Raw genomic sequence first — 288,358 nt, 5'->3', positions numbered from 1 at the left:
CCGACCCGTTAGGTAACTTTTTAACCAGTTACCAGCTTTCCCTTGAATACCATATCTTTCCAATTTATCCAATAATATTGAGTGATTGATTGTGTCGAAGGCCTTTTTGAGATCAACAAAAATACCAACTGCATATTTATTTTTATCCAGTGTATCAGTAATTTCTTCTACTGCCTCAATTATCGCCATTGAAGTGGTTCTTTGCGTTCTGAAACCATACTGACCAACATTTAATATTGGATGTTTTTCAAGGAATTTTTCTAATCTTGAATTAAAAAGTTTTTCTAGAATTTTTGAGAATTGAGGCAGTAGAGAAATAGGCCTATAATTGGTAAAACTGTGTTTGTCATTACTTTTATATAGTGGTATTACTTTCGCAATTTTCATTTTTTTTGGAAAACAACCGGACTGAAATGATAAATTACAGACATATGTTAAGGGACTAGCAATATTCAGAATAACCTGTTTAACTACAGACATATTTATGTCATGATAATCCATTGAAGACTTACTTTTACATTTTAATGTGATATTTATTACTTCTTGCTCATTTGTAGCTTAGAGAAACAGTGAAAAGGGATTTGATTTTATATTACTGATATTTTCATTTTTATGACACGGGATGTCCGCTGCTAGTTCAGGGCCAACATTTATGAAGAATTTATTGAACCCATCGACAATATTACTCATGTTGTGATTTTCACCATTTGCATCAGTAAAATATTCAGGATATGATGTTCCAGAAGATCCTTGTTTAATTAAGTTGTTTAACACATCCAAAGTTCCTTTTATATTGTTTTTATTTTCATATAATCTTCTTCTATAATAAAGTTGTTTGCTCGTTCTTATAATATCAGTCAATTTATTTCTATATGCTTTAAATCTTTGTTCCACTTCTTTTGTTTTTACTTTGATGAACTGTTTATACAGATTGTTTTTCTTTTTGCAAGCATTAATAATTCCTTTTGTGAGCCAAGGACTTTTTATCTTTTTTTTCTTTGTCATGTGTTCGTTTACAGGACAATGTTTATTGTACCACTTAGTAAAAATATCTAGGAAATTATCATAAGCCTTGTCCACATCTGACTCTTCATACACCGAATTCCAATCTTGTTGTGCTAAATCGAAATTGAAGGCATGAATTGCTTCTTCATTTATTGTTCGCTTTGCTATCATGATCTTGGTATCTATTTTTTTTTAAATCACAGTCACACAAAGTAAAAACTGGTAAGTGGTCAGTTATATCACAGACAAACATTGATGCATTTTTCCTATGAGAAAATGTCCAAAATGCATGCAAAAAATTGTAAGATGTATAAAAGTGTAAAATTAAAAATATGAATGTGATTCTTCATCAATGCATGTCTTACATTTTTTGTACATTATTCAACTGGGACACTATACCATATTTCACTGTTTGAAAAAAAAAAGACAGATGATAAAGAAAATAATTTTCATCTAGTTCTCCTATGTCTTTTTTCAGTCAGTACAAAATACATTTTTGCTTGTATTTTTAGCCACACTCATGACTTTTTGAATGCCAAGACTGCTATTATAAGCTTAATATGGTATTTTCTTAGACTTTAGCTTAAGACTGAATAAAACTATTGTGATAAACAAGCTATCAAAATGCGTTCTTCCACTTTATACTTTGGTCCGTTTTAATAATAGTCATAATGGTCAATAAGATAAGCATGTACTGATGTATATTTTCCAATGTTTGATATCCTGGCTATGTAGCTGAACTGCTGGGAAAATATGTAATCAGAAATAAAGTCAAACACTGGGCACAGTTATGAGGTTCATGTTCAGTTTGGTGTCCTATTGCAAATTTATTAAGAGTTTAAACTTAATATTTTTATGTGATAACTGTTTGTTAAGTCAAATGTACTTTCACAGAAAGATTAATAATCCTACATAAGTAGCTTCACAGTGCAAAGGTTTTACAATCAAACTATATTTCAAGTGCATAAAGTAAAGATTTTCAGTACTTATATGTTGCTGATTAGCTCGACCTATAATAATACAATTAATGTGCAATAAGTAACTAAAGCTTTAAAATAAACGGCATGGACCTGAAACAGAAAGTAGCATAGCAAAGATATACTTAACTAAAGAACAAGTGCATCAAACCTGTACTTCAGTATTCAAGTATATGGTGCTGGGTAGTGTAAGATCAATAGTGACTTAGTCCAGTGGCATTCGTGGGAGGCTCCTCTGGAGCTCCAGAGAGGGCCAGTGATGTTTAAGGCCAGTGCCACCCCATGCCCTCCTATTGGACATGCCCCTGGACCACTAACAAAATACCAATGGTAATGAAAATATTAGCTACACTGGCTAACACCAGCAATTATCAGGCATTATGGCTGCCAGTATTGTGCTGTTGTCTAGAGTTTGTGCATATTAAACCCACCATCCATGAGTTAGATGTGTCGTCAGGATTGAAAATGTAACTGTAAAGTCCAGCAGCGAGCATAAGAATCGCAGTCAAATGATTCAATCATCATTACCAATCAGTGCACAACTTGCCTTGTCTGATTTTGAACTACTTGCATCTCCTCAGTACAAGAACTAACAGAAGCATCAAAACTGAAACAGGGTTAGTATAACACTACACCAGCAAAATGTTACCACAATCTTAACAGGCTTATTTGACTGTTTCTCTTAAATCAGAGGCCTAATAGCTGATTTTTTTTTAATTAAATTTTTTTAAATTTTTTTTTGTGTTTGTTTTTTACTTTTATAAATATTTCTTCTCAAGTTAGCCCAACGATGTCTTTAAGCTCTGTTTTTGTTTCCATTAACTCCCGACTGGCTCTTCGGTGCTTAATACTCCAAATATTCACCAGCTAGTTGTTAACTGTGTCTGTCTGTTAGTTGCTGAGCATGCAGCAAACTGCGAGTTAGCATAACTTGTATTTAGGGTGATTATGTATGTGGGACAGGCTCAGTGTTTTTTCTTTGTTTTTGCGTAACTGCTAACTCAAATATTTTGTATGGGACAATGGAAAGAGAGCAGATCGACTTTCCCTTAGTCTCACTCTCAGTAGTTGTTGTCACATCTACACCAGGGGAGTGAATCTGCTGAGATCCACAGATGGATGCTGTTTCTGTTCAAGGGCCATGCTGAGAAAACCACAGCAGACTGATCGCAGGTATCGGCCCGCTGATAACAGACACTGTAACCTTTAAAGCTGTGTCTCTCTCTGTCTCTGTGGAGAGGAGTGGATCCTGCACCACATCCTGTCAACCCCACATGATCATGGCCTCGACAAGGCTGCTGCAAACATCAGCACGCAACAAAGAGAGCAAAAATGTGGGCTAGCTGAAGGATCGAAACCTGGAAAAGATACTTTCTCAAGTTTTTTTTTTCTTTTTTCAATTCACCGAAAGCAAAGCAGCAGATAGAGGAATCACGTTCACATTTCCTGCTGTCGTCTTTTTAGTGAAACAGTCACACTGCGTGTCCCTCTGTGATGGCGTTACTGCCCAACCAAAGCTCTCCCACCTCCTCTCTCAGTGGGTCAGCTGGGCCCAGGGTGTGTGGGATGTTGCTGTATGTAGAGGGAGAGGGAATCTGTGTGAACACTGTGTAGGAGAGGCTAAGAAAAACATTACGGCCTGGCAGCTATGTTGTAGGGAGTGGAGGATGAGGAGGAGATTTGGGGGGGAGGAGTGAGGGAAGGGAACACTGCGGGTGTGGAGGGTGTGTGGGGGTGGGCATGGGCATGACAGAGGGGAATGGAAGAGTTGATGTTTGCGTGTGCATGTGCGTGTAAGGGGTGGGGGTGGCCGCTGAGCTAATATCTCTGAGTGTGTGGTTAGATCATATTCTCTCCATGTCATCCCAGGCTGTGGGTGGGGTTTTGTGGTGGGGCTCGTTGGGAGACGGGGAGGGATGGGGAGAAAGAGAAGGGAGAGAAAGAGGGAGAGGTAGAAATGGATCTGGTGTAGACGGGTGGAGGGGGTTGAGAGATGGGCAGTGCCGACAGTTCTCACTGAAGCGTACACCAGCGTTACACCCCTGAAGTGGCAAGACTGGTTCACATGAGCTCGTCTCCTGTTTTTTTCCTTCTTCTTCTTTTGTTGTTCTTTTGCTTCCTTGAAGCTTTAAACTAAGGAGACGCTTTTTGAAGTATGTCACAAGTTTAAGAATTTTGACAGGCGGAAAAAACACACCATTTACCAAGTATTTCTTAGACTGTGGCAGATTGCATTATGTTGAAGGTATTTTGGGTAATGTGGCAAAATTTGATAAAGTTGACAACGAAAGAAAAAACATGGGAAACTTCAAATGCAGTATAAGGCCAAAGGTACTGGGCCACAACTCTTAATGTTTGAATTCAGATCAGCTATAAGTGGTATTACTGGAAAGTGGAAGTTTTTAGGAGCCACAGCAGCTCTGCTAAACCATGTCAAGTTGGGCTGAGGTACATAGTGCGTTAAAGTCGATAACGATGCGCTGACTCATTAACTGCAGAGTTTCAAATGTTCTCTGGCATTAACATCAGCACACAATCTGTGCACCAAGAGCTTCATAGTATGGGTTTCAACGTTTCCATGTAGGTGTAAGTTGTTATGTACTTTTGTCCATGTTGTAGCCTACCACTTTGGTACACGATAGATCGCAACAGCTATTATTTTTGATACAAAATTTGGTAAAGACATTTAGCTGCCATTCAGGATGAACTGCAAATAATTTTCTGATACTTAAGGTTTTATTTGGCATCACTATCTGATCAAAATTTAGACTCATTTCTAATTTTGTTTTTATATGCACCCATTTTCAGTGATATCTACTCTGATAACAGGAACTTAACCTATATTTGACAACAACATAATAAAACTGGAAATTCTGTTTTCGGTGCGCCACCCCAGTATTTTTAGTGGCTCCCAACACAGTCTGGAGGTGCCCCTGGCTCTTAGTCTTCCTTACTGTCTGCAAAAATTAGAAGAATATAATTATACAGATACACATTTTCCTGAAGATTGCTGTATTACCTTATTTACTGTATAGTTATTGCATTTACCTAACTTACTGGTTGAAAAACCCTCCACAGCCTCTTGTTTGTACAGAACACACCAATTTGTTTGCATTTGCTCTCTGAGCAGTAGAGAACCTATAAAAATATGACATAAATCAGAAACAGACAGTGTTTGACTTTAAAGTAAAAGCTTTATTTTTTGCATCACGCCCAAAATGGCAGACAGCTATGTGCGCACAATACCATGCAAGAAAACTCTCAGGAGAGCAGAGAAGAAGGAAATGACAGCTGCTGTGACTTCTCACCGAAACCATGGGGCGTGCAGGTTAGCAAATCAAACTCCAGATTGCTACAAAATCCAAGCACGGTTGGTGTAATGATAACACGGATTGAAAGACTTGAAGTGTGTGAGTGAAAATACCCAATACTGACATAGAAAACACAGCTTGCATGCAACATACTAATGCAGTTTTCATTCATACTTGTTTTTATCTTTTCCTCCCAAAAAAAGAAATAAGATGAAGAATCTGTAAAAATGGCCTGCATTGTTGCACATGTCAGAGTAAATGGATCTGCTGCAATCTCTGTTAAGACAGTTGACACAGTTAAGCCCTTAATTCTCAAACCACCTCTCTCCCATCCTCGCCTTTCCCTTCTTCTTTCCTCACCTCTTTCTGCAAGTAATTTTGGCTCCCTCCCCATTTCTGCTTTAGTTAGGCACGTCAGACTGGTTTTATGGGGGTTATAATGCAACTTCCACATGAGGGTGTCTTGTTTTGAATGATGACTAGTCTTAGCCCCTGAACCAAGTTTTGCCTTATCCCACTTTGTCACGAACACTCACACCTTTGGGTGTGTCTGCTTATTGTGTGTCTACAATGAGCAGACACACTCATACCAAAAATGGATATTTGATTGGCTAAGCATGGTTACTGGGGCTGCCAACCATGACAGCTGACGCAAGTAATCAAAAAGACCACAATTTACCATGCAACAATGATTACAAATTGAGATAAATATCAAATGACAAACATGAGAGTCTCCAGTCAAAGTCCTTTGATTGGTTATGCTTCATGTAGTTACAATTTAGTCATGCTGGTCCTATTCTATAGGTGCTTAACAGTGAGTAGGGCTGTATTTCTCACAGGAGTCCAGTTACATGTATTTATTTTATAAATAACAATGTGTACGGGCTGTTCCTAGAGCCACCCTGATTCTCTAATTTAACATCAACAACACTCCTCGTAACTCTGCTGCTACAGTAATAAATTTAAGAGGCAAAAACTTCTTTTGCCTTGTTTTTAAAACTTTTGCCTCTGTCGGGGTGTTGCTTTCAAACAGCACTAGCAGCTCAAGTTAAAATAGCTCAGATCAGACTTGCAAGCCCGAAGTTCTGAATGCTGGTCAGTACATTGGAGCACCGCCCTGACACTGAGCTGACATACAGCAGGAAGCCATCTGTTTACACTGGTTTAACACTACATACAAATATCACACCAGAAAAGATGTTCAGACACTCTTCTTTTATCTTCAGCGTGTAAAAGAGATCCAGACGGATTAGTCTTGAATGCAGTCTGTTGTCATTTCAGGGACAGCACACAGTGAGCAATAAAAGCTACCTTGTTTTTATCAGAGCCTTAAAAGATACATTTACTGATACTGACAAAACATGTCAGCGCCACAATGGACAATTTCAAGAGGGAGAAAATCAATGCAACGGAACAAGAGACATTTTTTTATTCACGCGTTCTTCTTCCTCGTCAGAACCCAGTGAGCACATTACCCACAATGCAACACAACTGCAACTCAGCAGAGATTCGGTTGTGTTCTGTTAGTACCCTCAAGCCTCTTGCCTTAAGCAGAATTAAGTAGCAGATTACAGAGGTCTACAAAATCACCCCCACACTTTTTCATTTGAAAGCTTCATACCCAATGATGCTGACTCAGCTGGCATAATTTGAGAGAATTTCTGAGAGTAAAAATTTGTCTTTCAATCAGCACCGATAAACCTCAACATGTCTGGTGATTAGAGATGTACTGGGGAAATATTTGCTCTGGATTTATTAAACTTACATGTACATAAAAGGTTGTGTTTTCCTCTAAAAAAAAAAAAAAGACCACTTTTACTTCATTTTTCACAGTGAAACAGTTCTCTCTTATAAAGGACCCAAAGGACATCACATGTAAATGCACTGGGTGTGCATCGTGTTTCTGTGACAACTGGTAATGTTGTGAAAGAGTATATTTATATGCAAGCCATTTCTCAAAACATGACCATCCGTCTCTCCATCCAATTTCTGATGCTTTTTTGGGTTGGGGTTGCTGGGATGCCAGTCTAAACACAGATGTCCAGACCTCCATCACCTCAGGTAGGTCCTCTAGCTCTTCTGCTGGGTGGGTTTCCTACATGTCTCCTCCCAGGAAGACATGCCTGAAATGTTTCACCTAGAAGATCTCCAGGAGGCATCTTGGTCATATGGCCAAACCGCCTCGCCTGGCTGCTTTACATGTGGAGGAGTAGCATCTTTGCTTTAAGTCTCGCTGGAATGTTTCTCATCCTAGCTCTAAGTGACATCCCAGACACCCTTTAGAGGAAACTCAGACCCGCTGCTTGTATTGGTGGTCCTTTTTGTCTGGTCACTACCAAGAGTTTATGACAACAGGTGAGGGAGGGAACGTAGATCCACTATCCTTTCACTCATGAACTCATGAAGACCCAGAGATACTTAGACTTCCACACACAAGGCAGGAACTCCTTCTCTACCCATAATGGGCCTTAGACTTAGAGGAACTAATCAAAGTCGCTTGCAAACTGCCCCAGAGTGAGATGGAGGGTGCCACACGATGAGCTCAGAAGAATCACATCATCTGCTAAAAGCTTAGCGCTGGTACTGAGGTCAACAAAGCAGAAAGTCTGCACCTAAATATTCTGACCATAAACGTTATGAACAGAATCATCATGGTGAAGCAAAAAGAAAATCAACAACAAACAACAAGCTTCACATTCCCCATCTGTCCGTCCATCCAACCTTCAAATGTCCATTTTCTTCAGTCTTAAAAAAGAAGATTGTTGTCCAATCTGAAAGCTATAACATTAAAGATGTCAAGTATTGTCGTAGCCAATGCGTTAACTCGCCAAGGACTCTGTGTGGGATGAGAACACGTTTAACATGCAGCTGGCGATGGCTTCCTAAGTCTAGTGTCTTTACTGACACATCTCATGAAGTTTCTGCTTTGAAAACATTGCCAAGTTTTAACATGAAGAGGGACTTAACATGACTTTTTTTGGTGTTTTTTTTTCACCCCACCCCCTCGCTCATGCAGAAAAGTGGAGGAGGACAAAGAAGTGGTTGATGTTTGTACCTCAGGCATCGGGTCATATATGTTTGAACCTTTGGAAGCAAACAGACCTGACAAAAATGTTGATGTTGCTGCAAGCCGACGCCTCCCACACACACCTACACACCTCTAACCCATTGTTAGCTTGATGGACCAAGTTCACTTTTTACAGGAGGAAAAAAGGGAGGCTAAATATTTGGCAGATCAGAGAACAACAGACAGAATATGTATACTAAGGAAACCTTTCAAATTTTTGTTGGTCATGGGTTGTATATATTATGATCTTTAATTGTAATTTAACTTAATTATTTATAAAATAACTCATTTCTCAGTGTTTTCACTGTATCCATAATGACTGGTTTGGCTTCTGAGTGATCTCCGCATATTGCTGATGAATTATCCAGAAAAAACTGCGAAATTGTGAGCATCATAGTATATTTTACTTCTAAGCAATACATACATTACATTGCATATATCATTTCCTCTATGGATCTCTAACAGAGCACTCCACCTAACCATCTCTGGTGATTGTCCACATAACTGAATTTACTGCTCTTATACTTTAAAACCCTCACAATACACACACACATACGCACACAAATGCTATTCATGAAACAGATTTCATCACCCAAAAGATGGCCTGTAAGCAGAAAAAGGTCTATGTGACAGATTTGGTGGATAAGATGGTGACACCCACTCCACAGGTGGCAGGATGAAAGCAACAGCAGCATGTGGGTGTAACTTCGAGTTGATGTTCTGTGTACCGAACGCCTTTTTCTCTTTGTCGTATTCAAAGGGGGAAGTTTTGTACCCTGGACCCCGGCTTCTCGCACGTGAAAACAGCAGGTAGCAGACGCATGCAGAGACATAATTAAAAATCCTGATTTTAATCAGTGTTGGAGGTGATATTTATGCATGCTGTAGAGGAGACTTGTTTATACAAAAAAAGAGAAAAAAAAAACCCCAAAAATAACATTTGCACAAGATTATTCACTTTTTATCTGGCGAGGAATCAAAATTCTCAGAACTCCTCTTTTGCTCGGCTGCACTGCCCTTGATGTGTCTCGTCCTGCTTAAGTTTCTCAGAAACCCCGGTAATTAACAGGGTGGTAAACCTTGCCAACGGATTTATGCTAATGAATGTGAACCAACCATCATGTTTGTTTTAAGTGGCTATGAAAAAAGTTGAGAATTTTTGTTTGTTTGTTTCTTTGAATGTATTTGTGTGTGTGTGTGTGTGTGTGTGTGTGTGTGTGTGTGTGTGTGTGTGTGTGTGTGTGTGTGTGTGTGTGAGGGCCTTTATAATGCCGGCTATATTTATGTGCATCAATCATAGCATTTAACAGTACGAGATAACAGTGTACTGAACAAATCATTTTGAAACCGTACAGCTGTCATTTACAGAAAAAAAAATGACTCAAAATCTTAATAGTTCAACTTTTCTGGAATGAAACGTGTTCACTGATATCAGCCTTAATATCTATGCGCTTAACATGGGGATAAAAAGATAAGAAAGTTTGCGAACAGCTAGCATGGCACTGTGCAAACGTAGCAAAATCTTCTACATACACCTCTAAGGACTTTAGAGTGGTTATGTGCCTTTACACCTGATTTTAAAGTATCAGCTGTCATATGGACCACCTCAATGCTGACAGCAACCCATGTAAACTCCTCATGTGCCTTGTTGAGGTTAGAGGACAATGGACATGCTGCTTCCAGCTGGAAGGCAATAATAACAACTTGTTACAACCAAGTCATGCAGAAGAGCATCTCTGAATGCATCATATATTGAATCTTGAAGCAGATGGGCAGCAGCAGAAGACCCTGGAGGCTAAAATTCGCACTGGCTCACCAAAACTGGACATTAGAAGGTTGGAAAAATGCTGACTGGTTTAATGAGTCCTGATTTCTGTTGCAACATTTGAATTGTATGGTCAAAATCAGGCACTAAGAAACATGAAAGCATGGATCCATGCTGCCTTATATCAATGGTTCAGGCCACTGGTGGAGGTATAATGGTGGGGGATACTTTTTAGCACACTTTTAGCACCTTAGTACTGATTAAGCATCGTGTAAATACCATAGCCTACCTGTTGATGGCCATGTCCATCCCTCTACGACCACAGTGTACCCATCTTCTGAGGGCTGCTCACAGCAGGATAACACACCATGCCAAAAAGCTCAGATCAGCTCAAACTGGTTTGTTGAACATGGCAGTTCACTGTACACCAATGGACTCCACAGTCACCAGATCTCAATCCAACAGAGCACCTTTGGGATGTGGTGGAACGGGACGTTTACATTATGGACATGCAGCTAGCAAATCTGCAGCAACTGTGTGATGCTATATGCTGCAATATCTGCAAAATCTCTGAATGTTTCCAGCACTTTGCTGAATAAGTAGCACAAAGAATTGAGGCAGATCTGGTGGCAAAAGTGGACCATGGTACACTTTTAGGCAGGTCTGGTGATGGTAGAGGTAATACGGCAAAATAGGCCCATTAACCCCAAATTTGTATTATTTTGATTTAATAATTGAAGTTTATTAAAAAATCTAAACCTTTCCTACCATGTCCCACGTGTTCAGACGACAGCTGTTGCTAGGTATCACGATCTGTGTGTTTCTGTTTAACTCAACATCTCGCGGGTGATCTCAGAACGCACACACACACACAGTAACTCCAACTTTCTGTCATCTCCTTCTAGTTTTGTTCTGTCTCTGAGACAGTTTGGAGAAAAGCAAGATTTTTTTTTTGCTCAAGCTCAAATGTTTTTAGTTTTTTTTAACTCGTGTAAATGTGTCAGTTTTGTTTGCACCACTGCAGGCAATTTCAGCACTAATTATCTCTCGCCGCTGAATTTGCATTGCAATTACGCCACATCTGAAATACGGAGTATACCTGTACTTTTCACGAATTGATACTGGAGAGTTTTATTTTTGCTTTTGTGTATAGGGTTTGAAATTTCAGTATAGCCTTTTGAAGAATGATTATTTCCTCACAGGCTTTTTAGGTTTTATCAACAACAACAGTGCCAAAAAAAAAAAGAAAAACAGAAAACGCTGCACAGACAGATCAGCTCAGTGTTATTTGTGTTACACCTGCTTTTCTGTCCTATTGTACGATGTCTCTATGCCAAATAAAAAAAGAGAAAGCAAATACTGGAATCCTTGTTCCAAAGCACACTGCAAGGGACAGGACATAAAATAATCAAACACATGTTGGGTGTGTACCAAGAACCTGCAAAAGACAATAACCAGAGGATGCCAGAGCTATCACGTTGGTATGTTCTTATGTCTAATTGTCACTGGTTCAAACCCTAACCTAGCCTGGGAATCTTCGGTTTTAATTGCCTGTCAGTTTGTTTGTTTGCACACTGATTAATTATAAAATAGTACGTTACTGTAAAACAAATCCTGCTACAGATTTATTCAAGACAGAGCTAAATAGGTAAGAGCAGCCCACGCAGCTTCTTCTCTGGGCTTAAACAAAATGAAGCAAACACAGAAGAGCTGAAAACTGCACTTCCTTGAATGGCCACTTGGGGCTGACTCCAAAGTGAGCCCGTTCCGACAGTCCCCCAATTTAAAATGCGCAACTTCCCAGCTGTAATAAACATGTTTAGCTGCTTTCACCTTTTGTGACACCTCACAGGAGGTGGTGTTTTCTGATAACTCATGCATTTATATTAAATTAAGAATTGATCTCATGAATTTTGGATAATGCAGCTACTTTAAGTGGCAAGTGGCTACCGGCTGTCTCTAAAGCATCTGTTCGGTCTATTGCAGCACCACCTTCTCATCCAAATATGGAGAGCCCTTCCTAAAAACAAAGCAAAAAAAAAAAAAAAATCTAATAAAAGAAGACAATGGTGAGCATAAAGAATCTGCACACCCAGAGTTAGTGTCCATCTTTAATATGGAGTCTAGCAAATATGATGGACTGACCACCTACCCTTTACCACTTTCCTTCCTTGCATACTGTGTATTTTAAGGGCTCACAGAAGATGTATTGATACTGAGATCATTGTTTTTGCCACAACACTAGCAAGCTGTGAACATATCACTGACAGATCACCACGTTTCACACTCTCCCCCCTTAGAAGGCCGTTGGAGTTAGATGTCAAAGGTTGTCTTTATGGGGTTTCTTTAGGAAACGTGTTAGCAAATATTTGCTCATTCTGATGTTACAAGGCAATATTCTCATCTTTTATGATGGTTTTTTTTTTTCTTTTAGTCTGTACCAGTCACTCAGGGAAGCACCTGGCACATTAGCAACTAAATTCCCCACAGTGTTCAACAGCTAGTCCCAGGTATGTCTGACTGGCAGTCAATGCTATAGAGTGATCCAAAACAGTAATGTAGCTAAACGTGATTAAACGCACTACAGGGCTCCATAAAGCAGGCAGGAGCTGCAGGTTTGGCTGAACAACCTTTTTCTATCTCACGCTGTAAGAATGATGAAATCCTTTCACATTTCCGCGCTGTTTTCACTTTGTCATTTGATGCCTTACTACGGTATAAAAATATGAATCATTGACACTTTAATCAAGTGATGTGGTTGCTTTTCACAAGTGTGGCATTTCCACGTGTTAAAGCGAAAAGGCAAACAACAGCTTTTCTCTGGGGCTTGTTTGACAGACACAGAGCCTTTTGCCCCTCTATCGCCCAGCAACATTTACATCACCGATTACACCCTCTTATTATATTGCCATTATGCTGCATTACGGGCTTCAGAGCAACACAATGGTTCCAACATCTTGCCAGGTACGAGCTGTTACAGTGGAGCACACGCCCAAGTACATTCAGACGCTGTCAGCGACTCTTTACCACCCGTACCTTTCTCAAACTCCTTTCATTTCTCCCCCTGATACGTCTTTTGTTCGACACCTGATATGAACCCCTGGAGCTCCTGGTTGGCACAGGTAAAGGCCCACCCACTTTTTTCCCTTCACCCTGCAGATCAGCCTTACTGTGACTATTTTATTCCCAGTTCCTGCCTCACTGCTCGGATTTTCTAACCCATGCTCCTGGTTTGGAGCTCTCGTCCAGCGTCGTCTCGGGCTCGAGACCTTCAGGCACTGGTCAGGCCCAAGAGCACTCTCTCAGCTCTAGTCAGCACCACAGCTAAGCTCTGTCATTTCTCAGCTGTAATCATACCACCCCAGTCAAACGTGCAAGCAGGTTTTTAGGCTTGGCTTGTTTTAGTGTTAGAGTGTGTGTCACTCCCCTCCCCTAAGCACAGGTGGACTTGTAGGGAACATTGCCAAATAGTTTTGGTTTAGACGGAGGGAGGGGTGTTGGCTGAGGCTGGTGGGTGTAGCAGGTTTTTTTTTTTTTTGTTGTGTTTCTTAGATAACCGCTTCGTGGAGCGGTACCTTTTCACTCCCCCAAATCACGGACACACCTTCAGAGCAAATTTGAGTGTGTTTCGTGCCTGCTCTCACTTTCACAAGTCTGCCAGTGCTGAGACAGTGCTGTGTTTCCTGACAGGGAGTGAGAGAGGAACTGAAATCAAAACTTCTCTTCTTAAAAGGTCAGTAACATCTCGCTGTCTCTGTTCACTTTTCTGCTCTTTTCTCTGTCATGCTATCATTTGTCATCATCGAAAAAGTCGTAAAGTGAGGTTCACATTTTCTCTCTGTTCTGACAAAAAAAACAAAACAAAAAAGTTCAAAGCATACACAAGCTGCCGGCTACCTCCTGCGCACCAGAATCAAACTAACGGATGGCTGACCTTTTGCAGAATCGGGCTCTTCTGTGCGACCCATTTTAAATTGCAAATTGCTCCATGTTTCAAACTTTTCACGATGGAATATATATGTTTAAAAAAATGTAAAAAAAATAGACTGCTCAGCTATGCAGAAACTTTTCTCTGTGCATATCTCGCAACAGATGTGCACACAGTGAGTGAAAAGACTCCCCCTTTCAAACAGCAACCGCACACCAAGGGAGGAAGCAAGTGAAAGCATGACAGAGCTGGAACAGATTGAAAGACTGATATCATTTTTTTTTTTTTTACTGTTACTTGTTTTTGTTGTAGTAGCAGCTTGTAGAACTACACGAAGATTGATTGCACGTGACTTTAATCTCGCATCTGCGACTGTACGATCGGCCCGAGCACAGCCTGATCATACAATGCCTCTAACTGACGAAGTAATAACAAGACGATCGGACACATGGGTTAACATCTGTCCGGCAGGAGTCCGTTTAATCACCGCTCGCGTTTTAGAGCAATCTTAGCTTCTGTGCAACAGATGTGGGGGCAGAGGTGTGACATTCACATTTCTTTCACTCTTCCTGTGACTCCTCATCAAATGCCACGAATAACTTCAAGAGTATCATTACAGGGCAGTTATACGCGATACTGTAACAAGGTACTGAAGTATTCTTGAGACGACACGACTGAATCATTGTGCGAGATGTCAACTGTCCTGCTTTCCGTGTTAGTAAGGCTGGCATGGTCCTAACTGAAGTGGCGAATGCAAAACCTTCGGCTGATTTGAAAAAAACCTTGCAATTATGCACTATATGCTTCAAATACTGTACAAACAAGCGGTGGTTTTAATCAACAGGTTATGACAAAGGATCTCAGTTTCCAGTACCGACCTAAAAACAGGCAGCTGTGGTCTAAAGCAGCTTCACAGCTCACGAACCACATTATTATCACCAGGTTCTCAATTTAGATACGCAGTGTGTTTCCGTTTATCAGAGAACTAGATGGATCGTATGAAAATGAATGGAAAATTAGAAAATGAGCCGCTTCCTCAAAATGCGGTGCGAGATGATAAAGGGAATGTGAGCAAAACAAAACTTCAAATACAATAAAGCAGCATGTACAGAAGATATCAGCTTGAAAGCTTATCAGCCATCATTGTTAATTTAAAAAAAAAAAAACAACCTTACAGAGCTTTCTTTCCTGTTGCTGTGAGGTTAGATGGGGATAAAATCAAGTAGACGCTACCACACCTATTCTCGTCTGACTACAGCTCCACGTCTGCTTCTTTCTCTCTCTAGGATTAGTGATTTGAACCTGATCCTCACTGGTCTTTTGTTGCAGGGCCTCGCTTACGTCGGCTGTGTTTAACAAACATTACCCGGGACAGATTTCAGCCGGTGTTTGTATAATCTCACCTACAGTATGCCGTGCAGATCACGACAAGCCGGTTAGCTTAGCGAGCCGGCGTGTAAGGGCACAAAAAGTGCTTGACTAAGAGATTTTAACAGCCCTGAATCAATTTGTCAAAATGAATGAAGACGCGGCTTCACATCTGAAGAATTATGCAATGTGTTCATTGTGAGACTGACGGTGAATGAGTCCGCACGCCTTCTTCCCACCTGACAGCATGTGGGCATGCCCATGTAACAGCATCCACACAGGGATACACAATCTGATGCTAACCTTCTGTGACACAGATGTCATCACGGCAGCTGTCCTGAATCTGATTCTTTTTCTTTAAGAAAACTGCTCAGAAAGCAGAGAGGACAAAAAAACGCCCTCCAAAAAAACCTGATCTGTTAGACGCATACCCGCAAAAACTTGTGTTCAGGTTAATGTGCTGCGTGTGTTTGCATGTCTACAATGGCAGAGGAGCCATTTTTGTGTGCACGCGTGCGTGTCCGCCCTCCTCCGTAGGATCGAGGTCCAGGTTTTGTTGTGTGTGTGTGTTTTTCTGTGTGTGTGTGTGTGTGTGTGTGGAGTTGGGCTGGGTGAGTAAGCCGCCCCTCACAGATGAATAGAGGATGGGAGGAGGCTTGAAGAGGCTGCCGTGGGTGGGAGGCCCAAGCCCTGCCAAAAAAGCTCCTTCTGTGGGATTTGTGTACTTTTGCGTTCCTCACGAAACACAGCGCCTGGCTCCAACGACAGAAGCAGCCGGGGGGAGGGAGGTGGGCCCTTTCTCTCCCAGGGGTCGGCTCGATCACACCCTCTGCTTTTCAAGCTATATCCCATCTTTCCGTTTACAGTGCTCCTCCTTTTCATCTCCACATCCAGTATTTTTCTTAAAAATAATAAACCGACCGATTATACTCGCACACTTTGACTTCCTGGGAACACCTCTTGCCTCACACTTCCTGCTCACCACCTACCCTGACACTAAACTCTTCAAAAACAACATAATCAAGGCATTTGGGTTCCTTTAAGTTATTACTGCTTTACATAAATATATCGCTTTACTTTTGAGCTGTGTGTGTCTGTGCTTTATCTGAAAGGTCTCGCAAAACTGCAAAAACAAACTCGATCACACAGAAACTTGTTTCATGTTATGAACTTCTATTAATAATGCAACAGTTGCTTTGTATTTACTAAATCACAGAGTGTCTTGTAGTGGTTTTTTTTATGCATTCCTTAGCAGGGTCATAGTCATCAGAGAAATATTTTTGTCATACATTTCAACATCTGAAATGTCAGTGGCAGCCGCAATTTGTAATGTGGTTGCGCAGTGAAGCATTTCACATACAATTTGTGGGTGTTTCCTGAATGTTACCTAGATAATACAAAATAGGGCCCCTGTAACCACTAGCAACCCACCTAGCTTTAACCTGGCGACAAGCACAAAGAAAGGCATTGGCTCTCGGCAGTTTGGCAATCGGGTAAAATGACTGGCTGGTAAATTAGAAAACGAAGAACAGCCGCACGTATAGTGTGGGGAAACATATAGAGCATAGAGCCGCGTGTCATTCAGCATCAGGGAGTTAGATGAAGAAAAGAAGAAAGGGAGGAGAAGGAAAAAAGAGAGCGTGATTTCATAATGTCTAAAAGAAAGATCTGGGTTGAATAAGTGGGTCCACCCACCTGTGTGTGAGAGGCAGTGAGAGAGAAAGCAGGGCTGGATGGCAGTTTTAGAGACATGAGTGTGTGGGTTAGGCTAGCTGGCCTGCTTATGCTATCTAATCACTGGGAGAGAAAGGAGAGCAACATGCCTTGATCCACCCACCTACCCCAGACAAACAGCAGTTAGCCTGCTAAGTACTATATGTAGTCGCCTGCAGCTCGAGGTGCTTCACTGGGAGATAAAATGTGACAGAGTTTGCAGGTAACACACACACACACAGAACAATTATGCCTCACTCTGTGCTTGGGAGAAACAGAGATGTGTCAGTCTAGAGGCCACTGTGGTTCACAACTTCGTAAGAGAGAGCGTTTGAGTTTAAGCTGCCAAACACACAAACACGCAGGTTTCAGGTCGAAATAACTCTAATGAGACATCGCTCACTGTCTTTTGTTTTCTAACCAGATTAGTCAAATTAATTTTAACCCCGTCCACGCAGATTTCAACGTTCTTTATCTCAGAATATTTGCTTTCCGTGTGTGGATCATTTTATAAGTTCTGCTTGTGTTTTGTCACAGATTAGTTACCTGCTGTGATACCTGAGTGGGTGGGATGAAATTGGGTTCGCCTCCAAAAATAGCTGACCTGCGCATCGAGCTTGTGTATTTTGCCAGTGTGCATGCGGTTCACAGCGGTCCGCCACCTCGTGCATGTGTGTGTGTGCATGTGTGTGTGTTCCATGACAGGCATCTGTCTCCCCTGCCCTGCAGCCTGACTGGTTTTAATTAGGAGGTGCCAGAGTGCCTGAGGGCTCTCTTGCTGACACACACACGTACACATGCTCTCTCTCTCACACTCGCACACACACACACAAACATGCGTACAGCATACACACAATACCTGAGGGCAGACAGAGGCTGTCCCACCAAGGCTGGCCTCCTTCTCGTTATCACCGTAAGGAGTTGTCTTCATTCACCTGACGACCCTCGCGAAACACGCACGTACACAACGCTCACACAAAAATACAGACACCAAACCAATCCAGCAAACACAACAAAACCCATTCTGAAGTCAAATTGCGCTAGCGGGGCCATGACTCTTTGTACATTTTGTTGGGATTATTACGCCTTGAATACATTCTTCTCAAAAAAGCGGCCTCAAACATGACGAATGATCAAATTTACCTTTAAGAAAACACTCAGTGGATTCATACAAAGGAGTGCAGCCAACTGTGTGAGACTTTCACTGAGTACTTGCAGTTCTTTACCTCCCTTCTGGCAAAGCTTCCCATATTTATTAGGCTGTTTGAAAAGAAGGCCCAATGGGAGAAAGTTAAAGCCCAAAACAGACAGGTCAGCAGACAGGAAACGCCCTCGTCTCACTCACCCAAATGGCATGCTCCAAGGTGAGTTCTAATGACCTCAGTGCAATGACAGATGGGTGTGTATCTCTGTGAATGTTTGTCTGCGAGTGAGCGAGGCAGAGCTTGCAGTGGGTTTGAACACATTCAACCCTCCCTTTGTGTTTAATCAACATTGCATCTCCAAGTGCCTGGCTGTCCTTGGCACTTGAGGCAAGGGATGTTAGACCTGGGAGGCTGCTGCGATGCCCTATCTCTGGATGGAAGAGGAGTGGGGGTAGTGAATGCCTCCCTTTCCTGCTTCTCTCCCACACCAGGCCACACCTGGCTTCAGAGTCAAAGTATGAGTTTGGCCGGTCGTGTTTGTCTGCCTCTACAGTTTTTATTAATCCTGGGAAGGTCAGCTGAGCTTGTCCCTGAACTGTTTTAGCACGCTCGTGGGCTATGTGTATACTGCTGCATTTTAACACTGATTCTTAGCAGTTATAAGTACTTCTTGAAAAGTCAGAATCCAGAACTGCTTTACAGACCCCCTTCAGGTCAGAGTTCACATTTATCCCATCAGAAAGTGGTCGGTCACTTTTGTGGAGGTGAAATCTATATTTATGCAGCTACTTTAGTCAGTTTGGCATATTCGCAACTTGATGAAACAATATGAATGTCTTTTGGGAACACTTAAGAAAAAGTGATTCCAGCAGATATTCAGAACCAAAGTGCGTCCATAAGACAGCCTCAACTCTCCAGGCATCCTTGTAATACCTCTTTGCAGCTAGTTTGAGAAGCGTCTACCTAAACGCTAGGTGGCGGAGGCAGGGCCCTGTTTGCCAAACAAGGCGAACTAAAAAGCTGCAGTCTAGGATCACACTATTTCATACCAGTGGCACATGTAAAAATTCACTCTGTGATACGTGGCTGCTGTGCTGCTACGAGACCATCTGAGATGCTGATGAGATCTTCTCAGACGTGCCAAAAAGAGCCAATTTTAGTATTAAGAATCGGACTGCCGTGTTTATGGTCTGCACAGAAGGCCAAGCTGAGTATAGCACCAAAGTTTTCATGATATCAACTTTATGTAATGATGCTTCACACCCCATCCCCCATCCAAAGTGCCAATCTGGTGCCCTTGTATGTGTATCTTGCTGGGAGCAGCAGGTGGCAGTAAACAGGTACACTGACACACCAGTCAGAGAGACGGACAGACAAAACAGATGACTCTTACTCAGCCCTCATGACTGTGAGCGCGCACAGAGCAGGCGGCAAGATCCACCGCTTTTTCCTGGAGAAAGGGGAGGAGGAATGAGTTGTTAGCTTAGAGAAACACAAAAGACTGAGAGACACAGAAAAAACGTTTGATTGTTATTTGCACAGCAGTTAAAAATAGCTTATGTTATTTTGTGATTAAGCCAATTAAACTCGTCGCTGCATATGGGATGAAGATGCACTTTTTTTGGCCTTAATGCACATTTCTCACCAGATTTTCTGATTTAAGTCATATAACATGTTCAGGTTGTCCTGAAAAGAAAGAAAGGCAGAGCTGAGATTGTACGAGCAGTTTTAAAGGCCTTTAAATTAAGCTGCGTATTAATTTGCCATAGACGTTTGTGAAGTTTTGTCACCAAACACAGAGCTGCATGGCAAATCTGTGTTTAACAAATTGCATGTCAGCGCCACGAGATGACTGTTTTCAATCTGCAGTTCAAAAGCCTGCACTTCTTTTTTTATGCTTTTTTTTCTTCCGAGTTTAGAACAAAGCAATACGCACAGGTACCACTTACAGAGCGCTGCTGTGACGGCAGCAGGCGTGTTTAGAACAGATAGTCGAACTTTTTAGGAAGACAAACGCTGTTTTTCTGGCCGTCTGGCTGGGCTGCTAGCAGTTAGTGGCTTACCCTGTTTATATATACTAGATGCCAATGCGAACTGGCCTGGGCTCTCACCCTGTACAAAACAGTGTAAACCACCGTGGGCATGGGCTGCGGTTTGCTTTGGTCCATTTTTTCCCCAAGTGGAAGTGGGCATAGCATAGTCTGATGTACGCTCTGATGTGTACTTGTTTGTGGAGGTTAACTCAACACAATTTGACTCCTTTCACTGTCTGATTGTCGGTTATGATATACGGTCGGTCAGAAATATTTTAGTAGATTTGAAGGTCCAGCAGCCACCAGGAAAACAATGGCTCGCTGCGTGCTCTACCATCGTGGACGAACATCTGCTCGGATCTCGCTTGCTGCCTTTAAACAGCAAGACTGCCGCTCTCTCTCATATTGCTTAGGCGGTAAAACTTATACGAATAAAAACAGTGAAGTATGACAAAGGGTGTGGTTTAATGATGTCACACAGGAAAACCCAATGGCTTTTTCGACACTGTGAATGTGCTTTGTCATAACATTTGGCTTGTGCGCGCGTGTGTGAAAGCAAAGGCAAAGGAAACACTTGTTCTCCCTTTTTCTTTCCCTCCGTCTTGCCATCACAAACATCTGACTCAACACAGAAAGGAGCTTAACAGGCAATCTCGTCTTGAAGTTTAACATCTCCTCAAAACTTCTGCCGAACCGAGTTTCCTCCTCTGTGCTCGAGCCTTTACAGAATGGCTTATTTCTACACCTTTTTCTGCATGAACTTCCTCCTCCTCTCCACAGACTGAGGTGGTGGTGCTCGCCAACTGTTACCCTGCCTCGGCGCTTTCTGACTCAAAACAGGACTCTAACGTTGGCCGTCTGCTCTTCACGGCCGGGTTTCTGAAACTTAGTTGAAACAACGGTTCGACAAAGCGAGAAAGAGAGAGAGAGAGAAAAAATAAAAGGTCTGTAAACAGACGCTTGTGGTATTTTTTTTCTTTTGTCGCGTTTGTGGTCTAATTCTGTCTCAGATACAGACAGCTTTTAAATAATACAGCCTTTCAAATTAACGCCACTGACTGAATCAGCTAGTTTAACGGGGTTATGCAGAAGTCTCTCAGGTCAAAATAGGTTGATTTATTAGGTTCTTTTTCCAGAAACTAGTCAGTTCTTGCTATCAGTATTTCTCTAAGGTGGGGTCAGTGTGTGGCTTCCTGTGGAAATAGCTTTAGATTTATTTCAAGTTTCATTTTTAATAGAATAGAAAAGAGCAGGTGTGGGAATAAAACTAACCTGATTTAAGTTCCACTTGCATTTCTGCTTCTCCTCATCTCAGTCTGAGACTCACCAACAGAGGTGCACAAAACACTTTCCCAACTTTTCTCTCTGTCTCTCGCTCCCTCTCTTTCTCCTTTCCATTTTTACCCTCCCTCAGTCTCCCCAAACAACCCCTTCGGGTTTCTTTTGCCCCGGTCCCTTTCTACCAAAATCCACTCTAACACAACTAAAAATTCATTTTGTCTGACCTAAATCAGAGGGTGTCTGCGCCATGGGCTTATTACACACTGCGCTTAAACTTGTGTTGTGGAGGAGGATGGGGTATTATTATCTTCCAGCTACCCACCCTGCTATAAAAACTAGTGGTGCGACATCTCCACAGCGCAGAGCTGCTGCCCTCCCTCCCTTCTTCCTCTCACTCTCTCGCTCGTCCTACATGAGCCACACACAACAGTGAGCCTGCCTGACTCTAAACTCCACACCAGCCACTCGGCTACACAGACAAACCCAAGAATCGCTCTCTGCTCTCCTCTGCTGCGCTGCTTTGCTTCCCTTCATTGGATATTTTTCCTTCCTGGGGTGTTTTTTTTTTTTTTTGTGAATGGGTATCTGAATCTAGTGTGAGGAGCTTGTGAATGGACTGACTGACAGACGGGCAAAGAGCGAGGCAGCTGTGTTTCAATTAAAGAGAGCTATGCTGAGAGGTCAAGTGAGGAGCAGCGGAGCTTCTTAGTAGTCTGGAAATACAAAGACACGTGAGAGTAATTGAGAAAGAGAAGGTACGGTAGGTGATGCCTGCTGAAATCTGTGGAATGCTGGGGGAACGTATCAAGACATGTGCAAATTTATTTGGATGTCAGACTTGTGGAACATCCACATGGGTGTGTGTGTGTGTAATCATTTCTGAGTATTACAGAGGATGTGTGTGTGTGTGTGTGCGCCCGTGTGAATCAGCTTGCACTTTTGGGTTGTGTGCATCACTTCAAATGAGCGCTTTAGACCATAAAGGCCCGAAAAGGTGCAAACAGGTCAATAAAACCACTTAACGACTCGTGTCATTATTCGGGCTGTGCAGTGTAAACACTGTGCCGTAAAGATGCTGGAAATAGCGCAGGCATTTATAGCATCACAACACATCTTGGAAATGCCAAACATAGTAGTTTCGGTGGACTTAAGTGCGTGTTTTGTCTCCAAAAGTAATTACACATTACAGTTTCTGTATCTATATGACACTCTCCGTTAAATCCACAAATACTCAGGTAATTTTTTTAAAAAGCAGGGAGGGGGCATGTTTTAGAGCACAGACAAAATAGACAAAAAAAAACATGTTATGGATTTGAGGCTGAGCTGTAAATGATTGTTTACAGCAAGTCAGCTTATAAGACCTCTTAGCTCATAAAGTTACAAAAAGCAGTGACCCGTAGTGCTCTTGTAACTGTTTACTCGCCGCTGTTTTTAAAGTTTCTGGTCTTCTTTTTTTATTCTACATCAAATTCTTTGTTGGAGCCAACTGAACAGAACAAAATGTAAATACAGTTGCCTACAACCAGCACATTTTAGAAAGCATTATTCAGCGGCATACAGAGATGCAAAACAAGGCTGTGCTGTAATGCTGACGTGCTGGTGGTAAACTACATGCAGTTACACACTATGTTAAAAGTCTGCTTAATGATTTATTAATCATATCTCAATTAATCCAATCAGTTTTTAAGCTTTACCTGCCAGTGTGTAGCTTAGTAAAGACACTCAATATTATCCTGTTTAAGTGTAAAGTTTAAAAAGCCTGACTTTTAAAAATACAAATAAATGTGAATAACTGCAAACTGGAAAACTGAAACAACTTTTTAAAAAAAAATGCTGTAATGATCATTTTATACTGTACCATCCTTACTTGTGGTTTGGGTTTTAACTTCCTCTGCTCATTTTTGGGGGTCTTTCCTCAGGCCAAACTGAAGAAAGTATCAGATGAGATTTAGAAACTGTCCATTATTTCAAACTGAATATGTGTGATTGAAAATCTTTCTTGTTTTATTGGCAATAAAGTAAACTTTTGGGGTGACTGAGACGGAGGCGGGTAACTGTGGGCCCCCCTGAAAGGCTCGAGAGATGACATTTAGCGCAAAGAGGCGCTTTAAGGAGCCGTGCGATTTGAACTGACCTTGGATCAGGTCCAGTGTTAACTTTAAATGAATCATTCATTTTTAATCAGTCAAGGCTGAGCGCTAGCCAAAGGTACAAATAACTGCAGACTTTCTGAATTAATTAAGTGAGCAATGCAGTATAACATTGTATTTAATGGCACTTTATGCATTTGACTGTGAATCTGTAGTTTGAAGTTACTTTGAAGTGCACAGCTTCAAAAGTTTATTTGTTTAGTTGGGTTTTTTTTTAACCTAAATGCTAACAATACTTAAAAAAAACCTCTGTGCTTTTGTTAAAACACACACACTAATTCCTAAAGCACTGACTGTTCCAAATAAGCAGCGTTTTCTGTTTAAATACTCGGATTTTGACCCTGACATTTCACCATTACTGCAAAGAGAAAATAAACCCCCAGTCATGAAGTTTAACTGGCATTGTGTCCTCCTTCCTCACCTTCTCTAATTGACAGCAATTAAGATAAAATATAAAAATCTCCCCCCCTTCATGCGGCCTAGAGGCTCAAAACTAACACTAACCATGGAAGTGTCTCCTCGAGGTGCACTGCTGTTTCACTGGCGATAATGGACTAGTTTACACAGCAGGTCAAATGAATGTCTTCCCTTAATAAGGGGGGTGAATTTTGGCTGTCAATACTGTAAATTATTGGCTGTGCAATTGTCCACCTGTGACAGTTGTTTCGCAGGTGTTTGCTATGGGCAGTCGGTGACAGGGGTAAACTCTGGCGGCTGGTGATTTAGCATGGGGGTCAGGTGGATGAACGGGCCTGACAGGAATAAACTAGGCACTGGGTGTTGGAGCGCACAGGCCAAATGAGCGTCTGCCCGTCACAAGGCTTGAGATGGACATTAGCTGGTGATTTGTGGCCTGAGCGGTCAGGTTTGGGGACAAGTTAGCCACTCTACTCTAGGCATAATGATGATACAGCTGCAACACGGACAGAGCGAGGTGGAGGAAGAGAAGGAGGAGGTGGTGAGGAGGAAGAGGAAGAAGAGGAGAATCATTAGGAGGAGGTGGCGCTGGTGGTCAGTGCCCGGAGAGCAGATGAAGTTCTCGGGAGAAAGACGACACTGGATGGAGGTGACACATAATTTGGGGCGGGAGTGCTGAGTTGAAAGTGTTGGTGACTAAGTGAGGCATGAGAGGAGATGCTGGCCAGTACAGGAAGGCAGAAAGAGAGGGAGACGGAAAAGCCTTTATTAGAGGTCAGTTTAGTAAATGAGTTGAACTCGTGTGAACTTTTTTTTCCCCACACTTGGAACTTCTTCCTTTAAAGCGGTGATGCAATTGTGACAGGTGCTAAAAGTTTTAATCAAAAACAAATTTTGTTTGTTTTTTGTTTTTTAATTCACTAAAAAAATCCAGCCATCTCATTATGGCAGGTTGTTAAACCTGACGACTACTTACCGAGTTGAGCTTTATTGCTAATAACTTGAAGTTGGTTTGAAAAGGGGACAGAAGGCGAGTCACTTTGTGCCCTTTCTCAAGGCGTCGCCGCCCTCGCTCCCCTTGATGGGTGGGTGGGGTGTTGCGTGTGCGTCTAAAGGGCTAAGACTTGTTTGGCTGATGAAATGTCGCTCCAGGACCTTGTGGTGGGAAAGCGGTGCCCTCCTCCCCTCCCTGTCTATGTGGCACATCCTCCTTAGATCCTCTCCACATTGTAATTAGGGGCCGGCCGCTAAGAGCTAGTGCTAGCTAGTGGCAGGCAAACAGTGGGAACGGGGAGGGGAGTGGCACTCGTCGGTTCAGTGGGTGAACAAACAGCAACAGCAGCACGTGTCCCATAGTTCCAGGAGTGGGTGGGATGGGTCGAGAGCAAAAAAAGAAAAGGAGAAGAAAAAAAAAACGAATGCGAGACAGTGAGTTCGCCAGGCCCTCCCAGTCGTTTTCTCCTGCTCTTATCCACTCAGTGTTGTTCCAAGCTCTGCACTATTGTTTGCCTTGGCAGGCTGTCGCAGGGAGGGGCCCCTCCGCTGGTGTTTGTGCAACCTGTTAGGGAACTTTTAGGGCCATCTGATCTCTCCCTGCTGGAGATTCTCTCACCTTTTTGCCCAGGCCAGGTTATTACTTTTAGGGAGGTTGTGCACATAGCGTGGGAATACAATAAAAAAAAAACTTCTATTCCTTGTAAAAGTGTAAAGTTGTGATGTGAGCTGCATACATCCTCATCATCATTTCCATTTTGCAAATCGCCAATCAAACAGCTCTGCCCCCCCAGCTCACTGTAACTTTCACTGTCGCATCGAGGCCGGCGTGCGTGCCTGCGGACATATATCCTACACTGCCACCTCCTCTATAGACATTTTAATTATGTCCACACTGTATCAATGGCACGAACATGGCAACAGTTCCCTAGCAACAAGATCGACAAGAATAAACTACATGTAAGATTGGTAAGGTACCTGAATTGTACACCTGCAGGTGAACTTGGGGATTTTTTCTGAAATAGGTTTTTTTTCTCCTTGTTTTTCCTTTTTTTTTTTTTTTTACTTCTGGCGTGATTCACTGCAGGAAGCTCAAGAAAGTGAGACACTTGGGTCTGTATGTGTGTGTGTGTGGCTTCAGAGCTGGCCCATTTCGGTTTAGTCAACAATGCAGCTGTGGTGTGTGGGGCTGCTTCAAAGTATTTATCTACACATGCCTCCAGTGACCACCAAGTGCGGATGGCTAAGTTTGAGCTCTATTCATAGATGTGAATGAATGAGCACCCTGCCAGCGGAGGTTTGATCACTAGAACTGTAAACAACAGTACAGTGAATCAACAGGTGGGAGCTCAGGCAGCTGTGGAGTGGAAAATGTGAAGAAAGAGAGCAGACCGAGAAGAGATTCATCTGTGCGTTTAGACAATAACGTGCTATATATCAGGCTTTTCAGGCACCGCGTTATAAGTGAAATGAGTGAGGATAGACTGCAAGTAAGCATTTTGACAGGATACAGTATCTAGAGTACAATCTGACCTCTTTTGTCGTTTTCTCCACTTCTCACCACATCCCAGTCTCTCTCTCTCACACACACACACACACACACACACACACACACACACACACACACAGTATTGTTCCGATGAACGTATCGGCTTGCCTCTTTTTCATATCTGATAGACGCAGACAAGAGGGATGGACGTTATAAGCGCTATCACAGAACGTCTCTCACACACTTTTTTATCACACCACCCAGTTTCGAATTGAAAAGTAAGAAGTAAGAAAGAAAAAAAAATCAAGAACCGCTTTAGGACTTATTAAAATGATGGGCTTCCCTAACTCACACACTTGCAACAAGAAATGATGATAACACATTCAAGAATAAATTACCCAACGTGATGTTTGCTCGAAATGAGACATGCTGTATTTACCACTTGTTGCTTTTGCTGCACAGATGGCACGCAAACAAGCATGCCTACAGTATATTTTAATAAAGTTAGACTGTCACTCATTGTGTTAACACTATCGGCCTCGGCGGAGAGACTCCCCTTATTCGCATATGAAAGCTTTTTTTGAAAGCCTTCACCCCATGAATGGACGCCGCTTGTCACCGGTGACAGCAGCAGCACCCGTCGTTACCGCTGCACTCTCTGCGTCGGCGTTTCAGAACCCCGCTTTGTTGTTTTCTTTAACATGCCTTCATTAAATCCTGCACCATCCACGTGGATGAGTCAAGTCAAGTTTACAGGGCAGGCTCTTTGCACGGCCAGGAAGCAAGAAGCCAGCTCTGTGGATTTTAAAGAACTATTATTCACCGCTTTCAAGTCAAAGTGAAAGTACATGTGACCAGTCATCAAATGCCAACAGGAAATTAAACAGGACCTGTTTAAAGCGATCAGCATAATATTTCACACTTGTGTGTACTGTTTTCAAGTCAGCATGTGGGCTTTTTCCTGAAAGATCCCCCCATATTAAAAAAACCAAAGGGCTCTTGAACAACATGTAATAATATTGAAAGTATTTTCAGATTTCTTATAACGTCAGTTGTGAGAAAAGCGTCAAAGGAGCTTTTGTGATGAGTATATCAAAGTATTTGCAAAGACATTTATTACACACAGTAAATCTGAAGTGTAAAAATGAACAGTATTTAAAAATACTTTTCAATACCTTTTTTGATGTTGTTAAATTATGCATTTATACTTTTTTCTGCATTAAAAATCAAAACCATTCACTGGTATTTATTTTTTAAATTAGAAAATAAAAGTAGCTTACCTTTGGGATTAAAAAAAAATAGTGCATTAGATTCAATTTTTTTTCCCTAAAACATTATTCAACAAATATTAACAAATAATAAAGACACAGAATAAATGATGGGAACCTTGTCAAAATGTAACCCCGCTTAAGTAAAAAGCAAAGTTTCAGGTCGAGAATAAGAGAATTAATTTCGGTGACGATTCAGAATTTGTATCTTTTTTCAGTTGCCACCAGATGTTTCACTTGTACCGCTTTTTGTCTCTACAACCAGCAGAGATAAAGAGAGAGAAGATGGTCCACCACAGAGAGGAGGATCTGATCGGAATCCCCTTCCCAAATCACAGCAGCGACGTCCTCTGCAGCCTCAACGAGCAGCGTCGCGACGGGCTGCTCTGCGATGTCATCCTCATCGTCCAAGACCAGGAGTACCGCACCCACCGCTCCGTCCTGGCCGCCTGCAGTCAGTACTTCAAGAAGCTCTTCACAGTGGCCACTACTGATGGCGGAGATCCCAATCACGCCGCGGCTGTGTATGAAATTGACTTTGTGGCTCCAGAGTCGCTCACAGCCATCCTGGAGTTCGCCTACACGTCCACGCTGACTGTGACGGCGTCAAACGTCAAAGAGATCCTGAATGCAGCTCAGATGCTGGAGATACCCTGCATCATTAACGTTTGCCTGGAGATCATGGACAGCGGTGGCGGAGGGGGTGGCGGTGGGGGTGGGAGAGAGGTGGAAGGGGAGGAAGATGAAGAGGAGGAAGAAGAAGAGGAGGAAGAGGAAGAGGAGGACGAAGAGGAGGACGCGGGGTCGAGAAAGGATGAGCACGAGGAAGAAGAGGACAATGTCAGCGAGAGGTCGCTCCAGTCTTCCACGAGCAGGGGGGAGCGGACGCCCCCGGGGATGGAGGATTCGCCACCTCCGAGCACCTCTAAGTACCACCAGCAGTTCGGGCTGCACAGGGAGACGCCCCAGTCGCAGTCTCCAGAAACCATGAGAAAGCAGGTGAAATTCAGGGGATATCATCTTGTTTTTGTTGATAATCTTATCTTATTTAAGCTCTAAAACTAATGTATCTAAAACTTGTGTTTCAGGAGAGCATTGAGACTCGAGCTCTGAAAGATTTCTCCATCGAGTCTCTCCTGCAGGAAGGGCTCTACCCTCGCATGCCAGCACTGGACAGGAGGTCCAACTTTTCTCCTCTCCTCCCAGGATTCTACCCCCCGATGTGGGCCGCTGAGTTCCCAGCTTTCCCTCAGCAGCTCCTGGAGCCAGCCCACCACCCTCACATGGGGGCTTCACCACAAACCAGGCTCCCCCACAGCTTCCCTGCCTCCACACCACTCGAAGCCTCCAGACCCCTTGATCTGGCCGTAAAAAGAGAGATCATAAAGGAGGAGATGAAAGATGAAGTCCCTCCCAGTATGCTCCAAGGCGAACTGCTGAAGGAGTTTGTCAGCTCGAACCTGGACGGCACTATGAACGCAGGGTCAGTGCCAGCGGAGAGTCATCCGCTGGGTCCCATTAAGGATGAGGCAGACTTTCGGTCGTACCTGAGTTTTCTGAGCTCCGCATCCCACCTGGGTGCGCTGTTTCCCCCCTGGCAGCTGGAGGAGGAGAGGAAGATGAAGCCCAAAGCGTCACAGCAATGTCCCATCTGCAACAAGGTCATTCAAGGAGCTGGGAAACTGCCACGGCACATGAGGACACACACAGGGGAGAAACCATACATGTGCACAATCTGTGAAGTACGATTCACCAGGTATGTGGAAAGCAAACCCAACTGCTGCACATTAACAATTTGCATTATCTTGACATCTTCATCTAGCATACAAAGAGTGTAAACTGCAGGGTTAACGGAAAAGTACCCCATGCTCTTTTCACTGAGGTTAATCTGTTTTCACCTCATCTGAATATCAAAGACGGTAAAGTGGAAAGCCCCCTCTGCTTTTGCATTAGTGGTATCTCACTTACCTACATCCTCCCACTTTGGCATAGTTTCCACTTTTATTTTTAGAGCAGAACTTTAATGTTGACACTAAAAGGAAATCATCTGTGTTGGCTTTTTTTTTGTAAATCAGTCACTTGTAAAACTCGATGACTGAAAGGGCAATGGTGTAGGATTTATGTGTTACTCTCATTTTGTGAAAGTGTGCGGTTTTCTTCTTTTCTCAGACAAGACAAGTTGAAGATCCACATGCGGAAGCACACAGGTGAACGCCCCTACATCTGCCTTCACTGCAACTCCAAGTTTGTCCACAACTACGACCTGAAAAATCACCTGCGCATCCACACGGGCGTCCGTCCGTATCAGTGCGAACACTGCTACAAAAGTTTCACGCGGTCTGACCACCTGCATCGACACATCAAGCGGCAGAGCTGCCGAATCTCACGCCCCCGGCGGGGACGGAAGCCAGCTGCTTGGCGTTCAGCGCCCCCCGGCAACTTCCTGTGTCCCCCTACTGCTGCGACCAACCGGTTCGAGGAGAGCAGGTTGAGCCCCGCATACCAGGGGGTCAAGAGTCACGCACTTGGGGAGCTGCTGGGCCTCGGGAACAGAGGTCAGGGGTTTAAGAGCGCGGACGCTGCCGGCAGGGAGAGTAGGGAGGAGCTGCGGGCAGAAGGGAAGCACATCTCGGAGGAGGAGAAGCCGGGAGCTGGGAGGCAGAGGGGAGTGTTTGCTTTTGCTCTAGCTGGAGAAGAAGTGCTTGCCCAATCTCCATATTATGCTGCGACCTCTAACCCCTGGGCCATGAGGCTGGAGCGGGCTCCACCCATCCCTGAGCCGGCCAAATGAACACTGGTCTGCAGAAGACAAAATGAAAAAAAAAGACAAAGAAAATGTCTTTAATCTCTGCATCTCATCTGCTCCAGAAAGCTAAAGCACCTTTTACACAGAGAGAGAGAGACAGCAAGAGAGAGTGACGTGTCAATGAATAGCTTGAAGCCTGCTGATACGGCAAACAGATATTCAATCAAAAAGCAGACTTCTGTCACATCTGCACGAAACAGTAGGTCAACACAGGTCTTACTATTCACATTAATGAAGGTTCTCTTCTAAATGAATGTGATTAGCAGCACCCGTGAGTACCTGCAGCACGATGTCGTGGCCGACGGCGACAAAAAGGTCTATACTTCTTCATCCCCGTGAATGTTTACATATTCCTTCAAAAGAAGCAAAACAGTCTGTTTATGAGGGATGCCGTTTTCGTACATGTATATTTTTTGCATTATTTATTCAAAACGCTGTAAAAAAAATTTTTAAATTCTGATAAGATTCCTCTGAAACTGAAAAATTTGTTTCTTTAAAATGCAGAATGTAAACACGTGATCGCAAATGTATAAAAAGGGGGAATTTATTGTCAAAAATGGCATTAAGTAGATTTAATTAACATAAAAGAAAACTGAAATATAGCTTAATAAATCAATAAATAACCCTTCACTGAGACAATTTCACGTTTTTATTTTAAGTCGTTGGGTTTATGTGTTGAAAAAGGGCAGCGCTCTCCAAATAAAAGCATCTATGGTGCTAGGATGCTTTAGTTGTCATCTTATAGTTTTCTAAAAATAAAGGGAGACCACTTGAAAACTTAATTAGGAGACACGATGATGCATTACGATCCCTCCACTGCCTTTATTCACATTTAAGCTCTTTTGTCTGCACTATTGTACATATGGATCCAAACTTTTTGGCCATGCTGGTGTTAATTACAGTTCTGTTGCTGATGTTGTAAAAATAAAGGAGTAAATAAATAAAGAAAAAGAAAAGAAAAGCTCTTAAAAGACTATGAGAAATCCATCCAAAGATGTGTGCTTTGATATTTCAGACTTGAATAAGATTTTGTTTTAATGTTTATGACCACGTGTCTTCAGAGGATGTATATTTCTGACTAATCGATTGCCGCTCTAGCTACACGGTATGCTTGTGTTTTGTTTTTTGGGGGGTTTTTGGGTTTTTTTGGTTTGTTTTGGGGGGTTTCTGCTGCAAGAAATCAATAATTTTTTTTCCGTCTAATGTTCAGCTCTGATTCGTGTATAAAGAAGTAACAAAAAAATATTTGAATTGAAATGGGAAAGTATTTTCTTGCTATTTATGGCGTATTTAAATGAATGAGCCTTGGCTATATTTTGCAAATCTGTTTTATAAAGACACTAAATGCAAAAAAAACTAAAAAACAACCCAACTTTGCTCTTGTCTTTATTATGTCAAATGTGTTTGTACTCCTATTTTTTATTTTATTTCTCCAGATCCAGGCAAAGGTTTCTGGAAAGCTCGGTCACATGCTAAATTGTTGCTTAAAGTTAAGATTAGCATAGGGTTTGGGTTTAGGCTTACATCAAGCAAAAGTTAGTGATTAGGTGTGTATTTGGCATAAGTGCTAGAATAACACAAGATTTAGAAAAGGCAGGCAGAGATTATAGTTGAGACAACACGGGATCACGTGTCAACGTGTGTCCGCACAATTATGGATGAATAAATAACTTTACCATCAAATGATCATAAAACGTAATTATAGAAGGCCTCGTTCAGGTCTCCACAGACTCTAAACCCAGAGAAGTTCCCTCATGTCGCACAGTTATTTAGGCATTCATTCATCACTTTTATATCAAGCAATTTAATTACCCTAACATTTAGCTACTTAAGAATGTGTTGGTGGTGGTGGGATGCTTACAAGCTCCCTGCCCAAAATTTTTAATCGTGCTATTTATGCATCATTTTCAGGAGGCACGACAGCCATAGAAGCTGCTTGTGGCCAAGAAGTTACACAATAATTTAAATGTCTTTATTAGCATAAAAAAGGCGAGCGAAATTAGTTTTATCCAGTAAATCAAGTGTAGGCTTTGTTATCTGCTATCTGCTCTTTATAATCTCCACTGCCACTACACTGTTTATTATTCACACCCACACAAACAACACCACAGAGCTCCTCAGCTGGAGCTTTTATGGGTAGGCAGCATTACTGTGATGCCGGGTTCATATCCCTGCAGAGGTCAAGCATATGAGTCCTATAGTAGTATATATAAAACACGTATTTGTCATTAATGAGACTGAAATCGAGACACAAAGAGAACGTAGCAGGATGAATAGTGAACTGCACAGAGTGAGGTTATAAAAGTGTTGCTTGAGAAGTGATTGATGGATTTGTTCAACGTGTTACCGGGATGAGACATCACTAATTAACCCCTGACACAAAAACTCAGAGGCCTACGTCCTGCTCCCTCTGTACCAGATTAACAGTTAGATATGTTCATCTGAACTTTAATCTTTCAGAGAAAAACCCCAGGTAAAGTCAGCATATTAGAATATGTGAGCAAATGTACCCGCTGATAACAGATCACCAAAATCACAGTGCAGCTCACTCATGAATGACATTTTGAGCAAACCCATACATCCCTCGGCTGTAAAGAGATAAAAGGATCCATTATTGATTTATTAAAGTTTAATGACGCGTTTGGCATTAAGTAATAACTCATTGTGTTGGCCTTATGGTCTAAGCCTTCCCAGAGGTGTCGTTTTAGTATTTATCTCTAAATGTATGAGTAACACAGAGAAAGTACTGTCACTTTTCACAAGATAAAAGAAGATAAAAAAAGAGAACACTCAGCTCACAAAAAGCCTCTTCATGACTTCCAAGTACAAATTCCCTTCACCATGCCGCCCTCCATCGTTCTATATTTTTGCTCTGACCTCTAGTGGAGGGTTGAAGGTACTGTAAGGGGAAGTGTCACAAGAGAATATCCAAAAGTGTTTCCTTTTTAAAATACAACCTGTGTAATATTTAATAAGACTGATGTTTAAGTAAGATATCAAAACTACCGATCTTGTCTCATTTCCGCTGCTTTAAATAACTTCTACCCATGTACAGGCTCATTAAGGAAATTAAATCTCATTGGCTGCCTGATGCGTGCCTTTAAATCTAGATACAGCTTAATACCTCCAGAGGGCGCTAAAGGTTTAAGTTGAAGTCTCACAGTTGGCCTGAAGGTTATTTCAGGGGTAAGAAAAAATACAACAAAACCAGCTTTGTGATTGAATCAACCAATTTTGCAGAAATAGCGGTATTCTTTGCTTCCTTCTTCTTCTTTTTATTTTACTTTTAGTAAAATATATCTTGGCAAAAATATGCTTGAAATGAGTCACGCCTCAACAACATAAACCACATCCTTTTATACGGAGCAAAGACTCTCTATGGTGCCAGCTTTTTCTGATGTATATTTTTTTGTAAATGACTATTCACTGCTGCGATGACCTGTCCACCTGAAGAGGCTGAAGGCTATTCCAGGAAATACGACAAAGGTTAAGGCATTTCCAGTTAAAATGAAAGGTCGCTCTAAAGATAAATGAGGGTGCTGATTGAATGTGTTGCCATGGCCTTTATACTATATGGCCTTGTTTAGTCAGATTCTCAGTCCTTAAACATGCATAGAGATATTATAAACCTTTCAATAAACAAAGAGAGAGAAAAAAAGACAAACACTTGCGTTTGGATTCCCACGGCTCACAACATCCATCTGTCCATAAATACAACTTTACAATAAAATGAGGCAAAAAGAAACCTGACTCCATTCATTAAACAGCCCCAGCTGCTTTTTAAAGAAATGAAGAGCCACTCCAGAAAACACATTCAGACCCATATTTAAGGTAAACAATGGGTCAGATATGAATAAAGACAGACTCATGTGGCATTATTTATAGGCAATTACGCGACTGTTATTTCTCATCATTTCTACTGTGAATCACCTGCTGAGCACCAAGAAGGACGACAATGTTAGCGACTAACTGGTGAACACAGAGTGCAGCACTTGGACATAAATTTCCCTGAGGATTTGGTGGAAACTAAAACAGAGGAAACATGAGAATGAAGGTGAATGTGATCCTTGCTTTCAATCAGTTTATCAGAAATATAACCCCAAATGAATGCAACTGTGGCTTCGTGTCTTCTGGATGTGTAAACATGAAATTCTTTGATAATAAATAAGTGCAATATTTTTCCACTCTTCTGTTGTTCAATTTTGGAGAGCTCGTGTGAACTTTAGCCCACTATCGTTCTCTCAGCTGGCAGGAGAGGCGCCTGGTGTGGTCTTCTGCTGCTTTAACGTTCCACACTTTGTACACTTTGTGCTCATCTGCACAATTTGATTGCAACAAGAGCTTATTTGATTTACTGTCGCCTTCCTATAAACTCGAAGCAGTCTGACCATATTCCTCTGACCTGAATTGGTGCTCGCTGGATATTTTTGTATTTTTTTTCCGGACCATTCTCTGCAAAGAGACGGTTATGTGGGAAAAACTCAGAGATGAGTCGTTTCTGAAATACTCAGACCAGCCAGTCTGGCACCGACAACCATGACACATTTAAAGTCACTTCAAATCACCTTTCTCCTCCATTCTGACGCTCACTTTCGATTTCAGCAGGTTATCTTGAGTATGTCCACATGCTTAAAGGCACTGAGTTGCTGCCATGTGACTAATATTTGGGTTTTTGAGTGTATACAAATGTTGATCAGAACAAGATGGGCTTTTTATGGATATGTCTTTGCAGCAAGATCTTATTCTGTGTGAATAGATAAAAAAAAGAACACCTTTTTAATCAAACAGATGTTGTAAAAATCACACTGATGCTTATAATACTGTCTAGTGATCTGAAACAATGTGGTTAAAAAATGTAAGTCACAATGTAAAACGTGGCTTTATTGAAGTGTGTGCGTGACTTTGTGAGCCCCAGCCCTGCTGTGGTGTGACTTCCTGGGTTCCTCACCCTCTCTTTGCTTGGTTATTAACTTGATCGTGGCTCAAGAGTTAGGAGTTCGCCTTGTAATCGGAAGGTTGCCGGTTCGAGCCCCGGCTCGGACAGTCTCGGTCGTTGTGTCCTTGGGCAAGACACTTCCCCCGTTGCCTACTGGTGGTGGTCAGAGGGCCCGGTGGCGCCAGTGTCCGGCAGCCTCGCCTCTGTCAGTGCGCCCCAGGGTGGCTGTGGCTACAATGTAGCTTGCCATCACCAGTGTGTGAATGTGTGTGTGAATGGGTGGATGACTGGATATGTAAAGCGCTTTGGGGTCCTTAGGGACTAGTAAAAGCGCTATATAAATACAGGCCATTTACCATTTACCATTTAATAATCCTCGGAGGCCTGCAGTAGTACGCACAGTGACTCCTGCTGCGTCTGCGTGTACAGTGTATGTGTGTGCCTGCAAACACACAAAGCATTTCTAATTGAACATCCTCTGAGGAAGCAGTCTGACAATGCAGCTACAAGTTGGCCACAGGGGCTGTTGAAGGTAACACAGTCTGATGTTCTCTGCGGGATTCTGAGAGACTAAAGAGGAAACGCCTTCAATACAAAGAACCTTGAAAAAATAACTTTTTTTTTCTCAAGAACAAGGAACAATACGCATGACGTAATCAGAAAGCAGCTTACCATTCATGTCAGTCCAAAGTGACTACATGCTGTAAATATCTGGGTGCTGATAGAATTCAGCACAGAATCATTCTAAAAGAAACTGTGTTTAAATTCTAGTCATCTAAAATCATTGACTATAATGACTATAATGACCATATCTAGATCAATGGTGTAATATCCAACAGTGTGACCCCAGGGCAGCCCCTCTACATCACACTGGATATTCACCTTCACAATGTTTCAGTAAATTGGACACATTATAGGAGTTCCTCTACATGTTGTATGTATGTTTAACTTTTACTGGGTAATTTCACACATCACTGATTAAAATGGGCACCTTTGCTGAAAATGCTGGCAAATATTTTACCTATATTTCCTAACCATGCTCTCTGCCATTTGCGCAAAATGCTTGCAAACCTGTTGATGTCAACGATGCAAGGATTTGTCTTTCTGCAAGTGTCTTACAGAGAAGTTAGACAGCAGCAGCATTTTAAGTTATGTTTAGCAAACATAGCAAAAACCCCCCAACAAAAAAACAAAAAGTGGTGCTCAAAAGAGGAAGCAGAGAGAGAGAGCGCAGGATTAGAGTGTACCACTAAAACTTCGGATTATCTGAGCTGAGCACAAGGTCTGAACGATAAAGTTCTCATGGATGAGTGCTTTGTGTTTTTGTAAAGTTTAGGTGTTGATAAAGGGTATTCTTACTGTGATACCTGCTTTCACGCTTCTGTCCTAGGTGTTGCCAAAACACCTCAAACACTTCCTTCAAAAAAATGATGTCATGATAACCACAGAGAATGAGAGATGTCTCATTTAAACGACAACTATTGCTATGTATTGTGCATCCAGAAGGTATTCAGCCAGTCTAGAAAAAAGACTCTGCAATGCTTGATACTGGGACTATACGATGATATTCAATACCATACAAAAGTAGGTCTCTCTCAGGGGTAATCTTACTTGTATTTGAATTCTAGTAATCTAAAGTGGTTTGCGTGTTAAAAAGTCATGAGTCATGCTCTTTAGAGGGAAGAGTGCAACACCTGGGTGTTGCTAACTCAAACACTTCCTTTAAAAAAATGATGTAATGGTAGGCATAGATAGTGACAAATGAGCTACAGTTGTACAACAACAAAAGTAAGTAGTGGCCGAAATTTTTTGCAATATTATAAGCGATCACCCTGAAAAGAGCAGATAAAAATGTGCAATACATGCTGACAAAGAGTTACTTACACATCTAGCAGATTGAGCATTGATAGGCACACCAACTGTATCTGCCTTTGGGTGGTGCTCTCATTTTGGTGTTGGTTCTGTTTGCGGTGAGTATTACTTCTTGTTCCTGTCACAGTGTTGTTTTTGTGTAGCTTATCTGCATACCTTATTTAATTTAAAACTTAAAGATAACATTTTATTTCATAGTGTAATCTTTACGTGCTTCATCCAAAGCACACGTTTAGGGATTCGCTAGCTGAGGTTAGCTCCTAGCCTGGCCAATTTGCAAGCAGCACAGCCTCTTCAACTGTCCCTCCTGCACTTTCCTGCTCATTGTGTCAGATGTTTAGTTACTCCTTGGCGCCTTCAGTAACAATGATACTTGTAATAAATTTAGCCTGTTTGTCTTTCTGGAGGCCAGGATAACTGAACTGAAGAACCAGGCTTTGCAACCTTGTAACCAGTGCAGCCGAAGGTAGCGTAAGCCCTGTTAGCTCTCCCCTGGAAGATTGTCCCGAGCACCAGGAAAACAGGATGGCTAGGTGATGGTGAGGAGGAAGCATAGTCCTAATCAGAAACTCCCTACCAAACCGTTCATGTGTCTAATAATTTTTTCCCCACGCAGCAACATACCCGAGCAACTTTGCCAAAACAATGTGTCGTCTGGTCCCAGCCCAATCGAACCAGGAGTGACATGATTAGCATTTAGCTGCACGTCTCCTTAAATTGCTGGCTGTCTGAGTGGTGTCCAAAAGACAATGTGGGGTTTATAGATAATTGGATAACCTTCTGGGGAAAAGCTGGTGTTGTTGGGAGAAACTGCATCCATCACACTTTGGATGGAGCAGCTGTCGTTTCTAGAAATCTGGCCAAATTTATTAACCCCCCCCCCCCCCCAACCACACACACACACACACACACAAAATGCCACTGTCCAGAGTTGGGACCAGGAAGTTCCAGTCATAAACATTATGTCTCTTTCTTTCAAGTCCCTGTTAGTACCGTATTTTCCAGACTACAAAGCGCACCTGAATATTAGCCGCACAAGCTAAAATCAGGGGAAAATCCTGTTTTGTACATACATTAGCCGCACCTGACTAAAAGCCGCAGGTGTTTCAATGTTGACTTATCATATGTAAGAGAATATGCACAAAGGGAATTGTCAGGAAAGAGATGGCTGTTTGGAGACACACCCCTTTTATTAATTATTTTGAAAAACAAGTTATGGGTACATATTTGCACAACTTTTTAGGTATATGTAAAAGTAGCGGTAATTACAAGTACGAAACATGCACTGTGTAAACGAGTAACAAATGTAGTACATAACAATAACCTACAGCACACCAGAAAAATAGATTCGGACTACCTTTTAGGCTCAGGTGCAGTGACACGGCTTTAACAAGAAGAAAAGTCAGTCATTCACCACCATCTTTCTCTTCTTCCTGCGCACTAAAACCACCAAAGTCCTCTCCTCCAGTGTCGGAAACGAACAGGCTCAGGATGGCTTCGTCATCCACTCTCCGCTTCTCTCCTTCGTTGTCACTTTCAAAACCAGAGAAATCCTCGTTGTCAGTGTCAGAGTCGAACACCCTCAGAAGGGCCGTGGCGGTGTCCTCCTCTCCATCATGCAGCAGTCCAGTCCTTCGAAATCCGTTGGTGATCATGGATGTTTTCACACTTTTCCACGCTGTCAGAATCCACTGGTGGTGTTGAGCATAACTTGCTTTTCGCAAGTTTATCACCGCCCGTCATCCATGCCTCCTGCTGAACGCGTAGCGCTACTTTGAAGTTTGTTTTTCGTGCTACTTCGTACGGCACTACGTTGCCTGGCGGATGGACATGTGACCAACATACCACTCTTGAACCCCAATACTGTGTGTCTGATCACATGCCCTTCTACCAGGCAACGTAGTGCCGTACAACAGCGGAACAAACAAAACAAATCGTCTTACGATATCACAAAAATCATGGACAATCCATAGAAAAGCTGCACCTGACTAAAAGCCACAGGGTTCAAAGCTTGTGCAAAAAGTAGCGGCTTATAGCCCGACAATTACGGTACATGAATTAATAATTGATCAACAAATTGATTTACTCTGCCTGACAGAAACCTGTTTACAGCATAATAATTATGTTAGTTTAAACACCCCTGAGTTATACTAATTGCTGGAGGGCGAGGGCAGCAATCTCCCACTTCAGCATGTTAATCAACCAAAGACCTAGTGTAGCTGCTGTCATAGGCAACTTGCGCATTTAAGTTTGTATTTCTTTTTAGTTCTGACGGCAATGTATCGGCTGTGGTTGGACATCATTACATGTTAAGACATGTCGAAGAATCCTCCCGTCCAAAATAAATGTCAGTTAAAATGAAAAGAACAAGTTGAGCTTTGGTAAAACTCGTGAACACCTAGACAGTTTTTATTCATTTGAATCAATTGACTTGATTCAAAATGTAAAAAAAATAAAAAAAATAATCATACATCACTTTAATCACATTCAAGATCATGTTCTGACATACGGCATATCACATATCTTTCTGAAAGCGCTGTAACTAAGTTTAAGGATATAATTCATCCACTGTTATCTTCTTAAGTGCTTTGATAATGCCAAAAAATGGAAAGAGTAGCTACCTGAACGCTACTCCCATAGAGGTTGATTATTAATAGTTTTACTTCAAGTGTGCCTACAACTCTAGATGCTGCTCCAAATCAGAAGTACTTGACTCCCTGGTATAACTATGAAGCCTGCACCTTAAAGCAGATAACTCATAAACTGGAGAGAAAATGGCATCTCACTAATTTAGATGATCATTTAGCCAGGAAAGTTAGTTTGCTGCTCTATTTTTAAAAAAGCCCTCTGGCAAAGCTAGAAAATCTTGGTATTCATCACTGATTGAAGGAAATAAGAATAACCCTGGGTTTCTCTTCAGCACTGTAGCCAGGCTGACAAAAAGTCAGGCCTCTGTTGGGCCAAACATTCCTTCAACATTAACTAGTAATGACTTCATGCTAAGAGCAGTTCTGTTTCCATCATACATGCTTCCCTTAGGCAGTATCATTAGAAGGCATAGCATATACTTTCACTGCTATGCAGATGGCACCCAACTTTATCTATCCATGAAGCCATATACAAGACACCAATTAGCACTGTAGGAATCTCTTAAAGACATAAAGACCTGGATGACCTCTAATTTTCTGCTTCTAAATTAGATCAAACTGAGGTTATTGTACTCGACCGTAAAAATCTTAGAAATGTGGTTTTTAGCCAGATGGTTACCCTGGATGGCAGTACCCTGGCCTCCATTAACTTTGTGAGGAATCTTGGAGTGATTTTTGACCAGGATATGTCCCTTCAATGCACACATTAAACAAATATGTAGGACTGCATTCTTCCATTTGCACAATATCTTTAAAATTAGAAACATTGCAGATTAATGCTGAAAAAGTAGTTGATGCATTTATTACTTCTATGCTAGACTACTGTAATGTGTTATTATCAGGATGTCCTAAAATTCCCTGAAAAGCCTTCAATTGATCCAAAATGTTGTATTAGCGTAGTAGCAGTAGAGTACTGACACAGACTAGAAAGAGTGAGCATATTTCTCATATACTGGCTTCTCTTCATTGGCTTCCTGTTAAATCCAGAATCAAATTTAAATCCTGCTCCTCACATGCAAGGTCTTGAACAATCAGGCCCAATCATATCTTAATGACCCAATAGTAAAGTATCACTCCATTAGAGCTCTTTGCCCTCAGACTGTGGGCTTATTAAATCAAATCAAATCAAATCAAATCAAATCACTTTTATTGTCACATCACATGTGCAGGCACACTGGCACAGCACATGCGAGTGAAATTCTTGTGTGCGAGCCCCACAAGCAACAGAGATGTTAGTTAGATATCAGTGATTCCAAGAGTATTTAAAGTAGAATGGGAGGGAGAGCTTTCATCTTTCAGACCCCTCTTCTATGGAACCAGCTTCCAGTTTGGATTTGGGAGACAGACACTAACTCTACTTTTAAGATTAGGCTTAAAACATGCATATTTGCCTTTCTTACACTGCGATAGGTCTAGTCTGCTAGGGGATTAACCTAATGCATTGAGTGTTTCTTCTTCAGTCACCTTTCTCACTCACTATGTGTTTAAACTCCTCTCTGCATGTAATTATTTGGTATTACTAATCTCTGGCTCTCTTCTGCAGCATGTCTTTGTCCAGTCTTTATCCACTCACTCACCAGTTGCAGCAGATGGCTGCCCCTCCTCTGCTTGAGGTTTCTTCCTGTTAAAAGGGAGTTTTTCCTTCCTACGTTTGCCAAAGTGCTTGCTCATAGGGCATCATATGATTGTTGGGGGTTTCTCTGTTTTCTTTGTATTATGTATTGCAGGGTCTTTATCTTACAAAATAAGGGGCCTTGAGTCAACTGATGTTGTGATTTTTCACCATATAAATAAAACTGAATTGAATTGAATAGCAGTCATTTCTTGTAAACAGTATATCCATTTTTTTAAAATTCTCCTTCAGGTGTGGCATTCGTCATAGTTGTCATGGAATCCATTAGTTTTTAGTTACTAGACATTTTCTTCCTGTGCCTTCTGTGCATTCCTGTCTCTCTCTTCTTACTTATTGTTACTCTTCATGTTTCTCTATTGGTTGTTTTATATTCCTGTCTTACTTTAAAGTTAAATATCTTCCCCTTATCTGCCTTCACTTAGCCCAACAATCGATCCCTATCAATCAGGCCGAGCAGTCACATGAAGGTGATTATCAATAAATCAACCAGGATTTACGAGTCCACCTATGAGCGTCCTCACATAAAAGAAGCAGTGTTGGCAGTATATGACCAGTCAGAAACATATACGGGTCTCCCAGCAGCAGAGTGGTATAAAAAATGAAAAGGGTACGCAAACTATATTATCTATCTAGTTATAGAGCTGTGTGTAAAAGGGTTAAGTGCAGAAACAAAGTATTAAAAGGCACCCTGTGAATATGTTTTCACTAAGCACTGAGATCAGTGAGACCAGAAAAGTGCTATATTAATGCTGACACTCAGCTATGTATAGGAATATAAGGTCTGGAAGTAGTGTAAAGGTGCCCTGTTTTATGATCATGTCACTATATTAAGGCTTACAGAAAAATGCAATTGATTTAAACTTGTTTGCAGGAAATATAAAAAAGAAAAAGAAATAAATTAGCTCTGAAAAAAATCTATTTCTTAGTTGATGCCAATCTAAAAAAAGACATCAAAGACATACACTGACTGGCCAGTAGGTGGTGATTTGGTATGTGACTGTTCTGAAGGCAGGACTGTGATGCAGTTTCTGCCTCGCCACTAGAGGGCGCGGCCGTTTTGTGAGCAATGTTTGACTGGGATGGAAAATGGTGTTCATGAAGGCAGTGTGAATCACAAGTTATGCTCGGGAGCAGTTTATGTGGGTTCAATGAGAGTGTGCGTCCATAAGACTGGTGAGTTACAGGATATTTCTTGTGTAAGAAGGATAGCCTGTATGTTTTCTTGCTCTGGACGTCCTCTGTTTGTACATTTTCTATAAGCTAAGTTATCGCTAAGCTAAGCGGGCTAAGCTAAGCTAAGTTCGCCTAGGCCAAACTGAGTTCAGTTTGAGTTGGGGATTTGTTATGTGTATTTGCCTTCTTTAGTTGGCATCATAAGTGAGTGGGGCACAAGAGTTAAGTGATGGGAAGATGTTTATTTTCTTTATTGTCAAATATGGTTCAGACTATAAGTAAAAGCCGCCAGCTTAGTATTAGGGCCTATAAGACAAGTATGTGGCTGTAATATGTTATATGGTGATTATTGTTGTCTATAATTTGATTGTAATTTGTGTTCTATTTTCCATTCTGTTTGTAGAACCACACACACACACATACCCACACCCACGCTAAATCTGCCATTAAAGAGCTGAACGATCATCCCCTGTCCTCGTTAATTTCTGGAGGGTCATAGTGGCACTTGACCTGTGCACACCCTGCGATCACCACCGTAGAACTGAACCTCATATCAGAAATCATCATAACAGTGACAATCATGTGTCTTGAACATAACGTGCTCCCGAGAAGGTTAGGTTTGCAGTGCAGGTTACCATGGTAATGTAACATGCGAGCCAACTTTTAATACTGAAACAAGGGTTAACCCTGAAGTTATGTAGCTACTCACAACGGCCCTAATCCAGCTCTGTAGTACAGGGCTTTGTATTTTGCTTTTGTCAAACTGTTTGTTTGTGCTCTTTGTGTTTTCCTACATTTCTTTGTGCTTTTAACTCTTATGTTCTTATGATGCTCATTTTTTATTATTAGTTTAGCCTGCTACTGTAGGTTCAGGGGGATGATGTGGGTCTCAGCTTTGACCCAGAGTCTCCACCTGGTTGGATATGCCCCTTTACCTAAGGAGACATTCAAGAGGTATTCTTGAAAAAAAAAAAATACCCCTTCATCATTTTAAACGCATGTCTTCAACCTGGTTGTGGTGGCAGCAACACCTGCACAAGGTTACAAAAATAGAGAGATACATGGCTTGCTGAAACAACACCAAAGTGACATCACTTCTGTCTTCCAGCATTGTTCATGAGGGATCGAATGCAAGCATGTGCCCAGAGTCCTCACCTTTCAGTATCTCTAATGGTGAAACAGGACAACCTATGGAAGAAACTAATTTCTGCTGCTTGTGGCCATAGTTCAGGGGTTTGTGATTCAGTAGATGGAGCAGCTGTTTGTGCATAAGAACAGACTTCTAGCCCTGGGCCCTGTTTCAGGAAGCCGGTTTAGTGGAAAAACTGAGTAAGTATACCCTGAGTTAACGAAAACTCTGGGTTTTCGGTTTCACAAAGCGAGTTCAGCTGCAGCCTGAGTGAGTCACTATGACGACACACGTCGTGAAGCTAACCTGCCCCCTAGCAGGTTTACTACAACTAACCCTGACTGTCTCCGCCCCTTTGTCGGAAACCTGACAGTAGGAAGTGTCGGACATGGCGTGTCCCTTCCTTGAAGAGCCAGTAGATCGTGAAGCCCAAATTCTCCGCAGAGCTCTCCGCCGGGAGATAGTGATCAGAGCGCGTTTGGACATTTTATCATTTCCTGATGATTTTCTGTGCGAACGTTACCGTTTCTCAGCACAATCTATAAGTTATTTGAATAACATCCTCAGGCCATATATTACGCATGTGACACATCGCGGACATCCTCTCAGTTCTGTACATATTATTTGTATTGCACTTCGTTTTTTTGCAAACGGGAGCTTTCTGTATAATATTGGTGACGCTGAGCACGTTTCCAAGGCTACCGTCTGTCGGGCAGTCAGGAATGTTACAGTTGCACTGAAACGTCTCCTGCACTCGTTTGTGGTGTTCCCCGGTCATAGACCCACAAGATTTATCAAAGAGGGATGCCACAAAATTGCAGGTATCAGGATGAACAAAACTCAATTTATGATGTGGTGATACTTGGACTACTACTTAAATTGCACATTTATTTTCAGGGTTCCCAGGCGTGATTGGCTGTACAGATGGCACTCACATTCCAATCATTGCTCCTTCAGTAAATGAAGGAGACTATGTGAACAGGAAGTCTTTCCACAGCATTAATGTACAGGTACATAGTTCCCTGTAGCATTTCAAACTAACAAATTATTTCATTATAGTAATGGATGCTAATTTGTGTTCTCTGCACTGTGAAGATCATATATGATGCTGCCAACATTATCACAAATGTGGAAGCCAAGTGGCCAGGCTCTGTCCATGACTCACAAATATTCCGTGAATGTACACTGAGCACAAAATTTGGACATGGTGAGTTGAGAATACTTTAAAATATATAAAGACCAATTGCTTCAGGGACATTTGAACTGAAGTGTATCCTTCTGTCTTAGGAGAGTTCACTGGCTACTTGCTTGGTGATAGGGGGTATCCATGTTTACCCTATTTGCTTACCCCTTACCCTGACCCTGAACCGGGCCCACAGCAGCGATATAATCTGGCTAATTGCAGGACAAGAGCCAGAATTGAAATGACTATCGGAATGCTTAAGGCCCGGTTCCAGTGCCTGCAAAGACTCAGGGTCACCCCAGAAAGGGCATGTGACATTATTGTGGCATGTGTGATTCTTCACAACATTGCCACAATTAGAGGAGAACACTGTCCTTCTGAACCAAACATCAGCAGTGATCCAAACCATGAACATCCTGACCCTCCCACGGACATACAAGATGGAAGTGCAGTCAGAGACACCATATGTCACAATCATTTCTTTTGACCCATCACCTCAACATGTTGAAAGACGAAAAAACAGATTTTTTGTTCAACTGGCTTTATTGGTCGCCTGTATTTCCTGTACACAAAGTATTACAAGATGTAAACCTCATAAAGTGTCTCTGTTGCTTCCTCCTCTGTAACAGCTGTCAATGTTTTTTCATTATTTTCCTGTAGTAAAGAAATAAACAACATTGCTGTTCTACTGTAAACTCATATAATCTGTGGAGTATTACTCACAACTGCATGTTGGTCTGGCTCAACAGGAGGCTGCACCAGATGCAGTACACCACCACCATCAACTGATAGAATATGAGGTTTATACAGGTCACTTATAACTTACAAGGGACCAAATGGCAATTAACAAACATACCAATCACCTTACACTTCATTGTCATTATGCTCTCAAAGACAACCAAGCCTGAGGGAAGGCAAAATCAGTAGGAAAATAACTTCACTACAAAATAATCCATTATGGTAAAGAGTTTATTAAATGAATGAGTAGCACTGCAAAGGTGACTGTGAAGAAAGGATGTATGCACATCATGTATTATTTTGGATTTACCCCCTATGTAGGCACTTGTGTCTTGCGGGGTTATTGACTCAGAGGATGTCCCCGCAGAGATGCCTTCGGCCACAGGGCGCCCACTGTTTTGGCTGAGGGCCAACTGCTCAGCCTCTGTGAGTGGTGGTGGTGGAGGACCCCCACCTGTTTTTCGGGCCTCCGCTTTTTTTCTGTTGGCTATAACGGGCCACATTTGAGCATACAGAGTAAGCAAATATGTACTTGTAATGTGCTCAGATAATTTCAATAAGTGCTTACAGAAAGAAAATTAATGTAGCCTCTAACTGCAATTGATTTACATCGGACAAACAGACCAAGCACTATGGCTCATAATACAATTACACCTTACCTGTTTGGACTATATTTTTATATTTCATTTTTACTTGCTGCCAGGAACGTTTGGGGCCTGTTGGGTTGCACCTGCGCTCACATCACATCACAAAATAAAATGTATAAAATAACAAATAAAATAACATATGATAAAATAACGTGTTAAATGGGTGGAAATCCCTAGATCAATGTTTAAATTAACACTCATGCATTGACTCTGTCAGCTATGTTTTGCCATGCATGCTCCCTGTCTTTCGCAGCTGTGGCTGTGTTACTTTTTTCCGCGGAATTTGCGTGTTATCGGCATATGCTGCCATCAGAATTTCGGCCTCAAGCGCTGTAAAATACATTGACTGCGCCTTCTTTCCCTCCGTCTCCATGGTGACTCGCTTAATCTGTGCTCCGCTTATCAGGGCTTTATGTATCCTCGTCCGCGCGCTTCACTTGGGGTTAAAGCAACTCCGCGTTGACTGAACTAATTGTTATCAGCCTTTCTGAAACCGAATATTCCGAGTTGGACAGTTCGGGGTTACTCAACCGTGAGTGTCGTTTTTCACTCTGAGTTTTCCAAACCGGCTTCCTGAAACAGGGCCCTGAACAACAACCCAAAGGTAGTTTAACTTATCCATTTGCAGAAACACCCCAATTTCCTACTCATAATGCAGCATCCAACATTTTTCAGGTAGGAAGCAAGGCTTCAGGCTTGGAGGGACTAACTCTACTCTATGCTGCAGGAGTTCATCACCCAATTAGGCCAAGAGGAACACATCATTTACAAAAAGAAAAGATGTGATCCCGAGTCCACTAATACCCGTACTTGTCAATATTAAGTGCTAAGAAGACAACACATTGACACTACAGAGATATTTGATTACATGTTAATGCCTAAACATTGGTTAAACTTTTGCAATGAAGTTGCAGTGAAGTTAAAATTAAGATTTTTGCAACTTCATTTCAGTTTTTGGTTTTAATATCAGTCTTGTGTTTTTGTTTCCGTATGGCACCAAATATCTGGAGGTTTGTTTAATAATGTGGATGTCTTTATGATCTTTGTGACACAAATTAAATTTTACTTCTATATTTACTTCTATTTTACTTCTATATATTAATTCACAACAACAGTTGCCTCAAAACCCAACCCAAACATAATGATGAGTTTACTATACTGAAATGGCATCCATAATCACCAGAACTTAATCCAACAGTGAACCTTTGGGATATTCAAATGACAAATCTGCAGCAACTGTATGATGCTGTCGTGTCAATATGGACCAAAATGTCTAAGGAATGTTTCCAGCCCCTTGTTGAATCTGTTGAAAACAATTGAGGCAGTCCTGAAGGCAAAAGATGTATCTAATAAAGTGTCTTGTGAGTGCACACATTAGAGAATATGTTGTTGTATATTAGAGTAATTTATTGCATGTGCTGCATTTTGTCATCTGCCTTCTCAGACTTTGGTTCATCAATGCTGTAACTCGCAGACAATCCCTCCACAGTTATCAATGGCAGACTGAACTATCAGTGTGTGTGTGTGTGTGTGTGTGGGTGTGTGTCTGTGTGTGCTTGGCCTGAGATAACTGGGGTCAGGAAGGCACCAGTCATAGGACAACCAATGAAATATTTATAGGAATACAACACTAGAAGGTTTTACTGTACAGAGCAAATTCACTGTATATAACTGTGACGGCAAGTCTGCACACACGAGTTCAAGACATCACCAAGAAGATATAACAATAAAGAAAGTGTCTACACAAGGACCAGTTCTTCTTTTAGTTTATCCATGTTTATTTTTAACCATGAGGTGATTTTAACCACCCTCACTGACAATCCTGTGTGGAGTATTGTTCTCTTCCTGGGATCTAGTCCTAATTGTTTTTTTGTTTTTTTAATACAGTTTGACATTTAGGTTCTCTTAATGTTCCACACACACTCACAACTGAAACGTAGTCTAAATAAAGGTTTACATTATTAGCGACTGTTTTTAAATCTAAAAAATCTTGACCTCCAACTGCTGCAGACGAACAAGTGAACTGAAATATCCCAATCTACGATATTTCCTGTGTCTTTTGTGATCAATTCTCTGGATAAACAAATGTGTTCTGAAGACAGGTAAGCTGCATATACTGGCATGCAAGTTTTTCATCCATCACCGGGATGCACAACAGGATTCTGTGGTATGATGTCCGTCTGGAGTTAATTAGAAAAGCTATAGTGGTTTCCTGTACACTTACTATGCATCTTACAAAGCTTATTGCTAGCTAAAGAGACATTTTATTGATTAACAGGAAGCAACACATAACGCACTATTTCTTCTCTATCTTGGAAGGCGTCAGCTGAAACCATACTGGTAATAGCCCGCAGGAGAAGTGTATTTAATTTTGAGTCTGTTGCTCTGGTGGCACACAGACACAGAAAAATCTAAAAAAAAAAACTGTTTAATACTGTAAGGCTTCACCTAGCTGTCTGCTGGAACTCCTAGATGTCTGGTGGATGCAAAATATTGATCCAACAGAGCATTTATTTGAGATAATATTATTATGCAACACTGATGTTGTCTGCCTTGCGCTAGAAAGAAACGATGATGGTACCTGAGGCTTCCAGTGGAACATTTCAGACATAATGTGGTTTTAAATATGCTCTTAAGGTAATAGCACGTAGGTTTTGGGAAATTAATAAAAATAAACAGTCGTGATGACAGAGACATTGATTTGAAATGCATTTTGAGCCGACTAAACAATGGCATGTCGCTCCTTGGTATTTTCTCACCAGCTAAGCTCTTTCAGGATTTCAGAAATTTAACATTTAATTTTCTTTTTACATAAATATAAAAACCTATTTAAAGTGTATACCAAACTGATTTTGAATCTAGTTTTTGAAGCTACTTTAAACTGTGGCTCATTATTGCACTGAGCTAATAATGATGGCATAAGCTTTTTACTAGTTTAAAATGTCAGTAACCTTTGTGAAATTTGTTTGAGTTGTCCACAGAGGGAATACCTAATTGTGTTGAATATAAGTACCTTGCATAAAATTATATAGCTTCCATGTCATGTTACTTACTGGTTTAAAATCTTAAATGTGCAATTGCACGGCCCACAAGCTGCACACTGTGTGGTAAGGTTTTGTCAGTAATGTGAAAAATACAATTTACAGGTGTAAAGTTGACATCAAAGACATGCTAGGTTATTGTGGCCTTGGCCAGTTTGTTGCATCCATGGATCCTGCATGGTAGCTGCCCCGTTATTGTAGTTTCCCAATAGGGATGAATAAATATATCTAATTTGTTCCTCTTAGCAACAAGGCCAAGTTTAAAGATGGATGTGGTCCAATTCATGAGTATAACATGGTGATGGGTTCACTCAAGGGACCTACAGTCTATATGCCATCCATTCTCTTCCGCATGTCCAGTTCAGGGTTGCAGGGGGGCTGGAGCCCATCCCAGCTGTAATAGGTTCAAGGTTCAAGGTTCTTTATTTGTCACATGCATAGTTATACAAGTATAACACACAGTGAAATGTAGCCTGACATGCTCCTCGACATGTGCAAAAAAATTGGGGGGGGGGGGGGGGGGGGGGGGGGGGGTGTAGAGGAAAAACGTATATATATATACACATATAGTATACACATTGGGTGAATGTGCAGTAGTAGCATTAATTAATGACATTAACACCATAACCAGATTAACGCGGCAAATCTCCGTTAGCGAGTCACCCCGTGCGTGGGGCTGCATGATGCTAATGTGTCAATGAGCTAACCGCGTTGACGCCGTGCAGCCCCACGCACAGGGCGATCCGCGCTAACTCGCTAACGTATATTTGCCGCGTTAATCTGGTTATGGTGTTAATGTCATTTTAACAAGATTAACGCTGACAGCACTACAAATAAGTTAAGTATACAGAGGTTTGTATTGCTACACAGAGAGCAAATATACAGATGTACTATGGACAAATGTACAGATGTACTGATATACAGCTGAACTGTACAGCATACAGATGTTCTATATTGCAATACAGACAGGCAGATATACAGATGTACTATGAACAAATATACAGATGTGCTACATATTCAGATGTACCGATGTGTGGTTAACAGATCTAGTGCCATTGTTAGGTGTGGCTGTGTGCAGACAGGAATAGGACTAGGGCTGAACGATTATGGAAAATAATCTAATTGCGATTTTTTGCCCCAATATTGCGATTGCGATGCGATATGCGATTATTTTTTAAGGTATTTGTCTTCTGTATTATTAAACAAAGACAAGCAATACATCATATAGTATGGCCAATACTATATTACATTAAACTGTTCTTTCCTGGAAGACAGACCTCTGTTATGATGACATGAGGTGATGCATGAATTGATGACTGACATTTTTATTTAACTTCTTCAATCACAACAGTATATTTGAACATACACAATAGTTTATTTTTAGCTTACAAACATCTGAGCATAAAGTGCTGACAAGGAACCCTGGTGTAAACATTAAAATGAAAGTCAGTACAATGTGCAGATTGCAGAAATATACATAAACAAAATCAGTGGCTTTACCACACTCAGTTTTTCGACATCTGTGAACTACTAGACAGTCATTCAATTAAAAAATAATATTAAATAAATAAAACTAATAAATAAAAAATACACACATCTTACTGATCTCTGCAGTCAGTAACATTACACATAAAGTGCAAACATAATAGCAATTGTATAAACACACACACAAACACGCCTTTAAAGTTTAAAGGCGTGAAATTGGACGGTCTAGTTCTGATTAGCGTCACCGCTGTCTCGGTGGAGTTTAATAAACTCGGCCGTCTGCTTCTTGCTATCTAAAATATAACCAGACACTGGTGTAAATTCTCGACTGTCTCATACTTCTGTTTAATAAGTTTTCTGTTTGACGTTTAGTCAGCTGTGTGAAAACCAAGGAGGAACCCACCCGGGGGATTAATAAAGTTTTATTTTATCTAATCTAATAACTTTAATCTCAGCCAAACCGATTTACTCACGAACAAACAAAACACTGAAAAAAGCCCAACAATAACATTTTTAGGTTGTCTAAGTGACTTATATATTACGTTTAACCCGAGCAGCGAAACTCCGCGGTGATCTGAAAATGATGTGCCAGGAGTTGTGCCGTTCTCGGCCGCATCAGTAACCCTCGAGCTCCCGGCTAGCTGTCGAGCTGGTGGGTAGCAGACGCCTCTGAAAACGTCGAAGCACTTTTGCAAATATGGGATATCTTGATAAACCGAGCAGATATTTGATGTTTACACAACTACTTTCTCGCCTGAAAATATGTTAAAAGTTTATTTTGTGACCCAGAAAGATTAGTATGAGTAATTTTAAAACTTAGTAGCGGCCGCCATTGCTGGAAACTGGAGTTTGGCTGGGCCGCGCTATGAATTCTGGGATATGGTAGTAATTTGGACAGCCTTCGGCGCGTCGCTGTGACGTAATCGGTCTACAAATGCGGCCTCAGGAGGATGCAGCCCATGAATTGTATAATATAATCGCAGTATAATCGCAGCCTTTGCGGTTAGAAAATTGCACTTGATCATGTCGCGATATTATCGCAAATGCGATATATCGTTCAGCCCTAAATAGGACCCAAGGTGCAGACTCCGGAGACAGTCGTGAACTCAAAAAGGCTTTAATTTGGTACTCAAAATATAACATAACTGAAAAAACTCAAAACAAACTTAAACTGGAGGAATGACAGAACACACAGCTAGGAAAACGGTAGATCGCGACACGGACACAGAGAAACACAGGGCTTAAATACACAGAAGGAGCAATCAGGGAATGGGTAACAGGAGGGAAACACAGCTGGGGCAAATCAGGCCTAACGAGACAAGGGGAAGCAAAACCAGACACATTAACATCAGACATGGACTTTCAAAGTAAAATAGGAAACATAACACAGACTCACAGGCAGGCACCACAGAGGGAACAGAGACGTGGGACCAGGGCAGACACAAACACTGACTGAACACGGGGATATAGGAACTAAGGATACACGGAGACGTGAACTAGACAAGGGGATACAGGTGATAGGGGAGACAGAGCAACTAAAGAAGACAGAGACATAAACCATAAGACAGAACTCAAAGAAACCAAAGACTAGAAAGTATAAATAATATAATAAACTCAAAAACCCTAGGTCAACGACCCAGGCATCCTAACAGTACCCCCCCCCCCCCCTTAAGGGCTGGCTTCCAGACAGCCCAAACCAAAACACCAAAACAAAAAAAACCAAAAACAACCCAACCAGGGCGGGCGGCGGGGGAAACAGGATGGAGGGCTCGAAACAAAACCAAACAAGGAGCCAGAAACAACAACAAAAAAAACAAAAACAAACAAACAATGGAGCCCGGAAAGCAACAGAACAAAACACAGGAACAAAGTCCAAAACAACAACACTAAGGCCCAGGCATAGTCCAAAAGCTAACAAACAAAAGGGCTCACGAAAGGCGCAGAGGCCCCAGCAACAGACTCAAAAAAGTTCAGGGGGCCGGCCCGGAGGCTGACGGCACAACAGTCCAAACCCGGGCAGGTCAGGAGGCCGGCCGGGCGGAAGGCACCGGCGGCGACCGAGCAGATCAGGAGGCCGGCCGGGCGGGAGGCACCGACGGCGACCGAGCAGATCAGGAGGCCGGCCGGGCGGTAGGCACCGACGTAGTTCAGGGGGCTGTCCATGACGGCAACGACGTCCAGTCATCGGCCGGACAGGACGTGCAGGACGAGCAGGCCGGACAGGATGTGCAGGCCGGACAGGACGAGCAGGACGTGCAGGCCGGACAGGACGAGCAGGACGTGCAGGCCAGACAGGACGAGCAGGACGTGCAGGCCAGACAGGACGAGCAGGACGTGCAGGCCAGACAGGACGAGCAGGACGAGCAGGCCAGACAGGACGAGCAGGACGTGCAGGAACAGACAGCATGGAGACCTCAGGAGCAGACGAAGCTAAACACTCGGAGGCTGGACCAGGCGGAGCCGCAGAGGCTGGGGCCGGACCAGGCGGAGCTGCAGAGGCTGAGGCCGGACCATGCGGAGCTGCAGAGGCTGAGGCTGAGGCCGGACCAGGCGGAGCTGCAGAGGCTGAGGCTGAGGCCGGACCAGGCGGAGCTGCAGAGGCTGAGGCTGAGGCCGGACCAGGCGGAGCTGCAGAGGCTGAGGCTGGGGCCGGACCAGGCGGTGGAGCCGGTGGTGGCTGAACAGCCTCGCCAGAACCATCAGCAGACACTGGGACGTGCTGGCTGGGTCCTCCCAGACCCCCAGCTGACGAGGCAAGAGGCTGAACGGGCCCCTCGGACCCTCCAGCGGAGACAGGTGGCTGAACGGGCCCCTCGGACCCTCCAGCGGAAACAGGTGGCTGAACGGGCCCCTCGGACCCTCCAGCGGAAACAGGTGGCTGAACGGGCCCCTCGGACCCTCCAGCGGAAACAGGTGGCTGAACGGGCCCCTCGGATCCTCCAGCAGGAAGAGACGGCAGAAGCGGTTCCTCGGACCCTCCAGCGGAGTCGGGAGGCTGAGTAAACAACTGAGGCGGTAACTGAGCAGGTGACTGAGCCGATAGGTGAGCTAATGTTCGAGCTATGGACAGAAGTTTAAGTTGTATTGACTGTTGTAACGATGGCAGTAATGGTGGGTGAGGTGGTGGATGAGCACTAAGCTGAGCTATGTCTTCCGAGCCTACGGAAGACTGCTGGACGGGCTCACCCGAGCCTCCAGCGAGGACAGAAACCGGTGCAGGGGCCTGCTGGGCAGTAGCCGCTCCCACCCGCGGAATAGGCACGGGCGCAGAGACTAGCGGAGCCTCAGCTGGCCTGGAAACTGGAGCAGGGACAAACTGGGCCCTAGCCCCCCTCACCCGAGGAACTGATACAGGTGCAGGAGATGGCTGGACCGCAGTTGCCCTGGGCGAAGGAGCACCGGAAGGCAAAGGAGCAGGCACACTGAAAACTGGCTCATCAAAAACAGGTGACGACCCTTTCCCACCACGTTTAACAGTCTGTACAGTCTTAGGTTTAGCAGTGTTCACAATCTCAGAAAAAACAGACTCGGCAAACTCAGGTTTTAATTTGTTCCCACCCCAACGAGCAGACCTCGAACTAAAAATCTCAGACGAATGCTTATTGTGATGAACTAGCGCGGGAAGATTCAAACCAAAACTGGCCTCCCAATCCAAATCCTCGTCGAGAAAAGAAATCCCAAAAGTGTCTGAGGTGAGTTCATAATCTTTACCGATCAACGGCTCAGGTGGAGTTTGGAAAGTGTAGTCCTTTTGACTCACCACTGGAGGTTGCTCAGACGTGTCCATATGACGGCGACGTGAGCGCCGTTTCCTTTGGGCAGAGGTAGCTGGCGGCGTGAGCAACTGAGCCTCCGGTGCACAGAATGGTGACGCTGAGGCCGGAGCGTGAGCGCCTGAAGCCACGCGGAGGACTCCCACCTGAAGCGGCTGCATCTTGAGTGCCAGCGGAGCAACAGGTGGAGACTTCTGACAGCTCCGGGGACCGCCGAGAGCCAGCTGAGTGCCATGAAAAATGCGCCCGACGTCAGGGGTGAGCCATGGCTTCCAACGGAGTTCCTCCTCCAGCTGGGCAAAGGCTGCTCGGCGTCGCTCCTGAAGTTCAATGTCTGCTGGGTCCATAGTATGGTCGCGATCTTCTGTTAGGTGTGGCTGTGTGCAGACAGGAATAGGACCCAAGGTGCAGACTCCGGAGACAGTCGTGAACTCAAAAAGGCTTTAATTTGGTACTCAAAATATAACATAACTGAAAAAACTCAAACCAAACTTAAACTGGAGGAATGACAGAACACACAGCTAGGAAAACGGTAGATCGCGACACGGACACAGAGAAACACAGGGCTTAAATACACAGAAGGAGCAATCAGGGAATGGGTAACAGGAGGGAAACACAGCTGGGGCAAATCAGGCCTAACGAGACAAGGGGAAGCAAAACCAGACACATTAACATCAGACATGGACTTTCAAAGTAAAATAGGAAACATAACACAGACTCACAGGCAGGCACCACAGAGGGAACAGAGACGTGGGACCAGGGCAGACACAAACACTGACTGAACACGGGGATATAGGAACTAAGGATACACGGAGACGTGAACTAGACAAGGGGATACAGGTGATAGGGGAGACAGAGCAACTAAAGAAGACAGAGACATAAACCATAAGACAGAACTCAAAGAAACCAAAGACTAGAAAGTATAAATAATATAATAAACTCAAAAACCCTGGGTCAACGACCCAGGCATCCTAACAGCCATGAATATATCTACAGTAGTGGAAGAGTAGTGCTCTGAACAGACTATAATAGTGAACAGTGTAAGTGTAAGTACGTACTATAACAGAGACTATGCTATGTCAGTGTCCTAAACTATAGCAGTCCCCAATGTGAGCATACAGTGAATGTTGAGAATGAATGACAATTATGATCATGGTCACTGGGAGGGATAAGGGGGAGGAGGAGTGGTTAAGTGAGTGTGGGGGAAAGGTTCAGCGGAGGGCTGAGTTCACAAGGGTGACAGCTGTGGGGAAGAAGCTGTTCCAGTTTTAACCTGCTGTAGCACCTTCTACAGGGCCCTTCTGGAGGGGACAAGCTGGAAGAGTTGATTGGCAGGATGAGAGGAGTCCCTGAGAATGATGTGTGCTCGGCGTACACATGTCTTCTTGTGGACATGCTCAATGGCAGGAAGTGGAGTCCCTGAGATGCGTTGGGCAGTTTTCACCACCCGCTGCAGTGCCTCGCGGTCAGCAACAGAGCAATACCCATACCAGGCTGTGACACAGTTGGTCAAGATGCTCTCTATTGCACAGCGGTAGAAGTTACCCAGTATGTCAGTAGACAGGTGGTTCTTCTTCAGTGTCCTTAAGAAAAAGAGGCACTGATGGGCCTTCTTGACTGGGCTGGAGATGTTAGTTGACCAGGACAGATTTTCAGAGATGTGGGTCCCCAAGAACTTGAAGGTGGAAGTCCGGTCAACAGCCGTGCCATTTATGTAGATGGGGACATGGGTGTCTCTCTTCTGCCTCCACAATGAGCTCCTTGATTTTGCTGGTATTCAGGAGCAGGTTATTGTCAGTGCACCATACAGCTAGGTGCTTTACCTCTTCCCTGTAGTCAGACTCATTGTTGTCATTGATGAGACCAATCACTGTGGTGTTATCCAGAAAATTGATGATGGAGTTTGATCTATACCTAGGCTGCAGTCACAGGTGAAAATGGAGTAGAGAAACGGGCTCAGCACACAGCCCTGTGGAGTGCCGGTGTTGAGTGTGATGGTGGTAAAGCAGTTATGGCCTGACCTAATATGCTGGGGTCTATTGGTCAAAAAATCCATGATCCAGTTACAGATAAAGTTGCAAGAGTCCAAGATCCATATTTTTAGTGATCAGTTTAGAGGGAATAACTGTATTATTGTAACTGTAATATTCTTGTTGTCCAGGTGTGAGTACACAGTAAAGCTCTGTGGATATAGCATTGTCTGTACTCCTATTGCTTCGATAGGCAAATTGGTGAGGATGTAGTGCGTGCGTGTGTGTGTGGGGGGGGTGGGGATGCTTTGAGGTGTACCAGGGCCAGTCGCTCAAAGCATTTCATAACTATGGGTGTGAGTGCTACAGGGTGATAGTTGTTCAGGCACGTTGGTGATGAGTGTTTCGGCACTGGCACAATGGAGGTGGTCTTGAAGCATGCTCGTACTACTGCCTGGACAAGCGACAGGTTAAACATGTCTGTAAAGACCCCTGCAAGCTGTTCAGCAAATGCCCGAAGCACACGTACAGGAATGCCATCAGGGCCAGCAGCCTTGCAAGCGTTGATACTGCTCAGTGCGTTATTGACATCTATGATGGTAAGAGTGAGGGTATAGGAGTCATCAGAGGGTAGGGTTTTGGCAGACTTTCATTGTTGTCCTTGTTAAAATGAGTGTAAAACTCATTTAGCTCACTGAGGGAGGACACATTCATGGCTGTCTGTGTGGCATTGCTGGCCTTATAGTCAGAGATGGCCTGAGTGCCCAGCCACGTGTCATGGGTCAGACTTGAAAAGGGTTCCTCCACCTTCAGCTTGTAGCTGTGCTTGGCCATCTTGATGCCCCTCTTCAGATCTGCCCTGGACGTACTGTAGGCCTGAACACCACCTGATCTGAAGGCATAAGGGGGCCTTTAGTAGAAGCCATACTTTCTTGTTCATCCATGTTTTCTGATTGGGTACATTGTAATCTGCTTTTCTGTGGTAACATTGTCAATTGTGGTGTTGATGTATTCCAGTACTGAGTATGTGTAAGAGTCGATGTGAATGTGAGAGCCACAGGTGGCCTGAGACGCAAACATGCTCCAGCCCAGTCCGTGTTTTTAAACCAGTCCTGGAGTACAGCATCTACTCCCGCTGGCCACACTTCGATTGTCTTCACTAATGGTTTCATACGGTTGATGAGACTCTTCTACAAGTTATGGAATCATGGTCTTAATTTTTAACAAGATTCCATCTGTAAGGTTTTATCCTTGTGTCGTGCACTGTTGAACCAACACCTCTACAAATGGTCTTTAGCCACAGGAGCCAAGGTTTTGGCACTGCCTTCATAGCTTTGAGCCATCCACACAAAATGCAGATTGCATACTCATTGTGATTACAGTAACATCTGTTAGATTTCATGCAATTTGCAATAAACGATCTCCCACAGGCATTGTAAATTATTTGCGTGACTCGTTTAAACATCCTCCTCTTGAAAGGGAAACTCTTACAAAATACACATGTTACACAGCCAGCTACAAAAATACTCCTGCTCGCAACTTTCAATAACAAAACTGACACTGTGACTCTTTAGTAAATACAGCAGCGGACATCAGTAAATCTGGTCTTAAATGTTCATTCTTCCCTAAAATTCTTCCTCAAAATTCCAACAGCGGAGTTGTGGTGAATTGAGGAGTGTGTCCATCTTCTGCAAATTGTAGTTTCAACACGGTGGACGCATAGATTAATATTGTTAAGGACACTGATCAAGATTGTTTGGATTCTCAGCCCACCACCTTCCCCCTTCCCTAAGTCTAAGTTATCAATTCTCCTGCTCACTTTTCCTCAAACTCAATGATATTTTCAACCTCAGGTAGGAAAGGTGAGTAAGAGAATAGTAAGAAGAAAAAGGAAACGGAGGAGGAGGGGTGAAAATGTGAGAGATACAATAACATCTGTGATGTGTAATAACTATATTTACACTTAATGCAATGACATTTTGTCATAACTACTGCTAAACAGGCAACATTTGACAAATTTTACAGCACAGACATCATATAAATAAATTTTAGCGATTACGCTGTTCTGTGTAACATGCTTTCCTCTGTAACACATCTAAATTACTGCATTGGCTGCATCTTGACAGTTTGCCAGTTTGTGGTTTAACTGAATTTCTTCTGACTTTAACTTCAAACGTGGTTTCACAGCAGTGTTGCACAGATGGATTTCTCTGTCAGCACAGACTTAAAAAGTGCTAACTTCAAAGATACAGACAGATTACAGATATCTATTCATTATTTTTGATATCTCTTTCTAAACAGAGCGGCGTAATAAGAAAAGGAACAGGTCACAAATGTGGCAGCTGTAAATATATGAATAAAATGCATGCTTCACAGAGCTGTTAGGAGGAGCTATTATGAACTTTCTGGTTAATGTAATAGCCATCCATTTAGCAATAAGTCAGGTGATGAACAAAGACTGTTGGACATCAATACCACACTCTCTAAGTACTGAAGACCTAATGGACCTGAGAGAGGAAAGCACTGCTCAGCCTTGTGATAAATGGACTCCTGCACACGCTCACATTAACTGTCTGGACGACCAGTGCAACTGCATTCAACAAAGTAAAAAAAAAAAAAGCTTTTGCTCACTACCTAATGCAGCTGAAGAATGGCAGCCTGACTAACAACTTATCAGGGCCAAAATAAAGTCTCAACGTGAGGTAAGGACAAAAAATTAATAGCTGAGGCTTCACAGCACTAAAAAAGCAGCCTTAAATGTCTACTCTGAGAAAAATGTCTCAGAGTTATACTTAGACCTAACTAAGCAAAACCGTGAGACATTTCCGTTCTCTTCAAGTTGTGAAAGCTTGTATATTACTACACTCATGGCACAGAATATATTTTTAGAAGAAACACCATTACCCTTTAGGTTCTAATAACTCAAGATAATAGAAAACAAATGATGTCCTTGATAGAGTCTGGGTTTTTTCAGGATATTTGAAACTGAACTGAAGCTGGCTTTGTTCAGATGTTAATTTGCAGTCGGTAAATACGTGATTATCAGTAATGGGAATAACGCCATTACTAACGGCGTTAGTAACGGTGTTACTTTTTTCAGTAACGAGTAATCTAACTAATTACTATTTCTATCGTTACAACGCCGTTACCTTTACTAACAAGAAAACGCGGTCCGTTACTATTTTTTAACAAACAGACAGTTGAAGCTGTCTTCAGCTTACCGCATCTTATATCAGTTGCATGGAAGTAGCTGTAAGTAATCTGGACGCTACAGCTTTAAGCCGCTGCGCGCGCTCCCACAGGCAACAATCACTTTCTCCCTGACGATCACTTTTTCCCACAACACCTGAAGCTAAGGGAGCAAAACAATCGCATGAGTGCTGCTGTTTGACTGAGGAAGAATAAAGTAGTCGTGGTAAGCCAATCACATGACCACTTCAAGGTGACAAAGCAATAATGTGATATATACCAGTTTTTAAATTGTGCTGAGAGGCCACGTAAAACCAGAGTCATGATAAACAATATATACATGGTGTTTATTCCTGAATGCTTTCGTCACGTTTACTGTCTAAGGACAGCGCTAGCAAGCACTCTCCAATCAAAAATGATATGGCACCAAGACATTTGATTGTTTAGGAAGAGGGGGAAGTTTTAGGAGTGACGGCGAGAGACAGAGACAGAGAGAGAAAGAAAGACAGCAGAAAAAGAAAGAGAGCAAAATTTGAGATGTGAGAGATTTGTGATGTTTAGCGTATTTGGGGTGTGTAGTTAGTGTGTAGTGTTGTGGATAGTTTTGTGTTGTGTGTCAGAACAATGAGGCGACTGCTGTCTCCAGGTAAAAAACAGGAGGAGTGATACACCTGCTGTCAGACCTGCAGGTATCAGGCTGTGATGTTCTCCTTTATAGTGGACAGAAATTATTTTTTTGGAGTGGCACAAATAGTTTGTGTGGCATCTTATTTAATGGAGAACACCTGATGGTTATGTAAATAGTTATTTAAAAAAAGAGGGTAAAAGGTAAATGGGTGCAAATAACTTTGTTGTTTGCAAAACTTGTGCATAGGATTTTAAAATTGACAATTTATATTTGCATTTAAAGTTATAAAATATGATTCAATAAACATGTATATTGAATCATATATAACTTTTTCTACTATGTTTTTTGTCTGATTTTAGATCAATTGTGTTAATACATTATGTCAAAATGAAAAATTAAATTTCCCCTTGTGGGACTAATAAAGGTATATCAATATCAATATCAATATCAAAACATAACTGTAAATTCAGACACGTGAGGTTGTGCTGAAAAAGAATGATACCAAACAAGGCAAAGTAAACAGTTTTTAAAGGTGAAATATAGAGGTCAAATCAAAAGTAGTTAAAAATGGCCAATTATACCCTGGACCCCAGAGGATTAAACATTTTTTTAAAGTAACGCAATAGTTACTTTTCAAGTAATTAATTACTTTTAGAATCTTGTACTCAGTTACTTTTTTGAAGAAGTAACTAGTAACTATAATTAATTACTTTTTCAAAGTAACTTGTCCAACACTGGTGATTATTCATTTGTGAATACAAGTTCATCAAACCAAGTTTTCTGAGCATTTCATTAGTCATTCACTTTGCTCTGCAGTCGAACCTTAGCTATTGGCCCAGCACCCAGGTAAACATTCAAATCTGTATCCTAACTATCAAAAGGGGTGTTACAGATAATTGGCGAGCCAGCCACAAGCAAGGGGCAGACTTGCAGACGTTCTGCTTTCATTTTTTATCATTTTGGGTGAAATTCTTATCTTTTATCGTCATACCAGTAATTTATTAAATTGGTGACATGGAAGTAGTGACATGTGAGCTAGTAAAAATCCCCAACTCTTTTATGATTGGAGGGTTAACCTGGACTGAGGTGGACAATGAATCCAGAGCTATTTAGACAGTCATGGTCCTGTGTATAGATGAATCAAACTCAGAGTTCCATAACAATGCAATTGTTGAGTTCACTTTTGGTACTGCATTGCAAACACTTGCTCCCTTGTTGCCATTTGACCACAAAAGCCCCACACGGCCTGATGTGACTTTCCACGTACGTGCACTTGCTAGGTCATATACACCTGCGGTTAGCCACAGTGTTACTGAGAGTTAGATATCTGAGTTGCAAACCATTGCTAAGTTAACAGGGAAGTCATTTCAGCTTCTTTTGCCAAGCAGTTTTGTAGAGGCTGCTGGGATAACTCTTTATTAGCAGAGCTCCAGAACAAAAGGTTCAAAACTCTCCTTCCTTCCTTTGCTGAATTACTACTCCTGCTACGTACTGAGGTAGACAAGCATACTAACAAGGCAGTACATAAGAAAAAGCACCTTGGTGCCTCCAGACAACAGCCAACCCCACCCAAACAGCATGTTTGGTCCCAACTCCAAACTGCCTGTGCTTCTCTGAGTCTAAGGCTGCAGCAGAAACCAATGTTCTGAAGAAACAAATCACAGAGTTACCGGCTCAAATTGCTCATTTAATCCCCCAAAAGAAAAGCAGAAGTAAAAGGGCAAACCCAAGTGCAACGGTAACTGTGCAGACAAATCCTGCTCATCAGCAGCCGTTGCCAGTGCCTGTTCCAGAGCATCAGCCACCTCCCAGGCCACGCCCATGGTACTGCTTTCGGTGTGGAGAGGATGGCCACGTAGCCTCGAGATGCAGTAATGAGGCAAACCCCGGGCTGGTAGCAACAAAAAGGAAGCAATTTCAAAGAAAACAGCACGACTTAAATGGTGTGGGTGCACAGAATGGCTCTGTGGACACACACCATTTAAACTGACAGAAACTCCTGTCAACTCCTGTCAACTCCTGTTGCGGGACAGACAGGAGTTGAGTCTAACACTAGTCCCTTTACCTCCAAGCAAAAAGGCAAAAGACAGCCAGAAGGTCAGCCAAGTGGGCTGCCACAGAGTTTGGTTGGAAGCAAATGCACTGCTGAAGTGTGTGTTGCTGAGAAAAGAGTCAACTGGCTTTTCGACTCTGAATCTCAAGTTACAACGATCCTGTTGTCCTTCTATGAGAGCAACCTAAAGGACCAAGAAATTAAATCATTGGATGATTTGTTGGAGGTTGAAGGAGCTAATGGACAGGAAGTTCCATATTTTGGCTATGTGGAAATAGATATCACTTTTCCCAAAGAGTTTGTAGGAGAGGAGATTGAGATTCCTACATTGGCCCTTGCCCAAGAGCAAATCCTTATTGGCACCAACACTCTGGATGTGTTGTACTCAAATGTTGCTGCTCACATTAATGAATTTGGCCTACCTATCCAGAATGGCTACTATGCAGTCCTCAAAGTCTTGGAGCTTAGGCACAGACAACAACCAAATGGCAAACTGGGCGAAGTAAAACTCTCTGGGGAGAAGCCGGAGACGATTCCTGCTGGACAAACTGTTGCATTAGAAGGGGTAGCCCTTGTTGGAAGCTTCTTTAATGAAAAGTGGGCCTTGGTAGCACATCCAACAACCGCTTCCATGCCTGGTGGCCTGTTGATAGCGAATTGTTTAGTCACATTGCCTGCGTGTGAGCACATTGGCTGTGATAGTCAATAATGAAACCGACCGATGTTGCAGACCCAAGCATCAGAGAAATAATCACTCAGTTGCAAAGCGGTGAGGCACCTCCACCTCAAGTGAGAAAAGAGCTCCCTGAGTATGGACTCTTGTTGAGAGAATGGAACCGGCTGGAGCTCAAAAATAAAGTCTTCTTTCGTAAGAGGCAGGGCGTGATGGCAGTGATCATCAACTTGTCCTACCAAGAGAATTGCAAGACATGGTACTTGAACGTGTGCACGACAACATAGGCCATCTTGGTATTGAACGCACCCTTGATCTAATGACAGCTAGATTTTATTGGCCTAAAATGTCCTCAGTGGTTGAAGAAAAGATTAATACTTGTGATCGTTGTGTGAAAAGAAAAACTCCACCAGTGAGAGCAGCCGCAATGGTTTCAATAGAGACCACCAGGCCATTGGAATTAGTCTGCATGGACTTTCTGAGCATACAACCAGATCAAAGTAATACCAAGGACATACTAGTAATAACGGACCATTTTACTAAGCATGCCCTCGCAATACCGACACTGAAACAAAAGGCGAGTACCATGGCTGAGTGTCTTTGGGAACATTTCATATCACATTATGGGTTCCCTGAGAAACTCCATAGTGGTCAGGGCCCCGATTTTTAGTCCCATACCATCAAAGAGTTGTGTGAAATGGCAGGGATCCGGAAGTCGCAGACAACCCCATACCAGCCAAGGGGTAACCCTGTGGAGCGCTTTAACTGAACACTGCCACAGATGTTGGGCACTCTAAATAACAAGGACATGTCTCATTGGAGAGACTATGGTAAGCCTCTTGTGCATCCATACAACTGCACAAAGCATGAAGTCACAGGATTTGCACCTTATGAACTTGTGTTCGGGAGACAACCAAGACCCCCTGTGGATTTAGCTTTCGGGCTTCCTGTTGATGCTCTGCCACTGTCTCATACACAATATGTGCAAGGCCTGACAAACCGCCTGAAAGAGAGTTATGAGCTTTTGAGCAGAAATGCTAAGAAATCTGCCGAGCGCAACAAAAGGTTCGACCAGAGGGTTACTGGGTCTAGCTTTGAACCAGGAGCTCGAGTGCTAATTTGAAATGTGAGACTGAGAGGAAAGCACAAGCTAGCAGACAAATGGGAGGCAGATGTCTACGTGGTTGTGTCATGTGCTAGTGACCTTCCCGTATATATAGTGCCTCCTAAGGCTAGAGATGGTCCTCTGTGCACTTTATACAGGGACCTCCTGTTGCCCTGTGGGTTTCTGTCCGTGAGTGCTCCTGAAACCCCAGCACCACCAGCAGTGCGAAGGCCAAAAACCCATCAAAACCCAGGTTATGTAACAGAGCATTTTGATGATGCCATATCAGACAATAATGAAGTGTATCCTTTAAGTGTGGTACTTTTGTATCCAGCTGCCTCCACCATAATGCCTGAGGTTGATCCCATGTCACCCGACATTGCATTAGAGAAGCGCATTACTGACAGCGTGATCCCTCTTACCAAAGGTGTCGTTCCCGAAGCAGTTTCAGATGAAACTGAGGTGGAAATGCCGATAGAGGCAGGGGAGGAGCCCCCAGCAGCAAGCTCACCTCAGGTCAGCCTTTTTGACCTTGAAGAGCCAGGAAGAACGGGAGGTGATGAAAGTGAATCTTCTCGGAAGGATAGTGAGATTCCAGTACCCCTCATTTCACCTGTTGGGGAATCTCAGCTTCTTGACATTGAAGGTATAAAAAGTGTCCCTGAACCTGGTGACACAGCTAATTTAACCCACATAAAAGCAGTCGCAGAAGTCAAATCTGTATCCCAACTATCAAAATTTCCTCAGATTTTTTAAGGATGCACTTTACACCACGCAGGCAAAGACACACCAAGTTTTGTGCTAATAGCTCTTTGCAAATCACCTTGTCGGTTCAAAAATACTATTTTATGACTGTCAAACTGTGTTAACTTTGGCGTTTTTCATAGACTCAACTAAAGACATTTCAACAAATTATGTGTTTTCATGACAGTCTAAAGATACAATGCAAAATAGTTTCTTTGCTCAGCTTTGCCTGTTATGTGTAGACACACTGACTCATCCCTTGAGTTAGCTGATTTTTATCTTAGGTCAGTGTTAAGTGGCTTAACAAACAAATGATAAAAACAAAAAACAAGCAAAAAACAAACAAAAAAAAACAAACAAATAACAAACTTTATAGACCTTTAGAAAGCCTGGAGAATTATGGCTTAAGACCATTTAACCCTTTAAAGCTGGTCGGAGCGGGCATGCTCCGTTTTGCGTAACTATTTTTAAATCCCTGTAGAACCGGAACCACGTAAGCTAGCGCAATAATTTTTTTTGCATATGAAACCGGAGGAGTTGTACTTACATCTTAAGCCATCAGCTTGTCCTAAGTCACAGTTTTCTTCCACATATGGCTTTGCAAAAACTGTATAAAAAGCATTTGCAGCAAGAAAAACATAATATTCCAGAAACACGCTTTGCCGATCCAATCAGCTGTTCATAACACTTCCTACGTTGGAATAGACGTCAGTGCGAACTATCACATATCCGCCATTACCTGCTCGAAACTGGAAGTGACGTAATTTCGCGGAAAATGTAGTTTTTTTACCTTCGGGGCCTTATAAGCCTATACTAGTGTTTTTAATTCATGTTTGACTTCATGCTTTTCTGAATAGTTTCTGGGATGCTTAGAACTAAAATTACACTGCTGGAAATAGTTTTTGGAAATTAGTTTTGTTTTTGTCTTTTTGCAAATTACCATTATAATATTTATTTTTGTTTTTCCTGCAGGACATAAAAATTGGTGTATCTCAAAAACTATGAAGACACTCAAAATGCATTTCCTGTTGTTGGAAACTATTTTGTGCAACTTTTTTGTATTTACAGTTTTGAGGGATAAACCTCTGAAATTTCTCTAACTAGAAATTTATGTAAAAAACAAAACAAAAAAATTTTCAATTTTTTTGTAGTTTATTGCACTTTTTTGCAATTTATGTAGTTATTATGGACTTAATGCATGCATATTATTAAAATTTGGGCTATAACGGTTGTATTGATGTATAACAACTTGAAATGCTCCCAAAAATGGCACTACAGCACATAAAAATATAAAGATAAGCTCTGGCGGACTTGGTTCTATGGTAGGTCTTAAAGGGTTAAAAAAGATCTGGCTCTAGTCTGGCTTCTCGTAAGCAAAATATAAACAAATGAGTAGCATCTCAAGACTTTTTCACAGTAATGAATAGATTAACTAATAACTTACAATAAAAACTGCTGTCAGCACCACAGATGAAAGAGCTGATAAAAGAGTGTTAGGGTCAGGTCAGGGTTATGGTTTTTCCTCATTCTAAAAAACGAAAGTAGCACTAGAGAGCTTATAGTGGACATGTGCATTTGCGGACATGTGCATTTGCGGACATGTGCATCGACTAAGCACAATCAATTCTGGAAACAAAAAAACTAAGACATGCTAAAATCAATGCTTCGACACGAGACTTGTAAGAGACACGTATGACGTGGCCACATACTTTTACTTGGGTGTGTGGCGTGCTGAAAAGTGTAAGACCCAAGACAACATTTTTTCTTAAAGGGACAGTATTTTAAAAAAAGGAGATAAAAATATTTGGAATGCAATAAATAGCTTTGCAATAAAGGTTACTTGAAATGAAAACAATAAGATCTGATGAGTCCAGATTTACCTTGATCTAGAGGCATGTGTGCATTAAGTTAAGAAAGCAGGCGGATGATATACCAAAGATTACTGATGCCTGTGGTGGCAGTGGTATAATCTGAGTTGCTTCAGTTGGTTGGGTCTAGGTTAACCAATCTTAAGTGCCAAAGGATGAGGTCAGCTGAACTTCTGATTGTAATGAATGACCAAGCTCTTATATCATCAGTAAAAGAGCTTTGAGAAAAATTAACAACCGTGAATGCAACCATGAACGGAAAAGATTCTGGGTATGAATCTGCCAGCTGACTGAGGTCTTTTTGTGTGAAGTTTGTATTGTTTTGCCTTAAATCCCGCCAGGTATTGTGGCTTTCTTACGCTGTCCAAAGTGAATGAATAAATTATTGTTCATCTCTCTGTGTCGGCCCTGTCATGGACAAGTGACCCTATCCAGAGTGTGTACAGGGCCTGTGTATATAGCTGGGTTCCAGCCGCCTTGGGCCTCTGAATTGGGTAAGAAGAAAATGGATGGGGGGACTTCTAGACTGATCTGATAATGACATGCTATGGCTTTAGATCATTTACTGGCTATTATGTACTGAACTGTAGTTCAGGTATTTTGTTCCTTTATGCATGTTCCTTTATTCACATTTGGAGCAGCTAAAAGCAGAAGATACATGAAAGTGGAAACAATGTGTGTGTCTGAATGAAACAAAACTTCCAGTAACCTTTGCCATGAACCATGTTAATTACCACAGGGTGCTTCCACAGCACTGTGCCTCTGAAAATTGTGAAAATTGTGACTTCTAGGGTTTTGAGGCTTTTATTTTTGCACATTCAGAGTCACTGTATTTTATGCTTGTAAAGTAATGTCAGTCAGTCTGGCACTGGGTAGTATATTGAGGACTCACTGTACTATCACTGAAGTCAGTTCCATTGGCAGAATCTCAAAAATCATAACCATCAGATTACTCTCACAGCTGGAAACAAATGAAATAGAAAATTAAAAGTGCTGCACTTAACAGTTAAAGAAGGTAAGAGCACTAAATATCCCTGCAGCCAAAGGAAATGACAGAACTAAAGACCTATTTCTGTCTGTGTGGCCTTCCTATGTTGGCAGACTAGACTAAACTGTGCCACAGCTGAAATTATGCCCCAGAAACCTCTCCGAGGCCTTGTTCTGTTAAGAGACCGCCATGCCTAGAAATACTGCTGCCACAAACCCACAGGGCAGGAGGGGACTGTCCGCCTCAGATTTGCAGCTCAGACTCACGGGGTGTGTTTTTTTGTCTCAAAATGGTGAGGGTGAAATTAAAGGCAGCGTCTTCATGTAATTGCACATGGATGTGCCCACTGCCCATGAATCTGACCCCAGCTCTTGCACTCTAATGAAAGGTTGAAAGCTTGAACAAGGCAAAACCCTGGCAGAGTGATGGCTACAGGGATTTCAGCCAAATAGATTTTGTAATGTGCCCATGGTACTATAGCAAAGGGCCCTTATCTTTATTCTATCCGGCCATTTTCATGTAACCACTAGTTCTCCTGTTTGAATGAGAGGCTATTATGTTAGCAGTCAGAACAAAGCATTATAATCAATTATGAATGTCTCTGGGATATGTTATCCAAATAGGTATTTGTAAGTGTACTTTCTTTTTGTATAGCATTACTATAGCATGAATAATGGATATCTTTATAGGTTTGGGTCTCGAGTCAAGTTATATTATTAGTTAAATGTTCTATATATCTATAGAGAGCAAGTTGACCTTGTGCAAAGCTATTTAAGAAAAATAGACACATCAAAAATTTGATGCATGCTTTATTATACTGCAGGCCAAAAATATCTAGATATATGTAAAGCAGTACAGGCTGCAACATTAAACTGATGTTATATGGCAAGGTCTCTCTATAAGCGAATAATGTAATAGATATTAATGCACTAAAATAGAGGTTGCTAAGTCAATAACCTTTAGAGTACTTCAACATTGTGCAGCTTTTACCTAAAGAAATTATGTTAATATTGACCGCCATGTCACATAACACTATATACTTTAAAAAGTCCGGGGCCGACTGTAGCTTAGCAGTGGAAAGTTTCCCCGAGGAATGGTCTTACCATCTGTGAGGCCAGCTACTCTGAGGGAAGCAAGGTTATACTGTACAGTACTTTCAAATGATGGGTTGCAGCTTGTAGGTTATACTTAAATAATATGGCATTATAATAGCAGGAAATTGCACATAACACACATGGTGCATTGATGATTTAGGGTAGTTGTAAAACATCAGATCATAAAGAGTGGAAGCTACACAAACCACTTGTTAAATTAGTGTCCTGCACACAGAACGATTCAGCCCGGTTTGAACCAAAGACGTCTGCAAAGGAACAATTTAGTGAGGGTGGTCTTGAAAAAGTGAAAAGCCCCCCACTTCCACCCATGCTCCTCTTCTGTAGGCTATGAATACACATAAACATAGACTCACTCTGACCACATATTATGGGTTAGTACTTGCTGATGGTTTCATATTTGGAACTACGTTTATGTAAATGCAGATGTGAGCCCCACATCACTGCAGTTTGCTGAAAAACCCAAGGTTTTTCCGACCATGCTCCCAGTCTGTTAATCCAGCTGCCTTTTACATACACCCACTCCGTGATTGGTCCCAGATTTACTGTGGGTCCGGAGTAACTATTTGGCTTTTTCCCTGAAATTTTCCCCATTGCTGCTGGCACAGTGTGTGACCTGCAGGAAATGACTGAGAATTGTGACTGTAACAATGCTAATGGACCGGTGCCAGACCGCAGCTGTTTATTTAACCACACAAAGCATTCTTCTGGGTTAATAGCCACAGACACTCCAAGATATTGACTATTTAATGATTTGGTCTGAGACACAGTACAATATGTGCTTGGTTTGGGGGGAAAATTGCAAAAAGCTAGATGTGTGGCACCGTATCAAGCAAAGCAATAAGGTTCCTAGCAGTGGAAGCAGTGACTCAGTTATTCTGGGCTCGAGCTGCGGACTTTTGTTTGAAAATGGAGCTTTGTGTTTTAGTCCTACTTGGTTCACTGTGTTTCGTTACAGTCAGGGAAGTCTTAAGAATCTCCTCAAAGCGCTTTGTCACATCTGTTTTAAGGAGTTATTATCTGTCAGTCTGCCTCTCAGACTCTTTACTGCCAGCCCTGCCCATCCTTCCTGGATGTGAGGTCACAAGAGAATGACCAGAACAAAGGATGGGCAGCAGTCATACACTCTTACAGCACCGCTCTCTCCTTTGGGTCCATGTCAAATAAAAAGTAGTGATTTGCATTCTGTTCACAGGTTTTATCAGTGATTTAATTTCAGTTGTTGTGGCTAGCATTTAGATTTTTCTTTCGATACTTATCATTTATTATTTGTAGTTTAAAAAAAATATTACCAGACTGCTGACTTCCCACTGGGATTCATCATTACCTGAACCAGGTCAGAACCTCCACTCAACCTAAATTTAACCACTCAATTTAAACATTGGACTCACGTGAAATAAGGCATTACAGTCCTATCAGAGTTTTAAGTAGCCCAAAGATATATATTTAACATTTCTGCTCACATTAAGAGTCACTGTTGTTACCTAGTGAGCTAGCAACGCTACCAAAGCTCTTTAAACAAACAAACAAACAAACCCAAAGCACTTTGGTGCGCAGGCAAACGATAAAAACAAGTAGGTTTGCACCTTTGGTTCCACAGTTAATAAAACCCTAAGTAAGTGTTTTGTTGTGAGTGCTATAACGAACATAGCAGAGGACAACGTGTGAGAATGAATCTTTGCATCTCGTGTCCACAAACATACCTCCTGTCGGTGATGCGCTTCTGACCCCCTAGAGCAGCCTCCCTGCGCTCGCAGTCCGGGCTGAAGGAGGGGAGGGAGGGGTGTGACTACCAGCCGACCGTCGACAGCTCCGGAGTTTCCAGAGCTCAGTGAAAAAAAAAGAAAAAAGATGAGGAGCTGCTCTCTTCTGCCGAACAACGAAGAAAGACTTAAAGTTCAACAGAAAAGAAAGGAACTCAGATAATCGACTGCGATGAAATGTGCGTCCAAAAGTGCGGGATTGACTTTAAAAACAAAGCGAACTGCGAGCATCCAGAGGTAAGTTGTTTTAAAGCTGCTGGTTCTTTCTTGGAGATTTAGACAGCTTGAAGCTGCAAAAAAAAAAAAACAACCACTCAGTAATTAAACTGGCGCTATTTGCTGAAATCCGTCGATAATTTACACGTGACGACTGTGCCAGAAGTATGCTAATTTTATGCATAATTAGGTGTTTTCAAATGAGCGGCTTCGATTTCCAAGACTTCTCTGTTTCAAAGGAGAGGGGGGAAAGCGACATCAGAGTTTATTTCAAGGTGTTTTTTACAATAGCGAGTGTGTTTCTGGTGAATAACCTTTTGTTTCTATAATTAGTGGAATTTAATCAAGCAAACCGCACAAGGACAATGATGGCAGCATGATGATCTGTAAATTGGCTGCTCTCTAAAATAACGCTCAATCTACTCCTGCAGTTGAACACAGTGGACACCGCGCTCCCTGCTCGAGTCTGACCTCCAGTGTCGGCTGCTGGTATTCTTTGGACAATGATCAACTCTCAGATCCAGCTCCACTACAACTACACAGGAAAGCTGGCCAACCGACCAAGCATTGGCGCGAGCCCCGGCACTGTGGACACCAAAACCGTAGTTTTCCTCATCGTTTGCAGCTTCATCGTCTTGGAGAACCTCACAGTGCTTGTAGCCATATGGAGGAACCACAGGTTCCACAACCGCATGTACTTCTTCATCGCTAACCTGGCAATGTGCGACCTGCTGGCTGGAGTCGCTTACCTGGTCAACCTGCTCCTGTCTGGAGAGAAGACCCTGCAGCTCTCACCTGCTCTCTGGTTTGTGAGAGAGGGGAGCATGTTTGTAGCACTTGGAGCCTCCATTTTCAGTCTCCTGGCTATTGCTATAGAGAGACACCTTACTATGATCAAAATGAGGCCTTATGATGCGAACAAGAACTACAGGGTATTTCTGCTCATAGGGACCTGCTGGCTGATTGCTATATCTCTTGGAGCTTTGCCTATTCTGGGCTGGAACTGCCTGAATAACCTCCCTGATTGCTCTACAATCCTCCCTCTTTACACCAAGAAATATGTTGCTTTCTGCATCACGGTTTTCATACTTTTGCTCTCAGCCATAGCCATCCTGTATGCCCGCATCTACATCTTGGTCAAGTCCAGTAGCCGAAAGGTGAGCAAGCACAGCAGTTCAGAGCACGCCATGTCCCTACTGCGCACTGTCATCATTGTAGTTGGAGTTTTCATCGCTTGCTGGACTCCCCTCTTTGTCCTGCTCCTGGTGGATGTAGCGTCCGAGCAGAGGTCCCCCATTCTTTACGAAGCCCACTGGTTCATTGGGCTGGCGGTGCTCAACTCCGCGATGAACCCAGTCATCTACACTCTGGCCAGCCGCGAGATGAGGCGAGCTTTCCTGGGTCTGGTTTGCGGCTTTTGCTACAGGGCGAAGGCGTCTGTGAACGGAAACAGACAGTCCCTAGAGCCCAGCCGCAGCAGGAGCAAGTCGTGGAGCAGCCAGAACCAGCAGGGCTCCAGGCAGTCAGAGCCGGAGAGAGGACAGGAGTCAGACAGGGGCCACGGAAAGGTTTCAGTGGTGGCTGGAGCAAGCAGAGGTACTGCTGAGGCTGCGAGTGACAGAGAAGATTAAAAGGAGACAGGAGTAATTTACAATAATACTCTGAGCTTAAGGGTTTGTGCAGTGGTCACAACGGAGAGCATTGTTCCCAAAAAAAGTGTTTCTTTAAATGAAGGGTAGACTTCTGACATTAGCTGCAGGGCAGTGGTTTCTTTTTGCTATATGTTCATCATCTGTAATGTATGGCTCTTTCAAGTCCAGCCTCCAGTGCTCAAGAGTTTGGAGTCACATTGTCCTTTTTTTGTTGTTGGGTTTTTTTTGCTGGATAACAGTCACTTCCACAGATGACTGGTGCTCTTACCCTCAACAGAAAGGACTTTTACCTCTGTAGTTGCAGCTGTGAGCTCCTATGATAAATTAGAAGTGAAAACTTACCCGCAGTTACGAAATAAGTGCAATTATATCACTGCAAAAACCAATGTAATGAAGAATGATTGTAGACTATTATTATTGCAATGGCACACAGCTGAAGGTATTTATTAATCGACGTAGTTTGTATTTACTCAGTAATCCTACGGTATGCTGGGCAGTTACTGTAATCTGCATTGTATAATAACCAAGGCAAGAGTTACTCATTGTGAAGAAACAAACAGGTGCGTTTTTTGTATTATATCAGTAGCATTGTGCTCAAAATGAAAGCGTTCGTGATACAAGGGCTCCATCTGCTGGTCTTACTCAGTACTGCTGCATGTTCTCTATGCAGCTACAGCAGTTCTTTGTGTGCATTTGTTTTGAGCTTTAAAAGCATGACGCTAGAAAGCTGAAGACTGTAAAGAGGCACGTGAATGCAGCATGTGAAATACAAATTGCAGATATTCATGTTAGATAAAAAAAAAATCTGCTTTCACTCAGTAAATTAAAATGGAAAACTATTAAATTTACTGTGTAACAATTCATTAGAATCACCTTGTGGCCAAGAGAGTGCAGCTCTGCTTTGTTTATGAAAGGAACTTATAAAGGCTTGGTTCACCAATAAAAGTATTTACTGTGTAATCTAGCCATGCTTTTGATTTTGTTAGTCAAGATTTAGAAGCATGGGTGTCGCTGTAGCTCACCTGGCTGTACAGGTGACTCAGTGCTGAAGGCTGCTGCAAAGGTTCGGCTCTGAGTCTGACCCAGACCATTTTCTGCATGTCCTTACCACAACTCTTTTCCCTGCTTTCCTGTCCACTCCCTGTACTGCACCATCTAATAAAGGCTGAAAATGCAAAAAAAAGAAAAGGAAAAAAAAGATGTAAAATGTTACCGGTATGTTTTAACGATTTCTGGAGGCAATCGAACACACAATGCATATACACTAAGTTGTGTTTTCTGTGGCTCACAACATCTATTTCCTAAAACCAATTTCCAGTCACTGTGGACAATCCACAGACCGCACCTGGAACTTATTTACTCTTGCTTGTCATGGGAACTAATATAAATAGTGCGGACTGTGGATGACCCAGAGTAACACATCTCAAAGTCAAGTATATGTGAATGTGGGTAAATTAAAACCACCTGCGCATTTTAGATAAGAAATCTGTGACTCATGAGCAGAAATATTAATACCCGAAACTATTACAGCAGAGAAACAACAGCGATTCTACACATTCACGGTTTTATTGCCAACAGTCATACAGAATAATGATTAACTAATACAACCAAAAGATTAAATCTGTAAACATCATTTGGACTTGTTGTCTCTATGTTTTTATTTCCTTTTTTCCCCCCAGTTTTTTTAAATACCTGTCCCAAAATAGTGAGTTTCTGTGTGATTTCCTCTGACAAAGATTTATATTTAGAATCTCGAAATGATACATTTATAATATATAATAGAGAGGGAAGGAGGGAGGGTGGGAGACAGATAGTGAGAGGGAACAGTAGTCTCAAGCAGCAACACGCAGCAGGGCAAAAACACAACCTCTAGTGAACAGGCATGCCCCATTGAAGATCAGCTATTGCACTTTGAAGGAAGAGAGAAAGGAGAAATTAAAAACAAACATTGTACAAATAAAAGGCACATTTTCATCAACAGAAATCTGGAAAGACGCCATGTTCTTAGTTTTTGTCCCAGTGAGGAGTTTGGTCATTTCTTTAAGTCTCAAAGCTGATCCTCGGCGAGATTCGAGTACGGTTGCTTTTGATATACGCTTTGTTTGTTTGGTATTTTGTGTTCCTACAAATTCAGATTTTAGAAAAAAAGCTTCTTCTTTTTTTTACATTAGCAGAGTGCTTTTAAATCATTTAGCACATTATTCTTTCTTCAGAGTTATTTGATTTGATGAAATTATGTCGCAAAGAAGTGGAGAATGCAAAAGTAAATGACAAAATTCTCTTTGTGTCCTTCTCCATTGGGACACAATGAATCAAACACATTAACCCAAAACAGATGTGGTGGATGTTTTGTTGTTGTTTTTTTTTACATTTTCATAAGGACCCCAGTGCTGTGGGTTGTGAGATGCATGTACTGTACACTCCCTCTTGCAGCAAAACACAGGCACATTATATTACATTGCATCTGTCTTGTCAAACTCATTGAACACATGCTGATTTGGGTTCAACTGAAGTGATCCAGTGCATATCAGATACAATGCCCCATTCATTTGGTATCCATCGGTGTCCTGACATTAGTAAGGATAAAAGCATTAAATAAAAGAAAAAAAAGTCAGTTTCCAGTGCTGCTGTGTACCACTTCTATGGGCTTTTTAAAAACAACATAAATACTAAACTGTCCAGAGGAATGAGAGCATACAGTGGATTGCAAACTGAAAATTAATGGTTAAAAACTGGCTTAAAAGCTGTATTTTCCTTTCAAACGCAGTGTTATCCAAAGCAGATGCAACTGACAGGGGTAACTATCCAACTCTAGGGTGACATCTTGTGGCAAAACTGTTTTTATCATAAGATGTCGACACTGAGAAATCAAAAGCTAACAGTAACTGAAAACGATCGAAAACATTTGGCGTAAACGCAAGACACTCGTCTGACACGCGTGAACTAAGTGACCTAACTTTGTTTTGTGCTATTGGTTTCAGATCCTTCAAATAATAATAGTAATAATAATATTTAAGATTTTAAAGGTTCACAAAAAGCTGAAAATGTGAATCAAAGATGTGAGAATATCCATTGCAAGCCCCAAAACTAATCACCGACTACACACCTAAAATAATTCAGCGAAAAACCAATTCGGAAATAGTTTGAAAAGCATATATTTTTTGTCTTTTTTATTTTTTTACAGTGTCAGCATACATAAGCACCTCTTTCAAATAAAGGGGTATCAAGGTCTACGAACATGGCCACGAGAACGGTTGATTTTAAGTCATGCGACTGCAGTGACACGAGAAACTACTTCATAAAAAACGTTATCGTTAAAGCCATTGACAGCACTGTGAAAGGGTGGCTGTTTGCACCCCCTCCCCCCACCCAACAATTTGTGACAACTGCAAAGCAAAAGAAAAGAAAAGAAAAACACATTCAGGCCTAAACCCCGATAAAAGCTAGGTTTTCCTTATAGTTACTAATAAGCTGTCACGCTGTTGGTGAGATTAAAGGACGTTTTTCTGAACGTAATTTCGTTATAAAGAGCGTTTCCGTTTCCTCAACCTCTTAGCCGACGGTTCCTGTAGAAATGTGGTTGTGCTTGACAGACAAAACGAAAGTTTCAGATTTTTATTCTAAAATACTCTTGTTAATACCTCTTTGAGGTTTGATTTGCGCTTTGTCTAAACTACAAGAACAATAGTCTTTTTCTTAATCTTTTAAAACACCAAATCGAGATATTGTGTCCAAATGCACCTAAGTCTTGTCAAAAATATAGCATTTCAGTCATCACAACAAAATAATAACAGTTCTCTATTGTTTTTTTTTTCATCTTTAACAACTCCTGCATCTTCCAGCGTCTCCGGTTAAGTAACTGCAGATCAGTTTGTCTCAATAACTCTTTGAGCGAACTGAGCCTTGAAGCATCGACTCATGTTTCATCTTCAAGCTCTGTAGTGAGAGGCCACTTTAGCGCTTCCTATTATCGGTCAGGCATCGCAAGCATCACTGTTTCCTTCCCACAGGCTGTAGGAGACACAGTTCACTCCCGGCTGAAACAATCGGCAGGTTGTTGTCACGGTGATGGCCAATAAGGTGGCTAATGCTGTCAAATATGTGATCTTTTGTCCGTACCTTAAAAAGAAAAAGGAAGACAGATATTCAGAGTCTGCTTTGGTCTAATGAGAGTTTCAGCTTTTACTTTCATGCATTCACAAAAGAGTTAATGAATCAAGCTCCGTGTGTCCTGCTACACCCCCCTCACCCGTCTTACCGTGCCTTCAGGGTCCACCAGCAGCAGGTGTTTGGCAATTCCATTGTGCATGCCTGTCAGTACGTAGGACCCTGGGTTGGTAGTGCTCTTACGGACGAGAAAGTCCCCGTCATTTTTCAGAAGTTTTTCAGCATCGCGGCGACTCATTTTACCGTGGTACCACATTTGGCCCTCCAGCTCCTCCTGAGCCCGGAAGGCCAGAGAGCGCACAAGCAGAGGGCTCGAGTTGTCCACGGATGCTGCCTTGTGAAGACCGGATACCTGGGACTGGGCCTGTCCCTGAGACTGGGACTGGGACTGGATTGCATCTTCGAAGGGCTCTGGCACGATGAGGACAGTGCCAAAAGGTGAGTTAAGAGAGGAAAAGTAGGTAGAGGAAATTAAAAATTGAAATCAGCATAACTATCAAATAGACAAAAACGGAATCTAAATGTGTTTCTTCCTTTTGACTTTGACAAATCAAATGTTGATTTTGTCAATAACTGCAATATATGAGCTTCATTTTTCTAAATTCAGAGTTCAACAGAGTTGATCCTCAAAATAGAAACACATACTGTATTCATTCCCCAAATATACTCCATCCGCCGTGCTGTGATAAAATATTTGTCCCCTTCTTGAGCTTTTGGTTTTTTGCATATTGTGTATATTATCATATAAAGATAACACACGTAAATCCAAACTGCAGTTTTTAAACAATGATTTTATTTATTGAGGGGATAAAACTATCTAAGCCTACCTGGTCTATTTGAATAACTGTTAAATCATGAATTAACTACATGAATTTCACTAGCCATCCTCAGGTCTGATTATTGAGAAATCAATTAAATAGAACCTGCCTGACAAAGTGTAGGTAGCGAAACAATCTCAAAAAGCACCATATCATGATCTAAAGAACCAGCTGAGACACAAAGTCTTTAAAATCTAGCTAGAAAGCCATTTCTAAGGCTTTGGTAGGCTTTGGTACTCCAGCAATTCACAGTGAGAGCCATTAGCCACAAATGACTCAAAAATGTTAATGAAGGTTTTGGAGTGAAAATCCAGACATAAATTTGATTGGGATGCTGACCGTACACAGGGTGCTCATACTCAAAAATTCTCCAGTGTGACTGATTTCAAACAATTCTGCAGAGGCCACAATTCCTCCACAGTGACGTAATATACTCATTGCCTGTTATCACAAACAACTGATTGCAGTTCTTGCTGCCAAGAGTGGCACAACCAGTTATTAGGTTTAGGGGGCAGTTTTTCCACACAGGCCCAGGTAGGTTTGGATACCATTGTATTAATAAAAGAAATCCTCACTTTGAAACTGCATTTTTTGCATTTACTTTATTTATCTTTGCCTAGTGTTAAATTGGTTTGATGATCTGAAACATTTAAATGTGACAAATATACTAAACATCCCCTGAATGTGCCTGTACTGTTTCCCATAGCATGTAAACTGATGTGATGATATGCTGATGACACTGTTTTGTGTCTGATGGTTTGAAAGGTGTCCTAAGCCAGGGTCACAGAGAGAGGGCTGCTGGACTGTCAGCTGCCTACAAAGGTATCAACCTATAACTTAACCAATCAGAGTCAGTCAGTCATTTGTTGTGATGATGAGGAGCAGCTCAGAAACTGTACATATAATATTTATGAAATAGAATAGTAACAATGTATATATTTTTTCAGCTATTTTTTAGTTTTTGTTGTGTTTTTACTTGTTATATTGTTATCTGTTGGCCCTCTTGACCAGGTCTCTATTGGAAAATAGGTTTTAATCTCAATGACTTTTACCTGGATAAAAAAAAAAGGTAACAATTAACATGAACTCACTAAAATGTGATTAACTGTTATAGAACTACAGTAGGTGGACATTGAAGCCTGAATTTAAAAATTTCCAAAAGAAACATTCACATTTAAATTGCACAGCTCATGCTTTACATGTAATTTGTGTCATGGTTTCTTCATGTGTATGCCTTTGATCTTCCATGTGTATTAATAGCAAAGCTAAAGCTGAAGTTAGAAGGAGGAAGGGGACAACCACACACTGCCATTATCACAGTCATCCTTTTGTCTTCATACTGACATGATGTTATTATGACGCCGAGCTTAAGTCACTGAGAAACAAAATCTGGGAAACCTCTATAATTACGAACTCTGATTCTAGTCGTCTTACAGTATTATTCTGAAGGAAGCCAACAGATACTATTCAGCTTCTTTCTACTGCTTTATCATACAAGCATTAAATTATATTTTCATCAAAGTCATGAAAGATAAAAAGTGAAAATAAATAAAAATGTACTGGCAAATGTTAAACTATGTTTACCATAAAAATAAATCAGACAGTACTTCCATATCCAATATCTGAATACGAACTGACTTTTTAATACAAGGTAACGAAGTCTTACTCATATCAAACAGGTCCTTCTGTGGGCTCTCTTTGGCTGCAGCTGCCATGCCCTTTGTCACATTTTCAGCCTCTGCCTGGAGAGCTGCGAGCACCTGGGCATCGATCTGCTGGGTGTTCACATAGGTGGGCATTTCTTCTGCATTTGGTGCTTGACCTTTAGTCTCTGGGAGTCCACTTATATCAAATGATCCTAGAGATTTGAAAAAACAATCATTTATACTTTTGGAGGCATAAAATGTTGCAGAACTGAATATCTTGCATAGTGGATGTACTTACCCTGTTGCATGAAGAAAGTCTTTCTTTCATCTCCCCAGCTTTGCCGCCCTTGGTAATATGTCTGATCGACAGATCCTGGACCCATCTAATGACATGCAGAAAAACACTGGATATTTAAGATTATTTTGAAATAAATGATGATGTGTTGATAAGGTTTAAGACTATTTTAAGTATTGTTTACTTTTTATATATACTCACTGGACACTGTATTAGCCACACCTGCTGAATCGCTTGTTGACGCAAATGTCTAATCAGCCAATCACATGGCAGCAACTCAATACATTTAGGCATGCAAACATGGTCCAGGAGATCTCCTGAAGTTCAAACTGAGCATCAGAATGGGGAAGAAAGGTGATTTAATCGACTCAGAACATGGCACAGTAGTTGGTGTCAATCAGGTTAGTCTGAGTCTTTTAGAATCTGCTGGTCTACTGGGATTTTCCCACAAAAACATGTCTAGTGTTTACAGAGAAAAGTCCAAAAACAAAAGGAAATATCCAGCGAGCAGCAGTTACTCAGGATTAAATTCCTTGTTGATGTCAGAGGTCAGAGGAGAATGCCCAGACTGCCTCGGGTTTATATAAAGGCAACAGTAACACTCATTATAGCCAAGGTAGGCAGAAGAGCATCTAGCAGGAGAAGACCACACTGGTGGACACTCCTGTGAACTAAAAACAGGAAGTCGAAGCTACAGTGGTGTTGGTGGGGATGTTGGGGATATTTTTATCCAAATTTTGGGCCGTTAATACCAAAAACTACTCATTCTGCTTGAGTGTTATTGCTGACCACGTTTATACCCACAGTGTGCCCTCTTCTGATGGCTGCTTCCAGCAGGAAAATGCTCCATATCACAAAGCTCAATCGCAACTTGGTTTCTGGAATATGACATTAAGTTTACTTTTTTCAAATAAAGGCAAAAGGGGTTCAACCAAGTACTAGTAAGGTGTAACTAATGAAGTGACCAGTGAGTGTATATTCATGATTTCAGCAGGATCTCATTGGGCAAGTTTCCATTTAACTGAGATCTTGAAAAATGTCTAAATGGCACCCAGCAATTTAGGCTAAAATCAGACAACTGCTATGTGTAAACAAAATCACCAATGTAACTGCAGTGGGTCCAACAAGACTAAGTGTCCTGAGCATGACCATTAGAGCTGCCAGAATAAGCTTCCAAACTATTGGAGATTACAGTTTTTAAGACACCTTATAATTTAGAGGTATTATCATTAGGTACACTGACAATATAGAATACTGGAAACATGCTTAGAAAGGAATATGACAGGAATATAAAAGAGGTGAATCTCTGGTCATGGAGTGTGCATTGTGCCATAATCACAGAAACTGTCAAACAACATCAATGAAAAAAAGTGACACTATTTTGTATCATTTGAAAATATTGTTTATATCCTTCTGATTTCTTCCCCATATATCAGGACACAGGATGACACATTAAAAATAGCCAATCAATTTGTATACGTTTGTTTACACAAGAAACACAAAGTTAAACTAAGCTGTACCTGGCAACCATCTGCATTTTGATTGGTCAGCCTGGTGTCAATGAAGCCTCCAGGGGGAGGCATCTTCCCGGGGATGTTGTTATAGTAAGGGTGCTCTGCTGACTCCTCCTCTTCCTCCGTCCAAGGTAACTCCTCCATGTTTAATACCCTGAATGAACACTTCAGTCATGAAACTTAACACTGTACTGCATTGCTGTGCTGTATTTGATAAAATTATCACCTTCTATATTTTCTTGTGTTAGTGAACAGGTACTTTGTGATGCGCTATTTTTATCTCACCTGTCATGTGTGGACGACAGCTTGCTTGAGGGACACTGCAGGTACTGCTGGAAGCGAAGGTCAAAGGCCTGGCCGATGGTACTGATGACGTTCTGGGCTAGTCCATCAGAGCACTCCAAGATGTGGCACGCTGACAAGAGTCACAGCAACACATTTTCATAAGCATGACGCTGCAAGTCTGCAGAGCGTTTAATCAATGAATGCTCACCTCTTCTGTTAACTGGGTCCTTTGCTACATAGGCAACATAATCTGTTGTATCCTGTAATGAATGATACATCTTGTAAAATACCACTGATATAATTAAAACTAATAAAATAAAACAAACAGAATTATAAAAATTAGAAAGATATAGTGTAGAATTTTATAATACATTCCATTAAAATAAAATATCTGATTGGCAGTGTAAAGCATGCCCGTACTTAAAACAGCACTTATAATTGTACTAAGATAATTTTTAAACATCTTTAACAAAATGTAGTGTTTTTAAAGTCAAATTTCAAGTATTTTTAAAAAATTATATCCTATTCTGTTATTTGAGTACTTACAGGGTCTCCACCTGATGCAAAGGAAATGGACTGCATGTGATGGTTGGCTATAATCTGTCAAGAAGAAAATACAGTGCATACGTGTTATCACATGGTAATGCATACATACAAGCATACATGAAGTCACTATGTTCTCATGTGTACTGATGAAATGATCAAATTTGAATTTCACCATCTGTTCTTTTATAAAAATAATTCTTTAAAAGCTGCCCTTCATCCCCTTAAAACTTCTTAGCAGTAAAACTAAAATATGCTCCTATCTTTCGTTCACTTGTTAGGTGAATGTTAGAATCACTATACCATGGAGCCATTCCAGTGAAAATGCTAAATAAAATAAAAATAAAATGCAGTTATTTCTGAGGTTTCAAGCATGTTTCACAACGTGCCAGTGTCGGGTTTTTTTTGGTCTTTACACCAGCTGTTTCCAAGTTCATTAACTTTAGCCCTCTTTCCACTGTGTTCAGCCAGTTGAAACAGCTGTTTGTTCAGATACCCGGAGAGAACCTGAGTTTCATGGCATTGCAGTCTGAATCATGACATGTGTAAAATGTGTTATTGTACAGGTATTTCCTTGGAAATATTCTAGGAACTGCTAAACTGCTATTTTAGACTCAATGCTGTGTTCTTGCCTGCAGATTTTTGTTTTTACTAAATCTCTGGATATTCTTTTAAATAGATTACATTGAACAGATTTATGCTGCAGCTAATTAACTGCAGTGTTGCCTAACAATAACTTGCCTTTTCCATATCGAACTCTCATAGTTTGATGTTTTTCGTTGGGTTTCTAAAGCTCATGCTTTATTCAAACTTCCTTAAAAGTTGGTTTGTGGTTGCTTGGATCGGCTGTCCAGCAGCCTACAAACACCCGCTTGTTGCTAATTTTGCTAGCTTGTAGGTCTGGATTGTAAAAGACATCTTTCACATACATGTTCGTATTCATGAGGTGCAACAACAATACAATACAATACAATTCATTCTCCTAAATATTTATCGTAGGTGAACTACATGGCCACGCAACAATTCAAGGGGAACTCCAACATGCCATTGCTTCACATGGCTTCGGCTTTTAGTTTGTTTTTAGTGCAGTTTTCTGTGGTTGTCTATACTTCTATTTCCTTTTGTACCAGGGTGTATTAGGATCTTGCTTTTTCCTATCAGAAACTACAAACAATCAAATCAAAGATTAGAGGGGTGTTCTAGCATTTAAGGGAAACTGCAACATAATTTGTAGCCTTGTAGCTATATTAGGTGTTAGGTGGATCAATCACTCCCCTCAAAGTTGGAATAACTATAACTAGGTACATGGCCAGGGATTATACTGCCTTGACTTTTATTGGTCTCTGGTTGTCACATTCCTGCTAGTCTCTTCCTGTCTGTTTGCCTCTTAAACTCTAAAACTCTTAAAAAAACAAAACAACTCACTTCCTTGATGTAATTGTCTTAAGGAGCAGTTTTAATATTGGTAGTAGTATTATGTATTTCTACTACATGTTCTGTAATTGTTAACAAAGATCCCGACTGACCTGTTTGCAGTCAGGGGTCATCAGGTTGAGGCTACTTGTGGAGATGTTGAGGTTGATGGACATGCCGGCAAACTGCAGATTGCTCTTCCCCAAAATACTGGACAGAGCTTTGGATGGTGGCTGTAAGGATCAGACACAATAAGACACAAATAAAACAAAACTGATTTAGCCTAGAATAGAGACTTGGAAGGTAACAAAATCAGAAGACGAGCACCTTAGAAGTTCCCCAACAAACATGAAGGCTCTGGAATTGTTTGCATCCTGGTACTTTTTTAAACCTCTACTAGTTTCCTTTGGGCAGTTTCCACTGTTTCTGCAAAGGTGCACTAACCAGCTGCTGGCTTTTTCTCTTAAACATAAAACAGTTCCTTTACATAGTTCACTGATGCATAACTGAAGTGCAACTGCATAAAATCTGTGGTAACATGATTGTTGCAAACACACAAACATGTGCTCTCCTCCTGCACGGAAATCCAGGCAGATGTTTTGTCAGTAAGAAAGACAAACAGGACTGTAAAGTGTTGGACAGGATATGTCCGATAAAGGTAGGATTCAAAGAAGCCAGAAAAAATAGTCAAAACCCATTCAAAATTCTCAGCGTGAAGCTGATGTCACAAGCGTGTGTCTGTCACACAGCCAAACCAGCAGCACCTTATACCATACATCGATTCTAAGAGGAAGAAAAACTAGCCTGCTTGGATTTTGTGTTATGTACTCTTCCCTGACATTTGAACAAGCTCTAGAGAGGAGAGCAATGCTTCATTTCACACCCCACATTAAGACACAGATCCTCACAGGCTGTGGACGCACACACAGAATACAGACGGTCATATACATGCGCACCCACACACACACTAGCTTGGCGTCCTAATCACAGATATTGTGCGCTACATGAGTCACTAAGCACTGTGTGCGGTGTGCAGTGCATCGTGGGCTGGAGCTACACCCACGCACACAGTCCCATACCTCTTCATCTCTCCCTCTTCTCTCCTCAGCCTCTCTCTTCTCTAATCTCCCCCTCTCTCCCTCTTTATTTTCCCTCTCTTTTTATATAAACCAAGGAAGGAAAGGAAACATAGAGATGGGACGCTATATATAGAATGTGCATGGGTAAATTAATATGTAATGCCATTTCCTATTTTTCCAGCTACTATATATCTTACTAACATTCAGGTCTCATGGAGTGTTCATTACTTTTCCAGTGATTATGCCATTCTTTTATCCTTCTTCCCTCCCTCCCATTCTGTACATCCATGCAAGCTACCTTTCTCTTCCGCAGAGCTCCTTTGGTCCCTGGAACAGCCTCACACACCAGGCTGATGGCTTCCCTAGAAGGAGGGCAAGAAGAAGATGAACTTGTAATTTTGATTGTATTTGCAGTAACTAATCATCCCAATCATACACAAGAAACGTATTCTGTAACTTGGTACTAAACCTCTTCACACAAACATGCCTACAGTGATGATGTTAGTGCAGTAATCTTCAGCAAGTTCGACATATTTGTCATTTCTTTAAATTTTAGTCTAGCATGCTTATAAATGATTATTGGCACGCAACACAAGGTCCAGCGGAGGTTGATGGAAACTTGGTTTTTTTATTCAGATCTACAAAATAGTTTTTCTAGTTTCCAAAACCACAACATCAACCTTGTGGCAGTGCACTGAAAATTTGAACCTCCCGGGAGCAGTAGGTGACACATCAACAAAGTTGGCATGATTCATCCTCTGGGAACCTGAATGTGTGCATAAAGTTTAATGACAGCTCTTCCAATTCTTTCAACCAACCCCGTCATCCGAAAAGCTGTGCAACCAGCTTGGCTTATGATTGGGATGGGCATCCCATGATGCTTATGGCTAAGGCACAGATGGCATGCCTGCATGGCATGATCATTGTTTGATTTTCAGGGGGACCTTTGCTGCAGGTCATATGCTTCAGTGTCCATTAGTTCCTTTCTATCTCTATGCAAACTGTTTTGAAAGGCAAATTGTTAATAATGAAAACAGTCAGCTATCATAATTTATATATATATATATATATATATATATATATATATTCTTTCTTCTAAGACCAACATGAGGTTCACATGTTTGAGTTCCCCTAACTTTCATAATGCCCCAAGGATACAAACTCCCAAAGTCCCTTTCATGTAGTACCATCAACATTTTAATTAGTCCACTACTTTGTTCTATGATAAAATGTTTTAAAATGGAAACATAAACTGAGCGCCTCAACTATGCTTTGAGCTTCGTTTTAATTTGTTAGCATGCTAACGTGCTAAGTCAAAATGATAAATATAATAAATATAAGGTGAACAGAACTGCTAGCATGAGCGTGAGCTTTGTTTTGGAAGTTACTGATACTGATGCTCCTCACTCAGTTTTTGAAAGTTTGACCAAAAAACTACAGATAATTACATTTTGATAAAATGACTTTGGCTCATAGAGATTTAAATAAAACAAACAAACAAACAAAACAAAACCCAGCATTGCAGTGTTTTGTTTTGCACAATAGGATATATTACAAATACTCTTGAAATGCATTGAAGGGAAATCTGAACACGTCTCTCTCTGTATGTCTTTTTTTGCCATGCCTCTCCATATTAGAGAGAAACATAAGCACACAAACACACAGTGGCAGAGAGAAGGAGAGAAAGCCTGCTACTCTGTGTTAGCTAATGTTACCAACTTCAGGAAGTCAAGCAGAAAAGTAGACATGACACGAACCGATTCGCCCGCCGCCCTTTGCCTCACTGCACATCGGTCAAGGATTTCAGAGGCAGAAAATTCCATGCAAACAAAATGTGCATCCTAAATGTACTCTAAAGTCATATAACCTTAAAGTGTTACATTTTTAAATGTACCATTTTCTTCATGCAAGTTTCATTGTGCAGGCATGTAAGGCATGGTAGAAGGTGAACATTTTGTTCAAATATTGTTTAATACAAAATTGGCTTAATACAAAAAAATCAATGCATCTATTAGTGAGAAGTTTAATGATGTAATACATTTGGCCACAAGCAATTATATTTTTCTAGATACTGACAGCAAATGTTTGGATGCATTTTTTTTTTCAATGAGTTTGACAGTTGAAATGAATATACAAAATATTTTGTTAATAGTGACTAATCTCTTATTGTCCTATGATTGTTATGTTATGCTATGTTATTTCTTAGAAACCAAACTGGTAAAAAAAAAAAAAAAATCACATTAAAGGTTCAGTAATAATTGCTATCTAAGTTAGTCACTTGTATGTAATTCCTACCAACAGATGTAAGAAAGAGCAGTTTTATTAACCTCAGCATGTGAGGGTGCTTATTCAGCACTCTTTCATCAGTTGGATCATAAAATGTATTTCTCTACTTTTCTTATGTGTTTGTAAATTGGTTCACTTTTCAGAAACCAGATGTTGCACTTACACTTTCACAGTATTCTTTATATTCAACATACGGTTATAGCATCATTTTTCATTTTTTTAAAATTGTTAATTTCTTTATTTATTTAATTATTATGAATTAATTATTTTTATCATACAGCACAAAATGTCAATTCAATAACAATGACATAAAAATTAGGATTGTGAAATATCATTTTAGGTCTGGTGTCATATGAATACTGGTGCTGAAACCACATCTTCAATACTATCTGACAATGAAAATATGCAAATACTGCTGATGTGGATAAAACCTGGGCCTGCTATAAATCATCAAAGTAAAAAAGTAACTGATAAAAAATAAAGATATGGCATTTTATTGTTAATATTTTCTTCTATTCTGTCACGGTTTGCCGGGGCAAGCCGTGTGGAATTATTTAGGACCAGGACGCGGCAGCTATGGTGCAGGTGAGTATTTATTAACGAAGGAAATACAAACAGCAAAGGCACTGGGAACATGAAACTGGAACCTAAACTGGGTAAAACTAACAAAACAAACCAGAAACGAAGATGCAGGGAGGTCCGGGGAAATACACATGGAGAGATGCAGGGAGACCGAGGGGAAACAACACAGACGAACCAGCAACTAACAGAGGCAGACACGAGGTTAAAGTACACAGAAGGATAACGAGGGGATGAGACACAAAAGGAGGGCACAGCTGGGAGTAATCCGACCTGACGAGACAGGGGAAAAGTATACTGAACACACTGAGAACAGACACGGACCTTCAAAGTAAAACAGGAAACATACACGTAATGACATAACACACCAACTTAACACAGACTGGGGGACACAGAACATAGGAACATGAACCGTGAAACAGAAGAGTACAAACACCCAAGGTAAACCACAGAATGATAATAAACTAAACATAAACACGGAGTCACAGACTCCGGACCATGACATATTCTATCTTTTTGTTCTTGTTTTGTTTTGTTTTGACAGTAAATTTACAGGAAAAAGTTACTACAGTGGCATTTCTTTGCTGCACTTATTTTTCTTAAGACGTACTTAAATGTGTTTAACTAAAAGTGTTTTTTTTAACCTTGTTTTATTTAGATTGAACATGTTTGACACCACAGCTGGGATAGGCCCCAGCGCCACCCGTGACCCTGAAAAGGACAAGAGGAAGCGAATGAAGGGATGGATGTTTGACACCCCCACATCCTTTTGCCATTGATGTGTTTCAGTTGTTTATTAGAAATAAAGTAATGGATTTAAATAGTTTTAAATGTGGAAATTGTTCATTGCTGAACAATTTGTGTGTGTGTGTGTGTGTGTGTGTGTGTGTGTGTGTGTGTGTGTGTGTGTGTGTGGCTGTTTAAGTATTTTATCAAATTAAAAACTCTCATCATAAGCAAGAATCCATTTAATTTCAACTTGTCTTGTCCTTGAAGAAATATAAATGTGTGAACATACCTTGTTATTTGTGACCTTGTAGTGAAATCCAGGGATCTCATCGACCTCAGGACTTCTATACAGCCCAGATACTGCAAAGTAAGAATGAAAACCCTGTGTGAAATAAACAAAGACTGCACATCATTATGCACAAAACAAATCTTTGTGTTACCTTTCAAGGCCTAAAAAAAAAAAAAAAAATTACTGCAGTCTTTAAGAGCATACAAAATCACCACACACACAAGTTTTGACACAAGGGGCTTGTTCTAGAAAGGAAAGAAATGGACCCATTGTTTAACATCAGGCATGATACAGTTATTAAAACTTGTGACGCATGCATGACTTTCAAAAGCAGCGGGGCCATTTAAGTCAAGTTATTGTTACCTACTCTGAAAAAAAAAACTATATTAAGTTTGAGATGAAGAGATTGTATTTGTTTGGAAAGGAAATAAAATATTGAGTTTCTCTAACTTTTTAAACGCTCACTTGCCAGTTCAATAGCTATATCTTGCTAACTCCTGGTAGGACCACCTTTTGGTCTCAGAACTGTCTTAATTCTTTGAGGAATAGACTCAGTGAGGGGCTGAAAACATTCCTCAGAGGTGGCAGGAGGCTATTCCAGCAATCATAGAGTGAGAGGCAGGGTACACCCTGGACACGTCACCAATCTGTCGCTGTACTCCATCTAAATATTGCAGCAGAAACAGAGACAAAAGTTTCCCAATCTTCTGTTGTCCGATTTTAATGTCAGTGTTAACTGTAGCCTCAGTTATTTGTTATTAACTGACAGCTGTGGCACCAGTGTGGTCTTCTGCTATTCAGATATGCTCTTCTGCATACTTTGGCTGTAACAAAGGGTTATTTGAGTTATTGTTGCCTCCCTCTCAGCTCACAGCAGTTACAACACTTTCCTCTGACATCTGACATTAACAAGGCATTTTCACCAAACAACTGCTGCTCATTTGATATATAAACCCTAGAGATGGTGATGTGGAAATATCCCAGTAGATCAGCAGTTTCTCAAATACTCAGACCAGCCTGTCTCACGCTAACCACCATGCCACATTCAAAGTCACTTAAATCGCCTTTCTTTATGATTCTGATGCTCGGTTTGAACTTCAGCAGGTCTCTTGGACCATGTCTAGATGCCTAAATGCGTGATTATATAGGACAAAAAGTTAAACAGGTGTACCCAAAAAAGTAGCTAGCTAGTATTTATGTAGTATAATTAAAGATAATGGTGAAATCTGAGATCCTTTTTGAACAAAACAAATTAAAATAATTATTTTTCAATGTATGCTTTTGTAAAAAAAAAGAGCTGCAGGAAGACCGACACCCAAATTACAACAACAGTTTGTTTCATGACCAAGCAGATGGTTTTCTAGTTAAAAATAAAAGCATCCAGCCATAGAAGAAGTTTACAAAGTTAAATTTAATGAAGCCAAAGTTGATGCTAACTTAGAAATAAAACAAGTCAAGGTTTATTCACCATTAAAAGTTTCCTTTTAAATAATCAAATCATTTCCAGAACCAGACTGCAACAGCTCATGCACAGGCCAGGAACATTTGGTGCTGATGAGTTCCATCACTTTTAAAATCATATTTTGAATTTCTCTGTAAACAAAACAGACTTCCAGACACATCAGTGTTTCCACTCTGGCCTTTAAAAAGAGCCAGTTCAAGAAACTAACTTGTTACAATCATAAATTTCCTTTTATAACTCTGTGTCTTTCTGCTCAGCATTTTGCGCTCAAACAAAAATATTATTTTGTCAACGTGACATTCTCAAATTGCCTATGTTCTCTATTTTTATAAGGGTGTGTTTGAAGTGCGTGCTTTAGCAGGGCCAAAAATACATCAAGCACTTCTAAAATTAGCAGAGCTCTATTCTGAGCTCACGCAGGGTTTATATTCCCTTATGTTGTATAAGAACGCACATAACCAAAACTCTAAAACTGAATTTCGGATTAACTAGGTTTCCAAGTGATCTAGATAAAAAAAAATAATAATAATACAAACTGTAATTAATTTCAAACATTTCTAAATATTTAAGTCATACTGTATATTGCATTGTCTAAACCTGCTTTTGCTACGGTGTTTATTGTGTGCATTATCTAAAAATTTCTTCTGTATGAAAAGTGTGAAAAATCCATTGGTTTGTGCTCACAAACACAAATTGCCCCAACTTTTCATGACAGCATGCACAATTTTTAAACTACTCTTTTAACATGAAGTATATTTAGTGTCTGCAGCATCTTTTTTCTTGAGACTCTTGGGAGGAATCGTCCTGACAACTGAACGCCCACCTTCAAGTGTGGCTTCTTTCCCCTATTTTAAAGGTGAAAATGTTTGTATATTTATGTTCAGAATCATGAAAAAAGGGAACATTTGTGTCCAAAAACAGGAATCGGTGGATAAAAAGTTTCAACTTTACACAGACTGCTTTGAGACTGTATTGCTTCTGTACAGTCTAGACAGGATAATCAGGTCCAGGAAATAATGCATGTGATCAATAAAAAAGAATAATTAATTGGTTGCAATTGAATTTAATAATCAAATAATCATGTAAGAATCGTTGGGGGGTTTTTAGGCAGTAAAACATTTATGGGATACAACTTTTGCAATGCGGCAATGTGGTCAGGAATAATAACATAATTTAATAAATATAAAGGACTGGATTTATGTTGATCAGGTGGCCAAGCACACGTTTGCCACATCAGCTTTGCAAACAATCGATACGTCAGTGTTATTTGGTTCTGAAATGCAAAGAAAGCAGATCTAAGAAATGTAGAAAGTGATCGGTTAATTACAGCTTTACTATTCTGTATTTCTTTTATTGTTTATGTGAACATATTATACAGTATAACCAATTCTGTACATATTATTTTGTTAGTATTTGTCACATATTGCTCCTGTAAGTACAGTGGTAGGCTTGTGCTAGCCTTGAGTACTTGGAAGAAACGACAACTTGATTTTCATTAACTTGAAAAAGTCTACTTGCCTTCTTTTCAATCATTCGTGACCTGGATGACTCAGAACCTACACAGACAGTGCTATGCATATAGCCTGAACTCTGACCTTCCTAAAAACACAATGAAATACTAGGAAAGACCCCTGTTAAATCTGCTACCAGAAAACCTTATCATATCTAATGTGCATTTCTTTTCTTTTTTTTTCTTTTTTAAAAACACAACACTAGTACGAGATAAAAGTGAGAGTGTAAACAGCATCACTGTCAGTCAATGCCGCTTGGGGGTAATGGTGCGTGATGTGCGAGGAGTGACCACATGACGCTAATTAAAAGTGCTGTGAGCAGAACACCACGTTGAACTCAATACACACGGGACTGAAACCACAGGGAAAGCCGGGGGTGGAGGGTGAGCACAGGACAGACCCATTTCCCCTCTCACAGTGTGGCTGCTTTCAGCGGCATTGACTGGACAAATAAGTGCTCTCTGCCTTAATGCAGTTAATGGAATGTCACGCTGGTCACAGATACTGTAGGCTTTGTTTGGGCTAGCTGTAGTAGGTGTCATATGATGGCAATCGTAACTTGATTTGGAAGATAACACATTTCCCCTGGCAGTGATGGCCTCAATTTTCATTTTCTCCAAAAAGCTGCATTTCTCTTTGCACTGCAGTACAAGACAAGGCAGAAAAAAATAGCAAAATTATTCCTTTACTTCACCCAGTAAAAATGTTCGCCCCCCCCTTTCACACCTTAAAGAGCCAGGACTCTGCATCATCACTCCTTATGCTAGTGACTCATTTCTGGCATGATGACATTCGCAGCTCCTGTAGTTGTGCGCCAACTTGCTCACCTTTAAATGATGTACGATGGTTGGACAACAGTAACAGCAGCCAGTGATAAGTGTGTTAAGACGAGGATGCTCCGAATATTTTTTCCCATTCAACCCATTCACTGTTGGCAAGCTAAAGCAGCCACAGAGGTGCACAATGTACAGAAATAACTCATCACCATGGTTACAAAAGCATAACGTTGCCTCTCTGTATACATGAGACTGGCCAAAATATCGGAGAAATGTAAATGCTTACACAATGTTCACATTGATAATTACCGTTTTTGTTTTGCCATTATGAGCTTTTCCTCTACTTTTCCCCTTAATGGTGACCTTCTCCTTTTTTCCTGAATTATTCAGTGCTAGTTTTCCGGTTGCTGCTATTTCGCCCAGCCTACATACACCCACTCAAGGGCATGTTGTGAGAAACTACATTATTCCCACCCCACCCACCCCCACTTGCAGGTAGCTAAAACTCGACTCATTCAAAGAAAAGAGAGAATGGGAAAATGACTGGGATGAACAAAGAACAAAACGAGTGAGGGGAAAGAGTGAGTCCACCAACCTTAACAATGTATGTGACTCCGGGACCAGAGATCTTCTCGTTTGAGTCTAGCCATCCTTTGGAGGGTTTGCTCACCAGTCCACCGCCTCCACCTGGATTCCAGTCCTCTCCGCTGGGCTGGTGCTCATCCAGCCTGCTCTTCTTGCTCATGCTGACAGATGGCTCCAGCTGTGAACAGGGGGTTGAATGGGAGGCCAAACTGCACAGAGAGACACCCGCACCAGAGGCTGCCGCTGTAGCTGCGCTGGGACTCGGGCAGCCTGAGCCTGATCCCCCACCCCCCTGCAGCTTTGACACAGCCAGGTCCTTAACGGCCGAGGGCAGACCCTTTATGCCGAGCAAGCTGCCGGAGTTGCTGAATTTCAGGCCGGACACCTTGTTGATGAGTGTACAGAGGGTGGTGCCTCCATCTTCCAGGTGGTCAGAGCCATGGCCGGTGGGGTTGCTGGAAGGAGCGGTGGCGGAGGAGGGCTGAACCTCAGTCGGGGGTGTGTAAGACGTCTCGGCTGCAGACTGGGGGGTGGCCGAGACCTTGGGGTTCATGGTCAGGCCGTGAAGAAGCTCATCGACGGATGTTACTGACTCATTTCTGAAGCGGTTGTATTTGGTACGGTGAAGCATACCCTTCTCTCTCTTTGCTCTCTCCCCTCTCTCCACCAACCAACACGCACAGCCTGCCTCGTTCACAAGCGTGCTGGCAGACGTGGCTGAGCGGTGCTGATTACCCTCTCCTGTAACATAGTAGCAACGGTAGGCAGCAAACGCCTTTTTAGCAATCACAGGCCACCTGACTGTAATTTTCTCTATTGAGGTTACAGTGGTGGTTGTGTTGAGCTGCTGCTGCTGCTGCTGCTGTTGTCGCCAAAGTCCAATCTGCTCTCTGTAAAATCCAGAGCTGCAATCCAATCCGTCAGAGGAAAAATATACAGACACAATCCACGGAAACAACACTGAAGCAGAGGGAGGGGGGGAAAGGATGGAAAGGTCTCTAAAAGGCTTCCAGTGTTGTGGTGCAGCTTTTAGTTTCCAGCGGTGACGCTGCTGCTGATTCCTAGCTCAAAATCCAAAAAGTTAAGAACAGAAAAAGATCTGTGTTGTTGATGATCACGGACACTGCAAGGGAAGAGCAAATACCCTCTACTGACTGCTGCCTGCCTGCCGGCTCAGAGCTAAAGCATGACTCACTGATCTGAGAAAACCTTCTCAACAAAAGGCTTGCTGAACACTGCAAATCACTTCCTGTTGGAGGGAGAGGGAAAAAAAACCTCCCACTTACAGCACACTAGAACCAATCAATTTTTATATTCCCCAGTCTCATATTCATTCTCCATAATTCTTTTCTTCTTATTTGTTTTTCTGTGAAAAGGAAATGAGGGATGAGAGGTAACTTGATTGTCTTAGTAACTTCGTGAAGTAATCATTCATATTTTGCTGGAATTTGCGTCTTGAACAGTGCCATAAAACTGACGACCTAATAAAAGTTTGATAAAAGGATGACACACCATAAACTAATCACTTAGATGACAGTAAATGAAGTGAAATATGTAATGAAAACATCCTTTCAATTCACAGCTAAATCGAAGCGCCTGTCAAAATCTTATGGCACAAAAATAAAATAGACATTTCTATTTAAAGAAAAATAAAGATTCACCTTAAAATGATGCAAAAGAAATCTTCATAAATCATCAAGAGAAGCAATATTGCAAAATTTTAGTATGATTGGAAATAGGTGAAACATTAATATATTGCCCATGTTCAAGTATAATTGCATATTGTGAGCAGACATCAGTCCTGGACCACTCACCAAAATCTACCACCAGTTATTTCCACAGCTATTTATATTCGAGCATCAATTATATATATATAAAGACTAAAGCAATTTTACTTTTTTAAGCCTAAAAATGTTGACAATCTGCAATAGCAAACAGTTCAACAATGAAGCAGAAACAGATTCACAGCCACTCTAAAATACCCAGCAACTGGTCCAGGCTGAACTGCATGAATGATACGACTCAAACAAACACATTCTGAACGGCATGTTTCTCAGGCAGATAAGTCAATGAAATAGCCAGATGGATAAAAGGGGAAAAAAAGCTTCAGAGTCTCCTTAAAACCAACAGCAATGAAGCATCTTTGTCTCCCGGCAGCAGAAAGCACACATTCATATAAAATGTCCTCAAGAGCATCTAGCAACGGCGAAAGACTGACACTCATTCATAAGCAGCTTCCACTCTCACTGTGCTGCAGATTTCGCACTGCAGTCCCTCCCAATCCCTTTCCTGCCTGGCAAAAGGAAAAAAAAAAAAAGAAGAAGAAGAAGACAGCACGTCTGCCTTCTCGCCTCAGAAACAAAGGCAAACACAGAAGCAGGGGGGAAAAAGGAAAGCCCTCGCAAATCAAAAGTGACGGCAAAAAGACAAAGCAGAAACGGAGCAGTGGACAAGAGAAAAAAGGCATGCAGTTTTTAGTCTTTTATGTGAATGAAATAGCAGGCTGGCATACCAGTGTTTCTGTGAATGGAAGCAAGGCCTTTCTGCCTCTGCAAGGCAATCCCTAGGGATGGCATGGTCTTATCCAATGAGGAGCCAGCTGGATGACTCATTCAGAGGAGGCTAGCAGAATAGTGGAAGAGACCATTCCAGACACAGGTGTACATTCTGTTTTCTCTTAACTGTCCTTTAAAAAGCCTACGTGCATCATCAGACATGAGATGTTTGCATAATTAAATAAGATAGTGTTCTGTTAACAGAGTGGGAAACAAGAAAAAGGTACAGGACATGAAACAGGAGGAGTAAAGCCACCCCCGTGATTTTGATTGTCACCATTATCACCTTTTTCCCCTCTCTACATTCATGTGAACAGTTGCCACCTACACATTTAATTAGTAATTGACTTTAATATGTCTCTCACTCTCTCTCTCCCTATACATACACACACACACACACACACACACATATGTGTATGTAATTATATACATACATATCTGAGGGCATTACAAATGCGCTACAACAACAAATATATTTAGAGCTAAAACTGGACATTTGTCACATGAAAATAAATAATTACCATCCATATATATTTTATTTGGGGTTTTATTAACTTGCAATATGACAATAGTATTTTTTTTTAAGTTAAAGTAACATACTTTAAAAAAAAAACTAGCAAAGGTCAAGCAGGGAAATATATCCACTGATCAATTTGCAGATATTACTGGTCATATGTGTGTGTGTATATATGGAACATAGGACAAACCGGCACCATGATCAAGCAGATTTTCCAAGAAAAACTTGCTTTTTGCTGCATGTTAATTTATAATTTTACATAAAGCATAAAATGGACTAAGCCTGGTTTCTCATGCTGTGTTACATGCATTAAATTGTTAACAATACACTAATAATACAATGCTCAAGAAATAAAGGGGGCATCGCAGGATAACACAAAGTCAGTGTCCAATTAAGAAGCATAAATCGTTATACATCCATTTCATCTGCTCATCAGTTGCAAATTACAACAACAACAAGACAACTCCCAAAAAGGGAATGTTTTTTCAGATAGTGACCATTACTCTCTCCTTATCACTGAGACTATACCTCCAGTCATTTCAGGTTGCATCATAGCACATCAAAACATGCTTTCACAGAAGTCTTGGCCGAGTCTCCTAGCACACTCTCAAAAGTAAAGAGAAGACATGAGGAGATGGGCCATTACATGAGGACACTGGGACCTGGCAGGACTCCGTGTGGCTGGTGTGAGGGCCTGACTTTAGCTCTTACATGGTAAACACATCAGAGGGTCACCCAGGCAACTGGAGACTGAAAGTGACCAGCTGTCGACTTCAAAGTTGATGCGCTTCATTGTGGACGTAGCTTAATCCACCCATCCTCTTACTGTTATCCAAGTCAGGTTCGTGTGGGCAGCTGGAGCCTATCCCAACTATTATAGGGCAAGAGATGGGGTGTGTCGTAGTGCAGGGAGAGAAACCTCCTACGGACAATTTAGAATCACCAATTAATCTAAAACCTGCTTGTTTCTGGACTGTGGGAGAAACCAAGAGAAAGCTGACAGCAGCACCAGCAGAACATGTAAACTCCACACAGAAAGGCTCCGGTCTGGATTCAAACCCTATAACTTCTTGCTTTGAGGTAACAGTAACAACGCCAATCACTGCACCACTCTGCAGCCCCTGCTTTTTAGAATATTTTTGTTTTCAAATTTTATGTGCAAGAAAACTATTGACATGCCGTCTCACAAAACACAGTTTTGAAACTATACTCTTAGTGCTATTGCTTCAACCTACGTGCATTGAGTACGACAGCTGAACTGAGTTTAAAAGACATCGACTTGTGGGCTATAAAGTACTAGACGTAGTGTCCTGGAGTCCTGCACTGTAAATAGGTATCGGAGTTGTAGTTGAGCTAATGCAATATTTAAGATGATTCTCACTCAGCTTTCTGTGACGGTGGTTTTATTTCTGGGTTTCTGTCAACTTGAATTTACAACCTGTTACCTGAACTTGCTATTTTTTATTTAAAGTTAAGTTTCAGTTGTTGAGTGTTGTGTGCACAACTTTAATCTTCTGGGTTGATCTAACTTTTTTTTTTTTTTTTAAATCACATGTTACCAGTTGACATCATTAAATTAAACTGTCCCAACACTTCTCCTTTACCAGTGTGGTGTGCAGGAATGAACTATGATGGCTGGTCACGACAGGCGATTTTTGCCTATTGACCGACACTCAGCAGGAGTTTGGTGGTGCAGTATGGTGCTTGGCCTTCTCAGTATGATGCTTCCTGCCATATCAGGGGGCCATCTATGAACAGGTCACAGAGCACCTGATAAATAATAAATACCAGGTCTGACCTGGTATTATAAAAGCTTCTCTTTCAAGCTAAATAATGAGCTGACTGTGACATGTTAACATATGCAGCTGGCAAGCGTGCCTGAAAAATCTAATTTGACAGACTTTAACAAATAAATGGACACGGGTAAGAAAACCTGTGGTCACGGAAACAAACTATAATTTCTAGGTGGAATACTTGGACATGAACATAAAAAGAAGCCTGATGAATACTGGAAACACTTTTTTTGGTAACATAAGGCTAAGAGGCACTGGTTTAGCTCAGGTGGATCCAGGATGTTTGGCGTGAACGTGGCCTTACTACCACAGCGAAGGTACAGTCCCAACCATGAAGCTCACAGGTGGGAGTGTGATGACATGGACATGCGGGATTCCAAAAGGTGTTGGGGAGTTGTAAATATAAATGGAATCATGAGTACCTGTGGATACTAAAAAACAAACAAACAAACAAACAAACAAAAAACACGGGTGGAAAGGAATCTTCTAACAAAATAAGAATCCAAACACATCACAAGACTTTCCATAGGACAAAAAGTACTACCTCACCAAACTGTATGACTTGAATCCAGAAAAATAATGATAATAATAAAAACTTTAGAGAAGAAGGTAGAACAACAGATCCTTTTCTGTTTTTTACAGCTAAAAAATGCTTCTGTGGGATGGCAGAACTTCTTTCCAGAAACTGTGAGCAACATTAGTGTTCTCCATGCAAAAGAAGACTGGGTCTAAATTATAACATCGTGGCATATTAAATTATTGGGAAAAAAAAGAATTGGAGTAATGAAAGATATGCTGAGTGGCAAAAAACCCTGTTTGAAGTCATGTAAGTAATAGTTCACATGGGTGTACTGACTCCTGTTTCCTATTGTAATACAAGTGTTCAAATCCAAATCCAGATATTCGCCATTAAATGGATATAAAAATACTTTTGTAAGTAAGAACATTAATGCACATGTCACTTAATATCTGTCTCGTTCATTTTTCACAGGAAGGTTAAGATGGATAAGAAAGGAGACACATTTCTACCATGTCATTTTCCTGCCCTACATCCATCGTCCAATTCCGGGTCTATTTCTGACCATATTTCAATACCACTGTTGCCTATGGTTATACAATCATGTGTCTAAAAAACTCAATGAAACACAAAATGATGAATAGCAGAAGGGAAAAAAATATTGATAGCTTGGCTAAAGAGAGCAGAGTGATGTAAGAGTTTCCGATGTGGACAATAAAAGCCTTTAGAGCCGTTTTTCATAATCATGTCTGGGATATCGTTTGAGCTTTCTGTAAATGGTTCATTAAAAAGCATCGGAAGCACAAGAAGATCACAAGAGATCACAAGAGTATTCTGGGTTTCCTAAAGGATGTACTATAAATCAAGATTAATGCTTTAGCAAGCTATGTCACAGAAGTGGCTAGCTAAATCACTGTGGTAACTTACTTACCACATGTTTTGAAGCACTGTATAGAGTCGATGTTGGAAAAACACATTTTATATAGGCAGTTATCAAGTTGTACATGAGCTTTTCAAGTTCAAGCTGTGCAAACTGTGCATTGCATTGTAACTGGAATTTGCATGTATTCAGTTAGGGGCACAGAAAATGTATAGATGGTTTTATACTTGGTTCTAATCTGCTGCCAAGTCTGCCTTACACTGCTTGAATTGGAACTACTAGAACACAGACTAAAAAAATCAATCAGACCATTCAATCAATAAAATAAATTTCACTCTGAGCTGGCAGAGTCATTTCCATGACTCTGTTATTAAGCTATGAGGCAGTAACCTTTAATGTTTAAATGTATCCAGGTTAAAGTTTCAGAGCTCTAATGTGCAGCAGTCATGTAAGCTATCATCAATAGGTTAACATGCAGCTTGTCCTTTTTTTCAAAAGTGTTGCAATTTTTGTTATATTTTGTATACTTTTGTGGTCTTTATAGATTTTTATCATTATCATCTGATAATGACTCTGAATAGAGTGTGTACAGTCACAGGGATCATTTTGTCCAGAAGAAGAGTGTTTTTATTTCAGTGTGCAAAGATTCTGAAGCAGAAGGCCCAGCTTAACAGGGAAAGTTGATAACCACTGTAGTAATACCCCTTTCTCCAACTGGAGTTTAGGTTTTGTCAAGCCAGCTTATACAAAGCAAGTGTGGCTGTGTTGAATTTGCTTCATTAGTATACTCTTTAGGTCCTGAGTGTAACTAGTGGTTTGCACCTTTTTCATTGGTGAAGATTGTTGATTATGATAATTATACACCTATCTCCTCAAGAAAGTTCTTGACTTTGCTAGATGTTGTGAAGGGTTTTCCTTACCAAGGAATGTAAGAATACCAGGCTGTTGATTCGGCCACTCCAAAAGGTTTTGCTCTCTCTCTCTCTGATAGGTTTATTTTGGTTTTTTAAATCAACAGTGGCCTCCATCACTTGCATCACCAACTCTTTAATCCTCATACTGAGAATTTCAGTGCTACTAAATGCAACTTCATCACTTGGAATCAACAACAGAATCTGTTTAATTTATCAAGAAATAACAAGGGAACAAGGTGTACCTGGCCATGAAACTGCTTGTTGATCAACTTTCCAATTAATTTTGAGTCTCGAAAACAGAAGACTACAGTCATATGAAAAAGACTGTTTTCACAGGATTCACGGGAAGTACAACTGACCCATGATTCAGTAGCCTGTAGAAACAGCTTAAGCACCAATAACTTAGTAACAGTTTCCTGTATGACTTCTCACAGTGTTGTAGAGAAATTTCTGCCCCATGCTTCTGTGAGGACTAGAAATGTTGATTTACAAAACCTGTGCTAGCAAATGGTATGGGGACTGTAATTAATTTTAGATCGCTTTAATAGTTAATTGCATACTGAGCACTCAAAATAATATAAGTATAAAAGTTACAGATTCACATTTCATTTCTTTTATTTATTTCACACATGGTTCAACAGTGTTTCTTTTCCTACATACAGAACCTCCTTCCCATTAATATGACACTGCACCCATGGGTGAAAAGGAGCAGGAAGAAGAATAAATTCTTGTTAGCACCTGCCCCCTATCTGCAATCCAAATATTCTTACAAGAGGGCGCCAATACCCCCCAAAAAACCCTCTAACATGTATCTTTATGTAACAATGCAAAACTAAACAACAAATCAATATAATCAGCCATATACAGCATTAAATGGCAATGAAATTTTTTTTCTTCCACATTTAGCCCTAATTACTTTCATGTTCTTCATACTGATTTATCCTTTTAAGTATGTAACACATTTTAAAACGGTGCATGTTTGTACAACTCTTGAGATTATCTTCAAGAGAATCCCATATTCTTATACCTTTAACTGTCGGGCACATTTGCCTTTGTGTGGTCTTAGCAAACTTAAAGTCAAACTTTCTTCTACTGTCCCCACTTCCTGAACACAATACAAACATGTGTTATTTTTTGCCTTGCACGTGAATAATAATGTCTGTAATTTCACTAAGTCTTCAAATTTCAACAATTTCGATTTTATAAACAAATTATTTGTATGTTCTCTATATTTAACATTATGAACCATTCATACCACTTTCTTCTGTAGCAAGTATAGAGGATGTACATTCAACAAAAATATAAACGCAACACCTTTGTTACTGCTCCCATTCCCCATGGGATGGACATAGAGACCTAAAATTCATTCCAGATACACAATATAACCATCCCTCCCAAACAGTGGTCACAAATCAGTCCAAATGTGTGGTAGTGGGCACATCTGCTATATTGAGATAATCCATCCCACCTCACAGGTGTGCCACATCAGGATGCTGATCTGACATCATGAGTAGTGCACAGGTGTACCTCAGACTGCCCACAACAAAAGGCCACCCTGGAATGTGCAGTTTTGTCTCACAGCAAAATGCCACAGATGCCACAAGCAATGAGGGAGCGTGCAATTGGCATGCTGACAGCAGGAATGTCAACCAGATCTGTCGCCCGTGCATTGAATGTTCATTTCTCAACCATAAGCCGTCTCCACAGGCGTTTCAGAGAATATGGCAGCACATCCAACCGGCCTCACAACCGCAGACCTCGTGTAACCACACCAGCCCAGGACCTCCACATCCAGCAGGTTCACCTCCAAGATCGTCTGAGACCAGCCACCCAGACAGCTGCTGGAACAATTGGTTTGCACAACCAAACAATTTCTGCACAAACTGTCAGAAACCGTCTCAGGGACGCTCAACTGCATGCCCGTCGTCCTCATCGGGGTCTTGACCTGACTCCAGCTCGTCGCCGTAACAGACTTGTGTGGGCAAATGCTCACATTCGATGGCGTCTGGCACGTTGGAGAGGTGTGCGCTTCACGGATGAATCATGGTTCACATTGTTCAGGGCAGATGGCAGCTGAGAATGTCCCAGTTCTTGCATGGCCAGCGTACTCACCGGACATGTCACCCATTGAGCATGTTCGGGATGTGCTTGACCGGCGTATACGACAGCGTGTACCAGTTCCCACGAATATCCAACAACCTCGCACAGCCATTGAAGTGGAGTGGACCAACATTCCACAGGCCACAATTGACAATCTGATAGACTCCATGCGACGATGTGTTGCACTGCATGAGGCAAATGGTGGTCACACCAGATACTGACCGGTTCTGGGTCCCCAGACCCCCAATAGCGCAAAAAACTGCACATTCCAGGGTGGCCTTTTGTTGTGGGCAGTCTGAGGTACACCTGTGCACTACTCATGATGTCAGATCAGCATCCTGATGTGGCACACCTGTGAGGTGGGATGGATTATCTCAATATAGCAGATGTGCCCACTACCACACATTTGGACTGATTTGTGACCACTGTTTGGGAGGGATGGTTATATTGTGTATCTGGAATGAATTTTAGGTCTCTACGTCCATCCCATGGGGAATGGGAGCAAAAACAAAAGTGTTGCGTTTATATTTTTGTTGAGTGTATATAAGTCACGTATGTATTCCCCCACACCTCAGCACAATAACTGAGATAGGGGGAAATTAGTGAGAAATATAAAATATGCATTGCCTTATAATCTAATATATCTCTGACATTACCCAGAATATAAATATTTTTAACCATCCTTATTCTAACATATTCAATATGAGATGAGTTCAGTAACTCTCTCAATCGGAACTCCACCAATGGATAGAATTACTTCATCCTCTCTTACCCGATTTCCAAAAATCATAAATTTCGTTTTTGTCAAGTTCAAAGATAATTTGTTTACATCAAACCATTTTTTTAGTTTTTCCATTTCAGAAACCATTAATGATGGTTTGAGAGTTGTTTGTGCAGACTTTGTGGAAGGCGGTGTGCAGGAATGCGGGAGTGAACCAGAGCAAGGTCAAGAAACAATAGCTCTCACAGATAGATGCTGCCACAGGCTATGAAACTAGATTACAGGTTAGGAAGAGGCAGGCCAGTGTGTGTGTGTGTGTGTGTGTGTGTGAGTGAGTGAGTGAGTGAGTGAGTGAGAGAGAGAGAGAGAGAGAGAGAGAGGAGTTAGTGATCCCTAGGTGAAGCTGTACCTGATGGAGAAGAAGAAGGGTGCCAATAAGCGGCCCTTCTCAATGGTTTTTGACCGATCAGATAGAAACATATTCTCCTTTATAAATATGTGTACTATTAGTTGGGGTCATCTCTCTTCCAGAAGCTGGCCACAGCAAACTGTTGCAGACTGTGGTTTTCTAACGGGAAAGAGATCCATATGCAGGGACTGAAACCCTCTTTTACCTTAGATAAAAAGAACACGCAACACTTCTTTACAGCATTGCTTCTCATCATCAAGGTTTTTGGTTATTTGCCTATGCACAGCTCTCTAAAGCTCCTGCCACAACATTTCAACCAGGCTGAGGTCTGGGCCTTGGGCTATTGCAATATGTTGATTCCTTTGTTTTTGAGTCATTCTGCTGTAGATTATGTTAGCCCTGCAACAGACTGGCGATCCATCCAGGGTGTACCCCACCCGCCCTATGATAGCTGGGATATGCTCCAGCCACCTGTGACCCTGATAAGGATAAGCAGAAGTGACTGGATGAATTTAACATGCTAACTGAGGCCTGTAGAGTCTGAGATGTAAATCTTCACACCTGAAAACTCCACACTAGCAAACTGCCAAAACGTCATCTTGTATAAATTTGGCCACACTTGCTTATGATTAGTGATGGCCCGCTTGAAGCTGACGCTCCGGAGCGTGTGTCGAAAAAAACAACACACTGGTTCAGAAGCACTGTGTCGAGGCTTGCTTCGTTTGGCAAAAGTCACGTGACCAGTGACGTCCGAAGCTTCATTACGCACGTAACTGCTTCGGTACCTGATTCAAACGGATATAAGGAAGTGAATCATCCACGGGATTCGTGGAGTGTGTTGATGGTGACAGAGAGCGAAGAGGTGATCATTCCACTGACAGATATGGAGCCAGCGAGGAAGAGAGGACGTTCTGGCGTGTGGGAATATTTTGAGTTCATTTTGCTCAATTCATTTTATCTGCCGAAGTGAAAAACTTGAAATGTCCAAAATCATGTTTTCATAATGTAAATATCATTACAGCATATGACTTTAGGAACACTTCCATGTGAATTAAAGCTAATGAAGACTACAACAATGTATTTGACACTATACGTACATTACATTGCTACAGTTTAGAAAATCATTTTGTTCATTGTTGTTAGGTGATAGTCTGCAGGACCCAGGGATACCTGCATATCTACCAGCTTGCAGTGTAGTTCCTGCACTCCACAGCCTCTTCTGTTCCATGCAAGTGGATTTTCTCCAGGGCAGGAGAAACTATTTCTAAGAAAAGAAACAGACTCAGCCAGCGCACAGTAACACTAATCCTCTTTTTAAATGTAAATAACAAAAGGGCTACCTTACATAGATCATGTTTTTACTTTGCAAGTTCTTGATTAGGGGTGGGTTTTGATTATCGCCTTTCTGATTACAATCCATGCTAAATTGAATAAAGTGATATTGATTCATTAAAATCCCGTGTCGATTTGTAAATTAACGTTATTATGCCTGAAACGCCAGCATCTCAGGTTAAACCTCACAACATGTCGTCAAACACCATGCAGCTAAAACAGTAACTGGGAGCAGGTTTACGGATTCTGCATACAAACGTGAACACAGAGCACGGACCCGACGCGTCAGAGTCAGATTTTGGTGCGTCGTCGGGTCCGCGCTGTGTTTGCCTCTTTTTTTTCGCTGGCTTCTGCAGCTGCAGGTTTCATAACTCTCTGTTTACATCTCTAATTAAGTCTCACATGTGTCAGCTTTCTTTTAATAGATACGAAATTATGGATATATACTGTTAAATGATCAGAATTGTAATATTTCTGACTGAGGCAAAACTTTCCAGATTCCAATCAAATTGAATCGGATCCTGTATCGAATCAAAAATGATTCTACAAATCAGTGACGATGCAGCCGTACTCAGCTCCCTAAGCATTTTCCCTTTCCAGTTCACAATCAGTCCCACCCCTAGGTCAAAAATATGTATAGGACAATTGGCCTCATCTAATATTTTGTATGAACCTGTCCAGCTGTCCAGTGATTAAACGACAAGTAGATGGAGGCAGGACTTCACAGCAGGGGCATACTCCATAATGTGCTGTGCATTCTCATATGTATATTATATATATTGCTCACTTATTGTATTTACCAACATCAAGGAGTTATGAGCAAAGAAAGGCCACACCATAGTGCATGTTTAAATAGGGAAAGTTTATTGATCAAAATGTATTACGCAGATACGCATTACATTTTTTTCAGCCCCCCAATCGAGAAAACAAAACCAATTACATGTTCAAAGCAACGGAACGGTGGCCCAATATCAGAGAGAACTCCACTCTTGAGTGAGCAGTGATAATTGAGCAGTCCGTTTTATTTTGCAGATTCAAGCTGCTCTTCAAAATTTTCACCACCAGATGTCACCGGAGAGGACTGTGTTGAAAAGCTTCGAGTAATGAACCGTTTTTCAATACAAGCTTCAGTGCTTCGGAAAGCTTCATTTGGCCATCACTATAGTACACAGTATTTTTATTTTAACCATCCTCATCAGGAATAACACAGTAGTGTATTTTAGTGTTGTGATGCATATTTAAACAGGTGAGATATATTGTGTTTCTATTTTGTGTGAAGATGAACAACTACTGCAAAAGAGGGCTGAAAACAACTTAAGACACTCACCTGTACTTTGATGACGGCTCGAGAACTACGATAAAGAGGGAAATTCTGGTCACATGACAGAAGTCGTCCAATCAATACCTTTGAGCAATCTGCACGGAATGAGCTACAGGTGGGCACTTGTTGTTATTCTACAACCCCAGTTTATCGTAAAACTTTTCTAATAATTAACCTGATTTTTTTTTTCTGTAAATATGTCTCGGAACCAGATCTACTATTCCAACAGGTACAGTGACGACCATTACGAGTACAGGTGAGCATTATTGGTTCGCATGTTTAACTTTAGTAACGTCAACTAAAGATTAGCAACAAAGAGAAGACGTCTTCAGTGGATATTTTCTACCAAAAATTAAACGTAGACAACCGACACGAGGTGGTTTCAAAGTTTAAGCTTTGTCATGCTAGTTTTGCATGATAGTGCGATTTAAAAAAATAAATAAATATATATTTATATATCCCTCCGGCTATCCTGGGCCCTTTTTGTGCCACTTTCATGTTTTAAATGCATGCCATTTCCACTGTGTTCAGTGGAATATAACCAAATTTGCCAAAGGATAGTTTTTTTTCTGTCAATTTTAATATTTCAGTGTGAATTTCTTAAATCAGCCTAAAATGGCTGAGCAGCAAAAATCCCCACACCTCAAACCCTGGGGATATATATATATATATATATATATATATATATATATATATATATATAATTTTTTTTTTTTTTTTTTTTTTTTTTGGGTGGAGGTGTAATAGTAGAATAATGATCCCATTGAATGTTGCCGTTCAATGGGAACACCACCATTACGGTGACAAACTTTTAGTGGCTGTAAAGTGAAAGTCTGACCGCCAGGTGTCGCCAGAACAGCTCCAGTGCTCCTTGAAAGGAAGCGACCACCCTGAGTTAGTTCACATTTTCAGTATTGCTTCAGTTAATTTCCAGTATGAATTTTCTCGTTTCTTCTTTTTTTTTTTTTGGGGGGGGGGGTTTAAAGTTTTTAGTTTTTAATCAATTTCATTGCTAGTTTTAGGCTTTTAAATTATTTTTTTATGAAATGTATTTGTCAAGGGGGAAGATTTTGGAAGTTCATAATGGGTATAACAATACAAATACAAGAAGTCAGTCGGATTATAGTCACTGAAACATCTGAGGTTTAAATGAGCAGAGCTTTGTCATCTTGGTATGTTGGCAAATGTGACCATTTTTTATATTAAGATTTTTGAAAGCAAGTTAATATCTTTGCCACCCCCATCACAGTAGATACGTTTAAGACCCCTCAGGCCAACTTTGTATTGATTTGCACTGCTTGACCTGTCCCTGCAAAGGAATACATGGACTCAAGGCACGCCTGCAAGATCCTCTGCACAGCATAGCAAGCCACTCAATGGCTTAAATATAGCGGTTTCCTTTAATTTGGCACCTGTGTATCGATCTGTATGCGTTTTTTTTCTGTAGACAATTCACATATGACTTTCGGCTGCATTTTACTTTTTAAGTCGTGATGAAACATTTGTTCCTGGAGACTCCTGTATAGCAGGAACTCCCTAAGAGACTTTGAGTATGTTGTCTACATATCTGTCTCTGGACAGTTTTTATCAACATAACATCACAACTGCAAGATCCAGTTGACACTTTGCATGGTTGTAGTTTAAATCATATCTCAGATAACTGGTGTCATCCAACAGGATAGTTGCATCAAACCTTACAAGATATTTACACTCCACTATTAACAATCGTTTGTTCTCATCACTAGACATGTTGTTCTGCCTCGGGAGATGACTAAATATATCCCAAAATCCCACCTGATGTCTGAAGACGAGTGGAGACAGCTGGGAGTGCAACAGTCCCAGGGATGGATCCACTATATGATACATGAACCAGGTAATCTGCATGTAATATGTTATTGGCTTGCTTTTGAGCTGCTGAAATGTTGGCAACCTGGACTTGGCTGCAAATCCATTATGTTCTTAAAAGCTCTTGTAAGTTGGAGTTGATTTTTGATGCTATTCGTGCACTGTTATGTCTGGATGACTAGTAAAGCAAAAGTAATGGTTTTCTCCCAGTTCATTTAAATGCAGGCCCAGATGCCGAGATGCATCACCAGAATGGCTGCAGAGTCGTAGGACTTTGGCTGTAACTACAGTGTAGCACATCATTCTGGTAATAGGCCTTTAAAACACACAATGATCAGGCCTCAGGTCACTAACCTGTTTGTATATTTGTCTGCTATTGTTCTCCTAGAGCCACACATCCTTCTGTTCAGAAGACCTCTACCTCCGAAGCAATGACACAAGACCCCACCCTCGCACTACTGGAAGAGTCCTCCTGTGATCTTTTATTTAAGATTATTAAGTGTATACTGTCTGGCTGCTCACTGCAGCATGTGAATTTCTCAGCTTTTTGATGTAATCCCTCTGATTTGTTTGCCTTTTTTTGTTTTTTTGCGGAGAAAGGAGGAAGAAATCTTCTTTGACTTCAAACCGAATTTATAAATTAATTAGAGATGGTCAAATCTGGTGTCAGTCTCTCTGTGTGTTCAGTTACATTTGTTTAATTGTCATGCTCTGACCTTTACAGTAATAAACAACCTGCTAACCACCTCCTGTTTTTGGGTTATGTTCCTGTAAGTGGTCACAAGAGGGTGGTGTAGCTCCACTAAACACCACCATGAAACCAGTGTTGTGCTGAAATACAGAAATGTGCCTCATACATTAAAAGAAACTTAACGGAGAACCAAATTAAAAACAATTTAAGATAAACTGCTGTAAGTCTACAAATCTGAGGCACAAGTGTCAAAATCAGCTTACCGGTAAAACTTTTTTTTTTTTAATTAGATTTCAGTAAAGGCATTAACTATACATGATTTTCAAAGAAAATTCTTGATTATATTTACCATCTGTTCACATGTAATTTAAACACTAGAATGTGTTAAACTTGAAGGCATCATGACGTAAGCGACAGCATTTAAACAGTTTATTTCTGCTACAGCGTCAAATATGTAGTCACAGTTTTAATGTGAAGAAAATAACAGATGAAAAGCAGTGAGTGTGACAAAAGTTTCCATACTTGGGCTGAACTGCATTTCTTTTAAGATAAATTTTGCATTTTGATGGCATGTTGTTAAAAGAGAGCTACAGGCCCGATTCCTGCCATCAAATCCTACGAATTGGGTTTTGGGCTCGATGATTAAAGACATTTTCACTCAAGATTATACAAATTCCAAGTAGCTATGATGGACTTGACAGAAGCTTCTGAAGCCAGCGAAGGTGCAAACATCTTAAAATGAATCTCACAATAAACATTTGACATGTTCCATCGCTTTAAAAATGCGAAACATTCCTTACAAGCACTGCTCTCAGGACGTTTGACAGAAATGTATTTTTGGTACAAAGGCAGCCCACGTGTTCTCAGATTGATGAGCTTCATCTCCTTGCAGAGTTTGGTCGGAGACTCCCACATTATCACTGCATATAGGTGACCCCAACCCCCCCAACTGCCCTCACCCCTGCAGGAGGCAGATTGTAAATGTGTTGCTTCATGGTCCCCCAAACTCCTATCTAAGAAGTGGCATTGTTGTTTTTTTGACAGTTTCAGTGTCAAAGGTGTGGTCCACCTGGATGGAGGACCATGTTCGCAACCAGATTCAGCCAAGTCAACTCTTCACAGAGCTCTGTGGTCATCACAGCTTTCCTAAAGCGGGAAAAAACACAGCTGTACTACGCAAGCAGTGCGATTTAATTACACAAGAGAAATGCTGGGAGTAGTACTGATGCATTTCAACAACTGCACATGCAGATGGGGAAATAATTGTTTGATCCCCTGCTCACGTCCAACGAAGGTAACAGGCTAAGTTTTATAGTAGTATAATTTTAATGGAGGCAGACTATTAACCAAAAACCCAGAAAAGACACATATATAATGTAAAAGAAGTATTTGATCCCCAAGCAAATCATGACTTATTACTTGCCTCCATTAAAATTAAACTGCCATAAAAATATGACACTTTCATTTATTTGTAAATGAGCAAACTTACAAATTAAGCAAGAGATCAAATAATTATTTCCCCCATTTTAAAGCCACGAGAAAAGTACTGAGTCATTGACTTTAAAATTCTGTAATAACCAATGCACTGCTTTTAATCAGCTTAAGTATCTGGCGATACTTAAGTTAACCCATTCGTAACCTACAGGTATTGTTTTCTCTCTAGGAAGACAGACTGATATTAGTTAGATATTAGTCAAAAATGTCCAGTAAATTCAGCAACATCAAGAAATTTAGGAAATTTAGTTAAATGTCACAAGACTCACACGTGCCTGTATTGAAGGAGGAATCTCATTAGCAGCTTCTCTAAAAGGAACATAAGCTTTTAGTTACTCATGCAATTTACAAAATATGGTTAAAAGAACATGCGATTCGTACAACACCGTTAGATACATGACGTTAAAGGCATTTAAAGCTGTAGTCAGGTTAATGATTGGTGTATTTAAACAAGTGCACTTCAAAGCTTCAAAGCCCTTAAATCAGACCCTCATTTCGTTTGAACTAGCTCTTTCTTCGCATCCCTCGTTTCGTGTTATTGCTGCTATAAAAACCTGGACTTTGCACTTCTCCAGTACTCTTGACGAAAACAGCCTGGCAGCCTAAAGCTGAACATGCAGAGCAGGTTAAAACCGACGCACGTGACACAAACACAATCCAGGCGACTGACCGGAGAAGACCGCACACTCAGACCTACCCAGGCCTTTTCCCATCTCTTTAGCAGTTGCTCGTGCTCTGCGAGCGCACCTCTCCACTGGCTCAAATCTCGGGTTGGAATGTTCTCTTCATCTGTCGAACAACAACACGCTTTATGGAAATAAACCAGTGCAATTATCCATCTCTGCCAATGGAAACAGCCAGTCCAGAACACTCCCAATTCCATTCTGCATGCAGGACTATAGTCAATATTTTCCACCTGATACCTCCAATAGAGAGCCGGAGGTCAACTTCAGACACGTCATTTCCTGTGCTGGCCTCAGCAACACAGTTATACCGTGCGTCCTTGATCAGCGGCCCCTCTTGGAGCCAGCTGCTCACTAAAACCTCCCTCTGACCAAGCGGCCGACGGTACTCCTTTATGGGGGTGTCCAGACTGTGCCCGTTTACTAGCCAGTGAATGTGGACATCACTGGGACCTGTGGGACAGAATTGATGTTGACCTCTGATGTTTAAGGCACCACTGAGACATGCATGAAATACTTGCCTTTGGTTGGTCCACCTGTGGTCATCAATCAGTGAGCATGCATGCTGCCTGATCTCAGGTCTGATAGGCAAACATTTTCTAATTAGTATGTATCTGTCCTCTCTATGGAGCCCTTATCTTTTGAAAATACAACGGATGATGATAGTTTAAAAAAAAAGAAAGAAAGAAAAACAAACAAGGGTTGCAAACGTTTTACATTTTTATTTTGCCTCCCTACCAAGAACCACAGCCCCATTACGTCACCTAGTTTTATGTACATTGTCAAATTGTATTTTTTCCCCATATATACAAATATATTTACATTTGTTTACAGGCACAAAAATGATCTGGATAAAGAAAAGTGAACCCACTAAACTTTGTTTTGAGGAAAGATTCTTAATATCCTGGATAAGGAGGATCTGTCCGTCCGTCAGAGTGTGGTCACTGGACCCGATCACTGAGTTTTCCAGCTTAATGAATCCCAGCTTAATCTTTTTAAACATTCACGTTTGCTTTGTTTTTTTAATGAAATACTCTTAAAAATGGAGGTCAATCGTTCCCACAAACAGAAAAAAAAAGCAGGGAGGATCACTTGTTACACACAAACAGGAACTCTGACATGCTTGCACTCACTCCCAGTTAGCTGATGTTTGCCAACATGTGAGATGCAGGAGAGGAGAGTGAATATGCGAGAGTGATGGGTTAAAAAGCGAAAGGAAGAAATTTCTGAAGGATTTAGATTCTGGGGTGTGAGCTCAGCCTACGTCACATGCACCACTCACCCAGGGCGAGGCAGAAGAGAAGGAAGGCCTCCTGCGCGTGAACCCCCCAGGCCTGGTCCTTCAGCAGGGGAGGCAATAGTCTCACTTCGGCCTCCCGAGCCTCCGCGTTATGGGGCTTCGTGGAGGAGGGAGAAGAGGAATGGGGAAAGGAGGAAGGGAGTGCAGAGGGAGTGCTACCTCCAGAAGAGGACAGGGAAGATGAAGTGGCGACAGGAGAGGAGGCTGTGAGAGGGAGTGACGGAAGAAAAAGTACTGAGGAAAAAACAAGAAATTCAAACAGGGGCTGGCATGCAAACAGACAAAGGGATGACGAATGAATGGCCTAAAAAGTTCAAATCAGCTGCAATAAATTTAAAAAAAAAAAAAAGTAAAAGTAAAAACAACAAGGATGAAGATCACAACTAGTTAGACAAAATGTTACCACAGATGTGACTCATTATAAATAATAATTCTCTGAAAATTGTCTAAAACTGAAGGCTTTATAAAATTACAATTAAAAAAATAACTTCTGATGTTGCCCCCCTTTTTTGTTAATCATGTCACACTGTACATTTTTACATTATTAACAGACCACATATGGAAAGATCTCCGACAAGGGTTAATACACAGGACGACCAGAGTTGTATCTGTGTGGGGAATGTCGATTTCACAGGAAGGAAAATAATAATAATACTAATAAAACACGAGAGTCTGCACGCAGGAAACACAGTGGTACAAACAGTTTGATTCCTTCTCTTACTGCCAGTTCACTGGGAGAGATTAACGCCCACATGCTCCGGGTGGTGACGCTGTGCTAACCTAGGCTACAATATACTGAGCAACTCTTCCCTGAGAAATCAATGTAATACTGAAGCATTCACTGTGTAATGAAGTATTCACTGCTTTAAAAAAAAAAAAAAAAAAAAAAAAAAAAGTAAAGAGATGCAAATGCTTCAAATGCCCCCCCCCCCTCCCCCTCAGGCTGTATAGAAATGTGACTGCACTTTGGAAAGCATCACAGTAACTTACCAATTTGGTAAACAATGTTTCCAATTTGGAATGTTTAAAAAGAAAATTGACAAAAATTCAAAAAAAGTAATAGCTTTTCTTGCTGGGCTAAGCTGAAGGAGCTGCAGCTTCCTTGAATACAGTTGTTTTTTTGCTTCTTTTTTTTGCTTCACCATCACCATTAGCCCTAAAATCAAACAGCGGGAGTTAAAACTCTACAACCGAGCGGGAATGCCCGATCTGGGCCTCGGGATTCTCATGCCTTACAAAAATGTTGTGCCCTGGACAGAAGCTGCAAATGCAGAAAAAGCGCGGCCCCCTGCGCTCTCTGTGCCGAGAGGAGGGATCAAGTCTCTTGTGGCTAGCGTTAAGCTTCTGCATCTGCATCTGCATACTGAATGTCCTGAGATCCACAGTCCACATCAAAAGGTTTCTCCTTGGAGGGGCTTTCCTCTCCGAAACTGAGAGAGGGGACGCGACCGTTCCCGCACTCCGGCTCAGTTTCGTACCCCGTGTCACGGAGTGCCCGGAGGTTTTGAGTGGTTTGGCTGCCGTTCTGGGTCGGCTGCTCGGCCATGTTAATTTTCTCGATCGCAGAGGTTTCTATTAAACCTGCCTCACAGGCCCTGTACTCGGTCTGATGGGCGCTCTTGTGGCTGCCAAGTAGAGTGGCCCGCAGCCTCAAGCAGGGAGCTGGAAGGTACTGCATGTAGCAGTTGTACACCAGCGCAGCCATGAAGAGGAGGAAAAACAGGAGGAAGAGGAAGAGGAGGGCAGCGGTGTTGTTGTGCTGCAAATACTCTGCCGAGGGGTCCCGACTGTCAGGATGGGGGCCTTTGGAATTAGTGGGAAGAAGATTTACCTTTGGCTGGAGCTTGACTGTGCTGCTGGGGGGCGGGGTTAGTGACGCGTCGCTTTGGGGAGGGGAGGGTGGTAGGACTGTTGCTGCTGTGAAGCTGGGAGGGGCAAGGGCTGAAGTTAGTGCGGCTTTCTCCGTCTCTACTTTACCTTCAGCTGCACCCGTGGTAGCTGCATCGTGGCCACCAAGGGTGGTGGTGACGACATGCCCCGCCTGGTGCGGCGGTCTGGGCAGAAGATCCAGAGTCAGGGTGTATCCGGCCAGCAGGCGGCTGAAGTTCCTGCCAGCAGCGGGAGACCACTCCACGGACCAGCACTCATAGTACCCTTGGTCCTCTGGAGCCACGCTGTAAATGAGGAGCCCGTTTTCGGCTATGAGGTGGAAGCGAGAGGCCTCGGTGAGAACCGAGTCGTTAGATTTCCACATCACCTGGGCCAGGTTGGAATGTACCAGGCACGGCAGCTCGGCAGAGCTCCCCAGTTTCACCGCCACATGCCTGTAGTCCTTCCGAAACAGAACTGGCACTAAAAATAAGCAAACAAAAGAGACAATTGTGAGTTTTAGATACTGTCTGGTCTAATGGGGACAATTCCCAACACGAGGTACAAGTACCCACACACTGCAGTAGGCAAGAAGTGTAAATAAACTGGGTGGACCTGAACAGGTTTCAGCAGAAAAGTTAACAGTTAACTAAGAGTAATGGATAAGCTGTAAAAAAAACAGCAGCCAAAGGGAATTTGCAAATGATGAAAACCGATAAGTAACGACCAACAACAAAATGAATGTTTGACATGGCATGCAAAAGTTATGGCTGACTTACGGTCACAATCTCTTCATCTATGCATAACTTCATCTGAGTCACAGTTTAAATCACACAGCATTGTCCACTTTATAAAACTGAAGCCTGTATATGGGTGTGTGAGCATGTTGAGGCCTACCTGAAGGACACATGTTTGCATCACCTTTCATGCTCTGGATCAGCCCCCTGCAAGACATGCATTGTTTTTATGAGTCAAAAAATACACATGCACAGTGCAATAACTGCACAAAGACTGTAAAGCAGGTCAAGCTGGAGGACGAATCAGTGCACGTGTGTTTTTAGCTTTGTTTTAGTGGCATTAAGAGTGACAGATTACCTGAGTGTTTGGCTGGCAGTGTCAAAGATGTTGACACATGTGGCAGTCTTCGGGTGCCAGGCGCAGTAGGGGTCTCGTGCCAGGATGCAGTCCACACACGATGAATACCTGCCACAGAAAGCTGTAGGAGACTGGACTACACCCAGGTCTGACCCAGCATACAGGCACTGTGTCTGTGGAAACGCACATGAACCACAAAGTTAATCGCATATTTATCCAAGTGACTTATAAAAATGAGCCAACGTGATCCATATTTCACATTTTCTTGGTTTCGTTCTTTACTCATCTCCTAAAACTCATTGACAATAAAATAAATTGACCTCTGAGGACAGCAGCAGGTTTTTGATGGGTTCAGCGTTCTTCAGGAGCTGGATCTCCTCCACAATATGAACCTCATCTTCAACCAGCACCGACTTGTGCAGGACACCCTTATCTAGAAATGAGAATAATAAAAATGTCAGTTATTCTGCAAAGGTAATCGCAGGAAAACTGGACTCTTTAATACATTTATCTGCAAGTTTGTGGCGAGTCGTGGCTTTCTCACTGCACAGACATTCAAAGTTGACTGACTCAGATTTGCATATTTGCCTGATAAAACTTCACAAGGAAGTGCTTGTAACGGCTTCATTTTCATTTCATCTTAACTGATCACCTGTTCCAGTGAAGATGACGTCATAAGTAATTTTGTCAAGTGCTTGGACCCTCTCCACGACAATCTGGGTGTAATTGACGTCTTTGGTGATGAGGCGGGGCCTGTTGTGGATGGGCAGGATGGGATCCTCCAGCAGGGGGTGGTCCTTAACAAACTGAAGGGTTTTGTCGGGCAAGTGGAGCGAGTTGTTCATGTTCTGCAGTCGCATCTGGTTGTTAATACACTGGTGTGGAAGACAAATAGCGATGATGTTAGTAATCAACTTCATATGACCAACGCATCCTCTTTTAATTAACATGATTACTATATTGAGTAGATCACATCTTGATTACTCATGGCATCTACTTACAGCTCCAGGACGTGGAGTAGGAGTAATGCCGTTGTACCGTACCCACTTTGTGTGGGACTGCTCCACCGTGGCCTTCTGCATGTACTTGCCCTTGGAGAAGACGTCTTCCACATCCTTGATCTCGTAGGCACACACGGCTGACAAACCCACGTTACCCCTAGGTGCATATGTCAGGAAGAGACAAGGAGAAGAGTGAAAATGAGGCAAGGGAGTGAGTTTCGAGTTCTGCATTAGGCTGGATGTGAATGCTGCTCTTTGCTTGCTTGTTTAACGCTCCCGACCCAAACCAATTCCAAACCTTGAAATCACTGACCACTGAGAGGTGAAGACTCCGTAGATGACCGTGTTTTTGCGGTCTGTCCCCTTCAGGATGAAAACGTCATGAACCACGTTGAAAACGAAGTTGAGCTCAGGCATGGAGCACACCAGCTTGGCTTTCAGAAAGGACGTCCACTTTTTCTGCAGAGTGCGCTGCCCTCCAAGGTCGCCCTGTCGTGACAATATTGGAGATATTTAGCAGTGAGGGATGAGAGGGCAGCTGGAGCAGAGAAAGAATTTCCACTTTTCCTAACATTCCTTTACATTTTCAAAGCAGTAAAACTTGAAATGAATAGTACAAAAAGAACTATCCTGTTTGTTATACTACTAACTTTGAAACATTACAATACGCTGTTATGATGTATGTTGCAAGTTAAGTGCTTGCACTGGAACAGTGTTTTATATTGTCCACGTGCCATGGGTCTCTGCATGTGCATGCTCCAATTATGAGCTAAGGTTAAATTTAAAAAAAAAAAAAAGAGGCAAAGGGAACTGGAAGGAGGAAGAAAAAAAGGAGAAAAAAAGACTTGCACAAACATACATACACAAACATGCAGGACACAGGAAATAGTGGCTAAAGATGGATGGATTGATAGCGCTGGTATGTGCAGATGGCGCGCAACGTGTACTGACCTTACAGACACGCGCCACCCTGGGGATGAACAGCTTGCCAAAGAATTCGTATTCCACCGACACCTCGGTGAAGAAAAAGTAGATTTTGTCGTCCTCGCCATCTGCTCCATTTTCCCCTTCTCTGATCACGTCGGCGAAAACGAAACTGGGTTCTGGGAGGAAAGCAGAGAAAGGTATTGGTAAGAAAAAAAAAATCCTGGAGGCCACCAGTGCTACCCCTCAACCTCCTAGTAAATTTTGTAAATTTTGAAAATACTAGGTCATTTTCAGCAAACCTGACCTCTGACGTTGAGGTCCAGGTCACTGAGATTTTAATTCATCCAAGATTTAGATACTAGATGCATCAATGCTATCAATTTCAAAATCCTATATCACTTTGTTCTCGAGTTCTGGATGGCATTTCCTCTGCCTCCAGAGGCAATTTTTAACCAGCAGCATATGTCCTTCAATGCACATCCATAAACAAATATCTGGGACTGCTTCCATTCGTGCAATATCTCTAAAATTAGAAATATCCTGTCTCAGAGTGACGCTGAAAACCTAGTTCAGGCATTAATTACTTTAAGGCCTCCTTTTAAAAGGGAGTTTTTCCTTCCCACTGTCACCAAAGTGCTTGCTCATAGGGGATCATATGATTGTTGAGGGTTTTTCTCTGTATGGATTATTGTAGTGCCTACCTGACAATATAAAGCACCTTGAGGCAACTGATTTTGTGATTTGGTGCAGTATAAATAAAACTGAATTGAACTGAGTTATCACATTCACAAACCTGGGTGTCCTGCCTGGCAGAGTGACGACAATACCCCATCAGCCTTTTACGGCCAAGGGGTAAAAACTTTAGACTGCTCCCTTATTTCCCAGGGGGTTGGCACAGTGGATGGATGTCCGATTCTGCGCAGGGTTTATGCCGCATAACCTCCCTGATGCAACCCTCCCACTTACTTGTGACCCCCTGAGACTGTGTCTCCTCCCAGAATCAAACTGGGATTTTTCACAAGTAGGGTGATATGGTACTGTAAAAAGTCTCACTGTATTCCTAAAGGTGGGATTAAGAGTCCTAAACTTTGATTAAATAAGTATGTGACACATTTAAATCTGGCACACAGGATGGAGATAATTTGGGGATCTCCCTCTGGTGACGTGTAATGCTGTGTTCATATCAGCAACAATATCATAAAAGAGCCAAGGCCAGCTGTGTCACTCTTCATCATCATCTTTGAGCGTGTGTGTGTGTGTGTGTGTGTGTGTGTGTGTGTGTGTTTGCGTGTTAACATGGGAGCATGACAGGTTGATACTTCACTGGTTTCAGGCCTACTCAGCTTTGATCTGTCACACAGTCACAAATTGGTAGCCGTGTAGTTAAAAGCACTGCTGTGTTTTCTACACGGCCTCTAATTAACAAGAGGAAGGAGGTTTTTTTTTTTCTTGGTGTTGTAGTCGATGTATTTTGCCAACCAACAAAATACATATGTGAAAGTGATGCTGCAACAACAGGTCAATAAACTGCAGCAAAGAAGGGATTCGATCAATCCAGATCCATTAACATGAGTCAGTGGCACTCGGGGGACATTTCTACAAGATGTTTTCTCAACCTTCAAAACACATTTTTAAAAGCTATTCTCCCAACAGCCTGACAATCGTTTAGTTCATTCAACTCACCATTAAGCCATGATGTGGAGTACTCTGTCCTCAGCAGAGACTGGGTTGGGGAGTATCTGGATATAATCGGTTCACTGCCTAAGAAATTATAAGCTGTCCCCGAGTACAGCACTCCATCTGATAGGAAAACAGAGAATAAAACATCAGAAAATTATTTTCCTTCTCTAAAAAAACCAAAACAAAGGGGATTGTTATGAATTTCACTGCAGCCATAACCAAAATAAGCACTTTATGAAATGAGATGAGAGAAGAGCTGGCCTCAACTCACCAGCCATGACAGTAGTAAAGCTTTGCGAGGGGTCAAAGGAGCACTTCCCTCTGCCGTCCTCGGGTTTACCGTGAAGTGAGAAGTTGCCAAAGTACTGAAAGAGAAGATTACTTATGAGATGAGGCGGCGGTGTTAATAAGTGAGTTTAAACAGTGAAGTACGGCGTCTGGGTAAAGAGCGGTTGAAAATTAACCTACCAAGTAATCACACTGAGGCTGAAAGGCGTGTGTGCCGCAGACATACAGCCGCGTGTCATCTACTGCTTGGAGCACTCGAATGTAGTTTAGACACTCCCTCTGAAAGAAGAGGGAACAAAACAAAAGGAGAATTATGACCTTGTGGTTACAGTTCGCCCGTCTAGAGTTAATGTTAGACATTTTCAAAATTAAATTACATAACTTCAGTTATTTAATTTTGTCTTTCAGAAATTTGTATTTTTCTTTGTCATCAGAGTATACATTTTTGAACCGTCACCAAACCAGTGTTTTGGGAGGTCACACTGATCTTCGGTTGCCAAATTCTAATCAGACGGACAGAGCAGCATCCATGCATGCATCCCAGCATGTAAGAGCTGTTAAACTAACCTCTTTTGATTTTCCTTTCAGCGTGCACATATTCATAGATTTTTCTGTAACTGGCCACGGAACCTTAAACAAACAGGAATAAAGTAAAAAAATATTATAATCCAGATTATTTAAAACATCCCTCCACATGCATTACCATGAATCGTTTAAGATTTAACTACCTTCTTGTTTCTGACGCTCACATTCTTCTTGCTGAGCTCAAAGATGGCCTCCCTTGCTCCCACATACAGCGCATCCCTTTCTTCACTCAGCAGTAATGTGGAGTAGTTGAAGATGCCCGGCTCTGAAAACTCCATCAGATCTAAATCTAGCAGAAAAAAAAAATCATCATAAACCATTTTTTTACTCAATAACATCTGTATTTAACTGTAGTCAGAATTTAATTTACAGCTGATATGGCTGATATGTTGAAATGAGCATCTGTACAGTAGAACTAGCTGCTTTGAGATATGGACCCACGCGCAGGCAAATAAATATTAACCAAGCCACAACAGTTTCAGCTTTCACATTCAGTCACAAGGGACAAAGTGCTAATACCCACTGTACACTGCTCTGTTTAAATTAGTGACTAGTAGGTGAACACGGTCGAACATTAAGTAGCTGAAGAGCGAGACGTTTCTTTGAAGGTGGAGCTAAACGGAGATCAAATGGACTTTTACTCATCGTGGACCCAGACACACGACTTTAGGTACATTGTTGCTGGACATTATCATTCTCTAAAACTGTCAGCGTTGTGTTTATGGTGTTTCTGTGGCCAAAAACACTTAAAAACAGCTTAAAGTTTCACTGCAATAAGCTCCTTATTTTGATTCTTGGGCTCTACTACAGTAGCTTTGCATGACTCACAGTGCAAACTAATCTTCGTTCAGTTTAAACTGTATTAGTGGAGCCTTTCAGTTCATCAACTATCTGAAACAAGTCGCTTTAAGCTCCTCCTTCTTTAGGCCAATTTTCTTCTGATTGGCTGCCCAATTAGAACAGCATGTGGCTGGCACTGCTGTGCTCACAACCAGAACTGGTCATATTAAGCACAGATGAGATCCAAGAGAATAAAATCCTATGTGAAACCAAGCATTCATGAAGCAGTAAGTGAATAAAGCTCACTACATTTTTTACTTTATTTTATGATTCCCAAAATTTTAGAACTAGGCCAGGTCGCACACCCAGGCTTGTGTAGCTGTACTGAGCGAGGTTGTTTTCTCCCCGTCCTAATAGCTGAGAGGTTTGCTGGATGAGGACCTGGAACAAAACAGTGCGCTGTCTATTTGCAGTTTATGCATCAGAAGGTGTTCAATAAACCAAACGTTTCAGACCCGGTTTTGAGAGATACTCGAAACCGTGTGAAACTAAGGTGAAACTAAGATAACAAATACTGGAAACATTGGAAAGTCCGGTTGCTCTTTATTGCGTCATTGGCTGTTTTTGTGCACAGCTGTGCATTCTTTAGCCAGCTGAGTGAAACTAGGTTTGCAGGAATAATTGGGAATTATATGCATCCACACACACAGGAGAATAAGGCAACACACTTTAATACACTTTAAAGGGACTCAAGTGTACACATGTAAGCAGGAACATTAACCAATGACAGATAATGAGGCCAGCAGAACACTATTTTCTGTGCTGTAACCGACCAAGTTGCATCAGTTCAGTCAGCAACGACAAGTGAGGCTAACGAAAGGTTTTAAAAAGGATGAAAGGAAGGATCCATGGATGTATGTATGGGCATTCTAGCTGGAGATACTGGCAAGACAAGTCCCTTGTATCTTGAAAAAAGGCCAAAACAAAAAGGGAAGTCAAATTTTCTGTTACAGAGTCATCAGGACACATCAGCGTTTACAGTGTGGTCAAAAAGGCCCCAGACCACCTCGTAAGCAATTTTTGTGATCGCATTACAGTGCATCCCTACAGCTGCTTAGCACTTATAATCACATCTTAGAGTCACACCTTTGTGCATCTCTGGGTACTCTGCATTAACATTATATAAATGAAAACTCTCATTACACTTTGCGTTGTGATTGATGGGAAAACCTGGGGGGAAGAGTTTGTGTTTGGATGGTTGTGCCAGGTGCAAGTGGGCTCATGTTGCAGGTGCCAGGTCATAAACACTGCCACCATGAAAGCAAATACCCTCACTGACTGACTGAAACAGTGACTGTGACCCAGCGAATTGAGAAACATGGTTAAAGGGTGAGCCGCGCTTGTTCTCTTGCAGAGACAGAGTTACTTGAAGCTATTTCTGTAAACGGCAGCTTGCAAACAGCTTCTGCCTGACACACACACACACAAAAAGGGATCCAACTTGAGGGTCTGTGGTGAGGTTGTCTCAAGGTAAAATTAGGCGACAGATGTTGACGTCTTTGCTTCACAGTAGATTGCTAAGTTATAACAGAGCTGTGATATATTAGAAAGTAATACAGAGAGTGCAGTTTGAGTTCACCAAGCACTGAAGTGAATGATCTTTATCACGTATTCGTGTTTCAGACTAACAAGCATTACATTCTTACATTCTCTGATTCTATCATAATAACCAGCCAGCGGCATGTTATTTCACGCCTTACCTTGATGTCTCCAGGAAGTGCGAGGCACACCGTGGGGCCCGTGTGTGGAAACCTCCAGGAGCAGCCCCAGAAACACCCCCAGCACGCCAAAGCCCATATTAGATTCTGATAACTTTGGAACTGTGAAGTTTCCTCTGCAGGGACACACAAAGACAGCGAGTAAAGCCACGCGCAAAAACCCGTTCTGACAAAGCATTTCATCACATGCCACAGACAGATCGTATCAAGCGGCACAGATGCTAAAAGGGAACAGGTGTCAACTCTAGTTCCCTCCCGCTAAGCTATCAGGGTTCATCCTCACACACAACACAAGCACACAAACAAATCAGAAATCAAAAATCAACTTTGACAAAATGATTCGATCACTTGTTGGCAAATAGTTGCAGCACTTGAAAGACTTTTTTGTGCGGTTAAATAAAGAAGAACAACAAATGTGAAGTTGAATGAGCTATCAGAGGAGTCAGTGAGGAGGAGACAGAATGAAGAGGCTGCACACGATCTAATATGACTTACAGTAACAGAAAAGTTTGTTGTTGTTGTTTTAAAAATAAGCACAAAACCACAGACACACACACCCTATCCGGAAGATTAAGGAAGAATGCAGTGTGTGATTTGGTGTGAATTACAGTTTGACATTTTCATTTGTTGTTGTGCGCAGACGGACGTGCCATCCTGCACCGCGTTATTGTTGAAGACTCAGACAGGTGTATCCGCTTGCCTCGGGCGATGATGATGATGATGATGAGGAGGATGACAATGACCAGACTGATGACAGCATTCCTGGCAGCTACCAGCTCTTATCAGATCCGGATGTTCTTTTCCATTTGTCAATTTGGAGATCGCTGTGATCAGTCTTCCTCCTAACAGCTCAGGCCTGCTGCTTTCACCTCAGGATGAGCCTGATAAAGCCTCCATTAAGCTGCTCTGTGTGCCATTTACGTAAATGTAAACGTTTCCAGGCCTGTCTCAGGTGGCTGACACTGTCACATGAAATAAACCCAAACAAATCATATTTTTGTGTGCAGCTCTGAGCTTTGAAAGTCACACATTGCCGCCGCTTCTCTTCCTTGAAATGCTGTGTCATGTTAGCATAACGAATAATACTCTGGTGTGTTCAGTCTTTTTGTTGGGATTCTTCCTTCAAATCTGAAATGGTTAATATCCTACAGTTCAACAAACCCACATTTCAAAGTTGGCAGTTTTAGGTCAGCAGCAAAGCTGGGGTAAAAAAGCAAAGCTTTAAAGCTTAAGTAAAATATTAAAATAAATCTCTAAATCTGTTCTCAATCCTGCTTGTAAAACACGCAGCGATTGCCAAATTTACTGCTCTGCAGGGGACAAAACGGGGAAAAAAAATGCAAGATTTGAGGTCAATATTATGACTGCCAACCAAACTCTTTCTGACATGAACAGAAGCTGGTTTACCTGATTTTATTTTATAAATATTAACACGGAAACAACATTACCTCTCAAAGTGATTAACGGACATAATGCAATTGCAAAGCTCAAGCACCGGAGCCCTGTTGGCGGATGGGCGCGTGCAACTCGCTGGTACCCTGCTTTGTCTCACTCATTTAACCCTTCTTTTACATAATTGGAGCAGACTGCTTACTGAGGCCTGCATTCCCTGTGTTATGTTCAACTAAAGCCAGTATTGTTGTAGTAAACAGGAAGCAGGTGGGTCAGGTGCTTTGCACAGTCGTCTCCTACGGAAGCGTATTGATCACAAAGCCGGTTTTTCTGGTTTGCACAACGGCACGATGAATGAAGTGGAAGCACCCATACAACACCGCAACAAACAAACCAAAACCAAAATAAAAAAAACGGGTGGAGTAGTCACGCATGGAATGCGATTAAGGGTTATCAGATGTCTCGTAAGATAAGGATTAAATTTCAGGTGAATACCCACAAGGCGCCACTTTGAGCAAAATGTGCATAAATGTTTTATTGGGTCGTTTGTCCTCATTTTAGACCTTTTAATTAAAATGATAGAACATCGTTTAAGCTCAAAGAACAGATAAATCACTGTCAACTACCTTTTAATGACCTACAAGCACCATTATGTCACATTCAACTCAAATATAGGTTAGTAATTAGTTATTCGGGGGAGGGGGTGATGCATCATACAGCAGCACATACAGCCAATCAATGGAGCCCACCCCCAGCTGCAGAAAAAGAGGCAGGATAATAACTGATTATTGATTTGGTTTTAAATGAGAACAAATGGCCCCAGAGGCCATGGCCCTCTTAATAATAGGTCCCCCCCCCCCTTTTTTTTCGGGGGGGGGGGAAGGTTTCCACCAACCTAATCTGGCAAAGATGGAATTCCATCCCGGCTTCAGGCATAGCCATGGACTCCACTCTGCTAAAGAGGGGGTCAAATACACAAGGACCTATTGTTTACTGAAGATGAGAGTAGCCTCCACTCTACTCCCACTCCACCACCCCCATCACATCCACATCATCACTGCAGAGCAGCCAACAATGAACAGTGAGAGAGAGAGACATCACTTCTCCCTCTCATCCCAGTCTTCTACAGCCTTGCCAATGTCTAAATGCCAGGGCAGCTTACCCACGAGGAAAGCCCAGAGCCAAACTAGTGTTTTCAAAGATCACACAAGCTCAGGAGCTCTGGATGCATCCCATTAAGATAACACAAACTGCTGGATGAGCGCAGCTGAGACTGTCTATGTTCGACCAAAAAGGACGGACATAACAACAGTGTGAAAGGACGAGATAACAATGCTTAATCTGTGCTGAAGACCCCAGGCACGCTGAATTTTTGGTTTTTGTGCCTTTGAAAGATATCCTCTCATACCAAATTCCATAAATGAAAGCCTCCAAATACGTTTAATGCTCCATCTGTGCATTCCCGATGCCGCCCATCACTATTCCGAGTCAAAGGCAAAGTTTAAGCTTCAAAACCCTCTGAGAGTCAGTGTTACAGTAGCAGAAAGCGCATACTGGCAGCTACTCTCTCCTGCTTTGAGATTTAGAGGAGTGGCCATACTGGCCGGGGATATTTAAGACTGTTACCATGCTGGCAAGTCTCTTTGAGGCCTTTGTGTTCCCCTCTCAGCTCCTTTGGCTGGGCAGGGAGGTTGACACCTGCTTGGGGCCTTGGGGTTCCCAGCACTGTGCTGTTAAATGGGCACTAATATTGGCAGGCGGCCCACTGAGAACAGAGAGGCAGAAACAGAAGCTGAGCATATCTGCAGTGTGAACTTTGAATGTCTGAGCAAAAGTAAAAGGAGAAGAAATAACAAATTCAAGTCAGTTTAAATGAAAGTAAAACGTATGTTTGCACTTCTTTTAAAGGACCAAAGATGTGTAATCTTATTTAGCTGATTTATTCCGTTTCTTATTTTGCTTAACCCAATCACTTGAGGAAAACAAGCTGCAAGTTTTTGTTTTTTAATTTGTGTGTTTAAAGTGAACATTTTTAAAAACTGCAGTTCCTCAAAGAGCCACTCGAACACTGCTGCAGTAGTGAGTCAATCTCTATACACTCCAATGTTAAAGTAGTCAACATTTTTTGTCTGTAGAGCAACTTTTTGCATTGACAAAAAGTAATGCATGTAGACGTCCGCTATCAATGGGTATGTTAACAGAAGAAATTTTTTTTACTGCCATAGTTTTGTGAGTTACTCACTCAGTGATTGTGAGCGATAGATTCTGTTGTGATCCGTGTCTGAGGTGGAGCTGAGTCAGCAAAGACCCCGACTCATCCTTCGTGATCGATTTGGAAGAACAGGCTGACATCTAACTCTCTAATGAAACGGTAGGCCGACTTGTCACATAGCCACACATGGCAGCTTTGCCACTTGCCGCTTCATTTCCAATGCAGAGAGTGCAGACAAGAGGCTCCGCATCCTGTGAGCAGAGAGTGGGGCAAAGATTCAGAGCGCAGTCGAGGGTGACGTGAGGGAATTGGACATTCAGTGCCTGCCAACAGCTCCAACTCCTCACTTCTTTTTCCCCTCTTTGCTGGATCTATTTCCATGCACTCACCCATCATCAGCATCAATGCACAGAGATGCTCTTCTTCCTTTGCCGCAGGACGTCAAGAGCCTGCAACTCATTTTTTTCTGCTCCGTTTGATGCCATTACACCAATGTGCCTAACCACGCACAAAAACTGTGTAATGGGAAATGTGCTCTAAGTAGCTCATTTTGTGGGGAGAATGTCTTTTTTCAGGATTCAGTATAACGCCCCATCTCACAACAGTAAAGAATCCTTCCAATAATTTCCGGACCCAGAACACTTCTAGCACGGGCCAATCTCCAACTCCAATACTCAAAAAGCTGTGGACTCCAGTCCACAACTTTTCAAGTAATGCCACTAACAGACAGTGAAACAAACAGAACAAACCAATCACAAACCCTTCTTGGCAGACGTAATCAGCAGGACCATCTGTACAGTATCCACCCAGCTGTGGGAATAATGATAACGCAGCACTAAGAGTGCATGATAACGAGGCAGCTTTGCACAGGGCTTGCTAATAGACCTGCCCTATCATTTTATGTCATCTAGCAACAATGGGATGATCGTAGAAGAGAAGTTATTGTGCATTGTTGTGAGGATGACCTCATTAAAACAATGGGTGATGTCTTCAACAAGTCACAGTTCTCACAATTTGCATTCCAATCTTTTGTCATTTTTTAGATTAAACCGCATCGGTGACCTATTAGCTCACCACACATTATCCTTCACATATTATTGCACATGAAATGACTAATGTGACCTTGACCTTAAGCTTGAGCGAAGAACCATTAAATTATCACTGCGTGCAAGTTTGATTAAAGTCTGATCAATACTGCAGGAGAAGTAGTGAGTCTTTCAACCTCTTTTTTTGGTTCCTGCAAGAAAAATGTAAAAAATTGTTTCTCTTCTTCTCCTCTTTCAAAACCATCTGGTTTTCTTTATGGCCGAGGTATTTCTTAATAACTTCAGCTGTATGTTGTCGTGCTATTGTGAAACATATTTGTATTTAAAAAAATAAAAATAAATAAGCCAGAGGTCTTGTATTTGAAACAAAATACAGAGACCACAGAGGATGACACACTGATGGGGACAGACATCTGCTTCAATGTCATTTACAGATTAAAAGGAGTTTAGCAATAGATGTGGCAGAAACACGAGCTTGCTCACATGCACACATGATAATGCCATCCGTAGGCATTAAATTGCTCCTATTAAACCTGACAGGGACCGTGGGGCCCATCTTAAAATACTGCCAGCTGTATCTGAGTTTTGGGTTGCGTGAGCTTCGCAGGCTGATGAACCGATTTTGACATTCTGAGATGGCCAAGGCTTTACAGACACGCTACTGGCTCCAGCTGACTATTACGCTTCGATCAGATGATCAAAGATATATTCTGTCCCCTGTTTTATGTTTTCCCCACACTAATGGGAGTCATCTTAAAAGACTACAGCACTGATTCAGCATTACAGGGCTATAACAATCTTATTAAAGATGCTTTCCTTGTAAAACATCTCGCGCTTTAAATATATGGACTGTTTTTTACTGAATTTATATATGGACATTTAAACTAAATAAACTAGAGTTTATTTACTCTGGTGCAAATCGGTTGATGAGCTTGTTAACTTGCATCTTTTTTCCCTGAACTGGTTTCCACGTGAACCAAAATGAGTCACTACCAATCACGTGAAAGCATTCAGTCTGCTTATTGGCCATATTGGCCAGCTAAATCTGCAGCCAACACCATGTACTCGTGTCACATCAAGATTAGATCAAGGCTGAACTGCTCTGGAGTTTGTTTGGAAACAAAGATGACCTCCAAAGGGTATCGGTTGTTTTGGTCTACTGAGTGCAATTATCAAGGTCAAATCAAAGGGTAAAAAACAAATCAAGGTAACAGTTAATACAGGTTTGCACTTGTTTGTTTACTTGGGTCTGAATCAGTTGAGGAGTTTGTAAAGTTGTACCTTTTCCCTGTGATATGGTTTCTTTTCACACAGAGAAAAATTTCCAAGCGAACCAAAAGGTGTCACTATGAATTACATGAGTACATCCAATCCATTAACTGGCCAGATGTGTCTGGGGCGGCAGCAACAGAAGTACAATTAATACACAAAGACGGCGTTCTGGGCTACTGGAAAACATGGAGAATGTCCATTATTTCACAGCTAGTTGCTAGCCTATAATGACCTTTGCACACCTACTCTTTTCTATTAATTTGAAAAGTTGAAATAACAATTCACGTAATGTCAGGATCTCCATTTTAATTATGCTGCATTTGTAATGTGGTTTCATGTTTGTGGGCTGTCATGAACATTTCCTGATTCCATTTTTATTTTTTATTCAGGGAACTAAGGTGTGTGATTCCAATTAACTGAAACAGAACTCCTGTAATTTGTCACATTGTATCCGGTCGTTAAGTCTGACGTCACTAGCCGTGTCTGGGCCTAAACTCCGCTGCAGGTCCATATATCAAACGATCACTATGGCATTACTGAGAGTTGAGAAACTGTCTAAAGTCTTTCATCTTTAATAAAATGATCAGCGTTCTGCTCTACCAGGTGCAACAATTGAGTTTAACATCCAGGCATCCATGAAAACGGAATTTATGACATTTAACGGAGTTAGAAGTTAGCAGGAAGTTAGCTCGCTAGCTTCTATCTAAATACAATATAGCATGTCCTGACTGCGGGGTTTCGGAAACAAATTAAAACGTACAGCTCTGTTATCACTTCCAACATAAATGAAAACAGAAAACTAAACAGCAGTGACGTTTGTAGGGTTACTGAAGTTGGGCTAGCTGGTATATAATGATGCGCTACGTGACCGCTAGCGACACAGCTATGCTAGCATAATATAAACAAGCTAACTTTTTTACACTCAATAAAAGTTAACGTGAGTGTTCTCGTGGTCAGGAACAAATGTAATCGCATGGCAGGATGCTGTAAAAGGACCAAACTTCAGCCAGGAGAACAACTGAGATAATCCATCCACAATACGAGGTTAGTCATTCATATACTGCTGCATGGGCTGGGCTGTTGTTACATCCTAAGGTTTTAAAAACTGAGCTTAAATAAATGATTAGTGGTAATAAAAGCCGAGGGAGGTCAGCAGTGATCACTGACTGTTTTAGAAGTTTTTGGAGATTAAATAGAAGAAAATACATAACATTAAACATGTTAACAACACAAAAGCCATATTAAACGCAGACTACTTTAGACCCGGAAGTAGGGCTGCTCAATTAATCGAATTTTAATCACGATTACGATCTGGGCTTTCAACGATCATTAAAAATGACTGAGCCGATTATTAGCCCCTCCCTCATGCTTTACTCTCGCGCTGCTCCATGTGGCAAATCAAGCGCACTGCTCTGCATGTCGAACACGCGTCACAACAATTAAGAGGACCCGAGGGAAGCTCGGAAAGCTAAGCAGAAGTTATTTGGAGAGGAGTGGACTGCCGTTGGTTGAAAAGAGAGGTAAAAAAAAAAAAAACTTAAGTGGTGTGGAAACATTATGGCTTCGCGGAGTCAGACGTGGATCAAGTAGACACAGTGTGTAAACTTTGCTATGGTGTCGTAGCTGCACCACAGAGCAACACTGCAAAGTTTACATTTTTCATTTATTTCTTATATTGCAAACATTTGCACTGTTATCAGTATTTGCACACTATTTTATATTATTTTTTAAAGTCATTATTCAATACATTGTTATTGTTAAACCTTTAAAGCCGGTCAGAGCAGCATGCTCGTTTTGTGTAACTATTTTTAAATCCCTGTAGAACCTGAACGCTAAGCTAGCACAATAAATATTTTTCCATATGAAACCGGAGGAGTTGTACTTACATCTTATGCCATCAGCTTGTCCTCGGTCACGGTTTCCTTCCACATATAGCTTTGCAAAAATTGCATAAAAAGCGCTTGCAGGAACAAAAACATAATATTCCAGAAACACGCTTTGCCGATCCGATCAGCTGTTCTTAACACTTCCCACATTGAAAAAGACCAACGTGAACTATCGCAAGTGACGTCATTTTTGCGGAAAATGTAGTTTTTTACTTGTAGGCCTTAGAACTCGAATTGCACTGCTGGAAATAGTTTATTTTGATGCACATGCATATTCTTTGCAAATTTGCATCATAGGATTTGCATCATAGGATTTCTTGCAACTTTTTTGTATTTAAAGTTTTGAGGGATAAACCTCTTAAATTTCTCCAAGTAGAAATATATGTAAAAACAAAAACGATTTTCAATTTTTTTTGTAGTTTATTGCACTTTTTTTGCAATTAATGTAGTTACTATGGACTTAATGCATACACATTTTTAAAATATGGGCTATAACAGTTGTATTGATGTATAGCAACTTGAAATGCTCCCACAAATGGCACTACAGCATGTAAAAAAATAATATAAGCTCTGGCGGACGAAATAAATATCGTCAAATAATCGTGATCTCAATTTCAGTGAAAATAATCGTGATTATCATTTTTGCCATAATCGAGCAGCCCTACCCGGAAGTAGGATTCGTCACGTCATCACTGAACAACCGGATTAAGTTAATATGAGTGATCCTTTATGTTTATAGTTATTACTCAAAGTTAACCCAGCTGTTGTAGCTCACTCCTATAAGCTTGCCTTATTTTTCTGAATTAATTAAACTTTATTAATTTAGTGTATCCAGTATCCATTTTACCAATAATTCAACTTGAACTGCTGGTTCTCAAGCTAAGATTTGTGCTTGTCAAAGTGAACAGTCAGACATGTATGAAGTATTGCTCCACCAATCCTGCAAACAGACTTTGATGTGATTAACTTGGATGCGATTTGCTTAACTTTTCAGGATAAATCAGCACAGCAGTTCAAGCTGTAGTTATGGTTCAAGCCATCTGGATTTCACTGAGGATTGACTTCAGCCTACAGCTTAGACTTACAAAGCCACCTAGTAAAAGCCCCATTAATTTAACAAAGTCCTCTGAAAGCCAGTGAACAGCTGTACGACCTCTGCGGCACAGCTGACTATTGGTCATATGGGAGAAAAAAATCATCTTAAAACTGCAACAGATGATACAGCAGTCACTCTACATTGTCCATGGTGATCTCACTGGGATGTGCTGGGGGAGGGGGGGGGGGCGCGCTTTAAGATCAAGGATTATCAGCAGGATGTATCAGCAGGGTTCACTATATCCATTTACATTAAGACTGAATGTTGACAAAGTGTACACTGTCCTCATTTCTGACCAAAAACAGGCTAAAAACCCATAATTTCTGGGTTTCATTTAGTTAAACAAGGTAGAATTAAATTCTAGGTAAACCATCGATGACAACCCAAATGTCTAAATTGAGGAAAAGAGCTTGTGTGAAGGCAACACTATACAGGGGACGCAAAATGGAAACCCTCCTATATAATTACTAGTTGTAGGGCCCCTGTTGAGCTAGCCTGTCGACCTAAAGTGGCCACAGCAAAGGCAAATGAGGGGTCAGGTCCAGTAAAGGGTATATTTAGTCTGCCGATGGCAAGCTTTTTAAAAACAACACGCCCTTTCCCTAAGTCACATGGCTCTGGAAAAACTTCCCTATAAACATACAGGCAAGTGAAGTAAGCTAACTAGAGGAACAAGGATTACTGTGTGGTGTTCTCTGTCCAAGTACTGAATGTGCCTCTGTAGTCTAACATGAAAACATAATCACCAGGCTCTTTTTCTTTTAATTAAAAGGAGGGAAAAAGTGGAGGAGTTTTACTATTGACATCTGTACTGGCAAAAAGAAAAAGGAACTTCTGGTGATCACCAAGAGAATATATTACAAATCTGAAATTTGCTGTTTTTTGTCATTATTTACAAGTGTTCAGAGTTTGTTTTTTTTAATACAGCAATGGTAATATTATTGGTACACAGTGCAAAATACCAAACTATTAAGAAATGCTAAGTGCTGCATTGAGAATCCATCTAATTTTTTAAGTGTTGCCACTCTGTCTGAGGTGAATAACTTCAATCTATAATATAGTTTGGGGTCACACAGAAGCCACCGCTCGCAGTAAAATCATAAACCTTTCACTTGATGTAATTTCCTTGAGGCTGCTGTGATGGGGCACATACTGTGAGACTATTTTGGGAAGCCCAGCTGAAGGTCCCAAGCTCGTGAATGGTAGTTGCATTGGTTGTAGTTTAAAAGAAACAAACAAAAAACCCCACCTTTTTAAAACAGCACCCAGAGTGGGATACTTCTCTGCAGCTGGATTTTAAATCAGCTAATGTTAGCCAACATGTTAATGACTTTTTCTGTTAAGTGGTTAAAGAGTGCAATAAGGTAAATCCAAAACAAACAAACAATCTTCCAAATTGCAGTTTCCCACCAGTCAAGGAACATTCAAAATTAGCTGTAAACATCACTGAAACCTTGCTATATTTTCTTCCGCCTTTAAAGAGGACCCCTTTCTCTTCTGCCTCTCTCTCAAAGCACTCTTCAGCAGGCACTGATTTCACGGTGGTAATTTTGGCCCGGCATAGACAAAACCCTCCTTTGGAGTGCTGTGTGAAAACTCATCCCATCGCCCACAGGATGCCACAACACTAACAGTGTGTCCTCCTGAACTTGGCAAACCAGTACATAAAACACTAATTTCACCGTTTCCTTCGCAGCACTCGGAGAGGGATAAACACGGAGCCAAGAGAAAAACTTCAAACTCCTCTCACACCAATTTCTCGTGATCTGGCCTGCAGAATTAGGTCAAGTGTTCACTTCTCACAAGTGTCGCATACACAGTTTACAGTGAAAGTAGCAGATTAAAAATAAATCCAATACAAAAGGTCCATTTGTCACCAGCTGACTTTAATTATAACAAATGTTTAAATATTCAACCGACCGCCATACGCCCCCTGGCCTTATGCACACTGTAGATAGCTTTATCATGTGACTGTTGTCCTATCTAAAGTATACATATAACATAATAACTGAAATAACAATAATAAATAAATGTATAAAAGAAACATGAACAAGAGGAGCCTACAGAGCTCATTTCGGAAAAGCAGTGTGTTTGGCACAACAGTGCATTCAGATCATAATTCTGATAGCAAAAAGCTGCCGAACAGGACAAGATTTAAGAAACAACACCCCCCCACAAAAACGAATGTTTTCACCAGCCAAAATGGATTGTAACGCTACAAATTCGGTAATAGATCACAGCTGATTTAAAACTACCTCTACAGGAATAAACTACCATTTTAATGCATGTCTTTGGTGAGCGGAACATTTGTCAACACTTTGCTAATCAGTCCTATTTCTGTTAAGCACTTTTGGTGTTGATCACAACAGCTGAAAGAGGTGCGGGCTGATGGCTGCGGCTGGAAACTGCATTATGTTGATAGGCCTCGAGCTGCTGAGGGGGAAAAGCAAACATCCCACAGGTGTTCGGATTCTTTTCATAATCGAGTGTGGCTGAGCGACGCATCCTGTACTGACAGTTTGCTGGGAGCGAGGCTCCTGTGACTTCACTCCATGCTGCCAGCTGATGTTTTCAGACTTTATCTCGTCAGGCCTCCCTACCTGGAACGCTAACTTTGTGTATTTTGTGTACGTTTTAGAGCCGAGATGAAATTGCGGCGATTGTGGTTCAAACATTCACTCTCACATTTAGCAGTTTCTTAAGGGAAGTGGTTTTCAAACAGTCTGTCGAGTCTGCAACCACTGCAGGTGGAGCAGGGACGAGCAGAACGAACGAACACTGAGTGAGGAATTTTTCAAGAGAAAGAAACATTTAATTTCATGAAAATTAAAAAGAAAAAAAAATGAACTACTTCTTTTTAGCTTTGGTCTCAGATTATAAATGAACACGTTTTAGCTCAAACAATTACTTACGGGTCTGTAAGTAACAAAAGAAGAGTTTATTCTTGCTTTACTGGTTTTGAGACGAGAGAAAAAGACGCTATGGCTACTAATTTTAGTATACCTGCATCTTCTATCCCATTTGGTGATTCTGCTGCTCTTGCAAACCGTAACCCCACAAGCTCAACACAGCTTTGAAAGTTGCTTAGAAAGGTAGTGAAGCTGGGCACGCTAGCATTTAAACATGCAGAGCACCAAAACAACACTTCTGCTCTCCTGTTCAAGTTTCAGAAAGTTGATAAAAAGACACCACCCTCCAAACGCTTTCAGGTGCCAAGTTTCTGTCTATCTTCAGCCACCCGGACACCACTTTGGCATATGGAGAAATTCAAAGCTTGACAGACCTGCCGTGCCTAGTTACGGTAGCTAAGCTGTGACTGGACAATTGCTGTCTGGGGGGGCCTGAGTAAAGCCAGAGTGAAAAGCTAGTTGCATGTGTACACAATACCCGTCACTACATGCATCATTAGATAACAGTAATTAAGGCAACGCAGACCGATAACTTGCTTCCAAGCAGACGCAGAACAGAAGAATCACGACTGGAAAAGCAAAGAAACACCGAATCTCATAGAGGAAAGCACAAGGGAATGATGGGTGGGGGAAAAAAGGAAGTTGCAAAAACAAAAGGATTCAAATCAGAATCAGGCTGTCCAAGTGAGATCATGCAAGGGAAACGCGCACACACACACACACACACACACACACACCAAAAAACAGTAAAGCCCCAAAGTGGTTACAGGGGAAGGGGGTTGGAGAAGGTTGGAGAAGCATGCAGCATTCGTGTTGAAGCCTGCAAGCCAGCGAGCAGTGCAGTGTTGGTCTGCACAGCAAACAGGGAGGGGAAGGAGGGAGAGGAGTTGAGTTTCTGACCTGTGAATCCTTAAAGGATGCGACGCTCTTCCTCCGGAGAGAATTATAAAATTCTCAAGCTAGGGAGGGGGGGAAGAAGACAGAGAGATCAGACATGACATTCATGTAGTGTGTGAGAGCCTACAAGAGGAAGAAGGTTCAATGTGGCTAGGTCTTTTTTTTTTTTTTTAGACCATGGTGACACAGATATAGTGATGATTCAATGCAAACCATGTTGTATATTCAGAATGACAGTAAATAACATTTATAGAAAGATGAAGCAATAGCCACACACACACACACGCACACACGCGCGCACGAACGCACACGCACGCACGCACACGCACGCACGCGCACGCACGCACACGCACACGCACGCACGCACACGCACGTGTGTGGATAATCATTTTTTAAAAAGACAAAACAATTATATAACAACTTAAATATCCACAAAGACTGTATTATCATGGTGATATCATATTAGAACCAATAGTGAGCGGCCAGTTATGACCATTAACCTCAGCTAAGGTTCCACTTCCTTTCCAGCCTTGCATGTCAAACAACCACATGTAAATAAAGAAGTATTTGCTCTTCCACACTGAATTTTATTTGCTTTGTGTGTGCTAATCTCATCCGTCACGGCCAAGCCTCAAAACCTTATAACTTCTGTTCTGCATAATTTCTAAAGAATCATCACTTTAATAAAACGACAAAAATGTTTAATTCTGCATCAGACAAAACGCTAAATTAAATCTGTTCCTTTAATTTCATAAGTTTTAGTAAAGAAATTTAAGTCCACAGCTTTCAGGCTGTATTTTGCCATAGCAGTGCTTTGAGGTAAATGCTACAATGCCATACAATGACAATGGCCATTTTCTTAGCTTAGCATGTTAACACTGAACTGTAAAGCTCAGTAGAGGCTCTTGGGAATGGTATTAATTCTGTGAATTAAAGAAAGACAGAGGTTCACAGTTAAAACACCTTAATCTGACAATAAATGTGTACAGGACTGTGCAAAAGTCTTGAGCCACCCTTGTTTTATGTTTGTTTGTTTTTTTAAATTTTCCTTCCAAGAAGCCAGATTTTGTCTTTGATTGATTGATTTTGTCTTTGGACACTGGCTGCTTTTCCCCCTCATTTTCAGACGAGTCCTTGTATCGCAGCACTTTCAAGGAATGTTTTTTGTTTGTTAAGCCACTTAACACTGACCTCTGAATCACTCAAGCATAAAAAAGGCACCTAACTCAAAGAACCAGTGTTGTCTCTACACATGACAATTTAGGAATCTTCAGGCACTTTGTTACCAGCAGCCTGTTACAAAAAGCACGTCATCTTCAGTTAGAGCTGAGAAAAATGCCAAAGACGAGGTACTTTTCTTGGTGTGCAACCTTTGAACGAATCTGAGGAAACTGAACAAGCAAGAAGTGACAGGCCTCAAAGCTACACACATAAAAATAAAAAAATAATGTCACACTATCTGCAGCAGATGAACAGTATCTGAAAGCCACGTCCTTAAGAAATAGGGAAAAAAATCCAGCAAAGAACAGTTTGTGGAAGAGCTTTGGAATATCCTTCCAGAAACCTGGGGAATTGTTCCTGAAGAAAGTTAAAAGAAACTTGAAGAAAGCTTGCCTAATCTGTTTTACTAGAATATATTAAAACATGAGTGCCTTAAGACTTTTGCACAGTACTTTAAATAGAATTCTAGGAGCAGTAAATGTACACTAAAGGTCAACCTTTTGGTTATGCTTCACTGTCTACTTCGTGAACTTCTTATTAAAAGCTAAATTCTTAACCCATCTGCTTCCTCTGGACTGCGTAGCTGTTTGTTGTGCTGCCACTCAGTGCATCAGATTGTTTCAAACGTTACTAAAATCCTGGTCAGTACTTTAAAAAGTACATCAAGTATCCTCTAAACCACTAGAAAGAACAGTCAAAGTAGCAAACAGTGAAACTCCACAGTTGAAAGAACTGTAGAAAAGTATTCATGAGGAAAAACCCTGAGCTGATATTTTTTAAAGAGCTTATGAAGTTTCGCACAGTCTCAGCCCTGGTGTTGTGCATCACTAACGAAACATAAAGATAACACAGACATTAGGGAATAATATGCAGCCAGGTGGAAAATTATTTCCCTTTTATTTTTTAGTGCATAAAAATACGATTTTTTTAGTCTAAAGAATGAAAGTAGAAATCTTCTTATTGTCCCTGAAACAGATGGGTGGGCCTCCATTCACAACACTTTCCAGTCGGTTCCCTCGCACCGCTTCTCTGAGCAAAATGAAAACAGGCTGAATTAATTCTTCCTACACGAGTAGACCAGCTTTATTCACACAGTCCTCTAAACTCGGCTTAGAGTTTCACTTGCTTTGACTAGAGTTCAATATGTGCCTCTGGGTCCGTTTCAACAGGTTCTTAAAAAGAATCAAATTTCTCTTCAGAAAAAAAACGCAAGAAAATATCGACAACACAACAAGGGGAAAAAAAGACTAAAGCTGAATGGACATTGTTGCTGGAGAAGTCCCAAACTATCTCAGAACAAGGAGATAAATGTTCCCCTCGAATGAATCCAGGTCAGCTAAATCAACCCAAATATGCAGATTCATTAGCATTTGCCTGGTAAGTTACTATAATGGAGGCCCCCTACACTACTGTATAAAAGAATAATCTGATTATGTTAAGCAGTGACGACTACAAGCATGGCTAGTTCTCTGATCGCATAAATAAAGCTTTAGATTTGCACAAGCATTGCCAACATATTATTGCTCTTTCTGGGTTTGATATTTGTTAAAGAGGAGACCACAGTATTCTGCAATGGGGTGGGATAGGTCGGGCAAAATTTAGTCTGCTTGACACATTTTTTTCCTCAAGTAGAAATTTCTCTCCTCTTCTTCCACTCTTAACTAATTTTCACTACGAGACCACCAAACAGAAAAAAGCTTGTATACAAACGAGCGCTGCATCGTCTCCCTGACTCTCTGACAGCATCAATGGAGAACTGGGAATAGATGACAGACGCAAGATTGATGAGCCGAAGGCCAAAGGGTGCATCCCCCTCGACATCTTCAGGAAGCGCTTTGACTTGGCTTTCCTCTGCTCCCACAAAACCCTGTGACAGCTGATACAAAGTTTTTAAACCGTGCACCCACAAACCTCAATGACACAACTGACACCACGCCTTCACATGTCTCAATTCAGGATGTTGAGACTGGGCGCAAGCCGAGCCAGTGCCCCGAAACATGCCCTTGGTGACACAGCGGTCTGGAGAACGGACGGAGAGGAAATGGAAATGTCAGGGTTTTTAAATTGATGAGTGGACTTGAATGAGGATGGGGCTAAAGTGTCCTTTTGAAGACTCTTCAAGCCAGAGCAAACGCTTTAGTAGCCCTACTTCAGGAACTCAGCTAATGGTAAACATACTGACCCCACTCTTCTGTGACACCCGATTTTCTCAGTTTGAACTACTGTTGGAACGTCTTGTCAAGATCTCTCTCCCCGTTTGGTAACAGTAATGAATTCAGGAACTTTGAAACAAATACTTCCTGGATGAACTCTCAGATTACACTATATGGACAAAAGTACTGGGCCAAATGGCTTAATCTTTGAATTTAGACATTTTCAGTCCCACTCCCACTGGTGTATAAAAAAATAATAATCATACACTTAACCATGCAGTCTATCTTTACAAACATTTGTGAAAGAAAAGGTAGTTGTCAAGAGCTCAACAGACTTGAGCGCGATACTGTAATGGGATGCCATCATTGCAACAAGTCAGTTTGCAAAATTTCTTCCCTTCTAGTTATTACACAATCAACTGTTATTACACAACCAACTGTTATTACACAATCAACTGTCTGTGGAAGAATTTCAAAAGCCATGAATTGTCAGATTGTGCAAAAGATACAGAATGAGGTTTGCCAAGTGTGTAAAAACTGCCCGTGCTCTGTTAGACTCATTAACATTGGCAAAAAATCTGTGCACCGGGATCTTCATGCAATGGCTTTCTATGGCTGAGCAGCTCCTGTAGGTGTAATGTGGCCCAGTAGCTTTTTTTTCTCCCCCCACATAGTGCATGTGTCATAAAAGTTTAAACTGGCAAGAAGTTCAACGAGTAAAAAGTTCAAGCCAAACCCAAAGTTGTATTTTAAGTATCTCAGATGTCTATGGCATGCCTTATCAGCTTTGGTTCCCATTCATAAAAGTACACAGTAACTCTCCAGTCATGCAAGTGGCTTTTGGTGAGTCATCAAACAAAGTTTATTAGGTTACACACAGGTTTGGCACAAAGCTACTCTGAATAGCTCCTTTCCACATGCTAACATATTTCCCAAGGTAAAAATGCTTATTCCGAGCAGTTTGGTATGTTTTTCTGCTAACATTTGCAATTACCACAAAGTGCAGCTGATGGAAGTGTTATTAGTTTTGAAGTATGTGATAAATCCAACTGGTGGGCAAAAAGGAAAAATGAAGGGATCATTAAATTGGCAACTGTTCATCCTGAAAAGGAAACAAATTTCTGCGCAAATTTATTGTCAGTTCATCCCACAGTTGTTGAAACAATTTCCTCAAACCCACAAATGTCACCCTGGACGGAAGGTCTGGCCATTTTTTAAGTCATCAGGATTCTTCTTCTGAACTTCATCGAATTGTGCACAAACTTCCACAAGCAAAGACCAGTATTATCCCCTGTTTTATTCAGGTGGCTGGAGGAAACTAGAAAACATTTAATAATAAATATCCAATAAAGAAGTCAAATTGCAGAGTGGTGTGCCCTTAAATATCTTTACTCACAAGGCTGCAACATTTAGCACATTTCTGGTGCCACTGTGGTTTTTACTGTAAGCAGCCATTAAGCATATAACCAGCTTGCATCCTCACTCCCCTGAGACTGACATGATTACACACATGGGGCCTAGACACAGATAAGCAAAGCGCATAAATAGACACCACACTGTCAATGTGCATGTGTCAACCTCGTGCACATGCACACTGTGCAGCTACCATTACTGTCCATCTATAAACATCCAAAGTTTCTGACAAGGCTGTCAGCAAACACCACCACAGGTGGGGGATGGAAGGAAAATGGTAGCAACAGAGGGAGAGAGGGAAAAATGGCTTTGCTAAGAGAGAGAGAGCAAATTCACACAGTGGTTGTAGAAAGGGAAGAGAACAGATGCGAAGGGCAAGGAAAAATGAGTAGGAGGAATCTCCTTATGGAAAACAAGACAGGAACAGTTACATAAAGAAAGCGGATAGTATGGTTTGAGGGCTTAAGGAACAATGCTTTTTTTTTTTTTTTTTTATCTTGCTGTCCCCATTTTCCTTAAAGACCAGAGGCACCAGATGGAGATGCAATTCCCAATGAAGAGCTTACACTCAGCGCACTTCTGTCTGTATCGGAGTGTGTTTGAGGCACTGTGCTTCTCTTTGTCCTTCCTATGTGATGTAATATATTCAACCCTGATGCAACTCTTTTAAGAGGGAAAAGAAAATAGGTGAAATTCCTGTTTACTCAATATACACAGAGTGAACAGAACATAGACTCTAGACTTTAGCACACACACACACACACACACACACACACACACACACACACACACACACACACACACACACACACAAAACAGTGTGTTGTAAGGGATTATGCAGGCTTGAATTTAACCAGGAAAAAAAAAATGCCTCCAAGCACCAGGGAGCAAATCTGGCTTTAGAACCTTTCCTCATCCCAGAGCATCCTGGTACCAAAGGAAAATCCAGCAACTGAAACATGTTCGTGTCTGAGGATACTAGAGCAAATGTACAGATGGATAATCAGCTTCTGACTCAAGCAGAAAATCTGATTGGAAAACACAGATCAGAGCTCTTCGATTAAACAAATGCCAGAAAATTATAAATAATCCAAAAAACACGTTTCCAGAGGCCAGCTTGACTTTGGGAATACCAAGTGGAATGCACACATCTGCAGGAATGTCCACTGGTATCCAGCTATGTGTAAATGTTTGCTCATGAGTGAACTAAGAAAAAAAAAGTGTGTGTGTGTGTGTGTGTGTGTGTGTGTGTGTGTGTGTGTGTGTGTTGGAGAGAAAATAAGTGGCCATCTTCTTCTGCCTTTGTGTGAATCTTAAGTAGACCCATGTTGAGGGAGGCTTTGTTCGCCGTCACCATCGGGGGGCACGTCCTCCAACTTTTCCCCTCACTTCCTTTCAACATAACATTTATCATTCATCCCAGTCAAACAATCATCCTACAACACGGGCGAGCATCTAGCACACAATAAGCTACCCTCCCACCACCACCACTTTCTGGTTGCTGGGATACCTTTCATCCAGCTTGTCAATATCATCATCTCTTACTTAGAAACTCCCCGTTCCTCGCTACAATTGATTCCGTGCAGCAGAGGCTTAATAAAAACTCTGCCACGTCTTGTTTTCAAAATAAAGTTTCCAAGAATATCTTCTCTTCTTTATACCGCATCCAAATCATTATAAAAACGTCTGGCTCGGCAAAAATTGCAATGCATCCTTGAGGGAACCTTCTAATTTGCAAGGGAAATTCCCTTCTGGGCAAATATAGGATTATTTGGATTTACTAAACTAAATGCATATTTTAAGCTGACATTACAGAGCGCCAGTGTTAACCAGGGAAGACACCCGAAGGCCTGCTTCATATAAAGACAGCGTGATTCACCAGATCCACCCCTCCCTTTTCCTGTTGCACTTTCAAAAGGGTTAACAGGTGCATTAGCAATAAGTGGAGAGATGCTGGAGTTGCTGACCCACAGCTAACAACATAATCTTATCAACTGTACTCTGTGCATATAACCCTCTGTCGCTTTATAAAACAGAAAGAGAAATTGGTAAACTCGAGCACATAATAGTTTGGGCCTTGTTTGACCTATTTTATGCAGTTTTTGTGCGCATCCCTTTCAGCTGACTGACCTGCACCACTTATTCCGCCTATAATGATTGCTGACAGCAGATTATTTTTCCTACTGCACCCAAATTCTCTATAGATCTCTGCAGATCAAATCCAACAAACACTGGAGTGAGAAGCAAAGGCCAAGTGGACAAAAGAGACAAAAAGGAGACAGACAAGTATAGATAGAAACCTGCAAAATGAAAAGGGGGAAGGGAAACAAAATGAAGAACACAAAGAATAAGCAAAAGAAGAGGCAGCATGAAAAAGGTTGAAAACCCTTTAAACGACTGTGTTTTGTGAGGGAAATAAAGAGCTGCTAGCAGCAACAGCAACATACCAGCACAGCGAACGAAAATGCAAATCAGCCCCCGATGCAAATGACATACATCTACAGGGGCCAAGCAGACTGTCTTTTTACCAACACTGCTTACCGTAAACCACATCAAACATCTCTCTGCGCTATCTGAACCCATTCCTCCTTGAATTCTGCGCGGTTAACACACTTACAGGAATGCCTACAAGCTGGTGCAAAGCAAAATAACCACAAGAACAAGCATCATCTGGTTACTTCTCACTCAAACAAAACGCCTGATTACTGTGAGCTCTTTGCACGCCTACACATGAACGTGCTCTCCAGAGAAATAACAATAAGTCACTTACTTGTCCGTCATCACGTCGGCTAGCGAATACTGATTCATTAAATCTTCTTTTCACGTTCCTTCACACAGCTGAAACGGTTGAGCGAGACGCCCGGGGCTAAGGTCGCAGTACACGTCTACAAGAGAGGTTAAAAAAAAACAACAACAACATTGGGTTAGAGTAAATCATCGGAAATGAGAAAAACAATCGGGTACCCGCTTTCACTCTTCTGCATGTAAATAATAGCAGAACACGCGTCACAACGGGACTGAAAAAATAAAGCCAATGCCAAAAAAAACTGCAGTTCCTCAAATGACCACTTGGGGGTGACTCCAAGCAAGTTGATCCTTGTAGACTCCCAAGATAAAATATCTGACATTACACCAGAAATAGACATGTTTATAAAAATGCTGTTTTGGTCTATCGTAATCATTTCACACCCACAACAAACATACTATAGTTGATTTTCTTTTTATATTTATTTTAAATTGGCATGCCGACATGGGCAAGATAACTTGCTGCATGAGAAGGTGATTTTAGTGAACTTGAATCCGGCACTGTTGTTCATTTGTTGATGCCAGAGGTCAGAGGAGAACTGCCAGATTGCTTCAAGCTGATAGGAAGTCAGCAGTACCTCATGAGTACTACTGATTACAATCAAGGCATGCAGACGAATGTCTCTAAATGCACAATCCAATAAACCTTTAAACAGATGAGCTACAGCCTTAACTCTTAGTTTCCACTTTGTATTTATATAGGCATTGAATAACAGCTAGCTTAACACTTTGACTTGGTTTGGTCACTTATCTCAATAAAAAACAAAACAAAACTGACAACTGCTAACCTTTATAATAGTAATTCAGTAACAGTAATTCAATGGGTGACACCATATATAGTCACCATTTCAGAAATGTATTCAAATGTAAGATGTGTTTTAACAGTCAATTAAAAAAAAAAAAAGAACTGCCATCCATTTCAGATGTAGCAAAATTATGTAATTTAAAGACACAGCTATGCATTTTTGACCAATGACATCTTCAGAATATTAACAGGCATCTCAGTTTCTCTTGGATGAAAAAGTTCAGCACATCTTTGGCTCCAAAAGACAAAAATTTTGTGGAGAAAATTTTTTTAAACCCCAAAAACCATCTTACATGTAGTCCGTGCTGGGGAACATCTGACTTTTGCAGACACACTTGACCTGCTCACAATTAGCCAAGCAAGGCCTGGTCTGTTCAGCTTTACTGTTTCCATAGCTACCAAAGCAGCCAACCAGCCAGCTAGCTAGCATAAATAGAGTGCACCAAGGAGCCCACCGGGTAGTGAACAGACACTATGAATCAGTGGGGCTGGTTATAATCCAGGATCAAAGGATGAATAATTCATCAATCATCCTTATGAAAAGGTCAAAAGATAATTATCAACAAGGTGTTAAAAAATACCATACAAATCTATTGAAAAAAATGTTTAGATAATGCCCCTCTAATGATGCACATTTACATATGCACATAAATCATAAATCAGCAGATTAACTTTGCTGCCAGGATTCTGAATCTGAAAGTTTAATAAGCTGATCAGATGAGGCGTATCCTGTCTGTGTCCCGCTGGCTGATGCTCCATCTCCAAACCTGGCATTAGCTCCTCAGCTTATCTGACCTTAAAAGATTATGATAGCAGCACATCAGATTTATAGATTATACTCAGTTATGTGTTAACGTGACACAGATTACAACCTGCAGGAGTGGGACTTAGCTCCTGTAAGCAGATAAACATTAAATACCAATTCATATGCAGCTAAATGTGCATGAGGGGGAGTGAAGGTGAGGTCTCTGCCCCACCCAATCCAATCGTAAATCAGCCTCAAGCCCAGAGGCACCAGTAGCAGCCAGTCAGTGAGTGGACAGTGGCTTTTCCTGCTCCTTTTATCTATGCAAACAGCTACTCTTCACCTCCATCCTGAACTCTAAACTTTACATCTGCCATCCATCTTTTTCCCTCTCTGATGCATTGATTTCCTTCATCACTCATACAGATGTTCACTGAACTTCAGTCCATCTTGTGCATTGTCTGTATACAACCAAGTAATTGATGGTAATCGATTTAGAGGCCATTTCCTCTGCTCCCTCAGATGCTGTTGTTATTGTTGTTGAAATTATTTCCAAAAAGGATAAATAGACTCCAGAACAAACAGAGTTGTCGCTGATAATTCTGAACTCATCCATGACACCAGGATAAATCTAACGTCAGCTTTCCTTCCAGTATTTCCAAAATAACATTTTCTTACAACACTGGACTTTTCCAAATATGCAAGAGGCCACAGTTTTGCACAATGTGGCAGACACTCAAGTATGAAACTACCTCGTGCCCACTGTGGTGCTGGACCCATTTGGTGTTTTCCTGCAAAAGCGAGGAGTTCCTTACCCAGAGCCCCAAATTAAACCGCCTTCTCCTCGTGCAAACAATGATGCAGTGCCTCGATCCTGGCTCGGTAACTGTGCTGCTAGATTTAAGCAGCTAGTGGTGAGGGAAATAAATAAAAACATAAATAAGTGACACGAATGCCAAAAGACCGGTGGTTTCCACACATGCAAAGCCGAAAGAGGACCTGCTCAGAGCTAGAAGAACGACACGCTTTGAAGTGAAGTGAGAAGACGTGTGATCCACCTGCAGTCTAAACAAATTAACATTAAATTGAGCAAATTAAAACCCAGCATTGTTTCTACAAGGATTTCATACCCAGATAAGGAGACCAACTTGTGGCAAGCTACAGGAAAATTTAAATATCCAACCTGGGGGGAGATTTATGAACAGCTTGTAAGAAGACGAACACTTTCCACGTCTGCCAATAAACACCGATTTCCATAAATAAGATACTGTCCTTTTCTGTTTCTCCATTAATTCACACAGCCAGAGTGAACAGCCAAAAAGCAAATAAGGTAATGTGGAAACTCCCTTGCTGCATGCCCCAGCACACCCAGCACATTGAATTATTTACCTCACATATGAGATTTGGGTAAAAATAGCATGCATCATTTTGGACACTCTCTCCACCCTACAGAGCAAGCTTTGACAGGCATCTTCTATTGCAAAACAATAAATAAATAAATAAAATTCTGTTGATATCTATCATTGTTAGGTGGCAGCATACAGCCGGAGCTGTGTGCGACGTGAATCTTACCATAATCTGAGTGGGAAGATCCTGCAGGTACAGAAGCTCTTCCAACGTGGCTCAGACACACTGTTATTACTGGTACAGTCGTGAAAGGTTTGCATGACAGATGTTTAAAAAATATAATAAAATCTGGTCATCCAGCACAACCAGCCTGTCACCTCCTCCCTCTCTGCTCACCAGTCAAGAGCAATCTGTCTCTCTCTCTCTCCATCTAGCATGATCAACACTGAAGGTGAAGGAAAAAAAAGGGAACGCAAGGCTGGAGAGACAGGGCTCGCATTCAAGACCTATTTCACTTTGGCACATGCCAGTGACAGGCTGTCTCCATCTGAGCGTAAGGCGAAACTGCTCGTATTCCCTTTCCTCCCTGTCGCAGCAGTCAAACACTGCTCACCGGCGGAGAGCGAGAGCCCTGAGATCGCGCCTCTGGAAAGCCTCAGTGCACACAATCGCTGAGGAGGGGGAGGGGGACAATTTGTGGGGGGCGGTGGGTAAGGGGAGAGAAGATGGGGGAAGGGGAGGTTAGGGTAGTGACTGTGTGTGCATCTGTGGGAGTGTGTCTATTGTTGACAAGTGTTGAGGAGCCCCCCCTTTTTTTTTTCTTCCCCCACTTCTCTAAGGAGTGAATGGGGACTGCAGGTTCAGCCGGTGCACTCCTTTATTCAGCCCCGGGCGACAAAAACTCCACACGTAGGTTAACAGCGAAGACAGTTTGCATCCTGGGGACATAAATAAGAGGAGCTGGGACTTCTTCCTGTTTATCCAGTCAGTGAACTATCAAACGTTGAGTGACGTCAGGCTGACAAAAGAAAAACTATCCTCTTTAAACAAACCCAGCTGAGCATTTGACAAAAGAACGACTACTTTATCTCAGATGAAAGATGCCCTCCTCTTGTCAGCTGTGTCACACCGTGATATTCTCCGCAGCGACAGAATGTACTGTATGTAGGCGTCGTCTCCCAACTCCATTACCTCCCAGCTCCCTGCTCTCAGGAACACAACGCTGGGAACCTTTTCAAAACATCAAACAAGCTGTCGATAGCATGACAGCGCCGGATCACTAAGCTTCCTGCTCTCTCAGCATTATCAGTCATAGCTGCGGGGGCCAGCACCTTGGGAATCTTCACAGCTTTCCTGTATACAGTTTCATTATCGCGATTACGGTTGTCACACTTTCTAACTTGCAACTAAACTCTCTTGCAATCTTCAATAGCGGCGAATGAAAACCATTACAGCAGCCAAACCCTGAAGGGTGTGGACTATTATTGGAATATTTTCTCAGAACGTGCTTAACAAAAGACACAGAACACAGTTTCACACCCAGTGTTTGCCTTCGCCTACGCTGACTCAAAACCACCATTCAATAGTGACACGATCTCTGGAATGCAGCAGTGCATTATGCATGGCCAGTACCATGCATGCAGACATAAAAGTGCCTACACATGCCACTGTCTGCTGCTGATGTGGAACCAGATGCTACTCTGCAGCCAGAAGGAAATTATTCCAGCCTGAGGGATACTAGGGTGTGCCACGAAGGGGGGGTTGGGTGTTTCCAAAGGAAGAGGGGGGGAGGCCGCCACAGATGTCCATTTCATCGAGCACACCTCAACATGAGAGGAGCACAAGCTGGCCACTGACCCCTAGCCTTTAACTCCAGCAAGACCAAAACAATGAGCCATACATCACACACGTCCCCCATATTTCCTTGAATGGCGACGTATGAACGCCAAACGCCACGCAGGTGTGGACTGAGCTTTAAAGAAGGAAGAATCATGTTTACGCTCTCGTCTGCCTTAAGAAAACTGTATTGTTAATGAGATGGGGAGAACAATGAGGATTATGCATCAAAGACAAAACACCTTTTTACGGTGACTCCCCCAACCTCCCAAAGCAGGAGGGGGAAGGTGCCACTGCCCAGATCAATTGCAGGTATTCTTTTGTGCCTTTTTAGGGAGAAGAGCTGGTAGACAAGTGAAAGGAAAAATAATAAAGGCTTAATTGCTCAGGCCACCTTAAAAGCCATTAAGACTTTATTCAATTCATACTAAATACAGTGCAGGTATGCCAAGGAAGGTGGCACGTCTAAAAGTGTTGTCTTTAAGGTGGCGGAATAGTTGTGTTTGCATGTGAACACAAACACAGTGTGTGTCTGTCTCTGTGTTTGTGCTTACTGCAAGCTTCCTATACAAAAATGCTGGACCTGCTCCAGCAAGGACCAATTTCAATACTTTTTGTCAAATTCCTCTGCAAAACAGCGAGAGCTCGTTCTGAAAACCCAAACAGGGCATCCAACTAAACAAGGCCTGACATCCATAACAAGTGACATTTCTGCAGAAAGTTCAGATTTAAAACAAAACTTTCATTCAGCCAAGCGCTTCCTGACTCAATGTCCGATTTCCCAACCAGCTCTAAATTGATTATTGCCTTTCCTAAAGGACTCTAAAGATAGGTTTGCGTGTTTGTGTGCAGTTAGCATTAACAAGCAACGGTGTCCTGTGTGATTTCACTTAGCACATGCGAATCCTGTGCTTTCAATTAGAGAGACATGACCTAATCACTCATCCTAATCTGGTACGGGGAGATAAACAAGAGTTGTTTTTTTTAAATGACTGTAACCAGACTGCTTTTAGACTAAACACTAACTCTGCAACATTAACCTTTCTTTCCAGCAGATGTTCCAAACCCAGAAAGAAACACTGGCAACCTTAAAAAAAAAAAAAAAAAAAAAAAAAGCACAACTAAAACCTCTAATCCAAGGGAAAGTCAGAGTGACAGACAGAAATGTCTGACCCGCTCAGCAGCAGGCAGCCAGTGGTTTAATGATTTGTCTACTGCTGGTGAATGATCACACAGCAATATCCTGTTCTGGCTAGTTCTGTGAACCCCCCCTGAAGGCCCTGCCTGACATGATTCTGGCGTGCTTTGGTGCCAGCTAGCCCATCATATTGACAAGATCCGGGTGTCTGCCCCCCGTGCCTAATGTGACCCTCCGAGGACCTCTGGAATGAAAATCGACGAGGCAGAAGAATTACATATTGAAGCCGCCAGGGAAGGCTGCGATGCTGGACGATGAGAAGAGAGAGGCGGGGCTGGTAAAGTCACTAACAAAGCTGTGAAAACAAGATGCTGGCACTTTCCAAAATTCTTCAGCGCTTATGCAATGTAAACCAACCTTGTATATAATCATTGTAATATCATAGGGCTGGTTTATAACTCAAATGATCGGCATTCAGTCATTAACGTATTGAGGTAAGACAAATACTGCAATTTATAACAACTTCTGTTGTACTAAAGTCTGCAGCTAACAATTGCTGCGTTACCTATAGATTCTTTTAGACATAAAAAAGTAAGTTGAGACTAAGATAAAAAAAATTATTATTTTTTTGAGCCAAAATGTTGAAATTGTCTAGTTCTACCTTGTCATGCATGCATATTTTCTACTCTTCATGGTGTTTTCAGAACAGACACTTTTTCCTCCAGCCCATAAAATGGAAGATTAACTTATAATTAAGGCAATAATTACAACAATTATTATTTTTTTAAAGTTCCTCTTTAGTTTTCCTTCAGTCCTTTCATCTGGCATCAGGAGAAGAACTTGAGTCTGAGAGGCCACCTGTCCCTATCCTTCCCTCCATGTTTACAGAAGGTCAAGAGCAGGCGTGGGAGGATCACCAAAGAACCAAAAACAGTCACAGAGAAATGCAGGACTGCCAGGTCAGAGGGCAAATGTGGAGAGGAGGAAGACAAAAAGCATAACCTATTATTCAGTGCAGCCTGCTCACCACCTAAGATTAGACATGCATGCAGGTGAAAACGCTCTCCTGATGAAACCCATGCGCAGGTCACTGCCGACCCTCCCCAGTCTTGGTAGTACAACATGCCCTGAAACTTGGAGAACTCCTAAAACTCCCCCAAGAGGCCTCAGAGTGCATGCTGCAGGTCTTTATTTCACTCGGTGACATTTGGGTGCTCTTCATATAAACTGTGGTTACGTGGCTGTGTGCTTCAGCGCTGTCAATAAAGGGCTTTTGTTGCTGCAGTGAAAGCGCACTCTTGATTTATGCATGCCAAGGGTAGAAAACCCTCGACTGACCTCTAAGGTGCCAGACTGGCATTTTAAAATAACAGTTTAATACTTTTAAAAAAATGCGTGTGAGCTGGGGGACAAGAGATAATGAAGTACAGAGGAGGGTTTTTGCGATTAAAAGACAGCATGGACTCCAGAGCCGCCCGCTGCTAACATCTTATTTTCTGCTCTGAAACGTCGAGAGAGAGTAATGTAAAAGCCGAAAGCTGGAGTTTTAAAAAATGGCTTAGAAGTAAAACACTAAAACGATGCATTTTCCACACCTCCCTTTGTCTCTGTTGGGGTTTCAGCTACAGCGCAACAAGTGCAGCTGAGCTTGAAGTCTGCGACGGCACGCACGAGTACGGAGCCGCGAGGCTACAGCCCTGAATCACTCCGCGTTTTAGAGAGGGGGACAAAAAACACAGATGCTACTTTCACCGAGCAGATAGCCGCAGGTTAAACATTTCACTGAACTTAAAGGTACTCACTGTGGGACGTTTCCCGGTGCGTACGGAGATGAGGGTTGAGGCAGCGTGACAAAGTTTGACTTGACGCTCTCTCTCTCAGCTCAGCATGGCGGCGACTGAGGCCACAGAGTGGATTCAAAACTCTCCGGGCTGAGATATCAGCAGACAGGGGGAGGGTGCACAGGGAGGCGGCGAGAAGACAAGGTATCTCCAGAGAGCGCACAGCCACATTCAGACAGGCTCCTCTTTTCTTTTTTCTTTTCTTCCAGGCGACCTGTCTAGACTGAAAAGACTATCATTTTGAAATACTGTACTTAAAAAAATTAAATACACTTTTTAAATAAATCCTATCGCACCTTACATTTACTGCACATACTCGGATATTGTATTAACAATATTTTATACTGCTAGTAAAAACTTTAATTTAATTTATAACATAAATAAATAAATAAAATTATGTATTAGATGGGTTACTCAGGATATGTTAAATAGGAGATCTGGAATGTTGTTTCTGTTTCTGTTCATTTATTTCTTTCAGGAACCAAAATACATTAATTACATAAAAGGAAAAGATGTAGTGTATCACGTTTAGCTGCCAGGTAATTTCCTTGTGCAGTTCCTGGGCATGTAAAACACATTACAAAAACTCACATTCCCACATATATACACATGCAGACACACAATAACAAAAGATAAACAACTCAAAAATACTAAAATATCTTCTTATTTATTATATTTTAATATGTTTTGATTGATATTTATGCAGTGTGCATTGTCACTTCAGTTCCAGCTCCCTACTTTTAAATGCATAGATAGATAGAGCTAGCAGACCTACTCGAACTCAGTCATGAAAAGTAACATTGAGGTACTTGTTTACTTAGGTTTATGTAAATCAGCCCTCCATAAAAATACAAAATCAAAATATTATGTGTAGTATTGTGCTCATGTTTCCAAATGTCATCCACAAACAAATAATCACAGCTGCACTTTTATTATCCTTTTATGAATGTTTCATTTGTTCTTTTTCAGCTTTAAACCATAATAGGCAGCTCCCAAAGGAAGATCATAGTCCGGATGTTTACTATACAGTAATAGGTGACTGATTTGTATATTTTAATGATATTTCATTATACTTTAACAGAGACTGACCTGGCTCAGCAGCCGCGTCTAACTGATGTATGTAACTAATTATATCTGTGGATATTATTTTAAAGTTTCACAGTCTTGCACTGCTTTTCACGTATTGTCTTTATTTTTGTTAACATCCTTGTGAATAATCCATCTGTAGGTGGGACCACTGGGTTCAAAAGATCACTGCCAAAGTTCAAAGGTTACACAATATTTTCCTGAAGGAGAAGTGACTTGAAAACACACTGGAGAGGGAAAGACAGACTGACCCTTGTCTTGTTGTGCAGGACAGAGAAGGAGGGAGTGGGGCTTTCCATGGCACCGCAAGCTGAAAACAATACCATCTTTGAGTCAACGACAGATTGCTGCTGCTACAAGATAGAACAGTATCACAGTACACCTCTGTGACTACTTTGTGGGTTCACTGAGCAACAAATGCCAAGAACTTTACCTGCCCAGCTGAGCTGCAGTAAGCCTCTAATGTCCTTTATTGCAAGTCGTTGGTTAGGCTGTACCCTTAAACATGCCAGCGCTTCCAGGCATCTTCTGCTCAACTACAAATTGTTTATTTTCATATCAGCCCCCGGTGATTTGAGAGCTTTGAGCTGAAGGCTGGCTGTAGTTAAAAGGGGACGGCCAGTGCTGCCCTGAAATGAATACGAAAAGCAGCTGGGTTTATCTTCACTCACTCTGTGACATGTGCTTCTAAGAGAAAACAGGTGACCCAGGAGGAGGAATGTATGCTAACTTAAATGTAATGCTGCAGCTCGAGTGATTTGCTATCACTTAAAAGACCTGCATTTTACATCATATTAGATTTACTAATGCTTGTTTTTCTAGGTCTTTCTGAGCTTGTCTGCCTCACCTTGTTTACATAGACGTCCAAACTTGTGTTTGTTAGTGTTAAAAAAAGACCGATATATGGATTAAAGAATCTTATTTTCCTGTTGCTGTTGATAGGAATATCAAATGATTGCATGAAATGAAAAAAGCAAGAGAGTGAGTGTCAGAGCACTAAGTAGATGCACATATACTTACACACACTGGCACACAATAGAGCAGAAAAATTAATAGAGCAAGGTGTAGCTTTCCAGTGTAAGTATATGATCTTCATGCCCAAGCCCTTCAGACACACTGGTTGGATATATTTAGAGTCCCTCGTCGGTGTATCCATGCTACAAGGCAGACCGCAATTATTCCCAACAGTGGAAGGGCCAGTGCTGGTCTGAGATCAGTAAAGAGGAGAGTGCGTGTGTGTGTGTGTGTCAACTGGTACGGGACAGGATTAACGCCACAAGAGTCAGAAGCCAGCTCTGCCAGTGGTCCATTTGCATTGAAAGTAAGCCCAGCAAACTCAGAATGTTTTGCTGGGCTTGTTCTTACATTCAAATGCTAAGTAGTGCAATTCTAAAGAAATTAAGCCGTAAAAAACGTAACCATGTGATCTATAATATCAGTACAAGAGCAGTTGAAGAGCGTGACTGGTACACTTCATATAAAATAAAAATGATGATAATAATAACAACATATGGCAGAGAAGTGAGCTTTTCTTGTGACTTTTTTAGTCATCTGGTAAGCAGTCTGTGGGAAATTGGACCCTTGAATGCTGAATTCATGTGTGATTTTATCACAGGCGTGCAGAAGTGAAAGAGGAAAGGAGTTTTTTGGGCTCCTTATTTAGCTGGTCTCTCCTCTGTATTTACTTTTTGTTCTTATTTTCCTTTTCTAATAAGCCATGCACAATGAAACGCATGGTATTTGTTTTACAAAGCCTAGGTACTTCTCTGAATTCAACGCCTAGTTATGAACACCAAAACAACTAAGGCAGCTGATATGTTTGCCTGAGGCAGCAAGGCTACAGTAAGTATGTGGTGCTAGATTATATATGTTTGTGTTCTTTTAATTTTACACTGGACCGCAGTAATAGAAACAGTCATCTGTGCCACACAACAGCACAGTGTCAATTTCAAATCTCATTTAGAAATGTTTCTGAATACCTTGAACACTCTAATGTTATCCCCTACCAGCGCTGCAAACCAGTATTGCTCTGCAGCAGGTGTCTGCCTGAAGTCTGACAAAGCAGTACCATCTAGTGGCAAATAGTGAACATGTCAATATGTTTACATGAACCATTGCCCTCACATCTACTGCCATAGACTGTATAGAAAAAACAGCCTGCTGCAGTTATCCCAAATGAGTTAACTGCGCCCCCTGGCTGCCAGCTTTCCAATGTGTCCGATTGTCGACAGATATACCCTACAATGACTGTTGTTAACCCCACTCCCTGTCAGTGGCCTCCATGGTATCATCATCAAATCAATATGACTGCAAGTTTGCTGATTGCACCAACAGTTTTGTTGGATGCAAAGAATCAAGAGTAACCTTAGCGAACTCCTCTACTTACCTCATGTTTAGCCTACAAGAGATCATCACTACTTAATATATTTGGTGCACTTGAATGAGTTCTGAGAATGAGCAAATGCATGTTTAAATTATGTAATCAAATCACAACATGATCACAAACTTCCACTACTGTTCTAAAAACATGCACCATTTTCAGTATGGGTTTTTTTTGTGCCACTGTTTTTCAAGCACACTCAGAGGAAGTTATGAATGAATATTACCACAAACCATCATTAACCATGATCAGTGAAGCATCCAATGGCACAATCCTGGGAGGTCAAGAGTAGCAAGTGATACAGTGCTGCTCCCAAAATATCTAAGCTGGGACTGAAGTGAGTTACATGACATTTGCAGCATATATTTTAATAAAATTACACTGCAGTGTAGCTGTGAGTAAAGCTGATTAAAAATAAACATTTGCGATAGGTTTCAGGTGCGTACCCTTCGTTTTAATAGGCTTTAAGTTTCAACACTGAAATATAAATCCAGCCATTTCTGCGGGGCGGGCCGATAACTCGCCCTCCAATCAGCGGCTACAATGGGTTAACATGTGCTCCCAGACGACCAATAGCGAGGGACGGACTAGGCCGTTTGCCGCACCCAAGTGAGGATGATGGCGGCTGGGCGGAGCCACGACGCGGGGACGACAAGCGCAGAGAGATAAACCCCACCGTGAGGAAAAATAGCGAAAACCGTTGTCCTGCTTAAATATCACCATTTCATCAAAGAGAGGGTAAGCGGTGATATAATCAACTTGGTTTGCATTTCAGCGACGGTGTTTATCCGTGGCGGCTTCTTCATATCGGTGTCTTTCTCGCTGTGTGTTCAGTGAGGCTCGGCTCTGTTTTGCTAGCATGTTGCCATTGAGCGGGGGAGTCTGCACAGACGCTGCTGTGCACTGTTAAACGACTGTTTCTGCGTTTCACTGTCCTTTATTAAACAATTCACATGGGCTCAGCTGCTCCCCTGGACCCCACACTTTGGTAGTCAGAATGTTTTACACTAAGTATCGTTAGCATTCTTTCCTAGCAGGCCTGTGATGGTGGAGGTGGTATTTTTATTTTATTATTTATTGGCGCAGAGTTACCGTTGCGTTGTAATTTGGACCCCTCTAGCTGTTCGGGTCGATAGGTTTAGTCGGACAGAGGCTCCTCGCCGTGCAGGTCTTACTCTAGTCTGGGTGTGTTTCCAAAGAGTGGGGGAGAAATTTGGGTTCTTTCCAGCTGTGTGTGTGTGCTGGTGATGGAGCAGTTTCCTGTGCTAGGTCAGACAGCTTTATGTCCTGCATGATAATATGGGCTCGCACACACTTTTAAATAATAAACAGGGTTTTCAAAAGAGAGCAAGAGAAACGCGTGGAATAATGCATTCTGTCAAATGGAAAGCTTGAAATGTATAGTACAGAAATGAGGGCTAGCTGAAAGCCTAAAAGTGTTATGGCTTGATGTGCATGGCATCTGGAGTGGGTACCACACCACATAGATTTTTGTTGTTGTTGTTGTTGTTTTAAATATATCCTTAAAGGATAAATTTCATTTATTAGTGTGGCTTATACAACTGTAAATTGATCACCTTTTGATAACGTGGTGTTGCTCACAAAAAGGTTTGTCATATTTGTGCACTAAAACAATGATAGAAAATATCTACTTGTAGCCTTAAATGTTCACCTTGAATAAGGATGATTGAAAGATGGTCAATCTCAATACAGTTGCTCATTTGTTTTGAGGCCCATGCTTTCGAACAGAGCCCCTAAGCTGTGGCTGTGTCTGGCTTGTTTATAAAGTCTGCTGGGAAGTCCCTTCCCCCACTTTGTACTGTATGAGGATTATCAGAGCCAAACTGCCAAGATAAATTGTCTGTGAGTGTATGTGTTGAGGCACGGTAACTCCCTGGATTTGGTAACTCTGCCAGAATGAGCGAAACTCCCAGAGGATGGTGTTTAGCTTCGTCAGTCTGCTGCCACCCTCGATACACACTGAACTACTTCACATACACACTTACTGTGTTTAACTCCCACTCCCCACACCTACACGCTTGACTTCAGTGCAGCTGAAAATGTGTTCCTCATTTTAGCTCCCTTCTCGCCGTTTCACTTTTTCCTTCCTTCCTCTCCATATGTGATCAGTTATAGCAGCATCTCAGGTGGTAGTGGCAGATGTGAAAATGGTCATTGGTGAACTTTAATTTGCACCATAGAGGTCACCAAAGATCATGTCAATTTGATGCAGCTGTGTTTAGGTTGCATATTTAGCTGGCAGATACATGCATACAGAATAGCATAGGCCTTAGTGTAATGCTAGGGAAGCTGCACAGGGAGGAGTGTGTTGTTTCAGAGAATGGTCTTCCACCACCCTGTCCCATGTGACATACGACAGGCAGATGAATCTTGAACTGCATTTTCACAGTAGGGTTAAAAAGTGTCTCACCTTGTCATGGCAGTTACAAAAGATATCGTTTCCATACTCATCGACCCACTGAGGGTGATGCAGTTAATGTAGCACAAAGTAAATATAGCACTACCAGCCTGCTGAAACACTCCCTGTGAGGCACAGATGGAACGTCGGAGCCGTGTTGGCTGGGATGCATCACTGCACAAATGAAAGAGGGAGAGTTTAGTGCCCACTTTTACAGCCTATACCAGTGAGAGAGCAACAAATTATAATGTCTTAGATGCCAGCAAAGAAATTTCAGTTTAATTTAAATATAAGTTTCGGCTGCAGTTAATCTGTTTTTGCAACACAGTGTAACTCCCGCCTTGTTTGTAGTGTGTGCATTTAACAAAAAATATAAATGTAAAAAATGCTTGATGCTTAAGGGGTCGACGTTGGCCAAGCTGTGCTTGGAGTACCCTGGGATCTAAGCAGACTCCTTGCTGCATGTCGATTCTGTGGTTTTGTTTGTTTGTTTGTTTGTTTTGTTTTTTCCCCCTCTCACATTTCCTGCGATTCGCTTCAACCGCATGATCAAGAAATGCAAAGTCTTTTAAAAAGCCCCAAAAAATGGACCAAAAAAAGTTGTCTCATTTTGAAAAATAAGATTTCAAGATTTCACTTAGCTTTGACTCTTAAGTCCTATGTTTGAATATGAAATGGAAAAAAGGAATTACTTGTTTAAATTAAGGCTGCCACGATTAGTCGACTAGTCACGATTACGTTGACTATCAAAATCGTCGACGACTGATTTAATAGTCGACGCGTCGTTTGAAGCTTTGTAAGATCCCAAAAGACGCAGGAATAAGTAGTAGGATTTAAGAGTGTAATAACGGACTGAAACAGAAGATGGCAGCACTGCATGTACAAGGATGCCAGCTGCCGTTAAACCCCGAAGAAGAAGAAACTGTGTCCCAGAATTCATAGCGCAGCCCAGCTCAGTTTCCAACAATGGCGGCAGCTACTTAGTTTTGATATTACTCTTATTATTCTTTCTGGTCACAAAATAAACGTTTAACATATTTTCAGGTGAGAATGTAGCTGTGTAAACCTCAAATATCTGCTCAGTTTATCAGGACACCACATATTTTCAAAAGCGCTCCGATATTTTCGGAGACGTCTGTTACCCACTAGCTCGATAGTTAGCTGAGGGCAAGGCTCACTGGAGCCCGTGAGAGCACCGGACTCCCAGCAAATCGTTTTCAAACCCACCGCTGTCTTTCGCTACTCAGGTTAAACATACATAAGTCACTTAGATAACTTAAAAATGTTGTTGTTTGGCTTTTTTTTTTTTTTTTTAGTATTTTATTTGTTCCTGAGTAAATCGGTTTGGCTGAGACTAAAGTTATCGTTTTTACACAGCTGAATAAACATCAAGCAGACAACTGATTATCAGAAGTGTGAGATGCTCGAGAATTTACTCCGGTGTCCTGTTATATTTTAGATAGCAAGGAGTTTATTAAACTTCACCGAAACAATCTGCAAATTTCATTAAAATTTAATAAACTATCATCTTGTCTTTATTTTTAGTTACCACATACCTTAAACACTTAAAGCTGTAAGCTAATGATAGTTATATAAGAGCAGATGTTGCTGGTGCAATAAGCTGTACGTTTTACGTCCAATGGATGATGATCTGATTAGTTGACTAATCGCAAAAATAATCGGTGATTAGTCGACTATCAAAATAATCGTTTGTGGCAGCCCTAGTTTAAATGCCCCCTCCTCTTTTTTTGACATTATTTCTGATCAAGGAAAAAAATAGTATTAATGTAAATTAATGTCAATAGCCTTGTTTACATGGGCACAAGCAACCTCATTAAAAGCCTGTCTGCATTAAAAAGAAGTGTAAACATGCCAATTTGAAGATTGTTATGTGATCATGCTCCTTTAAGGTGATTAAAATTTCCAATTGTTAATCGGTTTGATCTGTATGTAAATAGTTCTTCCAGTGTTCAGGGTGAAATTATTCTTGCTCTACATGTCTGTTACATCAACACAACAAAAACAAGTTGAAGGTCTGTTCAAAAAGGAAAAATAACACAAACTTCACAAATGTTAGAGAGGGGAGAAGCTGAAATCTGTGACATGCGGCGTTTGTTTACATTGGAAAAGACAACTGCTTCTACTGTTTTCCAGAAAGTTAGACTATTCTGCGCTTGTCAAATGCTTGGATGTGTGTAAATGCAGGTAATGGTCAGATCACTTGGTTTAGTTTCTATGTAAACAATGACGTTATATTACAGGTTTTAATTAGATTTACATTTTGCACGTGTAAACATGGCTAATGAGAGCAGCATTGTGTATTTGATTTGCTGCCTCTTGATTTTAACACGTTAGCTTGTTTAATTTAATGAGAATGAAATAGTCTCTAAAAGTGCTGGTAGATTGCTTTGTTGATACAGCTTCTTTAATTTTCAGTGGAGTGCACAAAACAAGACAAGACAACATGCACTGGGCAGAGCTGGAATGACACCTAATGCATTCTTTCTGGTAATAGCAGCTAGAGATGACGCTTTCACACACGCAGAAATACAAGAGTTACTATTGGATTCTTTATTCCCAGTGATGATAGGCATCCAGCTTGGAGATATAAGGAGTTATTGTCTCAGAGCATCTGTCAAATGGCTGAAAACAGATAAAAAGTAGTAATGGTCTTTCTGTTTCTATGTTTGTTTGTTTTTCTTTTCCTGCCCCTGAACAAATCTTTTCAGTCTCTCATTTGATTGGCATATTTTTGGACACAACAAAATAGATCTTTTAGTCTTAGCTTAGTCATGTGGAAAAGATGGTTTTAGTCCAAGCTTCCGTCTCTCAAAAGTAAATTATGATAACACTGAAGTGTGCACGAACACACTGAGTGGTTGGGAGTTTTTATTAAGAGCCGGGCGCACAGAGATGAGAAAGCCCGGGGCTGGTCTTCATGTGCCACCTCGTCTGTGTTTTTGTTTTTCTGCCCATCATTGTCTCATCAGTCTCTGGAGTATGGAAACATCTGTATCGGGTGTTGTCAAAAGAGTTCAAAACATCAGTCACCAAGAGAGAATGTGGTTATTTGCTTAGTACAACAGCTTATTGTTTATCTTCCTGTTTAAGGGTAAAAATGTATATTGTAGAAGGTCGTGACTAGGATGGATTGATTGATTGATTGAATCTTTATTTTGAACATGTTGAAAAAGTATAAAAAAAATAGAATTAAAAGAGACAAATGAACAAAGCAAACAAAAGGAAAACGAGCAACCACAACTCCAAATAACGTCCATGTTCAAAAAGGAGCAGGAAGAAGCATAAGCTTATTTAATCCCACCCCTTTTCCACTATCTAGTATCAATAGACTACAGAAATACCTCCTTGCAATTACATTATATGTTATGTGTAATTTTTTTTTTTTTTTTTTTTTTAGGATCTGGAGTATTTTGTTGTGCTACTTTAAAACTGTGGACAGACTGTCACTTTCAGTCTGTATCAGGCTATTGGTAGTTACTGGTGAAAGTTCTGTAGCATGGCTCTTTTTTGGCAGGATAAGATTTTATAGGACATTAATTTGTCAGGTGTGCCATTAGTTCGGTAAATATATTGCCCTGATCCCTACCTTATTTATCTAAAATTTTGTGCTTATTTTTATTAAGTAATTTGCAGGGTTTTCTAAGGTTTATTTGTTTGGCGTATATTGAATCAAATACTGTTTAAAAAAAAATCACACTTTCCTCAGTCAGTGTGAAACCAAATGTGCTCTTTTATCAGCTTTAGCACCCTGTTAAAAGAGAGACCTCAAACAAGGGGATTTTGCCATTACTGCAGTTGGCGATAAGGGAGTCTGACACTGTTCATCAGCTAGAGCTTGCCTGAGAGCAGAGTTTCTTAGTCTTCAGTTCTGTTTCTGATTGCCTTTGCTGCAGGCTGGGGTTAACATAGTTGTTGTCTCTCCAGTATGCAGTATCAAAAGATCATTATTCACATCTCCACCCCACAGCTAGTCTTGTAGCAGCTAATACATTTTTACACAAACCTCTGTGTCCCTTATTTTTAGTTAAGGCGGAGAACACACTGCTGAGATGAAGTGATGATAGTAAAGGTAGCTATAAAGTCCCCGGCATTTGCAGGGTAGTCTTTAAACACTCCCTGAGCTCTATTCAGCAACTACAGAGCACTTTCCAATACGGATTTTCCAGTGGGTGTGGTTACAAAAGCCAAAATGTCCTATTTAATCCATTACTGCATGATTGATGATATTAACTTTGCTTCCAAAATAATTCCTGTAAGATTAAATTATAACAACCAGGATAGACATATTTACCTCTCAGCCTTGTTGTCACCTGGGAGGGTGAGTGGGTGAATGGCTTGGACACCTAAATGCACTGAAATAACTTGAAAATGAGGCAACATAGGAGCTTGAAATTGACATTATAGGTGCATCTACTAAAAATCCTGGACTACTTCAGACTAAGAAACCAAGAGCAAAAGCAACCGGATATACTGCTATCATACTCTAAATGGCACCATAGTGGAAGTGGAATTCTTTTCTTGTAGTCTTGTGGTCTGATAGCGAATGGCCAAACTAGTTAAATGAGTGGCACATTAATTCCAAGTCGTGCTTTCTGACACTGACTGCCTTGGAGTGTGATGTTGGCCCACAGCTGTTCTTACATAACAGCAATCTTTATAGGCTGTCCTGTGTTTCCATGGTGATGTGTTTGGTTTCCAAGGCAACTGTACTCCTAACAGGAGCTGAGGCCAGCTGAACACATGCACCTACATTTCTTAGGAGAAAGGAGGAAAGGGCCTGGTGAAATGGCAAACTTTCTGTGTCTGATGATGTTTTGCTTACTCTGTCCACAAGGAATAAACGCTTTTGAGATCTGATCATTTGTCACTTGTAAACAGCAGAAAAGAGTTGCACTGAATATGCTCCTGCTGGAATTTGCAGTGTCTGCTGTTTAACAGCTGGAGGGACTCTGTTGATGTTTGAAGTGAGGCTGAGTGGAGTAAGAAATTATGTATCAAATGCTTTTGAGATAGCAGTGAAAGTGACCTTATTCAGTGCTGTTTGAGGGTTTTGTTAAATGCATAAAATTAAATGTTCCTTTTGACCTTTCTGTGCTTTGTTTACGCAGGTATGGCAGTGGATTTGAAAGCTAGCAGATTATTGTGTACCCTTTGTCTTCTTTCTCTCACAGCTCTCCTTCTCTCATCTGCCTCTATGTGGTTTGAATATAATTTAAGAGATACATGGTTCCACCTGAATTTGCAGCACTAAGCAGAACTTTTAGCATTGTGCATTGCCGGTTTGGATTCTAGGGTGATGGCAGCTTTAAATGAAAGGATCCTATTACAGTGTTCCTGCAGTCCTTTAGTCCGCAGAGTTGGCTCAATGTGAACAAGATTTAGGATTCCAATCAGACCTAAATGTTGTTTTCATGGTTTTACTATATTAACTTTGCCTCAAAGAACCTTATTAATTATTAGTATCTCCAAAACATTTTTTTTTTTAAATCAAAAAACCTATCAGTACTTGTCTGATTAGAAACTTCAACACAAGCACAAATTTCTTCATTGCCACCGAGTGCTAATGGACTGAAAAAGATGCAGAGTTAAAGCTTTTATAAACAGTCTCAATTTTGATATTGATTCTAGGGCATTAAGCTCAAATGGATAATGCTGATATGTTGCTGACTTGCGATAAAATGCTGTGGGCCATTAGTGTCAATAATATCTGTAGGTTCTTTTTTTTTTCCCTAACCAAAGTAAGTCACAAAAGTCCAGTTTCATCAAACGCGGTTTATTTATGCACTTATTCTGTGAAATATCATATAAACATTTTGCGGTCTTACAATTCACGCGGTTTCAGATTGTGAAAATGCTGGCAAACTTTCTCCACTTCTCAGATGGCTCTAAATTGGTGTGTTTTACACTCAGCATGAAAAGGTATATTTCTGTATTGTGGTGTTGATTTTTCTGCGTTTCTTGACTGTGGGTACAATTTCTTTGCCTCATTGCCATTAACAGTTAACACCATCAACAGGAAATGTAACGTGGCTTTTCCGCAAATTAAATCAAAGTGAAAAAGATGTGACTAACTGTCTGGAAGCATTGAGACCTTTTTCTGGTAACCCACTCTGACATGGGTCAGTGTTTGAAGAACTGCAGACACTGCAGTGTTGTCAGATAGCTTTGGTATGTGTTAGTCTCAACTCTGCCTGTAGCTATTATGAATAAAGTGAAATGATTGTACAGTGATTTTAAAAAGTTTATGATGTATGAATAGCTTACTCTAGAAGAGGTCACTGCCTTGCAACAGCATGTAACAGCTGTTTTGGACGCTAAGTGATGCAAATTGTCTTTCTTAGCCTGATTTAATTAATTTGGCACATGGGCATCAGGGCAGCTGGTGTGGTGCTGCAACTTCAGCAGAGGCGATTGTGATGGTTTTTGAAAGTTCAGCAATATCTGCCCACCTTCAAACCACAGCTTTGCTCGATCATCAGAGCTGCTTCCAAATGTTACTGTTTGCTCAGCATTGGTAGGATTTTACTCGTGATATGTAAACAGTCAGTTTTTTAGGTGGGGGATCAGTGAGGAGTGAAAGAAGAATGTTGATACTGATAAGTGAAAAAGGATTGGCCCGATTGGTTAGTCTGATAATTGCATGATCCCTGCATACATGCATAAAATACTTACACTTATTGCACCTTTTTAAAGAGCATTCTTTGGGTTTTAAGTTGTCGTTCTGGATGTTTTGCACATCACACTAGAGCCAAAATGATTATCACTATTTTTTTTTAATCTGTATTGAGATTCTGATTATTCATTTTTAGTGACAAAAATGTTTTTATTACACTTTCGTGTGAACATAACAGTGCTTTAACATCCATGTTGTGCTACATTGCAGCTAATGTACAGATTTTTAGCATAAAGATAAAATTTGTCCTCCTCGTTCATGTAAATTCAGTGAATTTCTCAGAAGAAAATTTGTAAATAATGAATCAAGTTTCACCAAAACGTAACACTAACTGAAATACATTTACATTGAGCTACAATCCTGGTAATTAAAACATTTTTGCAGACAATGAGGTCCACTTGACCTACGTGCCTCTCCTAGAGGCAAAATATAAAGTCTTTAATTCGTGTTGCTTTGCAGTGCAACAACAGCTCTTCAGCACTCTATGATTTCCTCTTGGTTAACATCACTAAAATTATTTCCTAACAATGGATGGTGATGTTCACCTTTGACTTTGGTTATCTGTCTATCTGTAGTATTACTTATCCATACTAGTCCAGGAAACTTGCACCGTGCTGGGAACAGCTGTGATCGGCTTGTGGAGGCATTAACTTGGCGCTGATTTAGGTATCGCTTGATTTGCTGTTACTTGGTGACTTCAAAAACTTCATTTAATTATTGGAAGCGAAAATTGGGATGGATATTAAAATGTGATTAATTGTGCAGCTCTCCATCAAACTAAATATAGTCGATTTTTTTCATATTTTTAAGCAGCGTGACAAAAGCTGCCACTGCTTCAGTTTTTAAAATGATTGATTTGCCCCTTCATGTACTGAGGATCCGTCATTAACACCTTTTAGCTTCACATGACACATTAATGGCTGAAGAGCAGAAAGCTTTGTACTATGACCTTTAAAAGTTGCTTTTCTAGTCCTATTGAGGCTCTATGTGATTGGCATATATTTCAGTGACTTCATTCATAATGATTCATCAGGTTGAGATCTTCCATGATTTGTGGCAGATGGCTTAAATATATGTGCAAAAGTACACAATCAAAGCAGTGCTGCTGACAAATTTTATTAAATATGTAACATTTTATGCTGTACATTTAAAAAATAAAGTATATTTTGTTGATAGAGATTGACCAACAACATGGAAAAAATTACTATTTGGAGATTCCCTTGCATCATTAATAGGCCAGGGACAGAGGATCTCTCTCCCTAATGAGTGTCTGGCACCAGATCTCAGTGCTCTGTATTCCTCTGTCAATAACTCACGCCCTAGTTACATGACTGAATCAAAACTGAGTTTTTTTCCTGAATGGTTTCAAAGAGTATGCAGCCTCGCTGTCTTTTCTCATTCTCTTATTTCTTAATTGCACTTTAAGTTGGTTTTTATGACAAAAGGAAAGCAACAGATAGGAAAACAAAAGGTGAAGAACATAAAAGTGCTTGATTTTAGGAAATTGGGGACGAATGCCATTGCAAAGATAGCCATGTCAACCTCAGCTGTCTCCTCTTTGGACAGAGTCTGGAGTTTCCTTACACGTGGAAGACGTAAGGATTATTTTGTTTCAAGTATTTACATTTTCATTATTTTGCTCAATGAGTAATACTAAAAATGATGACAATTCTATACACTAACCTTTTTGATAGAATGCACAAAATGTAGGAAATGCATGTTTAGTTTGAATGTAATTGGTAAATTGAATTTAAACACATTTATCTTAAAATAAGGGTCTTTTTTTTTTAAACATAATGCTAAATAAAAGCAAATGTATAAAAGTGCAATTAAAAGATGGAACCAAGCAGTAAAAGCAACAGTTACTTTGTATCTCGGCACTGCTGGAGTGAGAGGTCTGCCAAAAGCCTTTAATTGAAATGCATAGGGGACAACAAATGGCACTAAAGTTGGACATCCCATAAGCATTAGGAGGTAAATCAATTGACCAGCCAAACTAGTGCTGCTAAATGTAACTGCTATCTTTAATGGGTCTCAGACTTTTGTGATGTGCTTTACTGTGTTTAAGTGACATGTTTACTGATATTAGATTTTAAATATTAGATTTACAATAATTACTTTGATATGATACACACCTGTTATCATACTTAATAAAGACACTTTAATAAAGAGACGGTGCATGTTTAGGACTTATCTTTGGTCTCTGTCAGTGGTCTTTAATTATTATATTGTTGGTCTGACTATACCACACATGAAGGTATTACAACCTGCCTATCTGTTGTACAGATTAAGTTTATTAAGTAAAAAAAATTGGACAAAGTATTGTTGGTGTAGAATTTGCAAAACGGGAAACCAAGTCCTGATTTAAATTCGTGACCTCAGATCTGTGGAAATATTGGTGTTATTGATGTGGAAAATCTCAGAACACCAATAAAAGCGGACAGGAAGAGAAAAAAGAGGGTCCGTCAGCTCCCTCTGTGATGCTGGATGCTTTGAGTTCAGTATGCTGTTGTCATGGCACTTTTGGCTCAACAATTTGTATTGATTTGAACTAATGGGCTGGCTCACACACACACACACACACACACACACGCTTCCTCATGAGTTTGTCTGTGCCCTTCAGAGTCAGCACTTGAGTACTTTGTCCAGTGACAGACAGCTGCAAACTATTTATCCTTACAAGCACTCAGCCAGGAGGATCAACTTGGATCTACTATAAATCTGGCTTCATGTCTGCAGATCCCTCACTATTGTTGTTGTCAGTTTATAGTTTTATAGCAGCTGCTTTAGGTAATATGCAAAGCTGTAAGAAGTAACTGTTAGAATTAGCGGGCTATATGCTATAAGTCATGTCAACAACATAACAGAACATGCACTGTTATAGCTCACATGACTGAGCAGGGAAACCCATACACTGTAAGGCTATAGCAGAGGCCTGATTTTGAGTTCGCCTCAAGGTCATTTACTGCTCATCTTCCCCTTGTTTGTTCTCCCAGCTTTTGACTTTCCATCACTGTCCTATCTAAATGAAGAAAAAAAAAAAGTAAATATCTATCACAAAGATTATGAAATAACAAGATACAGCTGGCTGTATTTTCAGTTTCTTTTATTTCCTTTGGCCAGAGTTGACAGTGGAGTGCTGTTGTGATTTCAGGAAACACATTGTGGAAATCAATGATAACCTCTATGTGGTCACATGACCAAGGCAGGATGTAAGGGCGGTATGGTTTGCATGATTGGCTTTCTGGTTTAATGATGGGTGATTCTCATTTCCTCTTTTACAACAGGAAACTTCCTTAAGTTAAAGCACTTTGTAACCAAGCTTCAAATACAGATGGTGTTGACTGTTATGATGGAAATCTATATACTGTATGTCAGACAGTACATAGGTGTGCCATCAAAACACACACAGAAAGTACTAATTTTGATTTATATTCTAGTAAAAGGATAACCACTTAAAACATGAATTGCTTTCAAATTATATGTTTAGCAGTTTTTGAATTAGTGTTAAATTGAACAATTTCTTTCTCATTTTACAGACTACATTATGACCGTAAGAGCTACATTAAGCCTACCACACAAACCCACTTAAGAAATGTACAATGTTACTATTTGTTTTACTCTATTAGATGTTTAACAGTAGTCTCTGACACGGTTACAGGAGGCCAGCCCAGGATGAACGGCGAGTCAGGTGCCGGGGTGGTGACAGCCCCCCCTCCCACCACAGCCCCCCACAAGGAGCGATATTTTGACCGGGTAGATGAGAGCAGTCCAGAGTACCAGAGGGAGAGGAACATGGCACCGGACCTGCGACAGGACTTCAACATGATGGAGCAGAGGAAGAGAGTCTCCATGATCCTACAGAGCCCCGTCAGTAGGACGTACTCATTAATTCTGCTTGTTCATGTTGTTTGGTTTTCATGGATCAGAGTCAGGTCATGGTTCATATGTTCAGAAATCTCTTGATTCGTTGATTCGTCAGCAGAATGCCCAGGACAGTGAAAAAATTTGTTCAGAGGTCGATTATATGCATGAAAAGCACTGATGTGTAAGTTTTTACTGTGCAGAGAGAAGCTGAAGAAGTTGCCCTTTCATACAGGCTCAGTTTTATGCATTTTTGAATCTAATTAATATTAGATCTGTGTAGATCCGTGGTTATTTCTGCCTTTAGGATTTGCCCTGTTTCTGAAAGTTACTCTTACCACCCTTTAAAATTCAAAGTTGATCATTTGTTCGTTTTGTTGTTTTTTGTTTGTTTGTCGTGTCTGTGTCAACGGCCCTCCAGGCCTTTTGCGAGGAGCTAGAGACGATGATCCAGGATCAGCTGAAGAAGGGAAAGACGCCCACAAGCCTATTGGCTCTGCAGCAGATCGCAGATTTCATGACCACCAGTATGCCTTCCATGTACCCTGCAGCACCACAAGGAGGCATGGCGGCACTCAATATGAGTAAGCAGAGAAGAGAATGGCTGTGTGTGACTTCTTGACCTCAGCCCTGCTGTGTCTGTGCTCACAATGAGTAATGCAGAGCATGCCAGAGTTGATTTCAGCACAAAGACTCTAGTCAGATTTCAGTGGCAGAACCCATCTAATTGTTGTATGTGAGATTGCCTTTTCTTTCTTTCTTCACAGGTTTGGGAATGGTGACTCCAGTCAATGATCTGCGTGGCTCTGACTCCATCTCCTACGACAAGGGCGAGAAGCTGCTGCGCTGCAAGTTGGCTGCCTTTTATCGGCTGGCTGACTTGTTTGGCTGGTCTGAGCTCATCTACAACCACCTCACAGTACGTTCATTCATTCCATAATAAAACGTCAGGTTGATATTTTGACACAGCTTTTAGTATGCCCATGCAGTCTGAGTCTGATGCATTGCTGCATTTTAGAAGCAAGTCTTGTAACTGTACAATGATCCTGGGATGATTCTGGGTGGTTATTTTTAAGCCCCTTTTTAAATCAAGGATAGAGTTTCAATTTCAATGGTAACTGGGATGTGTGTACAATCACCAGTCGAAACAAATAAGACTTTCAAAAGTTTGACTGTGTCACAAAATAAGGTGTAAAACATATTTTTCCTGCAGTTGACACTTCCACTGCCCATAATTTCATAAAACGATGGCTTCAGTGAAGGCTTAATTCAGAGTGCTAACCTAAACAGGTCTCTTTACACCCAAAGAGACCACTGAACAAATACTATGTTTGTTCACATTATTGTCCAATAAGCAAAGAAGTAAAAAGCCCTACATCTTTTACTGTGATAATCAGCAGAGAGACATCCCAAAGATCTTCTAGAATCAACTCTCACAACTCGTTACCTATACAGGGAGTTACTTGAAAGCATTATCTAAATAGCTTTAATGTTAGTGGTCAGCAGAATGTATAACTGAAAATATACTCTGTTCTAGGGCTGCACGATTAATCGTTAGAAAATCGTGATCTCGATTCATACTTATGTGCGATCTCATTTCCAAATGACAACGATTAAAAAAAGAAAAAAAGACGACAATTGTACCGCATTTTGATCCGGGACGTAATCTGCATGAAAACAAGCGCTCACTCTTCCTGCTCAACAAATGACAAGGGCGGAGCCTTATACCACGTGATACAGAAGCTGTGCCGTGTGATGCTAAAATTAGCAGGGAAAAAACAACGGAGAACACGTCAGGGATGACGAGAAAGTGACAGGAGAAAATCCGTCCCGGTCAACCACCCAAACATCAATAACGGGAACCTTATACAGCGCTTCCCTATACCCGTCGAACTCCTGCAGGCACAAAGAAATTACGGAGGCTATTACTTATCACCTGACCAAAGATATGGCTCCCATCAACACTGTGCAAAACGAGGGATTTAGGAAAATGATCAACACCCTAGACAAACGCTACACAGTCCCAACCCGCAACTATTTTTCTATTGTTGCACTACCTGCTCTATACACGCAGCGTCGAGCAACGGTGGAGACGGAATTTCAAGCAGTACAACATTTTGCGGCAACAACAAAGTGTGAGACATTTGTTGTTTTTATGTTTTTTTTTTTTATTGTTTTTATGTTCAGTCTCAACTGTTACGAAGTTGATGTGCAGTTAATAAGTGCAATAAATATTTATACTGGAAAAGAAAATCGTGAGAGAATCGTGATCTCAATTCTAAGCCAAAAAATCGTGATTCTCATTTTATGCAAAATCGTGCAGCCCTACTCTGAACAGTGCACTAATCTGCACAGTAACTCCAGTTTTTGTTTTTTTCCTCCACCACTTTTGGCTATTTGTAAATTTCTGCCATAGAAATTTACTTCTGTTCAGGATTCTGTGAGTGTTGTTTCCTCACAGTGCTGCTCAGTTTGAGCCACCTTCAGTAATCTAACATTGCTGTGTTCTTGTCTTACAGGTCAGAGTGAATTCAGACCAGGAGCGCTTCCTTATTGTTCCCTTTGGGCTCCTTTACAGTGAAGTCACTGCCTCCAGTTTGGTAAGAAGCACTTCAGATCATTAATCGAGGCTTTGTTTTCCCTTTGTTATTGAATGAAGCAATTTCCCCTCATATTATAATACCTTGAGCTGCATGAGTTTACATCTTTTGAGATTAAGTTTTCAAAACGGGGTTATACAACCTCATACAATCTGCTATTCCATCTAGGTGAAGATTAATCTCCAAGGTGAAATGGTAGACCGTGGCAGCACCAACCTTGGAGTCAACCAGGCCGGTTTCACTCTCCACTCTGCCATCTATGCTGCACGTCCTGATGTCAAGTGTATCGTACATATACATACACCTGCAGGGGCAGCGGTAAGCAACAGTAGTGCATGCTGTAAATTTACAATTTAAAAACATAGTTGGTTAGGTGTTGTCTGAGCCTGTTTATTTTTTTTGCAGGTGTCAGCCATGAAATGCGGACTGTTACCCATCTCTCCTGAGGCCCTATCCCTGGGTGAGGTGGCCTACCATGACTACTACGGCATCCTCGTGGATGATGAAGAAACTACTCTTATACAGAGAAACCTTGGCCCTAAAAGCAAGGTAACAGCAGAGTCTTTGTGTGTGTAATAGAAATCAAAAGGAGAGAATTTATTTCTAAAGGGAATTTTCTTTTTATTTCGTTTGTTTCAGGTGTTGATCCTTAGGAACCATGGCTTGGTGTCAGTAGGTGAAACAGTGGAGGAGGCTTTCTATTACATCCACAATCTGGTCACTGCCTGTGAGATCCAGGTAGGACACTGAACCACCTGGTAGTGGTAACACATTGAAATTTTTTAATGTCAAACGATCCGTAATATTCTGGCTTTGTTGTTTCATGTGGTTGTCATACATGTTTGTATGCGTTTTTCACAACTAATGCTTTTGTCCGTTGTCTCTTTGTCTCTTTATACATGTTCATCTGTCCTTGTGTTGGATGTCTGTGTCTCTTCCTTGATGTGCTTGTGTCCTCATTCTCTTTTTTTTTTTTTTTTTTTGGTTTTGTTTCTGGATTCTGGATCTTTCGATGGTTTGGTCTGTTTGTATACCCCCCTTAATATTTTGTAGGTACGAACACTGGCCAGCGCTGGAGGGCCAGATAATCTGGTGATGTTGGACCCTGGGAAATACAAGTCACGCCCACAGGTCCCTGAGCCAGCTGGTGACGGGTCCTCAACCCATCCCAAGTGGCAAGTCGGGGAGCAGGAGTTTGAAGCCCTCATGAGAATGCTCGACAACTTGGTAAGCACAAAGGGAGAGGGATGATTTAAGTTATATGCAAGACACATACATAGTCACACATTTTTTTGCTTTGTTTCCATCCAGGGCTACAGAACGGGCTATCCTTACCGCTGCCCAGCCTTGCGAGACAAAGGTAAAAAGTACAGTGATGTGGAGATGGCCTCCTCCGCCCACGGTGGTTACTCATATGGGGAGGACAGTGACTCAGGTGCTCGCTCCCCATTGAAACACAGCTTCCAGCGCGGCCAGCGCGACAAGACCCGCTGGCTAAATGCCAGCGGCCGCCCCGATGAGCCCTCTGAGGACGGGGCCGACGGCAGCAGCCCCAAGTCGAAGCCTAAGGTGTGGACGAACATAACACATGATCACGTCAAACCCTTGCTGCAGTCTCTCTCGTCCGGTGTCTGCGTGCCAAGCTGTATAACCAACTGCTTGGTCTGTGCCTACCTTATTGTTCATAGTATAGATTTTACAGCTACCTTGTTGGTGGTAACGGGTAGATGGTCGGCATCCTGAGGGTCTGAGTACAATGAAAATGAAAAGAATGTTGCAAGTTTTTCACGTTTTCTCACAGAACTGCTTGCCTGCTAAAATGCAAGTCGGTGCAATCTATCTTTTTACTGCTTTTCTTTCTTAGTGCTTAAATGCCCCAGTAATCCATCTTTCTACTGCAGTCTCTGTACTTCACAGCTTACCTCACAGCTGTGATTATGTCTTGACTATTTTTACTCTTATTCTGGTATCCTAATACTTCATGATGCCCGGCCAGCTGCCCACAGCATGCCCCACTGCATGTGTAGTAGTGAAATGCATTGTTGGTGTTGATGTTTTTCCCAGAGGAGCGAGCAGCAGGGGTGTGGCATGAGTCTGCAGGTAGGCAGGTGAATGTGGCACAAACAGGTGATGTTGCTCCTGACCACCGTATTGTTCACAATCCCTTAATACACAACTGTGCATCGTGACGTTTGTTGCTTAAAGAAGAGTGAGAAGATAATGAAGTAAAAAAAGAAATTAAGAAAAAAAGTTCTTTGAGTTTTGAGGCTTTATTCACCAAAAATCTTTAGGAATCTGTATAGACGTACTATAGAGTAAAGAAGGAAGGTGGCATGATGAGAGTATTTATTTTTCCAGGTTAAATATACTTTACACACACTGGATTATTCCAGATTTACTTCACTACAGAGTTATGCAGCCTGCTCCTTTTTTTAAATTTTCCTCAAACACTTGCAACTGTTCCCAGTTGTGCATTTGTGCGTTTCCTCCTATTATTCATATTCTCTCTAATCTTCTGATTTCAGTTTTATTTCCAAAGTGGCTTTGAGCACCTCAAGGCCTGCATGAGTGGATCTGTTTGGGGCGGGGTTCAAAAAAAAAGAAAGAAAGAACTAAAACTTTTGAAATTTGACCTGACCCTTGAATTAATTATCTCCTGTTGGGAAAGTAGGAAATGTTGTGTGTGAGACTCTTTCTCAGTGAGTATATCGTGTTTACATGTTCATCTCATACTCAACCAACCCAATCCAGCTACTTCCATCAAGATTCCCTTCCTCATCTATCTTCTAGTTTGGCAGCTAACCAGCCAAGCTTGTAACAAACACAGGAATGAAGTCATGAGCTTATGCTTACACATGCCTAGTTTTCAAAGGTTGAATTAAAGCATTTTGCATGAAAGCTGAAGATTTGATTTCTGTATTCACCTGCTGCTCATTCAGTTTGGTGCGGAAATGGGTTTTCCATGCAATCATGCTGAGCATTACCAGGTTTGCGTTACAACCATGGGTTGTTTCTTCACATTAAGAGGAACACATTATTTAGCAAGACACCTAACACTTTGATCCTCAGCTGGGTAAGATATTCTTAGTCTGTGGTGTTGTGACATTCGATTTCTTTGTCCCAACATGGGCGGGTGTCCTCGGGTGTATTTCTCTCTTATCTCTGTCGTCCTTGTTGTTGTGTATCAGCCTGGAAAATGACTTTGGTGATGCCAGCTCACCCCTCACTGCCACTCTCGCTTCGTAAGCCAGCCTCATCGTCTTAGTCACCCACTCAGCCACCCTGTCATGTCTCACTTCTCCCTCACAACTAACCACCCACCCAGCTCCTTATTCCCCTCCACGCCTTACCCTTTTTACCACTTTTTGTTTCTCCATCCTGTGATGTTTTCAGTTCTTGTTTTTAAGTTAAAATAGCATATCAATGATGATGACAAATGAGGGTTTTTTGTTGATGAAAGAAGTTGGTTGTAGCACCAGTGATGCTGCTGTGGAGCACAGTGACAGTCTTGTGACCAAAAAATAACAAAGTCAGAAATTTAGGATGACTGCTGCTGTGACCTGGAACGCAGCGTGATGTGACTCACCGGTCAACACGTCACTTGTTATTAAAAAAAACAAATACAAACCCAAACACAACATGGAAGTAAAACCAAATGTTTCTTGGAATCCCAAAGAAGAAAATGAAGTTGAGTCATCCAAACAAAAACTTGTTTTTGTGACTGCATCGAAGAGGAGGATGCAGGGGGAAACAATGCAGCGGAGGGACCAAAGCGTATTAGATCAGTGTTATACAAGTGATTTGTAATGAACTTATAGCTGCTAGGTCTGCTTAAATCTGTGTATAGGCACCTTTAAACATTTTGTCATTTATTATCTCAAAGGCAGATGAGTTTATACTCACCTAAATAATGTTAAACACGGTGTTTGCTGTAAATCCTTTAATGTCAGCTCTGATTTCACATTTGCCTTCCAACAGCCTACTGTTCCTTGATCTAAGACATGGATGTCAGAATCATTACCCCTGTTGTTGTCGCCCCGCTGGGCGGTGTGAGCGCTCAAGTTTATAAATGTGATAACTAGAGAACGAGGCAAAGTAGGATTTTTGAAATTCATACCATAGGTGTATCTGCTAAGTGACCTTAACCTCAGGAGTCAAGGCTCAATTTTTCAGGCCAGTTCTGGCCCACAGGCCTTATTTTTTGACTCTTAAGTACTAACCTAAATGATCATTTCCAAACTGATTTAAGCTTCCCAGTCACATTTCATCTAGTATGAAATCTAGTAACGTCAGGTATGAAAATCTACCGCTTTATTGTATGTTTAGTCATTCTGTGGAAATGAAGCGTCAGTTAACATTCTGTATTACTGGGAAAATCCTATATAATACATTGATAAAGTAGCCTTGGATAGATTATGTTGGTTGTGGTGTAGAGGAGTCCCCTGAATTTAAAGTGGAAAAGGCGCCTCATCATCATTGGTTCACTTTTTTTTTTTTTTTCCCCCATTCAGACCAGTTTTGTCAGTTTCAGTTGAGCATGATTCTTGTTTTGTGAAGCCTGCATAGTATTGTCTGATTATATTTTTGTGCTTGGGTTTGTCATGTCATTTCATGTGTCTGGTTTTAGCTGGTTTTAACTCTTTATCTGGTGTTTACAGTGGACAAAGGAAGATGGGCTCCGCCAGGCTGCTGCAGTCAATCAGTTCATCCCACTGAACACCAACCCAAAGGAAGTCCTGGAAATGAGGAATAAGGTATCACAGCGTTCTCCTGTTTGCTTTAAGTGTTTCGTCCTTCTAGGAGCATATTTAACAGGATACTTTTATTGTCCTTTTTATGAGTTGAATATTTTTGTTTGTAGATCCGGGAGCAGAACCTGCAGGACATAAAGACAGCAGGGCCCCAGTCTCAGGTTCTGTGTGCCAGCACTGTGGTCGAACGCTCCTTTAACCAGGTCAGTGTGAGAACTGAGCACTGAAACACCTCACAGCTACAACTCTCCTGACCTGGAGATGAATGTGCACTGTTGAACTAGCTTGATTTGTGTCTGTTAGTGTCTTCTATTGAGGTTGGCTCAGTTAAAACAAAATCTACATTCTGTCCAGGTCAGGAGTTTCCCTCCTAAACCAAGAGGCTGCAATGTGTGAATATTGTGCATGAAGCTGTACTGGCCACTGTGAACTCTAACGAAAGACATGGTTGCTACTAAAATCAGATTTATGACAGAATAACTACGAAGAACAAAAATATGTCATCCGTTGTGTTTACCAGAGCATGGGTGACTTTAACTTTAATTATTCTTTGATCACAGAGAGTGTCAATCTGGCAGGTGAGTAGTAAGTGAGAGAGGCAACCTCATTCTCCTCTCCAAACCTGCCAGCTCAGGCTGTGTCCATATTCATACATTGTCTTTCCTTTGTTTTAATTTGCTTTTAATATTTATTTTGTTTGTAGCAGAGTAATGGTTGTTACCTTACACAACATTTGCAAGCTGGTCTCTTACAATGCTAAAATGATTTCCATGTTATAGTCAAATAATTGTTTTTTTTGTTTGTTTTGTTTTTTTTAAGTGCATGAGTGAGGGACAAAGCAAAGCAGTGGGAACATCCTAAAATGTTTCCCCCTGCCGTTTGTCTGCATGACTCGTCCTTCCTGTCCAGCGTTGGTTTTTAGCTAAGTTAATAGCTCTGGTAAAACAGAGCTCTTAATCGTTTTTGGATTAAGATAATAAAGCTATAGGGGGTAATTTAAAACGTTACCAGTGCATAACTGCTGATTAACTGCTGTTTTGCACTGTGTAGCACCCCCTTGTGTGGAGAGTTTGCCTTTACAGTGCATGTTTCTGGCTCTTTGTTCAGTCACTGCAAGCCTTTTCATAACCCTATGACTATTTGCGGAACCATCTCTCTTTGCATGTATTTCCAATATATGTTTGTATGGAATGGTGTGAATGCAGAGGTGGAAAGTCATTAAACGCAACGATAACTGAAGTATTATTATGAATTCATAGTAAATGAATACAACAATGTTGGGTTATTTTAAATCAGTTTATGCTCTTTGGGCCTCCTTTTTAAAGCTATGCCCACCAGAGTTGACTTTGTGAGATCATGTATTTGAACACCATTAAACACAACACAATACTATACAACTTAACTTTTGTACTGAAATGAGATATAATCATAGTCTTTCCCCCTTTGTGCTTGTGTGTGTGAAAGGTTTGTGAATATTTGCGCACCTTCGTGGCTGCTTGGACCAGTGTTAATCTGAATGTTCTAGTGTTAGAGCTGGGTTTTGCCTCTCCCCCCCCTCACTGGGTTTACTATTGCAGGACGCCCCTCTGTCTGACTGTACAGACACTATTGATGGCCTTGATGTGTCCGAGGGCTCCTATAGTCCTGCTAAATCTATTAGAAAGGTACTCACTGCTCCAATCACTTTTTTCACACCATTATTCGACCTGTGAGACAGCAGATAGGCAGATATCTGGAACTAATGAGTGATAGTTTAGTGAGAGATTACAGGGGTTTTTGAACGTTGTGACTGGTTTTCTTCAACTGACAATTTTGTTGTTGGTAAGGATACTTCATGTTCAGTACACTCTGCTGACTCTGTCTGAACGATGGATATTTTTTCAGACTTTTGTTTTTAACCCAAGAGGAGCAGTGAAAAGTGCTTAGATCCAGTAACATTGTGAATTTTACTGCATGTATAACAAATTGTGTGATATATAAACAACTGACTTACAGTAATATTCATCTCAAGTTGTGTATTGTAGTGGTCTGTGCTGTGAATTCCCCACACCCCCTATATGACACAGCTATCTTAACTCATGCACATACATCCTCTGTGTAAGCAAATGGCACATACTTACAATGGGTGGGCGGGCTATGTGTGCAAGGCCCAGAAATGCTTTTATGTGAAATAAAAGGTTATTGTGAGTGCACAAAGGTTATGAATATTTGCTTTGTAACTATTCTGTTACGCTGTTGGCTTGGACTGCTTGAACTGGACTCTTCAGTGCTTTGCTATATCAAAGCTAATTAAGTCTTAAAAGAATACCAAAGGTTTCTCTTTTCTTATGTTTTGTTTTGGGTTTTTCCCTTTTTTGTGCAGTTTTTAATGAGGAAACTTCCTAACTTTTACTTCTGCCTTACATTTATGAATTCATGGCTGATGATGCTAATATTGTGTTTCTGCCTGCATCTTATCTAATATTCACACTTCAGACTACATTTTGTTTGTAAAGAACAACTACAGAAATTTCTACATATAAAATGCCATTTATAGCTTACAGTACGTGGATTTTATTATTTTTTTTGATCTGCTGATTGTGCTTTCCCTTCTCCTCCCCTTCTCTGTGTTCTGAAGGGTGAACTGGTGACTGCATCCAAGGCAATCATCGAAAAGGAGTATCAGCCCAAGGTTATCGTCAGCAAGCAGGGGCCCAACCCCTTCACCAAACTCACCGACCAGGAGCTGGAGGAGTACCGCAGGGAGGTGGAGCTTAAACAGAAAGGAGGTGAAGGTGAAGAGCAAAGCAACATTGCAACTTTTTAAAATGATTTCACCTATAAGTTTAGTCTTAAAGTAACATAAACGTGTATTGGAAGTTTGCTTTACCTGTTTGTATCTAAACATTCAATTATAAACTGTATATCAAAGATGGCTGCAATCACCATGTCATTACCCATCAGTTTGTGGGCTGGAGTTTAGTATTTTGGCCGTTGCTAATTATTTTGAATTTCACCCGCAATGTCATTCTCATTATACAGGTACAGTAAAATTGAGACTGGCGTCACTCATATGTCCATCAAAAAGTAAATAAATAAATAAATGGACAATAAATGGAGATCTCAGGGGGAAAACGTTAAAGAGTTGAGAAATGTGTTTTCTTAGCGATAAAATCAGACTTGATAACAACGCATAACTATGCGTCTTAAGGAGGGGAAAGAAACAGCATTTCACAGCTCCCTTCTTCTATAGTCCCACTTACTTGACCTTCCTCAAGAGATTTGTTATAATTGGGGCAAATCAATAATTTTCCTATTTGTGGTTTACAGAGTAAATAACGTCACAGAAAATATCTGAGCTTTCATGACCTCATAAACATGATTGGGGGAAAAAATGTAAACAATAAGACTTGAAGTACGTTTAAAATCAGCTTATTATTAAAATAAATCCTACAGAATAAACTTCATACTTGCCATACTGTGATGTTATCTCTCCACACACACACCCACATTCACACGGATTCACAGTGCAGGGTCGATCCATGAGTAGGGGGGGATCAGCCTCTGCTGTACCCAGCCCGGCGCCTCAAACGGCACAGATGGGTCAAGCCTCATCATCTCCACCGTCTGCAGCTGACTCTTCCAGCTTAGAGAAAGCCCAGCCTACAGCTGCCACACCAGCCTCTGAGCACGGCTCCTCTTCTGTCGGCGGAGCTGAGCCATCGCAGAGTGGAGCAGACTCTGCAGGAACAGTGGCAGACGATGTTTTTTCGACTGCAGATGAGGTTTTTTCAGCCCCAGATTCTCCACATAGGGACTTCCACTGTGCTGTGCTGCGAGCCCTCAGCAAGGAGCCCTCGGTGGTAGATGCAGCTAAGGCAGGTCAGGCTCCATGTACACCAGATAAAGTGGAGTCTTGCCTAAACTCTGGCCTTCCACTTCCCACCTCCCCTGCTCAGCCCTGGGACACTGGGAATCCCCCGCCTGCTGTGTTCTCTCCTTCTTCTGAGGGTTTGGAGTCTGCTGCAAGTGTTTTACCATGTGCAAGCACCCTCCATACCCACACTCTAATCTCTGAAGCCTTTGCTTGATTATTTTTTTTCCCCATAAATCCCCTGTCTCTGATGTTTTGTCGAAGGCAGATCATATACCTTTCTGCAGTTTGATTGGACGAGGGGCTGAGGAGATAGGATGCTTAGAGTAAATTTCATTTTTAACATTCAAACCTTCTGGCTCTATTTTTTTTTTCTTCTTCTTTCAGGGTTCTCACTCCTCAAATGCAAAAAATGTTATTTAGTTTTATTTATGTATTAATTTTTGCTCTGTAGAATTAACTCTTGATGAAGCTGCATCTGAGCTCAATCATCCAATCAGAGTATCCCCTGTGTGGAGAACAATGGTCATTCTCTTCCTGCTAACTTGTCGGCTCTCCCTTCTGCGCATCTGACTAATTTCCATCAAACCTTGATTTGAATCAGGTTCTGGGGATGTTTTTAAGGTTGATTTAGTGGTGTCTGTATCAGTAGGTTTGCAGTGCTTTCTTGATTAAAGCTTACAGCTTTTGTTTATTTTGTTTAGTTTTTGTGTGAGTGTTATCTCCCCTCTCCTTTTGTGTTGCATTATGTGGGTGTTGGCACAGAATGACTCATTGACATAAAAATGTGGCTTTTAACTGTATATTTAGGCAAAAAAACCAAAACAATGATAACTACTGATAACCTTATAATCTGATGTAATGGCTATTTAATTGTTTAATGTCTACTCGCCTTTCTTCCAGATCCAGGGCAGCTTGTAGAGTCTGAGAACGAGCCCAAAGACCCCAAACCCACATCCACACCACCCAGCACCCCAATCAGAGCAGAGGAAGGTAAGTTAGCCTGCCATACTTGGCTCACTTATTTCCTACCTGGTTCAGCATGGGTTTCTCCAGTTCTGTGGCTGGAAGGTTTGGGTGTTTCTAGGGTCTACAGCGGGAATGCAGAGGCTCCTGCCTATCCACCTGCTTGTCTGTCTCTTGAGTTTGTTTTTGCTGTGGTCTTTAATAATACTACTATAAGTGTTGTGCTTTAATTTCTGTAATAACAGGCCAAGAGGTTTTGTTTATTTCATAAGAAATATTTTTAGGGCTGATAATCTGCCGAAAGCTCAGTTTGGAAATGCTGATAATAAAAAGAGCCTGTTTATCAGCTTTTGATGGACCATAGGACAGACTCTTTTATTTTCTTCCTCTTGGTCTTTATTACTATTGGATTACACCCATGTCAGTGGTATCATTCCTAATGATACTGGAACTGACCTCTAAAAACAGGAAGTTATTTTTTACATTGAGCAATCTCAGTTGAAGTCATCTTAAGGGGTAAACGGGTATCTAGCTTTGATTGCAGGTGTAATCTAATACCAGAAATGTTGTTGCATAACATGTGTCTCTCTGTACAGTATCTCCTGTTCCCCCTTCACTTCCATTCTCCATCTACTTGGGGTCTATGAAGAATGGTTCCCAACCATTCTTTATTTTTGTTAATCTTCTGATATATATAAATATTTTATATATTTTTTTATCTTCATTTTACATTTTTGATTTTCCTTTTTTAATTTAACACAGTGCCTGTGGTTTGATCTGCATAGACATTTGTTTCTACTTGTGCTTTTTTCTTTTTTTGTGGCTGCGATTACAATCAGGAGATGGAAATTCAAAAGAGTACCTGTTACCATAGTAAGTATGTACTGTTCCACCTCCTCCACACCTTCATAATTAACCCGTCACCCTCCCACGCCTGTGTGTGAGCATCGACCCTGTTTTTTCCCCCCTTTCCCGCTCTTTGCATGGCTTCAGTAGCAGAGCAGTGTTCTGTGATCTAAACTAACCCCTTTTTGTCGGGGTGTGTGACTGATCAGACAGTTTAGACTCCTCTGAATCTCTTTCTCAGGGGTTGATGGGTTATTTCAGAGCTCCTCACTCATAATTAGTGTTTCAAGTTCATGCCAAGAAAAAAATGAATGAATGAAAAAAGACTGACATTCACAAAACAAATTGCAAGATCCTTAACTCTAGTGGAGTAAGTGGAGGATGTTCCTGAAGTAAACCTCACACCGTACTTTCACTGTGTCACATTAACCTCTTTTCTTCCTGTCGACTATTCGCTATCAAACCTCTCTTGCACATTAGCACATTTCTGTAACTGTTATATGACACTGTATGTTTCTGTTCTGGGGAAAAAAAACTCAGGTAATGTTTTGAAAATATCTTTTGAATGTCGTTTGTCTTCCAGACGAGTCCTTTACCAGGTACACGAGTGCTTTATTTCTCTTGTGGCTTTCTGAGCGAACTTGCTGTTGGTTTAGCTGGTTGAAGCCAAAAGCTTGGCTGTGTGGTGGTGCTTGGTCTCCATTTTTATCTGTCTGTGTTGTTCGGCCTTATCTGTATACTGACAGACATGAAGATATGCGAAAACTGAAATGCGCTGCTGTTTTCTCGAGTCTTGTTTTGCAGTAGTCACTGTTGCATGCAAACGGTTTTTAAAAAATAATGAAAATCCAGTGCGAGCTTGCAGCAATACTTTTAGGATGCTGTTTGTGCCACTGACCCTTGAAACAGAACATCTATGATGCAGCACTTTTTTTCTTTTCTTATCTTATCTTATCTTTTTTCTTTTTTTGCTGGGAGTGTTTTTTTTTTTTTTTTTGTTTGTTTGTTTGTTTGGTTTTTTAAAAGACGAGAATTAGTTCAGGTCACTAGAAAAACTTTCCAACGTCAGTACTGACTTGGAGTTTTAAGGCACTCTCATAAACAAGCTTCCCATTGGCAAAATAACCCCTCACATCATGATGACTATATGGACAAGTTTAGTATTTAGAAATTAAACGGGATCTTTGCCAACAAGTATGCAAACATCTTATTCCCTTCCCAGCAGCTTGATTAATACTGTACATACTGGTGGCTCCTGTTGATGCTTACTACTTTTTGAGAGCTGATGCAGTGTTGAATTAATTCCCTTCCCCTGAAAAATACACTAAAATACACTTTAAAAAAAAAAAGGGAAAAAAAAGAATCTTTGCGTTGTGGATGTTTCTCTGATTTGTGCGTGCTCTGTTGTATTTCATTTTGTTTTGTTTGTACACAGGGTACAAATGAACAAGGGAACTGCCCTCATTAAGATTTCCCTGTTTAAATGAAGGTAAAAGAAAGAATGCAGAGTGCTCGCTCAGGCCTGTCAAAGTGATGGAAATGAAAGGAAACAGGGAGAAGAATTCCCAATGAGAGCGGTGTTCAGTGCATCTTGGTTGAGGTTTTGCTCTGTAAAAAGCTACAAAGTTGAAGTAGTGGATTATTAGTATTTTTTTTCTCTTTCTTTAAATGTAGTGTGAGTATTGCCTGCGCAAGTGTTAGACTTGTGGTCACTGAAGCTTTCTTAGACTAAAGCACCTTAAGTCAGTAGTGTTTGGGATGGTTTTATTATGTCACATAAATAAATGACTGTGTGGACTGCAGAGAAAGGTGGATGCATCTAAAATAGAAAATCGCATGGATTTTGCAGCTTACCCAGTTGTAGTAACGCCGCTCAGCAGTGCAGCTCCATTAGTTTGTCCCCTGAGTCCACTAACTCTCTCCATCTGCCCCTCCACCAGAGTCCTTGCCAGAACAAACCTTTAAGGATGAGAGTGACGCAGCCACCCTGAGACAGACCCTTCCAGATTTAACACCCGATGACCCTTCAGATGCTCCAGCGCTTCCTGCCGAAGACTCCACCCCCGCCACTGCCGACACAGCCGAGGGGGAGGAAGCCGCTGACGCCGGCGACCAGGAGGGTGACGAGTCTCCCAGCAAGTCCCCCTCCAAAAAGAAAAAGAAGTTTCGCACTCCTTCCTTCCTGAAGAAAAACAAAAAAAAGTCTGAGTCCTAGATTGAAGAATGTTGGATCGGTCCTCACTGCTGGCTCCTGTCTCTTTTTCTTTCTTTCTTCTTTTTTTTGTCTCTGCTTTTTGTCTGATATCATTACACCGTCAAGTTTCAAGCAGGCCACAGTTACACGCCATTACTTTTTAAAAAATATATATAATTTGCCGCTGGCTTATTAACCTATTTTCCCTTGTGTGTGCCAATTTTGTATACAATGTAAAAAATGAAATGCATAAGGTTTTTAATTAGTAGCAGCTTTTAGTTGCGAGTGAGTGTTGCATTTTGTCTCGTCCACTTCATCTGGCCTTTTATGCATGGCTCTTACTACAGGCCCACATAAGTAATGTGAGGTTATTTTATTTTATTTTTTTAGATTACTACTAAACCACTGTAACCACTAGAATGTATTGGGATTGTATCGAAATATATAAGTGTCTTTCAGCAAAAGCAAAACAAGAAAACATTGAATGCAGACAGAGAAGCTCATACCCTCTCATTTGACTGGTTTGAAACTCTGACAGCGGGAACTACAACTTGCACAGCACTAATTGCATCCCTGAAGCCGTGCATCCGTGTAATTACATGTTGGCAGAGGAAGAGAGCGACACTTCAGTAGAGGACGTGCTCGTGGGAAAAAAAAAGTCCATATTTTTTTATTTTTAAATTTAAACCAATCAGTGCATTCGATATTAAACACACCTGGATGTTGGTTTTGCTTCTGTTTTTAAACACTCTAAATACCCACCTGGTTAGGTAGTTGTAAAGTGCTTTCTATCGATTTTGATTTCTACTGATTTGTATTTTTATTTTATTTTTTTTAAGTGGAATTTTATTCTAATATTTCACAGACAAGCACCATTAAAATATCCATCTGAGGTGCTTGCAAACCTGCAGATGGTGTTTTTTACTGAAGCTTTAGTGTGAGTATAGTTCACAGCGGCGTGTGAGTCATGAAATGTGGGCAGGCATTGCGCTTAATGATTATTCTAAGGGTTGATGTAATGTATTTGCTACTGGCTTTAAGACATAAGTATGAAGGAATGTGTAAAAAAAAAATCTCAGTTTGTGGTTCCCATATTTTTTTCTTCCCAAGCTTGGCTTTAATTTTTAGTTTGGTTTTCTTTTTTTTTTTCTTTTTTCTTTTTGCATTTACCTCTGTTTACAGTCTCAATACTACATAATGTGTATAATTCCAAACTTTATTCTGCATAAACTGTCTTATTTCACTCCCTGAATAGATTGAGCCATGATTACTTCCTGTGAGCACACTGTGAGCCTCCCTCTTTTTCTTTCTTTCCTTTTTTTAATGAACTCAGACAACACTTTGAAATAGTCGGTTATAGATGCAGTTGTTACAGAACTTATAAATGGCTGTTATAAAGCATGTCTGGACCTCTTCGTGTGAAACGTCACGCTGCTCAAACCTACTTTGTCCCTGAATACCTTCACCTGTTTCCAGTTGCACAAAACAAAAAGTTCACTGGAGAAGCGCTTCCGTTCTTGTCAACCTGATGTAATCTGAAGATTGAAAATGAGTTGCGCTTGAGGTTGCAGGGCATTAATATCAAGGCCTATTCCATGCTTTGCTCGACTTGTTTCTCCATCTTGTTTTAACCCACGAGGAGCCAAAAGGCATCGCAGGTGCTTTACTTACACTGCTGAACGTATAAGCTGAGAACTCCTGAAGGACTGCATGACAAGAGTGCATCACTATAACTACCCCCTTTAGATATGGCACACTAATTTTAGTGTCCTGATAACAACAAAGCCCCCTGTAGTCCTTTGAGTGTACCATATTCTTTTTTTTGTTTTGTTTTTATAAATTGCTTAATTTTGCTGATTTGTATCCTCAGTCTGAACTGCTTATAGTTTAAATATCTCATCATCATAACATCCACACACTTAACACTTCACTGCTTATTTGTCATGGTTATTTGCCTCCTTTCTACAACCATGAATAAAAATACTACAATTAAAATCACTTTTGTGTTATAGTGGTCATTTACAGGGAATTTCATGGTAGATGATGTAGAAGTCTCCTGCAAGGAACTCGACAACCCTTTTTTAAGTATGCAGTAATAAACTGGGTTTGTCAAGATAAGTCAGAAGAAATATAGTTTCTCTTTCGCCGCCATCCATTTAAGACTTTCTCATAGTATTTTCTTTGAAGTGGTCTCCAGCAGTAGTCCAAACTTTTTAGATGTAGTGTTAGTTTTCTGAAAGCCTGCTGAGAGGTCATGTTAAGACAGGCACTATTGCTTGTTTATGTTTCCTCTCTCCAGTTTGCTGAAACAGCCGATCTGTCTCTGACCGTGGTGCTGAAGTTGCATTTAAGAATTAGAATTTTACTAAATTCTCGCTCTGTTCTTAAACTCCTTCTTTTGTAGATGTGCCATAAACGCACCATAAAAACACACCATTTGTTATAGTTCCCACTGCAGGAGGTGTCTTTTAGGACCTCATTTTGGCAGAATGACACATGTAGAGACAAACGGCCAAAGTTCACAGAGTGAAAACACTACCAGCCTCACTATTGCAGCTAGCGATCATAACCAATTTCGCCTATCACCAAGAGAAGATAATCTTCCGTCTCTTTACAGGTGAGTTGAAGGACAGGGCAAAGCTTCATAACCACACCTCCAGAAGAAACACTTGTGTTATTGGAGGAAGTATGGCCTGATTTATCCAGTGAATGATGGTCTTTCACAACATCGTGGCAACCGCTAGGTACTGTCCACTGTTTGCCTTTTAAGCACTTTAGATGCTTTTATGGTTTTAAAACCTTAATCTTAATCTGATTGAAGTAACTATCAAAGCTGAATACTAACAATTATTGCCATAGTCTTGATTTATGAGTGTGTGTTGAGGACACACTTAAGCATAAATTTTGTGTGTGTGTGTGCTGTTGATATTTTGTAACTATTCCATTCTCTTGGGACAATAAAATGCTGTAGATTTATGTTTTTATTACAGATTATGATCACCAACAATAAATGCTGAGCCTATAAATAATTGACCAAATGAATGCCATGGAGAATAACATGTTGTGCTTTCTACTGTGGGCAAATGACTTTTCCATTATGCTATATTCGCCATTGATCAGATTAGACTACAATCCTTTACATATTATGTGACAAAATGATAACCATGTTGGATATTGTTGAAATGTAAATGGCCTACTGCAATTCTATCAACCCTGCACTTGTCACTTGTCCATTTTTCTGAGATGTTGTTAAGGAATAATAGTTTTTAATAATCCTGTTTGTGCAAAAATAGTATTTTCTGAATGTTAAATGTTTTGGTATTGCTTTTTTAGATTTATCTAAAGAAATAGGCACAATTTTTGTGGTTTTGCAACAGGCTGCTAGTAACAAAGTGCCTCAAGATACATTTTAAAAATATTTTCAGTGCTAAGTTGTTATGTGTAGGCACAATGTTGATTCATCAATTGAGTTAGGGGACTTTTTTTTATACACAAGTAATTCGTAGAAAATGGTAAGCTATAATGGACAGGACTAAAATGAAAAAGCAACCAATTTCCAAAGAAAAAAAATTCAAAAGCCCTCCAGAAAGCCTGACGAACTTCTGCTCAGGACCACAGAGCTAGCTCAGGAATTTTGCCCAATGCTTTATGCTTTATTTACGAATTCCTGAGTTGTAGTGCAGGATCCTATTTTTTTCTTTTCTTTTTCATTAGTGTTGAAACTGAGGTGTAACACTGGATCTAGTGGATTTTTGCCACATATTAACAAGCCAACAGAGGTTGCATTAAAACCCATTATTACTTCCATAGTTGACTTCAAACCCTTGGAGACATTCTAGTTATGCAGCTATGGAATTACTTAACAACTGATAAAGACAACATCTAATATTATCAGTCAAATACACTTAATTCACTGTGCCGGTGAACATTTTTGATTTCTTTCATATGCTGGCTAACACTGTAATACTTGAGTGTGTAAGGTTGTAACCTAAAATGACAATTACCACTGTGGTAATTTCTTTGTGAGTTCTTTGTGCTTCCTTCCACGTTGACGAGATTCCCATTTCCAGATGCATGGATGCTGATAATATTCCCACCCCTGTGTTTCGCTGTGGGGATGGTGCTCTTTGGGTCTCTCCCTTCTTTTTCCAAATATAGACAGCATCTGTTTGAGCTTCCAGTATATATATTCAGAGTTATTATAGTTTTGTATTTTCTAAGTAGTTTTATTTTTATTTAATTTTGACATTTTTGTTTTTAATTCGGTTTAGTTTCAGTTAGTTTCCAGAGCAGATTTTCTTATTCCAGTTTGCATGTTTGCATTACAAAGTTAAAGCACATCATTGCAAAGCAGTGTTTTGTGCTAAGCCTCAATAAAAAGGTCAGTTTTTCTGGGATCTAAGAATAATGACCAGGACATTTCTGAAATAATTCTGTTATTGTGTGCAAATCAAAATAATTTATGCTTTTTCAAAGAAAACTAGTAAATTTAGAAATGTAATGTTGAAAATCTCTTGCTTTGCTAAAAAAGTGTTTGGAAGAGGCCTAATAAATGTTTCCTTATCTGTACCTTTTGTGTGTGTGTGTGTGTGTGTGTGTGTCTGTTGTAGCTGATATTTAGTAACTATTCTGTTGTGTTGGGACACAATGCAATGCTGTTAGGGTGTTTTATTGTTATTGTTGATTTTAATCAAGAATCAGTCCTTTGATTATGTGTTTATTGCAGCATGTGATTATCAACAAATGCCAAGCCCATAAATAATTGACCAAATGAACGTGCCTTAGAGGCTAAAGTGCTTCACTTTCTAGAGACTGGATTTTTCTATCGTACAATATTCGCCATTTGAAACTAGTTCTCAACCCTTCAACATATCATGTAACAGAATGAGTGCCATATTGCTGTTGCTGAAATGTAAATGTGCTACTGCAACTATGTTACACATATTTTTTTATGAGTGTAATTGGTTTTTTTTTTTTTATTATTTGTGTTTTTTTGTCAGTTGTCTATTTTTCTCGTATTTTTAAGGAGATATTTTAAAAAAATAATTCAAACCCAGCCAACTTTATTTATGAAGTGCTTTAAAACAGCAAGTGCTGACTAAATGCAAACATAACATATTAATAGTAATATATTAAAAAATATATATTGCAGGGGATGCTGCACAGTGATAAACTGATAAAATGACATCCCAACATCTCAAAAGTTGGGATGGGAGAGAGGCTATGTTCATTTGCTAATTATAGACTACTAACTATGGGTTTTGCTAAGTCATGGCTAAGTATGCACAATAATCTTTAGTTAAATTCTAACCACACAACCATGTCCATGCACAGTGTGCATGATAATGGGGTGATTTCTAACAGCCCGCTAAGCAGATTGTAGGCTACACTACTTCTATCGAATGATAGATGGTTTATGGCTTTGGGACCTGCATGAAACACACGTACACACACACGCATACACACACACACAAAGTAAAGGGGGTTGAGTCTCTGTGACAATGCACAACACTCCCTCATCCTCTGGTTTATAAGGGTGCTACTGCTGTCAAACTTTGAGTACTTGGCCCCAACCTGTGGAGGGAACCAAGGTAAGACCACAGAGGCAGGCTGTTTAGCTGCTCAGCTCAAAAATATTACTACTTATACCTTACAGTATGGAGGAGAGTACACTCGCGTGAAACCTAATTGCTTGATGGGTGCATCTGCAAAGATTAGGCTAAGACTGTTGAACACTGTCTTCAATGTCCAACTTTAGGTTTATTGTAGTCTCACATTCTCGTTCTTTACTGTAGGTAATTACATTTTCTGTCTCAGTTTTGCAAAGCCTTTGCAGAAACTTCAAGGTTGATGCAATGAAAACGTGAAATGTTAAACTTCTTATCCATTCCCGGGTTTTAATGATTATTGGCCTTTATAGTGTTTTGCTCATGTTCATTTTTGTGTGTGCTAGATGGGGAGGAGACGCTTCTCTGGCTTGGGGGTGACCCTAATGGATCTGTTCATGCCGATGACCGCGACTGCAATCACCTTTTTAGTTCTGTCTGCCACCACAGTATCTGCTGTCAAAAAGGGTAGGTGGACCACCGAGGCATGTCACATACCTTTAAATGATACCTCCTTTGAATCGAGTCCTTCATCCTGACTGCAGGCAGACAATATGCCCACTGGATAAATATCTATATACCACAAGTGCATATTTTTTTTAAAATCCCTGTGATGTGTCTTTTAGTGTAGGTAGTTCTGTTTGCACATATACAAATTACTCTTACTCTGATTTCAGTGTTTTTAGCATTTTTCTTTTATTATTGTTTTCTTATATATCTCTAGTTTGCTTTTTGTTTCTTCTTTACCCTTAAAATATTACATTACTTCCTTCTTTGCGTGTTTGATCATGATTATATTTCCCAATGCAGAGAATAATCTCCATATCAATTTACACTAGCAAAATTGCAGCATTTACATTTTATAATATTGATTTGATTGCTTGGCTTCAAGGAGATATTTAAATTTTTTTTGTTGTTGCCAGGAACAACTAAAGCATTTGTCCCTACCTGTCCCAACATTCCTCTTGGCGAGAGAGTAGACTGCTTCCCTGATCCTGGAGCTTCCCAGGTATAAGTCACCATAGTTTCCTAGAGTCCAAAGTAATGTGTGAACAGAATATGTTTTTTTTCCCCCTCAAAGAGCCTACACAGAAAAAAAGTTATAATCAGTGGGTAACTACTAACGTAATTTTTTTCTTGCACTGCTTATAATGTCTATTTAAACATTTGCAGTGGTGACAAAAAGCAGTAGTAATACTAATCACAGCATTAGTGACATTAATGCGGATAATAATAAAGACAACAACAATGCACTGAACAGGCGAAATGTGAGGCGCGTGGATGCTGTTGGAGCCCACGGGATGAGAGTAACGTTCCCTGGTGTTTCTTCCCAACCAACCATGGATACACCGTGGAATCGCAGGATTCATCAAGCCCTTACGGTAAAACACATTCCCCTCTTATTCTGTCCTGTTTTGGGACTCATGTACTCACTAACAGAGGAAAATTAAGTGGCCTTCTAGTTAACCGCCTCTTGTTCCTTCCACTTATCTTTTTCACATAATTTTTCTTTTCCTTTTTCACTTTTTTAACTTTGCCTATGGCAAAGTTTTTGGTATAAATGTGGCACTATTAACAGGTTTTTCTTTTTTCTACCCTCATGTGAAGTGCTGGGTATTTCATGCATTTTCCATCCATGAGCATAGTCAGATATGCATTATGACGTGAGTTTAACTGTCACATAAAAATGAACTAATTTCTTTTTTACTACATGTAAGTTAAAATGTCATCAAACACGTTGACATATTAGCGCTGACAACGTACTCGATAAGCTCTGCACCCTTTTATCACTGAATGACTAAAGTATATTGTTTAAACAGATTCCCATTTTAATTCACCCGACAATTTTAATGTGATGCTACAGCTGTGGAATGAGACAGGAATGCTTGCTTATAGTGAATCATTAGATCGTTAGGTTTATGTCTCTAATGTTACAATTTAAGTGCGCTGGGACACTGAGACGACTGTTAAATGGAAGTATGTGAATGTAACTGAATCAAATTGAACTGCTGCTGGTTGTCTGATACCGATGTATCCAATTGATTTCTATAGTATGTGGATATGATGTATTATGTGGATGATATATTAACCTTCTTACCATCTTATTGTCTTCTGTTTAATTTTGCAGTTCTTAAAGCAAACCTGATAAGAATGGATTCTCCGTCTTTATTCGGTGGGGAGATAAAACAACTGTCGCTTGAGGCAGAAATGCAGACAAACAATCGTCTCCGATTTAAGGTGAACACTTACACCGTATGCAAATCTGCAGCTTACAGATATATTTAATGGTCAAAGGATTTGGATTAATGAAAGGATGCTTAATACAAAAATAGCAATATACATGAGAAATTGTTACTGTGACTGTGAGATGAGGCCTGACTCCTTTCCTCTCCCTCAGATCTACGATCCCAACAGTAACAGATTCGAGGTCCCCCATGAACACATCAGCAGTCTTCCCAGTAACCCATCCATTCCCATCAGCAGCACACTGCAGGTCACACAGAAACCCTTTGGCCTTACTGTGCGCAGGAAGGAGAACCAGAAAGTTGTGTAAGCAATCACTCTGCGTAGGTGCCGTGAGTATTTGTTGTGATGGATGGAAAATAGGGTTGTGTATGCACATATGCCTGCACAAATAAAGACGGACGAGGATATATTTGTTAAAAAATTTATTGCAATAGAGGCTTGTTGAAATGATAACTTATCAGAATTCTGTCGCTTTAGACAACAGAGGATAGATACTAATAGATTATCAATGATTCTGTGCATCATTTGAAATCATTGTGTAAGAACTTCTGTAAGATAATGCCCATGCAACACGTGATTACTGTGATGGTGATACAAGTCATGCTTGGCTGGCCCTAGCTGACACCACATTGATCAAGTACTCCTCAGATAAGATAAATACAGATAACAGAAGAATGGAACTGGAAACGTCAGCAGTGTATGGCTTCTTTTGAAGACTAGACAAATGCTACCCAGAGGCCTTATTAGAGATTAATGGGCTGGCCTGTCTCTGTGTGTTTTTCCTCCTTGTTGTTTAATTTGCTCTAAAAACTCATCTCCCAGAGTAATTATGTTTACTTCTAGTTCCATTTCACTCTAATTCCTTTACTTACTTCACTCAAACATGAAGTCATAATTCTGAGTAATCATTAATCCTTAAGTTAATCATTAAGGAAAATATCTTTGGTATCAAGTGAAAGCATACCAACCAAGAACATTGCTTTTGAGAGATCCCATTAAATTTAACGTTTTACATTGCACTTATTTAACAGAATTACATGTAATCGGATTACTTAAAAGTCAGCATTTGGGCAAAAATAGATTTTTTTCAGGGTTCTTTGTTTCCCCACATCCCAATGTATCAGTCTGTCTTTACACTTCCCAGTGATCATTTAGTCCTTTGTTTCCTCATAACGTTCAGGTTCGACACCACAATCGCACCACTGGTGTTTGAAGATCAGTACATACAGCTGTCTGCCAGACTTCCATCACATAATATTTACGGCCTCGGGGAGCACGTCCACAGGCAGTATCGCCATGACACCAACTGGAAAACCTGGCCAATTTTCACCAGAGACGCTTTCCCTAATGGGGTGAGGACAGCATGCACATGTTGCATGTGCTTCTTACAAGTCTGTTTGCCTTCTCATAGGGCCTATAATTGAATGCCTTGTAAGCTGATTATTCTGTGTAGTCACCCCCTCAGTTTCAGTAAGTGTCCCACATGCCTCTATTGTATACTCATTTGTCCCACTGTGGCTTCTCTGCAGGGAACACACAACCTCTACGGACACTATCCCTTCTTCCTCTGTCTGGAAGATGAGAGTGGAAAGTCATTCGGGGTCTTTCTCTTGAACAGCAATGCTATGGGTAAAGACATATTCACACAAATGCAAGAACACACACTAGCAGTTGATTAAAAACCAACAGAAAGTGTAAAAAAAAACCCCACCCCACACATATATATTCTGAAAAGGTGACGCATTTGCAAAAAAAAAGGAAATAAGATAAAATAACCTTTAATAATCAGACACGTGGGAAATTTGTGTGACTTATTTTAAAATCACAACATAAACTTATATTGCTATGATTAAGCTACTTTTTTCTGTTTGTTTCCAGATGTGACACTGCAGCCTGCCCCAGCTGTGACCTACAGGACTATTGGAGGGCTTCTTGACTTCTACATTGTCTTTGGTGACACACCGGAACAAGTGGTGCAGGAGTTCCTCGAGGTGATTTTACTAAATGCAAAACATGTGGCGCGAGGTTTCTTGTTAATATTGTTGTGTGGCTCACTAATTACATTAAAAACACTTCCAATTATGCCGTTCAGCTCACTGGCAGGCCCGTCATGCCTCCCTACTGGTCACTGGGATTCCAGCTTTCTCGGTGGAACTACACCAACCTCGACATAGTCAAGGAAACAGTGGAGAGAAACCGTGCTGTGGGCCTCCCATATGTAAGATTCAGTCTGTTTGAGTTTTAAAATTCCTTTTATACATCAGACTCTCATTTGAGAATTGAAAATTGCATGGACATAGCATATCAATGCAGTGTTTTTTCCATCCCATGCAGGATGTCCAATACACCGACATAGACTATATGGAGAATAAAAAAGATTTCACCTATGACAAGCTTAACTACACTGAACTTCCTCGGTTTGCTGACTATCTCCATGAGAGGGGGCAGAAATACATCCTTATCCTGGTAAGAAGTACTTTGTGGCCATATTGGGTGTATTTATGTAACCTAGAAAAATAAGAAGAAATCATAAAAACTTCAAATCAAAAACAGACATCAAAGTGTTTAAATCATTACTTCTAGCGCACAGTAACATTTGCTACATCAGCAACACCAAAGAAGAAATGAAAATGACGGCAGTCGTGTAATTTTTATGAATTTATTGATTTGATTTGAGCATATATTCTTATGACTGTATCATTTGTCCCCAGGATCCCGCAATAGCCACCAGCAAGAGGGTTGGAGATGCTCCATATGAGTCTTATGACCGTGGCACTGCGAAGAATGCTTGGGTCACTGAATCAGATGGGAAGACTCCTCTGATAGGAGAGGTGAGCTACATTGTACAAGCCTGATATTCTGATGCATCAAGCGTATTTGCTTAGCAGCACCTGTCTGCTACTTACTCTGTTAATGATATCAAATACCAAAGGTACCACTCCTTTTATGTACTTAATCTTTTTTTTTTTTTTTACTATATATTTACTATATGTTACTATATATTTTTACTATATACTATTATGTCTTTTTTGTTTTCTTTTTTTTTTTGTTTTTACCTGGAAGACCAGTAAAACTAGACTATTACAGTACCATCATATGATATTGTTGTTATTGTGACACAAAGTCACAAATTTAGTAGAAAAATACATGCCATATACACCCTGTGTTCATCCACCTGCATCCGCTTGTCTGGATCAAATGTATTTGTGTTACTTTGTGGTTTATGAGTGCACACATATGTGTGGTTTGTGCTTTATTTACATATGTTGTTGTCTTTCGGCTATAAAAACAAAGGTGTCTGCCGCGGGACCTCTGCTGTTGCTGCATTTGTAATGAGGGAGATACATAAACAGACCTGGTATTTATTCTGCTTTTACAACCAAGCAAAAATTGCTTGGAAAGAACAAGATAAAAGCCTTTCCTGGTGGCACAACAATGTTGGCGTGCGTTAGAACATCATAGCAGGACCTCACTCAAACATTTCTGAACATTTCTGCTTAGTTAAAAAAGATGAGCGTAAACAGAGCAGCGGGGAGAGTGGAGGATTTAAGGAAAAGGTTATAAATGTAGACAAAGACATGTGCAGAGAAAGGGTAGGTGCAGATAGATGGACACAAATAACAGATTAGAAGAAAATCTACAGGGAAACAGATCGACGATCGCACTGAGTGTATGGTGACATACACAGGAAGCAAGACATAATGAGGGAGAGGAGACAAAGTAGATAGATGAATAAAGGATAGATAAGATGGAAGGTAGAAAGAGACTTTAGAAAGGCAGTACGCACAGGGTCTGATAGAGACATGTACAAAAAAGACCATAAAAAGGCAATAATAAAGTGACGTATGGAGTTACAGCTGCTGACATTTTATTTACACTCCTGTCATTATAAGTACGCAGCTGGAGATGATTAAAATCTAGTCTTGAAGGAAAAAAGATGGCATCTGCAAGGAACTACCAGTAAACTTTGACCTTGAATTTCTGACCATCTGCTAAAAACATCTTCCTGTCATCCTAACACGCACACACCAAACCTCCACTCTTCTCAGTGGATGAATCATTTTTCTCAATGTGCATCACTAACGTTGACTTCAAACAGACATGTCTACAGATTCTTATTGCATTATTGATTCTCTCCTGTTGCTCGGCTCATTTGTCTCTTTAGCCCCTTTATCCTTTACCTTCTCTCCTTTTTCTGTATCGCATCATCATCTCTGTTCTCTGTTATTCCCACGCCCCTAAACTGTTCCTCCAGCATCTTCATAGGAACACTGATTTCTCACTCAGAGCTCATAATTTTGGCTGTTCATGCCATCTCATGTTGTCTGCATATATGTTATTGTGTAAACTAACCTCTTGCTTTATTAAACGCATGTTAAAAAAGCTGTTAAAGCTTTCTCCCAAACCTGGAAGGTCAGGTGTATAAACAAAACACTGGAATATGAGTTATGCCTCAAAGTTTTAGGGTTTTTTGGTAAACATCATGTCACATTCTCTCCCTCCAAGGTGTGGCCAGGGGAGACCGTGTTTCCAGACTACACCAACCCCAACTGCATCGATTGGTGGGTGGATGAGTACGAGCGGTTCTCCAAGGAGGTCAAACACGACGCACTTTGGATTGTAAGTCAGTTGTAAATACATAAAATGAAGGTATTATGCACACAGGGGCTGCTAGTCAAATTGTGGGCTGGACATCGGCACCAATAAAGAAGCACCGAATAAATTTTACTCTCTAATTTCTTGTATATTTACAAGAAAATATTCTCATATGCATTTGCAGGACATGAATGAGATTGCTAATTTCAAGCAAGGATCATCGAAGGGCTGTGCTGTTAACAAACTCAACTACCCTCCCTACATTCCAAGTAAGAGACATTGTTTTCTATGTTCTGGTAAGCCATGATAATGCTACATATTTCATGAAATAGGATATATCATAGAAGTGCAGCTGAACGTCCAACAATAGCAAACATAGTGAGTTCATCAGGCATAGTGGATCCCCTGTGAAGAATTCTGAAAATGAATCTTCTGCCATGTCTTTTGTTCTGACCGTTTCCCAGACAGGAAGATCATAACTATGAAAAGCAGCTTCCCCTGATGCCACCCTTTTTATTGCTCTCGTTCCATTTCCTATTAAAGTATACAGTACATCAATGCCTATCTCATCCTTTCACTCTCTTCCTTTTCTGCATCCTGTATTCTCTCTGTGCTGCTTCTAACTTTCCCCTTATCTGTTCTCTCCCCCAGAAATTTTGGATGACCTCATGTACAGTAAGACTCTGTGTATGGATGCCAAGCAAACCTGGGGCAACCACTATGATGTCCACAGTCTGTATGGCTACTCTATGGTCCTGGCTACTAAGAAGTGAGTACACAAGCAGTGTGACATACATAATCTTCAAAATCAAGTGATGTAGAAGCAGAAGTTACTGACCCATGGCCCTCAACATGAGTTTAATGATAATTTATGTACACAAACCTAGAAAGGCGCGCTGATATGAGAATCTGGTAGGGGCTGGCAAACAGTTAAAGAGTGATTTGTACAGACTGCCTGAAATTCATGAAAACAGCTAGTTGACTGCACAGATACTTAAAATAAACACCTGACTTGTAAACACATCTGTTTAGTTTATTCCTAATGCCAGACACATTGCATTAGCAGGCTTCATGCTAGCTTTTTTTTAGCGCTAACCTTAGCATAACATTAGCATAACTAATGGAACCTTAGCATAAATCCTGCTAATGCAAATGCCCATTTATGATAGATTAAATATCTTACATACTGTGCAATTTGCCTTATCTCTAAGATTGAAAGGTGCTAAACTGGCTAAATTTCAGAGTAACTAAACCAAAGAAAACCAAGAAAGAGTGTTTTTAGATTAGGGGAGACTCATGAGTAAGTTATAGCAAACAAATGAATTTTGTTTACTTTACATCTCCTAATTCTCATTTCTCTAAAAGTACAGTATTACCCCTCATATCCACTTTTGATACCTGTTTCTCTGTTACTTGTGCATTTTTGCTTTTTTTGTCCCCCTGTCCTTTTGTAACTTAGTGATCCGGTATCATCTGGTTGTCTCCTTTCTTTCTTCTCTCCATCCCACAGAGCTATGGACCGTGTGTTTGGAGAAAACCGCTCCATGATGCTGACTCGCTCTTCCTTTCCAGGTGTGGGAAAATATTCAGGTCACTGGCTAGGCGACAATGCTGCCACCTGGAATGACATGAAATGGGCTATCCCTGGCATGCTGGAGTTTGGGCTCTTTGGAATACCCTATGTGAGTAGCAAACCTTCAGAAAAAATGTTAAATGCTAGCTGACCAAAAAGCTTTGAATATAAACAAAAGAAAGATGTTTTTTTCCACTTTAGCAACATATAAAAGTATGATAATAACATTAACCATTATCACACACATATGACATGTGCAGATGCATAGAATAGGTAAAGAAAAAAATAAAACAGAGGGTTTCACAAACTATTTCACGGACACATATATGCCTAGTTCACAGATTTCAAACAACAGTAGAAAAACAGTGAGTCAGATGTACACACACACACTTCCCCAGCTGTGCACATCAGGCATTTGTATATACATGCCAGGGACTCCTATTGGGACTGTATCACTGCAGCCTGCCTTTTAGGTTTCTCAGAAGACACATATAGAACACAGGGCAAAAGGGATTTGGATCATTTCCCTCCCATTGAGCCTGCTGTAAAATGTGACCAATAAGTAAATAATAGAAAGCAAACAGTCTCTGCAGAGTGGCCTTTGAATGCAGTCTATTTTTTGGACTCAATTGTGCAATTAATGTAAATAAAGATTACAACCAACAGCTACTGCCAGTAAATCTCAAGTGGACTGAGCCAAGATCAAGAGAGACATTTCAAAAGACAAATAAGGGGCTAAGTTATCACATTGGTGCCATTTTGGCTACTATAATCTAGAAATATTTCATTATCAAATCTGTCTAAAATCCTTGACATTCCCTGTTCTCGGAGTTTGTCAAATATTATTCAACTTTCATTTTTCCAATACAACAAGATACACTTAAATTAGCTGGTTTTGGCTAAACGTCGATGGAAATGTGTTTCAGATCGGAGCCGACATCTGTGGTTTCTTTGACGACTCCCCTGAAGAGTTGTGCCGTCGCTGGATGCAGGTCGGCGCTTTCTATCCCTTCAGTCGGAACCACAACGCTGAGGGCTACAAGGTACTCTAAAGGCAGCTTTTTCTGTCACAAGTCTTATATCAGATGTCACTTTTTGCCTGTTTGGTCTAAAGTGCTGCAGGGTATACACTTCATTTCATTTCATAACACTTTATAGGTGCTGTAGAGCCCGAGCAGTTAAAAGCTTTGCATAGCTGGGGAGAGACAGCTGAAGTGTGACCTTTGCTTTGCCCTACTCATGGCACTCATCACATCCCATACAGCTAGTTCCAACACATACACAGACGCACAAACGAGTTATGGGATTAAAAGATCACCCAGATCAGATTAAGGACCACAGCCTGCCCTCACCACTGTCACTGAACTAGCATCACACATAATTTGTTTTCATTTACTAGCTGTCTTTACGAACTTTACCTCTGGATCGCTCAAATGTAAAAAGTAATTAAAAAGCGTAATGTAAAAGTAATTTTTTGATTATTCATTATGAACAGGCCTAATGTGTATTTGTTTGCACTACCTCACCCATCCTTTTGACAGCTTTATTGCCACTCGATTCTTCTAATTCTCTAGTCCTTCTAAAATCCTCTAGTTTTTTACTTCCCTCGCCCCTTTGCTGTTTGATCACTTTTCCATTAGTTTATCAGTAAACCCCCCCACAAATCTTTATTTTCTTTTCCCATTACCTGTTCCTTATTAGCCTCATCCCTTTAATCCGTCTTTCTGTCTCCAGCCTCAGGATCCAGCTTCATATGGCGCTGACTCAGTACTGGTGGCGAGTTCTAAACATTACCTGACGATACGTTACACACTTCTGCCTTACCTCTACACAATGTTCTACAAAGCCCACACCACGGGGGAGACTGTTGTACGTCCCGTCATGCATGAGTAAGTCACTCAGCATATTGTCTTAAATCAATTTAGTACCAAATAACAAAAGGAAAAATAACGATAATAATGAGATAAAAGTGATTGTGACATAGAAGTGAAAAAATGATTGGAGATTACTCCAATGATTCAATCATTGTAAAGCATGATGGAAAACTGGCATGATTAGCCGATGTAAGGACAGCTAAGCTATGAGGCCTAAACTGAAAAACACAGACAAATTAAAAAGAAGGTATAATCAGCAAATAAAGACACAGAAACAGTAACAATATATAAACAATATGAAGCTTTTTTTTTTTTTAAAAAGTTGGCATTAAACAGTGGAACATTAAACATATAGACCTTAATCTAAAATATATTTTAGTCAGTCACGACATGATGACAGATATCTAATTTCACTTGTATTCCTCCTCGTCGTAGATTCTACTCTGATAGTGAAACCTGGACAGTGGATCGCCAGTTCCTTTGGGGAAAACACCTGCTCATCACACCTGTACTGGATCCTGTAAGTGAACACACACAAACACACTCCCCTACTCATCTGTTTTCTTCTTTTCCTTCTTGCTCTTTCTGTATTTAGATATATAAAATTATGAAAATGTGAAAATGGCTAAAGACGCCTTTTGCTCTTGTGTTGTTCAGGGCGTAGACATGGTGTGGGGATATGTACCAGATGCTCTGTGGTATGACTATGAGTCGGTAAGAACATGTTCTGGTTGATTAAAATGTTTTCCATAAAGCACGACTATTTCCTTTAGTGTGATTGTCTTGATAGATCTATAGAAAAAAAAAGCAGTTGTATAATTAATTCAATTTGGACACTGCACTACTTTCAGGTCAAATTCTTGCTGTTTTCAGGAAGTTGTCCAAGCTAAGTGCACTTCCAAAAGTAACTGTTTTTAGGTACAATTGCCATAAATCAGACAGTAAAGTATGAGCAGCTGTTAAAATGTAGCAAACCCAGTTATCGAGTTAAAATAATATCTTCAATATAATCTGAACAAAAAACAACTGCCTTAAAAATCCCATTGAGCTGAATTAGCACAATAGGTATATAAGAAAATAGATTAAAAAATAAAGAGATCAGATAGATGGAGCATCATGTTACACTGTGACAAAAACATGTTTCACATGAAAGTTCTTTGTTTGAGATCGTGAGACTAAGGCGATAAGACAGAGTGGGAGTGAGAACAAAGAGCAAGAAAGAGGACAAGGAGAAGAGAAGAAAGAGACAGAAAGATAAAAGAGGTGTTAAGTTCCTTTGGGACCTTATTTAGGCGCCATGGCGGTGATGGAAAGCATCCACCGATCAGATGAATGATTACGCTGGCTGTCATGCTGCTGGACCCTTGTCCTGGTTAGTCCCCCGTTATTATCTGGGTAGGAGTATAGAAGAGTGGAGGAGTAATGATGCAGTGAAAGTGACCATGAAAAACAAGCTACAGAGCAAAGAAATACTGCAAAAACAAATCGATAAGCAGTGGAATGAAAAGAAAGGGCAAACGTTGGACAGCACAACACAAAGACAGCAAAAACCAGAAACAAGAGAGAAAAACAGGACAAGTAGAAAGGAAGATGAAGATTAGGCTGCTGTGAGCATGTTGTCTTTAAGTGATTAGATATCAACTGTGGTTGATTGTGGGCCAATAAAGAAATGAATGGAGGATAGAAAGACAAAACAAAACAAAGAGAGCAATGTGAAGTTTATCTTTATAATATTTTGAAAACCATTTTAACACCCAAATGTCATGAAGCCTGTCGTCTAAGGTAAGACACAGGTTTAAAAGTTGACTGATATATAATGAGGTCCAGTGTTATTCAACATAATGTAAGGAAGTCATATATTAGTGCTTAGTCCACTTGTACAAAATGGAACAGCTACTCTACAAATCACAAGTCTTTTACTAATTATAGTGTGCTATAAAGGACATATTTAATTATTATGTCCTTTTTTTAGTTGATACGCCCCTTCTAGTTTTAAACTGGAGTTTAAATAACAATTACTAATGATGACTAACAGATTTGAGGGATCAGGGCACCCTGATTAAATTGAAACTGAACTAAAACACAATTAAAAATCCATATCTAAAAATGAAAAGTTAATTGCATGGATTATTTAGCACACAAGAGGAAAGTTAGGGATATAATATTTTATTCTTCTGTCCTTCTGATCAGATGCAAAAGCTAACAGTCCGAAAAACACACATGGAAATGTATCTACCAGCTGACAAGCTCGGATTACACATCAGAGGTGGAGCTATCCTCCCCACACAGGAACCTGATGTCACTACCACATACAGGTATACACACACACACACACACACACACACACACACACACACACACACACACACACACACACACACACACACACACACAAATGTGCGCATAATTTTATACTGCACAATTCTTTCATTTTATTGGACTATATTCATTGGATGGATTTGTTCATTTATTCATATGTTTGTAATTTTACATTTGTTTCTGTATATTTAACTAGTCGGCGTAACCCAATGGGTTTGCTCATTGCTCCTGATGACAACGGCAATGCAGATGGGGAACTATTTTGGGATGATGGAGATTCCAGAGGTATTATCTCTTTTCTCATCTTTTGCCTTTTTGTTTGCAAATGTGTTGTATCTGGGGCACTACAAGTTTGGTTGTTTGTTTTTTTTTAGCAAAAAAGTTAATTAATTGATGTGACTCTGAAATCACTTTCAGTTGGCTCACTTACATTAACAAGTAGAAGTGAGCCACTTTGCTATGTACCTGTGAATCACTCGTGTTCATCTACTCAGACAAAGATCTGCACATCCTTCTCTTTACAGATACAATTGAGAATGGCAACTACATCCACTACAAGTTCTCTCTTAAGCAGGTGAGTTCACCTCACAAAACCATGCAGCACTTTTTCAAATCCAGCCGACATGTTCCTTTCAATCTGCGCTAAAGTTCAAAGTTCCAAACCACATGAGAATTTTAGCTTTTCCTGTCCATAATGTGCATTTCTCATATGTTAACATTACTCGAGGGCAACAGTGAAAATAAATGCTGTATCTCTTAAATCTGGGATAATGTGTAGAAAGTCAGATCGTGTGATTATGTATCTGCTGCCTTGCAGGGAGTTCTGACTATGCAGGTGACCCATGCTGGTTACAATGATCCGAACAACCTGAAGTTTGACAACATCACTATCCTTGGGATACCCGTTCCTCCCGTGTCCATCTCTGTGACTCATGTTGGCACCACAAACTCTACTACCACATTAGAACCCAGCAACATCCACCACGATGGAGACAAGAAGGTAAACACATGAATGTGCATCGACATGATTACGTACAAAATAAATGTAAAATAAAAACAACATTACTGTTTTTTTCATATCGAAGGAAATTATGTTCGCAAAAAAAGTTAATGTACAAAACACATGGTGTAATAGTGCTAGCAATGCTAACACCATGTTACTGTTACTCACGTGTCAGCAGAATGTATATTTTAAAACGCCACACATTTATTTTTATCTCCAGTTGAGCATCAGATGATCAATGCAGAGGCAAAAGTAAAAAAAGATTTACAATATTATTGTAAGAATAATTATTAATTGCTGTAGGAACAACTAATTTAGAAACATTACAAATAATTCTGAAATGAGAGGACATCCATCATCAAGCCCACATTCTATCTTGAGGAAGCAGGTTTTGAGCTCACTAGCATGGGGAAATTTGAATTCAGAGACAGCTCAGAAAGGATCACCGCAAAAACATTTTCCTCCCTTAAACTTCAGGTGCTGTTCCTGCGTGACCTCAGACTGACCCTCGGGGAGACCTACGTGTTGGAGTGGGAAGTGATACGCATCGACTGCCATCCAGAGGAACATGCGGATCAGGCTAACTGCGAGGCCAGAGGCTGCATCTGGGATGTAAGTAAAAAATGGTCATATGCTCACATACACATGTGTTTTTCTAAAACACAAGATAGGTGCATATGACAACGAAGTATAAACTTTTTCTAAATAATTTATTAAGCAAGTAATCCTTTTTGAATCCTGTTATTAATTCAAAATAAAAAAAATTCTAAGCTTTGATCTGAACTGTTTATGGTGCATGACACCTGTTCTTACTGCCATAGTGTCAGAATCAGGTATCAGGTATGAACAGGTAGAAGCACCAATCATGACTGGAGTGAGATGGGTGCATATTCAATTCAATTCAATTCAGTTTTATTTAAACAGCGCCAAATCACAACAACAGTCGCCTCAAGGCACTTTATATTGTAAGATAGACCCTACAATATTACAAACCAAGACAAACCCCAAAGTCATATGACCCCCTATGAACAAGCTATTTGGCGAGAGTGGGAAGGAAAAACTCCCTTTTAACAGGAAGAAACCTCCAGCAGAACCAGAACCGGTTGGGGTTATTAAAAATAAGATAACGTTTCTATTTAAGCCTTTGATGTGTTGCTTTTGTGACTATTGCTTTAAATTTGTTAATTTTGTAGAGTCTCCCAGCGATTTTAGAAACAAAGTTGCACATATTTAAAATCTCTATGCTTTCTTTTATTTCCCTACGTAGCCAATTACCAGTGGACAAGGCCCATGGTGCATCTATCCTCAAGACTATGGTTACACTGTCACGTCAGTACGGGAAAGAAGCTCGGGCATGACACTTGACATCACTAGGAACAGGAAGTACAGGAGCAGCGGTCGTCCACAGTCACGGGATATTGACACACTCCGTGTTGAGATTAATTATCACACCGGTGAAATGCTGCAGTTCAAGGTCTGATTTTGCTCATTTATTTTTTTGTTCAGCCAATGGTGCATCTGTATTGATTCTACCTATATGCTAATGCAATAACAATTCCTCCGCATTCAGATCTTTGACCCAAACACAAAGCGCTATGAGGTACCAGTGGGATTGTCACTTCCTGCCACTCCTGAGACTGATGAGAACAAGAGACTTTACAAGGTGGTCATTGTGAACGAACCATTCGGCATCCAGGTCATTAGGAAAAGCACAGGAACCGTAATGTGAGTATCTTGGCTTGCATTTCCAAAAAAGTTGGAAGTTGGCATGCTGTGAATTAATTGTTGATTTTATTGATTTTTTGACCTTTCACACAGTGATTTCAAAATATTCTTCCTACTGCTTATTTTTAGTACTCACTTACAGAGAATTTAAACTTCTCTAGTTAAATAAAGCAAAGATAGGGAGAAAGGATGAAATTATTTTGTAGATATGTCAAACATATCGCAATTAACTCCCTCCCTCTCTCTCCCTCACTCCTCTGTTCCATTTCTTAGCTGGGATTCATCTGTGCCAGGCTTTACCTTCTCAGACATGTTCATCCAAGTGTCAACTAAGCTGCCATCTCAGTATGTTTATGGTTTTGGGGAAACAGAGCATCTCACTTACAAGCACGATCTCAACTATCACACCTGGGGCATGTTTGCCAAGGACCAGCCTCCTGGCGTAAGTATCACACTAACACGCATACTGTAACATCGCACATGTGCATATGTATCTGCAAACAATGTAAAAAAACGAGTGCTACTCTCTATTTGACAATATTTAGTTGTTATTTCTACTCTTGATGCAGAGATTAAAGCATAACTTCCCTGAAGGAATGGTTGAAAGGTATAGATTATTTAGGCATTAGTGTGTTTCATCAAAACTGGTTTCATGCTTGCTGTATACAAGAGCACCCTGCACTAAATATCTTTAGCAGCACGAGCTGTAGAGGCTATAGAGATGACTTGTAAAGAACCTGCCAGAGAATTTAAAGCCCATTCATGATACTTTGATGAGATTCTATTGACATGAGCGTTCACCATGACACCATCACTTTATGTCCTTGACATTATCATGGGTAGTTGCTAAGCTTAAAAAATAGCTCCACAGGGTTCAGACAACTGTTAAGGGAAATAAAACAGGGGAGCGGCGTGCTATAGTACATGTTAAACATGGTCCACACTTGATGCTCACCTTTTGTGTGTCTCTGCTGCAGTACAAGATGAATTGCTATGGAGTCCATCCTTTCTACATGGGCCTTGAGAACACAGCTGATGCTCACGGTGTGCTGCTGCTAAACAGCAATGCAATGGGTAAGCGAAATACACACACATCACGTTGGAACTGATGAATAAACACTATTGCTGGTCCACTTTTGCATCTACACATAATCACACATGCGCACATGTTCCTCTGATGGGGAGATATTTGCATGACCAGCATCACAAAATAAGCACACCCCTGCTTTTGTGTCCTTTGTTTTCATCCCCTGAAACATAAACAGATGAACGTGCATTACACATACTGTTATATCCATACATTTCTTGCGAGGATAGTAATTCCTACTGTAAATTTAATGTACATTTGAAAGTAATGAAAATGTCACGTAAATGTCTTTTTTGCTTTGTTTTGTAGATGTGACCTTCCTACCTGATCCAGCTTTAACCTACCGAACTCTGGGTGGCATCCTGGATTTCTACATGGTCCTGGGACCTACGCCCGAGATGGTGGTGCAGGAGTACACTGAGGTACGTCTTCTGGACTTCTGGTTTGTTTGCGTCTATGTAGTTTGTGGGGTATATCGTCATGGTAACTTGTGTCGTAGAACTAAGCAGAGCAGGGTATGCTTCAAATAAAAAGTTCCCGTTGGTTGCAAACAATTTTATATTGTTCTGCAATTACTAATATATGAAACAGGATACCTATTTGTATTTGCTCACCTTAAATCAAATTCACACGTAGTCTAAGCTTACATTTTTATATGTTTTATTAATTTGCTCTCAGATGCTAATCGTGTCTTTTGAGAACCGTTCACAGTCAGCATTTTTGCCAGCTTTCCTTTTTGTGCTCCAAATAGGCTAGATGTAATTTACAGGGCCCTGACTCTGGGCAGCTGTTGATAAAATACAGCACCTTACTTTTTTGCTTCATTGTGCACTCTTATTTAGCCAATCCCGCATAACACCTTTTTCCCTGTGCTTAACACTTTTTGACATCCTTGTTTGTTTTTCTTCTTAACAGTTGATTGGACGACCTGTTCTACCTGCCTATTGGTCTCTTGGGTTCCAACTCTGTCGCTATGGTTACGCCAATGACAAGGAAATAGCAGACTTATACAAAGACATGAGGGCAGCTGCTATACCCTATGTAAGTTCATGGAGACAGGATGTTTGTACTTTCTGCAGTTCTGTGGCAGAATATATTATTCAGCGATGGAGCAAGTGTGCACACCTATGATATTTGTTTATTTAAATAAAAGACATTTAATTTATGAATGCTTGTGAAAAAGAGAGAAAGTCTGCACAAAGTTTAATAATTCAATTCTTTAAACATTCGTCTAAAGGAACCATTATTTGTTATGACATATTTATTAATTAAAACCCAGCTAATGATGCCTTGTTAGCAAATGATTTATAATTTAAATACTATTCCTGTTTTCATTTTAAAACGTGATTTAGCTGTTTAGTGCTTTAGTAATGGGTTTATTTAAAAAACAAACAAACAAAACAACTTTAAATAAAAGTTAACTGTATCCACTCACTATATAAAGTGCATTCAGGTGAACATGTGGCAGGCTGTTCAAAGTTAGTTAAACATCTGTTCATTTGAGCTTGAATTGCTGTCTGTTCCAGGATGTGCAGTATGCAGACATTGACTACATGGAGCGTCAGCTGGACTTTGTCCTGGACTCAGAGTTTAAAGGACTGCCTGCACTCGTTGACAGCATGAGAAAAGAGGGCATGAGATTCATCTTCATCCTGGTAATGACATATTAGTAACCACAGGGAAGAAAAAAAGATGTTTGAATGTGATGGTAGTCATTTATATCTGCAAAGGATAAATGTTATTGAAAAAGTAGCCACTGTCTACCACTGGACACACAAGACTTGTGCATATTTATTTCCAGGATCCCGCTATCTCAGGCAATGAGACCCAGCCCTACCCAGCCTTTGCGAGAGGCAAAGCAGCAGATGTTTTCATCAAGTGGCCCAAACACATCAGTGATGGAATTGTGTGGGGCAAGGTGAGAAGGAATGAAAGGTTACATGAGGTTGGACAACATGTGTGTAGCTCAGTATGTACTGTAAAATAAAGCATTTAAACTCTGTGGCTTTTTTGTGGCTTTCTTCTACAGGTCTGGCCTGATTATCCCAACGTTACAGTAGATGAGAATCTGGACTGGGATACCCAAGTACAGGTACAATAATATCCATTCACCTCACCACCTCAGATATATTTAATATGTGCCTAAACTTAAGACTTCTCATCTCCAGCTCTACAGGTCATACACCGCATTCCCAGACTTCTTCCGGCCAGAAACAGCACAGTGGTGGCACCAAGAAATCAAAGAATTCTACGAGAAAACGATGAAGTTTGATGGCCTTTGGATCGTGAGTGTCCAGAAGTAGAAAATGTAACAAAGGCACCTTTATACCAGATGTCCTTTTCACTCTCATCATCTGGACTTTACCTTTCCATGCAGGACATGAATGAACCTGCCAGTTTTGTCCACGGCACAGTTGATGGGAAATGTCTTGGTGATCCAAAACTAGAGAACCCACCATATATGCCACGTAAGGCTGAATGTTGTCTTTGTTCATCCTAATTAGATTACAATAATAAGAATAATTAGGTTATTAAACTCATTATGTTTATCTACATGTGCCTGCATTTTGCAGCCTTGGAGTCCAAACATCTTGGCTTAAACCACAAGACTCTGTGCATGAACAGTGAACAGATACTCAGTGATGGAACGAGAGTCAGACACTATGATGTCCATAACCTGTACGGATGGTCGCACACCAAGCCAACCTATGAGTAAGTGAATATGCGTTTATATATGTGCCGGTTCATGTGTGTGTGTCGTTGCATATCTGTATGCGTGCTTTTGTGCGTTATTGTTTTCTTTCCTGCTGACATCAGTATCTGTGCGGGTGCTGTTATTGTTTTGTATTTAAGAAAAGCAATTAACCATAAAAGGTCAAGCGCTCTTTTTTATTTATTTATTTTTTTACATATTAAGCATCCAGGATATTTCATCTGAGTAATGCAAATCATGCCAGAGATCTGTTTTAATATGTTGAAGCAGACAAAATTGTCATCATAATCTAAATCCATAATTGGAATAAAGTCCAATTGCATATAGGTGAATAAAAATAATGTAAATGTAAGACTGAAAATTCATATCTTTCAGCATGTTTATTTAACTTAACAATGTGAAAATACATTTGTCCATGAAGTGAAACACTTTTCTCACCGCAGAGAAGAATTAGCTGCAGAAAAGGATACGCGGACGCTCAGGCTGTTAGCTCAGTTGCTTTAGCTTAATTTAATTTAAAAAATAGCACCTTGGATAATTCATTTCTATAATAAATGAATAACTGCTTTAAAAGAAAGACGACACTTTTATGTTATTCTAATTGCTCGGCTATGTATGCGCACGTGTGTTATTTGCATGTGTAAGGCAAATATGCTTGTCCTTCTCCTTTGCACAGTGCCCTTCTGGACGTGACTGGTAAAAGAGGCATAGTGGTCACCAGGTCCACCTACCCCTCTAGTGGAAAATGGGCTGGACATTGGCTCGGAGACAACAATGCCAGCTGGGACCAGCTTTACAAATCCATTATTGGTACACATACACATTTATTTTTAATTTTACTCTTCTGCATAAAACGTGCTGTTCATAATTGTGTTTTGAAAATATATATTTTGTCTTTAACACATAGGTTAACATGATCCCAAACCCCTAAAACGAAGCAAAAACTCTAATCAGTTTACATAATTTCCAATGTTTCTTTGCTCTACAGGTATGATGGAGTTCAGTCTCTTTGGAATCCCTTACGTAAGTATCATCATCTCTCCTGGCTTTGACCCTCTGAGTGATCTTGTACTTACTAAATAACATACAGTAGCTTAAATTGAGTTTCATTATTTACATCTTGAAATGCAATGTGTGATTTGATTCAACATGATGCTTAAAAATACAAAAGACTTTGGGTTTGACTCTCTCTTTCAGACCGGGGCAGACATTTGCGGGTTCTTTAATAAACCTGACTATGAGATGTGTCTCCGTTGGATGCAGCTGGGTGCTTTCTATCCATACTCACGCAACCACAATGGCAAGGGCAACCCGGTGAGTGGGTTAAATATGCATCCATAGAGATGGATTGGATTGTGAATTTTAAAATCAGCTTATTTGACTTTTTCAGGTTTATATTTGTGCAGTCTGACTTAAATTACTAAACCATCATTGGATCTTAAAATCTAAAGGTTTTAAAATGTATTTTTGCTCTTGGATTCAGTGCCAACAATTGAATTATTTCATTATCTATAGAATTAATTTATTTTTACACCAATCTGGGAATTAGGAGTTTGTCTAGTGTCATGAACAGTGCCATGAAAATGGTGCTTTTACTCATGAACTTTGCTTTTTTTGAAGCTGAAATTTTGAAACTTTTAAATAATAATGTGTTTACATTTTTTTCTTTTAGAGACAAGATCCTGTTGCTTGGGATAAACCATTCGCCGAAGCAAGCCGGGATGTCCTGAACATCCGTTACACCCTCCTGCCCTATTTGTACACGCTGATGTATGAGGCACATACAAAAGGAAACACAGTGATCAGACCACTTTTGCACGAGTAAGCTTAGATCACAACACACACAAATACACAAACACTACTAACAAAACATCTCTGACTGGCTGCAGATGTTCAGTTAAAGTGGTAGATAAAACTCACTTTGGTTACCCATGACTTTTGTATGGAGTTTAAGTAATTTGCTCATGAGAATAACTAGAACTGGTAAGAAAGTTAGAATAGTTTTTCTTGACAATTGCACTTCTTTCATATCGGCATTTCAAAAGCTCTCTGAGCAAGGCACTGCATGTGAGATGATTAGCTACACTTGGCAACTTCCAAACATGAACACGTGAAACTCTTTGAAAAACAAGATCAATTTAAGTGACTCTTAAAAAGTTGCAGCTGGTATTTAAGGAGCTGGCTGGCTGAGTTTAATTGGCTTTCATCTGGAAGCCACTGAATCCTGAATGAGTGCTTGAATACTGAGGTTTAATGGCGTCTGTGCTGCTGTATCGCAGGTTTGTGGACGACAAATCTACATGGGAAATCTACAAACAGTTCCTTTGGGGACCTGCCCTACTTATCAGCCCCGCACTTGACCCGGTATGCTGTAACACACACACACATGCACACACACACACAAACACACACACGCACATACACGCACACACACACACATTTTTTTCCCCTTTTTCTTTTAAATGTCTACACCATTAGTGTTGGGATTGATTGTTTTTATTTGCGACTGATTTCAGGGAGTCACAAATGTGAATGGCTATCTTCCCAACGCACGCTGGTATGACTACCACACAGTAAGTATTTGTCTATAGCAATAACATTTAAAAGCAAATATTTGTTATCAATGCATTTGCATAATTCTGTTGATTAAAAGATGCCTTCACACTCTACCTGTGCCTCTAGTACTTTAATAGCATTCAATCATTTCTTTCATCAGGCCGGAGATGTTGGAGTGCGTGGCCAAATGATTAACATGCCGACACCCTTGGACCATATTAACCTGCACATCAGAGGAGGATACATCTTACCCTGGCAGAAGCCCGAGAACACTACATACTACAGGTGAGCACACATTATGCCCCATACAGTTAGCTACAGGTCTGCATCCTGTGTGCAGCGTGACCTGTGTGCTTGTTTGTCGGTTAGTGAGAGAGAAACACATATTGCTTGTGTGTTTGAATGTTTTTAAGTGTGAGTGGGAATGAGAGGTGGGACACTCAGGTGATGATCATTTTCAACAGTAAGGAGATCAGGCCCCTGTTTGTTCTCAGCATCAGGTTTAAACAGACGGTGTCCTTTAGATATCTGCTACAAACATTTCCACTGCTTTTTTTTTTTAGCCGGAAGAATCCTCTAGGACTGATCGTCCCTCTGAGTGACAGCGGCACCGCTGAAGGATCTTTATTCTGGGATGATGGCGAGGGAATTGGTAAGTGAAAGGTCCCTCTTAAACACCTACACCTATCAACACACCGAATAGCATGGGGTTTGACATTTAATGTATGTGTTTATAGAGTGATTATTCACACATGCATATACACACAAACACACAGAACACAGTGCTATTTTATTTTAACATTTTAGTAATCCTGTTAGTCAGTAGATAAACATCTTGCCAGCTCTTTGTTGTGTTTTTCTTTTAATGAAAGGCAATGCTGCTTTGTCAGTCCGTCTGCTTAAATTGAAATACTTCAACAAACATTCCTTTGGACTGCTATTAAAATTTAGAGCTACTTTTTTAATCCCCAGTCCTGATAACGAATGGTGATTTTCTAGCTGTCTTATTTTCTTTTCTCAATGCATTACTTGCTTACCTGGTCATGGTGTCATTCATCCAACCAGTTCCATGTTCACTTATTCACGCCACCAATTAATTATTCACCCATGTGTATATTTACTCTGCATACGTTAAGCCAATTATCTACTTATTTTACTTAATTGTTATTGTTATGGCTCGTCTGCTTGCGAGTCATTACTATGTTACATCATTTTTATATTTTCTCCATTTAGTCAAATGAATATCAACTCAAGTCTTCATCGGCACAAATTCTCACGTATCCGTAAGTTGTCTCTGTGTCAGTTATTTTGTTTTCATGTTCGTATTTTCTCTCCTCAGACACGGTGGAGACCAACAAATATCTTCTGATCTCATTTTCAGCACAGTCGGTGAGTTCAAGAGCCAACTACGTATCGTGTTTTTTTTTCATTGTCATTATTACTGTAAATGCATGCTTTAGCATTCAAAATGGCCAAATTAAGTGGATGTCAAAGGCTAACTGTTAGCAGTTGGTGGTTTGAAATATGTTTTTCTTCAGATAAATTTCTAACTTTAGAAAATATTTTGACACCGGTATTAAAAAATAGAAAAGAAAAGGGAAAAGAAAAATGTTTTAGTGCTTTAATGATATAATATTAACACATAATTTTAATTATGTCAAAGCAGATAAGTGACCATTATAGTAAAAAAATGATAACTCAGTAGATGCTTTCAAATTACTCAAGAGCAAAGGTATTTTGTGCTTAAATTTTTGTGGCTTAAAATGAACATGCTTAGTCAGAAGAGAATGAAATGTTGTGTTTCTTCTTCCTCGACACCATTTAGTTAAATAAAACAATAAAAGCCACAATGTAGTCACCACCAGTTTTGTTGGAAGGTTTCTGCAAAAGTTCATGTTTAGCAGTCAGACAAGCTCAAAGCATTTCTTTCACAAACCTGAAAAACTTGGACATGATCTCAGAGTAGATTTAGTATCTGTAGATACACCAAAGGGCTTAAAGTGTCTTCCAGTGCCGATTGTTGTCCAACATGTCATACAATTACCGCAATCCTGTAAAACTGATAGCTGGTGGAATTTATTATTATTATTATTATTTTGTTTATCAGTGATACAGATCAAATATGTAATCATTTGCACTGGATGTATTTGGTTTTCATTAACCCTCCTCCTTGTCTCCAACCCTCTCATTTAGAACACCTTGTCCAGTCAGGTGACCCACAATGGTCTTACTGCTGGTGATCGGCTGAAGCTGGGCGTCGTGAAGGTTTGGGGTGCAGGCAGTACTAAGATCACAAAGGTTACCCTGACTGTAGCTGGAGTGGCACATAATCTCACCCCAGAGCACAACGTTGACTCCCAGGTCAGTGCATTTGTGGGATGCTCATTTTTGTTATACACATCTAAACACTGTAGGTTTCTCTATTTAAATGTAAATAATTAAAGAGCGTTATTATTATCATTAATATTATACAGCTCACAAATAACGAAGAACAGGCCACGTTAAATGAACGAAAGGATTAAGTCGCCCTCTGTTTTCTCTGCCTCTTCTTATAGGAGCTGATTATTGATGCGACTTCAAAGGATGTTTATGTGGATCAGCCTTTCATCATAACATGGCAAACCAGTGTCTGAGTGCGCTATTTGTGTTGACCTGTAAAAAATTAAGATATCTATGACTAATGATGGAGTAATTTAAATTAAGAAGTGAATATAGTGCATTTTCTCTGAACATGAAATCTGAAACCTCAGTTTGTACCAAGTACAAGAGTGAAACTGTCCTGTTTACTACTGTTCTGCACTTCTACGTAAACGTCAAGCTATATTTCAGAACATTATCCCATCCACCAACTGCTGTTGTTAAAATGTGCGATACTGTAGAATCAGTGATAAGTATAATGGTTTAGCTGCTTGTGTTAAATGAATCCAAGTGCATTAACTGTATGTATTTACCATCATTTGCATTTCCGTTCTGATCTGATAAACAAGCCACAAATAAATCAAACAACTAAAAGTGTGTTTGTTGTTCTTCTCCTGTGTGTCTCTGTCTTCTTGTTGGTCATATTAGCCAATGAAAAATAGTTTGGAATGTCAGCAACAATTCATTAAGTTGTGGAGGAAAGAAATGCTAACCTAATTTACATGCAGGATCATTGATTTCATGATAATATCCTGGCAAACAGTCACAAACATCTTAAATCTCTTTGCAATAGGTGGCTATGCTTTGATTCATGTGAAAAGTGTGTTTGTGTGGATGTGCTGGCATCTGTTTATAGTACAGCTGTGTTGCCACAATTAATTACCCATAAAATGATGCAGTTATTCATTAGTCAGCCTGCAGTGAAGCTAATGATGTCAGTTTAGCCATGGGAACCTCAAACTGATTTCCAGTCTAATCACCACTCCATGGGAAACAGTGTGTAGGGGGGTTGTGCTTTTCTCGAAAATGTTTAGATCTGTGATGAATCAGTCTACTTCCTGTTTTCAGGTTAGATGAAGAGTTTCACACTTTCACTGTTAAAAACATCCCAACCTTGGGTGCCTCTGGGATTAATTGAGCTGATGATCTGATGGGACATTCTTCCTGGATTCATACAGAAATTATTACTTTGAGATGACGACTGTGAAACAGCCAGGGCTTTCATAGTCTTTACTCTCCTTTCTATCCTTATAGGATCACGTAAATTTTAATAACTCAGACAAATCATGGTCGCATCTCCTCGTCTTAATTCCTTATGGTTGCCCCATGTCCTTCAAACCCTCAGGCCTGATCATTCTCTAGCTTTTCTTCTGTGAACTGTTCATCCTCTGTTCTGTCACTAGCCTTTCAGACTCTAATTAGAGAACCTCATACATGTCTCTACCTGCTACATCTCCACCAGCAGCAGCATTTTGACTCTCACCACTACAATTTTGCAATTCCCTCCTGCTATGTGGTTTAGCAGATTAGTCAACACACGAAACACTCTGTACTTCAGTGAATTATGTTCAGTTGTTTCTGCTTTTAATTTTGGACATTAATAATATACAGCTTTCTGCAGATAGTAAACATTGATGAAAAACCCTAAATTGCAGGACACTGCATTGACCTTCAAAATGCAGTTCCAGTTTTTATTTAAGGGGGTCAAAACATTGGGTGTAAATTGGACACAGTGGGGTGTACTTCCTTATAATAAAATTGTTGTGCAGACACAAGGTCAGCATGTTCGTTGCTAGAAGTTATTTCATTCCATTCACTTGTTCTGTTTGGCTTGTTGGGGTCAAAATGAGCTGTCTCATTTTATTCTCACTGGAAGAGAAAAACAGACAAAAAAACAATGAATGAATCCAGTCTGGGGCCTTTCTGTGTGGGGCTTGCATGTTTCTTTGTGTCTGTTTTGTCTTGGTATTCTGGCTTCCTCCCACAGTCTGTGTGGCATCAGGTTAATGAGTGATTCTAAATTGTTGGCTGTAGGTGTGTATGAATGGTTGTCTGTCTCTCTATGATCTGTAGCATACTGGCACATCTCACCCCATTGCCGTGACCCTGAACTGGATAACCAGAACAAATTGGATGGATGAATTGATGGATAGATGGATAAATAAAAAATGATATGCTTGAAAACGCTGCTACAAAAAGTATTTCACAGATTTTGGCTGCTTCTATTATATTGGAATGTTTAGTATTAGTAATATTACCCTTCCTAAGCTACTTTATTGGGCTTTCTTTCAATTTCTTTTAATTTTTCATCCATCTGTATAAACACAGTTTGAATTTGCTACGATAACTGCAGGAGGCTTCGTCTCCACGTCTTGATTTTGAAGGGTGAACTTCCATCTTTAAACTCTAGAGGCGCTGTAGGAGCTTTTCCACCGGAAGTACCTCATGTCTGCTCTATTGTGGTGAACTTTCACCTTAGGCTGTGCACGCTGGAAGAAATGGAAACTCAGTGAAGCAACGTGGGCAGGGATATATTAAACAATTATTTCTTGAATTTAGTGTCGCTGAAGCTTTTCCTCCTAATCTTTTGTTCCGCCTGGACTTAATAATCCGACGCGGCTCAAAGGTGAGCACCTCCTGTCTGTGAAAATGTGAGTTTGTTTACAAGCTGCTGACGGTTCACAGTGAAGCTAACTGTCCTGAAAGTAGCCCAATATTTTTTCTTGTGGATTTAACATCGTATGCTATTTCATTTGGCATTTTCATCTAACAAGTGTGTCTGTTTTGTAAACCTGAATGCTTTAAAAGCTAATTTTTAAGCTAGCATTAACCCAGTATAACGATAACAAAAAATTGTATCCTGTAGAAGTCGCAGGAAAAAAACGAGACTCCCAGGAAGTAAATAAACATAATTAACTATCATAGGATCTAAGATTTAAGCTGTAAACAACCAGAGGAGGGGAAGAGACAGTAATGTTAACTCAGCCATTGCTTTGTTACAGATGGGGAAGGCGCCGAAGAAGAGGAGCCTTGCTGACAAGGTGCGAAAGACCAAAACCTCCTCTGAGATCAAAAACAACCCGTTTGAGGTGAAAATCAACAGAAAGAAATTTGATGTCCTGGGGAGAAAAAGCAAGCATGATGTGGGTCTGCCCGGTGTATCTCGATCCAAAGCCGTCAATAAGGTAAGAGACAGCCCCTATTATGTTTTAATGAACTCACCTGACCTTGTGTTCAGGTGTGAGCTCACTTTAGAGGGATTTGCTGATGCTCAGTACTGTTTTATTAAATTGTATTCATATTTTTGGAAAGACCAGTTACACTGCATTGCGCGACCGTCAGTGCTGAAAACTATTTATCTAAACATCGTGTAAATCATATATGAATTTAACTATTAACTATATCTTTTTATGTTTTGTGTTTTCAAGTCCTAAACTGAAGACTTCCTGCTAACTTGACCTTTAACTTGACAGTTAAAAGTAGAGCTGGGCGATATGAGATTTTTTCATATCACGATATGTTTTTTTTTCCATTTCAGGCGATAACGATATCTATCACGATATAAGCCAAATAACTGTTTTTGTAAGATTTAAATGTGCCGTTGCTCACAAGTAAAATGTGAAATAATCAGCAGCTTGTTTTTATTTAAATATTTATTTCCCATAATAAGTTCAACAGGGTAGATGTACTTAAGGAACATGAGACTTTTTCAGATAAATAAAGGCAAATATTGCAAACTACACAAAAGGCAGCCGCTAAAGCGTTTAAGTTTCAAAATAGAACAAACGAAACAGACTAAATTGTCAATTCCACTTAGAAACAAAATATTAATTCTAAAAATAAATCTTAGTTTGTTTAACAGAAGAACAGACAAAACTGACTAACTTTTGTCAATATCAAATAAACTGAGAACTAAAAGGAAATTCTCAATCTCTCCTTGTTGTATAGCTTAGCTTTTCAAACAGTTTTAACAGTTACTTTAGTCTGACAAAAGCCGAATGACGAATTAGCGCTTCCAGTCAGAGACTGAGGCTACGTCCACACGTACACGGGTATTTTTGAAAACGGAGATTTTCCGTTTCCGTTTTAAAAAATAATCCCGTCCACACATAAAGGCAGAAATGAAGGAAAACGCTGCTATGAACATGCCAAAGCAGCAGGTGGCGCTAGATTCCTAACCGTGCAGAAATGTTGGCCAATCAGAAGTCTAGAAGCCTCGGTGGGAAAAAGTAAACAAAGCTGCGGCATAGAAGCAGAACCGAGTCGTATGTGTGGACGGACAGTAACTGTGTGTATATGTAAGCATTTAAACACTGCAGAGAGTAGAATTAACAGTAGCAGTATTGTAGAAATTCATTTCACCGAAACAATAACGCGGCGCACAGTGTGACGCATGCACCAGTTTATTGTATTTCCAGACTTGCTTTCAGCACAATTTACAGTGCACGCTACTCTGTTTTTTGTCAGACTTGAAATAGCCGAAATACCTTCACACTACGGACCTTCTTTGGCTCTTCCGTTCGACAATCTCTCCGGCGTTGGAACCATCATCTGTTTTCTCTTCGGTCACGCTCGGTTGATTTTTCTAGTCGGCACACTCATTTCCTCCATTACGCGCTGGCTGCTTCCCAAACAAACACATGTGCGGCTTGGCACTTGTGCTGTACGTAACAAGTCACGCGACGTGACGCTGCGGCTGTGATTGGTTCGGCTCTGCGCTACTTAATTTGGATTGGCTGACCTTTTTTTTTTTTTTTTTTTAAGAGGACAAGAGCGGCGAGGTCTATCGCGATAGCTTAATTTCTCTATCGAGTAAAAGTTATATCGCGATACATATCGTTATCGTTCTATCGCCCAGCTCTAGTTAAAAGCTTTTCAAGGTTCAAGGTTCTTTATTTGTCACATGCATAGTTATACAAGTATAACACACAGTGAAATGTAGCCTGACACGCTCCTCGACATGTGCAAAAAAATTGGGGTGGGGGGGGGGGGCGGTGTAGAGGAAGAACATTATATATATATATATATATATATATATATATATAGTATATAGTATATACATTGGGTGAATGTGCAGTAGTAGCAGCAAGCAGGTGAATTCTGTACATTAATATGAATAGACATCTGAATAGACATTTTCTTACCTGTTTTGTATATAAGCTCTGCTGCCTAAGCCAAAATCTCCAAAGATCCAGAGAACTGAAGCCACAAACTTTTCTGTTCTGGCAGCGTTTGCTCACAGCTCGCTGTGCATTTAACACTATCTGTGCTGTGAAGCCTGGTGCTCACACAGTCATGCTGGGAGAGGGACTTTCTGCAGGAGTCACTGAGAGGGTTGTAAGAACAGAGAGAGCCGTGAACTGGTCTAAATACAAGCAGAAGTGCTAAGAAAAGTAAAATCTTCATCATTTGTTGTTTCTAATTTGTGTGATTTATTATTATTTTTTGTTTTTTAAATTGATAGGGTTTAGGCAGCTTGTAATTAATAAGCAGTTCTTTTTTTAATTTATAGAGAAAAGAGACCCTGCTGAAGGAATACAAACAGAAGAACAGATGCAGCAAATTTATTGACAGACGTTTTGGAGAGTATGACACCAAGATGGCACCCGAAGACAAAATTCTCCAGAGGTTCACGATGGAGAGACAGGTCAGTGATGCGATGTGTTTATTGCTGCCTGAAAGGACACATTGATCATCAGGTTGTGAAATAAAGAATAGATAAAATAAGCCAAGCATTTAGTGATTAACATGATTTCTTTCTTTTTTGTGTGTGTTACTTTCGTCATTGTGGATATAGCATCAGTCGTTTACTTAATCAGTGTGTACATCCTCCATAACTCATTAGATTTGCTATAAACCAGTCATGATGTGATTCAAGTCCAGACCTGAGAAGTTTAACAAAAAACCTGCATTTAACTTTTTGTGAATTTCAGACATTTTTTTTTCTTTTTTCCAATTAAAAAAAACCAAAGTCTCGTCACTTCCTTTTTATGGCCTGAAATGTTGATTCTAGACCTCTTAGTGAAAGAAACGCCTTGAATATACAATCTGACAAGGACACAAACAACTGGAGACATGACAGCTGAGTAGTTGTTTCTATCAAACTTATTTTGAAGTTTGCCGCATGCATAGATGGTGCATTGTAACGTAAAGCTCAGGTTTGAGGACCCATTCACTGTGTGATGATGAAATTTACATAACTCCCTAGTGGACTCAAAAATGAGAGAAGTAGAGTCGAGGCTTAAGTGACTAAAAAATCTGGTGCATTCTTAAAAAGAGGAAGTATACAGGCCAGCTCTGGACTGGTCAGAAGACCACAGAAGAAGAGTAAAATAGAGGATCATTGAATTCTTTGATGCAGGAAAAACGGTTCTTGTCAAGCCAAGAACGCTCATTTCTGCTTCCAGTGTTATGCTGCAAAATCAGTGCTGTGCCTCAAAGTGTGGATTAATAATGACCCAAAAGAAACATCAGAAGCATCCCAAGACTGTCTGAAGGCAAAGATTTTGATTATGGTCACATAGCCTACTGATTTCATGCCATCTGTGTGTGCTGTTTACTTACTAAAGAGAAAACTGGATACAGGAAGACCCACAATTGCGCAGCATCTGAAGGTGGCTTCAGTAAAGGCCTGATAGATCAATTTTTAGTTTTTCTAATTCCTTTAGAGCCTGTATAAACTAAATGCAGTTTATTCTTCATTGCAGCCTTGGCTCACTTCTAATCTATCACAGCATAATAACGACTGTGTTTAAATACTTGTTGACCTAACTGGTCATGTTAATACTAGACTTACAGGCAAAGCTTTGTCGCTTCTTTTGTCCAAGCTGCATAATGAAAAAAGTGAAAATAAACTGGCTTGTGCACAGATGTACCAAACCTACACCTTCTGTTACTTTGTATTTTATTATTAGCGCGTCCATGAGAAGAAGGACGTGTACAACCTGAATGAGGAGGAAGAGCTGACTCATTATGGCCAGTCTTTGGCTGAAATGGAGAAATTCAATGATGTTGTGAATAGCGATGATGAATCAGAAGAAAAGGGTCTATTGTCTGGTGAGTCTGAGTGCCAGATGAAGGGATTTTTTCCACATCTACATGGTTCTTATATTCCTGTTGTACCTTGAATCCATTTTCATTTAAATACTTTGATATTTTAATAGTCACTGTTTGTTATCCTCCAGATAAGCTCACCTTGATATGGGGGGAATTAATGTTAATTAATTTTCCTGCATATTCCCAAACATGTTGCCCATCTTTTTTCATTCCCAGCCCACAGCTTGGAGTGAACACGAGTGTTATTATAGATGACAGAGCTTGCATTTATTAGTGACATTATTTTTCTTTCACACCTAGCTGAGCTCACTGCGTCCCACTTCGGAGGAGGAGGTGGTCTCCTCAGGAAGAAGGCATTGGGGGAGGAGGAGGAGGGAGGCCAGAGGGCAAAATCCAGGCAGGAGCTCATTGAAGAGCTCATCCAGAAGTCCAAGCAGGAGAAGGTAAGGCTTCGGTCCTGCTGATGGATTTTGGCCCATGCTGCCTTTGCCTGTCATATTGTTGCACATTACAGACTTTGCTAAACTGCTAAGGGCTGATGTCTGGGGCTTGTTTTCAGAGGGAACGCCAGGTGCAGAGAGAGGAGGCCCAGGAGCTGACCGAGAAGCTGGATCAAGACTGGAAGAACATACAGTCTCTGATGGTGAAAAAGACGCCCAAAGCTGACAAACAGGAGGAGAAACCCAAAGTAGGAATACACAAATGAGTCTGCAAAAAGACCATTCCACCCAGATGTGTGTGTGTGTGTGTGTGTGTGGTTTTTTTTGTAATAAATACCTTTTGCTTCATGTTTGTGTTTTCTAGCTGGAGGAATATGACATGATGGTCAGAGAGCTCGGCTTTGAGATGAAGGCTCAGCCCTCAGAGAAGATGAAAACTCCAGAGGAGCTAGCCAAGGAAGAGAGAGAGAAGCTGCAGAAACTCGAGGTACATTTGCTCTGTGGAAATTTGCCTTGTTGTCTGCAGCTGTCAAGCACTTTGATATTATTGTCTGTGAAGGTTCTCAGTCATCCAGGTCATCGTAGTCAAAGGAGCTTGCAAAGAAAAGCGTCTGGACTTCTTTAAGTTGCAACTTAAAGAAGTCCAGACGCTTTTCTTTGCAAGCTCCTTTGACCACTTTGATGTTAATCGCCTGATCTTTCTTTGTTTTTTTTCCTTTTTAATTGAAATCAGGTTTTATTCTCAGTCTTTAAAAAGAGAAAATACCTCTTGATAGACACATCATTTTAATGCAAAGACATCACTGTCCCAATAAATCGAGCTCTCAGCTAACAGGAGCCATGTAGAAAAGATGCTGGAAAGCCACATTGTAGCATTATACGATGCAGCTCTTACATTTTGACAGGAGAAGTAGCTTCTTGCTCTTATGACAGTCACGTCAAAGGCAGCATTCAAATGCGGTTTGACCTTGTGAGATCTAAGTACCTGTAATCCTTAACCCCTTCCCTATCCTATCAGAATCTGTGATTAGTTTTTCTCCTTTCAAAAGTCTTCCCCTAAGTTTGGGAATCATGGGACAATGTAACTAACAGAAACCAATAACTGTACAGGTTTTCCAAAAAAAGCAGCTTTGCTGTTCTCCAGATTGCAGGGTTTTGAGTTACGGTCACCTGAGATCGCCTTGAGATTTTACTTCAATGGTGAATTTAATTAGAGAAGTAATTGATAACGACCAGTTCCCATCATCTGATCTTTCTACAGGCTGACCGTCTCAGGAGGATGATGGGAGAGGAAGTCGTGGAAGGTGCACAAAGTCAGATTCACTTCTCTGCTGATGACCTCAATGACGGCTTCGTTCTGGATAAGCATGACAAGAAGACTCTGGCTTATCAGGTGTGAGACGACACAATGCACAACAGTTTTGTTACTTTGGGTTATTCCTCCTAGTATGACTGTTGATTTTTATCTTAATGTGTTATTCCTGTCCATAGGATGGAAAATGGAACATGGGGGAGGAGGAAGAAGAAGAAGAAGAAGATGAGGCTGAAGATGAAGAAGGAGAGGGCGAGAGCAGTGAGGAACAGGAATCGGATGCAGAGGAGGATGAAGTTGAGGAAGAAGAAGAAGAGGAGGAGGAGGAAGAAGAGGAGGGAAGTGGTGAAGATGATGGCCACTCAGACCTCGAGTCTGAGCAAGAAAGCGAAAATGAGGAGGAGGAAGAGGCCAGCCCCAAGCCGAAGAAGACTCTCAGCAAAGAGGAAGTGAAGGCCCAGCAGGAGGCAGCCAAAGCAGAGCTCCCATACACATTTGCTGGTACCAGAATTTATTACTCATTAAAATAAAATAAAAAAAGGCAGATTAGTGTCATGTTTAGTTATAGTTAGTTCTTTCCCTTACAAAATATCCAATACTGTATTGTTCTTCTTCTTCCTCTCACAGCCCCTGAGAGCTACAACGATCTGAAGGATATGCTACGTGGTCACACCTCTGACAACCAGCGCCTCATTGTGGCCAGAACTCAAAAGAGCAACCACCCCAGTTTGGCTGTAGGCAATAAACTCAAACTGCAGGTACAGTTACAGAGTTGGATGCACATGTGTGATGAGTCGGCAGCTTTCACCGTTATGTGAATTCACAGAGCTCTCTCTGTTCCAGAAACTTTTTGGCTTTCTGTTGGAGTACATCGGAGAGCTGGCCACTAGGAGTCCACCTGAACTTAGCACCATTGATAAGCTCATACCGTGAGTTCAGAAAGAGGCTTCAAAATATTTAGTCCTTGAAATAAAGACATTTCTTTACCTTTTGCAAATCCCTCTGCAGCGAGGTGTACGCTCTGTGCCAGATGTTTCCAGATGCAGCCTGTAAGGCTATGCAGAGCATCCTCGGAGATGCCGCTCATAGCATGGAAGAGACGCTTGAGGTCAAAGGTCACGCAGCTTTCCCTACACTAGACATGGTATGAATTACTTACTTTGATTGTGGTAAATGTTTGATGTTCACCGTGGTGTTTATAGATTTTGGAGTCTTTAAATGTCAGCTCATTCAGGGACTGACTGATTCGTAGGCCTGCGCCATTCTCGCTTCAGGTAGAATCAATGTTTGAATCAATGTTAAGACCTTCCAGTGTTATATAAAGAAAACTAGTGATTCATCTTTAAGCAATAGAGCTTCTTACAGTTTGATTTCATCCCAGCTGATTTTGATCAGTGCTTGTACCGTGACCTCTTAACACACTACACAGAACTTTTAACTCAGCTGCACTGCGTGCGTGAGTGAGTAATACTGCCATGTTAGTCATGAGAGGCTGATTGAAAGTACTGGTTCTAAAATGTATATATTTCTAAAGAGCAGGTAGATTCTCTCTATATAATCTGTTAACTTATTATCATTGTCTCTGAATGATGGATTGAGCAGTGGCCCATTTCCTGTTGTGGGGATCATTGTGTGTCAGGCTATGATGATGAGTAGGCCGCAGTGGTTGCACTGAAACAAAGTTTAGCCTGGTTTAAATGGTTTCTTTAGTAATTTGATTTAGTTTTGATGAAAAATCAATCTGCACTGTAAATATTGCTCACTAACCCACTGCTGTGATTAAAAGGGGAATAAAATGAGAGTTGACTGCCAATCTGTTTAAAGGCCTGTTATTTGTGCCTCCGTCGCTCAGTCATCCCTCACAGTAAAAGCCAGCAAGGCATGCTGCGAATCATTCACTCTGCTGCCCTGAGCCTGGGGTAAGAACTGAAGAAGAGCTGGATGAGCTTACTTTTATCAGATCCTCTCTTTGCTGATCTGATTCTGGCAACTCAACAATCAGACACTGTTCAAACTGATATTAGTCAAAATGTAACTAGGACTGTGTAGAAGTGCAACTGTTTTCTTAAAAGATTTAATAGACGTTTAACGTTTGATGTGTTATGTTCAGGATTTAAGTGAATGCTTTGGACTTTGTCCCAGATGTTTTTAAAGTAGGATTAGTAAAATTAATTCTCTAATGTAAAGACACTTATTATTGTATATGTTGCACCTTCATTTGTATATTTCCTTCTTTTTTAAGCTCATCTACCTTAAGGTGACAGCCCTGCTGTTTCCTACCTCAGACTTCAGGCACCCAGTTACAACTCCAGCGCTGCTTTTCATCAGCCAGGCTCTCACCAAGGTACAAACAGACATTTTAATATTTTTACATATCTTTTAATATCTGTGTTGTTTGAGCAGTTTGGGATCTTATCGAGTGTTGAACTTGCCTAGCTGCTACCGTGTGTGTGTGTGTGTGTGTGTGTGTGTGTGTGTGTGTGTGTGTGTGTGTGTCATTAATTACTTTTCTGTGGAACTTCAGAAAACAGTTGCTGTTAAATGTCAGGAGGCCATCACATTGAATCCTGGTAGTCCTTTCTATGTTACCAACAGACATACACGTGCACATATTTTGTCCTTTCCATACACACACGAATGCTTACCCACACATCACTTGAGGCTACAATTCTAAACAGGTAAAAATCAGAAGTTAAATCAAAATAATATTTAGAATAGACCTGTTCAAAATGCCAAATATACACTAGATGACAATCTCTCTCTTTTCATTGTTCTTGCTAGAATTGTACCAAATAGACATTAAGCCTCGGTTGCAAATTAACCAAATGCATATATATCAGAATCAGAATCAGAATACTTTATTAATCCCGAGGGAAATTAGGGTTACAGCAGGCAGCACGCTAATGGCGCATGCGCACTTACAAAGGAACCTTCTGACCAACTTTACACAAACATCACATTGGGGAGACATGTCAGGAAGGTAGGCTGATAGGAAAAAACAACGAAAATACACTACATGAGGTAAGAGGAGGAGAAAAAAAACTCCACTCAGACTGAGCTCCTAGTGGGAGAACAGTTTGATAACAGAAAAAACAAAAAAAATTAATTTAGCATAGCGTTAGTAAACTTTTCCAAAGATCATGAAATGATGAGGGACGAAGTCCATGCTCCTTGTTATGTGAACATTCTGTAAGTTATTTGAAACAAATATGTGTTTGAGTTTGACAAACGCATTTTCTTTCCAGATCTGTCTCTCTGTGTACAGTAATCCTGAATCTTGTGTGCTTGTGTCTATGTCTTGTAATTTTTCAGTGCCCAGTGAGATCATTACAGGACCTAACATCAGGTTTAGTTCTGTGCTCTCTGGGAGTGGAGTATGTCTCTTTTTCAAAGCGCTTCCTGCCTGAGCTCATCAACTTCCTGGTTGGGACGCTACACCTGGCAGTGCAGGACAAGGCATCTTTGGGTATGACACTTTTATACGGCAGGTATGCTTTGTTAAGGTGTGAAACTGACCTGACATACTCTGACATTGTGTTGCAGGTTACATTGTGGTGCCACCCTTCAGAGCATCAGGAAAATACAGCGATCTTTTAGTGCTGTCATCGTCAGAGTCCTGCAGGAGCTGGAGCAAAAAAAGCCTCCCACTCTCTGCTACTCAGCAGCTGGACCTCGAAAACGACCCTGATAGAGATACCCACAGGTAAAACATGACCCTGCTTGTTCAGTCAAGTCTAGTTCAATGCTTCTTTAATTCTTAAACAAGCACTGGGCATTATTAAAATGGTCCAATACAAATAATCGCTTTGGCTGTTCTATGTAGATTAGAAAATATCTGCATTTATCCCTAAAATTGTGAAATTAAGTGTTATAGCAGCCAAAAAATGGACAGCAGCTTAGCTTAATAATATAAATACAATATAGATACTGTACAGTAGAGTTAGCTGTAAAGTAGTGAGGTGAAGTAAGGTTTTCCAAAAATCAAAGCAAACAAACAAGAAACCCTCCACAAACAGATGAAACCAGTGTAACTTTGGACATAAATCAAGATGAAATATCTCGGTTGGTTTTGAAGGGTTAGTGAAGTTAGTTGAATTATAACACTGGCAACGTCTTTTAGAAGAGTTTGGGGTAAGTTGTTCTTAATGAAAGTGCTGATTCAGGGTCATTCAGTGAGACTGTTGCTGTAATTTGGTAAGGAGAAGACAAAACTGCAGCCAATAGACTGTATTAGCCTTTTCCATTAGCCGATGTGCCATGCTGCATGTGAATAATCCTAATAAAGACCTTTAGAGGGGAAGAGTGACGTGCAGAATTACGTTTGATCATCACCTGTTGCCAGCGGAGTTGTTCAGCTGTTTTCCAGCTGAGACTCCAACCACAAAACCTCCTGGTAAGAACATGGAGGATGGATGCAGACACGCGGTTTATGCCAAAATTAGAAAATTTCTTTGTTAGAGTAGCCGAATAAAACAACAACAAATCTGTAAATCTAGGAGTGCCATTGTTGACTATTGAAAGTGTAGTATGTATGATAACCATGTAATAACAGAGATTAACACGTTCCTGGAGACAGTTATAGGCACAGTGGGAGGACAGAGAGGGAGTGTGAGAAAATCCTTTGTCTTCTCCTTCACACTGTTCATGATCAGTTTGGATCACCAAAAAGGAAATAATTAGATTAAAAAAAACGGAGCCACATTAAAAAAAGTTAATTTGTTGGTTTTTTTGTCTTTTTTTTCCTGTAAGGACAAAACTGAAGCACACAAGCGTGCATTCATACGCATCTTCTCTGTAACTGGCTGCATGTTCCACAGTGCTAATGCAATTATTGTGTGATAAACATGCTCATTATTATTACAGCCACCGCTGTTTGCATCTGATAAACCTAAAATAGGCCTTCATACTTGGTTTACCTGGATACGCTGAGTGGCTCAGAGCTGATTTATCCACTTGTGTGAATTCGGGTGAGTCGCCAGCACGGTTTCACACAGCAGCTGGTGTGTGGGCACAAAGCTAAGCTTCAGGCTTCAGCAGATCATGATTGTGCACAGTTTGTCAGAACATACATTTTTATTCATGCTCAACTAAAACGAATACTTATTAATGTATTGTAATGAGTGGTAATTATCGATAACATTTCATTAAACATGCAGAGACATAAATACAGCAGCCACTGGTTGTATTTATGGGGGGAAAAATTTAAAAGAGCCTCCAAAATATGGAGGCCAAGTCAACACCTTGAACTCTATAATGTCCTTCAAACCAGCCCTGAACCATTTCTGCAGTGGGCCTGCGATTGTTCTCAGTGTCATTAGGGAATGCTGTTGCCATAAAGAAGTGTAAATGTGAGGGGTATGGGTGAGAATAACATCCAGATGATGCTGGATGTTAACATGGAACATCCAGGGTTTCTACTCGCCTTCTTCACACTGCCGTCTTTTCCCATAAAAAGGACACATTCACAAAGATGTCCACGCGATCTAAAAGAAGGATACCATTGCAGTGAGATAATCAGTGTTATCCACCTTAGCTTTAATTTCATGGCTGATATATGTATTATTCCAATTTATTCCTTAGTCAGTTTTGAGCTGCTAATCATTTTGATGTACAGTTTACAAAGGGCAGGTCGTGTTTTCCAGTATTTGTGTTCCTAATGACTCAGAATGAGTCTTGATCAAATAGTACTCAGTGAGTCATCTTTAAATCCTGTGCCCTGGGGTCTGATCAAGTCCAGTTCTCCCACAGTGTTATATACGCCACTGCATGAGAGTCCCTCTGCTCAGTTTCATAGTATAATTTCTGCATTCCTTGAGGCCGTACAGTGACACATGCACACAAGCAGCTGTGTGTGAAGAGGCCAGTGGGTGTGGTAATTACTTCTGGGTGATAAAGCAGGCGAGGATAGTGAGTGTACACTGAAGGTTAAAGGGTGTCTAAAATGTGTAAAGATGGAGGCGTGCAGTGTCACACAGAAAATTGAGCTAATGCTTTTAGAGAGGTCAATGACTCCCTGAAGTCTGGAACCCGTGGACGTCACCAAATGCTGCATTTCCTCCTTGAGATGGTCTGGAAGACGATTACCGTAGCTGCCTTCAGCTTCTTGTTTGTGGGTCTTTGTGTCCCGGTTCCAAAAGCAGCCGTATATCCTACAACCCGGCCTCCACCATGTTTGTAATTTGTAGTTCTGAGAGAATGAGGACTTTGATTGATCACTGACTTTTAATGTAGATCCACATGACATTATTTCAATTAACACGTAAAATATCCGTGAAACACTAACTGGATAGGTTCATCCTTCTGATTGTGAGCCTTGGCTTTTGTAGTTCTGAGTGACATTTATAGACAGCAGGCAACAGTTACCGTATGTTTCGGACCATAAGACGCATTAAGCGAAACAAAACGGTCAGATAAGTCAAACTTTCCTCGACTCATTCTTCTTGCTTCCTCCACTTCCGTGCCATTGATTCATTCATGTTAAACTCTCTCGCAGCTGCTCTATTCCCGTGTTGTTGCAGTATATTAATGACTAACCTTGTATTGTGGATGGATTATCTCAGTTGTTCTCCTGACTCTGACTGAAGTTTGGTCCGTTTACAGCATCCTGCCATGCGATTGCATTTGTCTCTAACCATCGGGAACCCTCACATTAACTTTTATCGAGTGGAAAAAAGTTAGCGTTCATCCTCCAGCGTCACTGTGCTTATGTTATGCTAACATAGCTGTGTCGCTAGCAATCACGTCAGCTAGTTCAACTTCAGTAACCCTACAAACATCACTGCTGTTTAGTTTTCTGCCTTCATTTAAACTTTTCATGGATGCCTGGATGTTAAACATAATTGTTGCACCTGGTAAACGCTGATTGTTTTATTAAAGATGAAAGAATTTAGACAGTTTTTAACTCTCAGTGATGCCACAGTGTTCGTTTGACTTTGGGACCTGAAGACGACAGAGTTTAGGACCCGGATTGCTCTTCAAGGCTCCTGACTACGGTAGCCGTAATGCTCAGACAATCCATCAAGCAGTGCGGCTTCATAGCTTACCAAAGTCGTACTAAAACATCTTTTTTGACAGATTTTTAAGCGCTGCGTACCACATAAAATTGGTTCGAGGTCCGTGAGCACAACCAGAATTCAAACATAAAGCACACCGGATTATAAGGCGCACTGTCAATTTTTGAGAAAATGTAAGGATTTTAAGTGTGACTTATAGTCCGGAAAATACGGTACTTGTAAAATCAAATGTTGCGATCTGCACGTGCAGCAGTGTTTGAAAGGAAGTCATATGTGTGAAGTGAGAACTGAGCTTCAGGACCTGAGGTATATAGAGGCTAATTAACATGAGAAAAGTTATAAAACTGAAATGTTCATAATTGTGTTTTTTCACAGGTTAACGTGTTTGTCTACTTGCCTCGACCTGGTGAAGAGGTGCTGCTTGCTCTACAAAGACCTCCCCTCCTTCACACACATCTTTCAGCCAATCAGAACGCTTCTTTCAAAACATCTTTCCACCCAAACATTACCAGAGCCATTACAGGTTAGTTACAGATTTGTGCTGATTTTTTGTTGTTTTGTTTCTTTTTGGGGTTTTTTTTATTTTTATTTTTATCTTAATTGGATGAATTTTCTGTGTTTAGTAACAGTGTTTGTCATTGCAGGAGCTTAGCAGTGAGATCGTGGAGGCCATTAGCAGCACGCCTGTGACTCAGAGTGCGCTTGTTTTTGACAAGAGAAAGCCTATTCCTCTGAAGCTGCTCACGCCCAAGATTGTTGAAGTGTAAGCACCAAAATAAATTGCTCATCCAAATCGAGCAGTTCAGATTGTTCAGGTAGCCAAAGATTGACAATGGATGTCTCCCCTCTTTTTTTAATATTTCGTGTGCCATTTTTGGTTATTATCAGGCTGGACTATGGAAAGAAGCGTGGCAGCACCAGAGAGGAGAGAGAGAAGGAGCGACTAAAGCATAAATACAAGAGGGAGTTTAAGGGCGCTCTGAGAGAGATCAGGAAGGACTCACGCTTCCTGGCCAGAGAGAAGCTCAACGAGGTCATGAACAGGTGTGGATACAACTCCAGCATCTGTTCAGAAATGTTCATGCTTCTCTTAGTAGACGATTTAACTTTTACACATTCTGTGTTTCAGGGATGCAGAGAGAAAGAGAAAAGTGAAAGAGCTAATGGGCAGTCTGGCCACCCAGGAGGGAGAGTGGAAATCCCTGAAGAGGAAGAAGAAGTGAAATATTTAATCTCCACCAGTTCTCCCCATTGTCTGATCATTTTCAAATGGATCTCTCCAGTTCAGCTGTGGATCACATGTATAAGGTTGAAATATATGGAATATACAGCTGAGAGTTCTCTGTCATGATTGCACACCATGTTATCACATATTCCCATGTAGGCGTTTGATGTGACAATTGGATACTGCTGTTGGAAGTGTCAGTCCACAAAGGAACAGAGGAGTGAATATTTTGCTCGCATTTTCCCTTTTTTTAAAAACCAGAAACCATCACAACGTTATGCTGTTGTGTGTGCTGTCAACAGTGGCTATACTTTTCCAATAAAGAAGGTCAGGGTTACTCCCACTATGATAAAAATGTAAATAAATTTACAGCACATGGATCAAGCTGCATCGGTCTTCATTTTAAATGTTTAATGTTCTGTCGTATAAAACACCTGGAAACAGCTGCATGGTCTTCACATTAATGCAGTCCTGCACAAATTGAAAGGTTGTGGTCTTAGCAGGGTTATGGTAATAATTTATTACTTAGCAGCCTTTATTCATAAAAAGCTTAAAAACAAAGTATTTTATTATGTACTAAATATATATTAAATATAACTATTTTTGTTCACTGCAACATGGAAACACGAGGCCGTCAAATGTATCTTTACAAATCCAGTCTGAGTGAAATGATTTGTGCGATTCTGAGAATCGTTTGCCGATGCGGTTCTTGATGATCTCGGTGGTTTATCTCGCTGTGAGTGGATTTTAGAAATCAGGTCGCACGCATCACAGGACAGTTCAAACACTTTGAATTCAGACTGCAGCTGGGCAATTGACACAATACCAAGAACCTGAACAGGAAGCAGGCATTCAGATGATGTGGGTTGGTACACAGACGTTGCGTGTATGGTTTGATTGGTAGGAAGGCAGGAAATGTTGGTTAAAAAGGCTTCGGTGTGGTGTTTAGTGGAGATGAATTTTCTCTTTGAGTTATGTTGCTGTTACATGCAGACACGAACACAACAGCAAGATCTGCTCACGCCTTAGCCGATACAAAAGTTCATTCAGGACTCACATTAGCTTTGGAGCTGTCGTAGCCAGCGTAATATTTTGTTTGGATACATTTCCGCATTTTTCTTAAAAACATGCTCACCCAGTAAATCCTAACCATCTCCAGAAGTGTATTAATGCTGGTGTCCAGCAGTGTTCTGGTCTCCATGCTTGCCCCCACCCTGCTTTTGCTTACCTTGTCCATTTGGGTCATTTTCTCTAGCTGTTTCTCTGTTGATCTTTTTGCAAGCTCTCATCACTGCCAGTCAACTGCATGCTGATCTGAGAGTGGAAGGTTATTGTGCTTACTCCTGTGCACCTTTAGGGAGTCACACTTGCTCATGTATCATCTGTTGTCCTCTTAAACATTAAAGACAGCTGCTACCTAGATCCGTCTCCATGTTGTGCTGATAGGAAGTCTGCTTTAGGAGGCAGACCAGCAGCATCATGCCAGAGAAATCATCTGAATTCTCTGGCTTTCTTGAGACTTTATTATTTAGATATGAGGTTTGATCAAAAATTGCAATCTAGCTGATTTCTGCTTAGAAACTGTGGACTCCTGGATTTAATTAAATTAAAATCTGCTTGGGAGTAGCTGTAGATTCAGTTCTCACTACCAGCAATGATTCTCCATGAGAAACTTGGAATTAGAAGTTGACCTTTGCTCCTGCAATGTTTGAGGACCATGATGGTTGGAGTCGGACTTCCAGCGAGCGGTCTTAGAATAGCAACGTCCCTGGAAAAGCCACCTGGACATGCCTGAGAAAAGGATCTTAAACAGAGATGTGAAGCAGGTAAGCTTCCTGATTTTTATCGGTGTATTAGCTTTTGAGCACAGCTAATACACCGCTTGCCACTGGGTTACTGTTAAATGTGGACGGTGTGACAAAACTAAAACTCGGCTGGGCTGAACGATAAAAACGGAGGATTATCAACTACGGCATGAAAAAAGTGTTGAGGAAACAGCAATATGAATGCTACTTTGTCTAGTGTTTAAGAAAAAAAGGTTAATAAAAATCTAAACAGCATTTAAAAATAGTCAACTATTTCTGCTTTTTTTAGGCTCCTCCCACCAGATAGGCATGCAAGTACAAATATGTACTTTTATCGTTATGGCCCACATGAAATCTGAACCACGCACACTAGTTATCCTGTGCATCTTATTTTCTTTTTACTGTTTTATAGTGCTCACCTGATTTGGTCCAAATGACCAGCCCCCAGAACATGTAGCCTACCCCAGCTTTAGCATGAATATGATGTATGCTTTTCATCAAGTGCATCATAAAACAGTGGGCTACTGCAGCTGTAGACTGATGTGTCATGAACAATAAATACCCACCAAATCCTGCAGGATTAAAAGACATGTTGGCCTCAGTGTTGATGAAGAGTGCTGTCTCTCCAAGGAAGCAAAATGCTGGAAGTGTTAATTGCAAGGACATGCCTTTGTGAGTGCACGTCTGTCTCTTTTTTTCCCTCCCCTCGCACTCTCTAAAGCCTGCAGCTGGAGGGCTGGCTACAGCACATTTTCAAGCCCAACATGGTTGTTCTGTTTAAGCTGCATGCCAACATCTAATCCTAGATTATCTTTGATTACCAAAATCCTTAGACGATACCGAAATCTCTTAAAGCGGAAACCAGTAATTGATGAGAACTGAGAGACTCACCAGCCGCTTTGAGTTCTTTATATTTATACAAGGCAGGATGGATCCAGTCTTTCATGTTGTCTACATCAAATTGTGACCCTACCATCAGAATGCTGCAGTTGAAATCAAGACTCATCAGACCAGACAATGTTTTTCACATCTTCTGTTGTTCAGTTGTAGTGAACCTGTGTGAATTCCAGCTTCAGTTTCCTTTTCTTAGTTGAGAGAATTGCAACTGGTGTGGTCTTCCTGCTGTAGCCCATCTGCTCCAAGGTTAGATGTGTTTTGCCTTCAGAGATGATCTTCTGCATATCTTGGCTGTACAGTAACCAGTGGTTATTTGAGCTTTTGTTGCTTTCCTATCAGCTCGAAGCAGTCTGGTTATTTTCCTCTGACCTCTGACGTAAACATCCACAGAACTCTTTTTTGGGTCATTCTCTGAAAATCCTCGAGATAGTTGTTTGAAAATCAGGAGCTTTTGAAATACTCAAACGAGCCCATCTGCCACCAATTACCACGCTGTGTTCAAAGTCACTCAAATCACCTTTCGTCCCTATTCTGAAGCTCAGTTTGAACTTCAGCAGGTCCTCTCAGCCATGTCTACATGCATAAATGCACTGAGTTGCTACCACGTAGTTGGCTGATTAGATATTAGTGTTAATGAGCAGCTGAACACCTAATGAACTGTTCCTAATGAAGTGGCTGTCATCAGGGGGACAGACTGATTTTTGTCCCACTTTCAGTGAGAAAGTGAAGATGCTTTGACATCCAGCTTGTGAACTATCAGTGTGATCATTGTTTTAACATACACTGTTATTCACATAACATCGCTCACCACAATTTTAAAAATGCTCTCAACACGTTTTTATTGTTATAGGTCAGCCAACTTACTTAAAGCTAGTCTACACACATATAGATATAGATCTATATAGATAGATTTGAATCTTTCAAATCAGATCACACTCCCTGCTACGGATTTTATTTTTTCCTGTCGTGACTACTGCGCTGTGTGTTGGCACGAGTCAGAGCTGACTTCACCGCATCCTGTTGGTGCAGAACACCGCAGCCCAGATCTTAGCTGGCACACAGATATGATTTGAACATATTACGCTGGTGCTTGCCAAATTACAGTGGCTGCCCATTATCTCCTGCATTCATTTTAAAGACGCATCTGTCACTTTTAAATAGCTTTGCCCTAATTATTCCTCAACTACTGACTAAAGGCGATTTGCCTTTTTGTTTCTTTTTACACTCTTTTATTTTAGACAATAGCTTTTTCTTTCCTTTTGTATTTAATTTGAGCAATGAAGCACAATTCTAAAAACATCATGGGTCTCACACTTTTACACATTTTATTCAACATTTAATTCCCATTAAATGAATATCAGTTCCTTACATGCTCTGGGTTTTCAAAAGTCCATCCAACATGATATAGTATATCTGTTATATCAGTGACAACTTAAAAAATATGAAAAGCACAAATAGCTCAGCACTTTATAGTCCACCGCAAAAAACAGTGACAGTATACAGACAAAAATAGAGAATATTATTCTGCTCCCATCTCAAACAGATCACTGTAAAGTGTTCATTTATATAGAGACACTTAGGTGTTTGTAGACTGCAGTATATTTCCATGTTTGAGTTACTGACATAGCCACACAGTTGACAAATATATAGACACACGCACACGCATAGACACGCAGTGATCAGCTGGCTTTCTCAGTGGGAGGGAGTCACTGTAAATGACAGCTGGTCACAGAGGACACACACCTGAGGTCTCCTTCGAGACTGATGTTTAAAAGGCACACACCGACGCACACCAACACGTTCACGCGACATCTTTCGATCTTCACAACATTTACACGGATATTGTACAGACGTACGGGGCTGCACGGACGGAAACACGCACACACGCACGCACACCGACGCTGAGCACAGACTCCATAAAGGACCAAAACGAGGCACGACGGGACTTGGCAGAGCAACATGGAATGTTTCGATCATTTATCCTCGACAGCGACGCTCCTCAGCAGGTTATTCGTCAGAGTCCTCCTGAAACAGGCCAAAAACAATAGAGGTCTGGATTTATCATCTGGGATGCAGATGACCTCCTGCGGCGCGATCGTTGTCACCTTGAAAGATGCATGTCTGTGCAGCTTAATGACATTACATCACAGAAACTGTGCAAAGTAACGGAGATAATGTTACACCACCCATTAAATGGTTTATTTATGAACTCTGGTGGCTGTCTGGAGCTGCTCACAGTCTGTCTTTGCCTTAAGCAGGATGTAACCTTTAAGCAAGTTGCCAGCAAATGCCAAATAATATATGAACCTTTCATTTGTTTAACAGAAATGTTGATGTAATTTAAAGATTATTGTCTTGGGTATGCCAAAGACACAGCGAGTTATCGTGTCCCTGAGCTAACTATCCATTTGCTAAATATGTGTTAAAATGAATGAATAGTTTTATACCGTAATACCTCTAATAAAACTTAGGTGAGGTTACACCTGCAAGACTTTATCCAGTCAAGTGTGATTTGCAGCTAACACGGTCGGTGGGGGCAGGTGGGCCTTACCTCTGTGACATCAGCAGGGTCGATATCAACTGGTGACTCTGCCACATCCTGTACTGCTGAGGCATCGTCACTCTGGAGAAAGACCAAAGAGAAACATTGTATTTTTATTTGTGCTCGATCTTTAAAATGCGACTGTATTTTAAACTAGAAAACAGCAAGAAAAGTGAAAGAATAAAAAACATGGTTACGCAGGTGAAATATCCTGAGCTGTAGATGTGCTACTAACTGCATCCAACTGTCATTTCAAAGAAATGAAATTTCTTCCCTGGTATTAGAGACCGGCACTCAGAACGGTGGTCACTTTGAGCAAACATGCACAGCATGGGATTATTGCTGGGGAAAAGAAAAGCTCTTTGTGTAGACTCACAGACTACACTACACATCCATAACCACTGCATGACGTCATGGGGTTACTTTTGTCCCGTGTGTGGTTCAGAATAAGTCTACAGGTGAGAAGCCAAAGGTGAGTCCTGCTCAATGGAAGCTCCAAACTGACACCTGATGCTTGTGTGACGCACAACAAAGCCAAGGTTTTTTCAGCCCTGCCCGATCACAATGTTCACACATACACACAGGCCCCAGGATGACATGTGACATAGAAAAGGTGTAGCTACTGAGGTTGTCCATTTTTTTTTAACTCTGTTGCTTGTAGTGTGAACAAGCAACAGAGTTAACAAGCCAAACCGAAGCCTAAAGACCCGACCTTCACTTTTAAATGTACTGATATTCCCATTTCCAGTTATTCAAATTGTTAGACACAGGAAAACCTTGGAATAAGGATATGATAATGGGCGCGATTGCACTATTTTTGCTTGGAGCCATTTTTAAGATCTGACACAATTTAATTACATCAAATTATATTTCTTTGACACCTTTGTCCAAAACAAATTACAGTCATTACGTTCATTGTAACTACACCGGCTGCATCCTCCGCATTTGTCACCCACATATGCTGTGGGACTGCAGTACCTCTGAGTGATCCCTTGAGCCTGCTTTTGTGTCTGCAGAAGGAATATTACATGACTGAAAGTTTGGCAAAAGTAATTTAAAAGGACGTGTGAGGACATTTCTGTACAGTTTTCTAGAGTCTGAATATTTCAAATAAAAAAATATTTGGGGTGGACTGACAGCATCAGCCCCTACGTGTTCTGCGTCTCACAAAATCAACAGGTTCCTGTTGATTTTGTTAATGAGTCACAAAATCCACTATGGAGGAGGTCAGGATGAAGTGGTGGGTCAGCAAAACATTTATCTTCTTCCAGCAATTAACATTGAGTTTTTAAAGCTGCTGTGCCTGTGACACAGACTCAATTTAACCATGAAAATGAAGCTCCTGTAATTGTGGTTATTCTCATTTAAAATCTTCAGACGACCAATGAGTTGATCTGAAGTGGCGGCCTTCTAATTCATCTGTGTGTGACTGAGCTAAAAACTTTGAAAAGTATAAAACAAAAAGACTGAACGTAAACAGCGTGCACAGTTCACTGTGCTGCAGCTTTGTTCGCGGATGCATTCATTCATGCTCATTTCACAACTTTCATTACGAGCGGCGGTCACTGTGATGGCTAAAAGCGGGACAAGGACGAGGCGTGAAACGCTAATGAAGACTGGGCGAGGGGTGGGTGATGCCTCCTATTTTTCCTTGATTGCGCTGTGCCATTGAACTGACCTTCCTTAATGGGGAGTGGTCACAGTGCACTGAGATGAAAGGCTGATGTGAGGTGCTCCAGTTACTGCACCCTGTCCTCCTGCTGTTGCATTTAACACCACCCATCAAGCCTCCATCTGTTCCCCTTATGGAGCCGGAGACATTCACTGTAACAGTGAATTCTACCTTGTGTGTTTGCTGCGATCAGACTCAACTTTGGGCAAAAGTTTTACACAGAAATTTGCTTCATATATCTCAGTGAAGCAATATTGTGCGAATCTACTAAAGTGATAGCTCTCTAGGGACCACGTTGTGTTGTTTCAGAGCCATTTTCAAGCAAAAACTGCTTTACGTGAAACGGCAGCTTTTATCACACGCGGCTGAAAAGATTTCATCAATAAGATGTGTTTATTGAGACCATTTTCCCCTCTGCCCTACGCCACGTTTTCTACTACGCTGCCCACCCTCGCCTCATTTTCTTCTCCCACTATCCTCATCACTTTTCTCTTGTCATGATATGACTCACCAGCAGATGATGAATTGGCGGAACAACCAGATGAGGAGATTAATCAAAACTCAGCATCCCACCATCCTCTGTTTGTGGATCTGTGTGTGTCTGTATGTATGTATCAGCTAAAGGAGGGAATCGCTCAACCTGGCATCAATTTTTAAATAAAATCAATATTAATGAAGTTTAATGGCTGAGCCGGCTGGAAATGACGCTTAAATGAGGACAATCTGATGCTCTCTTCTTTCTAGTTTCTCACTGGGAAAAGTGTGTGTGTGTGTGTGTGTGTGTGTGTGTGTGTGTGTGTGTGTGTGTGGGTAGGTAGATAGATAGATAGATAGATAGATAGATAGATAGATAGATAGATAGATAGATAGATAGATAGATAGATAGATAGATAGATAGATAGATAGATACTTTATTAATCTCACAATAAAGTAAAAATAAGGGTGGCAAAAATGTACATGTGCACTATAAATCTAAAGTCAATTTCAAGAAGGTATAACAGAAGTACAGAAGTCTACATGTGGAATGTTATGCCTGACAGGTGAGTTCACCTGACACTGAAAAAGAAAAGTTATTGTACAGACACATTGGAAGCATGGTTGGTTGAATGTGTGTGTGTGTGTGTAGTTACAGTGTGCAGAAATGTATATGTACGATTCTTCCTTTAGACTGAATATTTATCTCGCTGCTTCAATAAACAACTTCTGTGAAAGATGAAAGGTGTTGCCGGCCAATTCTGTCTTTTCATAAAAAAATCAGATGCTCTAGGTTTTTTTTTTTTTTTGCCAGCAACAAAAGATGAAAGCATTTAAAAAAAGCTGCAGAAAAACCCTTTCTACCCTTTTAGTTGTCGCCACCGGCAGGAGAAATCGCTCAATGATTTCTTTGGTATCTTATCTTTCCACTGGGTACTTATTTGCTAATCACGGCCAATTAAGGCTGATTTAAAGAAATGCGTGCATGTGTGTGCATGCTGTTGTTAAATTGCTGTTATGGATTCTCCCGTGTTTCATAACTAATTAAGGGAAGAGAGAGCATCACAACAAACGTTCGACAAAGTCTCTGCGTTGCCCTGGGAAATATTTGGCCGGCTTGTTATTTCCTGCTGCTCGCAGCAGCGTTATGAGAGAGGAGGATAATTATTGCAGGCAAATTTAATGCTGCCGTCAGAAAAGCACAATTTAACACCTTATTAATCCAGATATATAACAGTGTAAGTTCAGGAGAGTGTAACTGCTGTGTGTTGACAACAAAAGTGGTGACAGCTTTTTTTCTTTCCTTTTCTGCTGCTTATGCTGAAGTTTGTCTTTTCGAGTGCTAAAGAGTTGCAACGTTAATGTGAGCTGATGTGAAGCAGAAGTGCAAAAGTGAAGATCTAAAGTTGCAATTAAAGGTGACTGACACGTTTAATTTTGCTGTTTCTGTTCAGGGATTCTCGCAAAAACACATTAAGATCTAACAGCGTTGACAAATGTTAAGTATTTACTTTTTTTTTTAGGAATAACTTGTGAAAGTAATTAAAAAGAGCCATTAGCTTCACTTTTCTGACCATGTTTACTTTATTTTCGGTGTGCTGCTGTATTATCTTTGTCCCATCAATGTATATGAAGAACCTAGACACACTAATGCTGACGCTTAAAAGTGAAATCAATTCGGAAGTGACTTAAACCTTTTTCACGGCCAGCAGGGGGCGACTTGTCTGGTTGCATAAAGAAGTCTGACTGTCTAGAAGCCTATGGGAAAATGCATTGACCTCAGCTAACACTATCCTAATCAGATAATTGTCTCAAACCTTATTTTCAAGTCATTTTTAATTTGCCATGGTGTTTATTTTCAAAGTATGGGTCAATTTAAAGTAAAATATGAAGTAAAATAAGGGCATGATTTATGTTCTCAGTCAAGCCTTCCTCTTTCCTGTGACATCAGATAAAAAAAAATACAACAAACTACATGCTACAGTAATGTATCATGGGTTAATAGTTAACTTTTTCTATGCAGGTGTAAGATTGCGACATTAACACAACCATAAGATTTTGTTCCAAAGCGCTTTTAGTGAAATCAAAAGGCTACTTGTAATTTCAGAAAAAATTTGTCTTAACTGGTGGTTTAGGCCCTACCCATACAAAAGTTGCTCTCAAAATCTCAGTCTTAAGGCAAAGAGAGAGATGTATAAAAAGACGGTGGCAAAATACACAATCACAGAACCCACTGAAAGGGCAGAAGAAGAGTCATACTTTATATTTGACTTGTGTCTCAGCAGTAAATGGTTTGCTACGGTAAACCGCCTTCGCCTTTTCCTCCTACTGTGACAAACGAAGGCCAGACTGACTGATGAAAAACACAGGAAAACTAACAATATGTAACACCTTCCATTTCAGAGAAGAAATATGAGAATTGATGACAAATGACTCAAGGTCAGGAGGCCATTTGGCACAGTAATGGGTTATGGCTTGCGGCCACAGCATGAAATGGAGGGATGTGCTGGGCTCCAAATGACATTTCCTGCGGTGTGTTTTAACTGCGTGCATATAGGGTATATTGATTTGGCCGTGGGGAAGCGTAAGCATCCATAATGTTCGGTCATGCATGCTAAAATTAAAATTCTAAGACACATGGATGTGTTATGACTGGAAATTGCAAAATTATCAAAAATTTCTTGGTGAGGAAAAGAAAAGTCTGGAAAACTCCAGAGTCCCTTGGAATTTGTCTTATCACTTATCATCTTGTAATTGTAATGTCTAAAACTCAAACCCTGAAGACCTAAAAGTAATAAGTAGTACAACACAAAATTTAATGTCATTCATCCGTCCATCCATTCTCTTCCACTTATTCGATTCAGGGTCGTGGGTGGAGCCTATCCCAGCTTCCATAGGGCGAGGTACATCAATTTATTTAGCCACGCTATCATACATGCTAATGTTTGTGGTCTTCGTCATAGCATGAAACAAGGAGGTTGTATCCTTAATTTGTATAGTTCCATCTGTCAGATGATGGTTTAAAATTGGTGTAACTGTGTAATCACGGTCTGTGTTTGTGCTACCTATTAGCTTTGGGTATTCAATGCTGGAGTTATATATACCGACTGTATTGAGAAGATTGCATCCTCTTCAGAGACTGCAATATCTAAAACTTTGTAAACCACACCGTTTTATATACATATATATACCTGAGCTATGCACCAGATCCAACCCCAAAGATCAAACCAGTGATCTTTAGCTCTTTAGGCAAATTTGTAACCCACACTGCAGACTCTATATACGTGTCTTACATATCGTAATATCAGTTCTTATACTGATATAGAAAAACAGTCTTCTTTCTTACCTGTTTGGCTGGGTCCTTCTTGACCAGTCCGGTGGCAGCAGCGATGGTGCCCGCGCCCTCCACGGTTTTCTGGGCCACGGCAGTAACTCCAGTAACCACTGCTCCACCCACTTGAGAAACTCCAGACACTGTTTTACCTGCAACTGTAGGGAAAGGAGGAGAATAGAGGATGTATCTCTATAGAGCCACAACAATATGCACGCACACACACACACACACATATGTGTGTGTGTGTGCGTGTGTGTGTATATATGAACAAGATCCAGAAAGGCCACTGCCTTCTCTGGGTGTGACCTTGTTTGATAGCACATCTAACTTGCACATCTGGACGATATCTTTTTTGAAATAGTCTTGCTTATTTCTGCAAGATAATCCCAAACACACTGTCACACTAGTAAAAAAAACAAAACAAACAAAAACAAATTCTTGATGGAAAGAATGGGAACACTTTTTACTTCCAAAACTACAGCAATTACATTTGTTTAGTGGCAACAGTATGTCCCAGTCAACTGTTGCCAATGATAATTTTCTTTGGTGTAAATAAACGTACTTGCTTTGCCTGCGGTGTTATTTAAAACAGGATCATCACCTGACATATCATTTGGTTGACAGGCCAACTTTGGGAGCTGGCTGCAGGCTTTCTCATTCAAAAGCTTTCTCTGTGACGTATCCAGTCTTCAACAGCGTTCCTGTATGCATCTTGCAGAGTGTTTTTAGTGAGATCTCTTTGTGAAATTAAGATTGAAAATGTCATTAACAATTGACATGTGGGCCGCCAAGCACCAAACCTTCTGCTGTCTGTTTGATGTCTTGCTTAAGTATTCCCTACAGCAACACTGGAAAAACCCAATGTTGGCCCACAATTTAAACATGAGGAATTTGTAATGCTAATTTGTGACTTTGCAAAACAGTTAAGAACTGTTCAGATTGCCGTGTAGTCAACTCTGAGGTGATGTTTGCTTTGTCTTGATTGGCAGTGAGCCAAAATGTGGCTTACAGGGATGCAGCAGTGCTACATGGGATAATTAGTCAAGTCGTGGGTACTCATAGGACATTAGATTGGTCTGTGCGGACCACCTGAAAGCAGATTATCAGTTCATCTAATGTGCATCGCTTAGTCCCACTGGAAGCAAAGATCCCTTGTCCACCTTCACAATAAATGAGACATCACGCTGTTGTGTTTTCCTCTCATAATCCCACCTGCCTACAAAAGCACAGCCATTTCCCTGAATGCCTACAGCAGACGGCCTCCTTCTGCTTCTCTGTATTTCATGTATGAGAAATGGCAAGGCATAGCCTGTGGGGGATTAGGCGGTTTGTGTTGAGTTAAACAGTGAAATATAACCCCAACCTACAGAGTTACAGTACAGCTCTCTTACTGACCACCTGTGGATTTGGATAGATTACATTTTCTAACAGCTTGAGCCAAACCAAAAGTCAGACTGAATTCAGAAAACGGGTAAAGTCATGCAGAGAGGCAGTGAAATAATGTATGCTGTTACCTGTTGTGACTCCGTCCTTTGTTTTAGTACCTGTAACAACATACAGGTGGAGGTCAATTAGAAATATAACCCACAAGTCCCCTGTTGAATTCAGTAATCAGCCTATAATAGAAGTAATTATACTAATATTAGTGAATTAGTAGCATTGGAAAGGTCCCGTCGATTTTTTTCTGGCAACACTGTCACCAATGAAATTAAAATCCAGAACTCACCGACATACATAACCCCGTCTTTCGTCATCTCAGCCGCTCCGGTCACTCCCTGCTTGGTTTTCTCGGCCGCTGCCACGACCCCGTCCTTGGCTTTAGAGAAACCCTTCATTAACGCGTCCATGGCTGCTCGATTGGCTCCCGATGTATTTATTTATTTATTTTACGCACACACAGCTGTGAGGGTGCTGAAAACAGGAACAGTGAGAAAGCACACTGGGATGAAATGAAACGCCCGATATTAAAAAGAAAGAAACACACACACGATGCCACCGCCCTTCTTCTTTTCCCTCCGACAGGTTTGCCAAGCCAATATCGCCGGCTGAAATATTTGTGCAAATGTGGGGTTCAGCCCATACAGGCAGCTGTGCTCTGAGGCTGCTGGAAATCCCACCTGTAGGAACTGCTGGTCACAGCCTTTGTTAAGCATCCATGAATGGATGAATGGATTTTACTATAAATTGAAATAACCGGAATAGAGAACGGATCTATTGTGTTGGAGTGTGTGATAAAAATGCATAAATAACTAAATAACTGTGTAGATGTTAGCAGTATCAAACGGACGATTTTAACACATTTTAAGATAAGGGCGATGGATACACGAGCTGTGGGTTCACGCACCTGTTTGCTTCAACTTCCTCTGAGGAGAGAGAGAAGGTGCTGAATCTTCCGGGATGACAGTGAAGCTTCACCCAAAGAGCAGGAGAAGAGGGGTGTAAAATAAAAGGACGGGTTATTGTCTCCAAACTTCAACTTGTCTAAAGACAACGGCTAAAACAGACCGACGAAGGGACGACGACAGACAGACGGGTTCGACGGGCGCCTCCTGCAGACGAAGGAGAAGGAGCGATTAAACCCCGCGATGCTTACGAGAGACCAGAGACGCTCCACTGCCTGTCTGTAACACGCTCACTCACTCACTCACTCACACACACACACACACACACACACACACACACAAAGATTACGTAGCGCTTTCTGCACGTAGGTTGCCCACAGCGTGTAGGTGCAGCAGGCTCTTTAAAAATCTCCAGTCGGCTCAATACATCTGTGGCCAAACTACCAATTAGTGGCAGTGCAATTATGCAAGAGAACACTGGTGGGCTTTTCACTGTGAGCACCATGTTAACTGCAGCTGCACAGCTGGTCCGTCATCAACTGTTTGCATTGGAGGCCTAAATCGCCCCCCCCCCCAATTTTTACTTTATTTTAAAAAATGTTTTTCGCTTTTGTTTAAGTAAAAATTATAGAATCAAATAGCCTATGATTTGTAAATAATAGGTGTGGGTATTTGCAGGAAGTTAGGGTTGGCCCACTTTGTGAATGCTGCTGTAAGTGCCTTTAAAATCCATTATCCGTTTAAAAACTCACACTTTTAACTTATGACGCGATTATTTGATCCTTTGTGAGGAGACATTAATATTTACTTGGTGCCTCATTGGAAAGAGAGTTCGGTTTAATGGATGAAAAACGTGTAACATATAACTTCATAATTACCATAAAATAAATGAAAAGGAAAAGAAGGTCTGCACATCAGCAGTAATTGTCCTTTGTTCTAACTGATTATAACTGATCTAGAAAGCACTGCTAAGATTTGAAACCTTTAGTCCTCAACAAAAGGTGCATTATTATTATTTTGTAAGTGCTACCATTAGGGTTTCCATGTCTGCCATTAACAAAAACACAACAAAAAAACCTCCAAAACCAAGCAGTAACACTTCAAATGTGACTTCGTGAGAACTTCATGTTTTTTTGTTATACGAGTACTCTTTATGTTCCTCTTTAAAAATAAAGCTCCAATGAATCAAAAGTTAATAGGTTAATTGTAAGATGTTGATGAATGGATATGCCGCTTGGATTGTTAACAATCACACGACATGACTGTGCTGTTAGAATTAGACCTGGAAGTCTTTGTTTTCATTATATCATGTATAGCAAAAGTGCAGACGAGCTACAACTTCCAGCACAAGAAAAACAAACATTCAGTCATTTACACAGCAAATACATGTACATACATATATACATATATCTAAATAGTCTATTCTTTATTCTTCTCATTAAACCCTTCCTGAGGTGAAATAGAAGGTATGGACAAATAAGGCAGGAGTTCATTCACACTCCAGAAGGGAAACAAATACAAGAAATAAATGGATGTATCAGCAAATGAGCCGTGCTGAAATGCAGATGCACAGTTGCACAATTGTGATTCACAGTGAAATCTTCAGAATTATACAACGTGAGTTGGATGTTCGTCTTGTAACCGGAAGGTTGTCGGTTCGAGCCCCGGCTCGGACAGTCTCGGTTGTTGTGTCCTTGGGCAAGACACTTCGCCTACCGCCTACTGGTGTTGGCCAGAGGGGCCGATGGTGCGATATGGCAGCCTCGCCTCTGTCAGTCTGCCCCAGGGCAGCTGTGGCTACAACTGTAGCTTGCCTCCACCAGTGTATGAATGTGAGAGTGAATGAATAGTGGAATTGTAAAGCACTTTGAGGGCCCCGAAAAGCGCTATATAAATGCAATCCATTATTATTATTATTATTAACTTCTCCATCTAATGCACACGTGGTCTCAATCTAATATAAACAGGGAGATATTTCTGATGTCGCAGAAAAAGCTTAAAATAACTACATTCAAACAAATAATTATCACTTATCCCCAGGTTTTCCTAAGCTACAGTGTGCACAATCGTCTGGCATATTCAGCACCATTAAATCTTCCAATAATTACAGGAACTCCATGTGAACCTCACAAAATAACTCACCAGCTATGATTATCTGTAAAAATGCCAGATTTCCAGTTTTTCTTCAGGATCTCGCATATCCTTATCTCATCTGCTGCTTTTACACACCTTTCATTCACCACAAGAATAACAAGTACCAATATGTTGTTTTCATGGCTGTAAAACATAAGTGATTATTCATTTACCAATAACAAAGAGCCTGTAAAGACTCTATGCTAGAATACTATATTAACATATATAAATAGTTCTCATTAGATTGTTTAAAAGGATGCATTAGTGCTTTCCATTTCCTTTTAATCTATGACCTTAGCATTATGCTATCTCTGTGTTTACTTTTCATGATGTGTCTTCCTGTCTGTGTCAGCAGTTCTGCTCTGTTTGGCTAAATTTGGTTTTTTCAATACATCGATCACGAATGAGACCTCCAGAAGTGACATTAAACATAAACAATATGCACTTTTTTGCTGAAATATTAGTCAAAGCAAGTATTTGTACAGCAAATTTCACATACAAAGTGCTTCGCTCAAGCCATTAAGATCATGCAGGGAGATATGAAGACAGTGGTTTGCAGTTTATGTTCAGGTCTCAGAGGCATGTTTATCATTTGTTTAGTATGAGCACAAAGAAATGGCACGAAATGTCTCAGTGAAGCCATAAACAGCCACACCCATAAACTACAGTCACATGTATCGCCAGCTTATTCTTTACAAAAACATTATATATATATATATATATATATAAAAAATATAAAACATAAGAAAAAAGTAAAGCGAGACTTATGCCCACTCACACTACTATATAACAAAGAAAAGAACTTGGTGCAAGTATTTTTGATGCTGTGAAAAGTTCTTCTCAATCTTATGATAAAATGTACTCTGATATTCATAAAAATAAGCACGCAGTGCAAACATGAACATAGCGCAATGAAACAAAGTAAAGGAAAAAAAACAGGAAATCAAACAGTACAATTTCTATTCTGAGTGACAAATAACTCCTTTGAGTTTCAACAGTGATGGCGAAATGTGTCAGAACATGTCAGGAAAGCTTGGGTACTTTCTCAACTTGAAGAAAATAATTTACATAAACCTGTTCTTACCTCTCTGATCACTGACACACTAGTCTGTAATCTAGTGCTATTATTAGCAATGCAGCTTCAAACGATCCAGTAGGACCCTCAGAGGTGATGTATATAAACTCCATTGCAGAGCAATGAGAGAAATTCTTTTTACAACTTTCAATATTATAAGGGTGTAACAACAAACACTGTCATGGTTATGGAAATATGATCAGGGTAAGGAAGTTCTCACTGGATACAGAGGACACGGTCTCCTGCATTAACAGCTGACCTTAAGTATGAGGAGCTACTGTGGAAAATCAGTCTGGGTAGATGGACTTTTCAAGTCTGATCGTCTCCTTTATTTACGAAATAAATGAAGGAGCTGGGGTGCATCATAGGAACATGACTACGTGCACAAAGACACAAAACAGCTTCATATTTTCTATTAAACTTACTTCTAACCTCTCTAATGTCTCCTCAGCAGAAGTATCGCTGTCCTCAGAACATCACAGATGATTGCGCATGAAACGTACTGAATTAAATCAAACCCAATAAGTAAATAAATGGTAAATGGCCTGTATTTATATAGCGCTTTTCTAGTCCCTAAGGACCCCAAAGCGCTTTACATATCCAGTCATCCACCCATTCACACACATTCACACACTGGTGATGGTAAGCTACATTGTAGCCACAGCCACCCTGGGGCGCACTGACAGAGGTGAGGCTGCCGGACACTGGCGCCACCAGGCCCTCTGACCACCACCAGTAGGCAACAGGTGAAGTGTCTTGCCCAAGGACACAACGACCGAGACTGTCCAAGCTGGGGCTCGAACCGGCAACCTTCCGATTACAAGGCGAACTCCCAACTCTTGAGCCACGATCGCCCCTTAAGGTTATACCACTTGTTTATTAAGAAACTTTCTATCGCAGTGCCATCAAATATAAGTGCCGGGACACTGAGAGCTGGTTGGGTAACCTCTTTCAAATTCTGGGTGGTGTCAAATATTCTGAAATGTTCTATTTTAAAGTTTTAAACAGCAAAGTGCTGCATTTGAAGCACCTCCTTTGCACATCTGTCTTTTACAGCAGATATGTGAATAGACATGTACATACTGAAGCCTCTTACTATCTTTCCACATAGATCTGAAATCTGACAACCTGTAGATGGCTGAGAAACTGCAGACATATTTTCCTCTCAAAATAGTATTCCCGAGCACGTCTGTATGACTTACTTGTTAACTTTTAATTATTGAAATGAAGCAAATGATTTTCTGTTTATTTTTTATTCTTTTCAGTCGACCCTGACTGCAAATTGTCTGCAACAATCTTGTGGTTGTTGCTAAGGGTTTAATTAGTGTGGCTTGTTACGGTGCCATTGTGTCTGTGTACTGCACAGTCCTGACAAACAGTAATAAAGTGAAACTCAAAAGTGAGTGCTGGAATTGAAAGATATAGTTCATAACAAAGAGTCGTTAATCCAAAGATCTATCGCTTTAGCTAAGAGGACTGCCTACAAAACTCAAAATGTTAAATTATGACAAAGGCATGCCAATTGTCCCCTTGATAACAATTTGTGATAAAGCACAGAGAAATCAGTGTTTTCCTAAACTTGGCATCTCCGCCTTGGGAAACCAGATGGCCTCAGCGCTTTCCCTTCACTACTCTTCTGCAAGTTTTTACTCCTCTCTGCGCTTGGAGGCAGACTCCCTGCCAAAGTCTGTTGCTATGTTTTCTTCCCGTGAATCATCATCCACACAAGGATTTTTCTCCTATTTGTTACTTTTCATTGTATTATCCGTTGGCTGCGATGCTGTTTATCCCCATATTTAAAGGCTCAGACCAAACTTCGGTGCACTCGATGGGCACTTGTTTGACGTCTGTGTGCAGTCCACAAGGCGTCACTAAGTGAACAGGGGTCAGTATGTGAACACGTCACTGTTGAAAGTGTGCAAAGGTACTTCAGCATGTAAAGGGCTGATTCAGAGAAGTGCTGCTAGTCCAGGCAGTCTCTGTTCAATGAGCTCATTAATACAGTGTATTATGTGCAACTAAATCATCACATTGCTTTTTGGGATCTTTTCAGAGCTTTTAAAAAGGGTGTCATGTATTATAAATCACAGCTGAGCTGAACTGCTTCTATGGGCTACTGATTCAGTGAAAATGTAGTCCTGTTAAAGCAAAGCACATTTTGTCATTTAATCCCCAGTTTTCGATTTATTAGTTTGCCGGTGCAATGAAGTTTAATGATATGAACACATACATTATGCATAGGCTGTATAAATTAAATGCTTTTTTAAAAAGTGACAGATTGTTTCACTTGATGAATGATCAGATGTTAAATCCTAAATCGCATTAAATTATAAATATACACCGTTTCTATTGGATAAATGCTTTCTTTCACTTCCGAGTGAATACACCAGACAGCAGCAGGTATTCACTGCTACCCGAGGACATTTCTGTGTCGAATTTTGATTAGATTAGAAAATACCTGTGAAGGATCGTTGACATTAAGTTGCTTTTAAAATTATTCACTCCAATAGAAGATTTCATTTGGGGGTAATTTTTAATGAAATTTCCCACTCACCAATCTTCCTTAGCGATACAGGTAAGTAAATTATTAAAAAGAAAAAAGAAAATAGGACACTTTGGAGAGTTTGCTCTTTAGCTTTCTTATTAGATGAGAAAATTGATTGTTGCCATGGTTACAAAACATTGCTTAGCCTGAGGGACAATTGAGGTCAACCTATTAAAAAAATGTAATGGATAGAAAATGGAAACAATTTGAAACCAGCGGCAGTGCCAAATGGTTAAGCTCGACATTTTACTCACTCGTCCATCCACTCCATTAAACTGCTGTTATTATTATTATTATTAGGGCCCGAGCACTGAGAGTGCAAAGGCCCTATTGTATCTGCTCCGTTTCTTCTTCTTCTTATTATTATTATTCAGGCAAAACAAGGGCCTTTTTGAGGGCCTAAACATGCTCAAAAACTCATGAAATTTTGCACACATGCCAGGTCTGGTGAAAAATTTTGTATTTTAATGGTTTTACATATGAGCACTGGGAAATGGCTCTAGAGCGCCACCTATGCCTTGTTAAATGCAGCCCTATGACCACATGGTTTGAGCTACATGTATGAAATCTGGCACACATATGTATCATGCCGAGACAAACAAAAAAGTTAGTTGGGCCATTGACGCGAATCCAACAGGAAGTCCGCAATTTAGAAGTGAAGGTGACATCCCCGGTCTGGATGGGCCTGGGCCCCCTTTTCCTGGCGGGTCGCGGAGTATGGGGGTGCCTACTGGGGTCAGCGGGGGAGCTGGCCCCAGGGAGGGGTCACTTGCCCCTCCCTTCCTTCCCTCCCCATCTCCAGCTGCCTCCCCCTTCCCGCTCCACCACAACCACCCACACATGCAGGACCTTGGAGTAGGGGTATGTCACCAGGGTGCAGAGGAGGCTACCCGCCCCCCCCCCCTCCCCGTCCCCTTCTGGCTGCCTCTGCCTCAATTTTATCCCACAACTTAGACATTCACATTACTCACACTCTCATTACACATACATATAGGATCTTGGGGGTGGGCACGATACACGGAATCCAAAGTACCATCAGGGTGTACACCCCACCCCTGGCGTCGTTGCCCACCTCTCAATGTTAAATACACGTAGACATTGAGGGCTAGCAGGAGGGACCATGCGCTTACCTGCTGCTCTCTGGCAGGTAGCTCCATGCCCTCCTGGGTTTTAAATGCACCTTAGAACACACATGCATCAACACTACAATGAGCGGGTGGAGGGAGGTTTGGAGTCTTCTCTCACCCCCATTCTCTGCGGCCTGCTGGAGCGGGGGGGCTAGGAGGAGGAGTTGGCCGTCCGACTGCGGTCTGGAGTGTGGGGGCTCCCTGCTGCTGCGGAGTCGGGGCGGTCTGCCTCCCCCCACCGCAGGGAAAAGGGTAACACCACCTGGGTCTGGGTGCAGTTCCCCCCTCCAGGGGCAAGGGTACCTAGACCCGGTTTGTAGGGTACGCTTGGGGAGTGTGATCGTGTGTACAGCGTCTCTTTATGTCTGTCTCCACGTTGGTTGAGTGTGGAGTAAGTGCATATGAGAGCATGAGGGTGGGAATGGATGTTTGTGTCTGTGTGTGCCTGTATGTCTGTGTCTATATGTCAGGTTGGGTGTCAGGCGCCACCTCTCTGGGGACATCTCAGGCCCTCCAAGGTTTGGAGGCCTATCTCCCCCTACCACCACTTCCCCTGCCGGTGGCGGACTCCCTCAGATATCGGTGCGTTGGTGGTTCTTTGTGTCCGGGGATGGGCGTCCGGGTACACACCGGCTCACTCCTTGGCGGCCACTTATCGGGGCCTGGAGCCTGGGGCTCGCTCGGGCCACTTCGGAGGTGGGGTGCCTCGGTCACTCAGGCACGGCTGGCTGCCGGCGGAGCTCACGGGCGCGTCACTGCAACTCCCCCTGGCTTCTGCTCCGTGGCTGCTGAGTGAGCCCTCATCTGGGGCTCTCCTCAGCTCTTTCTGGGACAGTGGCGCGGCTGCCCCTCTGTTGGTCTTCCTTGGTCTCTTGTGTTCTGGGGGCCTCTGGATGTCTGGAGTTTTGATCTCCTCCATACCTGCTTCATGCCCTGGAGGACGGGGCTGTAGCCCCCCCACACCCTCTAGCAGATCATTACATGAAGGAACCTTTTAAAAAAAAACAACAAGTGCGTCCATGCTCACAGGTGTACACACGGGTGATCACACTCACAAACTACACCCTTTTTGGCTCCTACCTCAAAGCACACGGTGTTCTGTTGATCTTATGTGCTGCACAATAATGTTTAATATTTAGTATTTACTGTCATATTCCCATATATCATTGTGATGTTGTTTATTCTATTAATCTTGTTCTCTTCTGCTTGTTTTCTTTTTTCTTTCTCAGCAGGTGATCCAGGTGATTGATATATGCATTTTTTTCTTTTTTTTTTTCTTCTGCTCATTCTGTTGGTTTTTGTTTTTTGCCCTTCTCCCCCGTCCCTCTTCTCAGCTGTTTCTCTTTCCCTCTTTCTTTCTCCCCTTCTTTCCCCCAGTCAAGTCTGTCCCGTATTCAGTAAGTGAAAATAAAATAAAGAGTAAAAGGTGAATCAAATGGACCATTACGGCAAGGCTGGGATGGTCAATTTGGTAAAGTAAATCCGTTGGGCATCTTTCTTTGCCTTTAGACAACAATTCTGATGGCAAAAGAGCCAAACGGGACAGGCACAAAAAAAAAAAGAAAAAAGAAAAAGAAAAAAAGAATGCATGTATTTGATATTGTATACTGTTCAATAAATCTTAAGTGCAAGCAAAAAAAAAAAAAAAGAAAAGAAAGAAGTGAAGGTGACATTTTGGCTCTAATGTTGCCATTTCCATGCCTCGAACTTTTTCGAACTCCTTGGGATTTGGTCATATAAGCTTCATCTTTGGTCAGTGTCAACTACACACCTGGGCCATGTTAAATTGCAGAGCTTTTGAGTTTTCGTGATACGGTGAGGCGGTGGTGCCATGGCGAATTTCGATGACTCGCCATGAAAATCTTATTGCCTCTCATTCTGTCATACATTGTCCGATCTGGACCAAAGAGCACACATATGATAAGGCTCCACCCCTGAACATATTTCAATTGCCATATTTGACATCAGGGACAGCGCCACCTAGTGGGAACAGGAAATGTCATGTTTTACACTTTGGGGTACAGTATTGTCATGGGTGACATCTGCAGCCTCAAATTTCTCCAGGAAAGCCTTAAGAAGTTGGTCTTGGGTTATAGTGAAAACTGTGACTTTTCGCAAAAGGGTGTGACCCCAGTGGCATGGCGAACTTTCATGTCTCACCATGAAGAAACAAATTAGTATAACTCAATGAAATCCAGTCTGATCAGTACCAGACTTTACAGGTGTGATGTCAGACCCGCCCTGAACAGATTGATCTTCCCATTGTCAGGAATACACAGAGCGCCACCTAGTGGCAACAGGAAATGTCATGTCTTTCATTTTGTTGTACTGATTTTCACAGGTTCATTGTGGCCACCTCAAAAGTACGGGGGCCCCTAGAGACAAAGCACGTACAAACTCCAAAGCACGTACAAACTCCAAAACAAATTTCTAGTGTTAACTGAACTTCCAAAACAGAGCTACCTAGATCACTTAAATTACACAATCGAAAGCATATGTGTATTGTTTGTGTATTTATACAAAAGCTGTCAGGGTCCTGGGTCGGAGTGACCCAGGATCCCTGAGCAGTTATGAATTATATTATTATTGTATTTGGTGTTGCTGTCCTTCTCCCTGTTTGCGCGCGTGTGTGTGTGTATATGTGTTTCTGCGGGTGCCTTCAGGCCTGGTGGGTGTGGCCCTGCTGGCGGACTGGCTACGGTGGCCCCTAGAGACAAAGCACGTACAAACTCCAAAACACTTGCAAACTCCAAAACACTTGCAAGTTCCAAAACACATGCAAACTCCAAAACACTTGCAAACTAAAAAACACATGCAAACTCCAAAACACGTACAAACTCCAAAACACATGCAAAATCCAAAACACTTGCAAACTAAAAAACACATGCAAACTCCAAAACACGTACAGACTCCAAAACACTTGCAAAATCCAAAACACTTGCAAACTAAAAAACACATGCAAATTCCAAAACACGTACAAATTCCAAAACACGTACAAATTCCAAAACACTTGCAAAATCCAAAACACTTGCAAACTAAAAAACACATGCAAATTCCAAAACACGTACAAATTCCAAAACACGTACAAATTCCAAAACACTTGCAAAATCCAAAACACGTACAAATTCCAAAACACGTACAAACTCCAAAACACGTACAAATTCCAAAACACTTGCAAAATCCAAAACACTTGCAAACTAAAAAACACATGCAAATTCCAAAACACGTACAAATTCCAAAACACGTACAAATTCCAAAACACTGGCAAAATCCAAAACACGTACAAATTCCAAAACACTTGCAAAATCCAAAACACGTACAAATTCCAAAACACTTGCAAACTCAAAAACACATGCAAATTCCAAAACACAACGGAAGTGCTCCAGGACGCTAGGGGCAGTGTTGAGCTTTTGTTACCTAGTAACTACACAAGCCAGGAAGTACCAATGACCGGATTTGGGGTTTGCAGCCTTAAAGGCCGCATTTTAAGGCCGATTACGTCACAGCGACAAGAGAAGGCTTTCCCAATTCAAAGGCTGCTCGAAATGCGGCCCTCAAATGCGTCCATAATTTCCCTGAATTTTAAGGATGGGTCGGTGTAGCCTTCATGGCCCAACATATCCCAGACTTCATAGTGCGGTGGTGGTGTGGATAATTTTGCCGAAAAAAAACGGTGGAAGCGGAGCGGAGGAAGTGTAAACTTTCAGAAGTAAGTACTGAATATTATGTCACTTATTTATGCGCAAATATTTTTTTAATGAAGAACATTAAACCATTATTGTTGGCCACATGTTGGGAAAGTTATGTGACATTAGTCATGTCTGTACTTTCAGAATTAACTTGGTTTTAAAGCCTTTACTTTAAAAATATATATATAGTCGACCTTAATCTTACAGAGATTGTGATGATTTTGTGGATAATTAAAGTCAGTCATATATCCACAAACACAACAAGCTGAAAGTCAGTGTTGCTGCTCGGTTTGCAGTCCTGAATATCACAGCACAAGCAGGATTCACTGCACTGTTAATGTTAGCTGTGTTATATTGCTGCCTCTGTTCGGTGGTGTCGAGCCAAACGGACTTTAACGTGTGTTTGAACGAGCTGACGGTTCACTCGTTAAGCTGAAAGAAAGATGCTTTAATCACAGGAGTCACACATGTGTGTCCACTGTACCATCTGGGAACTCCTCTTGTTTCGTAATAACACAAACACTAAATCCTCCTTCTTTTGTGCTGTTTTGTAGCAGTGTATACACCTGAGACTGTCACCTGTCTGTCTGTCCTGCACTCTCTCTGTTTCTTTCTCTCTGATTGTGTAATAAAAATATGAACATGTGTTTATAAGTCACACTTGTGTTTGAATCCTGCAGCTTATCACACATTTGATTTCCATGTGTGACGACTGCAAGTGTCCAGAGTGAGGACAGACTGAGGGACCCACTGCTGCACATCATCTGTGAGGCTTTGCACCCCTGATGATCCACCAGGACAAACTCAACAGTGTGTGAGGAAGAGGAGGAGGAAGAGCCAGCAGCAGCTGACAGATGGAGAGAATAGACAGACTGTTCCCTGTTTGTGAAGGACTGCTAGAAAAGTTTAAAATAACTAATTGTCTGTCCTGAATCAGTCTTATTAGGTAATGTTCAAATAATTTTATCATTCCAGTGTTTTCAGTGTGGGAGAAAGTACTCAGGGCCTTCAAGTTACACACTATGAAAGGCAGCAACAAGTGTAATATTCAGAAACCTAAAGTATGTATCAGCAGCAGAATGGAGCTAAAAACAAATGTTTGTTTCAGTTCTATGAAGCTTTGAGTATTTTGGATCAGTAGCACTGCTGTGTTTGTTGCATCATATTGCTGTAATTGTTTATATGCTTTATATATTCTGAGGTAAGTTGATCTATAGTGTTACATCATATTCTGTAAGGATGTTATGTGTTTGTTTACTTTCTGCCCAGTTTGACCCATTTAGCAGAAGCCAGCCTGTTTAAGGCTCTGATATCTATTCTGTATGACTTAAAGCAGTTATGACATGGTCTGATTTTCTCACCCAATAAAGGAATATTTCATATATCAGTCTACTCTTCATTTTATCAGAAACAGTTATCACAGCTTGTACATTTTCTTTTTATAAATATATGTAAGCAATGAGCCAAATTTAGTAATGCCAGCATGAAGGAACAACATTTGTCTCTTATATATGATACACCTATACATGCACTGTCAAAGATACTTGTCTTTGAGTGAAGATTTAAGGTGATAAGACATATAAATAACTGCAACTTGAATCTGTACTGAAGCTCAGTATTTGACACAGAGTTCATGTTCACTGCTGTAATAGCTAATAATGATTAATATAATAACTAGAATATTGGCCATATTATATTTACATTACCAAAGTGATATGACTTTAGTCTCATGAACAACATCAGCTAATTCTTATTTACTAATTAATCTTGAAATGACTGTTCAGTACAGAAATGAAGCCCAAAAATCATGTTTTACTGTCCTGTGGTCTCAGCCTCAGATACTTATCAAATCACACAAAGCTCATGTAGAAACAAACAAACAAATGAACAAAATATGTTCTCCCTCATTTCTGTCAAACCAAGTTATATGACACGTTTCCAGCGGTTAGTATCACGGTTGCTAGGCAACCTGGGAAGCGCGACGGAGACTAGACCGTCCCATACAGACAAACTTGCCGTTTATTTTGCAAATCGAGCTCAACACTGCCCCTAGCGTCCTGGAGCACTTCCGTTGTGTTTTGGAATTTGCATGTGTTTTTGAGTTTGCAAGTGTTTTGGAATTTGTACGTGTTTTGGAATTTGTACATGTTTTGGAATTTGTACGTGTTTTGGATTTTGCAAGTGTTTTGGAGTTTGTACGTGTTTTGGGTTTTGCAAGTGTTTTGGAGTTTGTACGTGTTTTGGAGTTTGTACGTGTTTTGGAGTTTGTACGTGTTTTGGAATTTGCATGTGTTTTTTAGTTTGCAAGTGTTTTGGATTTTGTACGTGTTTTGGAATTTGCATGTGTTTTTTAGTTTGCAAGTGTTTTGGAATTTGCATGTGTTTTTTAGTTTGCAAGTGTTTTGGAGTTTGTACGTGTTTTGGAATTTGCATGTGTTTTTTAGTTTGCAAGTGTTTTGGATTTTGCAAGTGTTTTGGAATTTGTACGTGTTTTGGAATTTGCATGTGTTTTTTAGTTTGCAAGTGTTTTGGGTTTTGCAAGTGTTTTGGAGTTTGTACGTGTTTTGGGTTTTGCAAGTGTTTTGGATTTTGCAAGTGTTTTGGAGTTTGTACGTGTTTTGGAGTTTGCGTGTGTTCTTTAGTTTGCAAGTGTTTTGGAGTTTGCATGTGTTTTGGAATTTGCATGTGTTTTGGAGTTTGTACGTGCTTTGTCTCTAGGGGCCACCGTAAGAATGCCACCAATACAAAAGTAAAAAAAACTAGCTTCACTGGTGACGGAAAAGGTAAGTGACTCATGCTGCAGGTGAGATCAGACGCAGGAGATGTAGCAGAAAGAAAGCAAATGGTAGCTTAGAATTTAACAAAAGGTTTTTTTCAAGGTCCCATTGTTCCAAATATACCAATCAACTGTTATATAATTAACCATATCTTATCATAATCAGTGTTGGGTAAGTTACTTTAAATTAGTAATTTAGTTACATTACTAGTTACTTCTATCAAAAGTAACTCAGTTACTTTAAGTTACTCGTTACTTTCAAAGTAACTAGTTACTAGGGAAAGTAACTTTGGTTTTACTCAGAATTCTCTTGTTAATGTGTTGCTTCCATAACTTTGCCAGTCTTCTAGCTTGCTTACTTGCCACAAGTGCACTGTGCCACCTACCAAAAGAAAGGAAAAATAATGTGCATATTTCCACAAGAGAAATCCCACACCTGGACCGTCATTGACTGCTGCCATGATTCTAGCTTACGTCACAGCGTGATGTGCGCCTTTTACATCCAACACAAAAACTGCAGTCGTGGTGCTTTCGATTGTACTCAGAACTCTGAAATTCTGCCTTCTGAATAGGAAGATGTAGGTAACACCAGACTGCAGATGAGCTGCATACAGGGCTGGACTGGGACAAAAAATTGGCCCGGGCATTTTGACTAGAGACCGGCCCACCATTATAGGAAAAATCATAAAGCCTTTGAATGAAAACAAACGCTGTTGTGACAGTGATGTTCACTGTCTTGATGGTATATATGTATCAATCTATCAATCGTTTGTTGTAAGATTCAGATAATTATTTTTTAAAAGCTAGACATTTTAAATGAGAATAAGAAAGAAAAGTATTTCCTTGTGCCCACCTCTCCCTGTTAATGCCCTATCTGGCCCCCCTGGCAAAACTTTGCTAGATCCGCACCTGCACAGTTACCAGCTGTCAGCTACCTAAAAAAGGATCCTGGTGTTATTTGTCTCTCAGAAACAGTTCATCCCCCTCCCCTCCTCCCAAACATCTCCCAGTGTCACAGTGGATCAGGTCAGGAGACAACTGAGGAAGCTTCGCCCCAGAAAGGCAGCAGGCCCAGACAAGGTGTGTCCTAGGATGCTAAAGGCGTGTGCTGCTGAACTTGGGGAGCCGCTACAACGAGTCTTCAACCTCAGTCTGCGACTGGGGAGAGTGCCCGCCCTATGGAAGACATCCTGCATCGTCCCAGTCCCCAAAAAGAACCGCCCCAATGAGCTGAATGACTTCCGACCGGTGGCACTGACATCACATCTTATGAAGACTCTAGAGCGGCTCTTCCTCAACCTCCTCCGACCACAGGTACAACATGCCCAGGACCCACTACAGTTTGCATACAAGGCGGATGTCGGAGTGGAGGATGCCATCCTGTACCTCCTACACAGAGCCCACTCACACCTGGATGGGGGAAAAGGCACGGTCAGGATCCTGTTTCTTGACTTTTCCAGTGCCTTTAATACCATCCAGCCCTGTATGCTTCAGGAAAAACTGAACAGGATGGAGGTGGACCCCTGCCTGGTCGCTTGGATCTCCGACTACCTCACCGACAGACCACAGTACGTCAGGCTGAAGGACATCACGTCTGACACAGTGGTCAGCAGCACAGGAGCACCACAGGTAACTGTGCTGTCCCCTCTTCTCTTCACCCTGTACACCTCTGACTTCTGCTACAACTCTGAATTATGCCACATTCAGAAGTTTGCAGACGACACAGCCATCATGGGGTGTATCTGGGATGATCAGGAAGAGGAGTACAGAAGTCTGGTGAGGAACTTTGTCGCATGGAGTCACACAAACCACCTGCAACTCAACACCTCAAAGACTAAGGAACTGGTTGTGGACTTCGGGAGGTCTAGAGCAGGTCCACTGCCGGTTCAGATAGAGGGGGAGGAGGTGGAGGTGGTCAACAAGTACAAGTACCTCGGGCTGTGGGTGGACAATAAACTGGACTGGTCATGCAACACAGAGCACCTGTATAAAAAAGCCCAAAGCCGACTGTACTTCCTCAGGAGGCTGAGGTCTTTTAACATCTGCAGGAAGCTCCTGAGGATGTTTTACCAGTCGGTGGTTGCTGGAGTACTTTTCTATGCTGTGGTGTGCTGGGGGAGCAGCACACCACAGAATGCACAGATATCATCACACCATAACACAATAAAACACAGACAAACAACATTCCGGTGTGCACAGCTGGATCTGGGACCGCTGCAATATTTGATCGCACCTCCAGCTGATACGCTGTCCACATCAGATGGGAGGTAAGCATGGGAGGAGGCATTGGATTTGGGGAAGGGAGGGTGACGGTGAGAGTGTATCAGTATCAGTGTACATGTGTGTGTGCGTGTGTGTATCCCGTGTTCAGCTGAGAGAAAGTGTCACAACACCCAGTTAAGCGAAGGACAACAGTCTCCAGTGGACCCACGTGGCCTTAAAGGAGGAACAAAGAGTGCTGACAACAGTTGTTTATCATGGAAGAATTTTTGTTGTTCCAGTCAGCTTCGACCTTGGCAGGCCTTCAGCTGGCGCCAGCGAGATAGCTGCATGAGTGAAGACGGTGAATGTTTATGTTTAGTGTGAACAGCTGCATCCAGCTTTTAGAGTTGGTCAAATGTCCGTCACTGGTCACCAATTCTCTCAATTCCCATTCTTCTTCTCCAAGATCTTACCCATTTCAAAGCTATGAGCTTCTCCAAGATGTTATCCATATTGCGTTTAAAAAACACAGTCCTGCCCATTGTCTATCACAGGGGTGTCGAACTCCAGGCCTCAAGGGCCGGTGTCCTGCAGGGTTTACATATTACCAAGCCTCTGGAGAACTTCAAGACGTATTGAGGATGTCATTTGGCACTTAAATCAACTGTGTTGCATCAAGGACACATCCATAGTTCCGGAATGTTCAGAATTCCGGAATGCGCCATAATTCCGGAATGTTCGGAATTCCGGAATACACCAAGGTTCCAGAATATTCGGAACTCCGGAAAGCGCCAAGGTTCCTCTAATGTTCGGAATTCCGGAATGTTCAGAATTCCGGAATGCGCCAAGGTTCCTCTAATGTTCGGAATTCCGGAATGTTCAGAATTCCGGAATGCGCCAAGGTTCCGGAATGTTCGGAATTCCGGAACGTTCGGAATTTCGGAATACGCCATAGTTCCGGAATGTTCGGAATTTTGGAATACGCCATAGTTCCACAATGTTCAGAATTCCGGAATACACCAAGGTTCCGGAATGTTCGGAATTCCGGAATGCGCCAACGTTCCAGAATGTTCGGAAATCCAGAGCCTTGCGCCATAGTTCCGGAATGTTCGGGATTCCGGAATGCGCCATAATTCCGGAATGTTCGGAATTCCGGAATACGCCAAGGTTCAGGAATGTTCGGAATTCTGAAATGCGCCAAGGTTCCGGAATGTTCGGAATTCTGGAATGCGCCATGGTTCCGGAATGTTCGGAATTCTGGAATGCGCCATGGTTCCAGAATGTTCGGAATTCCGGAATGCGTCAAGGTTCCGGAATGTTTGGAATTCCGGAATGCGCCACGGTTCCAGAATGTTTGGAATTCCGGAATGCGCCATGGTTTCGGAATACCGGAATGTTCAGAATTCCGGAATGCGCCAAGGTTCCGGAATGTTCGGAATTCCGGAACGTTCGGAATTTCGGAATACGCCATAGTTCCGGAATGTTCGGAATTTCGGAATACGCCATAGTTCCACAATGTTCAGAATTCCGGAATACACCAAGGTTCCGGAATGTTCGGGATTCCGGAATGCGCCATAATTCCGGAATGTTCGGAATTCTGGAATACGCCAAGGTTCAGGAATGTTCGGAATTCCGAAATGCCCCAAGGTTCCGGAATGTTCGGAATTCTGGAATGCGCCATGGTTCCGGAATGTTCAGAATTCCGGAATGCACCATAGTTCATAGTGTCACAGTTCATGTTATTTGCCACTTCCCTCTTAGCTCTGAGTCCCCTAGTTCATAGTTCCTGCTCTGTTTTCAGCCTCTCATAGTTCATGCTCTTAGCTCCTGCTCAGCTTTTATTGATATTAACTCTCCTACAGTCCCTCTTCCCCTCCTTCTCATTTGGTACCACCACCTGGACCTTTTGGAGGAGGACAAGTGAATCTTCAATTCAGAAGCATCCAGAGGAGGAAGCAGGGGCAGCCGTTTCTGGCACATGTATCACTCTTTAGAGAAAAAACGCTATCCATAACTCAAAATTTAGAGTAATTTTTTTTTCTCGAGTTAGTTCTGCCAATCAGGAACCCATGTGAATGATTTAATTTCCTTGTTACCTGGAAGGAGATGGTGCCAATGCATGCGCACTCAAAATCGGACCGTGAGGTAGCAAACATGAAGAAATTTGCGCCAGGTTATTCAGTTTTCAATGCCCTCTAGCAAATGATGAATGCATAAAAGGCATTAACTGTGGTTATGTCGAGTTTCTAGAGACGACCTGTGACACACACATGTAATGGAGCTGTCAATAAATTATTAGCTATCCTGACTTCAGGTCTTAGATGAACAGTGAGTTGGAATCCAATGTGTGGGTCATGGACATTACTGAATGCTGTGATTCACAGACAGTGGCTCAGGAGCCACACGTGTCTCACAACACATTATATCTGAGTCAAAGGTTTCAGGTGTTTAAAAACTGGGTCCCAAGGAAAAGATATTGGTGAAATACGACTTTAATCCAATTTGGGGTACTTTTTTGTCTTCGTGTGTTTTCTTATTTACGACTAATATTAATATTAGGGGGCAAGGAGTGACAAAATTAAATACATAAATGAATTAAATACACCATTAAATAATTAAATGTGTCAGTTATTTAAAATTGGAATTACTGAACTAAATGAAGATTTAAATATTTCTGTTCAAACATTTAATAAATTATTTTAAATTTTATTTGATTAATGACATCAAACCCAGGGGGTTAACACTGTTCCAGTCAAAACCATTGCTTTGGCCTGGTGTACACCAATTTCATTTACCGAGGTTATATCTATTGTGTCTTTATTGCCTGATGTCCATATGTGTCATACTTGTTTCAGTCACCAATTCTTTTTTTTCTTTTTTCTTTTTTTTGCCTGTCCCATTTAGTTCTTTAGCTGTCAGAATTGTCTGAAGACCAAGAAGGATACCCAGTGGATTTACTTTGCCAAATGGATCATCACGGCCTTGCCGTATTGGTCCATTTGATCAACCTTTGTTGTTATTGTTTATTTTATTTTATTTTCAGTTGTTACAGACGGGGCAGACATGACTGAGGGATAGGAAAGGGAGAAAGAAAGATGAAGGAAAAGAAAAACAGAAGGGAAGAGGGACAGTGAGAAAGGGTCAGTCACCAATTCTGAATCATAACTAACATTAAAAACATGTTTAAGAAGGAAAGAGAGCAAATAAATCTGATTAACATCTGATCTTTGTGTTTTTTGTTCAATATCAGCATGACCTGTGTATACATACACAAACTTTATTAAAAGAGATAACATGACGTGTTTCCATCATGTAGTAATTGTTAGGTTTAAATGTACCAGAACAGTTAGACACTATGAAACACATACAGACTTCAAAATGTTTGATTAATATTTTTATTGTGAATATTAATCAAGATTAAAGTAACAGTGTGCAAAATCTCAACACTAGATGTCAGTACATAGACTGCATTCAACCGATTTCTGTTTTCGTACCCCTCCCAGTTCAAATACACTATCCCAACTAAGGTGGGATAGTGTATGTAGTGTATTTGGTTTAATATAATGAATAAATGTAATTTTATTAAGCATGACAGACACAGACGTCTTCAGGGATACAGACCACCATGAAAAATGAAGTGGCTTTTGAGGGGCTTGGAAAGTTTAAAAACTCTTGAAATTTGGCCCACAGATTTAATGTGATGAAGGCTTTGTTGTTATGTGATCACTTTCCTTGAATAGCGCAAAATGGCTCCAGAGCACCCCCTACAATATTTCAAAACATCAGTCCCTGCTCTGTGTTTTATCTATGAGTCTGAAACCTGGTAAGCTTATGTAAGATATCAAGATGTAGAAAAAAGTCTCTTGGCACAATATCCCAAATCCAACAGGAAGTCAGCCATTTTAAAATTAATGTGTAATTTTGGCGACATTTTCCCCTCTTTTCAGGCACCGTTCTTTGACGAACTCCTCCAAGGGATTTCGTCAGATTGACGCGATATCTTCTCTGTGGAATCTAAAGACCTTTGTGATGTTAAATTGCGAAGCTTTTTACATTCAGGGAAACGGGGTGGTCATGGCGGCACGTGGAGTTTCAATCACTCGCCAAAAAGCAGTAATCTGCTGTCACTCAAAAACACAATGTCCAATCTCTCCCAAAGGTCACAGGCATGATGAGACTCGAGCTCGGAAATGTTTGTTATGCCATTTGTCAGTAATGGTTAGAGCGCCACCTAGTGGGACGACTATAATCATGATTGAATGAGATGAATTGTTACCTGGTGTTTAAATGCATGAATTCCATCAATGTGACATCAGATCGGACGTGCTGGTTGTAGGTGTTGGGCGTGGCTCGATGTGCTGGGGTGCGAGGGCCCTCATAACGCTGCTTGCAGCTTTAATTATTATTATTATTATTAATAATAATAATAACAATCTTTTGGCATCTTTATGTCTATTATGATCAAATAAACAACCTTCTAATTACCAAAGCTTGCTAGAAGTTTTCTTCTGAATCTGACTGAAACCTCTTTAGGAAAAGGCAGAAAGATTCCTCTTTGCAGGAAAACCTCTAATTTACCTGGAACAAGAGACACTGTAAAAGTAAACCTGTATACGGTGGGGTGCTCAATGATATATTTAAAGAGAGTTAACAGTTAATACTGGCTAATAAATAAAGATAATCAAAAATAGTTCATTCAAAAAAATGGAAAACTCATCAGTCAGTAAATATGTTGATGGGCAGATGAGAATGAGAAGAGAAGAGGGAGCGATGCCGAATAAAAAGATAATAATAATAATAATAATAATAATAATAATACAAAAAACCCAACTGAAACAGATGGATCTCTTCCGGTAAAAGGATTTTATAAGGTCTGCAACATTTCGGCTCAGAAGTCGAGAAAAAAAGAGCCTTGAGCTTGAAAACACTGCACAGCTAATAAAATCCTTTAATGGGAGCTGACTGTTGTGCGGCTCCATATTTGCTCATATCAAGGAAAACAACACAACATGAGGGATGCTCCAAAACTTAACTAATCACTAAACATTGAACATTGAATATTGTGACTGTTCTCAGAGGAGTGTTTCTCAACTGTATCTGAGTACACGTAACACAATCAAATACGTAAAGTATCGCAGGACCAAATTATGATTCACTGTGCTGTCAATCAGATGCTAGAGAGCAAAGCCGCTCAGGCCTCATGTCATTTATCACTAGCCACGGGGGACAGGTCAGGCTCATTACTGTCTGTTCTGGTGAGCCCTGGACTCACTATGATGCACAGCAGCCCACAGTTTTAATAACAGAGACATGAGTTTTCTTCAGACCGCTGTATGAAATCAAGTATTTCTCCCTATTGCTGTTTCTGTTGTTAAAGGAGTAGAGTGTTGACTCTGTGGGATTGATTTTGGTTAAGGCTTGCTAGAAAATATGTTTGTTTTTTTAAATTAAAAAGTAGCTGTCCTTAAGTCAAGTGTATTTAAACTCAGGCAGAGTCTCTCTACAGTATTGAAGTAGGTGTTGTGAAATGGAAAATTATGTATAACATCCTTAGAAATGCATTATTATTGGGCTGTTTTGTGTTCTAGTTCCAGTTCCCCACTACTTTCATAACCAGTCAGATGAAACACAAGCAAATTTTATCCCTAACCCCATCTCACTGTGAATGTGGTCAGTGGAAAGAGCTTGATATTCGGCGTTACAAATTTTTTTCCACACATTCAAAGTGTGTTTATTTTTTGGTCTTTCAGTCATTTATCATTTCATTGGCTACATTTTTAACACTTTATCCAGCACTTTATACTTTAAGAATGTACATTTATATCACATATTCATATTATCAGTGTTGCATTACTACTCCTCTCAATTATTCATATAAGTCACATTTATTATTAATTCAGCAATTAAACTATTAATGGTCAGATATTGATCACAAATGGTGGGTTTCACTTGGAGTAATGAGTCAGTATCAATGACTCTGATCTGGCAGATAAACAGTCCTTAACAAATTCATTAGACCATAAGGTTTATGCCACAGATACACTGAATTAGCATTATTGATAAATACCAAACTTAATGCCTTGATTTTTCTTTCTTGTTAGCTTATGCAGCACCTCTTTATTATAACAGGTGATATAATAAATCCATTAAGCATCATACCTAATGCAGAAAGTATAACAAGAACAGTGGGAAAGATGGCTGATTTGATACTAAGGAAACTATTGGAAGCATTAAAATATTTCAGCAGTCACTGGAATTTCTTACATATGTCATCATGTTTGTTTCACTTACAGGCAGATGTGTCATGAAGAATAAAGAATAATGAATTTATTACTGTAAATCATTGAAATGTGATATAATGAGCCATAGAACTTGTCTGCTATATATATGGACAGCCTGAACACAAGCTGCATATTGTATTACACAATCCAACATGCAGCTTGTAATCAGCTATCCCAGTGACAAAATCAATAGACAAAATGTTGATAATGAGCAGTACCACTTTTTAGTCAAATAACATGTGACTGGCTCAGCGGTATGATGAATAACAGAGATGATATTTGTTTCCTTTAAAAGCCAGTTCAATACACTTTTGTTTCTTTTATAATACACTATGCAATTTGTATTATCAGGAAAGTAAGGCACAGCCTGTTGGTGTGCAGTGTTTAGTAAGACATAAAGAAGATAAAGACACATTAAAACCTCAATATGACTGTGCACTGTTGCCCTGCTGGTCACATAATGATTGGTGTCTATGCTCATCTTTTTTTATATTTCCTTTCTCGTCTTCTCCGTGTGTCAGAGTGCATATCAAGATCCAATCCAGATCGACACTGATGAAATAAAACCACAGAACTTCGCTGTAAAGTTTTTTTCAGGCCTCATTAAGGGCAGAGTGACTCAGAAACACAAAAAAAAATGACAGAAAGAAAAACTACAATACTGATGTGAACCACTTTAAAGGCTTTTGCACAAAATGAATTCATGTTATGCACTGCCACCTACTGTAATATGTATGCAATAGCCTTTTAAACCCATTGACCCTCACAAGAGAAGAACCACTGATATTTAAATCCATCGATCACTCGGATGACAAAAGCTGCATTCAATTAAAAATCACATTGCAGGCTGAGTGTGCGTGCACTGAGAGCAGTGCGTTTCCAAAGGCACGTCTCCCTTTGATTTGTTGAAATGTCATTACCATATCTTTCCCCTTTTTTCTATCTGCAGGAGTTGGAATAAAACTGTGAACATCAGGGAGATGAGCGCATCAAATATTTAGGTGTATTTGGGTGAGATAATGATATCTCAAAGTTTTTAGACAGCCAAGAAGAAAACAAACAAACGGATGCGGTGAAATAACTCTTCAGCAACTTTAAAAATCAAACACGACTGCTTTACCCTTTATCCTGTTTGCCTGCTGTTATTTGTTTCCCCCTTTTCTATTCTAGGATAACATTTAATTTCTTTGCATAATAAACATTTCCGGCTTTACCCTTAAGTCTGATCTCAGAAACATATTTTCTTTCACTCATATTTTCTTTTTCCTTCGATGACACATCCATCCCTGCAATGGCTCAGAGGCTCTTTACTCTCACTGCATTTGCCTGGACATCATCCATGCTTTGAGTCATCGGACACTTGGCAGACTGTGGAGGAGTGATGACGGTTTGGTAGTTAGTCACTGCTTAGGTGTTGGTACACGCTTTAGTATAAAAGGTAGGTGCAGCCATAAAAGGTGGGAAAAAAGTGTATTCATCTTGGTGCAGGTTCCTTTTGTTTGTTTTGTTTCTGTCAACTGCTCCTACCTGCAGTGTCTTATTGAGATCACCATGAATGGGATCACTGCTGGTGTTAGAATTTAACTCTTGGTAGTTGTTGACCTAAGATGTGCTAGTTGGCCACTTTATTTTAGCGGGTATTACTGGGTTGACCTGCTTTTGATTTTAGGGCGAGGCAAGATGGATCCATGGTTTCATATTATTTTATTTACTCCACATTCTGCCCCTGCCACCCAGACATTGCAATAGAAATTGAGGCTCATCAGACAAGGCGATGTTTTTCCCACTTGGACAGGTTGTGAGTTGCTCTTCTGCATACCTTGGTTGTAAAAATGGTTATTTGAGTGACTGTTGCCTTCCTATGAGCTCGACGCTTTAGCTCCTCTGTCATTAACAAGTCCTTTTCCCTCAGCAAAATGTTGCTTGCTGGATATTTCCTATTTTTCGGGCCATTCTTCGCAAACCCTAAAGATGGCTGTGTGGCAAAATCTTAGTAGATTAGCAGTTAATGAAATACACAGTCCAACACTGAGGAGCTGTGATTAACTGATGTGATATTTAAAGTAATGAGCAACTGAAGAGGTGTACCTAGAGAAACAACACAAGAGTTTATGGTTTTTTTTGTCATTTTGCCAATTTTTATTTCCTCAAAAACACACTAAACTGCACATTCATAGCATAAGTTTTGACACTTTAAAATTTTTGTTCATCAGACTTTTCTGTTTAAAAAAAAAACACAGTTTGTGTGATGTAAATCATAAAGTAAATCATTTTCTGCTTATTTCTTATTATTACTTGGTATCACTACAGCAAATACACTGAAAAATGTTCTATGTGAATCAAGTACCGCAGGGTACTTGAAAAACTTATCCACGCTTTTGTGACCTCCAGGTTAGACTATTGCAATTCTCTTTACTGTGGTCTCCAATCCATCTCTCTTCAAAGGCTACAGCTTGTTCAGAAAGCGGCGGCTGGCCTTCTTACTGGAGCTAGAAAATTTGCTTCTGTCACTTCAGTTCTTGCTGATTTACATTGGTTACCTATCAAATATCGCATTGAGTTTAAAAGTTTGCTACTCACTTTTACAATCCTGAATAATATTGCGCCCAGTTACGTCACTGACCTCCTCAATCTGTACACTCCTTGTCGTGCATTAAGATCATCAGGTCAATTACTCCTGGCCCAACCAAAGTTTAGACTGAAGACTAAAGGCGATCCTGCCTTTGCTTCAGTTGCACCCAACCTTTGGAATAGCCTCCCCGCTTCTATTCATGCCTCAGACACTATCCAATCTTTTAAATCAAGATTGAAAGCATACTTCTTTAACCTGGCTTTCCTAACCAGTTAATACCCTTCTTAAACTTTTTATTAATTTTATTATTTTATTATTAATTTTACTGCTTTTTTTTATCTTCTTAGTAGATATTTTGTATTCACGATCTGACCTTCCTCCTGAATTGAGGCTTGATACCTGTTTTACTTAACTCTTCTGGTCTATTAGTGCCTCCATTCTGTCTGTGCTAGTGCCCGATCTGTACTTTGTTATTGACCTACGTTGTTTCTCTGTATTACTGTGAAGCACTTTGGTGTGCCTTTGTGTTTTTAAATGTGCTATATAAATAAAACTGTATCATATTGTTAAATTTGTAATAACGAGGAGCAGAGTAATAACAATGGAAATGTTGAATAAAATTTGATTTTGTAAATACTGAGTGGACTAGGAAAACATGAGTAAGACATTTCAGCTGTCTACACACTCTCACTTTCTACTACCACTTCTCTTTTGCTTATTCTTTGACTACACAGTAAATACAGAGGCATAATTTCCCACCAAAGACGGTTTATTTATTTATTTATTTATTTATTTTATTTTGGTCTGCGTATTTTTACTTTCAACACATCTAATGAGTCATACAGGATACGGCGGTCGGTTTTGATGAATTTCAACCACTACATGATTTACAGTTTTTAGGGAGTGACCTATATGTCTGTGACTAAGCTAATTATGCTGGTGGGGTGATACAGAGATTAACCCTCACCTTACGCAACACTACTTTAAATTCCATTTGTTTGTTTTTTTTCTTTACTTCCACCCAACAACCCAGCAATAGTTTCAGTCATTCTGGTTTCACTGGTGAAAATCTCTCGCACTCATTCTATGAGTCTCATGGCTTGACCCAGTTAATTCCCTGAGATACCCCTGATGTTTCCCACCTGGACACCCTCACGGTCTCACAGTGAAAGCTGCTGGCTTTGCATACTGCAAGTGTGGGATTCGTGGGGTTTTATGGCTCTGAGCCACTTTACCTTCAGGGGTCAAATACAAGTGAAGCATTTAATGATGCCAAACCCTCCCTGTAATGCAGCATAACAGCAGCATTCCTCCAAAGAACCATCACTAGATGGCACTACTGACACTGAAATAGCAAAGACATGTCACATGAGTGTAACAATGTTCATGAAACGTATATATTTAGTGTTGCTTTTAATTAAACTCAATATGAGAAGACATACATTTTCTAATCTGTCACACACAATCTTCAAATTTAATCACACAGCTGATCATCTTAAATAACTAACCTATGAATACAAAACAATACTTATTTGTAGAGTGCTATTCCCACCTTGGTTTGTATATCCCAGTTGTGTGCCACATCTCTTTTATACATCTGAACATAAAAATCTTAATCATAAAAAATCCTCCTCGCTCCTCTGTCTTTCTCGTGCATCTTAGGAAGTGAGGCATCCGGCATCATGGCGTACTGAGATTGATATCTGGGTCACAGGCAGCAGGACGGAGAACAGAGATGATGAGGAGGCACAAAACAGAGAAATGAGAAAAGTGCCCAAATTGCATGGACTAAACGGAGCTTGTTCTTGCAAATGCAAAATGGCATTCGCTTCCAAGGCAGCACTGGAGATATTAGAGCAATGGTGGTGTAATAAGCTTGTAATATTTCTTCTGGGAGATCTTAGAGGAGATGAGTGAATTGTGCAGCTGTGATGTAGAGCTCATTTCCACAATCATCCCAAGATTGTTAGCACTCTGGTTAGGAGGTGTGATTATTTAGCCTCATATTGCATTGTTAGGGAAAAGTCTGTGGCCCAGTGTAAACACTGAAGGAAGCATAATATAATTTAAGTAAATATTATGTGATGATACAAAAGATTTAAAGAGCTGAAAATGGCTGGAAGTTTGACAGTGGTCAAGCAACTTATACACAAATGAATCTCTTGTCTCTTATCTCCAAAATCCAATAGGTATGATTGAATAAATACTGGAAATCAAACCTCAGTTAAAATAATAAAGCATAGAAAAACAAACACATTATGACCAAATTCCTCATACAGAGAGTCACTCAAGCCATTCAAATTGGTATCACTGGTAGGATAAATCTGATCACTTCAGCTGCTCTTTCAGTTACACGAAACATCGAATTCTCTAAACAATAGCTCTTAGATAACGAGCCACGCGTAGCACGAAACTTTGAACAGAGACAGGAAACTCCCGATGATGAGAAATACGAGCGATTGTAATTTTTGATAAAGCTTTGCCAAAAATGATGTTGTTTTCTTTCTAGTCAGCACCAACCACCTTAGAGTACAACGATAAGACTATCAGCAGATCTCATCAGCTGTATGGCACATGATGGTAGCAGTTTGATGCATCTGTTAAAATCCAAACAATACAAAACCAAACAAACACAAAAATATGAGTCAGTCTCTCTGACTCATTCGAACATCGACCTGGGTAAAAAACAGTCCGCTCGAGATCGATTTAGTGACAGCTCTGATTCGCGCTTGATTTTAGTCTAATGTGGTTTGTTACTGAACATCTGCAATTTTAGTATTTTACTGTTATATTGCTTTTTACACTGCATTAAATTGCACTAATCTTTTTATATGACTGACCCAATGATAACATTTTTTTTGCTCGATTGCACAAGACAAAAAAAGGTTGGTGGAGTCCAAAACAGAGCGGAAAAAAGCATCCATCTAGTTGGTCTATTAACTCCACAGAACTGATGTTGTAATAGCAGCCACACACTGTGGAAGCAGCTTACTACCTAGTTATTGCTTCTCATTCTTCTTTTCCCAATTTTAGCTGAAGAGCTTCTTGCAAACTGTGCTGGAATATCAGTTAGATAGTCAGTGCAGCCGGATTATGATATATTATGAGTATTGTTAATATATTAGTAGGTATTAGTATTATTCTAACGTACACTACTCATTAACTCAAAAAAGTTTCAGAAATGAATAGGAAACACATACATAGCACATAACATAAATGTTTTCCCGATTATCTGTTTCTCTCAAGAGCTGGTGGAGACCAAAATACGAGCTACAAGGATGCATAACAATCAACAGTTTTCTGTTCAGTTGTTTGGGTTTGGGCTGAAATTGAAAAGGAGAAAAACGCAGCTCTTCTCCAAATATGCCTTGGGTAAACAAAGTTGTTCACTAAAAGACAGCCTGTGTTACAGCTCAAGAGGCTCCAGCACAATCTGGACGTGTACTGACTAATAATCCATGTGTATTAGCTGTTCGCATGGCTGATAAGAGGACACCGCAGACTGTCATGATGAGAATTTACTCACACTCTGTGGCTGTCAAATATGTTTTTCTTTCTCAATCCATAATGGTAAGTTCAAAGGGATGTTGTGGAGTTTCAGAGGAAAGAGGACCAGCTTGATGGATGGTTAACTGTACAGTATATACAGCTGGAAACCCACTGCTGTTTTTTTTTTTTTGTATCCAAGCACCGTGGATCAAGAAGACAACCTCAAAGACCTAATTAGTAAAGGATGTGCTCTTCAAAACATTTCCATTAGAGATGGGAGGAGGACAACTAAGAAGAGGGCAGTGTAAGGGAAATCTCCAGTTTAAGTTCAAGTTGCTGCTCATTTACAAGGTTTAACAGGAGAGAAAAGTCATACGATGTCCATTAAGTACTATGGCAACCTGTTTCAGGCTTGTTTACTTTAGCTTTGATTTTTTTTCTTTGCTGTAAAATCGACAAGACAGTTGATTTTAGTTACAGTTATGGTAGAAACTATATTAAAGCTTTCTAGACAAATAAGCACACGTTTTCCTCTGTAGTCCTAAAGGAAGGCCCATGTGGTTCTGTGCCATGGATCTGTGGTTTCCAATACAAATCTCTGGCAGGGAAAGAGGCATTTTCACGTTGGCCTGCTGCTATACAGCCTCAGTCACAGTTTCATAACAGCACGCTTCACTTGTTTTCTCAACATTTCCCAACAACACTGAAACTAAGACCTAAGCTGAGACGTATCTGGTTCACAATCTGTGTTATGTAAGTCCATTACAAACACTGCAAGAACAGTTTTTTTTTTGTTTTTGTTTTTTTTTACCAAAATCGTAGTGATGTAATTTATAATGTTACTTGTTGTATATCTCTGAGTTCTCTATAGAAAATGTAGCCAGAAAACTTCTTCAGGTTGTCAGAAAACATCTGCAGATGGCTCCAGAGCACACACATTCACATTAAAAGATGAGGTGCAGCCAGTGACACCCTGCTCATGATATCATGTGAAGTGTGTGTGTGGATAAGCATGTGTATATGTGTACTAGTGTTGCTGTTGGAGGTGATCCAGGCTTGCAGATGGCCCTGGTTTGTGTTTGCACTGAACGACTGCAAGCCTCTCGCCTCCCTAGTGACCGTGACGAACAGCGTGTGCACGCAACACACAGGACCACTGTACAATGACTTTTTTAAGGGTTGGGGTCTGACACCGCTGCTCTGACTCTGTAAATTGTTCTGTTAGTGACGCTGTTATGTTTTCACGAGACTGGAGGAATGTTGTGCAGGGAAACTGGTTAAAAGGTTTCTGACGAAAAAGCAAGAGGCACAGACAAACGCAGATAGAGAGGCCGAGGAAAGACGGGCTTTGAACAAGTTTGAGCTTAAACGTTTCTAAGTTAACTAAAACGTAAGGAAGCTGGAAAAACAGCAACCAAAAGGAATATGAGTATAAGTAACAAGGAAAAGGTGAATGCGTTGTTGAATAAAAGCTAAAAGTTGAAAACTAGCTAACATTTTGGTTAAATAAAAGAAATTGTTAGCTAACAATGTAGATATGCATTATATAGCATTATTTATTAGATTTTCCTTGATGAACGTTGTCAATTATTTGGCTACAAGTGTAATTAAACAATTGAAATTGCTTGCTAAACCTACAGAAATAAAGTTGCTAACTAAACTTGTTTATTAAAACTACCTTCAGCTGCTCCCAGGGGTCGCCAAAGCGGTGAGCTCCAAATGTTTGATTTAGCCGACTTTTATGTTCCCTCCGAGGACCAAACATGAACTTTTGCTCATAAAGTGTGCAATGTTAGCTAAATTGTTAGCTAAAACCTAAAGAGACACACTTTAAATAGAGCCATTAGCTAAAAATGGATTTATTAAAAGTTGTCAGTTTTGTGGCTAAAAGTATGGAGTACATTAGTAGAAACTGGTCACTAAGAGTTGTCAAACCGAGTAGGCACTAAATGTAATGTAATGGATGAACAAATAAGCAAAGTTATTTAACTGAAACTAAACGAAATAGCTAATTAGCAATAAGCTAGAAATGCTAAACTAAAAGATGTTCAGATCCAGTTTAAAATAAGCTGTAATCATTTGAACTTGAAATGTTCTAAAGGTGTCTGAGAGGGTACATCAAATAAAGACAGCTATTATTTATAGCATGTCAGTACATTCTTTCTAGGCACAAACGTACCAGAACGCAATGTTTTGTATTTGAGAAAGACCTCACAATCACATCAGTTGTGACGTCTGTTGGGTATGTCCTTAGGTAGACGGTGTTCTCTTTCCGCTTGTACTTTGAATGGAGGGTAACAGGTACAGTAAGCGTACCTGCGTTCACCTGCACACACTCCCTGGCTGGGAGCCACTACTATAGCAACAGTGACAACAACACAGCAGGAAAGCCTTTTGGACTTCCTGGGAGATCCTCTGGTATGCACACGCTCAATGTTTGTCGACTCAGGAATGTTGCCTGGGCGACTGGAGGCCATGAAGAGGGAAACCCCTTATCTGCTGATGTTGACATTCGACCCTTGTCACAGTTCAAAAGTCGGTTGAGTACAGATGGAAAAAAAGAAGACATACAAACGCACACCTTTAAGGTTGGTCTATATACAGTATGTGTGTCACCATGGAGATACTGTTTGGGTGGAGCATATGCTCCAGAGGGCATGAATGGTTGCAAAACAAAGACAGAGAAAAGAAAGAGGGCGTCCCTTTGCTTTGAGTCAAAATGGTACACTTACACTTTCAAGCAGGAAGTCCATAGTGGTAGATCATGAATGAGCTGCAGACCATAGGCTTGCTGATGTTTGTAAAGGGAGGGAGGGCTGGCTTTTTAAAACCTCACTCGGTGTGATTGCGACATCGTTTTCTGTGTCTTGTAAGTGTTGTTTTGTGCTTTGTGGCTTTAATAATGATTGCAGATCTGGCTTGTTTTAAAATGGGAGTTTGGTACAAGATGCTGAGAAATGAATATCAGCCACTGCGGAGGTCTCACCTAACCCGGCTTTGTTTATTCTTGCTTTTAAAATGACCATTGTTATATGCCCCTACCAAACATTAGTGAGTTTTGAGTGAGAGATCCAGCAATATTTAGCAACCTTCACACAAAGAAATATTAACATGGATGTATAGCAACAGTTAATCTTTGTGGACCGTGTAGGTTTGCTCTTATCCTGTTAAAGATTCCATATATAAAAGGCCCATAGGCTGAGCCATGAATGCTGCATTCCCATCATATTTCAGGGGAAACACAAGATGGAAAAGTAACGTCCCTGAAATCAAAATGCATGAAATGCCTTTATTGATGCAGCTCTGATGATCTGATTTCAGTTAGTACATTTAATAAATTAAACCAGTGGTCTTTGTGTCCTCAGTTGACCATCTTTACACATGGATCACAGATTGGAATGTTTTTATTCCCCTATCAACACAGGGAAACAATTCTGATCAGCTGGGGCGATTTCTCAAAAACAAACATATTCATTTTTGATTTTTCTGCATCTACAGCAGCTCAAAGAGCACTGCTGCGCCTGAGCTTTAGGACTCTGATTCCCACACAAAATGTAACTTTTTTATTGTATTTGCCGTCCTTTCTTGTATATCGCCCGAAAGCCTATTATGCATGTCAAGTCATGTTGGGATAATCAGTAAAAAAACAACCAAAAAAAGAGTTTCAACTGGGGAAATTCATGTAAACACCCCCTCGAGTCGGCAAAAACAACTCTGAAAGTTGGAGGAAATTGTGGCGCACGCTTTGCCAAATGGTTGACATCACTCGCAAAAACATAGCGGATGAATGTAAACATAGCAGGAATCTTTTGATTAATTGTGCAATCTCTTGTAATGCATAATTCTTTTTCTAATATTTGATTTATTACATGGTATTAAGCAGTAACTATGGATTGCTGTCCACATGGAACGAGAGAGTTTAGACAGAAAAGTTGTTTATTAGCAGTGAGAATTGACACGAGGGACCATCCTAGGAGCTTGTGAACGTATGATTAATATCTTCCTCAACTGCAATCTCTACGTTTCAGCCCAAAGAAAGCCAGAAAGAATGAGGAGTGGGTTTTTAAAAGAACAACACAAAAACCCAACACTCTGTTCTCCATGGGGCTATGAAATAATAAAAATAAGGAAATGTAATGCTTGTGTTTCACTCTGTAACATCATCTTACCTTCTCCTATGAAGCATTAGATAGGCATCCTACACCACTATGAGCTCATAGAAGGCTAGCATTAATAATTGAATCCTCGGTTCTCAAATTTAATCAAACGTTATATCAACTTACATCAGTCATTAGCGCTAGAATAAGCTGACAGTAAAGAGGAAGGAAAGCATTTGTGCTCGCTGTTTAGCTGCAACTGCTGCGTTCTATTTTCACTATCAAATTCCTGCTCAATCAGACAAAAGGCTTGTCTCGCGTTACCTGTGATGTTACATTATAAGGCTCAACATTTTGCTGCAGGCTTGTCTTTTGTGTCATATGTTTTGCCCTCCTTTTACCGTGCAAAACCCCCAAACCCTGCAGAACACAAGCCCAAACCAGAAAGAGAAGCGGGTTAGCACATCTGCGAGGGTGAGACTTTATCCAGTGTTTGTATGACTCATCTAAGTCTTTAGGAACATTTTATGGGTTTGTCGCTGACGTGAACTTTGATTTGTATGCGGCAGTTGTCTTTGCTGATTCATTTTGCCTTTTCCCTTATTTTTGAAACATGTGCATTGATGTTTTCTTTACAGTCTCCCTGAAGGGCTGTGTAAACATTTACTCGAGTCATTAGCAGCGACGAATCTAAGCTAAGCTAAAGCATTGATCAATATTACACCATGTCTTCCTATGGAGCCCTCAGGAAGATACCCTGTTGGACAGCCAAATACATCAAGTGACCTTTCCTTTGATAAACAACATTTAAGGTTGCCGAGGCACTTAATCAATTTGGATAATGTTAATATATGCGCTGAAATATTGATAGGGATGATCTACCTCCTGTGAGGAGAAGCTCGTTAAAAAGCATAATCCCCTGGGCATCCAGCCAGCAGAAAAAGATCAGATGGGGGTGTTTGTGCTGCGGTTGACCTGCTGAATTAAAGATCAACAAAAATTTAATTCGGTCTTAAATGAGCATCAATGATTTATACCCAGGCCCTATTTTTAAAAACAAGCGTTTGTTAAATATATTTACTTTTTAATGAATACCGTCGTCCCTCAGCAGTGAGGGAATTCGGCAGTTATTGCTTAGAGTGTTGAGCACGTTCTGCCACCCTTCATTTGTAGTAAACCAGACGACTCGTATCACACGGTGAAGTTAAACTGCCTTTCCAAAGGGGTTAAATTATCGATTTCTGGTGCAGGTTCAGCGGTGAAAAGTAAGATTTGCTGCTGTTGTGATTTACATTACAATTTAGTAAAAGGGAGCTTTGTGTAAACCCGTCTGTCTTGTTCCTCAAAGCAGCAGATGGACAAAGAAACCTGGGAACAGGAGAATCCACACCCTTGCATGCGGCCCTTTGTATAAATAAAGACAAAGTAACCCATTCACGATCTTGCATACGCATGCGGAGGGTGAAATATTTCCATGATGACAGTGAGGGAATCCTGTGACACAACTCTGACGACAAGCATTTGATCGGACTGTGTGTGAAACGGGCCGCGCTGATTCAAGCTGAGGAAGTCCGGTCGTTACTCCTCCTGTTTTACATCACTGTGCACATGCCTGGTGAGCTTCTCATTCGAGGGAACCAAGAAAGTGCAGCGTGGTTCCCAAAACGTCCTTTAAAAGATCTGAGTGATTTACTGATGAAGTTAAAAGACAGAAATGTGATTCAAAATACTGGATCCTACACTTCCCAGAATGCAGTTTGATAGACTATTTCTCAATCCCTCCCTCTCTGACTCAAGAGAAGACATGTTAGGTTTAGTTTTACTCCTCGTTATATATCTTTCTGGCTTTCATGTGTGAAATGAAGTTATTCCCCTTGAATACTGATTGATCTGAAATTCAGTTTTATGCACCTTAATCCAGCGTTGCAACTTATATAACCCCCACTCACCCTTTCTAACTGTACTTCAACTCTTAAGGACCAGTTTAGCATTGTAGCAGATGCTCTGCTGGCCTTGGGGTCACACACGACTGACAATTACACCATCTACTGTGTTTCCTGCACTTTAGTACGACATTGTGCCCCGGCCCTGTCCTTTCAATCCCAGCCCCACAGCCGTTGTCTGCCCCCTTAATCAAAGTAGAATAAGATTTAGAGAGGAGGTAAACACTCTGGTTTTATGATTGGGCCCCTTCTTACTACGTGGCCTGTATAATTGAAAAGCCCTCTGGGACTATTTTAAGACACTAGTGGGAACAGACTTCCATGTGTGTGCTATGGCTGGGAATGGGGCTCTTGCATTTTCTCTTGCATTTGCTGATTGCTAAACAAGTATGACTATTTGGCCCATTCTCATTCTCTGTGATTACCATATTGTGCCAAATGCTCAAAATGATTATCTGCTGTGTCACGAATGCTGTCGTCTTTCACTCAGCGGCTGTTCCAATGGGAACTTTCACAATAAAGACAGGACAAGAAGCTGCACTGTCACTGCTGGATGAGTGTTTAAAACAGGTTTTACTCACACCATCTGTTCCTCGCACCGCTCTGCAATCCCCCGACCACCAACAACCCGCAAACCAAAATTAACACCGTTTCACTGCGAGTATAAAGTTTAAACAAACAGAAATATCAGCAGTCAGCGTCTTCGGTCTGCCCCCGAGATAATGGCCTCTTTGTTCAGCTGAAAAATATAAACTCTTATTTTGGATTGCGCTCGCATGTGTCAACTGGAGCCGTTTGCGTCACAATGATAAATGTTTCATACGTAAAATTAGAGCTAAGTTAGAATCTCTGTAAAGAAAAACAACTTACAAGCTTGTTTTCAAGTCCAGCACACCTAATGAGTGTGCAGGATTCAGGGGTCTCCTTAGTCAGAAATGGAGCATAATCTTTATAATTATGTTTCCACTAGACAGTATTCCCTTAAAATACAAATTGTTGTGATTTAATTAACTCTGATATGTTGCACCTCCGTGTTTGTACAGTAACTCAGAAGAGACAAAACAAAGTTTTTAGTACTTACCGTTGGAAGGTGTGCAAGGTGCAGTGACTTGTTTGCAGTCTGAAACACATGGAGGTGCCACTAAATCCTTCATCATGTATCTTTAAACACTTGGATAAGTAAACAGTCCAAGCCTCTTGGAATATTTTTTTTTTAAAGCAACTGAAGAGCAAGAGAGGACATACAAAACTCATTACAGTACCAAAAAGGTAGAGCTGCCTAATTTCAAACTGTGTCCTAAAGAAATTAGACAGGATAATGGGGGAGGGGAACTCACAGGGATTACCACATCCCTAAAAACATTACTGGTCATGCTAAAATCTCTATGCTAACTAGCACTCAAGAAATGGGAACGACACCTTTATGATTGGTGCGTTGAACAGATTAAATTGTTTACTTAATGATGGTGCTGATGGCTCAGGACTGTTCTGAATTTCTTTTCACATTTGGCAGCTGATCTCCAGTAGCTGCAGCAACCAACTGGTCTCCCAGACGTTGACTTCTGTTATTGTATGGCTCTCGTGGTGGGAGATAACCCATTTCCAAACAATTTGAGTCCGACTTGGACTGACTGGACTCCCTTTCAGAGAGACTGGTGAAGGGATGCAGTTGCAATTGCCATCTAATTTAGAAACACAGGCTGCTAATATGTTGCAGTCAGTCTAAGCACAACATTTCTGTAGAGAGAGGACTTAAATAGGCACTGGAATCATCCATGAGATATGATTCGGGGTACAAAATCTCATTGAAAAAAATGACTTAAAATGGAAGTGGAACCAGGAACATGTCATGGAATAGGTGAAAAACTGACCACAGTCATTAGTGTTCATCTTCATGACACAATAAACATCTATAACAAGTTCCATGGCAATTAACCATCTAAATTTGGAATAACTGCATGGCATACCAAAATGGTTACTGTAAAATCCCTCAAAGTCCCATAATGTGAATAAAGACAAAGTTTTGAGACTTTAGCTGTATGGCATTTGTACCATTGGCTCATAAATTACAAGAACTGACAAAGGAAAGCAATCTATGCTTTGACTACAAATTGTGTTATCATATGAAAAAAAATTCCACAGGGTTTGTAACTGTAAGATATTTATATATAGAAATATTGCCTCGTAAAGGTCTTTAAATAAGATGAAGGCATGGTGCCCCAACTCCAACAAATAGTCCCGTTACCACATGAAAGACAGACTGTGCTCTCCTTCTGTTTAGCATTATAGTCTAACACACATTAAGTTGTTCTCTGTGGTCTTCCTTCAGACAGGCGTTCTGTTTATCAGCGTTTCATTATATAGAGATCATCCTTAATAAATGAGAAAGACACTGGGAAGGAGTGAAACATGAAGCGGTTAAGAGTACCAAAACTGAAAGAGACAAGCTGTTCTATTATCAAGTACGTTATTATATTACCAGTTGCATGTCAGTGCTGCTTGCTTCGTGGCACACTAATACTCCACTGTAATAACCGAGTGCACAGATTTCCATTCAGCCTTTCACAAAAGATGAATTCCCATGGCGATGTGGGACTAGATCTTAGTCACACGAACGATTCTGACAGCGTGACTACTTTCGTGACAAAATCTGTTTAAGCAGAGAAATGGTTTTTGCATTATGCTGTGTTTATCTTTGAATTGGAGCTGAGTTCTGACCTTTGAATAGCAGCCTGTTCAATGGCAATCTGACTGGAAAAGTCAGATTTTCCTGTAATTCCTAATTTATTTTACTTAATAATACAGAAGTACTTGTGATCCAAAGGTGAATTTAGCAGTAGCAGTGCAATTTATAATGCACAGCTACCTCTGCAGTCATACTATCTGATTTTTGAGTTTATCATACTGGGAAGTCATAGACTTATAAAAAAATATTTACCACCCAGACAAAGTATATAATATGTATCAAATATGGCATTCACCATAGAGATAAAGTCAAATATATAGATGAAGGAAACAACCTGCTCTGTTGAAAATCATTTGTTACTACAGTTAGTTTTAGTCATCCACAACTGAACTGTATCTGCTTCTTTGCTTTGCTTCATTGACTTATGCTATGTTATATTTCTGCCTGAGCTGTAGAGGCGCTAGTGTATCCTATTTGCAGTCTGTATGCTAAACTCGATTAACCACATTTTTGCTCCCAGCAGCGACCTACGGTGATTATAAATGAGGTCAACAACACAAAAGTGCATAAACTGCAGTTCCACCAAGTGCCACTTGAGGCTGGTTCCAAGAAGGAGACAGTCCCCATTGGCTGCCATGTTAAAACAGGTCCTGTCTCAACTCTACATTTGCAGTTGAGTTGGCGTGGGCTGTGTCAGGCAGCTGGTGGAGTGATTGAAGACCTCTTCACTGTGCATGTGCTATTGTAAGCTTTTGGATCATTATTTAACTAATATCACGACTTTCTATGTAGTACAAAGCATCCCAGAAGTTTATGCTTAAGGTTTGGAGTGGATAGAAACTGTATTTTATTAGCACTGCTTAGCTGATATCTGCGTCTACATTGCACCTGGGCAGTTTATGAACACATGTGCTAACCAGGTTTGCTAACATTAGCTGATAGATTATCCCTCTAAGCTTTCATCCGTGTAAGATAACTTCTGGTTGCAAAAAAACAAACAAACAAACAAACAAACAAACAAACAAACAAACAAACAAACAAACAAACAAACAAACAAACAAACAAACAACAACAACGTGGCAGTAAACAATGACTGTATATTTTACGCAGTTAACATATCCCAAACAAAAAAAACATGTATGATTTGTTCTAGCTCTACATCAAAAGATAAGAGTGGCACTGATCCTTTCATCTGAAAGGCCTTTACACACTGAGTTCAGAAAAACTACATGAAATTCCACATTTTTCCAAGGTAGCAGCAGGGAGAATTTCATGGTTTGTTGCAGAAGTTGAAGCAGTATCACAGCCGCTTTCATACATATTTCAGAGAGCCGACTGACCCGGAGCAGGGACTAGCAGTGTGTTTGAGGTAAAATAGTACTATTTTACTGGTTCCATATCATTAAGTATTCAGTGTACCAGTGCATGTTTTGAGCTAGGGGCACACTCCATAATGCAGTGGCCTGAATGGTCAGATCTGTTTATCCGCAGGTGAAAAATTGAAACAATCAAGCTTGATTGTCCTTCAACTTTGGTGTTTTATGTTCAGACAGTGAAAACTCACCTGTCATCACAGCACTAATGAGACAATCCATGGCCTAGGATTCACAGTTTCTCATCAGAAATGTCCGGTATCTCAAATAAAGAGCAGCTTAAAGTCGCGAGGCAGGCAAAGGAGCTCTGCAATGAGGCACAGCAAGTGCGTTTCCAGATTTCAAAGTCAGCCACAATCATTACATTTGATTCCAGAAAAAGATCAAAGCGAGCTGAAGGGAACCCGCACGCTGCAGACATGAGGAAAAGCTCCTCACCAGAGCTTGACAAAAATAGACACTTTTGCATTTCAACCACGGTAAAGAATCAGCACACATTTCCGTCCGCGGATCTTCTACAGTGCACCATGTTATGTATATTTAGAAAGACAGTTGAAGGACATTTTGCCACATTTGTTACATGCAACAAACGACAAACAAAATTAGAGAATGACTTGTTTTATGGGCCTCCGCTGTGGCACCAACCGGCATCGCCACACTGTCTCCACACAATAAAACACTGAGGCATTAAGGCCCTTGACAAAGGATCTTGCCACAGTCATTGTTACAAACAGGCATACACCGGATTTCTAAAGAAAGTAATGTTTGTTTAGCAGAAGTTTGAAAGGATCATCTGAGAACCAGGATAACCAGTTGACCAATATGACAGTGACCAAAAAAAGAACCAAAAATATTAAGTTAAGTTTATAAAGTTGTGATTTAAAATAGTTGTTTGGTTTTTTTGTTTTTTGTTTTTTTTAAATACTCTACTTCCTTACTACTGCTGGCCTATTAGAACAAGGCCAATTGTTTTTCCTGAGTATCAGTAGTTGCTGGCTCCATCTACAAACATTGTTGCAATAAAAGAGCAGTGTCAGTCTTCTTACCTCTACAAAAATATACAGAGGGGGGAAAAAAGCACTGTAGGATTAAACAATGTTGCTTAAGATGGGTGCGTGGACAAAAACGGCTTTCAAGCACACACGCAATCACACACACAAAGCACAGTGGAAGAATTACTGTAGAAGACTATTCCATGGTCCCTAAATCTCAGCAGGCTCTTCATTATACTTAACTTAAATTAACAGCCACTTCAATAACAATAAAGCAACAGTAGGCAAGCTAATGAAACACTGAGCTGTTTCCAGCGTGCAAGTCTGACCCAGACTTCACTCACACCCACCAGCATACTTTCCCTTTACATCAGCAAATAAGAAAACTGCAAAGCTGCTTTTATTATTCATAAAACAAGATAATATAAACTGTCACTGGCACTGCAGACACAATTGTGGAGCTTTTTATTTATTTTTTTAAACTGTGCATTACACTCTCATAAAATTCCCTCTTTTTATTCAATACAGCATGTCTAGACTATATTTTTATTATCATTATTGCCAGTAGCTAATTAGGATTTTATTGTGCAAGTCGAATGGGGTTTTGGTCTGCCTTTGTTTTTCTAAGTTTTTGTCATTCCTTGTGTCCCTGGGGGAATGCCAGTCAAGCAGCTAGTCAGCCACCCACTCGGATTCGGAGCTGATGCAGGAACCACAAGGAACCAGGGACCGCCTGCATGTCTCCCCGAACGTCACACTGAAGCTAACAAATAAAAGAGCTGTGCTCTGACACACTGAGAGACAAATCTGATGAAACGAGTCACAAAGACATTTAATAGCTGATACTTTAGCATCACATAAAAACACTAATCTTTTAAAACCCGCTGTGATTTTCACAGGCCTAAAAAGACTCCTGACTAATTCATTTTTTTGGCAGTGGTACATGTCTTTTAAGACTTAACCTATTCCAGCATGCCACGTGGACAGGTAGCCAGTTCTACCTAATGTACAGTAGCTTTCATTTCAATACTGGCAAAAGCTGTCAACCTGACAACTGTGTCTCATTTCTCATTTGGTGGCCTTTATTAACTGTTTTCAGAATTCATGATTATGTCAAAGGTCACTTGAATGGGCATCGGCACAATTACTGTATTTGGCATTTACTCATTATTGCTTCTGTCTTACTAAAGCCTGAATTATGCTCAGTTGGGGTTATGGACAGCTAGAGACACAATGACAGTAGTCATTGCTGCTATACTTTTTTAAGGTCTGCTTGAAGTTGGCTCCCAGGGCATATGAGAAACTGGTGCACAAATTCTTTAGACGTCCACGCAGTTGCAAAAACAGGCATGCAAACATTTCCATCGAGACTCACTCACGGATGTGGAAAGTGAAATCTCTGCTTGAGTCCACCCAGACTGAAGCATCTCGACTACTTGCAGGAGTTTCTGTGCAACGACCTTACATAGATAGTAGTAATCGCCAAGATTTTAATGTTTTTAAGTTTTCAACAAAATGTATTCATTTCCCCTCGCGACATGCTCTTTTGCTAGACCAATAATTTCCTGTCATCCCCAGGTGCTGCCTACCTTGTGTTTACTGTAAAATAGCAGACATTATGTACTGGGATGTTCCCGATCATATACTTTACAGCTTTATAACTTTATGGTGAGAGTCTCATGTTCCACCACATCCCAAAGATCCTCTATTGGATTGAAAACTAGTGACTGTGAAGGACGACTTTTAAGAGAAATGAACTTATTCCGGTTTTCAAGTGTGAGATGATTTGAGCTTTGTGACATGGTTTGAACCTGGATCTTTCACCAGTTACACAAATGTGTAAACCACTGGGATTTTCAAACAGTGCTCATTTTGTTTTAAGCGTTCCAAGAAACTATCTCCCGACATCATTAAACCACCTTACGCCTGAACCCTTCACACAACATGCATCCTTTCAGTTTGTTTACACCAGATTCTGCCTCCTAAACAGCAGAAATCAAGACTCCTCAGACCAGGTTTCCTGTATTTATCTCACAGGAGTGACACTCATTGCAGTCTTCTGTCGTAGCGCATCTGCTTCAAGGTTAGACGCATGGTGCGATCAGACATGCTCTTCTGCATACCTTGATTTAATATGCATCTTGCTTTGTTTTTTGTTCCCTTCCTATCAGTTTGAAGTCAGGTTGGTCATTCTGCTCTGACCTCTGATGTCAACAAGGCATTTTATTCCCCAGAGAGTTGCAGTTCATTTTCTCTCTTTTGGACCATCCCCTACATGGCTATATAGCTAATTGCACTGAGTTGCCGGCATGTGATTGACTGATCAGATATTTAAGTTAATGAGCAGTGGTAAAGGTGTACCTAACTAATAATAGGAAGGTTTAGCATTGCCATTTGTGAAAAAAGAGGCAAACCTTTAGAAATATTAGAAAGGAGATATTAATTTAGCTTCTTTAGCTTTCCTGAATGATGTCTTTAATACAATTAACCTGTACTGGCCTGATTCAAGGTGAAATTGTCATCTTACACAGGACCTTTTTTTCCCTTTCTAGTAATTAAAGCGTAGTAATTAAAAGTTGATGAAGGCATTATCTTTCTCCCCCTTTCTTTTATTACTAAATCTATTTTAATGTTCTCTTTCTCTCTCCAGTGATGGATGAGTCAATGGTGCAGATTTTCCTCCCGGTAGGAAAACACACAGAAGAATTTTATGTAAAGCCTTTCAGAGAAATGTAGTCGCTGCTGCTGGGCTACAACACTTCACTGTTAATAGATGAACCATAAATAATGTCTACAGTAGAGCAGAAAGGCCTCCTCTAGTATTTTATCCACTAATGTATTTCTCCAGGAAAAACTTGTTAAGGCTACAGAAACCATGATATAAGTGTGTTCCTAGAAATGTATGCTGTGATTTTCATCGTGCAGCGAATGTTTATGACACCCAAATTTGACTGACAGACAAAATAAGGGTGAGAGTAAAAAAGATAATAAAGAAAAAGATGGAAAACCGAAATGGAAAGTAGCCCACAACCTATATATAGGGTCGATGTGGTGCCGGTGAAGCTTCTTATAACAGAGGCAGTGGTTGGTGTCATGTTACGCTTTTTTCTCTCCCCTCTCTCCTCGTGTCTCTTTCTGTCTCTCTTTGTGGCTACTTTGGTCCTGCCTTAGAACTCTTTATTTACCCCCTCAAACCTCACATTTACAACGCAATTACCCCAGAGGACGTCAGCAGCCCGCTCTCCACTCCACAGCTGTCGGTGGGGCTGTCCAAAGGAGAAAGAGAGAGAGAGTGAGAGAGCGGGATGGGGGCAGGGAGCGAGGAGGTGGAGACAGAAGATGCTACCCTGCTCACGCCTCCTTGAAATTTGCCACAGAATGACTGTTAGGGTTTCATCCAGGCTGTTTGTGTCCTGATGACTGAGAGGTAAACAACAGGTGTTACCTATGGGATGCCTGGGGGGATAATCTAAGAAGGGATTAGCTAGAATAGCATACAGTAGATTGGATGACACAACAAGAAACCTGAAGCACCGTGGCTTTGTCAGCCCTCTGGCACATGCACAGGTTGCTTATAGGTACTTTTATATCTGTTGATTGTCTTCTCATTGAAGGTGGAGCACGAGGACATCGAACAGGCTTTACAACTCCGGACAGTCGTAGCTGCAGCGAACATACTTCATAATGTGTGTTCTGTAGATCGTGACCACACCACTGAGATCATCACATCAGCTTACCGCAATATTTATATACCATCTCTGTGTTTCATTTCACACAGTCCGAGTCTGCTGGCTCTGTGGGTTTAGCCTCTCATCCACGTGGATCCACACACCTAAAATAGTTGTGAGCTGAATACAGATGTAACCGTGATAACTATGACGGCACACTTCATTACTTTTCCAAGCCACAGTTAACAAGACTTACTGTGTAACGCTATGTGGTATTGTCTTGGATTTGTCTAATCCATCATTGGTAGAAGGATTTTGCGGGGTTTAATTACATAAAGTCACAGCGAAATAGAATTTACGGCATCTTTATCGTCTATAATGTGATAAATTAGGTGGAACAGAAGATGAGGGTGTGGTGTAGCTAAATGCGAATTTAAAAAATAGATTTTTCACATATATTTAGCAATTAAAGGTGAACTTTGGAGAGAAAACCATCTCGGGTATAAGTTATCAAACATAGTGACTTAAAAACTGGCTTATCTTATTTTTTTTCTTATGTTTTCTTAAATTAGTTCTCAAATGTATAAATAGTCTGACCACAGAGTTTCTTTCAGGATATATTCAAAGACAAGAGAGTATTGGTAACAAGAAACTGTAAAATATACCATACTGCAGATCTAAATTTGGACAACCATCTACTGAACACACTTCCAAGTGAAATCAGATTGAGTACAGATACTAAATGTTGTTCATAATATTTCACCCCACCTCTGAAAAGCTCTGCTCAGAATATACAACCAGCGTTTTGAGATCAGTGGCCGTAACCGGTCGCAGCAGATGGCCGTCACTCCGTGACCCTGTTTCTGCCAGAGGTTTCTTCCTGTTAAAAGGGAGTTTTTCCTTCCTACAGTCGCCAAGTGCTTACTCAAAGTGGGTTGTGTGAATATTGGGCTTTTCTCTCTGTAGGGTCTTTACCTTACAATAAATAACTCCTTAAGGTGACTCTTGTTGTGATTTGGTGCTATATCAATAAAACTGAATTGAAGGAACTCTGCTTTTCATCAGTCTGCCTTTTCTTTTAAAGCTATCAGGAATTGGGAGAAGGACCATCTGAACACTTGCATACATTTCCACTCTTTTTCATGTTTTTAGATGTATTTGAAGGTAATGGATTCATGGGATTTGTGTACTAGAAACAATTTAAAAAATACTAGCTTCACAAGACCAGGTACTTGAATAACCAGCACTGCCTTAATGGAAAAACAAAAACATGACACACCCGTAATAAATCTTCCTATTTTAAAGGTGTCCTGTGTCTGATTTAACGTACTTTGTGCATTTTTCTTATGCAACACATTTTGCACGAGAGAAATTTGCCACATGAGACTGAGTCATACAGACCTTTGTATTTATGTATTTAGTATGAGTTCAAGATGAAGCATCAATTTATTTAGTACTACTAGATGCTGAACTAAACTGGATTGTTGACTTGAGCATATGCTAGTTCCATTGAATGCATAGAGTGTGAAGAGAAGTTAAGCGCACAACAGAGCCCTGAGAGAGACATGATCATTGCTAGCTTTCTTGGATGTTTCCATTAGCAGAGGAGTTTTTGGAAATGATCCCTGCTTTTCCTTTGTGGCTCTCTCTAATGTATTGTAACTGCTGTCTTTGTCTTTTTCTTTACACACACACTGCATGCCAAGCAGTAATCTGATGGGCAGAGCTGCGCTCAGATGGTTTGACTCATATTCCTGCTGTTAGATGCTGATGTGAAACAGGTGCTACCTGACCTTCATTCCATTGCTGCTCTGTCTTCAGTTCCTCCACCATATTCCCTTTACTTAAAAACAAATCACAGTGTATTATGTGCTTTCCCCCTCAGCTTGGTTATATTTACAGAGACATCTTAACAGCTAAGTGCTGTAATAACTGATCCTTGTATTTTCCCAGTATTTGAATGTGAAGCCAATCCCTGTTTTTGCATAAACTCAGCTTGAAGCCATTGTCTCCCAAGGTGCATTTTGGAGCCTTCATTTGTTATGTTAATGTGTTAATGAGATCTTCTTTCCACAGTAAAGCTCTGCCTTGTACTTACCAAAGCAGATTTGTTCATGTTGATCAAAACATGACTGTATGACACCTCTGGGCACAGGCACACTGAGGCGCCTGCCCATTATTTCTAAATGAGCCATGGTGTAGTGATTGTTTGTCTTTCTTTCTTAGGGTAACAATTGATTGGGTAAATGTTTTTACTGGAATCAGATGAAAATTTAAAAACCAAGCCCGTGATTTCATTCTTTCCTGACTGCCTGAGTTCTTCACTGTGTATCAGGATGTTGCCTTATCTAACCTATGCTGATATAATTCAAAGTGATACTTAAAAAAAGAAAAAGAAAAAAGCCTCTACATTTAATTAGTGGGCTTGTGGGAAAGCCGATACCCTCTATTTATTTGGCCAAATGTAGCTGTTCCGGTTGAGACGGATGAAACACGCTCCTGCCATCAGTCACTTCTTTGGTGATGTTCTGAGAAGCGTTTAATTATGTCCGAAATTTACGTTCTGAGAAAGTGCATCATTCACACTGAGTTTGTTTCCCAGGCCCAAGTTAACGGCCATGCGCAGCTTCTCTTATTTCATACAAACTGGCTTCCTTCATGTGATCTACATCATAAAGAAAAAAATCTTTTATTTAACAGTATTTACAAATGTTCAGGGTGACGGTTAAAGTTTTAAGCTCCTTCCTTAGTTTCCTTAATTTATAAACAGTCCTAAAGATTGTAACGAGCCTCTTTGGTGTGAAAAAGCTGGTAATCCCACCTCAGGGCCTAAAATAACTTTAGTTATCTTTCTCGCTAATGAAAGAAGAGATGCACAAAGAGAAAAGAGGAAGGTGGTAACTCAAGATTTGGGTCTGTGTGGCTGGTTAGCGTGCGGACTGTGGGAGGCCTAGATTGAATCCTGTGTTTCCCGTGCCTCTGAGAAAAGAGTCAATTCTCTTTGGTGGTGTCTGATGTCACGGGCTCCACTCGCTGCTCTGGTTACCTGTTCACCACCCCGGGGTTTGTTTATTTTTGACGGCAAATAAGATAATAATAAATAACTTAACATGGCCATGTGTGTTTCTTTATGTGTAACCTGTGATCTTTGGTGCATCTGCTAGAACACAGTAATGAGAAATGAAGCTGTGGCATAAAGTGACACAAAGCAGCAGGTGTGGGAAGAAATGGCTCAGTCGACCTGCCCAAGCCCTGACATTTCCCAAGGTAACTATCAAAAGCTTGGATTTCCAACCGTCTACTTGACCTGTGTGTGCATTTACATTGTATTTGTGTGTGGAAGAAAAGTGGGGGATTTAGGTGGAAGGATAAAAGCTGCAGAATACAGACATGGTGAGAAACCAAAGTTATGTAAAGGTTTTTCAGGACCCAGAGGGAGCTGCTGGAGTTCTGATTAATTGCCATCAGTTGGTGCTGAAGACTATAAGGTTAAAAAAACATCTTGGGAAAGTAGAGTTAAAAAGAACTGACATTCCCATTCACTGTAGACTGGTTGCTATCTCATTCAAGTGGCATTTCTTATATTATTTTGCTTCATTAATTTTGGAAAAAAAACAATGAATAAATTACTCTTATAAAGGAAAATGTAGTTTAACATCTTTATTACTTTCTTGTCAATTAATGAGAATATCAGCATCACTTTTGCAGTGGTATGAGGCTGTACACAGATGATTTGCTTGACTGAAAACGGTAGAAAAGAAGAAACTCATAATTTATATATTATATTTTAACAAAAGCACTTTCAATACAAGTGGTGTTAATCAACAATTTATTGCCTGAGCCAAAAACAACCAACCAGTCAACCAACCAACCAACTAACCTAACAAACAAAACAGGTTTTAATAAAGTGGGAGTGCTGTATAACTTCTTGCCTGAAAAAGCCACGACATGAGCACCCAAATCCTAGAGAGAGCTAAAGTATTTTTCCATCACTGAGGCAACCATTGCCTGGCTCTAACCAAAGGTGTGTCACAGAGGCGGTGCATAGGCTGGCATCACCCGCGTGGAAATATGATTGCACAATGATTACTTTTACTTAAAGTATATATTGATGCAAACATTTTTGTACTATTATGCAAGTGTGATTATGAGTGTTACTTAAAGGGTGTAAATACTTGTTTCACCACTTTGCATCTAATAGAGAACCATTTTCAGGCTCTTGTGCTG

General features: G+C 40.8%; 9 protein-coding genes and 2 long non-coding RNA genes across 37 annotated transcripts; 7 read left to right on the top strand and 4 right to left on the bottom strand.

Moving 5' to 3' along the window:
* The first annotated feature begins 13,560 nt into the window (after positions 1-13,560).
* On the top strand, positions 13,561-32,115 carry zbtb7c (zinc finger and BTB domain containing 7C). Of its 5 annotated transcripts, none has more exons than XM_086300957.1 (4): positions 13,561-13,858; positions 28,179-28,909; positions 28,999-29,666; positions 30,080-32,115. In XM_086300957.1, the coding sequence occupies exons 2-4, from the start codon at positions 28,196-28,198 to the stop codon at positions 30,699-30,701; spliced, it is 2,004 nt and encodes a 667-aa protein (XP_086157083.1). In that variant the 5' UTR covers positions 13,561-13,858; positions 28,179-28,195; the 3' UTR covers positions 30,702-32,115. The 5 variants fall into 5 exon arrangements, with proteins under 5 accessions (XP_086157083.1, XP_086157081.1, XP_086157084.1 ...); XM_086300955.1 differs by having other exon boundaries at positions 13,562-13,858; positions 28,176-28,909; XM_086300958.1 differs by lacking the exon at positions 13,561-13,858 and adding an exon at positions 16,858-17,357 and having other exon boundaries at positions 28,176-28,909.
* Positions 32,116-42,872: 10,757 nt separating this feature from the next.
* LOC147326056 (uncharacterized) lies at positions 42,873-46,226 on the top strand. Of its 2 annotated transcripts, none has more exons than XR_015130593.1 (3): positions 42,873-42,978; positions 43,382-45,117; positions 45,203-45,387. It is a non-coding gene; the product is annotated as an uncharacterized LOC147326056 (long non-coding RNA). The 2 variants fall into 2 exon arrangements; XR_015130592.1 differs by adding an exon at positions 45,395-46,226 and having other exon boundaries at positions 42,880-45,117; positions 45,203-45,314.
* Positions 46,227-70,878: 24,652 nt separating this feature from the next.
* On the top strand, positions 70,879-74,660 carry s1pr3b (sphingosine-1-phosphate receptor 3b). Its single transcript, XM_086300954.1, has 2 exons — positions 70,879-71,304; positions 71,715-74,660. The coding sequence occupies exon 2, from the start codon at positions 71,787-71,789 to the stop codon at positions 72,912-72,914; it is 1,128 nt and encodes a 375-aa protein (XP_086157080.1). The 5' UTR covers positions 70,879-71,304; positions 71,715-71,786; the 3' UTR covers positions 72,915-74,660.
* shc3 (SHC (Src homology 2 domain containing) transforming protein 3) lies at positions 74,445-95,468 on the bottom strand. Its single transcript, XM_086300952.1, has 12 exons — positions 92,923-95,468; positions 88,579-88,649; positions 84,994-85,057; positions 83,730-83,849; positions 82,207-82,260; positions 81,869-81,920; positions 81,661-81,790; positions 81,382-81,529; positions 79,865-79,949; positions 79,587-79,778; positions 77,194-77,513; positions 74,445-77,054 (listed from the first exon to the last, which is right to left on the bottom strand). The coding sequence occupies exons 1-12, from the start codon at positions 93,541-93,543 to the stop codon at positions 76,926-76,928; spliced, it is 1,986 nt and encodes a 661-aa protein (XP_086157078.1). The 5' UTR covers positions 93,544-95,468; the 3' UTR covers positions 74,445-76,925.
* A 10,627-nt stretch (positions 95,469-106,095) lies between these two features.
* LOC147326053 (cyclin-dependent kinases regulatory subunit 2) lies at positions 106,096-108,475 on the top strand. Its single transcript, XM_086300951.1, has 3 exons — positions 106,096-106,227; positions 107,717-107,844; positions 108,205-108,475. The coding sequence occupies exons 1-3, from the start codon at positions 106,169-106,171 to the stop codon at positions 108,249-108,251; spliced, it is 234 nt and encodes a 77-aa protein (XP_086157077.1). The 5' UTR covers positions 106,096-106,168; the 3' UTR covers positions 108,252-108,475.
* A 272-nt stretch (positions 108,476-108,747) lies between these two features.
* Positions 108,748-150,102, bottom strand: sema4d (sema domain, immunoglobulin domain (Ig), transmembrane domain (TM) and short cytoplasmic domain, (semaphorin) 4D). Of its 8 annotated transcripts, none has more exons than XM_086300949.1 (20): positions 149,963-150,102; positions 142,255-142,369; positions 121,970-122,103; positions 119,573-119,718; positions 119,412-119,474; positions 119,025-119,123; positions 118,828-118,921; positions 118,560-118,676; positions 116,901-117,052; positions 116,248-116,438; positions 115,950-116,106; positions 115,601-115,823; positions 115,269-115,381; positions 114,949-115,121; positions 114,751-114,797; positions 113,962-114,336; positions 111,967-112,188; positions 110,925-111,137; positions 110,699-110,790; positions 108,748-109,653 (listed from the first exon to the last, which is right to left on the bottom strand). In XM_086300949.1, exons 2-20 carry the CDS (start codon positions 142,290-142,292, stop codon positions 109,624-109,626), a joined length of 2,679 nt encoding a protein of 892 aa, XP_086157075.1. In that variant the 5' UTR covers positions 142,293-142,369; positions 149,963-150,102; the 3' UTR covers positions 108,748-109,623. The 8 variants fall into 8 exon arrangements, with proteins under 8 accessions (XP_086157075.1, XP_086157076.1, XP_086157073.1 ...); XM_086300947.1 differs by lacking the exon at positions 108,748-109,653 and adding an exon at positions 134,701-134,759 and having other exon boundaries at positions 109,663-110,790; XM_086300948.1 differs by lacking the exons at positions 108,748-109,653; positions 149,963-150,102 and adding exons at positions 134,701-134,759; positions 145,412-145,657 and having other exon boundaries at positions 109,663-110,790.
* Positions 150,103-154,047: 3,945 nt separating this feature from the next.
* Positions 154,048-183,652, top strand: add1 (adducin 1 (alpha)). Of its 12 annotated transcripts, XM_086300937.1 has the most exons (19): positions 163,989-164,175; positions 166,242-166,450; positions 166,866-167,028; positions 167,212-167,363; positions 168,964-169,044; positions 169,213-169,362; positions 169,450-169,593; positions 169,684-169,782; positions 170,098-170,271; positions 170,356-170,706; positions 173,703-173,798; positions 173,906-173,998; positions 175,373-175,459; positions 176,413-176,569; positions 177,303-177,656; positions 178,552-178,641; positions 179,454-179,487; positions 180,044-180,059; positions 181,401-181,492. In XM_086300937.1, coding segments are annotated over exons 1-18 (2,595 nt in total). In that variant the 5' UTR covers positions 163,989-164,015; the 3' UTR covers positions 180,045-180,059; positions 181,401-181,492. The 12 variants fall into 12 exon arrangements, with proteins under 12 accessions (XP_086157060.1, XP_086157063.1, XP_086157062.1 ...); XM_086300936.1 differs by having other exon boundaries at positions 180,044-181,537; XM_086300938.1 differs by lacking the exon at positions 180,044-180,059 and having other exon boundaries at positions 163,990-164,175; positions 179,454-179,491; positions 181,401-181,537.
* Positions 183,653-184,123: 471 nt separating this feature from the next.
* Positions 184,124-211,958, top strand: LOC147326049 (sucrase-isomaltase, intestinal-like). 3 transcript variants are annotated; one of them, XM_086300927.1, is made up of 48 exons: positions 184,124-184,271; positions 187,608-187,728; positions 188,184-188,269; positions 188,522-188,642; positions 189,389-189,498; positions 189,659-189,810; positions 190,688-190,859; positions 191,037-191,136; positions 191,386-191,498; positions 191,600-191,725; positions 191,842-191,973; positions 192,219-192,338; positions 194,014-194,127; positions 194,288-194,372; positions 194,755-194,872; positions 195,614-195,785; positions 196,603-196,719; positions 197,411-197,565; positions 197,986-198,070; positions 198,208-198,264; positions 199,741-199,865; positions 200,066-200,154; positions 200,394-200,443; positions 200,687-200,869; positions 201,350-201,484; positions 202,140-202,346; positions 202,443-202,597; positions 202,871-203,039; positions 203,575-203,671; positions 203,994-204,106; positions 204,600-204,725; positions 205,211-205,339; positions 205,486-205,602; positions 205,714-205,776; positions 205,853-205,969; positions 206,062-206,152; positions 206,258-206,396; positions 207,074-207,207; positions 207,386-207,420; positions 207,595-207,711; positions 208,070-208,218; positions 208,677-208,761; positions 208,914-208,970; positions 209,114-209,238; positions 209,517-209,605; positions 210,293-210,342; positions 211,147-211,314; positions 211,509-211,958. In XM_086300927.1, the coding sequence occupies exons 2-48, from the start codon at positions 187,608-187,610 to the stop codon at positions 211,584-211,586; spliced, it is 5,448 nt and encodes a 1,815-aa protein (XP_086157053.1). In that variant the 5' UTR covers positions 184,124-184,271; the 3' UTR covers positions 211,587-211,958. The 3 variants fall into 3 exon arrangements, with proteins under 3 accessions (XP_086157053.1, XP_086157055.1, XP_086157054.1); XM_086300929.1 differs by lacking the exon at positions 184,124-184,271 and adding an exon at positions 184,380-184,398; XM_086300928.1 differs by lacking the exon at positions 184,124-184,271 and adding an exon at positions 187,139-187,245.
* LOC147326050 (uncharacterized) lies at positions 198,828-204,174 on the bottom strand. The gene is made up of 3 exons (XR_015130409.1): positions 204,029-204,174; positions 203,553-203,847; positions 198,828-198,941 (listed from the first exon to the last, which is right to left on the bottom strand). It is a non-coding gene; the product is annotated as an uncharacterized LOC147326050 (long non-coding RNA).
* A 1,862-nt stretch (positions 211,959-213,820) lies between the features above and the next one.
* Positions 213,821-229,745, top strand: nop14 (NOP14 nucleolar protein homolog (yeast)). Of its 2 annotated transcripts, none has more exons than XM_086300924.1 (19): positions 213,821-213,997; positions 214,374-214,556; positions 216,884-217,018; positions 218,286-218,427; positions 218,728-218,870; positions 218,987-219,115; positions 219,232-219,354; positions 220,129-220,260; positions 220,359-220,680; positions 220,807-220,937; positions 221,023-221,108; positions 221,188-221,323; positions 222,422-222,523; positions 223,492-223,645; positions 223,723-223,882; positions 227,568-227,715; positions 227,837-227,955; positions 228,081-228,236; positions 228,322-229,745. In XM_086300924.1, exons 2-19 carry the CDS (start codon positions 214,374-214,376, stop codon positions 228,413-228,415), a joined length of 2,595 nt encoding a protein of 864 aa, XP_086157050.1. In that variant the 5' UTR covers positions 213,821-213,997; the 3' UTR covers positions 228,416-229,745. The 2 variants fall into 2 exon arrangements, with proteins under 2 accessions (XP_086157050.1, XP_086157052.1); XM_086300926.1 differs by having other exon boundaries at positions 213,821-214,022.
* Positions 229,746-232,426: 2,681 nt separating this feature from the next.
* Positions 232,427-241,763, bottom strand: LOC147326047 (uncharacterized). Its single transcript, XM_086300923.1, has 6 exons — positions 241,486-241,763; positions 240,868-241,052; positions 240,656-240,685; positions 239,154-239,296; positions 233,671-233,742; positions 232,427-233,144 (listed from the first exon to the last, which is right to left on the bottom strand). Exons 2-6 carry the CDS (start codon positions 240,986-240,988, stop codon positions 233,127-233,129), a joined length of 384 nt encoding a protein of 127 aa, XP_086157049.1. The 5' UTR covers positions 240,989-241,052; positions 241,486-241,763; the 3' UTR covers positions 232,427-233,126.
* Positions 241,764-288,358: the final 46,595 nt, after the last annotated feature.

Source organism: Aulonocara sp. 'chitande type north' Nkhata Bay, linkage group LG7 (assembly GCF_057382095.1).
Source record: "Aulonocara sp. 'chitande type north' Nkhata Bay isolate Kocher_YH1m ecotype deep benthic linkage group LG7, A_spYH_male_GT1.1, whole genome shotgun sequence".
NCBI lineage: Eukaryota > Metazoa > Chordata > Actinopteri > Cichliformes > Cichlidae > Aulonocara > Aulonocara sp. 'chitande type north' Nkhata Bay.
This window is presented reverse-complemented; position numbering and strand designations above follow the sequence as displayed.

Excerpts from the sequence above, each read along its gene's own strand:
- shc3 (XM_086300952.1), bottom strand. The coding sequence starts at position 93,543 with ATGCTTCACCGTACCAAATACAACCGCTTCAGAAATGAGTCAGTAACA. Across the intron at positions 85,058-88,578 it reads ACAAGGTCACAAATAACAAG|GGAAGCCATCAGCCTGGTGT; the intron begins GTATGTTCACAC and ends CCCTCCTTCTAG. Across the intron at positions 83,850-84,993 it reads GAGCTCTGCGGAAGAGAAAG|CCACCATCCAAAGCTCTGTC; the intron begins GTAGCTTGCATG and ends TGATCCTTACAG.
- nop14 (XM_086300924.1), top strand. The coding sequence starts at position 214,374 with ATGGGGAAGGCGCCGAAGAAGAGGAGCCTTGCTGACAAGGTGCGAAAG. Across the intron at positions 221,109-221,187 it reads ACCATTGATAAGCTCATACC|CGAGGTGTACGCTCTGTGCC; the intron begins GTGAGTTCAGAA and ends ATCCCTCTGCAG. Across the intron at positions 221,324-222,421 it reads CTTTCCCTACACTAGACATG|CTCATCTACCTTAAGGTGAC; the intron begins GTATGAATTACT and ends TTCTTTTTTAAG.
- zbtb7c (XM_086300957.1), top strand. The coding sequence starts at position 28,196 with ATGGTCCACCACAGAGAGGAGGATCTGATCGGAATCCCCTTCCCAAAT. Across the intron at positions 28,910-28,998 it reads CAGAAACCATGAGAAAGCAG|GAGAGCATTGAGACTCGAGC; the intron begins GTGAAATTCAGG and ends CTTGTGTTTCAG. Across the intron at positions 29,667-30,079 it reads TGTGAAGTACGATTCACCAG|ACAAGACAAGTTGAAGATCC; the intron begins GTATGTGGAAAG and ends TTCTTTTCTCAG.
- sema4d (XM_086300943.1), bottom strand. The coding sequence starts at position 142,292 with ATGAATCAGTATTCGCTAGCCGACGTGATGACGGACAA. Across the intron at positions 118,677-118,827 it reads CTTTACTACTGTCATGGCTG|ATGGAGTGCTGTACTCGGGG; the intron begins GTGAGTTGAGGC and ends TTTTCCTATCAG. Across the intron at positions 112,189-113,961 it reads TACCACGGGTGCAGCTGAAG|CCTCCTCTCCTGTCGCCACT; the intron begins GTAAAGTAGAGA and ends TCCCTCTCACAG.
- s1pr3b (XM_086300954.1), top strand. The coding sequence starts at position 71,787 with ATGATCAACTCTCAGATCCAGCTCCACTACAACTACACAGGAAAGCTG.
- LOC147326047 (XM_086300923.1), bottom strand. The coding sequence starts at position 240,988 with ATGGACGCGTTAATGAAGGGTTTCTCTAAAGCCAAGGACGGGGTCGTG. Across the intron at positions 240,686-240,867 it reads AGACGGGGTTATGTATGTCG|GTACTAAAACAAAGGACGGA; the intron begins GTGAGTTCTGGA and ends ATGTTGTTACAG. Across the intron at positions 233,743-239,153 it reads AGAAGGACCCAGCCAAACAG|AGTGACGATGCCTCAGCAGT; the intron begins GTAAGAAAGAAG and ends GTCTTTCTCCAG.
- LOC147326049 (XM_086300927.1), top strand. The coding sequence starts at position 187,608 with ATGGGGAGGAGACGCTTCTCTGGCTTGGGGGTGACCCTAATGGATCTG. Across the intron at positions 187,729-188,183 it reads AGTATCTGCTGTCAAAAAGG|GAACAACTAAAGCATTTGTC; the intron begins GTAGGTGGACCA and ends TGTTGTTGCCAG. Across the intron at positions 203,040-203,574 it reads CCAAGGACCAGCCTCCTGGC|TACAAGATGAATTGCTATGG; the intron begins GTAAGTATCACA and ends TCTCTGCTGCAG.
- add1 (XM_086300930.1), top strand. The coding sequence starts at position 164,016 with ATGACAAAAGGAAAGCAACAGATAGGAAAACAAAAGGTGAAGAACATA. Across the intron at positions 170,272-170,355 it reads TGAGAATGCTCGACAACTTG|GGCTACAGAACGGGCTATCC; the intron begins GTAAGCACAAAG and ends GTTTCCATCCAG. Across the intron at positions 173,999-175,372 it reads TCGAACGCTCCTTTAACCAG|GACGCCCCTCTGTCTGACTG; the intron begins GTCAGTGTGAGA and ends TTACTATTGCAG.
- LOC147326053 (XM_086300951.1), top strand. The coding sequence starts at position 106,169 with ATGTCTCGGAACCAGATCTACTATTCCAACAGGTACAGTGACGACCAT. Across the intron at positions 106,228-107,716 it reads GACGACCATTACGAGTACAG|ACATGTTGTTCTGCCTCGGG; the intron begins GTGAGCATTATT and ends TCTCATCACTAG. Across the intron at positions 107,845-108,204 it reads CTATATGATACATGAACCAG|AGCCACACATCCTTCTGTTC; the intron begins GTAATCTGCATG and ends TTGTTCTCCTAG.